The sequence below is a fragment of the Hemicordylus capensis genome, chromosome 2, assembly GCF_027244095.1.
Source record: "Hemicordylus capensis ecotype Gifberg chromosome 2, rHemCap1.1.pri, whole genome shotgun sequence".
Taxonomy (NCBI): Eukaryota; Metazoa; Chordata; class Lepidosauria; order Squamata; family Cordylidae; genus Hemicordylus; species Hemicordylus capensis.
This window is the reverse complement of record NC_069658.1, coordinates 413,889,050-414,122,186: the sequence shown is the minus strand read 5'-3', so window position 1 is coordinate 414,122,186 and position 233,137 is coordinate 413,889,050. Positions and strand designations below refer to the sequence as shown.

The 233,137-nt window shown below is 43.8% G+C and overlaps 2 protein-coding genes, 2 long non-coding RNA genes and 2 other non-coding genes across 13 annotated transcripts in view; 4 read left to right on the top strand and 2 right to left on the bottom strand.

The window, feature by feature from the left end:
• The window catches only part of ERN1 (endoplasmic reticulum to nucleus signaling 1), a 101,140-nt gene extending 85,640 nt beyond the window's left edge, over window positions 1–15,500 (bottom strand). The window contains exon 1 of the mRNA XM_053297324.1: window positions 15,007–15,500. Within this exon, the coding sequence (XP_053153299.1) occupies window positions 15,007–15,108 (102 nt within the window). The 5' untranslated portion in view covers window positions 15,109–15,500. The remainder of the gene's footprint in view (window positions 1–15,006) is intronic.
• Window positions 15,501–21,933: 6,433 nt separating this feature from the next.
• LOC128344127 (uncharacterized) lies at window positions 21,934–24,676 on the top strand. The gene is made up of 2 exons (XR_008315685.1): window positions 21,934–21,992; window positions 24,557–24,676. It is a non-coding gene; the product is annotated as an uncharacterized LOC128344127 (long non-coding RNA).
• Window positions 23,706–23,768, top strand: LOC128348416 (small nucleolar RNA SNORD104). The gene has a single exon (XR_008318139.1). It is a non-coding gene; the product is annotated as a small nucleolar RNA SNORD104 (small nucleolar RNA).
• Window positions 24,677–24,704: 28 nt separating the features above from the next.
• LOC128348427 (small nucleolar RNA SNORA50) lies at window positions 24,705–24,841 on the top strand. Its single transcript, XR_008318147.1, has one exon. It is a non-coding gene; the product is annotated as a small nucleolar RNA SNORA50 (small nucleolar RNA).
• Window positions 24,842–27,982: 3,141 nt separating this feature from the next.
• On the bottom strand, window positions 27,983–193,912 carry TEX2 (testis expressed 2). Of its 8 annotated transcripts, none has more exons than XM_053293666.1 (14): window positions 193,761–193,912; window positions 170,422–170,521; window positions 167,932–167,985; window positions 92,802–94,435; window positions 75,526–75,726; window positions 73,298–73,637; window positions 68,184–68,431; window positions 64,488–64,631; window positions 60,885–60,984; window positions 56,299–56,431; window positions 47,511–47,636; window positions 43,039–43,248; window positions 30,883–31,003; window positions 27,983–29,864 (listed from the first exon to the last, which is right to left on the bottom strand). In XM_053293666.1, the coding sequence occupies exons 4-14, from the start codon at window positions 94,407–94,409 to the stop codon at window positions 29,742–29,744; spliced, it is 3,354 nt and encodes a 1,117-aa protein (XP_053149641.1). In that variant the 5' UTR covers window positions 94,410–94,435; window positions 167,932–167,985; window positions 170,422–170,521; window positions 193,761–193,912; the 3' UTR covers window positions 27,983–29,741. The 8 variants fall into 8 exon arrangements, with proteins under 8 accessions (XP_053149641.1, XP_053149640.1, XP_053149644.1 ...); XM_053293665.1 differs by lacking the exon at window positions 193,761–193,912 and adding an exon at window positions 180,673–180,770; XM_053293669.1 differs by lacking the exons at window positions 167,932–167,985; window positions 170,422–170,521; window positions 193,761–193,912 and adding an exon at window positions 180,673–180,748.
• A 1,837-nt stretch (window positions 193,913–195,749) lies between these two features.
• LOC128343239 (uncharacterized) lies at window positions 195,750–229,192 on the top strand. The gene is made up of 3 exons (XR_008315403.1): window positions 195,750–196,015; window positions 223,772–223,843; window positions 227,453–229,192. It is a non-coding gene; the product is annotated as an uncharacterized LOC128343239 (long non-coding RNA).
• Window positions 229,193–233,137: the final 3,945 nt, after the last annotated feature.

Genomic DNA, 233,137 nt, shown 5'->3' with positions numbered 1-233,137 from the left:
CCCCCCCCCCGAAGGCAGTGGGCCCCCAGACAACTGTCTCCCCTTGCCCTATTATAGTTATGCCCCTGCATGGTTGGTAGACTGCATTTGGCTTGGTGAATTGCAAACAGTGCAGGCTTGGTACAGAATAATCTAAATTTGTACCAAGCAGCCATCAGGGATGTAGTTTTGGAAGGCATACAGCACTTCTGAAGGCAGAGAAGATCATCCAAAAACTGCTCCTCCCTCATGTGTGGTCATGGGCACAGAGGCAGTGAGGAAGCCTCCGGTTTTCAGCCAGACAACCAGGCTTTGGGTGTCAGCTGCTGCTCCTATAAGACTGCTGCGGTTAATAGCTTTCTTTGAAGACTGATGTGGCTTTACCTTCAGAAACACTTACAATTCCCAGTCCAACAATGTTTGTTTGTCTGTTTATTAGACTGTTATACTGCCTCACCCAGATGGCTCTTTGCAGTTCACAAATATAAAAACATATTAAAGAACAAATAAATAACTCATTCAAACAAAACTGAAACCATTTCAGTACTCACTAAAGGTCAGGCTAAAAAATATGTTTTTATGGCTCCTTTAAAAGCTGCTAAAACTCTTAAGCCTCTCATTTCCATAGGGAGCACATTCCAGACCCCAGAAGTAGTTACAGAGAAGGTTTTATGTCAAGTTGCCGCTAGGCGAGCTGGCGGCAGCCACAGATGGACCTCTCCTGATGACCTTAAATTGCAGTGGGGAACATACTGAAGAAGGCACTCTCCCAGGTAACCCGGTCCTAAGCCATCATATTATGCCTAATCTACATGTGCAACAGGCCACCTAATGGCGCAGAGGGAAATGACTTGATTAGCAAGCCAGACGTTACCTATATTGGTAACCCACTGTTACCAATATATTGGGCAGCAACGATATAGGAAGATGCTAAAAGGCATCATCTCATACTGCATGGGAGGAGGCAATGGTAAACCCCTCCTGTATTCTACCAAAGGCAGCCACAGGGCTCTGTGGTCGCCAGGCGTCGACACAGACTCAACGGCACACTTTACCATTTACCTTTACATGTGCAGTGCAGCAGAATGAGGTGGCAGAATCCACAGGTGGTAGAGCTCAGTTGTACCACTTCTGACAGCAGGGAGGAAATGCCATTTTTGAATGCTCCCCATGCAAATAAAAACTAGCACATCAGGAAGAAAGGTTCTAGTCAGCCTGTTTCCTGCCCTACTAGTTTTCTACACACAGGGAGTTTTTTAATACAAAGGAGTAATTCAAACATATAATCCCCACCTGCTGTCTGAAATGGTACAATCCATTCTACCTCTTCTGAACTCTACTACTTCATTCAGCTGTATGTGTAGACCAGGCCACAGTTGTGCCTATATGCTTTTAAAAACAATGACAAATCAGGATTAACATGTCCTATTGGTTTCAATAGGTGTAACTAATTTGCTTGAGATCAGAGAAACAGGTTCTGCCATCATAAATGAAAGCAGCAGCTTTAAACATTATTTTTAAAGGCTACCAGTGTTTAGAGGTTGCATTAGTAATGCTCATTTGTATTCATTCTGCAGTCCGGAATATGGTGGAATACATTCAGAATTCTTGTACTGAATTCATCAACAATGTGCTGTTTTCTACAGCACTTGTGTGCAAACAGCAAGAGTCTTAGAATCTAGTACACCTCAATTTATTTTAAAGTGGTTTCTATCTCTTATGGTATGATCAAGAAGTTATGACAGCATGCGTATTTTTTTTTTTTAAACGGGACCTTACTTGGTTTTATTCTGCTATGTATGATTGTTTTGACTGTATTGCATTTTAATTGTTTTCGTAAGCCATCCTGAGACATTCAACCTGATGGACAGATAAACATCCAATAAATAAAATAGATGTTTAGAAACCAGAAGGCAGTACAAAGAAGCCCAAACTCATCCTTTCAAATGTCATGATTTCTAGATCAATGTTGAGACTTGAATTTTTCACAGGTTAGCTTCTTCTACTTTTAATGTGACCTCACACAAATATGATGGAAATGTTATACAATATATGCAGTCGAAACATACAAGTTGGTTGCGACCCTTGAGCTCATGTTTATGTTTTCATTGTGGCCATTAGGACTGAACAAATTGTTTTTCCAGGGCTCAGAGGCAGCATTTAGAGCTAAATGAACCAGCAAGGATGAGGAAGGCTGTTCTTAACTATTAATCCCAGGATGAGTTATGGGTGGACTGATTTAAATCACCAAGGGGGAAAAGGACAATTTGAATCTATGATTTAAATAAAAACATCCCATGTATTATTTATAAAGTTGTCCAAAAGAAGTATATCAGGTATCACACAAAGGGGCCAACTAGAACTCCTCTGTTTTGTTCCCTTGTCTATGGCCATACTAACAAAGGGCATTAGAGTGCCCCAGTCTACAGGAACAATGACCAAAGCAGATGTGCCAAAGGCTAGAGCAGGGCTTGACAAATCCTAGGCACCAGGGAGCCATGGCACCTAGAAATTTAACCATGGCTATTCAGAGGGAGAGTTATTTAATTAAATCTTTACTTGTCCCAGGCAGCCCTGTTTCTGTTCTAAATATTTTACTTGTAAAGAAGAGAAGCCAGTTTTCCTTCCCCTCCACAATGCCCATCACTAAGTCTGGTAATTGAGTGAAGTGTTCATTGCCAGGCTTCTAAATTTTTGGGATGGCTCTTAGATCAAAAGTAAAGTTTTCACAGCCTGGGCAAGAAATGCATAAACACCAAGGATGGACCCCTGAGACCAAGGCATCAAGCTGCAGTCTTGCTGGAAGCACCACCCTGGTAATGGAGCATCAAATCACAACATGAGACTATTGGTGTTTATCATAATGAGCCCAACGGCCACTTTACCAGGGTGCTTTCCAGACTAGACCCTACAATGGGGTCAGGACAAATCTCGGAAGTGTGCTTCCACACTTCCTGCGTCGTGACACCGCAGTCCCTATGGGAACAGCAGGGTGCCGTTCACATTTCCAATGCCTTGTTGCGAATTTAATCACTGTGATATAGAGCATGGACGCCATACATCCGGCATGAAAACGTTGCTGTTTTTTTGGGTTGTTAGTTACTGCGAGACTGCTCCTCCTGCTGTTTACGTTCCGAATGCGACTTGCCCAAACAGAGGCATTTTGCTGCTGTTCCAGCAGCTAGTCTGGAAAGTGCCCAGGGAATGACTGCAATTTTACCAAGAAAAGTCTTACCTACATGTTAAGTATTAGGCAAAGCTCAGATTATTACATATAAACCAAAGCAACTGACACTCCTCAGGTAGACCTAGGCAACCAGGGAGATTTTGGGAGTGGTCTTGTATTTGTGTGCTCCTTTTCCTGCCCCTTGCATGCATTATCCCCATCCCTCTCTCCACTTGTGTCAATGGGGAGAAATGAACCACTAAACTGAGGTGTCCTGGGTTGAGTTCCCTGGGTCTGCAAGATTAAACCCACTAAGAAAACAGATTTCATCTCTCAGGATCAGGGAAATCCTTAATTCCTGTAGCTCTTTATTGTTTTAGTGGTTTGTTTTTAATTGTAAACCGCCCTGAGCCATTTTGAAAGGGCTGTATACAAACCAAATAAATAAATAAATAAATAATGTTCAGTTAAGTTCTGGATCTCTTGGTATGCTTATTCATTTTAGGGATGTGCACAAATAGGTTCGTTTTTTATTTAAAAGGAGAGCAGGTCCTTACGTGCTCTCTGCCACCACATGCAGAGCTTCCTGCATGTCCCAAGAACCCCCATGTGGCGCCAGCACACACATGGCATCCGCACATGCATGGGTACCATTTGCATGGGAATCAACACCATGCTGACCATGCAAATGGCGCCTGTGCAGATGCCATGTTCCTGCTGGTGCCACACACGGGTTCTTGGGACAAGCAGGCAGCTGCATGTGGGGTGGGGAGCAAGTAAGGACCAGTTCTCCTTTGGTTTGTATACCGCCCTTTCAAAATGGCTCAGGGCGGTTTACAATTAAAAACAAACCACTAAAACAATAAAGAGCTAAAACAAACATTAAAAACAATATAACAACAGTTAACAATTGAAAAAAACATTTTAAAACAGGAATTAAGGATTTCCCTGACCCTGAGAGCTGAAATCTGTTTTCTTAGTGGGTTTAATCTTGCAGACCCAGGGAACTCAACCCAGGACACCTCAGTTTAGTGGTTCATTTCTCCCCATTGACACAAGTGGAGAGAGGGATGGGGATAATGCATGCAAGGGGCAGGAAGAGGAGCACACAAATACAAGACCACTCCCAAAATCTCCCTGGATGCTGTCCACAAAGGGGAAAAAAATTCTGAATCTCTCCCTGAATTAGATGCAATAAGGAAAGAGGAATGGTGAATGAGTTAACTCCTAATCTAAGACTAAATCTTGCTTTCTTTGTGCACCCAAACTTATCTTGAAAAGAATGTAGGGTCAGACTGTACAGTCACATTTGCAAATGTTTTACTGAATTTAGTCTCTGATCTTGCTTCTCTCAACTTTGATGAGAGCACAGAATTAGCTTCAACAAACAGCTGAAACATAAATTGTGTTCCTGGGAGCCAGCACTGGCCATATGGGCAAAGCAAAACATTTTTAAGAGAGCTTCCACACAATAACACAAGCAAACAGCATGTTCATCATATATGCCCTATGATTCATTGAGCTTATTTTGTCAGCTAGTGCTCTAATTACATTGCTAGGTTACAGGCTGATAGCGTGCATAGTTATAAAAACAAGTCACTAAAATACGTTTAATGGAGTAGAGGGAAGAGCTATTTCTATAGCATTATCTATGTTTAAAGGGAAACAGCCAGAAGAAACTATCACAGTTTTCAAGTGAAAGCTAAAATAATGCATAAATACATTTAAAGGCCACAATAATTCTAGCAACTGAAGCATTCTCTGCCCTTCCAGCTCAGCAAAATATTATTTTATTTACTTCTTTTATATCCTGTCCTGCCATCAAAGAACTCAGAAATGTGTGTGCATGGTTTCCTTCTTTTACCCCTACAATCACACTGTTATTAAGGTGAGTCTGAGAGATAGTGGCTGACACCCAGACTAAATTGTTCCTAAGTAGTAGTATTATATCAAAATTAAGTAGTCCTTTAGAGAAACTCCAGGATGTCAGTCAGTTACAGAGGCCCAACATAACTCATTGAGCTTTCCATCTGAGCAGAGATTTAGATCCAAGTCCAGCACACAATCTGAGACACTACCGGCTCTTAGTGGGTGGGCTCCGACATACAGCGGCACTTGAGGTTTGTGTAAGCAGAGCATTCCCCTGGAGCATGCATTATCCACGCAAGCCTCTACTTTATGCCCTGCTGCCGAAATGCCAAGTCTGATCATTATGTCTGAACCTATCCATCTCAGCCCTATGTTTGTCAGGGAACTCAACATCTGGAACTTACTTGAGTTCTAAGTTACAGATATTGGGTTCCTTGACAGAACAGAAGTAGGCCAAGATATGCTGAGACTGGTGGGTCTGGACAACACAACCAGTCTCAGCATATTGGCACCAGGCCAGGAAGAAGGGGCTCTCGCAGGGAGTTTGTGCTCCTGGGGAACTGGCTGCTCACGCGAACTTCAAGTGCAGCCACACATCTGAACCCACCCAATATATGAAGTGTCCATGCACAATGTGAGCGCAGCTGTGTTACAGTGACCCTTCTTTTCTGAGAAAAAGGCTGTGCACAAACTGTGCTTCCGAGGGTCTATCAATCTTAATGCACCCAATCATTGGGTCACTTCTTGGGCAAATTTCTGTGCAATGTTAAGCACCAACCAACTCCCATTCAAAGTGAGATGGAACTGAATTCTCAATATATACTTTAGTTAAGGGCTGTTTTGTGGAATCAGAACTCCTTTCAATATTAACAAGAGCAGTGCTCACAGAAAGAGAAGGGAATAGCATGATACATGGGAACCTCAAAGCAAACCTCAAAGCAAAGCAAAGGTGATAGGCTTTATAGATAGCAGGAGGAGAGTACCTGTCCTTATTAAGATCCAGCACAGTATCCCTCCAGTGGCTGTTGCTGTGCCTACTTTGTGTTTTTTCTTACATTGTGAGCTCTTTGGGGTTAGGGAACTTCTTCTTCTTTTCCTATGTAAACCACTTTGAGATTTTTCCCTGTTTAAAAGTAGTATATTAATAATAATATATATAAGGGTGCTGCATTGCCATTCTTCCTCACATCCTCCTCCGGCAGTAAGAGGATAATAAAATTTGGCTGGCACTGTGCATTGGTAAGAAAAATAGGAAACAAAAGAAAGACGAAACAAGCCCCACCTAGAAATGTGGCTGTCTTACCTAACAAGGGCTAGAGGGTTGCTCTGCAAAAAAAAATGATGTGCTATCAGTACTAATCTTAGGCACAAGAATCTGGCTCATTTTGAACTCTGAAATCCAACACAGAACCTGCTGTTTCCTCAATTCACATGTTAAACAATATAAAACTCTTTTTATCCATTCAGTATTTGCTAAAGCCTTCAGACCGCAGCCAATGTTCAACAGGAGTGCCATTCTTCTCTATAGGGGATTTTCATTAAAAGTCCACATCATAACAACATGCCTTATACTGAGTGAGACCATTGGTCTATCTAGATCAGCACCATCTATTCTTGACTGGCACATGTTCTCCAAGGTCTTGGGCATGGTCATTCCCAGCTCTGCTAGTTGAGATTCTTTTAAGTACAGATGTTGGGAACTGGAAAATCTAGCCATCCACATGCAAAGCATGAGCTGTTGTTCCTCTCCTAGAAATCCAGGTATGACTTTCATTTCATTTATTTTATTATTTATTTATTTAACAGATTTTTGTACCACCCCAAATTTGCGTCTCTGGATGGTTTACAACAGAAAAGTTAAAACATTAGTTAAAACAGAATAAATCACAGAAAAGTTTAAAACATTAGTTAAAGTTAAGTTAAAAGGTAATTTTGACTTTCATACTCATTTGGCTAATGGTGTATGTATGAAGACAGAGCAGAGGTTTCCAAACGTCGTCATACTGAGATTTCCCAGATACAAATAAGGGTATATCTACTACAAGCAAACATGTTTTCAAATGCCATTCACTGCTACAACTTCTACCAAGGAGCCCTAGGAATTATAGTTGTGTGGCTACAGAGAATGTTCATTTAGAAATCCTAACATCAAACAGAGCTACTGGTAGAATTGTGGAGTGGGAAGGGGAGCCATAGAAATAGTAATTAATTTTATTAATATAATTAAAAAGTGGGAAATATAAATTTGTGGGGAGAGATGGAAACCGTATATATTTTCTCTTTCAGAATGATTAGTGAAATTATTTTAATTGCATTCTAGGCATATCCATTTCTGACCTTTTCTCTAAAAATACAAGTTTCTCCTGCCTCTGTACAACATGGTTAAGGTCTAGATATTATTTCTAAGCCAAATCAATATAACTTCCCTATTGCCTTTACCAAAACTTTGGAGGTTTCTATATAAGTTGATTTCCCCCCACCCCCACAATAAGCCAATACTTTAAAATATATATTTAAGTACCATAGAGTGCAGAAGATTGCAGCTCCTTGTCGAGCTCTTGGTATATTTGTAACTTGAATAAAAATTAAGAGCTTCTCATTAAGATTCAGCCCCCTCCCCGACATGCACCATTGGGTGTGTGCAGCCCTCTTGTGAGTGCAGCTTCTGCATGTGGGATGGGTGATGACACAGGGGAGGAAAGCCAATGGCTCTGGATATAAGAAAAGATCTGCTGGATCAGGTTCAGGCCCATCCAGTCCAGCATCCTGCCTCATGCATCAGCCAACCAGGTGTACTTGGGAATCCTGCAAGTGGGGAAAACACCCCCTTCCTTGGTGCTCTCTAGCATCTGGTGTACAGGGGCATGCCACCTCTGATTCTGATGGAAGCATATAGCAACCAAGACTAGTAGCTGTGGATAGGAGTCCTCATGGAGGGTAGGGCTATGTGCAGAGCTGTGTGGGAGGGGGAAGAGAGGATGCCGCAGTATCACCTTTGAAATCAAAGATAATAATTTGAATTTTTCCTCCCTCTACCAAACTGTAGAATTGTATGTGCTGTGTTACACATAATGCATATATTGACAACCACCAGACCAGTTTGAGAATATCACAGATGGTCCCTGAAGGGAACAAACACTGCACTTTCTTGATTTCAAAGTGCAGTGTCACACTGCCTGCGCCATGCAGCCAGGTTCTCCACTTTGGCACAGTTGCTGCAGGCACCCGGGGGCATTCATGAAACACATGCTTAACTTTATACAGTGGGTAATCACAGTGAAATCAGAGAGATGTTTGCTCTGTAGAATGAAGTATACAATCTTGCAAGATAGCCTGTGTATTTGTGTAATTCAAAGTGTTCCAATAGCTTTTTTCTAATCAAGGTTAACAGTGTGTATTTTTAGTCAAGAGCCTCAAATCAACTGTTTTGTTTAAGTATAGCTATAATAAAGTGTGTTCTATGGATCACTGGTGGAGTAATAACAGAATTAACAGGCAAGGTGATAATACAGGATTTTCAAAATATTTTAAAATGAATTTTTACTTCTCTCCAGACCTTTTTTATTGCATAAATTAAAACATAGAAAGAGGGAATAGCAACAAAGAAAGAACAGACATTTTGACGTATATACATCAGCTCCAGTGTTCTATGTTCTATGTCAACACTGAAGCTGATGTACATACTTCAAAACGTCTGTACTTTGTTGCAATTCCCTCTTTCTATGTTTTAATTTATGCAATAAAAAAGGTCTGCAGAGCAGTATTGCAGGAGATCCATCATGCGTGTTGCATTGCCATTATATCAACTATATAATTTTTAAAAGAATATTCATTTCAAAATGTCACTTGACAAGAAGCATTTTTCCCAAATGGAATTCTTTCATATATATGTTTAGAAAATACATGTGTACATAAACTAGTACATAAACTACTGTAAGAGGTCTCCACAGAGGACAGTTTCAATACTGTTATATACTAAATAGCAATTCTGTGTGATGTAATTTTCTTCAGCAGAAGAACCTTACTGTCAGGATCCAGCCAGACTCTGACTCAGAGGATACCCTCTCAGAGGAGGAGCACTTTCCAGCTAAGACCCCCCAGCCCTGATAAACCCCCTTAGATGGATCAGACCTTGAGCAGCCAGAGCTTGCCACCTCTTCTTCAGTTGGCCTGTTGAACCAGTCCCCTCCACCTGTTGTGGGGCTCCTGCCTTTACCCACAAGCTGCCTCCATCACCTCCAGTTCCCCCAAGAACAGAGGCGATGTGATGCTAGGACCAAGCTCCAGTGATGGAATGCTCACTTGGGGGGCCTCCTTCTCAAAAGGTCTAGTTGGGGGAATCTTATATAGATTCCAAACAGATTTTGTTTGTTTGTTTGTTTAAAGTAGTAGGATTTTTTGACAAGAGTTCACTCAATTTTTAGAAAATATGTTCCATAAAGGACAATCAAAGCGTTTAGAAACAGTTGCTTAAACATTTCCTTTGGAGTGCTAAAAATTAACTAATCCAGTTTCACTATGCATGATTGGACAAAAATGCAAAACTCAAGCCAAACAACAGTAACTTTATTTTTAAAATCTCATATATAAGAAGAATACTAAAGATCATCATATTTTTAAAAGCTAAAAGTAACCTAAAAGTTCCCTCTACTAGATGAGAACACAGCCCACGCTCCAGGAGCTGGCTTCCTAACCGATTGTTTACAAATATAATTATGTGCAAAGAGACTGAAACAGATAATTTGGTATAACTAGCTGTTGCCATGCTTATTAGAGAGAAGAAGAGACAGAATGTTTAAGCACATTTCGGTAATGCAAAATTGGTACAGTGATATGCACTGTATTGAGATTCAGTTGCAGCTCACAGAACAGAGTAAACTTTATTAACAGATTTTGAAAACTTCAATATACCATATCCATACATGTGGAGAGCAGAAATGAAAACACAGCATGATTTGGAGTAAATGCACAATTCGATTCCATGTGTATTTACTCAGAACTAGGTCCTACTGGGCAGTGGTGGCTGGTGCTCCTAAGACTGAGGGGTGGCTCAGAGCCAGAGATAGGGAGAGGTAGAACCAATTGTGGGCTCTTCTCTCTCACCAAGCCTTGCCATGCTCCCTCCCTCCCTCTCACCAACCCTTGCCATACCTCATTTCTCTCTCACACACACACCTCAAGCCAAGCCTCTCTCTCTCCAAGCCCTTTCTACTCTCACCAAGCCTCTCTGTCTTTTTCTCACCAAGCCCCTCCAAGCCTCTCTCTCCCCCCACCAAGCCTCTCTTTTTCTATCACCAAGCCACCCTCACCAAGCCCCACCTCTCTCACCAAGCCTTGCCATTCAATCCCCCCTTTCTCTTTCTCTTTCACCCCCTCCCTGCCCCCAAACAAAAACAAACACAGGAAAATTCGACTTACAACAGCCAGCAAGCTCTCCTGAGCAGAGAGCTTTCTCCAACTTCTCTTCCCCCTAACTCCCCATTTTGCTCTTATTGACTGGAACAACCTGCTCATCAAGCTGTTCCAGCCAGTCTGGAACAGATTATTAGGGGGCACTGGCCTGATCACAACCCCCCCAAAGGCAGTAAACATTGATGAAAAAAATACAGTTCCTTTTGGCGTTGGGGGATGTATTTTCAACCCAATTTTTACTTCCTTGAGTGGGTGATGCCAGGAGCTGCCTACTAGGGATTAGAAGCTGGAGCAGCTTGATCAGCAACTGTTCCAGCCAGGAAGTTACATGCATGGGAGGAGGGGCTGGAGAAAGCTCCCTGCTTGAGAGAGTTATCTGGCTGCTGATAAATCAGATATTCTGCTAGATCCTGTTTGTTTTTGTTTGGGGGAGAGAGGGGGGCATAGTCCCTCCTGCCCTTACTGGCCAGCCACCCTTGCTACTGTGTTAAATATGCTCCCTAGTAAAGCTGTTTACAATTGTAGCCTTAGTCACATCACAATATAGTTCAACTTGAAATCAGATGCTCTTCAAACTTCCTACACTACCTTCTGTAGATCATCCATAGCTATATAATCTACCCTTGCCTTATTATATCCATGCTCATACAAAGGCCAAATAATTCAGGAGAATTTCTTTTTTCTTTTTGCATTTTAAAATTTTATTGGTTTTTACAGTATCTTAACAATCCAATTACATTTAATTAAGTAAATGTTGACTTCCCGCTTACCAATCTACATGGTTCATATTGGCTATACAAATCTACCATTACTATAATAATTCAAAACAAATATACTCCACATTGCAAACTCGATTTTACCCTACCCAACCTGCTGCTGTTACTAAATTTCAAACCCTGCGGAAAGGTCCAAACTGGAAAAAATAGTACTTTAAGTAAAATAAGAATGGCTCCCAATCTTCTTTGAAACATTCCAAGTTTTCATCCCTTATGAGTGCTATAAGTTTTGCCATCTCAGAGTATTCAATTCAGGAGGATTTCTTAAGCAATAAACCTTTCACTGCATAGACTGTGACAAGTAATGGCTAAATACACATGTGATGATGGGAGGCCTACCCGTTTAAAGGGAAGATACTTGAAAAATAGTTTGTACTACCTACCAATTGCCCCCTTTCCTAAGAAAGTCTGAGAGAGAAAGGAACTAGATGTCCCAAGAGGGAGGAAATGTTGTGTTGTTGATTCTACTCGGCAGAGAAAATGCCAACAAGCAAATAAACATCCGAATTAAAAATAACAGTGCATGTAAGCACAGCCAGTCTACCTACTTTGTCAACTTCTCTGATGGTTCTGTACAAAACCCAGCATTTCTGTCATCATTCCATGATTACAGATCTTGAATTATATATCGTATAATAGTACTGCTACCACTAGGTTCAGTTCAGTTTATTTACGGTTGCTGACTAGAGAAATGTATACATACAGCTCAAACAGTAACAATAGCTAATTCAGCTATTTGTAGACCATATGGAGTCCAGCTATGCAGATATACTCTTACTTCGAATTCTAATGTCAATTCTAATGTCAACATCATTGGGAGAGGGCATAACCTCCCTAAATGCCTGTCTGGAGGTGGTAATGGGCTGGATAAAGGATAACAAACTGAGACTGAATCCAGATAAGACGGAGGTACTCATTGTGCGGGGTTGAAACTTGGGAGATGAGTTTGATCTGCCTGTTCTGGATGGGGTCACACTTCCCCGGAAGGAACAGGTACGCAGTCTGGGGGTGTTTCTGGATCGGAGCCTCTCCCTGGTGTCCCAGGTTGAGGCAGTGGCCAGAAGTGCTTTCTATCAGCTTCGGCTGATACGCCAGTTGCATCTGTTTCTTGTGATAAATAACCTCAGAACACTGGTACATATGCTGGTAACCTCCAGACAGGATTACTGCAATGCACTCTATGTGGGGCTGCCCTTGTGTATAGTCCGGAAACTGCAGCTGGTTCAGAATGAGGCAGCCAGGTTGGTCTCTGGGTCATCTCAGAGAGACCATATTACTCCCGTACTGAAAGATCTACGCTGGCTGCTGATAAGTTTCCGGGCAAAATACAAGGTGCTGGTTATAACCTATAAAGCCCTAAATGGCTTGGACCTTGGTTATTTAAGAGAGCGTCTTCTTCATTATGAACCCCACCACCCTTTGAGATCACCAGGAGAGGTTCGTCTGCAGTTGCCACCGGCTTGTTTAGTAGCTACTCAGGGACGGGCCTTCTCCGCTGCTGTCCCAGAGCTTTGGAATGCGCTCCCTGCTGAAATAAGAGCCTCCCCATCTCTGTCAACTTTAAAAAAGTCTTTAAAGATGCACCTATTCACTCAGGCTTTTAATTAAATATTATTTTAACAGTTTTAACATCATTTTAAAATTTTGTTTTAAATTTTTAAATTGCTGTAATGTTTTAACTTTTACTATATTATTTATTTTGTTTTAATTACTGTTTTAAGTTTTTTGTTGTCATTTTTTAAACTAATGTTTTAACTTTTTGTTCATTTGCTTGTTGTAAACTGCCCAGAGACGTGAGTTTTGGGCGGTATTTAAATGTTTTAAATAAAATAAATAAATGAAATAATGTCAATGAGACAAAATTTAGCAACTGTATAAGTAATTTTGTCATCACTCTCAGATAAAAGATAGCTAACATAGAATTCAACCGGGAGGCCTGGTTGAATTTGCTAGGAGGGGCACTGTTAATTCATAGCAAGTGTCCCTGTAGAAATTACAGTACAGCAGGACATGCGGTAGTGTCTCAATAGCACCTGACTTGCAGGGACAAAACCACTCACTGCTACCACTATATATTAGTGCTGGTTGTGTTGGCTACACAGTATGTGTGCCAGCCAGACAGGAAAAAAATAAAGTTATATGACAACAAATAATATACAGTTCAATTTAGTTATTGGTCAAACAAGATTGTAATAATAGAAAATAATATACAGAAAAATAATGACAGTGGGCAGAATCTACACTAAGTTAGTCACGATTAAGTCCCCTTGAAATTAACAGGACAATTTAATCATGTCTCGATTTCAGTGGGGCTTCGTTATGACTAACTTAGGCCACTGGGTGCAGATGTGGGAGGGGCAAGGAGAACACTTGAGAACAGCAAAAATGTTAATTCAAAATCAAATGAACAAGTCATCTGCTTTAGGAAGATATATAAAACATTGGCACTGTTTAGAATTTGCACTGTCATCTGAATTCATCAAAGAAAATTGAGTGAGAGTGGGGTCACACACCAAGAACTGGCCAAAAAAAGCAGAGATTGGACCTGCTTATTTTTCTGCTTTCTGAATGGAAGCTGTTGACTCTGTGCAGAGATCTATAGGGATAAAATTAACTTCACTGCATGGGAAAACACTATGGACAAGAAGCTGTCCAAGCAGCTCAGTTGCAATTCTTCAAATCTATAATGGTAAACCCCTCCTGTATTCTACTCAAGACAACCACATGGCTTTGTGGTCGCCAGGAGTCCACAGCGACTCGACTCAACCGCACACTTTACTTTTACTTTACTATCAAGCAAAGTGCTCATAAAAACACTCTACCTCAGCCAGACTGATCTCTTTTTCTCTCACAGTCTCCAGGGTCTCATGGCATGGAGGAACTTTCCTTTCCCCACCCAAGACAATGCACCCTTCCACACCAAAGGAAGCAGCCGGCAATCTGGAGCACATCTTCCCCATTCCACACTTCTGAGCCTCAGTGCATGGGATAACCTGGAGCGTTTGACCTATAAAGGAGACCTCAGAAAATAAGGGATAATTGTCTCTCACCTTCAGAGCGGCGCGCCAAGGAAGGGAAGAAGGAGAAGGACAATTTCCCATGCACCACACCTCACTTCAAAGTCCATAGAAGGGCAGGCGAATAGGGGAAAGGATGCCACCCTACGCTGTGTTTTAAACACTCGGGTCATACTTGTTTTGAAAGCCGGCTCTTATAGGGTCAAGTTTGTTGTTTAAAGCGGGGGCGGGGGAGCAGCAGCCACCCCCCATTCGATATCATCATCTGCCTCAGAGAAGCGCGATAGCATAAGGCGGCCCAGGCAAGAAGGACCGTAGGACAAGAAGTCCCCCTTCTCCACCCTCCAGAAGAGGTGTCCTCCTCTCCTCCCCCGCACAGGGCACCTCTGGGGGTGGGTCGGGGTGGGGGTGCTTCGCAGCTGGAAGAGCCGCTGCTGGGCGGGCGCACGAGCTCTCTGCAGCCCCCCTTAGCAGCTTTCTCTCACCCCAGAAAGAGCCTGCTGCGCCCCGGCACTGACTCTGCCACCACCCCAAGCCCCGGGTTTCCTTCCGACGCCGCTCCTGTCCTGGCTGTCACTCTCTCTCTCCGCCACCCCAGTGGCAACAGCAGGAGCCCTGAAGCCCCGACTGCCAGCCAGCCGCCCTTCCGTGCCCGCTTCCTTCCTCCCTTCCTTGCCCCACGACCAGGCAAGGGCAGTGGTGGCGCTGCTGCCGAGTCCCTCCCTCCCTGTCTGGACGAGGAGGCGAGCAGCGCGACCCAGCCCAGCCCACTCTGGCGCTGCCTTACCCGGGGCCCCAGCGAGATGAGGAGCAGGGGCAGCAGCAGCAGCAGCAGCGCGCCCAGCCCCGAGAGACGTCGTCGACTCCGGGCCAGCCGATCCCACTCCATGGCTCGCCGTCGGAGGAGCCACCCTGGGGCCCGTCACGACACCGCGGGATCTCCGGCCGGCTCGGCAGCTCCCTGGCGGCGGCCCGGAGTGCAGCGTGTCCAGCCCTTCCTCCTCCCGAGGAGGCGGAGCTGCGGCGCCCTGAGCTTTCCGCGTCAGCCACAGAGTCACACACCGAGTCCGAGAGGGAAGCCGGGGAGGAGCAGGAGGAGTGAGGAAGAGGGGGGGAAGAAGAGGAGGCGGCGGCGGCGGCGGGGCACGGACTGGCACGCGGAGGAGCCCCGGCCAGGCAGCCTGTACTAGTGTGTCTGTCGGAGTGGCCTCCCCGGGAGCCCCTCGCGCGGCTTTATAGGCGGAGGCCGAGCCTGGCGGGTAGGAGGAGGGCCGCTCTCCCCAGCACAGCCGCTGCTTCTCCGCCCCTTCTCGCTGCTGGCGCAAGAGGCCTCCTCACATCTGCTGAAGGGCCAGGAGGAGGATCTCTCAATACATGATGCATCTATGTTCTCATGGAGGAGATACAGGATGTTTTTCCTTTCCTGCCTCCTCGGGAAGGAAGCACAGTGTTTCCAAGGGCTGCGGCGCAGCTCCTCGGGTGTGTGCAAAATAGCCAAGCCAGAGAGTCGGATTTGGCTCGGCAACACAGGAACATAGGAAGCTGCCATATACTGAGTCAGTCCATGGGTCCATCTAGCTCAGTATTGTCGACACAGACTGGCAGCGGCTTCTCCAAGGTTGCAGGCAGGAATCTCTCTCAGCCCTATCTAACAGCAATGGGACAAATTATGGAAATGGAGGTTGGACGTAAAAACACCCCCCCCCCCCATTACCTGATGTGCCTTGTAATCCCCCATCCCCGAGTTACTGTACTACCTGCATATACTTCATAACCTTGTGGGTTTCCAAATCCTTGTGTGTAAATCTTTGTAGATATATGATGTACAAACAACCACTTTGTATATAATTGTGCTTTGGCAATGTACTGTATGCTTTGGTAGTTTGTTGGTTCAATAAAAAAAATCTTGTCCTATTTAAAAAATAAATAAATTTGTCCTATCTTGGAGAAGCCAGGGAGGGAACTTGGAACCTTCTGTTCTTCCCAGAGCAGCTTCATCCCCTGAGGGGAATATCTCGCAGTGCTCACACTTCTAGTCGCCCTTTCATATGCAACCAGGGTAGACCCTGGTCCTCAGTTACAGTAGCTGCCCAGAGAACAATTTATTATGGGGTGGCTAATAAAGTTCTTTATTATTCTTTATTAGTATTCATCCTCCTCATCCTCCTCACTCACAGCGCTCCTCTAGAGCGTCTCTACAGGCAAAAAGCCGGCTTAATTCTCCTGCTGTAGTACCATTCCTGTCTGTAGGTGGAAGTTCGCTTGCAGTACACGAAGTATTACTTCATACAGAAACTATGATTGTTAAGATGTTTATTTATTTACTTCAATTTATTGATTTTTGCCTTTTCTTCTTCTTTTTTGGGGAAATGATTGTATTACACACAACTTGTGTTGTTTGATTGGTTGATTAAAATTCCTCAGTTAAAAAAAGGGGAGGGGGGAGAAACCAACTTAGAAACCAGCAGAGTTGTCACTTTCAATGAGCTACCACCACGACCCCAAGATCTCTTTCCTGGTCAGTCACTGACAGCTCAGACCCCATCAATGTATATGTGAAGATGGGGTTTTTTACCCCAAGGTGCATCACTTTACAGTTGCTTACATTGAACCGTATCTGCCATTTTGTCATCCACTAACCCAATTTGGAGAGATCCTTTTGGAACTCCTTACAATCTGTTTTCGATTTCACTGCCATAAATAGTTTAGCGAAGTGGCAAAAATTTGCAGATAACACTACTTACCCCAACTTCTAAATCATTTATGAATAAGTTAAAGAGCACTGGTCCCAGTACAGATCCCAGAGGGACCCCACTTCCTACTTCCCTCCATTGTGAACACTGTCCATTTATTCCTACCCTTTGTTTCCTGTCCTTCAAGCAGTTACCAGTCCACACATGAACCTGTCCACTTATCCCATTACTGCTATGTTCACTCAAGAACCTTTGGTTGGGAACTTTGTCAAAAGCTTTTTGGATTTCCAAGTATACTATGTCAACCAGATCAACTTTATCCACATAGTTGTGGAGGTAAACAACATATCTGTGGCAAAGTACACTGGAAAATCAATATAGATAAAATTATTAATGACTCGGGGCTACAAATCCTGAGTGCCAGTGTCCCTAAGCATCTCATGCTGATGTCTAGAAGTTTTAACAGCATTTTAAATTGTAAACCGCCCAGAGACGCAAGGTTTGGGTGGCATAGAAATATTCTAAATAAATTAATTGTGTAGAGTAAGGTGCACCTAAGCCCATGGGAAGTGATGGATTTAGGCATAATTGGTTCTGCATAGAAGCATACTCCAGGGCTGCAATCTACATATTAAGAGCAAGCTCATTTGAACACAATGCATAGGATCAGGAAAGGGGGACACATACACTTCAGTATTCGCTTTTACTGTAAGCTAATGTGACCAAGTCAATTAAGGCTTAGAATACAATTTTTGATTGACTGATCGATCGATTAAGTGCCGTCAAGTCAGTGTTGACTCTTAACGACCACATAGATAGATTCTCTCCAGGATGATCTATCTTCAACTTGGCCTTTAAGATCTCAGTGTGCATTCATTGCTGCAAATTCATGCTCTGCATCTGCCATACATGTATTATGACCTCTGACAAGTGGCTTGGAGATGCTTCATACATTATATGGTTTTGTACACACAGAAATAACCTCTGTGTAGGAAAAAAGTATATATGTAAATGTGTGAAAACAACAGTCTTCATCATTCATTCACCGTGTAATGCTTTGTTTATTTGTTTATGGAATGCCTAATGAGTAAATCAAAACAAGACACAGCCCCTGCCTTCAGGACACATACAAAGGAGGATGGAGGGGAAAGAAAGAAGCTCACCTATCTCAAAGTAGATTCGTTCAATGAAAAGTTTTATGGTTAAGCATGTAACATTCTGCTGGGGCCAGAATGATCTTCCCTTGCTGTTGTTCTTGCTGGGTTGGAGGTGGTGCAACTACCTAGTGGTCCTTGGTCCTCTGGTCGGTGATTATTCTAACACCACCCCTGATACTGGAAGTTTGAATGCCATCCCCTCTGGTTAGACATAGCCACATACTCCATGGCATATATCCCTCTGGTTCTAACTGAAAGCATGGGAAACCACATTTATATTCAGCTTCTGCAAAGTACAAAGAAAGGTCTTGGTACCCACCTAATACATCAGTGTGTCTGATTGGCATACCATGCCCTTGTCCAGAAAGTGTGCCATACACAAGATCCATATATGCCCAGAGTCAGACCACTGGTCCATCTAGCTCAGTACTGTTTACACTGACTGGCAGCCAGTCTCCAAGGTTTCAGACAGGAGTCTCTCAGCCCTACCTGGAGATGACAGGGAGTTTGAACCTGGGACTTTCTGAATGCAAGCAGTTGCTCTCAGGGGCGGATTAAGCGCTTTGCCGCCCCAGTGGCAAGGGAGGAAGGAGGTGGGGAGTTCAAATATATTTTTTAACTAGACCAGCTTGCAATAGCCAGTCTGCTGGTATATATACTTTAGTATATGAATCCTAACTTTAAATGGCTAATTCATTGTACAATGTTAAATTGCATCCGATCTTTTTGAGAAGACAGTAGTAGTATTCTATCAATGAATTGGGAGGTTTAACAGTCTAAACAAAACATGTCTGTGGAGAGCACTTGTACGATAAAATAAATAAAGGAATAATCATGTCAAAGAAAGGCAAATTTTAAACAGCTGTGGGAGCTCCAACTTGGTTGGGTTCTGGGGTGTTATGTCATGTTTCCTAGGAATGTGCTGTCATTGCTGCTAAATACCAAGCAAATTTATGAGCTGGCAGAGCATGTTTTAGGCTGCATTGTTGCATTCAAGTGAAATCAGGGGAATTTTTTTCATGTAATGATTTGCAGCCTTGCATTGTACTGCACGCACTGAAGTCCAGTTGATCTCAGGTGTACAGAGCAATGTATGCATCTTTACTGAGAAATAAGTCCCGCTAGAACTTACTCACAAATAAGTGTGCATAGGATTGTAGGCTTGGCTGTAATCATACGAACACTTACAGTTCAACCCTATGTGTATTTATTTGGAAATAAGTTCCACAGTATGTAGTGGGACTTACTCCTTAGTGAGTATACATAGCATAGCAGCCTTACTTGGGAGTAAGACCTATTTAACACAATGTAACTTACTTCTGAGTAGATATACATAACTGGATGCCGAATCAGTGACTTGATTCCAGAGATGTTGGAGCATAGCAGGTGGCTCTGCTTCCCCTAGCAAATAGACCAGTGTGGTGATCAAAAGGAGTCAGAGAAAGGGGTGCCCAAGGCATGCGTCCTCTTTTTCCACCTTCGTCTCATCAGCACTACCAGAGCTGAAAATATTCCTCAAAATGTGTGCCCATGGTACAGGAGAAGCAGATGTGGTGAACCTCATGCCAGATAAAGCTTTTTCTGTCCCACATTGGGCTGGAGCCTTACTTTTTCCTGTAAAACTTTCTCCCAGACAGCCCCCCCCCCCGATTTTCAAAGGTGCCAAAGTTGATATACTGTACATACACTCACAGTGCATAATAAGAATACATTCTGAACAGAACACTTTTTGCCTCGCAACTAATCTGAATGATAATTGCAGCAAATGATAATACAGCAATACAGGCAAATAAATACATCATTCAAATATAAATGCTAGGTAGGAGCCCTCAGAAATTCATTTGCTAAGCAGCATTTGTTAATTCACTTTGCCAAGTGTCTCCTTCAATCACCATTTCAGTATATTTGTTCAGGGATTTTGAAACTGATGAATAGTTCATGGAAGTGCATGGTCTCTCTTTTTTACTACAGTTGAAAATCACCTAGGCACAGGAGGGTCACAGTGACTTTCTGTCCCCTAAATCTGTATGCCAATGTGTAAAGCAAACATTTCTTGCTGGAATAACTTGGTCTGTAAGCTGAAATTGCCAGGGCAGTTATACAAACTTGTGGCCATACTTTTTAAAAGCTCTTTAAAACATGATCTTTAGCAGTATGCATTTCATCCTCCATTTTGTTAAGCATTGCCTTTTCGTGCTGGAAGAGGAACTCTGTGCAGCCCACAAGTTTACTACCCAACCATGCTTTTAATGTCAACATGCTTTGGCCCCCAATTGTCAATTTCTCCTTCTGTAAACTGTTATAATGAATGGCTGACATCATGCACAGTCTATCAGGGGTGGTTCTGCACTGCCTGCCAGAGGTGCTCTTACCCCTGGACTTCAGGCCCGAAGTCCGGGGGCTCCACAGCCCCTGGAGGCCCCCAAATCCTCATTAGTCTGTCCCGGGTTGTGTAGTTGCCCAGCCAAGCATGATGATGTTTATTTTGCAGGGGTGGCGGGGCCTCTAAAGGCTAAAAAATTACCTAGGTGCACCTCTGCTGCCTGCACTGCTGCAGGCAGCTAAAACCACGCTGTCACTGTTGCACAAGAGTACTTTGTGCTAATATGTAAAATCCTGCAATTGCGCTTGCATGACACTACAGCCTTTATTTCCAATAGCTGTAACGTTGCACAAGTGCAATTGCACAATTTTACTTTTTAGTGTAAGAGTGATTTTGCACAACAGCACCAGCACCACCTGGGTATGCTGCGTATCATGTCAGCCAATGAATGAATGGCCCTATATGGTAGGTGGCATAACCATTCTTGAAATAAGAGCATGTGGTGAGCCTTCACAGATTCACAGAAACCAACCATCACAGTACCAAGGATATTATTAAATATATCGTAAAATGCTCTGCATGGCCACTCTCAGTCCATGTAAATCTGATTGCAAGGAGTAACATGCCCATTTATTTGTCTGTATATAGCCTATCCTAAAATTCAGGGGTGGGGGGTCATTTATCTCCTGTAACTTCACAATAACCCTGTGTGGTAGATCACCCTTATCCTTATTTCACAGAGGGAAAACTGACTCAGTATAAGGCAGCTTCCCATGCTCCCTGTGGTGTTTATATTTAAACTGCTTTCCCCTAAAAAGCTCAAAGCAGTGTAAAAACACCCCTTTGCTCTAATTGATGGTGGAATTAAGAAATAGACTTCTGGAAGTTTAACTCGCACAATTGATATTTTTACTGGGAAAACATCATTGCCTCACTCCACCCGTTACCTCCTAAGTTTAAAAATAAGCAACTAGTGTCCTCTAGTGGATACAAAGATCCAGTGCCCACAAGCAGCCAACTATTCCCAGAGGGGTAGGCGTGCTCGTCTGTCGCAGCTGAAACGTTGTGGCGCTTTAAGAAAAACAAATATATTGTCGCAGAAGCTTTCGTGGACTTCAGTCTAGTTCATCATCGTCGCCGGGGTAGTAAAAAGAAGAGTTAATCAGAACTTAATGTAGAATTTGAAAAAGGGGTGAAGGTAAGAGGGGATGATATCGGTTATGGAACCGTTTCCTGCATCAGCAATATTTTGATTTATGTAACGTTTAGGGTACCACACTTCTAATAAGCATAAGGAATAACTTGCTGGTGTTAAGCGTATCATACAGTCAGCTCAAATGCATTGCAGCTGCCACGCCCATCACGGGAAAATAACCAACTGTCCGGTAGCACCTTGCAGGCTCACTCGCTTCTTTCCGGCATGAGCTTCCCTGCACTACAGTCCAGTTCCCGTCATCGATCGAATGCATCACGTGGCAGGTGATGGCGTCTTAAGTGACGCCTAAGGGGGCGGGGCTTGTCGCATTACGCCGGCGGTAGTATAAATAGAGGGGGGAGGAGGCTCTCTTGCCCTTTCCGCTGCAAGGGAGCCATCTGGGTGGTGAGGCTTTTTTACTTGTGTGGGAGTAGCAGTAATGGGGGTGGGGGTGAGATGAGATCTTGCCTACCGCCGGGACTGGGAACTCTTGGGATGGAGCCTGCATCGTCGCCGCTGCTTTCCTCCCGTGGAGAGGGGAGAAGACAAAGTGTGGCAGGGAGAAGTGTCGGGGGAGGGGGGAGAGAAGCCCTTTCCTCCGGGCAAGGCTGGAGTCGAAGGCGGCAGGTCCTTGTGGGGAAGCCCTACTTGGCGCAAGGGGGTTTATGCTGCTCTTGAGTAAAGCTGCAGGGTCGCTTCCCGCCCTGGCACCAGCGGCAGGGAACAGGGCGGAGGGTCTCGGTAGGGGGCAAGAGGAGGGAATGTGGTCCGACTCCGACGCGGGTCCGAGATGGAACGGAAGTTGCTCGCTCTGCACGGCCTGGGCCCCAAGGTCTGGCCTTGTGTAGTTCGCGCTACGCCCTGTAGAGTAGCTCTCTCTCTTTCTCGGCTGTGTGCTTGCTGTTGCGAATGGCTTTGCATCTTCTAACGTACTCGTAAGCGTGGTTAATACTGAAGGAGTGGGGATGAGAAATTCTGAACACAGCCTGATAGTAAACACATGCACTCGTAAAGACGTTTGATCCGGGCACTCTGAAGTTGAGATACCGACCACATGATCAGAGTAATGAAAGGAGACTTTCTAATGGTGAATGTTACTCAACCCTTTATTGGTTCTCTACCTAATACAGGTAGTGGAAACGTTGCGTGTAGAAAAGTTATGCAAGGCTTTTAGTAAAGTTTGCACAGCAATTTATGTAGCAGAGAGATTTAAAAAAAAAAAAACCCACTGAAAAGATGTCACTCTGAAATGAACAGACACTGTAGCCCCATTCAGACATTGTGCTATACAAGTGTGCAGATTTGATTTGTGTGTGGGGTGTGTGTGTTAAGAACTACCTGTGTCCAAGCCACCTAATGGCACAGCAGGAAATGACTTGACTAGCAACAAGCCAGAGGTTGCCGGAATCCCTGCACATACCAGCGGGGATTCAAATCATAGTCTGTTTCCCAGACTATGGGAAACACCTATATCGGGCAGCAGTGATATAGGAAGATGCCGAAAGACATCATCTCACACTGCACAGGAGGAGGCAATGGTAAACCCCTCCTGTACTCTACCAAAGACAACCACATGGCTCTGTGGGCACCAGGAGTCGAAATCGATTTGATGGCACAATTTATTTTACATGTGTCCATTTTAAAAGTTAACCTGGGCATAGGCTCCTCAAATGCACCTGCACACACACAGCCTTGATACTGCTGCACAGAACAAAACTCATTCTGCACATAGACAAGAGAAATTTGAGGGAACACTGCTGTAGACATCTGTACACTTGTACAGCAATGTCAGGCTCTTGAGCATATGCAAGCCCTTTTAAGTTTTAGTGACTGGTATACAAATAGTTACGCTAGGGAGGATTTGGAATAATGGACTCTTTAACGTATGCTTACTAGTGGACATTCATATTGGATTTTGAGAGTGGAACTAGTGCATTTTTATTAAGCAAAATAAATGCTTCTCCACGTTTTTGGTATAGGAAAAGGTAGTTTGAGATGGTAGGGGGAGTGAAACCACTAGGTGTGATGATGGGAGACTTTCCTCCCGTAAGCAATCTTGGGGAGGATAGCAGCAGTTGACGGAGGGAGAGGGTACTCCTGACTTGACATATGCTGGTTGCTGTGATGATTCTCTTGGCGTGTTAGACTTCTGAGGCAGATGATGCGACCTTGAATCTGAGCCTCCAGTGTTGCTAAAAAGCAGGTGGTGCTACCCTGATACTCTCTCAGTTGCAGCTATATGTTGCCAAACCTGTTCTGGAATTCACAAATGAGGAGTTAGGATGATGAAACACCACAACATACTTAGTTGCAATGTGCTTCCATAGGGAAAAGTGTTAAACTCGTAGCAAGGGGATGGCAGCCAGCTGGGGGGTGTTGCTAGTAGCTATTTGTTTGTGTTGTCTGCTGCCCCAAACTTCTCTCTGGGTGGTTTACAGCAACATTAATCAAATTAAAACCTTGAAACAATTTAAAACCACAAGTCTAGTTAAAAAGCTTGGGTGAATAATGTGTCCTTTGAGACCTTCTAAAAGTTGTCAGATGTTATGTTCACAGCAGTGTTCCCTGTAACAGGGATTCCCATATGAGGACTGCAACTCCCAATATGCCCAGCTGCAATGGCCTTTGGCTAGGGATTTTGGGAGTTGTAGAACATATCTGGGAAACTATTACAGGGAACATTGATTTATAATGTTATGAAAACTAATCATTTAAAGATGGCGTGACAGATAAAGGGGGACATCCCTATGAATCAAAAATTAAATTTGTTTAGAATTGACAAGATAACTTGTGTTTGCTAGCTTGCATGTGATTAAACTGGAAGCCCTTTCAAGTTAGCTGGTAGCATTTGCTCATGTATGTGTATCATTGGGGAAAGTACTGGCATGCAAGTTATTCGTGGTGGGAGCAAATGTACCCAGTCTCAGCACTCTAAATTCTGGTCTCTCTCTCTTTTTTTTTTTTTACAGATAAACCCTGGCCTTGACCTCATGGAATAAGAACTACTGAAACATAACTGCTTGACTAAAACAATGCCAAGATGCCTGGGGTGGGAATGCATTGTATAAATAAAAAGCTGAAGAAAATTATACGTGATTGTTTTATAAACTGCCTTTGAAGCACTGCCTTTGAACTGGTGCATGGCCCCATCATGGCCTCACTGGCTACGCTACAGTGCAAAATTAAAGAACTTGCTTATAACTAGTGTTGCTCAGTTGAAACCTGAGTGATTCTTTTAAGGGCAAGTTACATTCTGTGATTAATTCAGAAATGTACTAGAGGGTAAATCAGGAAGTGGCAAACAGAGGTTGACAACCTTTCAGAAGTGGTGTGCCAAGCTTTCATTTATTCACTCTAATTTAAGGTTTTGCTTGCTAGTAATACTTAACATTTGGGTTCTGACCCGGTGGGGGGTTGCCTGCTCCCCTCCCAGTTTCCAGCATGTAGCCGCTGAAAACTACCCCATAGACAAGTTCCTAATTCTTTGACTTGGCTCTGGAGAGGGGAGCAGGCAACACACAGGGCTGGAGGGTCCTTCAGGAACATAGGAAGCTGCCTATACCGAGTCAGACCCTTGGTCTATCTAGCTCAGTATTGTCTACACAGACTGGCAGTGGCTTCTCCAAGGTTGCAGGCAGGAATCTCTCTCAGCCTTATCTTGGAGATGCTGCCAGGGAGGGAACTTGGAACCTTCTGCTCTTCCCAGAGGGGCTCCATCCCCTGAGGGGAATATCTTGCAGTGCTCACACTTCTAGTCTCCCATTCATATGCAACCAGGGCAGACCCTGCTTAGCTATGGGAACAAATCATGCCTGCTACCACAAGACCAGCTCTGCTCCTCTGGATGCCTAGAGGATGCCTCTTTTCCCTACCTCAGGTCCAGCATGCAACCCCTCGAACTACCCCAGAGCAGATTCAAAGAGAAATATTCCACAGGATAAGTAGATAACACTTTCTTTAGATTTACTTGGGCCATTAATTGGACTAGCACTTGCCTACGCCTGGTTTAGGGAGGCTAATAAGGAGTCTTGGGCTTCACTTGCTCTCTTGCTGCATGAGTTTCATTCCACTGAATGAAAGTGGAATTCTGAACAGTTGAGAAAGGAGTGGGCAAAGTAACTGACTTCATCTCTTGATTAGGCATAGAAACCATTAAGTCCTATAGCAGACATGTGCTCTTAATATCAAAGCTTCATTTGTGTATGGAGTCATGCATGTATGCCACTTTTATCCACAACTGGTTATAGAAAGCTCATGCTGTCACAATCAGTCCATCTTAAATTTCAATAAAGATAACTTCAGAAATCTAAGGTACATAGCAGATTGATTGCTTAGAGCTAGCTGCCAATGCTTGAAGACTACCCAGTTCAATAAAGTTGGATTGCTTTGTCAAGGAGAGTGGCATTAGGCACGGGATTGTTTACTGGCCACAGTTCCACCAGCTGCCCCAGAATTGCCTAAAGAGAAAGTTATTCATTGTATGTCCTCTACAGTACCACTTGTTCTGAAGCTCTTTTGGGCCTCGGAACAGGTTTGAAAGTGTGGGGCAGGGAGGACACTTTAAGGACTGGGGAGGGTGCACTTACCTCCCCCGCTGGTGCTCTCTTTAAAGACTGCCTGGTGGGGCAGCAACATGCCTCCCTGCCCGCCCACCCCCCATTGTCTCCTCTGACCAGAAATACTGTCACATGTGCGCACACACATTGCATTTGTTCAGAGCGTGCTGGCAGGGGAGTGCACCTTCCCCAGTCCTTAAAGTTCGCCCCGCCTATGAACTGCCAGACGCCTGTTCTGTGCACACCACTCCCACTTGTTGCAGCCTAAGGGGTTAATGGGAGGGGAAAATAAACGCTGGCATAGGTTAATTTGTCATACAAGGGCAACTTGTGTAGTTTTAGGAGGCACAGGCGGCAGCAGCAGAGGGAAGGGGGTTGCTGAAAATCATCCCTTCCCCATGCAGCATTAGTTTTGTCCAACATGCATAGGATTTCACTGCTTAAGTATGTAACTTGGTCATAACCTCGAATATCAAAGTGATCTCTCAACAGGTCAGCCAACTCACCTGTTATAACTAAAGATCTAAGTCCAAACAAGAGCTCTTATATGCTGCATTTATTTAGAACATACCTGATAGTTGGTAGTTACTATCATAATTGATTCCTCCCCTTGAAACAGCAGTTATTAGAACATGCTTCACTAAAGTTCTCATGATTTTAAACATCGATAAGGACCTCAGAAGTAAGTAAGCCTTTTATCATTGGAACAGACAGACTAACCTTTCTCGCCTTAAAGAACAAATCTTTCGTGCTACTGAACATAACTACAAGGCAAGTGGTTGTTTTTTTAGGTAGACAAGAGGCATGTGGGACTGAGGGTAGAGACACACAAGATGCTTTTGGCTGGAGCAAAATTACTCAAATTGGTTCTATGGACCAAGTCAGGAGACCTACAGGAGTGGCAAGTTCCCCTTCAGGAAAAGATGTTCCCTTAGAGCAGTGAAGTACACAACTTCAGCCTTCCAGCTGTTGGACGCCAACTGCCATCAGCCAATAGTCAGGGATGGGAGTTGTAGTCTAACCATCTATTCATAACTCATTAACTTGTTCATAAATGATTTAGAAGTTGGGGTAAGCAGCAAAGTGACCAAATTTGTAATGACACTAAACTATTTAGGGCTGTGAAGTTCAAAACCGATTGAGGAGCTCCAAAAAGGATCCCTTCTAGGGATGTGCACAAACTGCGGTTTGTTTACTGGTTCAAATACAAACTAGTTTGTGGTTCGGCGGTTGAATGCGGCACCGGGTGTGTATGTGAGAGAGAATGGCACAGGGCCTTACTTGTGTGGCCGCTGTATCGTGCAGCTTCTTGCTGCGGCAGCATGTGTGTGGTGCTAACATGCACATGGCCTCTGCATTTACGGAACCACTTGCATGGTCAGCAACACCATGCAACAGGCTTCTGTGCATGCAGAGGCCATGTGCAGGTTGCTGGGGGGAGTGCCGCTGCAGGACCTGCGCTACTCACTTTTAAAAGGTGCTGCTTGCTGCCTCCTGCTGGTGCTGCACTTGAACTGGTTTGTATTCGAGCCCTGTGGCAGCTGTGAAAAAGGCAAATGCCATGCTAGGGATCATTAGGAAGGGGGCTGAAAATAAAAAAGCTAATATGTCCATTTGGAGTCGCCAAAGTTGTGCAGCTTCATTTCCCAGAGGGGCGCCTGCTAATTCGGGACTGCTGGGGAGAGAGTCTGGCTCCTTCAACTAAAGTTAGCCAATACTGGTTTGGATCAAGAATCAAACTGGATGGCTGTATATGCTGAAGCTTTCCCTCCAATAGGTTTTGGGCATGTCCTGAACCAATACCCTTGCTATCATTCAGAAACATCCAAGCTACATGAATTGACATGGGATAAATTTATTTCAGAAAACAAAGCAAGCCCATTGTAATGACCCACATAATCCAATTATGAATTGCAATGTAGTCACTTGTGTCAAATCTGGAATAACTTTACATATTAGTGCATCTAGTCTTTAGATTGGGATTGTTATTGCACATGGGGAAAAAGCTGTGAATAAGACATGCAGACTTCAAGAGGCGGCAAAATGTTTTCATAGTGAGAATAAGAGCTGGAACAGTAGAGAAAACAGAATGGTCAGACCCAGTTTAGGTAACAAAAATAGGTGGCCAAAATATGAATACTTATATATTAAATGCTAATTTTCTTTAAATGTGTTTCAAACAAGGTGCTTTAAAAAACTTTCACTCGCATAGCTTCATTCAGTGATGGCAAATCATGAAACATATTGAACAACATGATGTACAAAAAAGTCTAAACACTACTTAAGCATAGTACACTACTAAAAGGCGAGTTCAATAGTTCACCTTTGTAAACTAAATCAACATTCTTTTGACATGAGTAGTTGGCAATATTGAATATCAAGAACTTTCATTACTGATGTTGATCATTTATTAGTGTTCAGAATAGTTACTATTTAAGTGTGCATGTTCATTTTTAATATTGATCCAGAAAAGGAATAGCAAGGCAGTTTCTCTTTAAGTGTTGGCCATCACCTTTAGTGCTGCTTTGGAGTCTGATGTAGCTGCCATTGCACTTATTGTCACACACCAAGGTGGCCCAAAAGGTGCCCAAAGAAATAGCTAATGAAGACTTGCTGTTAACTTACAATCTGGTTTTGCATCACTCTTAGAAGACCTTTGGCTTGGTGTGCTGTCTAAAACATTGGTGCAATTAGGAAACTTGCACATGGAAATGTAAGATTAGTCAAATCAACTGGAACAAATTCATATGGGCTAATGGCAATTATTTCTAGTGTCTACACACATGTGTGCACACACTATTAGACACTTCCATGTATATTCATGTCTTGACATTCATTACTGAAAATCGGAAGCCATGGTGATTGTACCTCACTAAAAAAGGCTTACTATGGTTTGGTCTCATGGCTTTGCCTAATGTTTGCTTTTTTCACTGAAAAAGCACTAGATCCCACATTAGCCAATTCTGTATGTTTGCATGTGTTCTATGGCTACTTGTTTCCAAAAGAAGCATAATTTCATATGAAAAAATAAGTTACTATGTATAATCCACATGAAGTGATTCACAATATTACCTATACATCCAATTTACATTCTTAACTCCAGAAACGTTTATTTCAAAATTGCTTGACACAAGCTATAGACTGCAGAAGTGAAAGAACATACCAGTTCAGTTTACACCTCCAACTGCCTGAGAGAAAGGGTGGGAGGAGGGGGAAGCTTTGCTATATGCTGTGCATGTATGCATTGCCAAGATTAAGCCTACAAACAACTTCATTTGTATCCAAACTCCTGGATTCATTGCAATTGGTGGGAATGTTCTTTTCCTAATTCTTTACTGAGAAAGATTTACAATAGCCACTGTTTTGAAACCCCAACAGCAGCCACTGCAAAGTTATAAACTGGCTTAGAAATGGCATTAAATGCTCAACTAACTCAAATAGATAGGAGCAATATCTGAACAACGGGAACAATTGGCATAAAGCAATTCTCTTCAAAAAAAGAAAAAAAATGTGGCACAAGGACAAAAACCTACTGACAGTTTCATTTAAAAAAAACATTAAAAAAGCTGTTAATACTGTAAACTGCAGTCTTCAAATTTCATGGTTGAAAAGCAGTCTCTGTGACAGGATCTTTCAGAGGGCACACTGATGAGCGGGGATCCATGGCAGAATGCATTAGAGGAATATAAACATCATCCATGTTTGGCATGACAAAAATTTTCTGCAATGTGCAAAAGAGTTAAATTAATACACAACTGAAGTGATAAAGGCAAGCTTGTTTCTCCAAAATCTGGTAGTTTTCCTTGCGTTAGGCCCATCTCCTACAACTGGAAGAGAGAAAGCCCAATTTGGGCATTCCTGTAACGATACATAGTGTGTATGGTTCAAAAGTTGATTGAAAGCCCCACCCCAAGAACAGTATCTGGAGAGGTAAGCACTAGACCCAAGAAAGATCCTCCCCATGACTGAGAAAACTGGGGTGCCAGCATTGCTAATCACTTTCCCCCTGGCACAGTACTTGCCTTAATATCTCAGGTTGGTGTGGAGCAAAGTAGGGCATCAGTACAGGGCTTTCATTGGCATTACCACCACATATACGACACCATTACTGAATGCCTGAGCAAGATTTAGGAAGCCACACAAACCTGTGTGTTTTCTTGTAACCTGGCATTATGGATATTTCAGCCCCTTTTTAAAGTACTCATTGCTGCCTACGAAGCACTGTTCCATCCCCTATTTTTGAAATTCATGCACAACCTGGGCTGAAGTTTATTTGGACAATTCTGCCTTCAGAGAAATGACAACAATGGGATTTATCCGCAAATTTATTCCAATTGTAGACCGACTACTCCATAGAAGCATACAGCCCAGCAATCTACTCTCTCAAGTCACCTCAGGGCAGCTTTCCACTTGGATCCATACTTGAGATTATACAACCCTTCTGTAAAGATGATTTCTCATTAAGCTCTACTAAAGAAAACAAAAAGCAAGCAACCTTCAGAAAACCTAGGGACACATCTCAAATACCAAAGCAATTCTGAGCATTTTCTGGAAGCATGGAAAGACCTCTTCATTTGAACTAGTTTACAATAGCTGCAGTTAAGCCAATATGCAGTGATCCTAATCTATTTCTCGGACCTTGACAGTTTTTTCTAATATGCTAAATCTTATGGATGGGACAAGTTGGATAATGAAGGACATAAGCACCAGTCAAGATTAAGATCTTTGAAGAAATATACCTGGAATTCTTGCTCCAACTTTCTCTCTATCCATTCAGTCACATGAACCAAAGTTACCTCTCTCTCACCAAGCTTCGGACGAGCTTTTAGCTCCAGGTAGGGTGGTCTTCGAAAACCGTACCTGAAGAGAATGCAAATAATGAACTATTACATCTATTTGTGTATTATTAAGGTGTGTTTCCTACCCTCTCTCTGAGGCACCCAAAACATTTAACTTCGTCTTCAATTGGTGAGGTTAGGAGGAGACGCAGGGTCTTGCCCAAGGCCAGCTTGTAAGCTGCTTTGCTGGGCAAGAATATGAACCCATCTCCTTGGTCCAAGTTCAACAATCCATCCACTGCACCACAGTGGCTCTCGTGGAAAGTCTGCTTTGCAACATGGCCAAAAAAGGTGCATTTTCAGTTGTCCATTTTGCTTGAATCAAGATATTAAGAATTTTTTCACTAGCCTAATGTGACCACAATGCATTTTACAAGAGTATTTTTATTCCCAGCTCAACATGGGGTGTAGATTCTTCTGCCATCCATATCAATTCGCCCATTTCTGTAGCAATTGGGATTGCTTCTGAAGTCTAATACTAAGCCAATATTTAATTAATTAATATGATATTTAACATCTGCAGTCTATAGATCCCTTGTATTTTCAGTCAAATTGTTCAGAAATGCATCAGAACTCAAACTTACACTCAATATTTGAGAACATGAAGGCCAAACGCTATGGCATTCCCACCATCTGTTTAGCCTCCATTCCAGCATTTAAATCTGTAACCTTAACTTTATTCAGTCTGCCCAAAGTGAAGCACCAACAGGATTTATAGACATTTAAATGTATCTTCTTTTAAGTAGCTTGCATTACATACCCAAAGTAGCTTACATTATAAACCCAAAAGTCATGTTTTTCTTGCACCTTCATCAGAAGGATTTTTGAGCAGGAACTATTTCAATGAAAAATTCCTCAGATATTGGTAAACCATTTGATACAATACTGCATCATACTGGCATTGTATTGTGGGGTGGGGCTCACATTTCATTCATTCATTTGATTTCTATCACATTTCATTCATTCATTCATTCTTTCACATTTAATGAAGATCCAGCTTTTGAAAAGGATGCCTGCAATGGCGCTGTCTAAAATCACCATCTTCCCTTCCCTGCTATCCCAATAGTGCACCAGGAAAGGAAGCAATGTCATGACTGCTTCCTTTTCCTGGTGCATAACTGGGGGTGGCGGGAAACGGCCATAGTATGTAATTATAGGCTGTGGCCATTTCCCCTCCAATAATGACCAGGAAAGAGATGCAATGTTGTGGTGATGTTTCTTTCCTCGTTCATTATAAGGCGAAATCAGGGAAGGAAAGGTGACAATTTTAAATGCTGCTGCAGGCACTCAATTTCTTAACTAGATGTTGACTAAGAAGGTAAGGCCCCCCCTCCCCCCCTGCTGATGCATCAAGCCAATACCAATGTATTGGCTTGATGCAATCCAGGTCACCTTGGGAATCACATGCACAATTTGCTCATTACCAGGATCAGTTCAATCCCAATGGCAGTGTGCATGGCCCAAGTAACTCTAAATTGGACAGTTACCTTGCATAAACAAGCATCATTTGCACAAAGTGCCTATACCCACTTTTGGTACATTTACCCCCCTCTCCACAGCAACTCTCAGGAGAGGCTTTTGGGGGTGGACACAGAGGACTGCAGTAAGGAGAAGGGGAACGGACTTCCTGCCATACTGGTAATTAGAATCCAGGCCATTGTATTTATTTCTTTGATCAAGCCGTTTGTTATGCTCAGTTTTCTACTTACAAATGAGGCCAAACTAATTAAAGAACTTCAAAAAGGACAGATTTCAAAGTATCTCATAGGACAAAAGCATTCCCCAATGTAATCATATTAGAAAATAGTTTTGTTCTCTCTTGCAATTTTCCCTAACCAGAGCAGCTTGTAACAAAGAATTTGATCTCCATAACTTCTCTCATGAGGAGCATTGATCAGCCTGCTGTGATCAATTTGCAAACAATTTTGCAGATAAAATTACTTGTAATTTTACTTGTAATGAGTTGTATGTTGGCTGACTTGGATGTTGAAGATTTTTGCAAACCCAGAACTGAATGTTGCCGACATACCATCTGGTCCTATTAGATTGGGTACCTTTCAGATTGTGTTACCTGAGGAGGTGGACAGGCTGCTTAGAAGTTTGAGACCTACCACAACTGTGTTCAATCCTTGCGCTTCATGGGTGATGAAGGTGGCCAGAGAGGGGCTGGGTCCATGGGTGTCAGGGATGGTAAATGCCTTCCTGAATCAGGGGGTGATGCCCTCCATCTTAAAGCAGGCAGTAGTTAGACCACTCCTGAAAAAGCCATTTTTTGGACCCTGCCCTCTTTAACAGCTTCCGGGCAGTTTCTAACCTTCCATTTTGGGGCAAGGTATTGGAGTGTGTGGTGGCATCTCAGTTCCAGGAAGTGCTGGAAGAAACTGATTACCTGGATCCTTTCCAGTTTGGCTTCTGGCCTGGATATGGGACAGGAATTCTCTTGATCACCCTGGTTGGGAGACAGACAGTAGGAGTGTGACCCTGTTGATTTTCCTATATCTCTCAGCGGCTTTCGATACCATCAACCATGGTATCCTTTTGGGCCACCTCTCTGGGTTGAGAATTGGGGGCACTGTGATACAGTGGCTCTGGTCTTACCTTGAGGGTTGCACCCAGAAGATGGTGCTGGGAGACACCTGCTCTACCCCTTGGCCATTGGGGTGCCACAGGGTTCTATTTTGCCCCCCATGTTGTTTAACATCTACATGAAACCACTGGGAGAGGCAATCCATAGGCATGGGCTACCTATCATTTAAGTCGGCTAACACCAGGGAGGCAGTGTCTGCGGGCTGTTCTGGATTGGATGGGGCAAACAAACTTAATCCAGATGACAGAAATGCTCTGGGTTGGTAAAACTAAGTTATCTGAGTGGCAACGTAGATTTGGTTCTGGATGGGGTCACACTCCCCCTTAAAAACCAAGTTCTCAGCTTGGGGCTGCTTCTGGACCCAATGCTGTCCTTAGAGGCACAGATGGCAGCAGTGTACAGGAGTGCCTTTTACCAGCTATAGCTGGTATGCCAGCTGTGACCCTTCTTTGAGAAATTGGACCTAACCTCAGTCACTCATGCACTGGTAACATCCAGATTGGATTATTGCAATGCACTATATATGGGGCTGCTCTTGAAGACAGTTTGGAAGCTTCAGCTGGTCCAGAATGCTGCTGCAGGGATGCTTGTGGGTGCTCGGCACTCCTGAGGATTACACCTATCCTAAGTGGGGCAGCGGGGAAATGCTTGACTAACAAGCAGAAAGTTGCCGGTTCGAATCCCTGCTGATACTACATCGGGCAGCAGTGATATAGGAAGATGCTGAAAGGCATCATCTCATACTGCGAGGGAGAAGACCACGGTAAACCCCTCCTGTATTCTACCAAAGAAAACCAGAGGGCTTTGTGGGTGCCAGGAGTCGAAATAGACTTGACAGCACAATTTAACTTACAGCAATTTAACTTCACTGGTTGCCCGTTTGCTTCCAGGCCAGATGCTGGTCTTGATCTTTAAAGCCCTACATGGCTGAGGGCTTGAGGCCAGGGTATCTGTCGGACTGCACTGGCCCATACAAATTTGCCAGAGCTTTTTGTTCATCATCTCGAACCCTGCTCACAGCCCCGCCACTGACTGAGATTCGGTTGGCAGGGACAAGAGACAGAGCTTTCTTGGTTGTGGCCCTTCAGAAATGGAATGCCCTCCCAGAAGAACTTCTCCACACCCTCTCCCTTAGGGTTTAAAAAAAGATCTCAAAACCCATCTGTTTAGAGGGGCTTTTAAAATAATGTTATGATAAATTTGACATTATTTGTTTTTAATTGAGTTTGTTTTAATTTTTATGCTGTGTTTTATTTTTTGGTTTTAAACTTTAAATTACTTTTACTGTTGTGAGCCACCCCAAGCAGTATTGTACTGGAGGAACAGGATATAGCAATAGCAATAGCAATAGCAATAGCACTTACATTTATATACCGCTCTATAGCTGGAAGCTCTCTAAGCGGTTTACAATGATTTAGCATATTGCCCCCCAACATTCTGGGTACTCATTTTACCGACCTTGGAAGGATGGAAGGCTGAGTCAACCTTGAGCCCTTGGTCAGGATCGAACTTGCAACCTTCTGGTTACAGGGCGGCAGTTTTACCACTGCGCCACCAGGGGTATAAACACAACAACAACAACAACAACAACAACAACTCCTCAATGTCTGGATAAAACAAACCAGTCAATAAACCTGTCTGACTGTAAACAACAACAACATCATCTTTCCTCCAAGACATAACTACTGCATGATCTATAGGAAGCTTTATGAACTGCCTTGGTCAGCCTGATGGATGATCTCCAATTGGGAATTGACAGAAGAAGTGTGACTCAGTTGGTCCTTTTGGATCTCTCAGCAGCTTTCAATACTATCGACCATAGTATCCTTCTGGAGTGTCTGAGGGGGTTGGGGGTGGGAAGCACTGTTTTTACAGTGGTTCCACTTCTACCTCTTGGACAGATTCCAGATGGTGTCGATTGGAGACTGTTGTTCTTAGAGATCTGAGCTTAAGTATGGAGTCCCTCAAGGCTCCATACTTTCTCCAATGCTTTTTAACATCTACAGGGAACCACTGGGAGAGATCATCAGGGATTTGGAGCTGGGTGTTACCAGTATGCTGATGACACCCAGATCTACTTCTCCATGCCAACAACTTCAGGAGCTGGCATATCCAATCTAAATGCCTGCCTGGAAGCAGTAATGGGCTGGATGAGGGAGAATAAACTGAAGCTGAATCCAGATAAGACAGAGGTACTTATTGTGTGGGTCAGAACTCCAGAGACCATCTTGATCTACCTGTTCTAGATGGGTCAAACTCCCCCAAAAGGAACAGGTTCTCAGTCTGGAAGTACTTCTAGATCCACACCCCTCCCTGGTTTCTCAGGTTGAGGCGTTGTCCAGGGGTGCTTTCTATCAGCTCCAGCTGATACGCCAGCTGCACCCAATTCTCAAGACCAATGACCTCAAAACAGTGGTACTCTGTGGGTAACCTCCAGACTTGACTTTTGTAATGCGCTCTACGTGGGGCTGCCTTTGTATATAGTCCAGAAACTTCAGTTGGTTCAGAATGCGGCAGCCAGGTTGGTCTCTGGGTCATCTTGGAGAGACCACATCACTCCTTTGCTGATGGAGCTTCACTGGCTGCCAACTGGTTTCCGGGCAAAATACAAAGTGCTAGTTATAACTTATAAAGCCCTAAACAGCTTAGGCCCTGGGTATTTAAGAGAGCGTCTTCTTCACTACGAGCCACACCGTCCATTGAGGTCATCTGAGGAGGTCTGGCTCCAGTTACCTCCAACTCATCTGGTGGCTACACAGAGACGGGCCTTCTCAGTTACTGCCCCGAGAATGTGGAATGTGCTCCCTGTTATGATCCTCCCCATCTCTGGCAATTTTTAAAAAACATCTGAAAGCCCATCTTTTCTCCCAAGCTTTCCCAGCTTTTTAAAATTGCCTGTTTTAATTTTGTGATTGATTTTAAATTGTTGAATTGTTTTAACTTTTTATGTGTTTTAATTGTTTTATGTTAACTGCCCAGAGATGAAAGTTTAGCAGGTGTAGGAGTTCGATGAAACAAACAAACAAACAAACAAAGTCAATACAGCAGGTCTTTTCCAAGACATACAGAGAAACAAAGATATAAGTCTTATTTGAAAATAAAGTATTTATAAAATAAGATATTTATTTATAAAATATTTATAAAGTAAAGAAAATATTTACTTGAATAGCAAGTTAAATATTTTACCCCCCTGGCTATTCCAAGAACATAAAGGCCCAGAAAGATCAGGTCAAACCTATCTAGTCCAACATCCTGTTTCCTACAGGGGCCAATCAGATGCCTCTGGGTAGCTCACAAGCAGGAGACAGCAGCATACCCTTTCTCCTACCATTGCTTTCCTGCATCTGGTATTCAGAAGGCTCTGAATGTGGGAAGTTGCTAGCCTCAAGATTACATGACACCAATAGACTTATCCTCCATCGAATCAATCATTTCAACCCTTTTAGAGCCATCTAAGCTAGGGGTTCTCCCCACAACTTGTGGCAGATAAATTATGCACTGTGTGTAATTACTTCATTTTGTCTGTTCTAAATCTCTTGCCAGTTTAATTGAATGACATCTGGTTCTACAGTTGCAAAGGAGGGGAAAAACTTCTCTCCATTAACTTTCTCCACACCATGCATAATTTTATACGCCTCAGTTATATCCTGCTTTTCTAAATGAAAAAGCCCCAAACATTATAGTGAGCCCTTTGGGGACAGGGTTCCATCTTATTTGTTTGTTATTTCTCCATGTAAACCGCCCTGAGCCATTTTTGGAAGGGCGGTATGGAAATCGAATGAATGAATGAATATTAGTTGCCCTCTTAGAGATGTGGAGACCAGAGTTGTACACAGAATTCCAAATGTGACCACATCATAGGTTGTCTAGGGGCATTATAGTATTGCCAGTTTTATTTCCAACTCCTAGCAGTCTTCTTTATATATAATTCGCTAAGGCATACCCGTGGCTAATCCCATGCGTACCAGCTCTCATGAGAGTTTGGAGAGCTGCCGGATAGTGATGGGGATGGGCAGGGGGAAAGAAAATGGCAGCAGCAGCCATCTGGTCGGTAGGCCAGGGAGATAACTGTGGTGGTGGGCAAATGAGGGCAGTGAGGGCAGGTGGGGGAGGAAACGGAAATTAGAAAGCACTGCCAGCCAATGGGGAGAGAAAGTGCCAGCGAGGGAGGAGAGAGAGGGAGAACTAGGGGTGCAGATGATCTGCGCCAGACCAGCTAGTGATATATTGTAATTATTAGGAAGCCAAGCAGCTTCTATATTCAAATATTTTACCTATTTCTTAGATGTAGCTTGCCTTTAAGAAATGAAATGCCTTCCTCCAAGACTTACAAATATGCAGTTTGTCACCATATTCAAGCCATCAGCTCCTACTTTCACCTAACGGTACCCAGATACCTCTGACTTATGCTGGCATGACAAGGACAGAATACCAGCTATAGGCACAAGAGAATTTTAAGCCCGTACAATATGCCAGCACTTGAGACAGATACTGACATAATAGTGCACTGATGCAACTTTGCCTAAACAAGAGCCAAAACATGGGAGGCAGAGAAGAGTAAGAATTATAAAGACATCTTTTTAACTTGGTCTTCAGTGATTTTTAAATGTTTTGATTTTTGTTTTATGTAAACCACCTAGAGCTCTCTGGGTTAAGTGGTGTAAAAATATAACAAGAAAATAATCTTATTGTCCCTCCAACCTTGGTGTGTTGCTGAAAACAGGATCAGCAGTTAAGTGCAACAATTAAGGGCTAGAGCGTCAACAGGCATATGGATAAAGTTAATCCAGTTGAGATAGTATACTTGGACTTCCAAAAAGCTTTTGATAAAGTTCCCCACCAAAGGCTCTTGAGTAAACTTAGCAGTCATGGGATAAAGGGACAGGCTTATATGTGGATTGTTAACTGGTTGAAGGATAGGAAAGAGAGGGCAGGAATAGTTTTCACAATGCTAATATTAGGATGCCCTTATACAAATTATGGTGTGGCCACATCTGGAGTACTATGTAGAGTTTTGATCACCGTACCTTAAGAATGATATAGTGGAACTGGAAAAGATGCAGAAGAGGACAACCGAGATGATCAGGGGTCGGGAGCACCTTCCTTACAAGGCAAGGTTACAGCATCTTCACCTCTTAAGTTTGGGAAAGAGACAACTACAGAGAGGCATGATAGAGGTGTATACAATTATACATGGAGTGGAGAGAGTGGACAGAGAGGAAAATGTTCTCCCTCTCTCAGAACACTAGAACCAGGGGTCATCCCAAGAAAATGAAGGCAGGGGAATATATGATCAACAAAAGAAAGTACTTTTTCAACACAGCACACAATTAATCTATGGAATTCTCTGCCATGGGATATGGTGATGGCCACCAGCTTGAATGGCTTTAAAAAAGGGGTAGACAAATTCAAATAGAGGTCTATCAATGACTACTAGTCTGGTGGCTATAGGCCACTTCCAGCCTCAGAGGCAAGATGCCTCTCAATAAGAGTTGCAGGGAAGAAACAGCAAGAGAGAGGACATGCCCTCACCTCTTGGCTGGGGGCTGCTCAGGGTCATCTGGTGGGCCATTGTGCGAAACAGGATGCTGGAATGGATGGACCATGGGCCTGATCCAGCAGGGCTGTTCTTGTGTTCTTAATGCAGTAACAGAATCAGTGATTTAGATTAATTTATGAATTATTGATAGAATAGATTAATTTATGAATTATTGATAGAATCAGCTGTTAATTCTGTATTTAGTGATCACAGACAATGTGATCTTACTCCACATCTACTTGTGTTATTTCAGGAATTAATTAGCAAAATCAGCAGTTAATCTAGTAGTTACAGTGAGGGAAATAAGTATTTGATCCCCTGCTGATTTTGTCCGTTTGCCCTCTGACACAGAAATGATCAGGCTATAATTGGAATGGTAGGTTTATTGTAGCTGTGAGAGACAGAACAACAACAAACAAACCCTCAAAAGCCCAGTGCCCAAAAGTCAGCGATGGATTTGCATTGTAGTGATGGAAATAAGTATTTGATCCCCTATCAACCAGCAAGATTTCAGGCTCCCAGGTGTCTTTTCACTATATGTAGGTAACGAGCTGAGATGAGGAACACCCTCTGTAAGGGAGTGCTCCTAATCCCAGCTTGTTACAGTACCTGTATAAAATACACCTGTCCATAGAAGCAAGCAATCACTCAGCTTCCAAACTCACCACCATGCCCAAGACCAAAGAGCTGTCAAAGGATGTCAGGGACAAGGTTGTAGACCTGCACAAGGCTGGACTGGGCTACAAGACTATCGCCAAGCAGCTTGGTGAGAAGGTGACTACAGTTGGCACGATAACTCGCAAATGGAAGAAACACAAAATAACTGTCAATCGCCCTCGGTCTGGGGCTCCATGCAAGATCTCACCTCGTGGAGTTGCAATGGTCATGAGAACGGTGACAAAGCAGCCCAGAACTACACAGGGGGAACTTGTCAATGATCTCAGGGCAGCTGGAACCATAGTCACCAAGAAAACAACTGGTAACACACTACGCCGTGAAGGACTGAAATCTTGCAGTGCCCGCAAGGTCCCCCTGCTCAAGGCAGCACATGTATAGGCCCGTCTGCAGTTTGCCAATGCACATCTGAATGATCCAGAGGAGAACTGGGCGAAAGTGTTGTGGTCAGATGAGACCAAAATCAAGCTCTTTGGCATCAACTCAACTCGCCGTGTGTGGAGGAGGAGGAATGCTGCCTATGAGCCCAAGAACACCATCCCCACCGTCAAGCATGGAGGTGGACACATTATGCTTTGGGGGTGTTTTTCTGCTAAGGGGACAGGACACCTTCACCGCATTGAAGGGACGATGGACAGGACCATGTATCGTCAGATCTTGGGTGAGCACCTCCTTCCCTCAGCCAGGGCATTGAGAATGGGTCGTGGATGGGTATTCCAGCATGACAATGACCCAAAACACACAGCCAAGGCAACAAAGGAGTGGCTCAAGAAGAAGCACATGAAGGTCCTGGAGTGGCCCAGCCAGTCTCCAGACCTTAATCCCATAGAAAATCTGTGGAGGGAGCTGAAGGTTCGGGTTGCCAAACATCAGCCTCAAAACCTTTCTGACTTGGAGAGGATCTGCAAAGAGGAGTGGGACAACATCCCTCCTGGGTTGTGTGCAAACCTGGTGGCCAACTACAAGAAACGTCTGACCTCTGTGATTGCCACCAAGGGTTTTGCCACCAAGTACTAAGACATCTTTTGTGAAGAGATCGAATACTTATTTCCCTCACTACAATGCAAATCCATCGCTGACTTTTGGGCACTGGGCTTTTGAGGGTTTGTTTGTTGTTATTCTGTCTCTCACAGCTACAATAAACCTACCATTCCAATTATAGCCTGGTCATTTCTGTGTCAGAGGGCAAACGGACAAAATCAGCAGGGGATCAAATACTTATTTCCCTCACTGTAAGTAAAGTCAGTTCTAAAATTTCAGCTTTAGTCAAAAGTTAGGTAATTGACACAGCAAAGAATTTATCCAGATTATCAACTATTCAAGAATCCAAATATTTATCTACAGGATTGTTTCTGCGGTCATCTTTGCGTGCATTAGCCTTTAATGTCTCACGCTTATAGCCACTTCAACCCTAGATTCCAGTCTCTGCTTTGCTCCTGGACAAGAAGGAACTAGGCAAAATAATGGGCCCCACTAGCTACACCTCTTGGGTAATCTATCCCATTCACCATTCCTGATGACTGGTACTTAAATAATCCCAAATCACGTTTACTAGTAAGTTCTCCTTCAAACAGGGCTTTGGAGGAAACACTGAACCAATATTTCCAAGTTCTATGAGGGCCAGAAGAATTATTGGGGGAGGGGGCATCTGTGGCAGGGCCTCTCACTCTTCCCAGCTTCATCTCTCATCTCTTCAGTAATTTTCTTCCTCACTCTGTGTTTCTAAGATCCAATTACAGGAAGATCTTGTTATTCACAGGTACAGCACTTGCAGTTTCGCGTATCTGCAGTCAGGTAATTAGTATCCAACCTCGGTATATGTGAAAAAACGGGGGGAGGGTTAAACCTGTGGTGGCCGGAAATGACCTTGGAGGTCATTTCTGGCCCCCATTTTGTTTTTGGGAGCCATTTTATAGCTCATTTTAACAAAAAATGGGGCAAACAGCTATTTTTGGAACAGTAGACTACTTGAGTACATGTTAGGGCACTTGTGGGGGGGGGGGAGGGTATTTTCAGCCAAATTTTGGCAGTCTGGGGACCTAACCCCGATTTTTATAGCCTTCATGATCCATCATTCACGGATTCACTCTCCACACACACACCTGGAACAGAACCACCACAAATAGCAGGGTTCTTCTGTATAGGAATGTAACCTGCTCCAAACTCCCAGATGCTCTTTGTGGGCTTCTACAATGAATGCCAGTTGTGAAGACCTTACAGAACAGTACTTATATATAAAGAGGTTGTAAATGCTACTCCAGTGCTATAGTCATGCTCAAAAGCACTCCACCCTATAAAGCAAAGGAGAGAAGTCCTATATGTTTGCCTCAGAACTATCTGTCTTCCTTCAGTACAGGTGCAGCAATAAATAGAAACAGGTAAATGGCTTCACCCTCTTCTATAGCAACAGAACCTCCAGCCTCAGCTCTGGACAACAAATTTCAATCCTGACATTGATATAAACAGCCTACAACACAAAGTTGCTCCCAGTAGGAGTTTAACGTGTTAGCAGTATCCAAGCCCTACTTCTCATTGAAGTTGTACACCTGTATCAGAGCCATACAATTTCAGACTGCAGATGGGAGTTCCATGTGGCTAAGTGCTCCTTTGTACCACCCCCCCCCGCAAAAAAAGCACACACACCCCTCTGCATGTAGAAATCTATGAGTTTCAGCCATGAAACTCACTGGGTGACTCTGGGTCAGTCGCAGCTCTCAGTCTAACCTACCTCACAGGGTTGTTGTGAGGACAAACATAACCATGTACATTACTCTGGGCTCTTTAGAGGAAGAGCAGGATATAAATGAATGAAAGAAAGGAAGGGAAGGAAACCTATAGGGAGCCCACATCCAGAGTGACACACAGGTCTAACATGTCAGCATGAACATTTTGTAAAATGACAAAACGTTTTGCCAGCAATCATGTGAATCATTACATTACAAATTGATGTCATTCTACTGCATGATTTTTAAAATACATTCCTTCTGCCTAATTATGGTTTTCTAGGCAAAATTTCTCTGAAAGTGTTACAGCTCTTCTTTAATGTCTGTGAGAGAAGCAGGGAAGAAAAAAGCCACAGAAGATCCAAAATACCAGAAGGAAATAGCTTCCCCCTTTTCCCAGCTTCCCTCTTTCTCACACAGCACACAAAAACAAATCATTCAGTCTATGCTGTTATGACATCCATAAACATGTGTGACAATTTATTGAGAGTGACTGACAATTCAAACTTGCAAGTTCTTCCCATGACACTTACCATATTCTATCAGTAGGTGGTGGTGGTATATTAACTGCCAACATTCCTTTACATTCCTGTACCTCAACAGTTAGCAGCAGTGGAGTGTTTGAGACCTCTTCAATCTTCTTTTTGATGAATTCTGTCTCCGTTGCTCTCTGGAAATATTTTGACTTGGTAATTTTATCCACAAATCTCATAATTTTACTTGTTCGGTACCCTCCCATGTACCTTTAAGAAAGAGAATAAGGGGGGGGGGAAGGCAAGGACTTTACAACTGTCCCAGGAAAGCAATACTTCATTGGCGGAACACCTGCTTTGCATCCAGAACATCCCAAATCCAATCGCTGGTATGTTCAGGCAGGAATGGAAAAGACCCCTGTTAAAAATCCTGAAGAGTTGCTGTCAGTCACTGTGTAGACAATACTGAACTAGATGGATCAATGGTCTGACTCAATATGAGGCAGCTTGCTATGTTCATATAGGTCCTTAAAATTCCGTGCTATTCTGCAGGTGTGAAGGGGATAATTCCAAGCCTGTCCAACTTTGGCCCCCCAGCTGATTTTGGACGACAACTCCTATAATCCCCAGCCTCAGTGGCCAATAGCCAGGGATTATGGTAGTTGTAGGCCAACATCTGCAGGAGGGCCGAACTTGAGCAGCCCTGCTTTAGGCCATGAATGGCCAATTGGCAGCAAAGGGATTTGTGGCACTGCTGGACAAGAACAGGCAGGCCCATGGGCCTGGTGATGGAACAGAGTCAGACTTATATACCTGCCACTCCTGCATTCTTCTGCCACCTGCAGTCAGTCAATTAAGCAGCAAAAATCTCATGAAGGTCCAAGGGAATGCATGTGTCTTATGTTTTGCTGTGATTGCTATAGACTATCCAAAAGTTCTGGCTATGATCCAGAGGGGATCACATACAGCCAGAGACTGAAGAGTTTTAGTCTCTGAAGCTGCTCACGCAGGCCCCCTGAAGTGCTCTCAAATTCAAGTAGTACTTTGGGGATTTGGTAAGAAACTTCTAAAGGAAAATGTTGCAAAACACACATGCTATTCTTCCCACTTCTTTTCAATTTCCCTTTTAACCAACTCACACACCCTCTTCACAACTGCTTTTAGCATTCAGGAGAGTAGAAGGAGCTGCTTGGGGATCTTGTGGGAGAAGCTGCCAAACGAGAAACTCTGGGAAATGGCAAGGCCTTGTTTGAGAAAGTTGTGTGTGGTGTTGGTTTCAACATCTCGCAATATTACGGATTTCTGCTACTTGGCTTAGCTTGATTTCATCATTTTACTGCAGTGTTCTATCTGATTGTTAGACTGAGATGCCAGTGGGGTGGACGTATAGAATAAAAGTTCTAGAAATAAAAAAATATGCAATTAAAAGCCCAATATGTGTTAGTAAGAAAGCAATGCCTCTGAGAAGTTTGAACAGCACTGCAGAGTTCACTGTGCACATGATCATTCCTGAATTACATGAAATGCATAGGTCGTTTTTTTCTTTTTTTTCTAAACCCAGTCAAGTCAAGGTGGTAGAGGCAGACTACTGATAACTCTATGCAAGAAGTAATGCAAATTGAAACCTATAGATATCTAAGACCTGTGCATGCAACAACAACAACAACACAGGTAGCATTTTGTAGAATTCTTATCACCAGCTAAATTATTAATGGGTTTTTTTCCTGGAGACACTGCATTGATCTACATGCTAGTCAGACCACATCTTAGATACATGCAGATATTCATTCGCGAACTAGCACTATCAAACGCCAGCAGAAATACCTTCCTGTTTACAAATGTTTAGCAACAGTTTCTCATTCAGCCCAAATGCTTCTCCTTTCCAGATGGCACTGGAAGTGTGACAGTTGGCTATTTTTAACCACCAAGTGTGTTTACTGTAACCAACTGGCATGATAAATGGCAATTTGTTCACCACCTTAAAAAGAATAATCTGCAGACTCACTCAAGCATATGGAGTTATTTCCCAAGACTGTAGATCATCGTCCCTTCCCCTGCTCCTCCCCATCCTAGTTATTTAACCCAATGCTAATATCAGATTAGATGAACTGGCCCAGTACAAAGAAGCTTCTTATGCTCGCGACAGGTTAGGATTGCTGCTCAGATGTGCCAAAAAGAATGACAGCAGCATGGGAAGAAGATAGACACCACTGACAGCAATGAGGATTTTATTTGCATTCGGCATCTTTGATGTAACAGGCAATTTACATTTCTCTCATTTGTGTGTTCTTTCAGCAGAAGTGGCTAAGATTGTTTACAGCCTGATGTTGCCACCTCATCACCATATCCTCTATGGCATGCACATAGGCCAGAATTATGTGCTAGTGTTCATAATTTATCCACATCAGAAAAGATCAGGTACAGATACAAAATAGACCAATCAGCTTTGCTAATAAGCAGCATACATCTTAGCTGCCTGTAAAATCTCTTGGCTTTGGAAACATATTTCTGGTGGGCTAAATCTGGCTCAGAACTCTAAAGCAAAGGATGAAATTGGTTGCTTCTGGAGAAGAAAAATAACCAATGAGTCAACTTGCAAATCAGGACCACTTTCAGTGTTCAAAAGAAGTGCTAACAAGATGCACAAGTGACTATTTGAATATATAAATCATTAATTGGAGTCTCCCCCTACAGCAATATATATGTTCCAGATGTGTGGGGTGCTCACGTCTCCACGGGACAGATGTTTGAATTGCCATTGTGCTTATTTATACATTTCTAGCATTAGGACTCATACATTCTGCAGGCACCTCTTTGGATACCCAAAAGCCTTCTTCACTTGTTTATACGTGGGCGTGTTTGGAAACCATAGAGAAAGGTAGAAAATATAAGCACACAAGAGACATGCTGTGGCTCGGACATAGAGGGGTCAGTTTAGTTAGAGCCTGTTGCCAATTCCCAATGCAGGACTGATCTAGGAAGTGTGCGAGAGATGAAGATTCCTTGGAAGAAAGGGATTCACCTTCCCTGGTGGCAGCCGAAGACTGCCATGTGTCTGAAGCAGGGTGCCAAATACCACCCATCAGCCTGTGCACCTGTTAGAAGTGAGAAATCTTCTGCATTGACTCAGCCTCTTTTGACCACTATAGGCAGGAAGAGTTATAATAGGTCTCTCAGTCAGAGTCAGAACTGTTCAGTTGCTGAAGGCTAGAGCCTGTTTGGGTAGGATGTTGTTCTATGTCTCTCTCAGTATGTGATGTTTTAGTTTCTTAATAAATCTTTGTTTTTTGAACTAAACCTACTGACTCCAGATAATCTTTTGGGCTAATCTTCTTTACCACCAAAGCGGTGGTTTACACCTCTGCTGTGTGAGGACTTTAGTGTTTCTTTTCCCACCCCTCAACAGCACCCATATCCAATTCTTCCTTTTTCATGTCGCTAGTGTCTGCTCTTCGACTTAGCTCACACCCTTCTGTGCCACAAGTCTGGTTAAGAAGTGGGGGATGGAGCAGAAGAGGAAAAGCCATTGGCCTTGCGACATTTCCTCTTCTGCTCTGTCCCTTTTCCCATTGTTAGCTTAGCGGCACACAAGGTGCCTATTGGAGGCCATGCACTCAATCAAGTCATGTGGCAGGTGCCACAGCTGCAAAGAAGGCAGAGACAACACCGATGACTGTTTTGGAGTGGCTATGCCATCACTTTACAAAGTGCTGCTCAGATAGCAGGGGCTCCAGGTGAGATGGAAGAGGGCATCTCACTGCCCAATAATCTACCACTTAATCTACACTTGCCCAATTCTCTAATGCTTAAGTGCACTCAGTTATCTGGTTCATGTATTGGTTTGTAACAGGTTGAAGGACAGGAAACAGAGGGTAGGTATAAATGGACAGTTGAGGGAAGTGGAGGGAAGTAAGAAGTCTAAGTGGAGGGAAGTAAGAAGTCTCCCCCCGCCCCTAGATCTGTACTGGGAGCAGTGCTTTTCAATTTATTCATAAATGATCTATGCAGGTTTTGGATGGTATAGAAATATTTTAAAAATCTAGAAGTTGGGGTAAGCAGCAAGTAGCCAAATCTGCAGATGACACCAAACTAAAGGATCTCTCCAAACTGGAGAGACATAAGATTGTTCTTATATCCTAGTGAGCCTGCGTGGGTAAGGTTCTCCTGGTTGCCACTAGCTGTTACTCTGATATCAGAGGATTTGGATATCCTTGACAGCTCAGCATTAAGTCTGAGCTGTCAGACAGGCAGAAACAACTGTGAGACTTTAGAAATGTGAATTCCAAGACAAGACAAACAACATTCAATTGCATTAGTATTGTCTAGACACCATGGTCTTTCAAATGACTTCATATGTGTGCAAGTCAGTTGAGTGGTTTGGGCATTTTCCAATGGCGAAGAGTTTCTTGCTGCTTATAGTACGTATCTGAGCATATGCAATTAGTGAGTGCAGCATGATAAATACTAGTAATGAACTGAACCCAAACATAATCAAATTCACCATGCAGCAAAGACAGAGGAGAACTACTCACCCTTCTGTTCCCGGCACTAAAGGTTTCTCACTTCCCATTGCTTCTGGAGCATCATCTTCCTCAGAAGAGCCAGCACTAGAAGATTCTTCATCGCTGTCTGCAAGGCAATATGCCCGTGGCCTGAAACTGGAGGAAGGGGCACATTTCAATGTCTAAGTGAAACTTCATTAGCATGGGCTGAGACAAGTTTTGTGCACCTTGTATGACTAGGCTGTTGCCACCCAGACACACTTTTCTGTTTCCCTAATTAAAGATGTGCATTAGGAAATCAGACACAGAAGTGTACAACTTCATTTCTACAATATTTTTTCTTTCAACTCAGCTGTGCCGAGCCCCGTTTAAAATGAATCAGATGCTTTATCAAACAATAAGCATCTTGCATGCAATCAAATGAAATGGGAAATCATTTGATGTATAGAAATGCAGCTCCTTCATATGTGACTTTTCAACGTAATTAAATACAATGCAGAGAATAGCAATATCAAAAATATGGATTGGAATGTTTACTTTGCACACATTTTGTCGATGGGCATGCTTGGAAAATACAAGTATTTCTATATGAAATTTAGGACTGATTTTGCAAGTGCCGTATACATACAGAAATTTAATCCCTCTCAAATGTAACTTCTCATTGCCCCCTGCATACAAGCAGAGTTTCATCTGCCTATCATACTGGTTGCTAGGAGTAAAAATATAATTTTAAACAGATGTAAAGGCAGTTAGGGTCACGGATTCAAAGTACAGCTTGCATACTAACAGACCTAAAGGCCTGCACACAATGTACAATGAGGCAATCTCTTTTATTCCTGCAGTCTCCACTGTGCCTGCCAGTACTTTCCAGGTATATTTGAATCTCACAGTGAATCTGAATTCTCAACATCTACTCAATTGAACATAATGAATCTGGTGAAAGACTGGCACTTCCTCGAAACATCGTGCATACGTAGTACTCGCCATACTTTTATCTTGCCTCCCATAAAGCTTTTACCATTGATCAAGTGTACTTGTCATTGTTCTCTCTGCAACTGTACTATTTCACTATAAAGGGTGGGAAAGAGGCGACAAAGCCTTGAATTTGGCTTCACAGAGTATGTGTTGGGCAACTTGGAGATTCCTTCCAGCTTAGAAAGTACATCATATTCCCCGTGAAAAGCCCTCCGGTTTTTTATAAAATGTGAGTGGCTCTCTGTATCTTGGCCAACTACACATTACATAAAAATGCACATAAATGAAATCCTAATTAATTTCTTTTTAAAATTTTATTTTCTCTTTGTGTTTCAGAAAGCTGTTTCATGAACATTTGAGTTGTCAGTAGGTTTGGAATACAGAAGTAAGAGGAGGGCAAGAGGAGTTCCTGACCTTTCCCCTGCCCATTTCCTTGCTACACCAATTGTCCTCCCACCAAGCTGTTTTGCTCCCTTTTGCATTCCACGTCATATTTGCCCTCAAATATATGCACTTGGAACCCTGTGGGAGGGGCAATTTGGTGTGGAGCCAGAGCGGCATGAAGTTGAGCACCTCTCCCTACCATCTTTCCACTCCAAACTGATCCCTCCTAGAGCAGCTAATCCTTTAAAAGGAGACAGACAGCACAGAGGCTCCGTTGCAATTGCACACAAACATAAGTCCCATTCACACATTATGTTCCACACTTGTACGATCTGTGTACAGAGGTACGGTTGTTCACATGTTATGTTGAACGCGAACAGAGCAATACACTCCCCATCTGTATAATTTATTTCAGGGGGCCTGGTTTACTTTTAAAATGTATGTAATAGTCATTTACACAAACTCAAGGACATGTGTAGAAACATCTGAATACAGGTACAACCTAATATCTGAATAGGGCTACTGGTAGCTCTTGAAAAACCTCTCTTAAAAAATGGATGGGCATTTCCAGCTGGGGAGATCTTCTAGGATTCCATCTGATAATTACAGGGTTGCAACTGAACCCAGAATCACCACCAAAAAAAAAGAGTAACACATGAAATATAAAGCCTAAATGATAATCTAAAAACTCTAGTTCCCCATAACTAGATTGAATAACCCATTGAATAACAGGCGCTAGGAAGGGAAGGGGCCCAAATTCGCCCTCCCGCCCTCCCAGCTGCCCGACTTCCCCTTCCCCGCACCCCCCCCAAAGGAATAAGGGCCTCCGCCGCCGCCGGAAACCGCCCTCCCAGCTGCCCGAGCCCTCCTCACCCGAGTCAGCCCGCAAGAGCCGGGCGAAGTGAAAGCATGTTTTCAAAAGGTAAAGAGAGGAGCTCGCGAACAGAGCTCCTCTCTGTGCTAAGCCTCTTCCCGAACTGGTGCTTGGACACACCAGTTTGGGAAGAGGCTTAGCACAGAGAGGAGCTCTGTTTGCGAGCTCCTCTCTTTACCTTTTGAAAACATGCTTTCACTTCGCCCGGCTCTTGCGGGCTGACTCGGGTGAGGAGGGCTCGGGCAGCTGGGAGGGCGGTTTCCGGCGGCGGCGGCCCTTATTTCTTTGGGGGGGGGTGCGGGGAAGTCGGGCAGCTGGGAGGGCGGTTATCGGCTGTGGCGGCGCTGCCGCCAGCCTCCATGCCGCGGCCGGGCAAGGGCCCCAAGCCGCCCGGCTTCGGCGGCGGCACCAGGCCTCAGCCGGCTTCCCCTGCCGCCTCCTTCCCCTGCCCGGCTTCGGCGGCACGGCCAGGCCACGGACATGGCTCCCCCGCCTCCTTGGCCGCGCCTTGGCCAGTGTCCCCCGCCGCTGCTTACCCGGCTTCTATGGGGCAGCTGCTTCTGGCCGCCGGGTGCTGGCGGTCGTGTCTCCCTGGCTCTGTTCTGGGCATGCGCAAAGCGCATGCCCAGAACAAGCCAGGCACGGACGGACACCAAGCGTTTTATTAGAGAGGATGCTAAAAGATGTGCCTTTTTCCTACAATAAAATGAAGTTTTTCTGGCTCTGATCATGCAACATTTTGGAAATTGGTTCATTCATAGTACATTCATAGTGATCCAAATAATCTGTTGATGCTTACAAACAGTGGAGTTTCTTGGATGCTTTAATCACAGCAGCGATTTAATCAGAAGGAGCCAGGAGGGCGATAAGAGAAGATGGGGAGCAGGCTTCGTGAGCACCAGCCATGAAGTCTGGCTGCCTCATGGCCAACAGCCAGCCTGTACACATCTCTCATGCAAGGACATCTGCAGATCCTTGAGAGACAGGATTGCAGGAAACTTGAATTATCTCCTGGAGTTTGGGGTGAGCTCAAGGGAAAAGGAAGCCAAGGCTCTGAGGAAAGGTTTAGCCAGGGAACTGTGTGTTAGGTAGCCTGCATTATTTTTCTTTTGATTTTGTGTTTTTGCAAATCCTTACAATTGGTTTATTGTATTTTTATCTGTAATGCAACAAAGAGGAACTGAGCCAGAGCCCTTTTTATCCAGCCAGGGCTTTGTAGAAGTCTCTGTACCCTGAAAAGGTGCTTTTAAAGGTTTCTTGCACCTGGGGTGTGTGTGCTTGTTGAATTATCATTGCAACTAGTTAACCACAATTTTAAAGTGTGCCACTCCAAACACCAGCTGGAGTGATCTTTGGAAGTAATCTTGTAAAGTACTAAGTATTTCTTTTTACCTTGTAACTTAAAGCCGAGAGAGCCTCAGACTGAAGCAGTCTGTAGTATTTTGAATAAAGTTTTTCTCTTTTTGTTATTTGTATTTTACCTGCCTCTGAGTGGATTTTTAACTCAGGAAAAAGGGTTTTACTCTGGTGCAAACATGTCTCAATGTTGATTGCTCAGCAACTCATACTACCAAGTTTGCTCTTCATGTGTAGGCTGCACGTGGAGAGCTTTCTGTATTTTTCCATTGGTAAAGGAGGAAAGTTTCCCTGGAATTTCACCCACACGGGGTGGGGGAATACAAAGTTGGATGTGGTGGCAGCGATTGGACTACTGAAGGAGCAATTTAAGTTTTAAAGGAACAGCCTTTGTGGAGCAAACATGGAGGAAATGAATCAGCATTTTTCTTTCCCCCATGTGGGCTTGCCTTGAGACAAAGGCTGGGCTTAAATCCACTATTTGCTACAAGAGGGTACACACATCTCCCCACTTCACTCTCCACAGGGAAAGGCACAGACTGAGCTTTAGATAACCCAAGGAAATGTGAAAAGAGAAAGTGTTATTCTCTCCCCCCCCCCCCCAATTCTTTAGAAGCTCCTCCAGTTAGAATAAGTAACCAGCTCCTAAAAACAAACTGGAAGAGTGGAAAGAATCTAGTCTTGATTGTGTCTTCAAAGTGATAGTTAAAGTGGATTAAAATATTACTAGATATTAAGAGATCTTGGTTCTAAGGAATGCCATCTTCACAATATGAACCTTAGGAACAAGGTGGCTTCAACAACTGAAGAACTGAAGAGCTAGTTAGTTGAATTCAATCCTAGTTTCTTCTATTTCCCATTATTAAAAAGAAAACACTCCAAATGATTTCGGCACTAACAGAATCAATACTCTACAAGGAATGAGATATGACATGACAAATACCACTCACCAGATAAATATAAATCCACAGATTGAGGAATCCAAACATTTTAAAAGGAAAGAAAATTGAGGGAACAAACATAAATACAAGTTAGAGAAGGTAAAGTATGAGCAATTTCCAACCACTTTCAACAAGGTGGGGCTTCATTTGGTCAACACAAGGTAAGGACTGACATTGCATGTTCTCAGATGATACAATAAAGTCTGAACGGTTGAGTGTCAAATACACTGATACAGTAGTGTGTTCCAAGCATGTAGCAGTCAAAATACTAATTATGGTTTAAAGGGATTTATGCAAGAATTTTGACAAAAATCACTGTGGTAGGAGAAGAACTCAAATACAGCAGCCATGTTTTGTACTAAAGCAGCCTGGAGATGCCAGTCAACTACAATGGAGGAACCAATGGGGAAGGAGATGGCAGATGAAAAGCTGGATTTTCAGTCCTACCATAGTTCTACAACCTCTTTGCCTCAGGCCTTATCAAATCACAACACAGTATGCCCACTGATTATTTTAACATGTATAATTCATGTCTTTTGTGCCTCAGCTATATTTTATTCTAACATAATACTCCCCAAGAGCCTTGATCCAGTGCCAACAGAATGATATTCAATCTCTGTGTAATGGATAGGGGTTACTGCTGTTTGCCTTTTCTCCCATAATGTGGACAAGTTTACTTTTCAGAATAGGGGAGAAAGAGGACATTGCTTCTACAGAACCAAGGAAAAGCACATTCAAAACCCGATAGATACACAGAATATTTTGGTGTAGGGAGGGGTAAGAAGGTTGCAGTGCTGCCTTGTCACGTACATGCAGATTATTTATGTATTTATTATTTTTTAATTTATATACCGCCTGACTCCAAAGGCTCTAGGCAGTTCACAAAAACATACACAATAAAGAGAAAATAGAACTGTTAAAACAACAGCTTAAAACTATTTAACATTCAAAGATTACTAGAAGCCAGGCTAAAAAAATGTGTTTTAAGAGCTCTTTTAAAGGCTTGTAAACCATGAATATCTAAAGGGAGAACATTCCACATCTCAGGAGCAACTACAGAGAAGGCCAGCAACCAAGTCACCACCAAATGTGCTGGAGGCATATGGAGATGGATCTCTCAATGACCTTAATGTGCTGTGGGGATCATGCAGAAGGCGGCGCTCTCCCAGAAAACCCAGACCTAAGCCATTTAGGATTTTAAAGGTAATTACCAGCACTTTGTATTTTGCCCGGAAACCTGTTGGTAACCAATGCAATTGTTTTAAAACAGGCATAATATGGTCTCCCAGAAACTCCAGAGACCAATCTAGCTGCTGCATTTTGGACCAACTGAAGTTCTGGAACCTAATACAAAGGCATAGAGCGCATTTCAGTAGTTGAGAGTTTCAGTAGTCAAGCCTAGATGTCACCAGAGAGTGCACCACAGTTCTGAAATCATTATCTTCAAGGAACACACACAGCTGTGGTATCAACCGAAGCTGATAGAAAGCGTTCCTGGCCATAGCCTCAACCTGAGAAACCAGAGGCCTAGGTCCAGAAGCACTCCCAAGCTATGTACCTGTTCCTTTGGGCGGAGTGCAACCCCATCCAGAACAGGAAGATCTATCACATCCCCCGATGTATGACCCCTTACCATGAGTACCTCTGTCTTGCTTGGATTCAGTTTCAATTTATTATTCCTCATCCAGTCTATTACTGCCTGTAGGCAGGCATTTAGGAAGGTTATGCCATTTCTCGATGATGATGACATGGAGAAATAGATTTTTGTCACTGGCATATTGATAACACCTTGCTCCAAATCTGATGATCTCACCCAGCAGTTTCATGTAGATGCTAAAAAGCATCAGAGATAGGATGGAGAGCTGAGGGACACCATATGATAGCTCTCATTTCAGAGAGCAGCTATCTCCGAGTGACACCATCTGGAATCAACTAGAGATAGGAATAGAACCACTGCAAAGCAGTACCACCTATTCCCAAATCCCCCAAACAATCCAGAAGGATACCATGGTCGATAGTATTGAAAGCCATAGAAAGATCCAAAAGAACTAACAGAGTCATACTCCCTCTGTCCATTCCTTGGTAGAGATCACCCATTAGGCCGACCAAGGTTATCTTCACCTCATAACCTGCTCTAAAGCCAGTTTGAAATGGATCTAGATAATCAATATCTTCCAAAACTGCCTGGAGTTGATCAGCCACCACCTCTCAGTTACCTTTTCCACACAAGGGAGGTTGGAGACTGGCCTATAATTATCCATCACCGAGGGCTCTAGGGTAGGTTTCTTAAGTAAAGGTCTCACAATTGCCTCCTTCAAACATGGAGGCATCCTGCCCTCGCTCAGCGAGGCATTTATGATGTCAAATAGGACATCTCTAAAAGCCTCCCTGATAGACGTTATAAGCCATGTTGGGCATGGATCCAAAGGAGCTTGTCCGCATCCTCAGGAGTCACAAACTGAAACTGATCCATTCTAATTGAACCCAGAGGAGTTACTGGACACCTCTACAACTGATTCTGCCATAACTGCCCAGACACATAAATTTTGGGAGGTATACAAATATGTTAAACAAAAAACTTGTGTCCATGTCAGCTTGAATTTGAGATATTTTACCCACAAAAAAGTTGTTAAAAGCATCACAGAGAGATGATGAAAAATCTAAATCTAAGTTCAGAGAGAAGGGAACCTGAGTCAATCCCCTCACAACTCTGAACAACTCTGCTGGATGCAAGTTTGCAGGCACAATACATGCAGAATAGAATTGCTTCTTCGCTGCACGTATTGCCAAGGAATAAGCCTACAAATGGGCTTTATGTCTGTCTTGTCAGATTCAAGTCGAGTCTTCCTCCACTTATGCTTTAGTCTTCTCCCTTGCTGTTTCAACTCCCATAGCTGTTCAGAGTACCATGAAACCAGTTTTGAAGCAGAACAGAGAAGATGCTTAAGGAAGATAGTGTCCACTGCCCTGGTAAGCTCCCTGTTCCAGGAGTCCACCAGGGCATCAACAGAATCACTAGCAAAACCAACTCTAAAATCCTTCAAGGCGTCTTGGAATCCTATAGGATCAAACAGCCTTCTTGGGTGGACCATCTTAATAGATCTTGCACCCCTGAAGAGGTGGGTTGTGGCTATGAAATGAACATTAACCAGATGGTGGCCTGTCCATGATAATGGAGACACTCTAGGAGTCACCACCCATGGAACACCACCCTGATATGAGCAAAAGACCAAATCGAGAGTGTTACCAGCAGTGTGTGTTGGCCCTGTGAACAATTGGGATAGGCCCATAGTTGTCATGGCCACTATGAACTCCTGAGCTGCACCAGACAAGCCAACCCTGAAATGAGCAACAGGGTGCAAGGTACACAAGTCCCCAGGCCAAGATACACACACTCAATATGGTCCAGTTCTCTCACAGGGATTCTAGTAAGCGACATGTTATTCTGATGGAGTACAGCTGCTCCACCCCCCCCCGCCACCTTTCCCTAACCCGCTCCACCACAGAGTACCCAAGCAGGCAGAAGTTAAGCCCATACAAGGACACTAGCTTTCCGCAAGGCTATATAAGCCAAGTTGGCTCCCTCATGGATTATTTCGGGTTTATTTTGGACTGACCTGGCATTACAAAGCAGCAAGGTCAGGTTCTGCAGGTAGTTCGAACTATTCACTCAGGCCTGAGAGCTGACAGGACAGGCGAAAGGGGAAACAGCTATTAGATTTCTGATCTCCCTTCTCCTGTAATGGCCTGCTGACCTGCCAATGCCAAATCTTCTATTCCCTACCACTACTGTAATAGCTGCTCCAGAACCCCCAGAAGTGCTCCCTATTCTTTCATTTAATTTAGTTAATATAAGTTAGTATATATTCCAATGCAAGGCACCATCAAAAGAAAAAAACACATTCCATATACATTGTCACTACTTTCCCATAACTGACAATTCTTACTTTTCAACCTGCATCTGAGGAATTCAGTTATAACCCATGGAAGCTCATGCATTAAAATATTAGTCTAAAAAGTGCTTTGTGCTTTTTTTGGTAGGTAGTAGGTTTGCAGATAGTAAAAGCCAACTCCCCAACCCACAGACACACATTAAAATATGCTTAAGCACACTTCCGAACATAATTGTTGTAGTACAACAACTTTCTCATAACTGTAATAGTAATTCGAAGAAGAGAATTTCAGACACATCGGCACTTTCATAGAAGGAAGCTGCAGTTGCATATTAAGAGTCGTATGGAGCTCTTTCTGTACTAAAAAGAAAGCAGAAGAGAGATCAATTTCTTACCCTTCTTTGCCAATCTCTCCAACTTTCAGTGCTTCAGCCAGAGGCTCTTTGCCAAGTTTAGTCAAATTCATTTTGGTCTCTAGGGTCATTAGAAAAGATCCATTGTAGGATATTTCCAAGTCAATCCAAAGCCCTAGAATTGTTAATTGAAATGTTACTTCAGGTTGCTCAAACTTAACTGTAATGTAAAAAGCACACAATATCCAAGGAACATTGCCACAGACTTTAACAAATTAAATACAAAAAGTGACCTTGAATTACTTCAGAACAGGCTCTAAATCTTATTTTAAAATATCCAGATTGGTCCCCATACTCACCTCTTTTTCAGACTACTGGCTTCGTGGCAAGCTAAGGCAGCTGTTACACAACATAATTTAGTTTTCAAACATGAACAGTATTGGGGCACTACTGTCAGTGAGTCTAAGAACATCTGTGTCTTAATGGTAAAATCAGTGATTGCCATGCTAATTTCTGACCACCCCACAAAACAAGTGCAACTGTGTTCTGTTGGACCATCTTTTTGGAAAACAGGGTGGGTGGAGCCAAGATGGCAATATGTTAGCAACTTACTTGTTACTTTCTTCAATCCTTCTATATGATCCTGGCCTTACATTTATTTGGCTTTTGTTATAAATTATAGTTATTCTGGATTATTATCAGAGCACATTTCTGCAGTTTTTAGATGAACAGTACAGAGGAATGTCTGGAGTGTGAAGGACTGTGAGTAAAACAGAAGATGTTCATTCACTAATACAGAAGAACTAGCTCTCTTTTTACCATCTCGGGAAATTCTAAAGACAATGTTTTCTGTCATAGGTTGTTGCAGTGTAGTGAAGTGTCACTAATGCCTGCTAACTGGACAAAGAGGCACCTTTTAAGGTGGCAGCTTTCTTTTATTTAGCAGGGGGAGAGCAACTGTCCTCCATCCCAGCACAGTATCTCTTCCAGCAGCTTTTGTTGATGATTCCATTGTGCCTCCCCCCTCCGCCTTAAAAAAAAAAAAATGATTGTGAGCCCTTTTGGCTTATAAACCATTCTGAGAATGGCTTTGAAGAAGCAGAGTATATATTTATTACACGCACATTTAGGACTTTATACTGGGGCACTGTTGCCAAAAGGCTTCCACTGATTTAATTCGACTCCCATATTTCCCCCATTATGCATCACTCCAAACCATTCTACCAAAAATATGGGTTTCTCTGCACCTTGGTTACTCTCTTTGCCCTTTACTATAGCACTCTGCGCTGCACCAAGAGCTGCTCCTGAAGATCCCTCCAGTTTCTGGAACCGTTTCAGCTAGTGCATTTGGGAGGGGAGAACACCACCAAGAATGGAAGATGCAGGGAGTCTGCAGCACATGTACCACTCCCCACATAAACCTTTGGATCTGGGCTATTATAGGGCTGAAACATCTCTAATTATCCAACTGCCATTAATTTTATACAGGCATTTATTTGTTCAAGCACGGCTGGTAATTGATGTGTTCTCTAGACAAACAGAATTGCCTGCCATTGTACTGCTCTGTTCCTCTGTGCAGTTTTCAGCAATTATGAAGCAGGAAGCTTTAGAGAACATCTGTGAGGCAGGGAGATAAACGGCCACTTAACGGACTTGGAACTTTGTTCCTGCCTTACTAAGGAAGACAGGAAATAAAAAGAAGCAGCATCTCAAAGCTTCTGCAACGTGCTTGCTATGAATTTGGAGGAAGTATGCTCTTTACATGGAGAGAGTACACACGCTGCTGATGAAGACCAAAGGCTAGAATACTTCTAAGCCAATTCAGTGCCTGTTTTCACAATCAATCAACACTTCAGCATAGCATCTTTTAGGATGAGGCTTTGACACAAGATATACTTAGCGCAAAATCCATCCCTTTATTTCCAAGGTATTCCCCATTTTTCCACCCCATAGTTTCAGATATCCACGGACACACTGCAGAATGGTTCAGACAGGCTTGGTTTCAAGAATTACAGATGTCAATCTAACATGTACTGAAGAGTGCAACCAAATGCAAATACCGCTCCCATTGCTTTCAGATTATCACAGTATTCCTAACATATAGTATGTAGCAATTTTACAATGCAATTGTGAAAAGGATATCCCTGAAAGGTTATGGATACTGAGATTTCCCCCATGGTTTTGCCTCCAACTGCAGCACTTTTTGCTCCAAGGAAAACTGGAGAGATTTACTCAGCAATCTTAATGGATTGTTCTTACAATACTACAGTATTTCCTTTTATGCAATGCATTTGCAATCTGTTTCCAAAATAAAATATTTCAACATTCCACTTTGGTATAAGTTTCATATATTTGCAGATAGTGATACATTACATATTCTGCAATACCAGTTCTACATAATAACCTAACCAATTCAAGGCAAACTGGGGAATTCCTCTTCAAGACATGGAACAGTTTATCTCTACTATAGATAGAGCAGTTTAATCAAATCAATGAATGCACTGAATCATATAGAAGGTTTTCTCCTAAAAAGGTGGTGGAGGAAATGATTGCTCTCTGAATCATCTAACAAGCCACACAGAGCATCCTGCAAAACAGTATGGCAACAACATACATCAGTTAATTCATTAGAAGCTATGAGCAGAATGTACTGAAACCCATTAGTCATTGTGTGTACCTGTATTTCAGGGAACTTAAGGGCAAGCTGGAGAGAAGACATGCTTTTATAAACAGCCAGAATCACTACTTACTTATAGAAAGCATAGTCCTATTGAAATTTAAAATACCAGAGTGTGAACAGTGCCCATTTTGGTGAAAATGAGACACAGCTCAGCAATAACAAATACAACATTTCCCTTTGATTTCAGCTGGTGAAGTGAAAGGACACCAGAAACAGTTTCCATGTATATTTGTAGCTTAAAGCTTCCCCTTATGTAATCAGTGAATCAGTATGTTCCAAATACCAACATTCTTTTTAACAAGAAAAGGAGACAATTCAATCGGATTACTAAGGGGGAGGGGATATTTTCTTCCAATCTGTGCAAATCCAGAGTTGTCCAATACTGGAAACACTGCAGGGAATTAAAAGCAGGTGTGTTGTACAATATAGCCAAGTGTTTTATGTACCCCAACAAAACATACACACACGACGATCACTGGCTGAAGACAAAACAATTTTTAAGCACGTTGCAAGTGGTGCAGTAGAAGCAAAATTTCCCATGCTATACACATTCACTTTCTTTTTATCCCACTATTGTCTCTGGCCAGACAGGTTTTGCAAGTTTTTAATTATGCGTCAAAAACCTGTTCCCTAGAGACCATGCCAAGACAAAAGCTTCAGCATAGGTAACAATGGTCCCATAATCTGCCTTGACACTTTCAGGGACTTTGCAGATGAGTTTTGGTCATGCTCAGGGTCTCATATGTGATGTCAAGAAGAGCCTTATGGACTCCAGTAGAGGGGATCATGCAGAGTCACCATACTTTACATAGCTTGCTTGCTAGAAATATCTGAAGCTATTTCCTCATGGGACACCAAACTGGATTACACGGACTGATCTGTGGAAAGCACATGTTGACTGTTTTGTCTTGAAGCAAGTGGTCTGAGATTTGGAGTGTGCACGTGCACGCAACCCCCGCCCCCCACCCACCCGTCAGTCCAAAGCTATGATTCCAGTACATTCTGGTGTCATTCCGACTCGGAAATCTTGAAGATCCAAGCTATAGTATTCCACACATGAGGCACTCTGAGTGAGATTAGATTGTGGCACTGTCTTTCCCTACAAAAGCTCTTTAAAGTGCATGCATATGGAATATTACCTACCTGCAATTTCCCCCCACAGGCAACTTGATTCACAACTTAACTTTTCTTCTGGCTCCGTTCTAAAACTTGCTGCCACACATATACTTCAGACCAGGCCTTCTCACCATAACAGTAAGAATATCTCAAATATCCCTCAATATTTCACTCTCTTTTCACATGACAAGCTTCAAGTCCTAGCCCACATCTTCACAGACATCCTCTTTAGAGGATGGTGCCTTCTATTCACTGAAAAGGAACCACACTCTTCTGCTCCTGCGCTGTTTTGGGAAACATTTCCTTTCCCTAATGCATACCTGTAGATAGACTCACTGCATGTCGCCTTAAAATCTAGAACACACATTTCTCACAATCCTTGAAGATAAGCAGAAGACAACGAGGCGATTCTCACGATCGCCAGGGTGCACGGGGAGGCAGGGAAGGCAGGGTAGACCTTACCTCCCACCACAGGCGAGCAAAATGAAGGTGGCCGCAACCCTGCTCCGTGAAGCACTGAGCGCACCCTTAACATTGGCTAATAGCTGGGTTATTTAGAAGGCTTTAGGAGGATCCCACCGCTTCTCAACCAGCCTAACCCAAGCTTTTGAAGAACAGCCTTTATAAAACAAAGAAAAAACAATTGCCACAGAAGGATCATCAAATAAACTTAAGCAGGCCAACATAGCTACCCCCTCTAGAAATAGAGAATGACATTAACATGAGGATATTCACAGTCAACTTTCTGACTAGAAGAAAATCTTATAGCTAGATAATCACAGGACAGTTCTCAAAAGGTTCTACAACATAAATAATCTTCATGTGTTGTTACCTTTATAATCAATAGTGGGTTTGTAGGCTTGAAGAATTTTTGGCACTGCAACTCCCATGTCCAGTTCAGTTAGTGTTAACTCATTCATGAAGTATGGCAACTAGGAAAAAAACAAAACCAGAGTAATCTCTCTTAAAACATAAAAGTACACATTCACAAAGCCATCCTGTGGATGTTCAGAAGAAAGTTCCACTGTGTTCAATGGGCTTTACTTGCAGTGAGGACGGGCGATTCAGTGCTAGACATTAGGGCATGATAAAGAATGTATCCAAAGGCTTCTTAAAAAGCAAATGTGGGCAGAAGGAAAATCACAGTCCACACATGCTCTGCTGTCCAACTTCTAGTGGACTAAATACCTGCTGCTTGTCAGAATTCTGGCAAAGAAGAAGAGTCGACTAGGAGACCATTGCTGATCCAGCAAAGTGCGTATTCTCAAGAAGTGCACACTAAGGATCACTTTACACAGATTAATTACGTTTCACAGTGAAGGGGTCCCATGAAGATTCCAGCTTTAAATTTCATAGAGTGACCCCTGGTTCTAGTGTTGTGTGAGAGGGAAAAGAATTTCTCTCTACCCACTTTCTCCACACCATGCATGATTTTATAGACCTCTATCATGTCTCCCCGCAGTGGTCTTTTTTTCTAAACTAAGAAGCCCCAGGTAGTCTTGCCTCATAAGAAAGTGGTGACCAGAATTGTATGTAGTACTCCAAGTGTGGTCGCGCCATAGTTATAAGGGCATTATAATATTAGCCGTTTTATTTTCAATCCCCTTTCTAATGATCCCTAGCATGGAATTGGCCTTTTTCACAGCTGCTGCACATTGAGTTGACACTTTCAACGAGCTGTCCACCACGACCCCAAGATCCTCTCCTGCTCAGTCATTGATAGCTCAGATCCCATCACCGTATACTTGAAGTTGGGGTTTTTCGTCACAATGTGCATCACCTCACACTTGCCAACATTGAACCTCATTTGCCATTTTGTCGCCCACTCTCCCAGTTTAGAGAGATCCTTTTGGAACTCCTCACAATCCGTTTTGGATTTTACTACCCGGAAGAGTTTGGTATCATCTGCAAATCTGGCCACCTCGCTGCTTACCCCTACTTCTAGATCATTTATAAATAAATTAAAAAGCACCAGTCCCAGTACAGATCCCTGGGGGACCCCACTTTTTACTTCCCTCCATTGTGAAAACTCTCCATTTACACCTTCCCTCTGTTTCCTGTCTTTCAACCAGTTAGCAATCCACACATGTACTTGTCCCCTTATCCCATGACCGCTAAGTTTCCTCAGGAGTCTTTGATGAGGAACTTTGTCGAAAGCTTTTTGGAAGTCCATGTATACTATGTCAACTGGATCACCTTGATCCACACACTTGTTGACACTCTCAAAGAACTCCAAAAGGTTGGCGAGGCAAGATTTACCTTTGCGGAAGCCATGCTGGCTCACTCCCAGCAGGGCCTGTTCTTCTAGGTGCTTTACAATTTTATCCTTGAGGATGCTTTCCATCAATTTGCCTAGAATGGACGTTAGGCTAACTGGCCTGTAATTTCCCGGATCGCCCCTGGACGCCTTTTTGAAAATCGGTGTTACATTTGCTACTCTCCAGTCCTCTGGTACAGCGCCCGATTTCAGGGATATATATTTTAGCAAGGAGGTCGGCAATTTCACATTTGAATTCTTTGAGGACTCTTGGATGGATGCCATCCGGCCCTGGCGATTTGTTAGCTTTCAGTTTTTCCAGACAGTTTAAAACATCATCTCTTGTCACTTCTATCTGACTCAGCTCTCTAGCCTCCATCCCTAAAGAGATCTTCTCCTCCAGCCAACAGAATAGATGGACTAAGATACAAAGCAAGATTTTATTCTATAGTCCCATTTTCTCTAGCTCCTTGGGACTATGAATTCCACGCTCTAAGCTACAGACTGGCAGTTGCGGAGGCAAATTTCCACTGAGTAAAGCATCATAGTAATTACCAAGACAACGGGGTGGGGCGGGGGGGAGAAGAGGGTGTATTACTAACAGCTAATTAAGCAGACCTGGTTAACTTTGCAATAAGTTTAGCAACACAGAGAGAATATCGCTTCATGTACACTTGCCCAAAACTCATTTAACATTCATTGGCAATAACCCTGAATGCAGAAGGAGCTTCTGATATGCTTGGACCAGTGCCTTCATGGACAGAGCTGCACATTTCAAGTCCACAGATGGATTTTCTGTAATGCCAAACCCACCATGAATGAACATTTCTATCTGGAAAATAAAATGCAATTTGACTGGTCTAATTAAAAAAATAAAGGTCTAGCATCAAGATGTTCAAAGAGGGAATTAGTTTTCCATTTTAAATACAGAGTAAATTAGACATCTGTGAAAGTCGAAGAGAGAAGTGATGTGATTTGTTTGTAAGGTGATGAAGGTTCCAGACTTCCGATATACTTGTTAGCTTTTGGGGCTCTCTCATGGGAATAAAAGAAATATACAAAGGGCAAACAATTGAAAACAGGTGGAAAATGGAAGGATGGAGTAGTTCTGACTATCAAAGGGTAAGGTTTTGCTACAGCTGTAGCAAGCTGTAAACATGCAGGCTGGAACTGCACATGATGTACATACAACAGCATGCCAGAAAAACAAGAAGTTCTGGTAAGAAATCTGCCTACTTTCCCTTTCACTATAACCTTAACTGATAATTACCATCTTCACAGGTTAGCCCACTAGTGCCTCAAATGTCAATGCATCAGCCATCTTGAACTGGGGTGGATGACATCATCACAAACTACACCATCGGGTAGGGCTGCGCGAGCTGACTCAAATCAAGCCAGGCTTGCGTTTGAGCTGGCTCGGTGGCCTGTGCCAGACCAGCCCCATAAAAAGTGAAGCCAGTCCGAGCTCAAGGGATATACCTGTAAAGGGCTATCCAGCAAGGATTCCGCATTACAAATAAAGGTCTTTCCCTACCAGTAAACATGGGGCAGGGGGAAGAGAAAGGTATTTCACCTCTAAAATTAAAGTGCAGGGGGTGGTGTGGATGGCAGCTGCAGTGGAGAGGGCTCCTCCAACACCCCCCAAGCGACAGCCCGGGCCGGCTGCAGCCCAGTTCAGGTCTCTGCACATGCACAGAGGCCATTAGAGTGACTGCTGCACATGCGCAAGGCACTTGCATCACCGCGCAAATGGCCTTCACACATGCACAGAGCCTATCACTTGGGAAGCCGGGGGAGGAGGTTGGAGGAGCCCCTGTCACCACCTCTGCCGCTGTCCATACCACCTTCTTTTTAGAGGTAAAAAGTACCTCTCTCTTGCCTCCCACCCCGCATTTACTGGTAGGGAAAGCCGTTTTTTTTTTTTAAACTGGCTCCAACTTGATAGACCCCGAGCTACCTAGGGCAGCTCAAATCCAATCTGGATTCGAGCCAAACCAGGAAAACTGGTTCTGTACACATTCCTACCATTGAGGTGTCTTTACAACTGCACCAGATTTGGTTTAAATTGGTCCAGGTATTGTGAAGTATCTGGGCATGGACACGGATGATCTCATAAGCTTACTTCCCTTAAAGAAAGTAGGCTTTTAAAAAGGCAGACTCCTGGGAGGATAGTTATACCTTTATTTTGCTCAGTTTCATCTGTATCTTCTTAGAAACCATGTCAGACCAGTACTTTTCTCCCAAGAAATCCCAAAATATTCTTCCCAGCAAAGCGTTTACCCATGCTTCCTGCTCTTCCTCTTCACAATGGGCATCAGGCAACTGGCAAGAGAGAGGTTGCACCAGTTATAGTAACTTACACAATTTAATTAACATCAAAGACATACAGTTCCACCTTGATTACTGTGTACACTATTTAACTGCGCAGCATTCTAAAAAGGCTAGAACACATCTGTTTCTAGAAAGGATATTTTAATGCGCCTAGTAGTAACTAAACTATTCCATTTAATGCTTCCTGATGAAGACAATCCTCTATTTGAGAAAAAGAGTCATAACATATGGTGAAGAGGTTAACATCACACAGTATTTATTGAACAGAGTTTTCTTTCTTTTTGAAGATGTATCTAAGGCAGAGGTTCCCAACCTGTGATGCTCCAGATGTTGTTGAACTACAATGTCCCTTATCTCCAGCGACAATAAACTGTAGCTGGGGATTACGGGAACTGTAGTTCAGCAACATCTGGAGCATCACAGATTGGGCAACCCTTATCTAGGGTAATATGAAGACATTATGAGCCCCACCGCCTATTAAGGTCATGTGGAGAGGTCCGTCTCCAGCTGCCACCAGCTTAGCTAGTAGCCACACGGGGGCGGGCCTTCTCAGTCGCTGCCCCGTGATTGTGGAATGCGTTCCCTACTGAAATACGATCCTCCCCATCTCTGACCATTTTTAAAAAGCATTTGAAAACCCATCTCTTCACTCAAGCTTTTTCAGCTTTTTAAGTTGTTTAGGTTTTAATCTGTGTTTGATTTAAATTATTTTAAGTTTTTGTGCATGTTTTTTATGTTATTGTTAACTGCCCAGAGACAAAAGTTTGGGGCGGTGTACAAATCTGACAAAATAAATAAATAAAATACTGAAGATCACTTTGAATATTTAACAAAACTGAGACAGATAGTAATTTTTAAGCAAGCTGAAAGTGGTTTGAGGCAGATGCTGCCTTCCATTTCTTTTGTCTCACTATCACTTCTGGTCAAATAGGTTTACATAAACACCTGCAGAACCTGCTTACCTGGGGGTGAAAGTAGGACAAGTGTGCACACACTGTAAGCAGCTATCCCCATTTAACTCTACCTTTAGTTCCATAGGGGGAAAATATTTCCAGCTTGTGGGTAAAACAACATATATTTATATATCACTTTTCAACAAAAGTTTCCAAAGCTGTTTACATAGAGAAATAATAAATAAATAAAATCCCTGTCCCCAAAGGGCTCACAACCTAAAAAGAAACATAAGGTAGACACCAGCAACAGTCATTGGAGGTACTGTGCTGGGGGTGGATAGGGACGGTTACTCTCCCCCTGCTAAATAAAGAGAATCACCATGTTAAAAAGGTGCCTCTTTGCACAATTAGCAGGCAAATGCGAGTGACTTACACTTCTTTTCATGCTCCTTGATTAACACCTGAATTGGGAACTCTTGCATCACCCTCAAGGAGAGAGAGATTCTCTCCGGAGCTCATTCATCTCACCATGGGGAAGAACACAAGCTCCTACTTTAGATGTTACACATAAGCAGAGAGATGTAAGGCACGAGTAAGTCAGATTTCCTATGTAGACCGGGCCTCCGGCAATCGGCGTCCTTTGCGGCGTGCGCATGCACGCGCGCGCAAAGCTTCAGTATGATGGAGGCCGTCCTAGCGAGAGGAGCTCTGTTCGGGAGCTCCTCTCGTTTTTTACGAAAACATCGGGTGAGGACTCGGGCGGGCGGGCAGCTGGGAGGGAGGGCTGGCGGGCGGCGGCGGCAGCAGGGGTATTGGTAGTTCTTGTGCAAAATCTCCTTGCGGTGGGGGGGGGGGCGGCTGGTTTCCAGCGCCCCGTTATTCTGTTAAATACGGGCGCTGGAGGGGGCAAAGAGGCAGGAGGAGTAAGCAAGCCCTCCCCGCCCTAAAAGGAAGGCCCCCCTTCGGTGCCGGTCCGGACTGCTCCGGACCGTGCACATCACTACAATGCGGCGTGGCATGGATGCTATCAGCCTGTGGCACTGCTGAGGTGTTATGGAAGACCAGGATGCTTCAATAGCGGCCTTCAGCTCTTCTGCATTGTTTGGTCTCATGTCTCTCATCATTCTCTTGGCAATGCCCCATAGATTCTCTATGGGGTTCAGGTCAGGCGAGTTTGCTGGCCAATCAAGCACAGTAATCCCATGGTCATTGAACCAGATTTTGGTACTTTTGGCAGTGTGGGCAGGTGCCAAGTCCTGCTGGAAAATGAAGTCAGCATCCCCATACAGCTCGTCTGCAGAAGGAAGCATGAAGTGCTCCAAAATCTCCTGATAGACGGCTGCGTTGACCCTGGACTTAATGAAGCACAGTGGACCAACACCAGCAGATGACATGGCTCCCCAAATCAACACAGACTGTGGAAACTTCACACTGGACTTCAAGCATCTTGCATTGTGTGCCTCTCCATTCTTCCTCCAGACTCTGGGTCCTTGGTTTCCAAATGAGATGCAAAAGTTGCTCTCATCAGAAAAGAGGACTTTGGACCACTGAGCAACAGACCAGTTCTTTTTTTCTTGAGCCCAGGTAAGACGCTTCTGATGTTGTTTGTTGTTCAGGAGCGGCTTGACAAGAGGAATACGACATTTGAAGCCCATGTCCAGGATCCGTCTGTGTGTGGTGGCTCTTGATGCACTAACTCCAGCCTCAGTCCACTCCTTGTAAAAGTCCCCAACACTTTTGAATGGCCTTTTCCTGACAATCCTCTCCAGGCTGCGGTCATCCCTGCTGCTTGTGCACCTTTTTCTTCCACACTTTTCCCTTCCACATAACTTTCTATTAATGTGCTTTGATACAGCACTTTGGGAACATCCAACTTCTTTTGCAATTACCTTTTGAGGCTTTCCCTCCTTATGGAGGGTGTCAATGATGGTTTTCTGCACAACTGTCAAGTCAGCAGTCTTTCCCATGATTGTGATTCCTAATGAACCAGACTGAGAGACCATTTAAAGGCTCAGGAACCCTTTGCAGGTGTTATGGATTGATTAGCTGATTGGAGTGGGACACCTGGAGCCTAGACTGTTGAACCTTTTCACAATATTCTAATTTTCTGGGATTGTGGATTTGGGGTTCTCATGAGCTGTACGCCATGATCATCACAATTATAACAAATTAAGGCTTGACTTATCTCGCTTTGCATGTAATGCGTCTCTCTCATATATCAGTTTCACCTTTTAATTTGCATTACTGAAATTAATGAAAAAATATATATATATATATATATATATATATATATATATATATATATATATATATAAAATTTAAAAAAACCCAACTAGTTTCATGGCTGAATGGGGATTTGAACTCTGGTCTCCCCGGACCTAGTCCAGCACTCTAACCACTATACTACGCTGGCTCTCTAATCATGCAGGCATCCTGAAAATAACACTGCACCAGCTCAGGAATATCTTCTTCTATGGAGATATTATGGAAACCAGCCAAGGTCGTGATGGAGTGGGCAGAGGGCTGCAAAACTCATACAAGATACACGCTTCCCAACAGGACATTACCGGTATCAATAAAAGAAACTCCTCGCGTATAATCCTGGAGCATAACTAACCCCCATATAGAAAAATTAAACCATATACTTCACCTTCTTCACAGTTGTAGGGCTGCTGTCGGCACTGTGAACTGGACTAGCTATCGGGCTTTTATGTTCTTCTGGAATACACTTTGCCATGTACACACTATAATCCAGGAGCATTTTTTGTCTCACGCTGGCTGCCAGTTCCTTCTGCTTTGGTTGAGAGAAGATTTCTTCTGTGCTCCCCTTGCTGCTGCTACGACTGTGTGTAAGAACTCCAGACTGGCTATTGGATCTACTGTGTGCTGGGAGGAACCCTAGTGCAGAGAGGGGGAAGCCACAGTCATGAATACATGAGTCTAAACAAGAAACTTGATGAAGATGAAAGTGAAAAGTGTAGGATGCTAGTGGATCCAGTATATTCCAGAATTCAAGATCACTGTGTGTGAAGATTTGACTTTAATGTAGTAGCACAAGCCACGGGAGAGGGTACCCTCTCAAGTGCACACATATACATTTTTATTAAGTCATCAGCAAGCCATCTGCCCCTTAATACCTTGCACAATTTTAGGCTCTGACCAACATGCTACTGCAGTATATTCCTGCAGTGTATGAAGAGACAGCCGGTCACAGAGAGTGCTTTGAGAGTAATGCTGGAAATCAAAGGCTCCTCCAGAAGATAGAACTGGGCTAAAGATCTGCTGAATCAAGCAGCTGAGGAACAACTGGCTTACAACCAACAGGAGAATACCAAGAAGCTTCATGGCAACTGAGATGAGGTCATGGGTTTGTCTGGGGACAGACTGCTGTTGCCCCTGCTTATTCTTGACAATGCCACGTGGCAACTAAGCAAAGTCTTTCACTTTTAACTCTGATCCTTTCTCCTCTCCTTGACTTTTTGAACATATTAAGGATGGAGGACTCAGAAGAAATGGGGACCAGTTAGGGAAGTTATAGAGCATAGTTACACGGTGTCATTTGTATATTGTACATTCCAAAAATTAATACCCTTTCAATCATAAAAGGTCATCCATGAAATAGTTTCCATAGCACCAGGGGTGTAGCAAGGTTGGAGTGGGCCCAGAGACAAGATTTTAAAATGCCCTCCCGCCATTCACTGAAGCTCAGCTCAAAAAGTAAAGAAATCTTAAAAGAGGCTGAATAGTGGTAACAAAAAGCATAGTAAAGTGTGAGTGAGAGTGTGAGAGAGATATCCTAAATTATGAGAGACATGCTGTTCTGGTAGCTCCAGGTCTTAACACTCACATCAACTTCGGAGGATGAATACAACTGAAGGAAGCCCAGGCGGGTGCGTGGCTGGGGTAGTCAGTCATGTGACTTGCCTCTGGGGGCCCCCCCAAGGCAGTGGGCCCCCAGACAACTGCCTCCCCTTGCCCTATTATAGTTACGCCCCTGAATAGCACTGTTGCAAACTGAATGGCCTCGAGAACAAACTGAGCAAACTGGTGAAACAAAAAAAAACCTTTCTCCAGGAGTTTAACCACACAGCTACCTATTCTTAATTAACAAGGAATATTTTGGCAATCGTAATAAGCAGCTGGTATTCAGAATGGGACACGAGAAAAAGGCTGTGACATGGTTGTCATAACCCACCAATGCCGGAATGCTAAGAAACTGCATCATATAATGAGGACACAGTTTGACAGCTTCAAGCAAGATTGCATACTCGCAGTCATGGGCAGAAAGCTTCTCATATTACTTCAGCAAGAACTTCATGCATCTGACACCCACCCACTTTGGGCAAAAAGCCTCCTAACTCTGCCCAGAACAACCACCTAACATGCCAGTGTGGGTGAAATTACTGTCACAACTAAAAGCCACCACCTCTGGTAAGGGACTTGCACTTCTTCATAAATTGGGGCAAGAATAATTTCACACAAAAGTTATAATAGAAGAAATCCTCAACTAAATGCTCCCTAATTATGAGGTGAAAAATTCTAACACGGTGGTAGATTATGCAAATATGGCATTAATTAATGGCTCTATTTTAATTCTTTAACAAACTTTTTCTACCACAGAATGGAAAGGATGTGTATGAATACTGACAGGGAATATGAAAGCTATGGGGAAGAATTGGTATGTGTGTTTAGTGAAAGGCGTTTAAATTCCTATTAAATGTGTCTCTTTTTAATCTCTATACTGTGCAGCTCCATGGTTCACTTATGGCTAGTATTCTTAGTTCTACAACTGGATTCCTAGCCTGTGTCTTGAAGCTAACTTACGAACTGATGTGCAGAACATTTCAATGTCTGAACGTTTTGACTAGATGTTCAGACATGGCCTTCCAGGGTTTTAAATGATTAACTGTTTTAAATTGTTGCCCTGATTTCCAGGGTTTTTAGCTGTTTAATTGGTTTTATTGTGTTTTAATAGTTTGATTTTAATTGTTAACTTGTTTTAATTGTTTTTATCACACTGTAAACAGCCCTGAGCCATTTTGGAAGGGCGGTATACAAATCTAATAAATGAATAAATAAAAACAACAAAACAAAACAAAACAAACAGGGCATTTAGAGTGCTTTGAGCTTGAAACAAAACACCCTCTAAATAAATGGCCTGTTTTGAGCTTGGAACAAAACAACCCTATTTCAATCAAAATGATCAGTGTCATTTTGATTCAACCACCATTTTGGAGGATTGTTTTCCCCCTTGCTGATTAGTTTTCTGGCACTGGCTTCTGATTGGCTTGTGATCTCCTTACTACTTATCTTACAAATCAAGTTTTGTCATGGGCAACTGGAGGAGGGAACACAAATAGGAGAGAATTTCAAAATGTATTCAAAGGGACTAGGAGGCAGAGAGATCCCTTAAACTCTCTCGAAGAGGAGAGGAGGAAGGAATCAAGGAAGGTTTCCTTTTGTGGTTTTCTTTTCTCAGCACTGAGTATAATGTGCTGTGGTATTGCTACTATCTGGTTTTGCTGGATCTCAGATTGATAAAGGCAGAACCTGAGTGCCTTCCTTCCTTGAGTTGTGATTTGTTTTGTCTGTGAAAAGTGTTGTGGCAGGTCTGTGTGTAATATTTCTTGACAAGTATGATGATGAGCTTCATCATGTGGGAAAAGAGCTGGTCTTGTGGTAGCAAGTATGACTTGTCCCCTTAGCTAAGCAGGGTCCACCCTGGTTGCATATGAAAGGGAGACTAGAAGTGTGAGCACTGTAAGATATTCCCCTCAAAGGGATGGAACTGCTCTTGGAAGATAATCTATGTTCCAAGTTCCTTCCCTGGCATCTCCAAGATAAGGCTGAGAGAGGTTCCTCCTTGCAACCTTGGAAAAGCTGCTGCCAGTCTGTGTAGACAATACTGAGAGAGATGGACCCATGGTCTGATTCAATATATGACAGCTTCCTATGTTCCTATGTCTGGCCTTGAGACTAACTTGTGCTTCACTCACTGCTCTGCAATCTGCATTGCAAGGTGTGCTCAGTCAAAATGTGGCTGCAGTTGCTCTAGTTGAACTTATGGCTATGCTTGCTGCTAAGCGTGATGCTGTGGCAGCTGTTGCAATGCTAGGAAGCAAGGAGTCAATTGTGTGTGAGAGTGCAACTTGTGCCAAGGATGTTACTGAAACACAGGCATTGCAGCTGGCAGTGGATTCTGGGTCAATCATTCTTCCTTGGCTATTTTTGGACCGTGTTTGAAATGTGTATTCTATGCTGGGAAGGACAGATTCCCTTTTACTGTGTGCTTCTGCAGTGTTTTTCAAGGCAAGGTTGCAAATTGCAGTGCAAAACTTGTGCGTGCACTCTTTATTCCTCATTACTCGTGGGGGTTCCATTCCATGCCTACTACCACGAATGCAATGATGCACTTGTGCCTATGGATTATTTTAACAACTATACTATGTGGCTCCATCGTACATAGGATCCTATGGGGGTTGGGGGGCGGGGAGGTTAAACATTTGTTAGAAGTCACCCGCTTGCCCATTTCTTTTGTGGGTTGGGTGGTAGGTGACACCCAGCATGCCCTACCAACCCACTTTGGTGTCTCTAGGAGAGACCCATGGGGAACAATGGGATGTTTCGAGTTTCCCAATCATTCTCTATGGCTGAAACACTTGAAAGCTTTCAAGTTTGTTTCATCAAAACAGCCGGTTCAACCACTGTTTGAAACATTTCGGCCATTTTGTGTTTTCTTTTGAGCTCAAAATGGAAGAGCAAAATCCATTTTGTGTACATCCCTATTATGAACTATGCAGGCCATTAGCCTCCAAAAACTTTGATTCATATTATGAATGTTTTTCCACTTAAAGCATTTGTGGGAGGAAAGAGGAGATAAAGGGTTTATTAAAAATTAAAGGCTGCTTGCCACATACGATTTTAAGTGACAGATCTTTGGCAAGGAACATCAGGCATACTGCCTATGTAATTTTAAGCATTTAGATGTCAGTTTCACTCACTAGTAGGTTTTCAACTGTGTGTTCTTGTTTTCCCTAAATATTTCTGAACAGAGACTGACAAATCCATAATTCTAAAGCAACAACAGCTCAGATCTTTAAGATTCATGGAAATAAACGAGAAGATCAGAAGTAGTTCTAACATATCTGATCCCCAAAATATGTCAACACTGGATATCCAAAAGTTTGAGAAGGGCCCTTTAATGGATTTCCCCCCCAAAAGAAATGTGGACTTCTACTAGATTGAATTTCATAAGTTCAAACATATATAAATCTATGCACCATTTGCTAGAGGTCCAGTCAGGGGCACCGGCAAGAGGGAAAGCACAAGGAGCAACTCCCCACAAGTTTTGTAGGGGAGGAAAAAGTGTTTTGGGTATTGAAGATACAAGTGATTAGGACTGGCAAGGGGTTCAATAAAATGAGGGGGTGCTTAGTGTTTTGGGGGGGGGGATAAGGCACTCCTGGATCAGGCACTATTATACATTTTATCTTTAGGAAAGGTTTTTATCTGTCATGAAGAGTACCAGCAAAGAATTTTACCCCTATTTCTACTTAATTTGTAAGGGCAAATTATGGGTAGGAGGTTATTAAGAAGGGAGATTGTTAAGATTTTTAAACATATATAGAATGTTAACTCCTAGAAGAGTTAATTGCCCTAAGACTACAGTCTAGGTATGTTCTATTTAACACACTCCTGGAAATCTTTCAACTTCAAGAAATCTTTCATAAGTCTTCTTAATAGTATGTGAGAATAGGTTCTTACCTGGCTTGTTTCCACACAGAACAATTGGCTTTTTTCCTTCAGATTTTAATTTGGAAGCCAGAAGAAATCTTCTAAACCATTCCTCCTTTTCCCTACCAGTCCTTCCAAAGAGATAAAGCACTTGCTCCTTCTGAGTATTTGACTTTGCTCCATCCTGAGGTGGTTTCTTTGATTCTTCATTGCTTAAGTCTACTTTTTCTGCAGATGGCTTCTCTTCTGAAGTCTCTTTCTCAATCTGGGCTTTAGCCATAAAGTCATCTTGTGTCTCAAGCTCTATGCAGATAGGATACTTTTTATTCCAGATTCGTTTTCGAGCCAAACTTTTGGGAACCAGATGAATCTGGAAAATAAGTTGCGAGAGAGTTTCATAGTCCTCACCATTAGGAGGATAATACAGAATTGTATGCATTAATTGAGTGTATAAGCAGTTGCAACGATGAGCAAACATCTCCCACCATCTCTATGTGGAAAAAGCACGAGTCTTTGAACTTTGACAGAAGAAGTTCAGGCTTTCCCGAAAAGTCATCTGAAAGCTTTGAAAGATCATGCTTGGGGAGGCTCCACACCAGCTCTGCACCATCACACTGGTTTCCTTCCTCTTCACCCTATCTCAATCTTGCTGCCAGGGGCAGAAGGCAAAACAGAAGGCATGGGACAACAGAGAGCTCGCTTTTTGAATTCCCAGTGTTCTTAGTTAAGATGGAGACTTCTGGAGTTAACTCAGAAGCCTCCATTGCTGTCAGGAATGTCTGGAATCTGTAGCTTTAATTATTTGAAGCTGAGTTGATTGATCCAAAAGGATCAGTTCTCATTCAGCCTCATTCATCATCAAGAACACTAGGAACTTAAAGACAGGCCCTCTGTTGTCCCCAGCTCTCTTTGTTGCTGGTTACCCTTACTCTACCCAACCCAACAAGATATGTTTGGGAAAGGGAGAGAAACTGGTGGCAGGGATAGCTAGCACTGAGTGGTGCTATGAATGAGCCAAACTGAATTGCAGGTGGGTGCTCATTTTGTAATGACATTGACTTTCCAAACTGGAGGTGGTAACTCCTCTTCTCCATTCCAAAATTTGATACCACTCCTACTTGTGAACAATATTCTCAGTCGTCCTTATCTACCTGTATGCTACAGATTAAAAATTTCAAAACAGCCTTCGTCTTCTGCTGCTGAACAGGAGCTAACTGGAATGAGTTCTTGCACACTTGTAAGCCAATTGAATGCAAGTTTCAATATATTCACCTTTTAAAAAGGGGGGGGGGACACCCTACAATATCTCTGCATAAATCTCCAAAGTGACCAGTTATAATCTCTCAGAGTACTTGGGTACCTACACCAAACAGCAGAGAACCAAATTCTTGCTAATTATGCTTGGACTATTCTGCTTTTGTGTAATGATTCTCAAAAACCCCCACAGCCAAGTCTACATCTTTAACAGGCTCAGGTCTCTGTAGACACAAAGCTGCTCAATTTTAATTCTGAAGTTCAATAATTACAATCCTTAAATGAACTCTCACTTGGGAAAAGAAACCTTATGTCACATGTACACAAGACCATATTTGTGTACTCTGCGCAAGTTAACCTAGAATCACTACCATCTTTGGCTTCATTCTCAAAGCCACTAATGCATACAACCCCATTGCTGCAAGTTACTCATATTTTTGGTCTTGATTTTTCAAGCCATTTATACCCATAGGAAAATTATGTAACTCTTCCACTAGAATACTGCAGGAGGGGAGAAAAACGCATCTCTCTCTCTCTCACTCATGGTGGTGGGGGGGAGAAAGTCAGGGTAAATTTCAACCCTTTGTATATAGGGGAAAGCAGCATTTGATAGTAAATAGGACTGTAAAGTTGGCATAAAACTGGATGTCACAGCAGACACAGGACTGCCACTGAAGAAAGCAGTTCCGCACTTCCTCCTCCTCCCTGCCTCCATAACATCTCAATAGTCAACTTGTGACTTCATATGAACAGCTTCCCCTGCTTCCAGCTGCACTGTCAGTGGCTGCCACTTGTAAGAGCAAAGGAATTCACCGTGCAATGATGTCCCACTGAGTATCTTTAGATGCTATGGGTCAAAGAGAATGAACAGAACACAGGAATGCTATTTGGCAGCATCTGTCATTCTTAACAGCTAGTTTTACTCTCGAATATTGGCAAAACCAATCAGTTTCTTTACTCAGTTATCATATGGGAGTTGCCAAGAAAGTCTCATTGGAGCTCACCTTGCTGTCTGTAAGATCATAAATTTTCTGGCTAACATAGATGACTTCAGGCTTAGCTTCATTGTAAGTAGCCCTTCTGGAAATATTTTTGTTGGGTTTTGAAAGTCTTAAGGTGCTTCCTTCGAGTCGCACGAAGATAGAGTGAGTTAAAGTAGCATGGTAGGTTTCTGGATCATAATTATAGATTTCATTCATCCAGCCCTAGAGAGAAAACATATTTTATTAATAGTGATGCTCTGTTTGTAACATTTCCAGGTTTCCAGAAAACCCAAATAAATCCCCAACAGAAAAAGTTTGAACTATCTTCTTCCTCATGAGTAAGATTTCATGTAGTGTTGACCTCTTATATTACAGGACTGATGTTCTGCCACATTTCTTCTGCAAAGTTTTAAGAACAGATAATTTAGGAATAATTTAGGAGAATGAACTGGCAAGCACTAGGACCCAGAAAGACACAGTGATTGGCAGCAGGGAGGTATAAAGCAGGGAGATTAGCCTGCCCCAGATTTAAAAAGAAATTGATGATTTGAAAGGAAATGTATTTATGAGATCTATATCCCACTCTAACCCATGGGCTGAGAGTGGCTTATAGCAGTTTCACACTTTGCCCCAAGGGACTTCATAATCTAAGTCAAGAGTGCTGTAAATAATCTAATTCCATTTAAATTAAGGGTGATGTAACAAGCCAGTACGGTGTAGTGTTAGGATATTGGGTTCAGGCCTGGGAGACCCATGTTCAAATCTCCACTCTACCATGACATTTACTATGTGAGCTTGGGCCAGTCAGTACTTCTCAGCCATCTTTCAGGGGGTGAGCCCGAGATTCTTAGATAAAAGGATAACAATGCAAGAAGATATAAAATGATGAGGATGAGAAGAAGAAGAAGAAGAAGAAGAACAACAACAACAACGTGCATTACTGAGGCCCTGGCTTGCTAGCACTGCTGAGTGAGGACAAGTGTACACATAGAAGTGAGCTAATTTCCCCTTCCAAGGGATTTTGAATGCGCACATGCAAGCACACATGAGTAAATCTCTATTTGTATTGCTTCATATTTTCTTCATTCAGATATTACAGAAAACATTCATTCATTCATTCAAAACATGGATCTGTGCATTCCTGTAGCATATAATGATGCCATTAGCTGCCATGATACAATCCAAAGCTCAGTGGGACTCTGATGTTGAAACAGGAGTTGCTTGTATGCAAGCATAGAGATACCCCACTACATATCATCTGCACACTTCTTCCACAAGGCAGCCTACAAAGCTCTAGCATGGACTGGAAGTTCTGGAGAAGAACATCATCATGAATCCATTACAAGACCCTTACACACATACAAAATTAGGCAAAACATACTTAGCGACAGCAAATCAAGGATGCCATTAAAGTACCATATAGCAGGAAATGAAAATACTATTGAAGACTCAGGTAAATTACATTTGACATATCCAACGGAAAGAAGTCAGACCAGCCTCCAGTTCTGTTTAGTATTCCTGCCTTTTATTTCATTTTGACTAGATAACAGAATTAGAACTACCACATACTGTTTTACTGATTTATTACACCTGTTGGCTCAGTTTTTATGTTTAAAATAACTTGATTTAAGCTCTGCCAGACTATCTACATTAGAATTCCATCCCACTCACTTATTTGCTCCAGAAACACAGAAAAATAGCACCTTCATTCCTCTGGCACATTAAAAATACATGTGCTGGTTAGTACTTTAAAAAAGATAGAGCCAAGAATTTCACTCAGGGTTAAGCCCAATACTTTAGCTATCACATAACAGCCCTCTCCAACTACAGAGGAGCAATATATTGACTACATGGCAGCTTTTCTTACATTGACAACTGTCATGTACAACATCGCTAGCTTGCATTAAGCAAGTTGTGGCTGGACTTTTTACACAAAAGTAAGGTTTCCCCCCTTCCCCCAGCCCCCATTTACTTCAGTGTTTTCAGAAATAATTGCCTTTTGATGTACCAAAAAAAGGTTAGTAAAATGAAATAAAAGTAAACAAAGCAACAGTTCTCTTACTCAAAGAGTATCATATTTTTAATTAGTATGCTGCAGGTGTCATTACAGTACAAATGCTAATAGTGAAGTAGAAGAGAAAGTACAAACCCTAGATGCAAGACTCAACGTTTTCATAACCTGATATAATCAGTATTAACCATGTATTTAGAACCTTTGATGCAGTCTACAAATTCACAAGTAGGTGGCAAGATTTTCCCCCCCAAAATGTGCAAAGCAAGCATCTTTGCACACAGAAAACAAGGATGTCAAGGAGAAAGCAAGCTAGAATCATTCTGACATGTTTGCTTTCCATGCAAACTTGGGATAGCATCCAATACAGGTAATGTGCCAAAATCAGGCTTGCATCCGTCGTGACTATAATTCTGTGGGTCAATGAGGGGCAGACCCGTTGAATGCCGGTGACAGCCACCACCGAGAAGATTCCTTGACTTTCTGGGTCAGGTGAATCTTTTGGTATGCCCCTGCTATGATATGGTCCTGGTACAGAAGAAAAAGCCACTGTCGAGGGTGCAAGTGCCATCTTGCCCATGGCGTACACCCCATGCAGGCTACTATAGACCCCAAGATCTCAGCCAGGAGCATTAGATCTGCTGACAGGCACCGTAGGAGTGGGCATATGAGAGCGGCAATCTTTACCTTCCTCTTCTCTGACAAAGAAATCAGACCCTGATCTGTGTCGAACACCACTTCCAGGTGCTGGAGAACCTGCAATGGGTCCAGATGGCTCTTGTCCAAGCTGACCACAAACCCAAGATCCTCCAGACATTGAAGCATAAGGTTCACTGCCGTCTGGGCCTGAGCCTGCAATGGGGCTCAGATCAGGAGATCATCTATATGAGGTATGTGTGTACACCCTGCAAGCACAGGTGCATGATGACCATGATCATGATATTTCTGAAGATCCATGGTACTGAGGACAGACCAGATGGAAGGGTCCTGTATTGAAAACTGAGTCCGTCGTAAGAGAACCGTAGAATTTCCGGTGGAGTGGATTGATTTGCTAACTGGGCAAAGAGGCACCTTTTTAAAATGGTGATTCTCTTTATTTAGCAGCAAGAGAGTAACTGGCCCTATCCAGCCCCAGCACAGTACCTCCAGTGACTGTGTCTATCTTATATTTCTTTTTAGATTGTGAGCCCTTTGGGGACAGGGATCCATCTTATTGGTTGTGGTTTGGAATGTGTAAGTATGCCTCGGCCAAATCCAGAGGCCAAGTAATCCCCTGGATGAATTGCCTCCTTGATGGGTCTCAGTGACTCCATTTTGAATCTCCTCTTCCGTAAATATGTGTTCTGGTGCTTGAGGTCCAACACTGCCCTCCAAGAGCCACCCTTTTTGGGAACAAGGAACAACAATGAGTAAACACCTCAACGTAAGTCTACCGATCGCACTTTCACTATTGCCAGAATCTGTTCGAGATGATGAATGACTTGAATCATTCTGAGATGTTTCTCCAGCTTGTTGAATCTTGGAGACAGCTGGAAAAAGTCTGGTGGAGAGGAGATAAGGTCTTGGGAATATCTGTTGGTAATTATGTCCAACGCCCAATGATCCTAAGTGGTAGAAATCCAAGTGGGGGCAAAATCCAGGAGCCTGCTCCCAATCTGAACTGTGTCATTGTTTCTTGGGAAACTGTGCACTGTTGAAGGATTGAGATCCCTGTGCCCTGGTGCGGCCTCTATACCACTGTCTTCATTGCGACCACCCATATCCCCTGAAATTGTTGTAGTGGAAATCCCTAGCCTGACCTGAGGAATTTCCCTGGGACTGTCTGTGGGAACGAAAGGAAGATGAATGGGGTGAAAAGGCCTCCGAAAATCCTTCTTGGTCGAAGGCATGGCCTGCTTATCTTTCATCTCAACTAAAACCGGATCCAAAGCCAGGCTGAACAGATTAGTTCCTGTAAAGGGAGAAGAAGTAAGTGCCATTTTGAACTTATTCTTCACCTGCCAAGATTTGAGCCAAGATCTGAGGGACTGCCGAACCGTGGCACCTGATGTCATAGCCCTGGATGCAATCCAGGCTAGAGTCTGCCATTAATGCTGCAGCCTTTGCCATCTTATTGATGCCCTGGCGGAGCTTAACATTCTCAGGAGGAACTAGGGTGATGAGCAAATTCGTCCAAAGAATAGAAGCCCTAGAAAAAATAGAGTTGGTAGAAGCCGCCTTGATCACAGTTGCGGAGGCATCATGAACCTTTTAAAGTAACACATCGCACTTCTTGTCTTCAGGAAACTTCAACTGATCTTGCCACTCTGTATTCAAAATAGACCCAGACACCATTTGCACCACTGGTGCATCAATACATGGTATAGCAAGTAGGGAACCAACCTCAGAATTGAGCATATAATGCTTCCTAGGGTTGCGACCCATCAGTTTAGAAGATGCTGGTTGCTGCCACTCCGTCATCATAACCTTACAAAAAAGTGAAGGGAAAGGCATAGTGGCTGAAGACAAAGCTGATGAGGGAAACATTATGATCTAAATCAGGGATGCTTTGTGCTATCTCTGCAGGCACCACATAATTGATAGCCCTTTTTGCTTTGGCCAGCTACACCTCAAAGTCAGCTGAAGTGAATAAATGTGCAGATGTAGGCACTTGTAGAGCTAACTCCTCACCAAATAATTCCCTCTACCCCTGATCCGAATCAATGGGTTGCAGTGGACCAGGTGATTCAGGGGTAGCGATGTGCACAAACGTGTTTGGAGGTCCTTTTACAGGGCTCCAAACAGGTTTGAACACTGGCTGGTTCAAATGTTTGTCGGGGGGTCAGACTTTAAGGGTGGGTGCACTTACCCCTCCCCTTGCTTTTCCCTGGCTGGCACGCGGTACCTAAGATTCTTCAGGGCGGCAGCATACCTCCCTGCCACCCCTTCCCCTCTTCGGCTGGGTCAGAAGCACCTGGCGCACATGCGCACGCACATCGCATATGCACTCGCATGTGATCACGACGTGTAAGCCCGATACTTCTGGCAACTTCTGGCCAAAGAGGGGAAGGGGCGGCAGGGAGGTACACTGCCACCCTGAAGGATTTTACAGGAACCAAGCACCGGCAGGTGGAAAGCAGGGGAGAGGTAAGTGCACCCTCCCCCACCCCTTCAAACCACCCCCACCCAGTTCCATGCACATCCCTATTCAGGGATTGAATCAGTATCAGAAACAGTCCCATGGGAAATGACAGGGTTTCTAGGAAGAGAGGGAGGTAGGGAAGGCAACACAGGAGTGGGACGTAAACCAATAGGAGCAGTTGGGTAGACAGACAGAGGTCCAACAGGAGGAGCTGGTAAGACAGTCAGAGGAACAATAGGAGGAGGAACTATAGGAGGCGGTAAGGCGGGAGGATGCAATACAGGTGTAGGCAATAGCGTCATAGGATGTTTAGGCAGTGGAGACCCCAAAGAGAAAGAACGATATGACCGCTTTTGGGTTTTGGGCCCCACCTTTCTAGGGGCAAACCTGCCTTGCAGAGAAATATGGATTGCTCACCTCCTAGGACTGGAGAAGACGACAACAATGGGACCCTGGGACACTGAATCCTTAAAAGCGGTAATGGGGGTCCTGTTGGCTGGGAAGGAGGAATCACGGCAGGAACTAATGGTGGCGCATTAGTGAGGGGCAAACACTCCTGCCTGAAAAGCTCCTTCAACCACATTGGGAAGAATCGTGGATGCCAGGCCAAGTGGGAGCAGCATCACACAGAGGTACGCCTAACTAATTTTGGAGCCTGGACCTAAAGACCTTTGGAGGCCCCCCCGCCCGCAAATTAAGCATCATCATGCTCCACTGGGCAACCAAACAACCCGGGACAGACTAAAGTGGATTTGGGGGACCCGAGGGACAGTGGAGGCCCTGGACCACTGTTCCTTCTAAGGTGTGTGCGCTCGCACATTTTCTGATGTCTGCTCAGTTAATTTTAGATCCCGCTCAGGTTGAATCAGGAAGGCCCCACTCTGAATGCATGTGTGCACGGGTAAGAGTGTCCCTGGCACCACATTACTTATGGGTACTGGGGCACTGGATGGCTGGTCTGGAGACTTTGGCTGTACAGGGGGAGCAGCGGACTCATTAGCCAGCACTAGTGTTTGCTCCAACGGCGGGGGCGGCTTGCTTGGCAGCAGCGGCAGACTCAGCTCCAGAGCTGAAGGGAGAGGTGCAGGGGGACTGTGCGGACCAGCAGGTTCCCCTTCTACGCCCTCTGCCACCAAAACGAGTGGCACAGACGCCAGTGAATTGCCCACTGGTTGCCCCATCCTTAGCATGCTCCTCTCCTTTGTACTGCAGTTTTGTCTTACGGCACACATCCTTTATTAGGAATGGGAGCAAGCCCCACAGAGCAGATTTTAAGAGATGTGTGAAGGACCTCAGAGAGGGAACCTCTCAACACTTGTGTGTGCCCGCTCCATCAGAAAAGACAAACTCCAATTATACCAAAAATAGGCAATAATGGCTGAATAGAAAGTTTAGCAAAATCAAAATACAAAAACCTAGGGCAGCTCCCTTTTGACCCTCACACAGTCTAAGGGGAAGGGGAAGAGAAAGAAAAAACAAAAGAATAAGCTAGCCTGAATATAGTAAATTCTGTGTGATGAAGAGATCTTTCAGCGTCCTGCAAGCTCGAGCAGACAGAACCAGAACTGGGGAAGGTGCTTCTGGCAGCAGGAAGTTAGCCTTGCAAAATTCCAGTCCTGTCTCAAGTATGCTCACTGCACAACTCATCAATGAGGAGCACCAGCCCAGGAGAAAATGAGGCGGAAGGCGATGTTGAGCAAAATGGAGAGGGGGAACCTGCAGCAGGCAGTGAGATGGACATGGAAGGGAGGAAGAAGGTATGGAGCACAGACCCTGTCTCTGCAGCTCATTATGAGCTTGAGAGGAGGGACGGTCTGGGGTGCAATCCTGCAGGTCTCCCCATCCCCACCAAGGATGTGCCCAGTCCCGCTTTCCTCTGGTCTGAGTTGGGTGTGCACACACCACCACCCATCCCCCCGCTACTGCTAGAGGCTGCATCTTATGAGTTTCAAGCACCGACTCTAGTGAATTCTAAATGGACTCGCCTCCCCAATCCTCATTCTCTCCTCCTCCCTGTCCTGCCATTGCTGAGGTCTATGAGTCTGAGCACCATTGCTCCTCTCCTGCCCTCCAGTTTAACAATTTGAGTGTGATAAAGAGAGAAATTTGCAAAGAAGCTGTCCGGGGAAGAGGAGATAGTTTAACTGCAGCAGCAAATTCCTTTCCAGTGGTGAGAGAAGCATTTCCCCCTGCCCTTCCTCTATGTATTTCCCACGACAACCACACAACAAGTTGTTCTAGTAATAACTAATCATACTAAATTTGGTTCAAATTGAGGTCCACAAGTTAGATCTCTTGCACCTCAAGTGTTTATGTGCCCACCATCTTGGACTGGGGTGGATGACATAACTACGCCATTGAGGTGTCCCTGTGTGTCACTCACTACAACCGTACCAAATTTGGTTCAAATCAGACTGTTCTTAAATTAGTGCACTTGTGCCTCAAAAGTTCACTTGTCCACCATCTCGGATCGGGGTAGGTGACATTACAAACGACACCACTGGGGTATCCCTATATGTTGATACAGCTGTAGCAAAGCGATTAGACTGTCCACAAGTTAGTGCTCTTGTGCCTCAAAAGTTTACATGCCTGTCATCTTGAATTGGGGTTTATGACATCACAAACTACTCCATGGAGCTGCCTGTGAGTCACTACAGCTGCAGCAATTTTGGTTCCAATTGGTTACGCGGTTCACAAGTTGTAAAAACAAGCATGTAAAAACAAGCATCCTCTGAGCACCTCAGAGGAAGAGCAGGATATAAATGTAATGTAATCACCACAAACTATGCCACTGAGGTGTCCCTACAACTGTAGCCGATTTGATTCACATTGGTCCAGGCATTGCAAAGTTGATGTGGGGGGACACATGGACGAACACAAGGACACACACAGAGAAAGTCAGGTGATCTTATAAGCCTACTGGAAAGTAGGCTAATGAAGCCTAGTCACACACTGACCAGCAGGAACCTGGCTGCTTATTGGAATAGTGAATGTACTGGGAGGAGTAGCCAGCAAGACATTTAGTGAAAGATAGTAAATGCAAAAGCACCAGTTTGTCTCAAGGAGAAGGATGCGGGGGGTGGGGGGAGGCAGGAGGAGTTTGTGACAAACATGGGGAGCTTGCTACATACACAGCCACACTCTACTTCTGAATAAGGGCTGTTGCAGACAGGAGTCTTATTCAGACATTGTTTTATGAGTGTGCAGATGTTTGTACACTTGTGCATGTTTTTGTGCAAGTGACTGTATATTCAATCATTTTCGAAGACATTGTTTACACAGTATAGCAGGCTGGTGTAGCTTCTTCCCAACAGCAAGCAAATACCTCGAGATAGCTTCAAGTATGATCTGACTAGTAAAATTTTTGTCTGGCTGGTGAACTGAGCCAACATTTCTTGACCCCTGGCTGGAAGGTTCTAGAAAAGGCACCTTCAAGTACCTAAGCACAAATGACAAGTTCCTTGCTCCTTGTCAGAAAGATGCAGTATCTGAGCCGTTTTGGAGTGCAGTTTGGGGAAAAGCTCAGTAGAAATAGGTGGGTGAAATGAGCACCCTCCTGCTCCACATTTACTAGGAGGTTTTCTCCTCCTCCAGAAGAGGAAGACGGCTATTCCCAACCCAATTAATGATGGCCATTTGGGATTGGTTAAGGTGCCTCCACCAGAGTTGGTGGGAAATGGGCAATGTAATTTGAAAACCCTTTCCACAGAGTTCACATTTACCAAGAAACCCCCTGTACATTTCTAAAATCCATGAAACATAAAAGAAAATTTCTAAGTGCAGTTCAAGGCATGCCTTCAATTTACACAGAGTAAATTGCCCCCCACATGTACAGAGTTGTATTACATACCCAGCAGTCCCCCACAACTAAACAAAAGAAGATTAATGTTTTGACAGGCATCTGAAGAATCCCAAGGCTGGGATCCAAAGCATAATTTAGGCTTAAGCAAAGGGTTTGTGCTAGCCCAATGGATTTTCTAAAAATTCTTTTTCATTGAACAGTTTATTATTATTATTTACATTTTATATCCCGCTCTTCCTCCAAGGAGCCCAGAGCAGTGTACTACATACTTAAGTTTCTTCTCACAACAATCCTGTGAAGTAGGTTAGGTTGAGAGAGAAGTGACTGGCCCAGAGTCACCCAGCAAGTATCATTGCTGAATGGGGATTTGAACTCGGGTCTCCCCGGTCCTAGTCCAGCACTCTAACCACTACACCACACTGTTCATGCCACATTGTCAATTGCTTTCAAAACACAGTATGTGATGTGGAACTATCATACAAGCACAAATCTCAAGTTCTCTTTACGTTTTGAAACTAAATTTCATGACCTTAGGAGACCTGGGCAAGGATCCTACATAACATTGTTTGAAAACTACTAGCCAACATCCAGATTAAGTGTGCCAAGGGATGTAATTGTCATCTCCCTTTTCCTCTGTAGCCACCTGTGCCTGTATGGCACCTTCTTTAAAGCTGACTAAAATCCATTCATTTTGTATCTTTTTATATTGACAGATTGACTCTGAAAGATTTCACTCTGGACTAAAACAAGTAGAGATCTGAAATTGTGGTTTAACTGACTCTGTTGATCAATGCCGGACTATTATTAGATCTCACATTTCTCTATCACTATGTTAAGGTTTAAGGCAGCATTGTGTAGTACTTAGCAATAAGTGTTCTGTGCTGGTGTGGGTGGATTACTCCCCATGGATATTTGAAGACATGAATCATTCCGAGTGACGCATATATCCCTAACAAACCTGCTCAAGGAGACAAACACAACATGTATTATGCAAATCAAACAAGATAGTAAGACGCCAATGCAAAAGATGTCTAGCATTATTTGTAATCCAAGCTCCAACTCAGAGACAAAGTAAAGATGAAGGCAGTCACGTTTATTTACATCCAGTGCAAAAGATGGAGCATGGTGGTGTCTAATTCCAGAATCAAGAGGGCCACAGATCCCATCCCCACTTCCATCACATCAGGCACTTCTCCCAGCGCACCTCAAATACCAGGAGTCAAGTTGGAAGACAGACACCTGGGTAGACAACACCTGGGTGGTAAGGAGGGGGAGGGTTCCGCTCCTCTCACCCGTGTACCCATTTGATGCTAAAATTAGATGGGTGTACACAAAAATGGGACATGTGAACAAACATGGCTGCCTCCATCATATCCAGTTTTGCCCAAAATGATCCTCAGAGCCGTGAGAAGTGGATACACATAGAAGTCAACTGAAGAGAGCAGGAGAAACAACAAGTTGCATAGACAGAGTATTTTTACCTATACAGGGCTCAAAGAGCAAATCAGTGTTAATTAAATGGGAGCCAGCTTTCCCTCTTTACAACAGCAAGATGTCAGTCAAAAACGTGTATAAGTCATCAAGTTAGTATCCAAACTTTCTTTCATATCCCCAGGTTATTCAAGCTTTGGACCTCTCAGCAGACACCACAGTTCTTGAAGCAAAGCTTTGCTGCTTTTTAGTGTTTGAAGAACACAGTGTTAAGAATCTTTTGCCTGGCAACAGCAGCAAATGTAAGCCAAAACCCTTATCACAAACTTATGGAAAGCTGAACAATGCATTACATTGTGTGACTGCCACATGCTATTGCAAAAACCCTCTTTAAAAATCAAATCCCACGCAGTACTGGAAAATTCCTCTGAGGAGGGGAAAAAGCTAAGCCTCTTCATAAATTAAGAACACTACCATTTCACTTCAATACACAAAATTAATCGCATTCCTACACTTGCAAAATCGTTCAGTATTAATGGGTAGTAGTGATTAAGGATAAGGAAGTTAACACAAGTATTTACACTACTGAAATTTAGCCGCCGCCTCCTACTGTGTGGGTCAAAGTACATTCAAGAATGACCACAATCGACAAACTTTCCTGACCTCCCCCAGGTTTGCCTTCAATCAGTACCTGCAGCTCCATGGATAAACACAAGACAGGGTAGGGGCTTCTCACTCTACACTAGCCTTACATCTCTCAACAGCTTTCCTTTCACAATCTTTTCTCTCAACTCCTCAGAGCTTCACACATCTCTTCTGGGGCAATTCTTGAGGTCAGGAGAGGATGTTGCCTCACCAGTCCAGAGATATTCATGCCCACATCACATCTCTAGTACATTACAGCTTCCCAGAACATATGTGCTGCCAATGTATATAACCATAAGGCCATACTGTATTGCTTTGAATCCAATACTAGGCTTGCCCCAAGATCTTTGATGTTAGAAATCAGTGCATCATCTTAATTTCAGAGTTCTCTTCCTTTTGGGTAACTATTTAACCTGTATTTAACCCCTTTTTAAAAAGGGGCTCGTCTTAAATTCAGAGTCATCTTGTATTCATGTGAATATGGTATATTTTTATTTATTTAATTTCTACACCGCCCTTCCAAAAATGGCTCAGGGCGGTTTACACAGAAATAACAAATAAATAAGATGGATCCCTATCCCTAAAGGGCTCACAATCTAAAAAGAACCATCAGATAGACACCAGCAACAGTCACTGGAGGTACTGTGCTGGGAGTGGATGGGGCCAGTTACTCTCCCTGCTGCTAAATAAAGAGAATCACCACGTTAAAAGGTGCCTCTTTGCCAAGTTACCATCCTACATGCAAGGCACCACATTAACCCCTTAACAAAAGTACAGTTTAAGAGGTTTGTAACATACAAAGCAGTCCTAAGATCAGACAAGCTATGAAAACTGACATATAACCTTCTTTTAAAAAACCAACACACAAAAACCCAACACACACAACTTTGATACTGTGAAGAGCAGCAAATAGATAGTAACTAAACAAACATCCCAAGACCTTTTCTTTTCCATATTGGAACATAGTTCCAGCTGGCTGCAAAGATTATTCAGCTGAAAAGAGTCAAGTTATGAGGCTAAACGTTCAACCTGAAATTCTGTTTCAGTTCAGACTTGCAAAATGGGCAGAAGGATGAGATTACACACACACACACACACACACACACACTAGACCCCCACAAAAGACCGGGGAAACCCGAGTTCAAATCCCCATTCAGCCACGATACTTGCTGGGTGACTCTGGGCCAGTCACTTCTCTCTCAGCCTAACCTACTTCACAGGGCTGTTGTGAGGAGAAAATTAACTATGTAGTACACCGCTCTGGGCTCCTTGAAGGAAAAGCAGGATATAAAATGTAAAAAATAAAAAGTAAAATAAAAAGGGATGTGAGGATAGAGTTATGGTATGAGTGTGCTGTTACATGTTCATCTTGCCTCATAAGCAGTGCTAGCTCACCATGGGCAGTGCCAGTTGGGGAACTGCTTGGGCTTTACAGCAAACACTGCTGGAGAGCAAGTCATATAAAGGAAGAGCGTTGATAAACAGTCAGTAAGAGTACTGCTCATAAGCCTTTGTAGTGGAAAGGCTACAGGAAGGACCCCAGTTGAACTAAAAACACACAAAACCAGCAATCAGACTGAAAGCAGGGAGGCTGTGCATTCAATATGCAAGACTTTTTTTGGTACTCTACCCCACAAGTGTATTCACTTAAGTATAACACAGTTATTAAAACTGTAGGAGATTTCAGCCACACAGCACATCTAAAAGGTTAATATAAGACACCAGTCTAAAGGGGAGGAAGGTTATCCCAAAAGGTTTTCACCATGATAAAAAAAATCAAGACATCATTCTAAACATAGTTTTCTTAGCAGTTCAAAGTTAACCATTTCATTGTCATAAGATTATTATAGGATTTTTAAATTCTCTCTCTCACACACGGCTTGTAATATTCCCTTAATATCCGATACAGGTCAGCCTTGTATTTCCATAGCTTAAAGCATATGCTAAACTTTGCATTTGGTTTATGAAAGTCAGCCTTGTGGTGGCGTTGTTTTAAAGCAGGTAGTTAAATATAGCCTTTCAGCTACTTCAGTTCACTAAATTTCTAGACAGAACTGAATACAATAGTTTTATTCTGAATTTCTAGTTGCTTGGTGTGTTTCATGGGGACAAGCCCTCAGGCATTAGGGTAGAGACTGGAAGTTCAGTACAGTGGCCTTGTACCCCAGAAAAATATATTTGAAGATGTGGTTATGTTAATGTTTTTGTTCTTGCACAAATTCCGACTACAGTATTTGACACAGAGAAGGAATCCAAGAGGCAGTGTGACTTCTATTACTCACTCGATTCTTGGAAACATTTGGAGCCATCGTGCTGCCTGGATTGTAAAGGCTAATTGTGGCGAGGAGGGAGAAAAACAAGACTGAAGGAGCCTTGCCCTGGGGTATGGGATTCCATGGATCTTTGATTGCTTCCAGCCAACAATTCTGTTTACTGGTGTGTCCCAAGTATAAAAAAGGCATCATCCAGCAACCACACATGAACAATAATGCAAGGGGTACAAAGGTTATGGGCTTGGCTCCAGTGCTATGCAAGTGCTGGAGCCAATAGGGCTTTCCTGTCCCCTCCTCTCCAGTAAATCTACTCCAAAAGGTCAGGGGGATCTGCCCAGAACAGCATGATTGGGGGGGGGCATGCGCGATCACAGGCAATGTACCCTCCCACTGCATCCCCCTGTACCACATCTCATGCTGTTCCAGAGGGTCCTCTGACCCTCAGGATGGCTTTTCAGGGAGCAGGGGATGAGAAAAAGCCATTATGTGAGACACATTCAACTTGCACAACTCTGGCTTCAAGCCATAACATTTTAGTTGCTTACAAAAATCTAATGTGTACATAGTTGAACAACAATGCTTTTCTCATTCTCAAGGAAGCCGTTTTTACGACTGCTAAATAGCATAGAGGCACCCAGCATTCTCTCAGGAAACGCTGTACATCCAGATCACCCGTTTTTGCAGTGTGGACACCATCAAGCAGCAGGTTTCACTAAGCAATTCAGGGGCTAACTGGACTAGACAGCGGCTGATCCATATGTTAGAGGAGTATTGTGCTAAATTCCTTTTAAGCAGGGCACAGGGCAATTTAAAGCACAGAAGCAGCAAGTACCCCGGCCCCACATACTAATCCCCCTGAACTTCTTCTTAGGAGGGTCCCAAGACTAAAACCAAGCCTGCCAGGAGAAAAACAGCAGGGAATGGATATGGGTGTGTGGGACACACACACAATATCAGGGTGTGTGAATGTAAGTATGGACAGGGGACCAGTTCAGCACCCCATCTTTTTGCTAATTCTGGGTTTTAAACTGCCTTGCCACCAGCTTCATAGGCATTTGACATGACCTACATTCTAACACATAAGTGGAGGAGAGTTCAGATCGGGGGGGTTGGTCTTTTGTCCAGGTCAGGAGGGTGTTCTCTGTGTGTGTGTGGGGGGAATCTTGTGGTTTCCCAGATTGTCATGGATGGACCCCTACCTGGTCAAGGTTGATTTCACAGCCACAACTCAGCCCTGCAGGGGTGGAAGACCTGTTAACATGGCCCACCCCAGACGGCTGCTTGGACCCAGTAGGATTCCAAAAAGCCTTGGAAGATTTTAATGTTGGTCCTACCAGTGATTCTGTCAGTGCCTTGGTGGGAACTAAGCATTCCTTCTGACCTGCTTTAGAAGTGGCCCCTTGGAATACAAGGAGTTGCAGGGTCTGAAGCAGCAAGGTAGACGACTAACACAAGTGGAGGAGAACCCGGCTCGAAATTGACAGTGTACAGCATAGAGCCCATTTGAAGGTTTATGCGGAAGTGGTGCATGTGGCAAAAAAACCAATTCTGGTCTGCACACATTGCTTCTGCAGGTCTGTGTTCAGCAGAGCTATCCTGGGTTGTGAGGAGCTTGATTCAGGCTCTTTCCATTTCAAACCACGCCACGGAGACTTTGTTCTGCAATGCTTTTAATGGGTTATTTGCAGACAAAATCTCTTGTATTCAGGCCGACTTGGACTCCATTGCTTTTGCAGAGTCTATTAAGGTAGTGTCCAGCAATCCCTCTTGCAGTATTAGATTGGATCAGTTTCAATCTGTGATGCCCAAGGACATGGAGAAGCTGCTTGGGGCAGTGCGGCCTACCACTTGTTCTCTGGATCCTTGCCCGACTTGGCTGCTTCTGTCTAACAGGGAAATTGCTGGAGATCAATCTAGTTAATATCATTAACTCACTGCTGAGGGACAGTAGGATGCCTCCTTGTTTGAAGGAGGCAATGATTAGACCACTTAAGAAGCCTTCCTTAGATTCCTCAGTGATGGACAGTTATAGGCTGGTCTCCAATTTCCCATGGTTGGGCAAGGTGGCAGCAAGGTACAGTCGTGGCTAAACAGATCCATGCAGTTTTGGAGGAAACAGATTATCTAGACCCATTTCAAACTGGCTTTAGAGCAGGCTATGGGGTTGAGCCTACCTTGGATGGCCTGATGGATGACCTTTACCAGGGAATCAACAGAGGGAGTGTGACTGTTGGTTCTTTTGGATCTCTCAGTAGCATTCAATACCATCAGCCATGGTACTGTTCTAGATCGCATGGTGGTGTTGGGGATAGGACGCATTGCTTTACAGTGGTTCCGCTTCCATCTCTCAGGCAGATTCCAGGTGGTGGAGCTTGGTGACGGTTGCTCTTTGAAACGGGAGCTATTATATGGAATCCCTTAGGGCTCCATTTTGTCACCAATGCTTTTTACCATCTACATGAAACCGCTGGGTGAATTCATCAGGAGATTTGGTGCAGGGCGTTATCAGTATGCTGATGACACACAAATCTATTTCTCCTTATCAGGAAATGGCATTTGTTCCCTAAATGCCTGCCTACGGGCAGTAATGGGCTGGATGAGGGATAACAGATTGAAGCTGAATCCAAGCAAGATGGAGGGGCTCATTGTGGGTGGGGTGGGGGGGTCGCAATTTGAGGACTGGGTTACACTCCCCCAGAAGAAACAGGTACACAGCTAGGGAGTGGTCTTGGATCCAGACCTCACCCTGGTATCTCAGGTGGACGCTATGGCCAGGAGCGCTTTCCATCAGCTTTGTCTGATTTGACAGCTGCGTCCATTCCTTGAAGAGAACGATCTCAAAATCGGCTAGTAACCTCCATGACTGACTATTGCAATGCACTCTATGTGGGGCTCACTTTGAACATAGTTTGGAAACTTCAATTAGTTCAAAATGCGGCAGCCAGACTGGTCTCTAGGGTAACCTAGAGAGACCATATTATGCCTGTTTTAAAACAATTGCACTGGCTGCCGATATGTTTCTGGGCAAAATACAAAGTGCTTGTTATTACCTTTAAAGCCCTGAATGGCTTAGGTCCAGGCTACCTTAGGGAGTGCCTTCTTCTGTATGATCCCCATTGCATGTTGAAGTCATCTGGAGAGAGCTGTCTCTAGTTACCACCAGCATGTCTGGTGGCGACTTGGAACTGGGCCGTCTCTGTAGCTGCTCCTGGCCTATGGAATGCACTCCCGCCAGATATCTGTAATTTAGGCTTGCTGTTGGCCTTTAAGAGAGCCCTAAAGACTTACTTGTTTGGCCTGGCCTTCCAAGGTTTTTAAATTATTTTTAAGAATTTTAATTGGTTTTAAATTGTTTTACAAATTGTTTTTATATTGTTTTAAGCAATGTATTTTAAATGGTGTTTTTATGTTTTTTAAACCTGTGCACCGCCCAGAGCCTTTGGATGGGGCGGTCTATAAATGTAATAAATAAAATAAATAACGGTGGCATGATTAACATCACCATATGTGCTTTGAGTAAAAAAGCATTAGATCTGGAATAGCAACAGAGGTGAGCACCATCAAAGCACACAGTGAAGCCATTTTCTCACTGCCAGATCAACCCTCTGCCCAAAACACATGTTCTGATTGCACTCAGACTAAAATGGCCAATTGAATTATTCAATTCCATTATGTTTAGCTTAGGGCCAATTCACATTATCTGATCCATGTCGAAAGATGCACAGCAAAGCAATCACCTGACCACCTCGTTAAACTTCTTGATAACTAACTACCACACAATGAACTCTCAAAATTCACTGGAGAGAGAGTTAACAACTCAGCCTTTTGGAGACTGTCTGGTAAACTAAGCAAATGGTGAAGCAAACGCAACGCCAATTGCTACCAATCTGCACTGTACACACTGCAGAGCAAGTCTCACATTAACTGCTCTCCATTACAGCATGAAGGAGGACTATTGCTATACAGGGATTACAACTGTACCTACGAAAGTTAAAATGCAAAGCAATAACTCACCTTCAATATCTCAGGTTCCTGGATATCCAGAGATTCTGTACTCAGCTGCTTGCTCCAATTCCTATGCAGCCGGTTATACCTAGCACTTGGTGTAAAAAGCCAAATTACACACATAGCAATCATAAGTCCAATGGCAACTCCCAAGAAGAGTCCACTGAAGTAACTAGGGAGAGGGAGTAGAAGGTAAGCATAGATCAACATTGTGAGGAAGTACAATGTCTTCAATGGAAGTTTAGGCTGCTGCATGTGTAGTTCAATTCCAGCTTCACTGTTCAAAGATGTAGAGCTTTCCTCAGGCATCTCCGTCTTCAGCGAACTTTCCAATTGTTGGTCAGATTTACCATCATCCTCTATCACGCAAAAGTCCTCCGAATACAGTTCACAGAACTCCTCATCCGCTTTGCTTGCCAGTGCAGACAGAGAACACCTTTCCAGAACCAACGAAGCCTTTGAGTTCAAGTCCTTTGTGCTTAACAGTGGGGAACTTCTACTTTCAGACTCTTTTGCAGGTTCTTCAGCTGTTTGGGGCTGCTGACTACTCTTATTTATATTGGAGTCACTTCCATAGAAGTCCCCCTCAGAGTCACATTCTTCCTCCTTAATGCTATAGTTGTTATTGCTTTCCAAATGGCCATTTAAGCTGGAAAGATTGGACAGTTCTGAAGCACTTGAAGATAAGGCTTTGGGCCTGTGGCTACTACTCTCATCACCCATTATTTTACTGAGGAGTTGAAAAGGCTCATAAATGACTTCCGAAAGGCGTCTTCTTGTGTCCTCAATTTTGGCTTCCATTTCAGGTACTTTAAAAAAGGAGCGAGTATCCAACGGAGATGTTAAGGGGGATGAGGGAGCTGTTTTGGAATCACCACCTGTACTCCGAGGCTGGGTGAACTGTTTGAACAGGTGCAAGTTCAGTTTAGAGTCAGGCGGTTTGTAGGAAACAGATTCAGGTTCCTGTTTAGAAGTTTCTGTAGACAGAGACTTGACTAGGGTTTTCATTAAGTGTCTGTGTCTAGTGGGTGGAATGGGCTCTTTTGGTTCTATGTCTGTTGAGAGGGACTTCACTAAACTCATGAAAGGCTTTGAGCTAGTAACAGTGGAGGATGCACTAGACAAAAGTGATTTGGAAGGGGACGACAACAGAGATGACGACAAGCTGGTTTTCAGTTCTGAAGGCAACACTACACCAGATGAGCTTGTGGCATGAGACAAATGGGAGGAGGGCGAAAGAGCTAATGGCACCGCACTGAACACTTGGGATGCTGAAGACTCCAACAGCTTTACAGTTGGCATAAGTGTGGGAGATGAGGTGAGTGGGGATGCAGCCATATTAAGCGAGGTAGTGGGACCGGAAGAGTCCTGGTCACCATGATCAAAGCACAAGTCTTCCTTAGCTTCAAGTGCTGTTACAATGCTTTGGTCATCCAGTGCCTCAGTGGGAGACTCCTTGAACGCTTCCTCCTCCTCCTCTTCCTCCTTCCCAAATGCCGAGAAATGAATGGTGATGGTTTCTCGGGAAACAGATCGCTGAACCTGCACTTTTGGCGCTGGTTGCTTTGAAGACATGTCACTGGTTTTCTCTGCATGGCTATTGTTCAGACTTGTCATTGCAGGTCCCAGAGATGTGCCACGGTCTGTGAAGAGGAAGTCAACATTATTAGACTGAAGTTAGGTAGACAGAAAGATCTTTTACTTTATTTCAAAAAGATTTGAACACCGCATATGGAAATCAGAAGCTATGAGGCCTCTGACATTACTCACTCCTCAGCCAATGGAAAATCAGATTAGGAAGTTAGACAACAGTTAATGGAGAAAGACACATTTTCCATTAGGACAGAAGCCTATTCTTCTCATCTTTGGACCAGGCTTAAAGCTTCCTGGCTACTCCTAAGTCAAAGGTGGGAAAGAAGGGAAGGGAGAAAACAAACAGGCAAATAGAGACTCAAAGGGGGAGGGGTGCAGAGATGTACAAGTATACAGCATACATAAGAGCATTTTTGAGTAGGAAAGTTGGATGGCTGTATCACTTAAGTCAGGGGTTCCCAACAAAGGATACTTGAAGGGCTCTCAGGGGGTACTCAGAGCCCTCCTGCTTCCTGGTGCTGCAGCTATAAAATTTGTTCCTCACATGAGGATTGCTGGCTTGAAGATGAGGGAGGCAGAAGGGTGAAGACCCTCCTCCTCTGTTCCCAGTTGGCTGGCTACATGCTGAAGGTCTGTATACCCCTCCCCTCAGTTGACTGACAGGATTCAGATAGTTAGCAAAGAGTACTCCCACTGAAATTAGTAGAACAAGTAAACTTGTAAGTTAGTATGGATGTGAACCAGTGACTGTAGAAACCTGTCTCTAAAAACCACTTAAATATGTGGTTTTATGTATATAGGTGTACACAAATTTAAATGTTACATTTATGAGACTGGCTACACCACTCACTGACTTACATCCAGATTAAGATAGTTACTCATAAGCAGTCTTATTGAAACCGAAACCAGTGAGACAAGTTCTCTCCTTCAAAAAGAGAGAGTGTGTACACACACACACACACACACACACACACACCCCTACCCCTCTATGGAGTACCAGAGCTGAAGGTTTGCAACAGAAGGAGTAAGCTTGTTTAAAAAGGTTGGGAACCCCTGGCTTAAGTTAGGAACATAGGAAGTTGCCATCTACCAAGTCAGACCACTGGTCCATCTAGCTCAGTATTGTCTACACAGACTGGCAGTGGCTTCTCCAAAGCTGCAGGCAGGAATCTCTCCCAGCCCTAAGTTGGAGATGCCAGGGAGGGAACTTGGGACCTTCTGCTTTCCCCAGAGCAGCTCCATCCCCTAAGGGGAAGATATAGGCATACTGATTCTTCAAAGTTCAAGCTTTTAAAAACTCATAAGGATCCAGAGGACCACAAATATTGTGTGTGTGCACACACACGCCACATCTCACACAAGGTCAAAATGAACTCAAAGCCCATTTTTACATGTAAAACTGGACTTCTGGATTGCTATGACTACCTGAGTGTGCATGGCAGTGGTGTGGCAGAGGGAAGAATGGAAGAAAAGCAGGCTAAGTCTGAAGAATTTGCTGATCTTTACTTCATAATTACAAAAGCAGACTTGCAGCATCCTGTCCTTACTAGTAGAATTTGCATCATTAACCCAGAGGGAGGCTTACTCCAAGCAGTGGCATACTGCTTGGAGGCATTAACCCAGAGGGAGGCATACTCCAAGCAGTGGCATAACTATGAGAAGACGGATATAGTATTGTTATTTGCCTCTTTGCTTATTTGTCAAGTTTTAGGCAGTCAGGATAATTATGGCAATGTGCACTCCAGTGATAATAATGGCAAGCAATTAAGTTTATTAATGGGTAGGCTTGGGATTTCATAAATCAGAGTTTCACAGACCTCCCGAATGAACACTAATCTCTTAGAGAATGATGCTTTAGAAGGGCACATGCACAGATCAGTTGCCAATAACTTTTGCTATTATTGTCAAAGCCAACTACATGGCAGAGGTGAGTTTCTCTGCATTCCGGCCTGACATTGATGCCAGGATGTTTGTTGCCTTTGGTAAATGAACCTCAAATCACAATACAAAACTGAACGCTCTTCAATACAAGAAGGTTTTCATGCCATCTAAACACTATTAGTACCACCAGAAAGACTTCTTGCCAGATCAAATTCATAACAGCTCCCTAACAAAGTAAAAGCAACTTTGCTAGAACCTATTTTATCTCAGAGAGAATAAAACTGTGTTGTGTAAAATGACCAACTTCCCAAAGCCATGTTCACATATTGCAGTCAAGTCAGCCTATTAAAAAGAGAGGTTTTGTCTTTGCAAGTTGACTCCATGCTTTCTGCCCCATCCCCTTCTCCCTGCTAACCTGCAAGTAATCAATATATTTAATATGCTACGGTCGTGTGTGGCAAGCCCCATCACCGCTGCAGGCCCTCTAAGGCAGGCGGGGGAACAGAGCCCAAAGAGCGGGCACAGGGGAAAGCAGCTGCCGAGCAGCGAACGAGCGAGCAAAGTCTTGTGGGGGGAGGCCGAGCGGGGGTGGGGGGGAGGCGGAGGCCTTCTGCTACCCTGCCAAGTCTCTGGGGTGGGGAAGGCTGACTGGGGCAGTGGGAAAGCTGAGTGCATTCAGCTTGTTCAGGGTTATTACAGACACAATCAACCCCTAGCTAGCCACAGTTAGTAACCAAGTTCTGGATAACCTGGGCCTTTGGTATGATCCAGCAGAGCTCTTTGTATAGGAAACTACCATTGTCCTGCAGTGTGTGACTACAGCCTCTTGGTAATACATACAAAGAAACAAATCAGATTTTAAAAGAAACACACCAGCATCAAGCAGCATACTTGATACCTAGTAACAAGCATTGGTGGCTGGTCAGTAAGGGCAGGAGGGGCAGTGCCGCACCCCCCCCCGCCAATAAACACCAACAAGCTAATAAAGGATCAGACTTACCTGCAGCCCAGGAAAGCTTCAGAGCAGAGAACTTCTTCCAGCCTGCCTGTAACTTCTTGTTTTGTTCTTACTGGCTGGGACAGCTGCTATTCAAGCTATTCCAGCCAATCTGATTCCTAGGGGGCTCCTCCTGACACTGCCCTCAGGAAGGACTAAAATAATGTGTTAAATGCACTTCCTGTTTGCTTCAGGGAGTATGTTTTTAATATGTATTTTCCCTTCTTCATGGGGCAGTGCCAGGAGGAGCCCCCTAGGAATCAGATTGGCTAGAGCAGCTTGAGTATTATTTATTTCAAGGCTCTGGGCGGTGTACAACAAATTTAAAAAGACATTAAGACACACACCATTCAAGACACAGTGCTAAAAACAATACAAAAACAATGCAAACACAATTAAAAACCATTTAAAACTAATTAAAATACAATTTAAACACAGTAGCAGCTGCTCCAGCCAGTAAGACCAAGAGAGGAAGTTGCAGGCAGAGGAGAAGGGTCTGGACAAAGCTCCCTGCTCTTGAGGATTCCATGGCTGCTAGTCTTTTACTAGTTTGTTTGTTTGTTGGGTGGGAGGGGGGATGCAATCCCTGCTTTCTCCCTTCTGTCCCTCTTTCTGCCTTTTGCCCTTCCTTTCTGCCATTCTCCCTGCTTTTTGCACCGCCTTTTTTAAAAAAAAACTTTCTGCCTTCTCCCCCCCCCAAAGAACATTTCTGTTTTCTACTTTTCCCCCGTTTTGTTTTGTTTTTTGCTTTCCCCCTCTGTTTTCCTCAATACTGGCAGGCTTGGGTAAATACCCAAGCCCACTGGTGTGGAAGAAAGAGGGGGTGGTAGGCATCTGCCTCGGTGACTAAGTTCTCCTCTGCCCCTCCTGCTCCAATGCCCACCAGCTGCGACTGGTAACAAGTGATGATCAGGTGGAAGCCCCAGGAAAACCCTGCCTTTTGTTGACATCCAGCCTGTGGTGCCGCACAACGTGAATGAGTGAGTGAATGAGAGGATGCATGTAACCAACTCACCACTGGCTTGGACAAAGTACAGTGAGACTCTTCCTGTTATTACCACATATGCAGCGGACACAGATTTATATTCTCAGCGTAATGTTCAAAATCATTCCAAACTCTTTAAAGGAGCTTTGAGAATCTAGGCCATCTTCCAAAATAGCCAAAAAATATGACAAAGAGTTGCCTCCAGGGAAGAAGGAGGGAGAACAAGGCATTGATTACCTCAATTGTCAAGACAACAGGTTTGTCACCTTAGTAACTAAATTATTTTCAGGAGCTGTAAAAAGTGCCATAATCAAACTGTCAAGCAGAATTCATCAGGGTGCCTTAAGTATAGCACTAATTTGAAAAGCATCTTTGCAAGAGAGAAAAAGGCACTTTTCAAATCAATTGAGTTAGCTTATGATGGTGCGCCACATGATGTTTGAATCCCTATTTTTAGCCCACTTTCCAGTAGGCTTATGAGATCACCCAGCATTCCGTGTGTTTGTGTCCATCCATCTACCACCACCCCCATCAATTTCGCAATGCATGGACCAATATGAACCAAATCAGGTACAGTTGGAGGGACACATAGGGACACCTCAATGGTGTGATTTGCAATGTCATCCACCCCAATGCAAGATGGTAGGTGCATAAATGTTTGTGCCGTAAGTGGGCTAACTTGTGGATTGTAACCAATATGAATCAGATTTGGTGCAGTTGTAGTGATTGACATACAGGGACACCTCAAACGCATAGTTTGTGATGTCATCCACCCCAATTCAAGATGGCAGACGAATGAATGTTTTAGGTTCAAGTGAGCTAACATGAACTACCTAACTGATTTGGACCCAATTTAGTCCAGGTGTAGGGACAGTGAAAGGAAAGAAGTCAGAGTTCTTACTAGAACTTGCTATTCTCTCCCACTTGCAACCTGTAGAACAGATATCAGCCTGGAACAAACACTTTGCATATCCTATCAGCATATCCTTCTACTTCTTTCATAATTAACAAATCTGAACTAAATCTTCCAGAACCATTGCATTGACAGAAATATTATGAGATGAATGGCAGTTTTCTCTCTTTATGAAAGCCTGAACAATTTGACTATTTGAAATGCTGGTTTCATAGGTCTACTTTTAAAAATCACCTTCAGGAAGCACAGTAGGAACATCATACTACTCCTTCCTATTCAGTATAACAGAGGATGCAATTCTAATAAGTGAATATTAACTAATGCAGGAGGATATCCTGGAAAACAGCATGAATACATCCTGGATATCAGAGTATGGTAAATGCATACACAGGGGCAAGTATTAGTGTTTTAAACACACACGTAGAAGCTCAAATCAGCTCCAAGACCAGAGCAACTAACTCACTCGCACAAATTGTTCATTTGTAATGCAATGGACCTATTAATTGCTATGCATAAAGAATTAACAGTATCTGTTAGCATAGTTGCACTTATGCGCAATGTCAAATGCTTTGGGAAGTTTAGCTGAGAACATATACAACTAGGCCGTGACCATTACTTCTTTTATTAAAACAGAAAGCAGCATTAAAAATTCCCTGGTCATGGTTAGTGACAACATATAGAGTTCAAAATTACTAGGGAAGATGATGCCTCAGCTATGACTGTTAGCCTTTTGAACATGGATCTAAAGTTAAATACTTTGCACACAGTTCCACACAGCAATATTAAGCAGCCAAGTGGGCATTTCCTGTGATGGAAGTTCATGCTATTAATGCTTCATTTTACTAGAGCCAAGTACATGATGAGTTCCACTAATGCACTGCAATTCTAACCTACATCTATTCCTATTGATCTCAATCATAACATTAAGATATTCCAATTCACAGAAGCTGGCTTAGATTTCACATATATCAATACAACTCTCAGCTAGCCATCAGCAGTCATTCTTCCACCCACATTCCTGAATGATAAGCAAAATATTTTTGCTCTCTTCTGATAAATATATTCTAGCACTCATTTTCTCAGCATATGAAAAAACACACAACACCCATAAAGAATCTGACAGTACCCTCTAGACAGCATATGCTTTGCAAAAAGAAAATGGCAGCAATGTATTTCTCTCCACAATGTATTTCTCTCCCCAAAGCAATTCCATACGAACCGTGCAACATAGTGTCCCATCAAGGCAAAAGGGCAGGGTCAAAGTGCAGCTTTACAACTTGGGCTAGGCAGCTTCCAACTGCAGTTCACCTGGGGAGGGGAGTGGGACAAAGATCTGATCCTATGTTAAGAGCCATCCAAGTGCTTTGATTGGTGCTCTTCAGACTATGCTTCTGGATTCAATTCAAGGTATTACTTTAAACACCTTATATCATTTCGATCTGAGATATTTCAAGGATCATTCATTTTGAAGTGATTCTGCCCACCCATTAAGTTCCTCAAGAGGGGCTCTATTCTGCACATAATCACTGGCTGACACTTGATCTTCATGCAAACTGAGCCTTTTCAGTGCTGCCTCTGGAATTCCCTCCCATAGGGATATTGGACTGCTCCATCTCTGCCAGCAGCATTTAAGAGGGTTTTTAAAGCTCATCTGTTCCACTTGGCCTACTGGATATTTATTATATATTCTGAAGAGTTTGTTTGGGGAGAGATAGGGACATAGGAAGCTGCCATATACTGAGTCAGACCATAGGTCCATCTAGCTCAGTACTGTCTCTACACAGATTGGCAGTGGCTTCTCCAAGGTTGCAGGCAGAAATCTCTCAGCCCTATCTTGGAGATGCTGCCAGAGAGGAAACTTGGAACCTTCTGCTCTTCCCAGAGCAGCTCCTTCCCCTAAGGGGAATAACTTACAGTGCTCACACATCAAGTCTCCCATTCAAATGCAGCCAGGGCAGATCCTGCTTAGCTAAGGGGACAAGTCATGTGTATGTTTGTGTGAAACATACACTTCCCAATTATTTACAGATACTAAATTTTCATAAACAAGTAGCTAAATACACTCTTTTGACACTGGAATATGCAAAAAGAAAGCTGTAATAATTTTTTGTTTTATGCAAAATGACTTTTCCTGGTCAACGTTTGGCCTCACCTACTAGAACCCTCTTCCCTAAACAAGCTTTGAATTATTATTATTTTTAATTCAGGCAGGCTTTTGTCATGTAATTTTTTTCTGTTTGAATTGTGTTCATTCATGCTGTCTTCAAGCCTTGTTTAGTTACTGTTTGCTTATGCTTTTATAATATTTTCCCTTGTTTATAAGGTGCTATGGTATGCTGCTCTACTACATATTTTATGCAGAAAATGAATAATACACAGAACTGGGAAAAGGACTTTTATATGGACACACACACACACACACTAACAGTCCACCTACACAGCACTGTTTGCCAATCAGCTATGTGGCCCAGCTACAGATTCAAAAGAACACTTTCAATCTAAATCACTGCAATAGAGGAGAAGCGATTTCCTTGTTGTGTTTTGTTGCTAGAACAGCCTGTTTGGGGGCAACAGCACCCCACTATGTGATTTAGAACTGCAGGCTTGCAGTCTCCATCTTGGCTCTGAGCTCACGGAACCGTGAACTCTGCACTTGCCTATATTTGGCAAAATTCAAGTTGATCACTTAGTACAAGCAAACATGGGGCAGCTATTAGCCAAGGTCAGTATAACAAATGACTGTAGTGTATAATCCTATGCCCCCTCTCTATTCAGCGAAAGAAGCTGGTTGAGCAAACTCAAGTTAAGGAGAGAGAGTTCTCAAGGGAATAGTAAAATTTCCTTTTCTTGGCATAAAGGATTAGTTTCACTAATCATCTTCACAAGAACTCAGATAAGGCTGAGCACTCCCACCCCACTATCACTGTGCTAATGGCCAGGCACGGACTAGAGGGAACAGTCCTTGATATCTAAAGAATCATCTCCCCTTCTAGAAAGTCTTCCTGGTGTACCAGATAAGTCTTGAGTTCTCCCATTCACTCCAGCCCATACAAGTTGTTCCAATCATTTCACTTTATTGTTCATCGAGATCACACCTACCGGTGATCAAATCAAGCAACATGAATTATTTTGTTGACCATGGATGTCAGCCCCAACAGCAAGGAGCTGTTGCCTGTGTATGGCCTGAAGGCATGATTTTGCCTATTTCTAGCCCAAACGCCAACAAATGTTATGTTTTGCTTTAGCTATAACATCAGCTACAACTTTTGCTCCAGCCTTGATTCTAGCTCGGACCTGTCTCCAGACCCAAACTGTGCACTATGCTTGGCTGCCCTAGAGAACTGGACAACAGAGACCTGACTAGCTCTGGAATTTTCTTGGAACCAGACACTATCCTGGTTTCCCAGCTTGCAGGTGGTGCACTTGCCTCTCTTTTTTCCTGCCTTGTCCCTGCAAGGAGATCCACCAACATGCACTACCCTGCAAGTGTGACGGACACACCTCCGGATATTGGATTCAATATTACTAATTGCCTATCTTCCTAAATCTCCTCACCCCTCAACTTATCTTTTCTCCTTAAGTCTAAAGCTGCTCTTCAGACCCTTTCTCTAGCCAGTCCTGAGCCGATTCTGTAATAATTCAAACCTTAAGCTAAAACGCTTTTGTGAGATTCCAAATTAGCACTATTAGTTGTGCCTCTTGCCTGCTTAACCATATTTTCTCTTCACGTACCCCTAATTCCCTAAATAAACCTGATTGTACCATATTTCTGTCTCATTTTCCAGACTGAAACTTTGCACAAATTTATTCTGTAATCAACTGTTCTACCTAATCACACTGATTTCCCCACATTAGCCAGCCCCAAAGTCTGATTTTAGTGTTAATTAGCATTCCAGAACAGTCTCATTAACAGTTTTCTTTAAAATGTACCAGTGTGGAAGAGTGAAGAGCATCACAGAAAATAAGCAGACTGACATAGCCTCATAGAGGCCTTTGTGTTTATAGCCCACAGTAGTTCCAAGCGCAAATGGTCATTGCAAGCAGAAGCTTGCAGTGTTGCACAACCCTAGTGATCCCTAAAGCAACCATTCATGCCAGCTATTAAACCTAGTAAAGTCAGGGCTTGATACCTCTAAAGGTAAAGTGTGCCATCGAGTCAGTGTCGACTCCTGGCGACCACAGAGCCCTGTGGCTGTCCTTGACAGAATACAGGAGGGGTTTACCATTGCCTCCTCCTGCGCAGTATGGGATGACACCTTTCAGCATCTTCCTATATTGCTGCTGCCTGATATAGGTGTTTCTCATAGTCTGGGAAACATACCACCAGGGATTCGAAACAGCAACCGTTGGCTTGGTAGTCACACCTCTAGGTAAAAGTAAGGTAAAGTGTGCTGTCAAGTCGATTTCAACTCCTGGTGCCCACAGACTCCTGTGGTTGTCTTTGGTAGAATACAGGAGGCGTTTACCATTGCCTCCTCCCATGCAGTATGAGATTATGCCTTTTGGCATCTTCCTATATCGCTGCTGCCTGATATAATACCAGCAAGGATTTGAACTGGCAACCTTCTGCTTGTTAGTCAAGCATTTCCCCACTGCGTCAACACCTCTACAGCCCCCCAAACCACCAGCAGCTGTTAGGAGTCCTTGTTATTTTGACAAGAAAGCTGGTATAATCTACAAAGACAATAGACCGCTACAAGACTAAACTGCTTCTTTCATATGTGGATCCTCTTGTGGAACAAAAGGGAGCACTGTAGCAATAATGCATAATAATTTTACTTTTACGTTATTGTTTTTTTTGCATTTGGGTTCCTGACTTAATTTAGTTTGTCTTAGACTGATCAGAGCTGATAGAATCAAACATGCTTTCAGCCATAGGCATTTTCTTTTCACACAATATTCTGATTAGCATGAAATCCAGTGTTTAGTTAGGTCCTTTGCATCAGCTCTTCCCAATGTACACTGCAGTTTTTAAAACAGCTTCAGTTGTTACTTGCTAATATGTGTAAAGTTAATTACCTGAAGAGATGGGAGTTTCCATGAACGAACAGTACACTATTGATGCATATTAATAAAATTTTAACACATGATTAAACTGGAGAAAAATGCAGTTTACAAATGCATTTCAGTAGCACCTCTATAAACATTAGTAATACAGAGATTCTGACATCTGTGCTGTAAGGGTAAGACTAAGGATTATAGGAAGCTGCCTTGTACTGTCAGACCATTGGTCTATCTAGCTCAGTGTTGTCTACACAGACAGGCAGTAGCTCCTCTAAGGTTTCAGGCAGGGGTCTCTCAGCACTATCTTGAAGGTGTCAGGGAAGGAACTTGGAACTTTCTGCATGCAAGAATGCTGACGCTCTCATGGCCCCATTACCTAAAGCAGTGGTTACCAAACTGGGTGCCTCCAGATGTTGCTGAACTACAGCTCCCATCATCCCCAGTCACAATGAATTATAGCTGGGGCTGATGGGAGTTGTAGTTCAGCAACATCTGGAGGCTTCCAATTTGGGAACCACTGCCCTAAAGGGAATCTCTTACAGCAGACAGTGTTCACACATGTAGTCTCCCATTCAAATACAAACCAGGGTGAACTCTGCTTAGCAAAGGGGACAATTCATGCTTGCCACCAGAAGACCAGCTCTCTTCCCTTACTAGTTGCCCAAAGTTATAGTGCCCGTATCTTTGGACTTGCAAGACATGCATCAGTGTTTCTAACTTCTAGCTACCTAAACATTTAAGAAATGTTTGCCAACATTTGCTTGCATTAGTCCCAGGCCATTCTCCACCCAAAGTTAAACTTAGGTATGTGCAACTATACTTGCTTGTGTCCATCCCAGCCAGGCTCTTTCCCTTCATTATCTTCTCCAACTGGAGCAGTTTAGATTGCAACATTTATAGGACAAGGCTGTGTCCTTTTTTGCTTATGTTACTCTAACATGGTGCCAGCTATTAGGATGGTGCCCCACACGTCACAATACTGCAAGAGTGTAGTCAGCAGCCACCGTTTCTCATATAACCTTTATGTCGCTTTCCGCCATCAGCTCCTCCCGTCTTTTTATACTTCTGCTGTAAAACTCTTTGAAGCCCCTTGTAATTAGTTTGTATGAAACCTATCACAATTTCCTCTGGGTCCACGTTTGTACTCTTAATCTCTACCTCAGTGTAGCAGACCTATAATTTGATCTCTCTCACTTGATTACTCTGACACAGTGATTAAATGGCTGGACAAAAATGCAACTTTAACAGCAAGAGAAAGAGTTATGTGTAAAGTCTTCTGTAGAAGTAGCTACCCTGCAGTTATTCAGTTCACTCTTCCTACTTCAAGATGAACTTTGCTCATTTATTACTCCCTACTTCTCCACCCTTTTCCAAGGAGCCCTCTCTCTCCTCAGCTAGCTATGGAAAAGAAAAACAAACTGACATTCGCAAGCTTTAAGGAACTTTGGGGTACCAACATTCTTTCCCCCCAACATTCTTTTAAAGCAACATCACCTTGGATTCATATAAAGTTTCATATTAATAATTGTACTGTTGAACCGAGAAGGGAAGCCCAAATCTTAAGGCCTCTCTGATTTGGAGTAGAGTTCAGCTCAAAAAACAAAAGCAAGAACATCCAACAGCTATAGCTCTAGATGGACAGAAGCAGACCTTATTTCTATTCAAATGTAACTGAGGATGCAAGTTGAAATAGTTTGAGGAACAGGAGTACTTGGAAGCACTGGGGGGGAGGGGGAACTGTAATATTCTTCAGACCACTATAACTTTCTAAAGACAGCAATCCAGAAACAAGACATACCTGCACTTTCACAATGAATAAATGTTTTCCTCCTTCATGAGCCACAGAAGGCGACAACTAATCTAGAAGTCATCCCATTGTAACACTACTATATAAAATAGCATGTTATCCAAAAGGGAGGAGGGCTGGTCTGTTTTTTCCACGTCTCTATCAGAATGACTCAGCATTTAGCCTCTAAAGCACCTAGTGCCTCAGCAGATTTACAGTCCTAGCCGAATCCCACTATTCCAGACAGGACTCCTTTGAAATAAATTGCATCAACATCTGAAGCTGGCAGGACTTCACAAGAACTGTTCTACTTAGGTGCACACTCTATCCACAAAGCTTAGAGCAAACAGAATAAGAGGGTACACATCATCTGGTCCACCTGGCCAATGACTCTAGATACAAGTGATCTAGCAAAGTAGTGATCTGGTCCCTACCATCCTGTGCACATTAAGCTGGGAAGACAGTGACTTAGCCAAGGCTACTCAAGTGAGCTTAAAAGGCAGATTCACAGTTGGTTCAGGTACAAAAGAAGAAGAATCTTGCTTAAATGACAAAATACATGTGCAGTGAGTGACACACATTTAAATGCCTTCACTGCAATGAAGACAGGTGCAAGCTGGCTTTCCACTGGCAAACTGACTTCAGTGTTTAATGCTGGAAAAGATTAAAAGCACATGTAACATTCACAGTGAAGGTGGCCTCAAATGCATTTGGCCACTTCAGTCCTGGAATACTTTTTGTACCCAGGTTTGAAGTATGAATTGGCTCAGAGTTGTACTTAAGTTTCCCCACATCGTGCCCACACCAGATGCTCTAGCACACATTCTGTGATCAGGCCTCTCCATTTGTTATGAAGAGGTAACCCAATTTAAGCTTGGGTCACTTAAATATGTTCACTGCCATTTCCTTATGACTAACTCCTGCAATAATTTACAACTGCTATAAATAGGGTATTTGTGTTTGTCCATTCTGGCATGTGGCGCTCACAATACAAGATCATCATGAACTGCAGACAACTAAAAGCTGCTTCCCTATGCTTATGAAAAATACACGCTTTGTTCTCTGTGGGTGGAGGGGGAAGCAAGCATTCAAGACAAAGCCCACATACCTGGATTAGCCACCTTCTCAGGTTTCCATTCCCTGCTGAAAAACTAGTCTGATGTGTGAACAGCCTAATGAATAAAGTCTTCCCTTCCCCCAACACATAATCATGCTGGGAATTCACTCTCATTAAGGCTCTGCAATCTACATGGGTATCCACAGGAATTTTTCCAGGGTAAGAGGAAGGCGGGAAGGATATATGTATAAATAAAAGTAGCTGGCTTTTAATCTGGCTATGAATCCAGAGTGGTTGCCCTCTCTCCCCCACCCCACCTCCCCCATAGATGCCCATGGTTACCTGTGAAGTGTAGCCAGCCTATCTCTCATCATGATTTCACTAGGACTCATTTGTCTGTAATCTAGAGAGATCGTGGTTCTTGGCACCCAAGTTATGTGGTTTATCATGCAGAGATGGGAACAAAGTTAATGAAAGTTTTTTATGGATGTATCCTCTGAGGATCACCAATGTTTTGCAGGTAAACCAGGCCTGAGCACCCAAGGACTTTGCCATGTGAATGATTCCAACTTTTAACAAGTTGTTCTGGTAAGAACTAATCTGCCTACTTTCCTTTCAGTATAATCTTAACTGAAATACCATCCTCACAAGTTAGCCCACTTCAGTCTTAAACATTCACATGTCTGCCATCTTGAATTGGGTTTGGATGACATCACCACAAACTATACCATTGTGTCACTCACTACAACTGTACCAAATTTGGTTCAAAACAATTAGGCAGTCCACAAGTTAGCCCAAGTGTGCCTCAATCATTCACACGTCCAACATCTTGAATCAGGGTGGGTGACATCACAAACTACTGTTGAGGTATCCCTAAAACTGTATCCAATTTGGTTCATATTGGTCCAGGGCATTGTGAAGTTGGTAGGGACATACACAAAGTCAATGGCGAGTGTTCTCAAACTCATGCTCCTTAAGGAAAGCAAGCTAACACAAAAGCATGACTACCTGAACACACACACACACACACACACACACACACACACGCGTGACTATAAGCATTCAAAGCCTTGTCTAATGGTTCCACCATTTAACCTAAACCACCCGATTACTTTAGCAAGGCTAGTCGAATATTAAAGCAAGAAATTTCATATACTTTTATGGTCAAGAGTGCCTTACTGTATCTCTTAAAGTAGGATATGTGAGCCAGCTCAAGGTCGGGTCACCCGGCCATACAAATGGCCAGTGCGCATGCACAATGGCCTCCAAAATGGCCACCACCAGCACAGAGAGGCCTGGAATGGGCCAAAAAAGGCTGTATGAAACTGGGGGAGGGGGAAACTCAGGAGAAACCTCTACAGCCATGGTACCACCACCCCATTGGCCCCGCAGTGGTGGTAAGTCCACCATTTTTTGTTTAAAAGTGCCCCCCTGCCCTGAGCTGGTTCAGACTTGAGCAGGACTGGGCCCAGCTCTAGTGCGCACAATACCAGACATGGTTCGGTTTGAGTCTGGTTCTACTTGAACCGAACTGGGTTTTCCAGGTTTGTGCACACTCGTATCTTAAAGACACCTTCCTTTTAACTTACAAAAGGGGCCTATTATTACAGGGTTTCCCCACTGAAAAAGAATGTTCAGTTTACATTGCACTTGTAGCTCCTTTTCATAGTTAAGGTAACAGATATACTCCAACCATATCAGCATCCAAAGCTGCCACAAGCTGCCCCCCTGATTTTTGAAGTTTCCAAAATAACCTGAATGTTAGCATTCTGGCACTGCCAGCAGTTTACTGCACATTCAAGCAAGAAGACTGACATTGTACTGGCTTGGTCAGTGTATGCCTACCGCAGAAGAGCAGCTTTGTCTCATGGAGTTAAAGGGGCATATTTACTAGGAGTGTGCGAGTCAGCTCTGTTCAAGCCAGCACATTAGAACTACTGAGGCACTGATCTTCCACCATCAGTTGGAAACAATTAAAATGGCACTTATCATAGCACTATATTCCTCACAAAAGTCTTTCCACACCCACAGGATATTTTCTAGATTTACTCACAAGTCTTGTTCAGTCAAGAGGGACCTCGACAGCACAACCAATTCCCTAAGTAGTGAGAATCACAGCTGCCAATCAGAAAAAGTCTCCCTATTTCTTGTAAATCAGCTTCCGCTACCAGCCTTTTATTTATCTATCATATTTTTATACCGCCTGCTCTTCCTGTTCACTAAAAGCCTCTAACACTGAATCAGACCTTAGTTTGTTAGTTCCTGTTCCAAAGGGTGGGGTCATCTTGAATTGATCATCCCTTGCGAAAAATTCATTCATGACTTTGCAACATGTAGTTCAACCATCATCAATTACATGGTCCCTATATTGCAGGCATCCCCAAACTGCGGCCCTCCAGATGTTGCTGAACTACAACTTCCAGCATACCCAGTCTAGGGATGCTGGGAGTTGTAGTTCAGCAACATCTGGAGGGCCGCAGTTTGGGGATGCCTGCTATATTGGATAATGCACACATACACAGTGACAAAAGTGTACATAGTTTTCTCCACCTATGTAGAAAAACCAGCATGAATTGCCCCTTACACAGGCTGAAGAACTGATGGTACTCTCCAGACCCAGGAGTGCTGATGGCCCCATATTGCTGCCTTAATAAGAGGCTGTTGATTACTTGTTCTGAAGCTGTGTTTACTTCTCCTAGGAGGTCATTATCTAGTGTTAGCCATGACAAAGGCCACAAGAACAGCACGCACATTGCTCATCAACAAAGCCAGCAGCTGCAGCCACAGCTTCAGTCACACAAAGCACCAGGGGCCAACGGGCATTATTAGAACACATTTCAGGAAAATTCTGTTTATCCTTCATGCACAGTGCACTTTTCCAGCCACAGAGTCGGTGCCTACACATTGTCTGTTGCCATTGTCATCAGTACACTCACTTCAGCAAGGGAACATACACATACTTTCAAATACAAGGGGTTAGAAAGAGAATGACAAAGCTCTTATGGTTTAGTGGGATGTCTAAGCCCACTCTTCGAGTAGACAGGAGGAGCGCATCAAGAAGCTGGACAGGAAGAACATTCAGATTTGCCTAGTACAGCAGTGACTAAGTCTTTTGCCACAGGCTTGGCCTTATATGCACACAAATTACACACATTACAGGATGTTTTCCTCGCCCTTTCCATTCTTCCTCTTCAATGTTCGACCAAAAAAAAGCTTGGTTTCCCCCCTTCTATATTGGTAAATTGAGGAGAGTACTGTATATCCAGTTACTACAAGCTGTTGCCTATGCAGTTTTTGGAACATCGAGACAAATGCGTGATGCACCTGTTTGTTGCACTATACCACTTCAGGCAGATTGCTTCCGGCAGACTCGTCTTCTCACATTAAAAGATCTCTGTGCATTCAAAAGTTTGCATGGAGAGCAAGTTAGGCTAGGCCATCATTATCATACAGTTTATGAACACGCAGGGAGGTTCTTGAAGGTTTGTTTTTTGTGGAAGAACATTCAAACCTACAATCCACCACTTACAGCCTGAAATGATACAACCCTGCAACAGTTACATCACAAGGGGCTGGTGAGTGTGTACAAGGATTCTGCAGTCTTCAAGTATATAGGTCTTGATCAAAAAATCCTTGCATGTGTACAGACACCGTTTTAAGTTGCTCTCCAAAAATCTGGGACAATGCTGACATAGGGAGCTGAAGTGTCAACTCATTGCTTTGTGCCACGGGAAGGCCACACTGTAATAGCTCCCACATCCTGAAGGCAAAATTTATATTCCACTCTTCCTCCAAGGAGCCCAGAGCAGAACACATAGTTATGTTTATCCTCACAACAGCCCTGTGAGGCTGAGATAAGCTACTGGCCCAGACACCTAGTGAGTTTCATAGCTGAATGGGGATGTGAATTTGGGCCTCCGCAGTCCTAGTCCAACACTAACTACACCACCACACTGGCTCATTGTAGATAGAAAGAGAACTCTAGACAGCATAAAGGTTAGTTTAGATCTAAATCAAACATAACTATTCTATCATTCAGTTAACATGCATGTTTGCTTTATGGAGAGTTTGAAAAATACGAAGTTTATTAAAGGAATAGGTCTTTTCCCTCTGGTTGATTTAAATCACATGACCCTGGACAGACCTTTTTTTCCTTTTCCAGAGGAAAGCCATTATCAAAAGGAATACAAGGGTGGTACTTTGCTTTGATCTCAAAGACTTAAGATTTCATTCTTGGCATTATTCACAAAAGGATCATCAGCTGAACCTATTACTCTAGCATCCTCCATTTTATAGCTAGACAATTTGTGGATGACAGAAGCACATAGAGAGGAAGAAAAGAATTCTACATGAACACACAGCATGAAAATTAAAACCAACCAACTTTTTATAAGAGTCACTTTGTGTTTTCAAATTTTAAAAAAATCAGGGCAACTTGCTGTTTTCCCAGTGGTATTCTTGCTGGAGATACTGACCTATCTGGGAGATTTAGATTCAAACCATGATTCAACTTCAAATGCATTATGTGCCTTGGTGAAGCCACTACCAGTCAGTACAGTATAGACAATACTGAGCTAGATGGATCTGTGGTCTGACTTGGTATAAGGCAGCTTCCTATAAGCCTAAAAAGTTGGGTGCTGGATGTGAGTGTATGTGATGCTAGTCTTTTATTTGCTTTAGCATATGCCTTAACCATAAAGTTAGACGAAGGATCTTGAGCAGTTCACCAGCAGCATTTGAAGATTAACCTCTAATCTTTACGTAATATTTTCTTGAGTAAGATGGTTATTCCTGGAACAATAATCAAAGATGTCCAGATGTTGATTAACAAGGAACAAGCGGCTCCTATTCTTTGTTTTTGTATATCTTAGGATATCTCCTCCACTCTTTCCCCCCTACAATTTGTTTTCTGGAAGACAAATATTGGCATTTCTAGATGTGTTCCAATTAGCAGTCCTAGTTTTAAATACTGAATTTTTTCACTATATGCAGTAGGCTAAACAAGTTGTTACAACGTTCATTTTGCTCTAACACTGCTTTTATTGCAGTGGAGATGCATATGGATTTAATGTGGCTTGTCAAGTTGGATGATGATACAAGTACTAACACCGCCTCAACGGCACACTTTACCTTTTACCACTCTTAAAAGAAACCGGGTTTACATAATTCACCACCACCCATACATTCAAAAAAATGATACAGAGTGGGCTGTTGTAGTAGTGAAGTGACTGAAGGGCTGCAACAATTAACGCTTTGCTAAAGATAGGAGGCAAAAGATTCAACAAGGGGAAGGCAGCCACACTGATACAATATTGCTAATCACAGGTCATAATTTAAAAAAAACACATGTGGAGAGGAGAGAGTTCTTGCTGATTGCCATGAAGAACCACAGACAATATTTTGCCTTAATCTCTTCCTCTTTAGGAGCAAATCTGTTGCCCTGTGCTCAGTCTTAACTGATTAATGCCAGTGCACAGAAGTACTATGGTCAAATAGTAAATCCAGACAGCTCCACTGAATATTCCAGCTGCCTTCTCAAAGGGTCATGTAAGCCTTGAAAAATGCAACAGATAAAAACTAGAAGCCTTATACAACTCAGGAAATTGCTCTCTGTTCACCCTGCCAAGCACAATTTAGTGAGCAGACAGAAAAATGAAGGATAGAACAGCTTTATATCTCATCACTTTTGTCCAACAACAAAAAAGTAGGGAGGGTGAACAAGTTTGTCCATATCATAGATCCGGGGTGGGGGAGTACTTCCTTAAAATTGGGTGGTGTGTAAAAATGCAGATTAATTTATCCTCCAGATGTTTGAACATAAAGGTATGTTAGTGGTTAACCTTCATTCAGGGTTCAAGCTCCCATAGAGATGGACATATCGAGATTCCAGCCAAGGAGGCAGCCATCACATGTTTAAGAACTCTAGGCTTACTGTGCAATGTTAACATGTAGCAATAAGATCCAAAGTTATAGCTCCAAAAGGGATCTGTGCTGCTGAGGAAGGCTTTCCCTCGATTCAGGTCACAACTCTGTTCTTGCTGATACTTGTTGCAGAGAAGTATGGCCATGCAGGTGACCTTTTCTGCTTTTAAAGAGATAAAAAACGAACCTCCTCAGGGTAACCGTATTCATTCACAGAAAACTGCCCATTCTAGAAGCCCACGCTACAAAAGGTTAGGTGTGGAATTCATGATTAACTGAAGGCATTAACTGAAGTTCTACCACATGGACTTAGTGTATTTGTAAGGGTGGAGAAAGTGCTAGCTAAGGAAAGTGAAGACAAGAACAGCATTAACATGGAGAAAGTAATTTGTTTGTTGTAGTGATAGTCAGGCTTGAGAGAGAACTAGGCCTCAGTAACTGCTGGAGGGTGGGCTTCTCCAAACAAAAAGAAGAAAGTGTGGGAGAAACAAATCCCTCTGGCCCAATGCATCTAGGTTCCAAGTTCCATCCCTGGCAGCATCTCCAAGATAGGATAGAGAGATTCATGCCTGCAACCTTGGAGAAGCCGCTGCCAATCTGTATAGTAGACAATACCGAGTAAGATGGACCTAGGGTCTGACTCAGTATATAGCAGCTTCCTATGTTCCAATCTAGAGTGAGGGGCAGGGTTGCTGGACAACAGCCTGTAGAGAAGTAGGGGAGAGATGTGTCCAGTTCTTCCCTGGTAGCCTCTAAGTGATGTCTGATCATCAACTACTGTAGGAAAAGGGGAGACTGACAGCCTTGGGCTGTAAATCAAATGGAAGTAGGAAGGATAGGGTCCAGTTTAGCTCAACACAACAGGGAATTTACTTTTGCTTATGTGCTTGGATCCGACTGCATGGTTCTTGTAGTTCCTGGGGAAGGGTTTTACTTGAATAGAAGCAGTGATTGTTGATGCATCTATAATTTTCCTTATCATCCAATTATTAAATTCTTGTTATTAAGGAGTGTCACTCCTTATTGGGTCCTGCCCTAGTCACACACTCCTGAAGGCCTAAGACTGCTCAAACCTTTCTGTAGGGAGGAGTTTTCCACTTGACTCTCCCAGTCAGTGTTCCCTCTAACAGGGATTCCCAGATGTTGTTAACTACAACTCCCAGAATTTGCAGCTGCAATGGCTTTTGCTTGAGGTTTATGGGAGTTGTAGTCCACAACATCTGGGAATCCCTGTTAGGGGGAACACTGTTCCCAGTATATTCCCTTAGAAAGCTCATATTAAAAAGTGGATGGTTGCAGCCTACCCACGAGTCCTTACAGCTAGAGGTGGTATTTTGTATCCCCACCCCCTGCTTTGATTGCTACAGTTGTAAAGCTTATTCACCTTCATATTGACTGAACCATCATGTCAGCTTTGGTTTATCTGCCTTTATTTTCAAAACTAAATTTCAGTAAAATTTCTTTTCACACTGATTTGTCTGCCAAAGAAACCCAGTACATTTTAGAAGATTGATACAAGTAACTTCATGAAGGACACTGAACAGGTCTGTTGGATCATCCTGTTGCCCCCATGCAAAAACTGAACAGCCTGAGACACACCCAACGTTCTCCGGGGGCTTCACACTAAGGAAAGGCAGACAGCTCATGCACTTTCTTTCTGGGAGCCTATATTTCCAGGACCAATACTGATCTTATTGTGCAACCTCTTCTTGTTTACCACGGAAACCCAGAACACAGTTGAGACCGATTACAATCACCCAATATGCAACATATCCTACATGTATAACATGCATTGGCATAACCCCAAGCTCTTCAGATTATTCATGGGTGCAGAAGGAGTAAACAGTGTGGCTATTATAACAGCAAATCTGTTACAGACTCCCCACCCACACACCAACAGAAGAGCAGGATTGAACAACACGGTCAGAAGGAGAGTCACAAGCTTAAGACAAACTCGGCAGGAGAACATGACACCACAGAAGTCCAGAAGGAGCCAAGTAAGCCAAACACTTTCACATAAGCAAGGGATGGGGAAACATTTTTTGTGTATACATTAAACTCTAACTGTTCATTTGTCTACCATGGAAGAGACATGGGTTTTAGCTCTTATGTTTCTAGCTGCTCAAAGTGATCATTTCAACAAAAATTGCAATAGTGTGCAATTCTGCATGCAATAGATTTTAGAAAGGTATTTAATAACATATTTCATTTATAATAGATGGGCCCTATAGCACATGTTGCTTCTGCCAGACAAAAACATCTAGTTTATATACTAAAGTCAAGCTATTTTATTTTCAAAATTTTTTTAAAAGTCAGGTTACAGCCCATATTCTTCTCATCCTAATTATAGGACACTAATTCACTAGCCACTCAGTCTTAAGGCTGTGTATGGACACACCTACTCACAGAAGAGGGTATGAATTCCCTGCTGTGAGGCAAGTTCTGCTTCCCACTCCCACTCCTCAAAAGCACAAAGTCAGCCTCAGAATCTACAGCATATTGCCTCCTTTTCTTTGTCCTTCCCTCCCATGCATGTCCAGGCTGTCTGCTTCCCTCTTTCTACTATGACTAGGGCAGAAGGCGGGGGGGGGAAGGGGGAACCGCCGGCCCCAACGAGCGCATAGATGCTCTGTGCGGGGTCAGCTAGTTTTAGTTATAAATGCCACTCAGTGGTGTGTAAATGCAACTTTTGCTGCAAAATAGGATTCCCACAAGCACAATCAAGGGAGGAAGACTGCAAGTGTTCCCAAAGGTGGTGCTTCCATTGTACTCATTTCTAGACTTACATGTCTGTACACACCCTTGTGGAGGGATCCACCTCTGTCCCACTCCAACCTGTATCCATACTATCAAAGAGATGACAACACTAGGAAGGCAGAACCATTCTGACAGCTACATTTCCTTTTGTATCCCCTTCTTAATACAACAAAGCCTCTTTGGCTGCATCAGTGCAAGGGATGGAGTCTACTCCCGGGGCAGAACAATGTGATAAGTGTCCCTTATGCTACATCTTATATGCAACCTCTTTACATCTCACTTTGTTACATGCTGTAACAGAAAATAAGGGCAATGAAATGACTTCAGTTTATATACTGCCTTTCCTAAAGTGACTCAGGGTGGTTTACATCAAAAGCAAACACACATAACGCCACTATTACGATTACAACACATTTAAACCAAATTAAAACTCATTAAAATTGAAATTAAAAACTAGTTATTAAAAGCCAGACTAAAAAGATGGCTCTCCTGAAGATCTTCAAGGATGATAATCCTCTTCTATCCACTGGAAGTGTGTTCTACAACCTAGTGACAACTGAGAAGGCCTGATCCCAGGTCGCCAACCAACCGGTGGCCGTCAAAGACAGACCCCTTCTGACGATCTTAATGAGCAGTGGGGATCTTGTAGAGAAAGACACTCTTCTCAGGTAACCTGGACCTAAGCTATTCAGACCTTTAAAGGTAATAACCAATACTTTGTATTTTGCCCAGAAACATATAGGCAGCAGGTGCAACTGTTTAAGAACAGGCATAATGTGATCTCTCCAGGGTACCCCAGAGACTAATCTAGTTGCTGCATTTTGGACGATCTGAAGTTTCCAAGCCATGTACAAGGGCAGCCCTACATAGAGCAAATTGCAGTAGTCCACCCTGGAGGTTACCAGCTGGTGTACCACTGCTTTTAGGTCATGCAGTGAAGCCTGTTCAAAATGAAATAAACCCTGCCTTGAGAGCACAGATTAGCAGTGGGGACAACAAATTATTTTCCTCCCACACCAATTACAGGGTTAAGACTTCAACAATTTGTATTTAACATGGCATTATTTAATGCCCTTTCCTCTCCATCCCCACTGACCTCTTTGACTTAACTGCCTCCAGACTATTTGCTGAACGTTTATCCAGGACCTTTAGATTATCTTCAATCTGAGAGATAAAAAGACAGCAGTTGCTGGGTATCCCCTGGTCACATTGTTACACCACACAACAACATCTGAAAGCTCAGAGAGAACAGAACTGAAACAGTATGAAATAAGCTAGAGACTTATCCAGCATCAAAGTGTACCAAATAAGAACGGACAAACCTGGCTTGGTAATTTATCCCAGTACATTTGCACTGTAAGTAAATATGAACAGCCTCCTTTTTGTCTCTTCAAGAGCCATTCTGGATGAACAAGCTGTATTTCAACACATCTAGACTGATTTTCAATAAATCACAGAAACCAAATATATGAGCGTCTGCCATAACAGCTTGCATGTATAAGTTTTATTTTGGACAGAATAGACACATGCCAACTACAATTCCAACTCTCCAGAAACTATGGAAGTTTCTCCCAAAGCTGTTCCTTAAGCAAGTGAAAGACTGGTACTCCCCACATGCAATAGCCAGGTTCCAAACTTATCTGGAGTTGTTAAACAATGTTAAGCCAGCTGGCTTCTGTTTGGTCGCACTGCCCTTCTCATGCACCATCCTCCCTTGCAAAATACAGACTGAAAGGGCAAATGCGATTGAACAGTGAAGGCATAGTTTGAGGATCAAGTGTACAAAAATGTGCAGCCTCCACTATTACAGGGGGAGAGAATTGTGAATGATAATATTTTACCATTTTAAAATTACACCACATTTACAATCAAAACAGCAGCTCTGCAGGTCTAGTGTAACCCACACCATTACTACCAGTATTATTATTAGCTTATGATGTGAGTTAGCTATAGAGGCTACCTGAATTTGGCAACTAAAGGGTGTAGTGATTTCCCCTACCCTTCTTAATTGGAAGTGAACATGCTCAGAAGGGCCTTGGAATCTTCTGGAGGTTTCAAGCCCAGCAGAAGTAGAAAGTTCCTGAACTGAGAAGGAGAAAACATTTGGAAACCCTCTTTTATGAACTTGATTGAAGAGGAACTGCAATAATGAAGTAAGTTGTGCACCAGTTTGAGGGACTGGACAAGCCCTGTCAGCTCATCACACATCTGTTTTCTTTGTTTCAGCTGTACACCCATGAGACCTCTTGTAGGAGTGGTATGAACTGTGTGAGAGTGCTATTGGGAAAGTTTTCTTGAGAAAGACTGGGAGTTTGTATTTGGTTTTATCAAGCCACATGCTACTTTGTGGAAGAGAAACTATCACAGAATAGTCTTAGGATATCATTGTATGTATCATTTTTTCCATTTTGTAAACAGGTATTTTAAGTTTATCTTTGTGTGTGCTTAAATTCATTTGTAAAAAGAAACTACGAGTTTGGCATTAAAAATTTTCTTTCTTGTAAATCACTGGTGGAAATACACTGTCTCAAAAAAACAGAGATTTGAATGCCCAAACTCCCATTTCTTAAGAAGAGGCCGTAACACTAGCATAGCATATAAAGTACCTATGAGACTGGAAGAAGTGAAAGGCTAAGGACAAAGTCTTGTATTAACTTTTAGAAGCAGCACTTGCAGGAATTAAAGTCAAATGATGTTCATCCAGCTTATTGATACTATATAAAGCTGGTTTACTCTTGCCATTGAAGAAGAATGGTAAGCCCCATCCCCCATTGAGATCCTCTAGAGAGGTTCGTCTACAGTTGCCACCAGCTCTTGGTGGCTACACAGGCATGAGCCTTTTCCGCAGCCTGAGGAGCTCATCTTCCAATCGTATGGGTTGTGCACTGAGCATGCTCCAACATACAAGACCTGACCTTTTGAACTGTAGGCCTGTCTAGCTTCCTGCCAGGAGGATGCCAAGCCCCAGTTCCAGTCCTGTCTTGCTCCTCCTATACACAGGGCTCTGAGGGATCTCCTGCAATCCTTCCTTAATTTTCCATTTTTGTGGCTAGCTTTGATTGAGAGTTTGTTCTTTCTCTTCTTCCTCCTACTCTTAACATTGTGCCAGGGTGGGAAGGAAGTTGCTTTTTCTCCAAAACTTCCAGATCTGTCTTTTTTATTTAGCATTTGGCTAATGGGCTCACCTTTACTTTCATTTTACATTGCTGCCTATTATGTGGCACTCGCGTGCTGGGGCCCCTCTTGAGAGCTCTCTTTCTGAGGCAACACACTTGCAGGCCAGAGGGAAGCCCTGAGAGAAGGAACCACCTGAGGAAAGACCTTTCTGCTCTGTCTTGCCTTTCCAGGAGCACAATGTGCACAACCACCTGGCTGCCCACAGCAGTGCTGTGTTTGGCCTCCAAAAAAGCTGCAAAAAAAGGAGCATAAGAAATCCAAACATTTGGGAGGAGCCCAAACGGGCAGACGGGTCCAGCCAAAAACGCAAAAATCCCTCGGCTTCCTCCAGAGTTCGACTAAGCGAAAGTCTGCTGCTGCAGGCAGTCTGTGAGGAATGCCCTCCATGCCGCTTACTAGCTATTGAGAAGGGGGCAGCCGCCCAACTCTGGAGCTTCTCAGCCTCCTCTGCCCTGCCCTTAGAAGGGCTTGAGGGAGCCCAGCCTCCAGCTTCGCTCCCTCCTGAGCCTCCTCTAAAGCTCCTGGCGGGCAAAGACCTATTAGCTCAACATCAGCTGCTCCCCACTGGTTGCCGCCACCAAACGCGCCAGCTCTCACGCCGACCACCGGTTGTCGCTGCCATGTGCGCTGGCTCTCCCGGGGCAGCCACCACTATCCGAGGACTGTCCGCTCCCTCAACCTCAGCTACCGGGTCTGGAGCAGGCTGAGCACCTGCCACTCCTGGTGGGACCCAACACACCAGCCAAGGGGGATGTAAGTAAGGTTCCCTTGCCTCCCAAGGACTCCCCCCCCCGCCCACTCCCCGATGTCTCTGAGTGACTGGGGGATTTTGTTGCAAGGCAATGCACCTCCTTGATTCAAGCTCATCTGACCCCTCATAACAGGCCTTCTACACATTAAGGGATGGGGCTGAGCTCTGTAGCATGTGTTCAAATCAAGATGAACCATCCCTGAGAATGAGAGGGGCCATTTCCAACCTCACCCTAAGGGCACGAGAGGGGGGCGGGAAAGGTGGACCAGATTGCCATCCTCCTCCTCGGAGGGTGCGCCTCCCCCCAAGCGAGGGGGCTAGAGCTATGGCATCTGGGGTCACGGTACACTGCTCTATGGCTGAAACACTGGAATGTTGACTCCAGATCTAGACTCAAATCTGTCTGCCACTCCTTTTACAGGTGCTCATTTATTTGGGGAGGCTCTAGACCCTATCCTTGTTGAAACCAAGGATAAAAAGAAAGCACTACCTTCAGCTCACAGAGACTTTTGCAGACTGCTTAGGTTCAATAATCATCCCTTTCGTTCCGCCAGGAATTTCTCTAGACCACCACCAACTACGTCCAGACAACTGCAGCTCTAACTACAAGCCCACCAGGCGCAACCAGCGGCAGCAGCAGAGAGGAGGCACCTTCAGGGGATGCTTTAGTCAATCCTTCTCCCCTTCTGCCACCCAAACGTCCCACAAACAATGACTACCTTCCGGTCAGGGGAAGCTCTGCCACTTCTACCATCAGTGGGAAGCCACGACGTAGGAATGCTGGGTGCTCTCCACTTTGCCCACGGATATGCACTGGATTATCTCTCCTCGTCCCCTGATCACATAATTGTGTCTCCAAAGTCAAAGAATCTGACCAAACATCTGAGAATGAAACAAGCCATCCTTCATCTGTTTCATATCAAAGCCATCAAACCTGTGCCGTCATGGTGTGGTGTTTACTCTGTTTTATTTTTAGTGCCAAAGGATGAGTCTTGGAGGGCAGTTCTGGATCTCAAATGCCTCAATCACTTCATTTGAAAATGCAAATTCCACATGGAGCACTATCAAGGAGGCTCTCAGTACTTTGCCTCTCAGGACTTCCTGGCATCCATTGACCTCGCCGAGGCTTACCTCCATATCCCTATCCTTACAGAGCACCGTTGCTTCCTCAGGTTTTGCTACAATGGCAACCATTACCAATACAGGGCTCTCCCTTTTGGCCTCTCCTTGGTCCCGAGTGTCTTCAGCAAGTTGACGGTGACCCTAATAGCACACCTCAGGATGGGTGGAGTCCATATAAACCTATACTTAGACCTCCTGATCAGAGCACCATCTTTCCCCCAAGCACAGCAGGCGGTGCAGCACACACTACAGACCCTAGAGTCCCATGGCTTCCTTATTCATTCACAGAAAAGCCACCTGGTTCCATTTCAAACTCTTCAACACTTAGGGTTGGTCTACAACACATCTCAGGCAACCATCTCGCTACCTCCGGAATGCTGTGACAAGTTAAGCCTTTCTTATCTGGCCACTTCTGGACAGCACCTCGGCAGACTAGATGCTGTTGGTGCAACTGCTCGGGTCCATGATTGTGTGCATAGAATGCACACCATGGACAGAGGCACTCTTACCCCTGGATTTCCAGGCTGAAGTCCAGGGCCTCCACAGCACCTGGGGGGCCCCAAACCCTCTTTAGTCTGTCATGGGTGGTGTGGTCGCCTGGTCAAGCATGATTATGCTTAATTTGCAGGGGAGGGGGGCCTCCAAAGGCCTTTAAGTCCAGGCTCCTAAATTACCTAGGTGTACCTCTGACCATTGGTCCAGTTGCATTCCTGGCCTCTTCAATGGCTGCTCCTCCTCCCATTCCAGGAGGACATCATGTCGTGTTTACACAAAGAAATACATCTGACATTGTCTGTTCGACAGTCTCTGCTATGGTGGCTGTTGCCAGCCATTCCTCAGGGCCTTCCTCTGGCGAACCCAGTGCAGCTCATTCTCACTACAGATGTGAGTCCGACGGGATAGGGAGTCCATTGCAAGGGTCAATATGCTCAGGGTAAATGGCCATCCCATGAGAAGCGATACAACAAACTGGCTGGAGCTTAGTGCAGTCCGCCTAGCTCTACAACAGTTTCTCCCCATCATCCGATATGCAGACATTCTAGCCCGCACAGACAACATTGCAACGAAGTCACACATCGACCCGCTAGGGCAGCACCAAGTCCAGAGCCCTAATGAGAGAGTCTCACTGGCTATTCCAATGGGCAGAGAAGCATCTAACATCGATATCTGCCGAGCATCTACAAGGCATAGTCAACTCCCAGGCCGAGTGGCTCAGTCATCAGACCATCAACCAAGCGGAGTGGTTGCTTCATCTGGCAGTATTCCTCCAAATCATACAACACTTTGGGGAGCTGGAAGGGGATCTATTCTCCTCTCCCCACAACCATCTCCTGCCAAGATTCTTCTCCCACTTCTTCGACCCCCGGGCAGAAGTGATGGACAGATTGCTGACCCCTTGTCCCGCCCAGCCTGTTGTATGCCTTCCCCCTCCCCACCCTTGGCAGCCATAATCGGGAAGATTCTCAGGAAACTGCAGGTGGAGAGAGCGGAGCTTATACTAATAGCCCCCTTTTGGCCCTGGAGGCCTTGGTTCTCAGACCTTCAGAACCTTTCCGTCAGTTCGCCTTCCTCTTCTGGCGCAGGGGTCTATTCTTCATCCAGAACCTCAGTGACTCCAACTCTGTGCCTGGAAGTTGAGTGCAATGTCCTAGTACACAAGGGTTACTCTAAGGCCGTCCAGGACACATCCTTGCATCCAGACACCCCTCGATGAACTGTGTTTACCAAGCTTCATGGGTGGCGTTCTCTAGATAGCCTCGTAGGAAACAGGTCACACCCCTCCAGGTGGGGGTGGCCGAGGTGTTGGCATTTCTCCAGACCAGCCTAGACATGGGTCTATGCCAGGGCTGCTCAACTTCAGCCCTTCTGCAGATGTTGGCTTACAACTCCCATAATCTCTGGCTATTGGCCCATGTCTGGGGATTATGGGAGCTGAAGTCCAAAAACAGCTGGAGGGGCCTAAGCTGAGCAGGCCTCGTCTGCACCCTAACACTCTGGAACAGCAGGTGTCAGCACGTTCCTCAGTCCTCTCCCTAACCTTGGAAAAATTCTCCGGCTCCCCAGCCACATCTCAGGCGATTCCTGAAGGGGGCTATGAACCTCGCCCCTCCCACCATCCACAGGTTCTTATCATGGAACCTGAACAAGGTGTTGAATGCTCTCACCAGGAAATCATTCGAGCCTCTGGTGGATTTGCCTCTCAAGTTCTTGTCATTCAAGGTACTCTTCTTGGTTGCTATAGCTTCCGCCCATAGGGTCTCCAAACTGGGGGCCCTTTCAGTCCATAAGAAGCTATACATATTTCAGCTGGATGCAGTGGTCCTGAAAACAGATCCCACCTTTTTGCCCAGAGTCAACACAGCATTCCATCGCTCTCAAAATATCATGCTACCATCCTTCTGTCCCTATCTGGTCCATCCCAAGGAATGAGTTTGACACACACCTAGACGTCTTCACACCTACTTACGTAGGACCAAAGTGATTCGCTCTTCTGACTCCCTCTTTGTGTCCTCTCATCAATCTTCCCTGGGAGCCAAGGTCTCTAAGAACACCCTGGCTAGCTGGATTAAATCTTGCATTAACCTGGTTTACCAAGCCCTCAATCTCACAGTACGCCTAGGGGCACCACTGCACACTCCACTCGCAGTGCTGTGACATCTGCTGCCTTCTCCACTAATACCCGCTTCCTGGAAACCTCTAAGACAGCTAGGTGGTCATCTATTACGCCCTTCATTAAGCACTATAAAACTGAGCCAGCGTGGTGTAGTGGTTAGAGTGCTGGACTAGGACCGGGGAGACCCGAGTTCAAATCCCCATTCAGCCATAAAACTAGCTGGGTGACTCTGGGCCAGTCACACCTCTCTCAGCCTAACCTACTTCACAGGGTTGTTGTGAAAGAGAAACTCAAGTATGTAGTACACCGCTCTCGGCTCCTTGGAGGAAGAGCGGGATATAAATGTAATAATAATAATAACTGCTTCTTTTCACGTGGCTCAGGCTGCTCTCGGACGAATGGTTCTTCAGCAAGTAATCTAATAGGCATCCTTCCCTCCCTACTATGCTCAGCTTGGGTATGTCCCATATGATTGAGGGATGAGCTCCTCAGGTTGTGGAAAAATAAAAACTTTGGCTTACCACGAAATGTTCTTTTTTACAGCCGAGGAGCTCATCCAGCCCACCCTAGGATGGCTTCTCTCTGCACTAGAGGGCCACTTTGCAGGTGTGGACAACTCCCAGGGTCATTAGCTTTGTAGGTTTTGTCCATTGTTTCTCCTGCCTTCTGTATGTTGTGTCCTTTTCCCACTTTTTTCTCTTGATACCGTATATACTCTTTTTATCCTCTGTATCAAGTGCAGCAATCCCGGAACTGGAGTTTGCTGCCTTCCAGGCAGGAAGCAAGCCACGCCTACAGTTCAAAAGGTCAGGTCTTGTCTGTTGGAGCATGCTCAGTGCACAACCCATACGATTGGAGGATGAGCTCCTCAGCTGTGAAAAAGAACCTCTCTCGGTAAGCCAAAGTTTATTTCTCTGTTGCTGCCCCAAGACTCTGGAATGTGCTCCCTGATGAAAGAGCCTCCCCATCTCTAACGACTTTTAAAAAGTCCGTAAATACTATTTTTCATCCAAGCTTTTAAAATTGACTGTGGTTTTAAATTGTTTTAAGGTTTTCATTTTGTCTTAATTTGTATTATGTTGTTGTAAACAGCCCAGAGACAGAAATTTGGGGCAGTCTACAAATTTGATAAATTCTGAAACACTCGAAACACTTCAGAGTTCAAATCCCAGTTGCTCTCTAGCTGCTTTTAAACCCTACTGACAGGCTACTTTCAGAGGGTGTAGGAATACAAGAGAGACTTGTGGTCACACATCTATTTTGGGTCAATTTGATGTCACTTTTAGTCATTCTTTTCTCATCCCTAACACCACCACCAGCTGTTTATTTACAATTCCCTCTGTTGACTCCCAGCCTCAACTGCACTTCTAGATTGGCAGATAACTTATTTGACTAAAAAAAGTATGTTAGAGAGCTTGGAGTGTTTGGTGGGCACAGTATAACAACATGCTATACTTATAGGACACGTTTCAACAAAATAGGTTCCCTGATGCTTTACACCGGCCTTCAAAGGTCCTCCTTTTTTCCCTTATTTCCATCATTCATTTGGTTAAGTGAAAGAATGTGGTGATGTGAGTACACACTGCAATATGAACCTGGGAAATTCCAGCTCAACCTTTTCTAATCCATGAACTCAATTGGTAACCTTGGACAAGTTATCATTCAGCTTTTACTACCCATCTATATATTGGGAATGTTAATATGTGATAAAAATAGGACTATGTTCTTCCCTAGGTCACAAAAAGGGAACCTCAGATATAGGATACATATACAGGATGACTTATTTAGTCAAGGTGCCAGAAAGTCAAAGAACATAAAGTGCTTCCAACTCATGTACCAAATCCACTGCACATTACGCAATGAAGTTCTCAATAAATGAATACTGAATTGCCCAGAGTCACCAATAAAGCCATGGCTTAACTGCATGACAGCCTAGATTTTTTACTTTGTTGACAGGTATGGGCTGGATGAGCAATGTCACTTGTCTGCACTGGACTAGAAGGGGTGATGGCATGCTTTTGCTTTGATAAGAACACACATCCTTGCCCCCTGGAAGAAACTGAAAGTGAGGATTTAATAATGGCTGTGCTGTCTTGTGCAGTAAAACTATCTTGAAGCTAGGCTCGAAGACTGCCCCAATCTCTACAGGAAAACCATCACTTGAATGTTACAGAAGTTCATCTCCACATAATTACTGAACACTTGAAACTGTGAATGTTTATCTGTCGCCTTTAGGAAACTATTCTGTAGTTAACATCTTCTATTACTCTTATACTACAGGTCATTACTTTTAAATGAGAAGGGTATCAACTGTCTGACAGGTGCTTACATGGCAGAGTTTATCATCTGTTATCAAGGTGACCACCCATTATTTCAAGTTAACCTCCCCTTCCTACCAGCTTGCGGGCAGTGGGGAGGCTTACAGATACATCTTGTTGCAAAATGAACAGGTAAAGAAAAATAAAGTTACAATGAATTTTGTATAGAGTTCATTCTGAGGAGAAGGACATTATAAGCATCTGCAAAGGGTGAGAGAGCAGCTTTAACAGCACACCCAATGGGGACATAAAATATTAATGGTACTATCAGGTAAGGCTATTAGTTCAACAAAAATACCATCACTAAATGCATCATCATGACTATTAAGTATGTGTATGTACATGTGCACACACACACTATCAGTAAATGCCACTACTGAGCACAATATCAGTAAATGCCATGGAGTTTAAAAAAACAGAAAGACGACCACACAGACTGGTGTTCTCTCCCAGCTCCAAGTATTAGCTGGGCACAGGAAAATCTAAACAGCACAGAACAAGCTTTTTGGCTGTTTTACAAGGAAGAAGAAGTTGTTCTTACCAGAATTTGAAAGATAGATATTCCAGGAAACACACAGTAAAGCTGCATCTTTGCATAATACCCTGAACTGGCCATGCACAAACATGTACTGCACAGCTTTAGTGTCCTTACTGCTAGGTGGTACCAGTTTGATTTTCCTGTGAAAAGTTCAGTCTATGTGGCAAAATATAGTTCCAGTTCCCAGAAAACTGCCTGCTACCCAGGACCAGCCCATCTACTAGGCAGACTGAGGTGGTCACTTAGGAAACCAATTCTTAGGGGGCACCAGTACCTTTTAAACTTACTGGGTCCAATTTACTTTTTCTGATGGATAAGAAGGTAGTTTTTCCTTACCCAGGTTAGGTTTCAGTATCAGGGTAATATTTTATGATGAACTAGACCATAATTTGTTATGGGGCAGCTAACAAATAAAGTTTATTATTTTTTTCATTACTCTGGCAGATTTCAGTACTGGTAGGTAATGTTTTAGGATGAGCTACACTGTAATTTTTATTACTTTATCAGATTCCAGATAATGTTTTATGATGGATTAGACCAGGGGTTCCCAACCTGTGGTACTCCAGATGTTGCTGGAGTACAACTCCCATCATCCCCAGCCACAATAAACGTAAACTAGGGATTATGGGAATTGGAGCTCAGCAACATCTGGAGTACCACAGGTTGGGAACCCTCAAATTAGACCATTAGTGTTCAATATGCCTTCACATTTTAATACCAGCAGTTTCACTGCTACTGCTATTCTGATCATGTTCCAGTTGCATGCTAAACAATTCTAAAGAGATAGTTACAGACTGGGTACACCTAAACATTTCTAGCATTAGTTACCCACCAGTTTCCTAGAGTTGGATATTGTGAGGTTCTTGCTAAGGCTGTCACAAGGAAACCCTGCAGGTTCTGAGTTCACATATTGCCCTGGTGGCACTCCACCTATAATGGCCAGGATAATACAATAAAACCTGCCTGCTGGGTGGTCAAGAAAATGGGGAAACCCATTTCGCCTGGGTGTCACTAAATCATATCGGTCGCTTGTCCCAACCCCTCACAACCACCACCAGGAGGGCAACATAGTAACATGGGAAATTGCCATATTCTGAGTCAGATCACTGGTTCATCTAGCTCAGTATTGTCTACACAGACTGGCAGCAGCTTCTCCACGGTTGCAGGCAGGAATCTCTTTCAGCCCTATCTTGGAGATGCCAGGGAGGGACCTTTGGAACCTAGATGCTCTTCCCAGAGCAGCTCCATCTCCTAAGGGGAATATCTTACAGTGCTCATAAGTAGTCTCCCATTCATATGCAACCAGGGTGGACCCTGCTTAGCTAAGGGGACAAGTCATACTTATATAATTCTGTGTTGCACTGACTATTATAAAACAATACCTTGTCAGTACCTTGTCTACTAGGGGTGGAATTATGGAAATTTTAGGCAAAGGGTTCTTCAGCAGTTTGGAAATCAAAGCTATCCTGACCACAGTATTACTGTCTTGAAGGTAGTATGATGGTGGATACCTTCCAGCAGGTAGTGTGATGGTGGGTATAAGGTGACTTGAACTCAGAACCTGCAGGTTTACCTGTAACAGCCTGTGCAAAACCCTCACAACACCCAACTCTAGGAAAGGGTGGGTAACTAATGCTAGAAGTGTTTAGCTGTAACCAGTCTCTCTCTCAAACTGTCCAGGCATGCAACTGGAGCATGATCAGTACTACCAATGAAGCGGCTGGTATTAAACAAGTACTGAAAAATTATGGTCTAGTCCATCATAACACATTACCCATCAGAAAAGCTTATAGTGCACAGCAGTCTGGCAAACTGTAGCCAGTTAGTTACTGCAGCTCTTAGAGACTTAGGAGCCATGGGAAGGAGGCCGAGGCGGAGGGGAAAGGGGCAGCCAGTAAGCTGCCTTTTCCTTCCCCCAGCCTACCTAAATAATTAGGCTCTTTAATTATTGGGCTAAGGTAATCCAAATGGAAGAGAGGCTAACTAAAGCTTGCCTGGAGGCACAGAGCATACTTGTCCTTGAAAACTAGTGCTCTGGTTTCTCAGTACAGGCTCCAAGTCCCCTTCGAAGGGCCTCAAGGAAAGCACGTGGTGGGCATGGACTCCACGCGGAGTTGGGCAGTGATATAAGGTACCATTTCCTTCCTCGCTGCCAGCTGCCAAGTTTGACTTTGCCCTCTACACATTCCGTTAAAGTTATATTCTGTATGAGTTTAATTAAATGGGGGGGGGGGCACCAAAGTCATACTCCACCTAGGGTGCTAAAAAGCCCTCGGGCTGACCCTGCTGCTACCTCTCTCACCAAGTATGAAGATACTCACCATCCCAGGTTTAGAACAACCCAGGTAAAACACTGTAGTCTAGGGGCAGGCAACCTTTGGCACTCCAGCTGTTGAACTACAACTCTCATCATCCCTAGCCATAGTTTTTTGGCTGGAGACAATGGGAGTTGTAGTTCAACAACAGCTGGCATGCCAAAGGTTGCCCACCCCTGAACTACAGTGTATCAGGATCTCATCAGACTGTGATGAGCTTGACCATGATGCACTTGAACAGCTGATGGCTCAGGAAGCATACATCTGCCAGTATGCACATGAAGGTTTCCCACAGTGGTCGTCTCCAAGGAACAAATATTCATAAGAGGTGTAGAGAAAGAGGGCCCATTAATGGGAGTCCCTCCCCCATGAAGCTGAATCGAGCAAATCCCTCTCCTGCGCATCTTCTCCAACCATTTATACCTGTCTGGCATGGTGGAAATGAGCATCTTGCCTGAACTGACAATATCTTACCTGATGTAAGGTGTGTTACCTTAAGTCTCCTTGAACCGCAGTGTGTGTGTCAGACCTAAAGGCTCCCTGGGACTGCAGGGAGTCTCAACTCTTCATTATCTCAGAAGGTGTCAACCTGCCCCATGTGGCGCATCCGACTGGTAGGAGAGGCTCTCCCCCATGCAAGTGTTCTACCCAAAGAGATGCTGAAAAAGTTGTCTGTTTTCCTGTTTTTCCCCCTCAGCTGCTTCACCATCATATGCTGTACCAGATTTGGCAAGTTTTTTCTACCTTTAATTGCTTCTTCTAGACTCTCAGAACAAGTGATGGGAGTTACAGAAACGGTTTCATTTTATTTCCAGCACCAGCCTCCTTTATTTTACCCTCAGTTCCTCATTCTTGTAGTTCAATAAAATAATCTCTTACAAAGAAGGAACTAGTGTTTCATCATATCTCTGGGGCTTGGTCCTCCCACCTGCCCTTCTGGCTACTTACTCATGAGTAAATCACAGGGTAAGCTCAGCCTGGGTTGAGCTCCACAATGACAGAGGGGACTGATAAGGGAGACTAGGGAAACCAGTTTGAACACTCAAGAGGTATGGTTTCTCCCAAGGAGGGAGATGCTAGTAGCATTACCCCAGTCCATTTAGTCACAGAGGTCTTTACCCTTTCCACATATGTCTTATTCAGCTTTAAAAGTTTGTGTCCTGATCTTCAGGTGATTTCTTAGAGCAGCTAACAAATACATGCATTAAACACAATATGTATACAACTCAAACATCTAAAAAAGCACATTACAATTGCTAGTGTTTATTGGTAGACAGAAACCTAGGAAGTTGACATATACTGAGTCAGACCATTGGTCCATCTAACTCAGTATTGTCTGCACAGACTGGCAGAGGCTTCTCCAGGGTTACAAGCAGGAGTCTCTCTCAGCCCTATCCTGGAGATGCCAGGGAGGGAACTTGGAACCTTCTGCATGGAGATGCAGATGTCTTATGTTTCTTTTTAAATTGTGAGCCCACAGGGAGCCATCTTATTTATTTATTATTTCTCTGTGTAAACCACCCTGAGCCATTTTTGGAAGGGTAGTATAGAAATCAAATACATACATAAATAAATAATATTAAAACATGAATTCTTGAACCTTCAAACACTTACAATGTTAGATGGAAGCAGCCCTCTAGTACAAGTTCAAGAATAAAATGCAGTTTCATGTTAAAGATGGATTTTCCACATGCTGTTGTGGAGAGTTAAATAGTAACGGGCAGTACGATCACAACACAGCAATATAAAAATCTCCTTGGAAGACAAGTGGAAAGAATAGCTTGTCCTTTAATGTAATACACAGTCTTCCAAGACTGCTTGCCTCCATGATTAAAATTAATCTCAATGTTTTTTGGACTTCATTGCTAAATGACTTGAACAAATACACTTTGAGAAACTAATTAATATTCCTGTTCACAGGAAAGAGCAAGCCTTACCTCAGCTGCATTAAGGGTTTAATTTTATCCAATGCTGATGCTTGATCAATGCAATGAAGTTGCCTCACCAGAGTAGAGATAGAATTTCTAAGCATTTGTTTCTCTTTCAAGGATTTAAACCTAATGACGCAGTGGGGAACTTGCCTAGCGAGCAAGAGGTTATGGGTTCTAATCCCTGCTGGTATGTTTCCTAGACAATGGTAAACACCTATATCGGGCAGCAGCGATATAGGAAGATGCTGAAAGGCATCATCTCATAATGTGTGGGAGATGGCAATGGTAAACCCCTCTTGTATTCTACCAAAGAAAACAACAGGGCTCTGTGGTCGCCAGGAGTCCACACAGACTTGACAGTGCAACTTTACCTTTACAGGTTAAAAGCTTCACTAGGTGGCTAGTAAAGAAAATGTTAGCACAACAGTACAAAACCAGGAGAGGAGAGCTGGTCTTGTAGTAGCAAGCATGACTTGTCCCCATAGCTAAGCAGGGTCTGCCCTGGTTGCATCTGAATGGGAGACTTGATGTGTGAGCACTGCAAGATATTCCCCTCAGGGGATGAAGCCGCTCTGGGGAGAGCAGAAGGTTTCAAGTTCCCTCCCTGGCTTCTCCAAGATAGGACAAGATTTTTTAATTGAACCAACAAACTACCAAAGCACACATACAGTACGTTCTCCAAGATAGGGCTGAGAGAGATTCCTGCCTGCAACCTTGGAGAAGCCACTGCCAGTCTGTGAAGACAATACTGAGCTAGATAGACCAGTGGTCTGACTCTGTATATGGCAGTTTCCTAAAACAGCAATGAAACAGTAAAAAGGAGCGACGTAACATGGAAAATCAAAACATGTTTTAAATAAAAACACTGAACAGACAAGTCTTATTGACTGCAGATCTGAAATGGAGGGGCAGGAATCTGTCCCTGTGGTCAAAATTCTGAAATACCAGCACCATCACAGAAAAAAGCCCTTTCTCTGAATCAATAGTGGGCCAGAGAGCCAAGAGCTTTTATCTGCATTTACTCCTTCAGTAGCAAACTGTCCTTCAGTAGCAAATTATTTCTTAAGATTATTACAATAGACAGTATTACGATTTGGAATGCAGCAATGATAGAATAATTCCATCAGCTACAACAGTTAGAAAAGTTGGCAAGACAGACAAGCATTTATATTATACCAGGGTGGATTTGATTTAAATCAAACTGATTTAAATCACAATTTAAATCACTAGCAGGGTGGATAAAAATAAAAAGAAAATCCGATTTAAATCAAAAAAATCCAATTTAAATAAAAAAATCTGATTTTTTTGATTTAAATCGGATTTTTTTTATTTTTTATCCACCCTGCTAGTGATTTAAATTGTGATTTAAATCAGTTTGATTTAAATCAAATCCACCCTGTATTATACAGATTCCGTTTGTGAGCCATGTGAAAGTCATAGGAAGATTTCCTATGTGAAAATCATTAACTAGCTAATTTGAAACCCAAAGCAGCTTTCCTGAATACTAATTCCCCCCTCCAAAGTTTTGGGGGACAGCATATAGCAAACTGCAAGCTTAACTTGAGAACTGTTTATAATGTAAAATGTAAAACAAACACTTTAAGCCAGTCATACTGGCAGCTCTCAAACAAACAAGATTCCACAACTAAATCGTTCTAGATCAAGTCAGATTCTATACTGTATTTCTAACCTACAAGGCACTTTATTCTAGCCAGTCTATACTTGACACATGCCGCTGCACATCATTTTAAAAGCCATGCTGGAGACGATGCTGTGAATTTGGTACCCTACTACACATGTGATGGGCATGCATAGAAGCATGCAGGATTAGAGACAGGGTTTTCATGAAAGATAATCCTCCTTACATACACCAATTCTGTTCTCCCAGATCCACCCTTAATGTTGCTAAACATCTTCATAGACATTACACAGCTTTCAAATAAGGAATATGTTTCTTCACTATTCTGGGCAGGTCATCTGGCGCTTGCTAAATACCAGAAGTGCACAAATCCTCTCTCGCCAAATGTTATTTATTTAGCACATTTTTATACTGCAAGTCTCTAGACAGCTGCAGTCTAATATCCTGATACCCAAGAATATGGGACACAATGCTCATGAAAAAGCTAACCAAAGTAAGGTCTAGTTAAGCCAGCTGCCTTCTTTCCAAAATGGTACTGGTCCACTATGCTAGTGGACAGGGGTCCATTTACCATGCAGTGCCTTCTGATATTAGATATAAACAAGTGAATTTTGGCCCGTTGAATAACGGGCGCTAGTAACGGGGCTCCTGGCCCCCCGCCGCCATTCCCCCTCCCTCCGCCGTCCACCCCCCCTACCTTTAAGGGCCAAATCGGCCCAGGCACTTGCCCCCGCCAGGCCGGGGAGACGGAGCCCGGAACCGGGGGCAGAGCGGAGGCCATGTAACTTTTTAAAAAAATTGCTCCTGCAGCCGGCCGCCCACCCTCCCTCCCAGCTGCCGAGTCCCCCTTACCCTGGCCGACTGCTGTCGGCCGTAGACAGCCCTCAATTTAAGAGGCAGAGAGGAGCTCGCAAGCAGAGCTCCTCTCTGTGCAAAGCCTCTTGCCGAACTGCCGCTTTGGGCGCAAGGGACGCAAGCGCCCAAAGCGGCAGTTCGGCAAGAGGCTTTGCACAGAGAGGAGCTCTGCTTGCGAGCTCCTCTCTGCCTCTTAAATTGAGGGCTGTCTACGGCCGACAGCAGTCGGCCAGGGTAAGGGGGACTCGGCAGCTGGGAGGGAGGGTGGGCGGTTGGCGGCGTCGGTCGCGGGAGCAATTTTTTTTTAAAGTTACATGGCCTCCGCTCCACCCCCGGCCTCCGTCTCTTTTGGCCGAGGCGGCGGCTCTGCCGCCGCCTCGGTCACTCTCCCCCGCCGCCGCTTCTCCGGCTTCTTCGGGGCGGCCGCTTCTGGCCGCCCAAGATGGCTGCCAGCTATCATGTCTCCCTTGCCCTGCTTCGCACATGCCCAGAACAGGGCAGGGAGGCACGGACACACGCCTGGTGTCCGTCCACGGACGGACACCAAGCGTTTTATTAGAGAGGATAAGCTATACTGACAAATAGCCACATTACAAATGAGAACATTATCTATGAACAACTTTCTAAAGCTAGACTCCCACATTTCCTACTATTGGCTTTGGTTATATCAAAGACAAAAATCCACTGCTCAAGAAAATTAAAGGAATGATTAGTGTAACCAAGCATTTCCTTCAACCCAGTGTGATCCTGCAATAATGAAAATTTAGAACACAGCATGAAAAATCTGTCCTGCAGCTAGGTTCAGGTTGGGAAGACTTCCCAGATCATAGCAAACAACACACCCCAAGTGGTTCTGGGAGCAATGGATGAGGAGAGATCGTCACTCAATTTAGAATTCATGCCAAGCCATAGATTGCATTAACCATAATTTAGAACCCAACTCATTGACTGAGTCTCCATACAGGCAACTTATTTAGAGCTGCCTGCCCTTTATCATCTTCCAACTTCTCAGCACTCCCATCTCTGTGATGCAGTGGCCTCTGAAGGTGGAGTTACTGTTGTAACCATGGATATCTATTCAGACATTATGAAACACCACTGTTTATAAACTGCCTTCAAATCATGACATCTGATTCTGTTTTGCCAGCTGATCACAAACCATGGTTTGTCAATTTAAACATTATGCCAAACCATAGCCAAACTTCCTTATGCTTTGGCAAGGTCTGAATGAACTAGTGAGAGAGATGGCCAGAGCCAACTCGTATCTTGGGATTCCTTGCCTATGTAAGCAGATACAGGTGATGTTCTCAGTAGCTTTGTTGGAAGTATACATCATCTATTTTAGTCTTGACAGTTATCTTTTATTTATTTTATTCTAGTCTTAACAAAATCTTTTTCACCAGCATCACATATAAGATATGGTTGCCCCACTAAGGCAGATTCCAATACCAATGAACTATGTGAATGCGTTGTTTTTCTGCAATAAATAACTTGAGGAAAAAAGAAAACTCTGGCTTATAAATAGTAGTTGCCCTGCCTGTATCATATGCACAACCTCTCAAGCCCAAAGAGTCATTCCTAATGTTAAAAAAGTCACTCTATGGAACACCACATGCTCCAAAGCAATCATAATGCAGGCAAACCTAATTATTCGCAGTTTTGCATATCCATGGATGGCAAAAAGACACCCAACCTCAACATCTGCGAATACAGAAGGGCTGAAACCCATATATCAGTGGTTCCTAGAAGGCTGGAAATGACTGCCGAGGTCATTTCTGGCTGCCATTTTAAGAAACTGAGCCGTTTTGTGACTCTTCTGCCAAAAAATATTTTTTTCTTGTGGTTTTTTTTTTTTGTTTAGTTTTGTTTTGGCAGTTTGTGGGGCATTCCTGGACAAATGGAGATCCTGTAGGGCATGGTGCAGTAGATACGTTCAGTTATTTTTGCCTTTTTCACTGTTTTTTGATCTTTTCTCTCCATTCTGGAACCTAACCCCCCATTTTCCTTTGGCACAATGCCTTGTTTCTCATGGTTTCATTACTCACGGTAGTAGGCAAGAAACAGAACCCCCATGAGTAATGAGGTTTGCCTGTACACTGTTTTCAGTTGCCCAGAGCAGCTTCCCACATTTGTTCAGAGTGCCTAAATTTGAGCCTGCCCTCATATGCCATCTACTTCTGCAGCCATCTCCTCACAGGTGGGGAATGGGAAGATTCCAGCAAGTTTCAGACGTTCTGAATCAAGATGTGAAAATAAGAACACACATGGCCTATTTGTTCAGTTTACAACTCACAAAGCTGCTCTCACATTCTGCACACCATGACCTTTTCTGATTTCGTTGCCTTTTGTCCATGCAAGAACTCAGCTTTGCTTTCTTATTTTATAATTCCTCAGAAATTCTCACTCTCCTCAGTAATTCTGAACTAACAGCTACAAAGATAATTATTAAAGTTCAAGGTATAACTAGAGCTGTTTTGTATTTGATAACAAGATGCATTACAGTCATTGTTCATTTCTTAGAGATGTTTCAAAGCTTTTCAAAAGAACGGTTTTGCTTAATTAAAAAAAGACTTTTACACAGTATTTGTATCATCAATCACTGGATAATGAAATAAAATAGCAATTTTAGACAAGGAGTGTATCACAAGTTAATCTTTGCGTTTATAATTTAAAGTTTGGTATTCTGTGGAATTTTAAAAAGAAGAGAGTGGGGGATCTCTTTGTTCTCTCTCTTTTCATAAAAAAGAATCAACAATTATTCCGTGCAATATTTCCTCTACTCCAAACTGTGGTGTAGTAACAAGGGTGACCCCAGGATGAAAATTCAGGGCAGCCCCTATCACAGCTGCTATGACCTGTCACACACCCCTCTTGCATCCCTTTGACGGGCCACTTCACAGTCTAATGATGTTATGATACCCAGAACCCAAGAAGCAGAGCGGGGGGTAGCCCAGGGACATTTGTTTCCCCCACCCCGTTCAACTGTACCTACGTGCCTGACTCAAAAGCCTTGAATAGGACTTACTAATAGGTAAGTGTTTACAGGATTGCAGGCTTCATAATAGAGCATAACATATTTGTGTGTACAACCTGTAATAAAGTTTAAGCCCGATGGTTCTGCAGCACAGTTTTCAAAACTTCTTAGTAAATACACAATAAAAACTACCTTTGCATTTCTGTGTTCAAGATGTATGGTAATTTTTATTGCAATATTAAAGGGTGGAACCTTATTAAGACAAGGGAAGGAGGGGCAGGAATGACAGCAATAACTTCCTTGTAATGCTTTGTGCTTAAAAAAACAATGTCAACCAGTTCTGGGAAGCTGGAAGGGTTTTGAATTCACTTTGCAAAAGAAATAATGCCCATTTTGAGTGGCAATCTAATGGGGTAGAAGCTATATGTCAACACAGTATAAAATGAAGTGCTTCTATACTTGGAGACTGAATGACAACTCACTACACTGAGTAGAACATCTTCACACAGTTTGATAACTAAAGTCACTATCCTCTAGAGCAGGAGTTCCCAACCTGTGGTACTCCAGATGTTGCTGAACTACAATTAATTGGCGCTGGCTGTAGTTCATAAACATCTGGAGTGTGCCAGGTTGGGAATCCCTGCTCTAAAGGAGGGGCAGGTAGAAGCTAGATTAAAATGTCCTGGTAGCTCTCTAGGTGATTGGGTGCAGATCAGTAGGAGTTTCAAGCTCCCAAAACTGTAAAAGCAGCAAGTAGTAGGGATGCGCATGCAAGGAATTCTGGGTTTTGTTTCAAGCTCAAAACAAAAACGCAGACGGCCAAAATGTTTCGTCAAAACAGTGGTCAACCCAGCTGTTTAGACAGAACAAAACTTGAAATGTTTCAAGTGTTTCAGCCACAGGGAACAATGGGGAAACTCAAAACACCCCATTGTTCCCCATGAGCAGCTGCTAGGGACACCAAAATGGGATGGGTGGTAGGGCATGATTGGTGCTACCTGCCAACTTAACCCACAAAAGAAATGGGCAAGCTGGCAATTTTTAACTTTCCCCTGAAACCTCCATAGGATTGCAAGCCCATGCCAGAAAACCAATCAGCAAGGGAAAAACAGGCCTTTAAAAATGGCACTAGAAACATTTCGAATCAAAATGGGATTGTTTTGAGCTAAAAATGCCCTATTTCAAGTCAAAACATTTTGCATATCCCCAGCAAGTAAAGCTGCAAGGTCTCTGACTTAACAGAATGTATGCCAATAGCTCCTCTCCCAGCCTTAGTGCTCCCCATCTGTATAACAGGAATATGGATTGGATGCCTTTGGCCAAGACTATGTGCAGCAATGCTGGCCAGTTTTGGAGTTATGTATCTGAATCCTTGATCTCTAGTATCTCAAATGAAGGTTTTGTACTTGTCATTTCACTATATGGCTGATGGGGCGTTGAAAGTAATAGTTCTGTTCCCCAAGCCATCATTTTATGTCTGGTTCTGCCCCATCATTGTTTTGCACATGCCCCAGTTGGCAGGCCTTAGAGTTCTTGTTAAAAAAAAAAAATCCACAAGTCTGAAGTCTGCCCACCTCTGCTCTAGAGACAAAGATAATAGTAAGATTTCTCAGCTGTGTAGCCTAACATTAACTGGGAGGGGGAAATCCCACAATTACTTATTCCGAGATAATCCTAAATTTTTCAGCCATGAACAAAAGGGTAAATCAGTGAACAAATCAAGTTAAAAGTGAGAGTGAATGCCTCTTAGCAGGCTTATTTGTCATTGCTATTGTTTTTAAGTTAATTTGCAGCATAGACCCAGTATGAAATTGTGGCCCAGCCCTTCCTCAGGCCAACACATAAATCTAATTACCAAGAGAGGTCCCTTTTCTTCCCCTTTCCACACTCTGGGAACATTTCATCTTGGCTCCATAATCAACTAGAGCTAAAGCCTATTCACTGCATGGAATTCACAGGGAGAAAATTCAAGTCTTCATGTCTTTGGTTCACCTGGAAGAAGCGTTAGCTCTAGTTGCCTACAGATAGGTAAGATCCACTGTGGGGCATGTCCGAATTCATTTGTGATCCATTCATCTAGGCCCCAGGTTTTGGTCAGTTAGTAACTGGTTCCACACCTGTATTTATAACTTCCACCCAGTTGTCAACTGATTCCAATCTCTAAGGCTCTAATTTGAGCATGTTTACATGAACATTTTACAATGCCTCATATGCTCAAGCCCTATTCATACATTATATTCAACATTTGTATGAGTGTATAAGTTACACAGGTGCAGATCTGTACACAGTTATTCACACGTTCTGCTGAACAAAGGTACAGTACACTTCTTATCTGTACCATGCATTTGAGGGGCCTATAGCCAGGTTCATTTTTTAAATGAATGCCAGTACAGTCATACAAAAACATGTAGAAGTATACAGACATCTGTACACACCTACAACATAATGTCTGATTAGGGCTTAATTTGATTAACTGAAATGCTGCACCAAGAACTATGAAATACCTTTATCAAAATAAACCTAGTCTTAATTGGATTTATCTCCAAAGGAACATCCGTAGAGCAGTAGATGTTAACATAAGGTGAAACAAAGAGAAGGCCAGCAATACCAAATAAGAGGATTCCAATATGCTCCTTTTCTCTCCCCATTAAGTACAGCTGAGTGTCTGCTTGGTATTTCCATTAACCATCGCCATTTCCCAAAGCTAGGTAACTGGAGTTATTTAAAAATATGCCCCAGGCAGAAAAACATATGATCTACACAAGGAAGCCAGGATGTTTATAGTTAAGTATCAAGCTAGCTCTGTATATTTTGGTAGCTATATTGTCACTTGCCAGTCTCCTGCAGCCAATTTGATTCATAGAGACCAGATCCTCTGGCTGAGCCAGAGTTAACTAACTTTCAGGAAAGAAATCATGAAGAATCAAGCCCAGGGGTGGCCAGCCTGAGGCTCTCCAGCTGTATTTGGACTACAGTCAATTGCAACTGGGGATTGACAGGCAAGCTTGAGGTTGGCCACCCCTGCCTTAAGATGCATCACCTAAGCATATATTTCTGCTAGTTGTCAAAAAAGAAAACCAAGCTGAAAATTGGAAAATATATTATTTGGGCAAAGAAACACTATGCAGACCTGGATGATCAAAGCCACTGAGTAACTGTTTGGAAATGAATATCCCAACCACCCTCAGTTTCACTGATCTGAAAGAAAAAGTGGTTTTTCTGCATCAGGTGTCATGGGGCAAAGCAATGGTTCATTGCCCTGAACATCTCTTGTTTTGTCCCCCCAGGCCTTCACATCTTTGTTTAGGACCCATTCACAGAGAATTCCCACATATACTCACAGAAAGACTACTTTAGATTGTTCCCAAAGTCAAGCTCATGTCGTTGGGCAATGGGAGGGCAGGGAGAGATTTCCTCCATGCAATCACAAACCTCCAAAAGAGATGGTTTAAATTTTTAAAAAATCCTTAATTTTTTTTTTTTAAAGGAGTTCAGCGTAGCCTTAACATGGCAGTAATTTCACATGCATCAGCCCTTAGTAAATTGGCGGTGGGGGGTGGGAAGGGCCAGAAATATTCATTGACAGTTAACTTTGCCTCCGGCTCGTCTGGTGGCTACTCAGGGGCAGGCCTTCTCCGTTGTTGTCCCGAGGCTTTGGAATGCGCTCCCTAGTGAAATAAGAGTTTCCCCATCTCTGACATCCTCTTAAAAGTCCTTAAAGACGCATTTCTTCACCCAGGCTTTTAACTGATATTGTTTTGATTGTTTAAAATGTTGTTTTTAGAATATTGTTTTAAAATTTTAAATTGTGTTTTAAATTTCTTGCTTTTAATTTTTTTTTGTTTTTAATTAATGTTTTGCTTTTTAATCTTGTTGTAAACCGCCCAGAGAAGTAAGTTTTGGGCGGTGTAAAAATATGATTAAATAAATAAATAAACTCGGCATCAAAAGGAAGTTTACCAGTGACCCCCTACAGTTAAAGTGATCCTGCAAAATGATTATAGAATACAAAAGCACTGAAAAACTAGTGTAGTAATTGCAACCTACAAGTCAGCTTTTGATACTATAGCTTTAGCAGATTCACATAATCTTGTTATTGTATAGTACCAAGCCAAAAGCCAGAGAAGTTCCTTTATCCACCATCCTTATAGTAAAAAAACCACAAACTCAATCATGCAGACTGGGTAGCCAGCTAATCTCCTTTGATAGCACAGGAAACTGTCCCCAGCTCATGTCTGGGCACACTTCTGAATATCTGTACTAATGTATATCTAAAGTGTTCCATGTTAACTGAGGTACCAGAGTTCTCAGGTGCTAGAATGGACTGTACCATTACTGCAAATGCAGGTGACAGAGTTGACTATACCACTTTAGTCTGCAGGTGGGGATGCCATTTTTGAATGTTCACCTATGTGAAGAAATTCCCTGCAGAGGGGAGGGACTTAAAGCATCAAGGATGCTTTAAATTCCTCTATGCAGTTAGGAAGTTAGGCACCATTTCCTCGATGCTTTAAGTCCTTCCCCTCTTCAGAGAATTTCATTACATAGGTGAACATTCAAGAATGTCATTCCCACCTGCAGGCTGAAGTGGTACAGTCCACTCTATCACCTCATTCTGCTATATGCAGAGCAGGCCTCGGGACCCCAGAAAGTACCATACAAGTCGATTTCTTCGCTTATCACTAACATACATTTCCTTTCTGCTGGACACTACTGCTTTCATTTACTCCAGAGGTCAATAACACCCCACAGAAGTAGAGAAAGAAGGGTTTAAGGCAGCACAACTGAAACTACCCAGTGTGAGTACATCGGGGCACAATGCCAAAAAAAATTAGTAGAGTGTTAACAGTTCACAGGAGTCAAGTCCTAGTTTTTAAATCACTGTCAAAAGTCAGGTCAGTAGGCTTTTTATCTACCACTTGTGGGGTGGGGAAAGGCCATTGTGTGAGGCAAGAGTGTAGAGATTCTAGATAAGCAGTTTTCACTTTATCAGATTTCAGGATTATCTATTAAGTGTCACCTACCTAAACTGGCATCATCCCAAGAATATAGCAACCTACTTTCCCAGAAATACATTACTTCAATCTAGCCTGCTAGATAAGGTGTCTGAATTTTCAAGCATTCATTTTTCATTCATTAAGGACAAGAAATCTGTTCACAACTTGCTTACTAGAGCACAACATAGAAACCAAAGAGCAACCCAATAGTCTTTCCACTCAAGGGCCAGGATCCAAGTGCCTGTGAAAATAATTCAAGAGCAACCCCCACCCCCCCCTACATACACACACACTGCACAGAGTTCTATTTTACAGATAGAAGGCCTCCCCCCTCCCACACCCCAGTGCTATATCATAACAATAATATGACAAAGTGGTCAGCTGTTCAAATGAAAAACAAGCTGAAAATCCTACAGATTCTGCCTAGACAACCAGTAGTTCTCTGGATCCCAGCCAATGTGTCAAAACTGGCATCTACACTTTAGAACAGTGCCAAGGAGCACAAAGCACAAGTTATTTGCTGAATATTGAAAACAGAGCCAAGAAAAGTTACATGTCACATGATAGACTGTTTTTGACAATTATTTGTACTGTACTAGGAAGGTGTTTTTCCAGCTTTGGAAACTGACACACCTTGTATTTTTTGATAAAGGTGTATTAACTAGTGAGCCCAAGCATCTATGGGAGGAAGCAGTCAACAAAAACCCAATACCATCTAGATTTTCTCATATGCATATGTCCATAAAATGCATTATAGACACTTCCTTTGTAATCTGTTCAAATACAGTCTGACACACACATTTTAGTGTCACTCATACAATCTACCAATTAGGGGTGTGAGGGGTGTGTGCGCGTACACACGCCTTTCAAGTTTGAAAAGTGCTAGTTCTGAGGAATAAGTATTGGTTACTTCAATTTCTCTCCACCCAAGTAGAATCAGCACAACACTTTGAACAGTCATTGCTCTAGATCACTAGATAACAATATACTCCATAAGGTGATCTTCCTTTGGCCTTTCTAATTCCTCTCACTCCACCCAACGGGGTAGGATCAGAGGGTCAAAGTCCTGCAATAGCTTTAGTCCTCAGCATGTGTCAGCAGTAACTTTAGAGACACACAATGAGGCTAGTTTAGTACTATCACTGTGAGATAGTATTTGACAGACGGATTAATTAGATCTATAACTCTTTTCAGCCACTCATGTGGTTTCTTTTTAAACAGTGTTCTCACATAGTCAGCATTGAAAAGAGGGGTGGTTACACTTGTAGCCCATGAGCATTGTAGGAATAGCCACTCTATCCTCGAGCATTATAGGAATAGGCACTCTACCCTAAATGCCAGAGAAGGCACAAAAGGTGCATACAATGGTTCAATGAAGCAAAGCAATGAAGTTACATTAGGTCAGGGATGATCAATCTATCCAATATTATGGTTCTCCTACCTTTGGTGGTGACTCAAAGGCTTGCCTTCTCTGTATGTTGCGGGAAAATCCCCTGGAACCTTGCCCTCCTGTTTAATTCAGTCCCTTGCTTTCATCCTTCCATCAGTTTTGATAGAGAATGGGACCTCTTACTGAACTAAAGAGGATTAGACCAGATTCCCGCAATAGAACTCATTGCCTGACAGAATTGAATCAAATTCAACGAGGGGTGTGTGCTCAAATAAACTTTTTATTCATGATAATGAAGGCACAGTACAAGTTTAAAAAAAAGTCTGGCAAGCACTCCGCTCCGAAGGTATGCAGTGGCTAGTTTATGTAGATTTTAAAAAGCAAACAAATCAGTAAATCCTTCAATACATGTCTTTGTAATTAAACAGGTGTTTTCATGTGGTGCCAATTAGCCTTGGACATGAGTTACTATTCGGCCTTTCTGCCCTCCCTACTCTTTATCGGTATCTTCTGGTGCTAGCTCTGTTTCTTTTCCTGCCAAGTGGGGAATTTGTCTCATGCCATTGGCTATATACAGTATCTTTTGTCAGGCTCTGGTATTTGCTACCTCTTGGCCGAGGGCCTCACATCCTTGACTCAAACAATTCATTCTGGCCCACTGGCTTTACATTCTGTTTAGAAGCCTGAACCAAACTTTTATACACTTATTTGTAGACCTGGATTAAACATTTTGTTATCATGCAGTTGCCCCAGGACTGTGGAATGCACATCCTGCTGAGATTAGAGCTGTTCCATCCCTGTTGGCTTTGCAGAAACAACTAAAGACACATCTCTACAGCCAAGCTTCTTAGTTAGTTGGTGTTTTTATGGATATTTTAAAATCAGATGTTTATGTTTTCACTGTTAAATTCTTGGTTTGTTTTATGCTGTAAGCCACCTGGAGACTTTGGCAGTGGGCAGTATACAAATTAAATAAATAAAATAAATAATACTTATTAAAAGCACAATTCTGAATATGAAGTATTTCCTGAATAACGGCATAAGACAACATGATCATAACTATTAGTTTGTTCAGGTAAGAGTAAGTCTCTTGGAAACAAGTTCTGTAGCAGTTTTTCCTTCCCTTGAAGCCCAATCTGTGAGAAAGATTTTTTCCAATCAATTCAGAAGGCAACAAGGGTTTTAAGTCTATCTCTGCAGGCACAGGGACAGTGCGCACAGCTATTGATGCAAGTCAGCCAGCCAGGACTATAATCAAATTAAGGGGAATTCTCAAGGTTTATTTAATTACTAATCTACCACCATGCACTTAAAGTCAGGGTGGATTGATTTAAATCACTAAGAGAAAAACCTGATATGTCAAGTTTCCCACCATACTTCATGTATTCCTTAAACAATTGTGCAAATCTGAACATGAAAACATGTTAGCCTATAGCTCAATACAGCATTTACAATATTCAAGAGGGTATACTAGTATTTTTCTAGATTACTAAATTAGTAAAAAAAGTAAATTAGAAATAGTAAAACACACAGTACTCAATACCTGCTTTTTCACTAATGGATACTTTAGTCATCACACCTGTGTCAAGCTGCCCTGCTTACACTTGATAAATATTCCATTTCTACCCTGGGAATGAATTTCTTCAGGGCATTCCCAGATAGTCTCTTATTCTGAATTATACAAATATGACAAATATTTGACGTATTCGTATTCCAGAAGACACAGCAGTTTTACTGTGGGGAAAATGTAGGGGAATATAAGAAGCTGTGCACTGAATCATGTCTTTTTCTTTTTACTCTGTCTCCTTCCCTATATTGTTTCTGTCTTAACTCCTCTGCTTTGGCCCATCCCGATATTGTCTCCCTATCTTAACTCCTCTGCCTTGGCTCATCCACAACCACCACCCCACCCTTCTACTCATCCTGTGTTTGCACATGTGACTCTAGTCTGCTACAGAACAAACTGAAAGTCCAGAAGTGTCCAAAAAAAGAGTTGGTAGTTACTGGGCTGTGTCGGGCAGACTAGAGCCATTTTCATTAAATGAATGCTCGTGATCAATTGGAGAGAGAGCATGAGAGAGCCATGAATTCATTAAAAGACTGAAAGTATAGGTGTAACATGTATAAGAATTGCCTCTAGGCAGACAATATCAGATACACAGCATTTTAGTACTCAATTAGTTCATTCCTTGCCACAGTTTCATCTGTACAAATCCATGCCCATCCTCAGTTATGACAGAATCCTTATTTATCTATTTTATGTACCTCTTTCCTTAACTAGGAAGTTACAGTACAGATCAGTATTGCACAAGTTACAAAGGAGGACCTAACTCCTGCACCTTTAATAATATTACCTCTAGCATAACTAGTTACACCTGTTAAAATTCCCTCTTCTACACAACTACTGTACTGAAGATGGAGGACAGGCTACTTTTAAGATTGTGTACATTCTAATTTTACTGCAGTTCCTTTATATCCTACTTTTCAGCCTTACAGGATGGAAGCAGTGCTTCCCTCACAATGAACAGATCCAAATAATTCCACTCAACACTACAGTCTCTAACACTAAAGTTATAGCACTCAAGTTACTACCATGCCTACCGTGTTGAGAGAGTAGAAAGATAGGACATACATCTCCACCCAGAAAGGCACCAGACTTGAAGTTAGCCAACAGCAAGTAGAATTGCTTCTAGGCAGGCATAGCAGTTTCTGAACACTGGAAAAATTCAATCAGTCTTTATTATGGTCTTTGACCAGCATAAAGTAGATTACATTAGAGCAGCATTAAAACAGGCTATGCCCAGAACTGTGAGTATAAAGGCTAAAAGCTTTATACTGTTATACTGCTACTATGGTGAGCTATCTTAAACTGCAGTTAAAACAGATAAAATTAGTATTAAAAGGGTAATCAAATCAAATGGGTGAGACTATATAAAAGCTTTAAGTGGTTAAAGTCTTAAAATCTGGACATCTTTAGTCATCTGTAAAGCTGTAAAACTATAAAAATGCTATATAAAATGCTAAAACTAAACTGTGAGGCCATGAACTGTGTCAGGCCTGCTTAGATCTTGCTGCCTGTCAGGACCTGACCAATTTTACACATTGTCATGCAGAACTTGGCAACATTATGTGTGATAAAAGGGTTGGAGTAAGAGCAGAGAAGACATGTAGAACTGGCTTGAGCGACCTGTGGACTTGCTTTATAGAGGAAGGCTGAGGGCGATACGACTGTGTCCCTACAGAATGGGCATGCTCTGTTTTTTCAACTCGTCCAGAATCACAGGGGCACAAGTGTTCCAAGGAGGCAGTCTTCCTATATCTGCCTTCAAGCACAGCTGAAGGGAGTGCACCACAGTGGGCCAGGGTAAAGGCCATTCTGTGTTTTGTGGCTTCCAGCTGCGTGAGGTATATAGCGGGAGATGCAATGTATCTTAGCCTTTCATTGATGAGGAAGTTTGGGAACCTGCCTAAATCGGTTTGGCGCTCTATGTCCAGTATGTGTTGTCTGAGGAATGTTTTTGCCTGTTCATAGCCCATAGAAAGAAAGAGGGGAGGGGAAAGTCCCAGGGACGACATTTTTGTCAGAAGTGTCTGTTTTCAGGTGGACTGGTAGTTTTCCTCTAGTGTTAAGGGGGCTAGTTTATTTTGAAGGTATTAACATCTTCAAGTATGACAATTAAAGGGAAAACCTTAGTAGTTTTTGCCTGAAAGGAAAACTAATTTAGCATAGCAAAGGAAAAAGCTGTAGTTAGGGATGTGCATGGAACTGGCTCCCTTCGAGCTGATGGCAGGGCAGGGGTGGCTTCAAGATCGGGGGGAGGGTGCACTGACCCCCCCCGCCGCATTTCCCCCTCCGGCGCTAAATAGTTCAACAGGATGGAACTATCCGGCCGAACTATACTTCCTCCCTGCCCCGTTGTCTCCCTGACCAGAAGTGCTGTGCGCAAATGTCGCAACTTGCACCCACCCACAACACACACACAGAGCACTTCCGGTCAGGGAGACAACAGCGTGGCAAGGAGGTACGCTGCCGCCCCACCAAACTATTTATCCACAGAGCACCAGAGCGGGTAGCGCAGTGGGGGGGGCACAAAGTGCACCCTCCCCCATCCTTAAAGCCACCCCCACGTTTGAACTGGTTCAAACACGGGAGTTCAGAACCTATTCCGTGTTCTAAGAATAGAACGCCAAACAGGTTCGTGCACATCCCTAGCTGTACTCTGGCCAATAACATGCCCTTCACAAGAGCTATACTTTTGCTTGTTCTCATAACCAAATTTAAGCAGGAAAATGTTAGTAGTCTATCAGTCCAAGCCTGCAGCCTTTGTTTTATCTCCTCATGCCCCCAACAATCTACAACCAACTTCATACTTGTGCTAGTCTCTTGTACCTTCTGTAGCTTCAACCCCTCACCAACACTTGCCCCTCCATCCACTTTATTTCTCTTCCAGAGGCAGGGGCATAACTACTATTAGGCAAGGGGAGGCGGCTGCCTGGGGGCCCCCACGCCTCAAGGCCCCCCCCAGAGGCAAGTCACATGACTATATATTGTGAAGAGTGTGTGTGTGTCTCAGCGAGGGGCCCATTTCACAATTTTGTCTCTGGGCCCACTCCAGCTTTGTTACGCCCCTGTCCAGAGGCCATCTGTCAGCATCCTTTCCCCATTTCTTGTTTTATGAAAGTGGTCTGGATCATGATACTCTGCTTGAAATCCTTCCTGCTCCAAACAAGAAAGCCAATTTCTTTAGAACTTTTTTAAGGAAGCAATGAAAGCGTTAAAAGCAGTCATTTTTAATTTGATAGTCCCTAGAAATGTGACTATTGAATTTGAGCATTCTTCACATTCAATACAGATGTGACCTTAAAAATGGTTGCCAATGGCTCTCCAAAAAGGGAGCCTGTATGTCTGATCACTACAGTGCACTAAAGTTGCAACTCTCTGCACACTTACACGGGACTAAGGCCCACTTAAATCAGGGAGACTTCTGAATAGACCTACATATTACTGCACTGTGAGGTATTTCTAATATATTACCCACTGTGAGGTATTTCTATGCATTTAGACACACAAATTCCATGGGTTTTAACTGCCCAACTGTTTAGTATTGAGCTACAAGTGTGTGCACAAGTGCTAACTTTCCAACAAGCCCTAACACAGGCTATATGGGGAATTCTAAAACTGATTTAAACATCTCTTGTGAAAATAAGCCTTAAAAACATGCTGCAGGTTAAAGATGAAGCCTGCAGCTTCAGTGATAGAATTTTGAAAACTGTTGCTTAGAACTTACTCTACAGTTTTCTTGACATCACAATTACAGAAGGAAAATGAAGAGAAGTTTGATTTATCATCAAGCCTTAGAAAGTACTGACAACTACTATTATTATTTATATACTGCTTTTCAACAAAAGTTCCCAAAGCTGTTTACATAAATAAATATGGTTTCCAGCTCCCAAAGGGCTCACCCACTAAAAAGAAACAAAGGTAGACACCAACAGCATCCACAAGAGGGATGCCGTGCTGGGGCTGGATAGGGCCAACAAGTACTGACAACGCAATTAGCAAGATCCATGTGAGAATTTCAACAATAACTGGGCATAAAGTGCCCTTTTGCATTAAAAAAAAACATGAACTCAGCCCTTACATGCCAATTTTGTGCACTGTTAGAAGCAGCAGCCAAAAATCGATATCAAATAGCTTTATTAGAGACCTCCCCTTCAGTCGGAAAATAAAACTATAGGTTTTACTAGAGTGAATTACTAGGAGTCCTTCTGAAAAGCATATATATATATGTTCCAATTATCAACCTTGTCTGAATTTTAAGTAACACAGACAAAGATGGAGGCGGGGAGGCTAGCTTGAACAGTGTTCCTCTTATATGAGCAGCCATAAAGCTATAGCAGGCCAAATCACTGGCTTACGTCCGAAAGGAAAAAAACCAGACCAACTGTACCATTTGGACAAATCAGCATCCAGCTATAGAACGGTGAATAGCACTCATATTTGTGATTAGCCTAGGTTAGTTGTCTAAACCTCCCCCTCCCTTGTTGTAATGATGTCCAGACATTATTCACACTTTGAACTCAGCTGTGCTATGAAGACACACAACAAAACCACCCACAGACAGCATGGAGCAATTCAGACTGGAAATGAAAGTCGAGTCTTCTTTAAGTTACAAATCCTTTCCTGTAACTGAATAAAGCCGATAATCTGTAAACTTCAGCTACAACAGACTATATAATACAAAACCCTCCCATCTACAGTTCTCTGCGAACACCAACTCTCTTAGTCCAAAAAGAATAGGATAACTAGGAAATGAAGGATATAGGTCACCTACCAGCAGTTTCACTTCCTGAACAATGTGACCTTCCAGTCAAGTATTCAGAGTACGCCTTCCCCATTCACTAAGTTCACCATCTAGAATCTGCCCCCTTTCTCCACACTGATCTCCGTCCCACTCTTGTGCCTAGCATAAGTGTTGCACACACCACCACCACCCTACAGAAACTCAGCTATCCAGAACTCCCCCAGTGCTTTGTTTAACCCTTCCTCCACTTCTGGATACTCATCTTTCTGCCAATACATCACATGCATTCCAGACAAAAACCCTAACAAAAGCAGGTCCACAAACCTTCTCTACAGCTATTCATTTCTAAGGGAGAAATAACCAAGCCTTTCTTGGAAGGTTATACCTTCTAACCTGCTATTTCCTTAATTAACGATGTGTGGTGCCCACCTGAGGATACTCGATGGGGGGCAGAGTGGGGGGATGCTGTTCTGTATCACAGTCTTCTTTTTTAGAACTTCAGATACTCCAGAACTGGCATCTGGTACTAGGTAAGGAGTTCCAGGGCTGATCCCAATTAAGCTCTAACCCCACAACCACCTAGATCCTCAGCACAGGTCTGTGTGGCTACCCTAGAAGTTGGGGGGTGGGAGGGCATTAGTCCTAAGTGCAAGCAACATTCAGTTATTTAAAAATTGTATAAAAGAACTGCGGGGCAGAAAGAATTAGGGGGCAGGCCCGCCCTAGCCACCCCCACTCACCTACAGGTCTGTCTCTGAGACCCACCCCTGCAACACTTACTCCAAACAAGCACTTCACAAAAAGTCCACTGTCCAGAGGTACTCTGCCACAGGAACATCCAAGCACCAAACCAAAACAGGGATCATCCAGTACAGTAGTTAATTTCAAAAGAAAAAAAGATTTGAAGGCGCAGGCCTGCCCGAAGTCACACCCTCCGAAGTGGGGCCCAAGGCTTCCTAACAGCCACATGCTAAGGTGGCAACTGGCGAGAGACCTGCACTCTTCCCTTGCTCAGAGGCACGCCGGTTATTTCCCGCGTCCTAGACTGAGGTCCCAACATTGCAAACAGGTGCTGGCGCTGGAGCTCCCTGCAGCTCGTCAGAATCGCGTGCCTCAGAGTCTCCCCCGCTGCGGTCGATCCAGAGCTCTCCCTGCTCATTCCAGCGATACAGCCTCGATCTCCCTCCCCCGCCCGCCACCCCACCCGCTGCTCACCTGTCCGCCTCCCTCTCCCCGCACTGCCATGTGGAATCCCAGAAGACTCCTTCGCTCCCGTGTTACCCCCAGCAGCAGCCTTAGGCCCAAGCGGGCGCTGCTCTCGCCGAGGCCGGAGGTCTCCTCCTCCCAGCAGCCCCAGAGCGAGAGACAAGCAGGCGGACTCCCGAAGCCTCAGCCCGGGCTCTACTGCAGCCGCAGGGAGGGCTGCAGTTGCCTGTCTGCGGCCGGCCGGTCTGTCGCTCCAGTTGCTCGCCCGCCCAGAGGACAACTCGAGCTCCGTCCCGTTTACCTCATCTGCAGCAACTCATGGCATCGCATGGCACGACGCTGCCCCGGAGCTGGGTGCCTGGTGGGGCGGCTCCCTCCTTGACGGCTCAGCTCCCGGGTTCGGCGCGTCGTTACCAGCCCAAGCCAAGCAGCAACCGTGGGAAGAGAAGCGACAGGGGCTGACAGAGGCAGCCCATGCAGCCCCGCCCGACTATGGGCTGGGTCTGCGAGGAAGGCCGGCTTTCTGGTTAAAGGCACAGAGGCCAGGAAGAGAAGCAAAAGGATGGGCACTGAGCCAGGACTGCCGCCGCCGCCGCCGCCACTTTTACGCTTTCTGGCATCATCATCTGGGCTGTAAATTCCCGAGGCTCAGCCCCAGGATCTCTTTAGAATACTAGTGGTTGTTCAGTAGTGCTGGAAAATGTGATGGTTATGTTTTAAGGCGCTTCTAAGCATATGAAGAGTGCATCATCACCACTGAGAAACTTCAGCTGGAAAATACATCTGGGATAAAGGTGCGAGAGTTTTCAGCACAACCCACCGACACAGCCTTTACAAGTTAGGCTCTGTCTGGCGTAGCTGCAACGGTGCAACCGTCCCCAACCCAACCATTTTCTTCCTCGGCAACAATTGCTACTAGCTCGGGACGGGACTAGCCCAGTATAAGAAGCATAACTAATTTGCAGTTGTAGGACCTGTGTGGAGTGATACTCACCAAAGGCATTTGGTATCTATGTTGGACTAGTAGCAAAACCAGTGTTGCCAGATTAAAAATAATGAAAGAAGAGAAGGACTCGTTCGTGCTCTCCACCCGTGTCTGTTTTGTCACTGGGAATCTTGTTTGTTTGTTTGTTTGTTCGATTTCTATACCACCCTTCCAAAAATGGCTCAGGGCGGTTTACACGGAGAAATAACAAACAAATAAGATGGAACCCTCTCCCCGAAGAGCTCACAATCTAAAAAGAAACATAAAATAGACACCAGCAACAGTCACTGGAGGTACTGTGCTGGTGGTGGATAGTTACTGGGATGTATTAATTTGCACCTAATACTGGAATTTACCTTTCAATTGAATCTATTCCAGTTACTGCCTTTTTCTAGTAAGCTTCCTGTGCCTTTAATAGAAATTCAACAGGTGCTCTTCCTGACACAGAACTGGGATTTGTGTGTGTGTGGCGGGGGGTGGGACTCAGTATGTCTGCCTCACCTGGAAAATCGATTTCACAACCTTTTCAGTATATTCTGCATTTTGAAATCTGGAACATTTAGTATTTGGGAATGGGCTGTGACAATAATGGGAAAGTTATATTTGTTATAGATTCTTACTGAAAAGATATGCTCATGGAAGTAATTTTACTTCCCAGTGGAGTTAACTACCATACTCCAAAGCCTTTTTTTTTTTTCATTTACAGTGCAAAAATCAGTCTCGTGGTATTCAGCAGGGCAGACCTACTCCTATATAAGTGTGCACAAGACTGGAGCTCCTGGGCTCATGAAATCTACTGGTCTGCTTGTCTGTGACAAGTTAAAAAGTATGCCTGACAAGTAATGTGCCAACACAACTCAACAAGTAAAAAATTAGAACAGAGCCAACATTTATTGACCCCTGTGAAGCCCTATTTCTCTATTTCGTATTAGAAGGGATGGAGATTACTAAAGATTCAAGCCAACATTTTTCTTATTATTATTTGTGTATTTTAGAACTATATAGAATGTGAGCTGGTGTGGCCAGGGGACAAGGCCCTGGATGTGAGTTCAAATCTTTCCTCAACAAAGCACACACTGAGGCGAGTCTCACAATCAGTGAGACCCACCTTAAGTGTGTTTGCAGGGAGAGTGGGCTTAACCCACTCTCCACACAGACAATCAGTCATGCAGCCCTGGACGGCTGGATCGGCTGCCCACACAATTGCCAGCTCCGTGACGGAGTGGCGAGGGCTATGGGGATCGGGGGCCGTGCAGCCCTCAGAAGTTCCAGGATGCCCCACAGGGCATCCTGGAGAGACCCCCAAGCTGGGGCGGCTGCTTGCAGCCTCCTGATCGGGGGTCTCCTCTTGTGTTGCCGCGGCACGGAGCCACACCATGGCAATACACAATCAAAACACCGAGGTTAACGGAGCGCTTGCTCCATTAACCTTGGCTAAGGGGAGGGGGAATTACGGAGTTTTGCTGCCGGGAGCCACACGGCTCCCGTTGCAGCACACAATCGGTAAAAAGTGGGCTAGGCTCCCTTAGCCTGCTTTTTGCTGATCGTGAGAATCGCCTCACTGAGTTACTTTGAGCAATGAGATGTTGATGGTGTTATTATTTAAAGCTATTTGATGTTGATGGTTTTACTATTTAAAGATCTTGCCCAATTAAAGAAAACTTAGCTGATTAATCATGAGGTTTAATCAATTAAACTAGTTAATTATATTTGCAAACACTTGCATGTGAATAAGAAAATAGTTATGAAGAAAAAACATCTGTTTTTGTATCATGCACATATACACCACAGTAGGCACCATCTTAGAAGAGGCCTTCTCTTGTGTGTGAAAGAAAAGAGGTATGCCAAGTGAAGTTCTTTGAAGCACTTTTATTACAAATAATTTTTAAAAATTGCTGCCCAATGGGGACATCTTTTTAATTGATCAAAAGGTAATATATTGACAAACTGCTGCAGCCCTATTATTATTATTATTATCAATGTATCACCATCAGCATATGTGGCACTATACGTGGTAACTAGGGTTGCCATATTCTGGCTTTCCAAATCTGGGCACCTAATTTGCATATTATGTAAACTGGCTTGAACATAATTTTTGAGCTGAATAGTGACTGCATGTTTTGCTCCACAACTCTGCTTCTACAAGGACTAGAGCTTAGCACTTTAAAAAAAAGAAGAAGAAGAAAGCTGGAATCCGGGTGAATCTGGGTGGACTAAGCAATCTGGGTGAGATGCTTAAAAACCAGGTGAAGCCTGAAATTCCGGGGGGCATAGCAATCCTAGTGGTAACCTACAAAAGACAGGTCTGCTGCAAAGAACTTACAATCTAAATTTACACTATGAGAGAGAGAGTGGAAGAAAGAGATAAGGATAATGGGGGTGATGTGAACAAATGTAGTTATGCATAGTTATGATTTGGTACAGAGGTAATTTGTCAGCCCCATTAAAAAAGAATGTTAATCACCTCTAGTCATGCTTGTAAGCTGGAGGAACTCCTAGACCCCTAAATCCTCCCATCTAACCCCAAGGATAGCTACCAAGGGCAGTGTTCTCTATTTTTTTTTATTTTTAATCTATGTGTGGAATAAGTTTTGTTCTGGGCAGCAGTATCAAGGCAGTGTGTGTGCACGTGCATTCAGAATGGGGCCTTCCTGATTCAACTTGAGCAGGATCTAAAATTAACTGAGCGAACATCAAAAAGCTTGTGTGCATGCACACGTACACACTTTAGAGGGAACAACACTGTCAAGGGCCTCTCTCCCACACACTACAAATCCCTTCTAGCTGGGCAGAAGCATCTTTTAAACTGAGGGCTCCAGAGTTAGTGCCAGGTTGCAAGCGTTGGGTCCCTGGGGCAAAGTTCTGCAATGTCTTCTAATGTTTGCATATATTGCTTTGACAAATCTGTACATTTTCTCAGATCTGCACATGCTTTTGGGTGCACCAGGCTCCATGCAATGAATAATTACAACCACCCTCACTCCACTTCAAGGATATCTATCAAATTACTTGCTACATTAGCATTACCAGGGACTTTGGAGGTGGTAAAGTACCTCTGAACATATGCAAATTAAAAATACCTCACTTCAGAACCATCAAGTCAGGTGCTTCTTCTTCAGCTAAACACAGGGTAAAAAGTAAAGTGTGCCGTCAAGTCAGTTTCAACTCCTGGTGCCCACAGAGCCATGTAGTTTTCTTTGGTAGAATACGGGAGGGGTTTACCTTTGCATCCTCCCATGCAGTATGAGATGATACCTTTCAGCATCTTCCTATAGCAATAACAATAGCACTTACATTTATATACCGCTCTATAGCCGGAGCTCTCTAAGCGGTTTACAATGATTTAGCATATTCCCCCCAACATTCTGGGTACTCATTTTACCGACCTCGGAAGGATGGAAGGCTGAGTCAACCCTGAGCCCCTGGTCAGGATCAAACTTGTAACCTTCTGGTTACAGGGCAGCAGTTTTACCACTGCACCACCAGGGGCTCATATCACTGCTGCCTGATATAGTACCAGAGGGGATTCGAACCAGCAACTTTCTGCTTGTTAGTCAAGCATTTCCCCGCTGTGCCACGGAAGCACCCCTGTGCTGCTGCTCTTAATGAGTACAATCATTCTCTATTTCACCTTTCTTTGACCATCTGAACTTTAAGTTGAAAAGGATGGTGAAGTAGCAAATATCTACAGCTAGTACAAAAATGGAACATGTAATATTATTTCCTCGAAGAACAATAAACAAGGATAGTAAATGCCACCTTTTTCAGGATGAACATTCATAGTGTAGTATGTGAGCTTTAGAGTTATGCAGAACTTTTTATCAGAGGCGTTTTTCATACAGCAGGCTTTACCACGGGTTTACTGCTAGTTCAAAGTTGCCCCACAAAACTGATGCAAAAAGTGGAATTGTTTACCTTGGATATAAACTGGGCTACACTCTAGTGCACAATGAAAAACCCAAATCGTGTGTGACATGCTCCTCAAGAGCTCACAGGGACTTTGGGATAAATCTGGCTGATGTGAACACACACCCTCCATTCCAGAGGAGATGCAAGCTAAAACATCAAAACGCCAGAGTGGATACAATTTAAGAATATAACTTGAGGAAGAGAGAGAACAGGGGTTTCCTGATGGAAGGTGTATTAATTTCGTCTCGGTCTGTGGTCTCAGTCTTAAGATGACAGTAGGTGACAATAGAAGTAGTTCATGCAGCCAAGTAAGAACGGCTTCTTATTTATTTAAAACATGTCTATTCATAACCAAACAATACAAGATTAACTTGTGTTAGAGGTCTCAAATTAGTATTACACTGAGACATGCTGGGCCAAGATACTAATTAGGAGAGGGATCTATAAATGTCTACTCAAAAGTAAGTCAATTTCATTAGGGATTATTTCTGGGAAAGTATGTTCTCAGAATCTCATATGGAAATACAAAACCAGCACTTATAAAACTCTGCCTCTAATATTTGCTTGTACCTGCTTCAGGGCTCACCAGGCCTTAGAACCAGAACCTGGATTTAATGCTATGGTACAGTAACAATTATATTGCTTTATTGTCTATGAGTTGCCCTGAGTAGTATTGTACTGGAGGAGCAGGATACAAATATTTTAAATAATATAATAACTTCAGAGCATAAGTAGTGTGTCCACTAGGCTAACTATAACAGTTATGTTCAAAGAGATTCTCTGCATTTTTTGAACTCAGTCACCACAACCACCACTTGTTTTCTCCTCCCAGTACATATCTGGTGGCTGTGCTGACCTCTGAAGTTGAGACAAAGTTGATGGAGGAGGACTGCAGTGCTAATTTTTCTCTCTGTCTTTGCTTGAGAAGAGCAAAGAGGGGGCACGTTGCTCTCTGGATAATTGCATCTGTGGATAATTTGAATACCCTTGGGCTGTGTTCAGATGGTTTGAGAGTTAGGAGTCTTCTCTGGATCTCAACCCTTTTTGGCTAGCCATACAATCTTCTTCAGAGGATCCAGATCAGGAGCAACTAGTTCTTCCTGCTTCAAGACTGACTGTCTCGAGTGATGACTGGCTGGATTTTATTATTGTTTCACTGAGTATGGTTTTTACTTTCATACACTGTTTTGGGCACCTCAGTAGAAAAGCAGTTATGGCATTTTAATCTTATATCTATTTCCAAAAGAACTGAAAATGTTATGATCCTTATGGACAAGTAACTGGAGTAGTGCAGGCAAGTGGGAAGAGACACCCGAGCAGACTCAGGGTGACCTGCAGATATGTTGGTGTTCAAAACATCTGAAGAAGAAAAAAATTAAGGAGGCCAAAATCTGGCACAGCGCTGCTCATCTAGGAACACAGTCCATGCTCCCAGCAATATTTGAAGGATCGTCTGGGGGGAAGGGAAGGTTTTGCAGCCTTCCCCGCTGCTCATGTGAATAGCTTCAATGTATGCTAGTACGTATAGCACACCTAAGTCAACTGGTCAATGGGCTTGAATACATTGAACCTTGTGTTGCATTGTAATCTGCCTCAAGCTAAATCATGTTGTTTTAGCTGCTGGCCAACCATTCCTTGTTAGGCAAATGACTGAATAATGGTCTAGAATGGTCTGTTGGTGATCTTTTTAGTGGGAGGTAATTGTTATGAGATGGTTTTCTGATGTGGGAAATGTGTGTGCTTCAGTGAAATGCCCATCAGAATTGAGAGATGGTGGCACACCCTCAAAGGGGAGGGGGAATATGTAAGGTGTGTGTAAGTGACTGAGAGTATGGAAAAACACAGTCTAGCACTTTCCAGGTCACCTTAAGTGGCACAGTGGGGAAATGCTAACAAGCAGAAGGTTGCCATTTCAAATCCCCACTGTTATGTGAAACACCTACATTAGGCCTCAGTGATATAGGAAGATGCTGAAAAGCATCCTCTCATACTGTGCAGGAGAAGGCAATGGTAAACCCCTCCTGTATTCTACCAAAGAAAAACACAGGGCTCTGTGGGTTCCAGGAGTTGAAAGAGACTTGACAGCACACTTTTCCTTTAGCACTTTCCAGAGAGGCAGACAGAGTGGAAAGTACTTTGGGGTGCAAGGTGGCTGATTTGATGTTTTGACATTCTGCGAAATGTCTCATCATTTCCATTTAAGCTCTGCTTTGTAAATAAAGAAATATATGACCAAAAAAGTATGGACCTGCAACAACACGTTGCAGTATATCCCTGGTATGCATGTGTTACTGAGCCGATGCCTGCATGTGTGGTGAAAGCGTTAGGCAATTTTCCCCTCAAAAACAGAAGGGGTTGTGATATCTTGAGGGAGTATTCTTTAAACAGAGAAATTTCCCACTCTTTTTGTTCAAGTCCTCTTTTCTCCATCTGTTCACCACTGAGTTCCTTTAGCTCCACCCACTAGTTGTCTGTTAACTGCCTTTGGGATCTGTGAATATTCTGCTCCATTGAGTTACATGGGACAATTTTGAAATTCTGAGTAGATATAAAGTTCAGCATGTGTGTGCTTTTCCTCATTCATCATTTGCAAGGCAAATCTTCTCTCAGAAATTCTATTGTGCTGTAACCTGGAGGTACCAAATGGATTCCAAAATAAGATCTTATTTCCATATTCTGGCCTCAGCCTGCTAGAAGCCCTGCAGCAGAGGGCAAGACCACCTGCTTTCCAGACAGCCCCCAAGGTGAGAAGCTGGTGTTGGCTGTCAGTTGTTGCTGCTGTTGAGGGCCTGCCTGCAGGAGAAAGAGGGGGTGAGACCACCTGCCAGCCCCCTGCTTGACCTGTGGGATTGTGGCCTCTTGCTGTGGCTGCTCTGTGGGGAGTCTGTGCAGGATTGGGGCCCAGGAGTGACTCAGCACTCCCTGCATACCATCTGACCAAAGTGGCCATCTCTGGGTCTATAAAGGGACACTGCTTGTGGCAGTGGGCCTGCCACCAAAGGAGTGACACCCAAGGGGATTGCCCCTTTGGGGGAGCCACCTCGGGGGACAGCTAGGGCGAAGGCCAGGTTTCCTGGCCCAAGAATTCACATGTGGGTGGGTTTTTAATAATGTGGCTTCTGTTTTAATTAGCCCTGGGTGATTTTGTTTTAATTTAGTCCTGTTTATAATGTGCCTGGGATTATCTGGAGAAGGGGAGACAGTGGATGTATCCACTGATTATGGGGAGGCAATTCTGGTGGTGATGGGGAACAGAAGAAGTAACATTGGTAGGTCAGTGGGCCATTACAGGGGAAAGGGAATTGGAAATCTAATAGCTGTTTCCCCTTCCAGCTGTCCTGCCAGCTCTTTGACCTTGGAGAGCAGTGCCAACCACCCTTGGAACCTCGCCTTGCTCCTTTGTAATGCCAGATCAGTACAGAACAAATCAGAAACCATCCATGATCTGATTCTGGATGAAGGTGCTGACCTGGTATGTATTACAGAGACCTGGCTGGGGGGCAGGGGCTGGTGTCCCGGTCTGGTCCCAGCTTCTCCCTCCAGGGTACTTTATTGAGGAGCAGGGGAGAGGACGTGGGCGGGGAGGTGGAGTGGCTGTGGTCTATAAGAACAATATCTCCCTTACCAGGATCCCTGCTGAAGTGTCAGACCATATAAAATGTGTGTACTTAAGTGTGGGGAGCAAAGATAGAATGAGACTTCTGCTGGTGTACCAATCGCCTTACTGCTCAATAGAGTCTCTAACTGAGCTGATGGACTAGGTCTCGGGCTTGGTGTTAAGAGTCCCTCAGGCTTGTTGTGGTGGTGGGGGATTTCAATGTTCATTTGGGACCAATCTGTCTGGGGTGGCTCAGGAGTTCATAGCAGCCATGACAACTATGGGCCTATCCCAAGTAGTCTCAGGATCGACACACGTTGCTGGTCACACACTTGGTCTTTCACTCCAATCAGGGTGGTCTTCTGTGGGTGGGGAATCCTGTGATTTCCCCATTGTCATGGATAGACCACCATCTGATTATTGTTGGACTCACAATCACTTCCCACCTTCGCAGAGGTGAGGGATCTATTAGGATGGTTTGCCCGAGAAGGTTATTGGATCCAATAAGATTTCAAGAAGCCTTGGAGGGATTTAGTGTTGGCTCTGCCGGTGATCCTGTTGATGCCCTGGTGGAGAACTGGAACAGCAAACTTACCGGGGCAGTAGACATGATCACTCCTAAGCGTCCTCTCCAACTTGCTTCAAAACTGGCCTCTTGGTATACAGAAGAACTACGGGGGCTAGAGCTGTGAGGTAGATGACTGCAGTACAAGAGGAGAAAGACTCGACTCGAATCAAACAGATTGCAACATAGAGCGCATTTGAAGATATATGCTCAGGCAATACGAGCGGTAAAAAAGCAATTATTTTCTACCCATATTGCACCTGCAAGTCCATGTCCAGTGGAGTTGTTCAGGGTTGTGAAAGAGCTAGTATATGCCCCTCCTCCCTTGAATCAGAATCTGGAACCATCGATTACCCACTGTGACGTGTTTAATGAATTCTTTGTGGGGGAAAATCTCTCGTATTTGGGCCAACTTAGACTCCATCTCCACAATTAGTTCAGTGTCTGATGTGGAGGTGTCAAACAACTCCTCTTGTGTGGTTAGGTTGGATCAGTTCCAGTTTCTGACTCCTGAGAATCTGGACAAGCTGATTGGAATGGTGTGGCCCACCACCTGTCCTCTTGACCCCTGCATGACATGGCTTGTACTATCTGGCAGGGGGGTTGTTGTAGAAGGCCTGGTAGAGATTATACATGCTTCTCTGAGGGAAAGTAGGCTGCCTCCTTGTCTTAAGGAGGCAATTATTAGACCACTTTGAAAGAAGCCTACCTTGGATCCCTCAGAGCTGAGCAACTACAGGCCTATCTGCAACCTTCCATGACTGGGCAAGGTAATTGAGAGATAGTGGCCTACCAGCTCCAGGCGGTCTTGGAGGAAATTGATTATCTGGACCCATTTCAGACTGGCTTTTGGGCAGGCTATGGAGGAAGACTGCCCTGGTCGGCCTGATGGATGATCTCCAGTTGGGAATCGACAGAGGAAGTGTGACTCTGTTGGTCCTTTTGGATCTCTCGGCGGCTTTTGATTTTGACCGTAGTATCCTTCTGGAGTGTCTGAGGGGGTTGGGAGTGGGAGGCACTGCTTTGCGGTGGTTCAGCTCCTACCTCTCGGGCAGATTCCAGATGGTGTCCCTTGGAGACTGTTCTTCAAAATCTGAACTTTTGTATGGTGTTTCTCAGGGCTCCATATTGTCTCAGATGTTGTTTAACATCTACATGAAACCGCTGGGAGAGATCATCAGGAGATTTGGTGCAGTGTGCTATCAGTATGCTGATGACACCCAAATCTGTTTCTCCATGTCAACGTCATTGAGATGTTGACATGTTAACCCCTGCTAACTTGGCAAAGAGGCACCTTTTAATGCGGTGATTCTCTTTATTTAGCAGGGGGAGAGTAACTAGCCCTATCCACCCTCAGCACAGTACCTCCAGTGACTGTTGCTGGTGTCTATCTTATGTTTCTTTTTAGATTGTGAGCCTTTTGGGGACAGGGATCCATCTTATTTATTTATTATTTCTCTGTGTAAACCACCCTGAGCCATTTTTGGAAGGGTGATATAGAAATCAATCAATCAATCAATCAATCAATCAATCAATCAAACAAACCAACCAACAAATAAATCAGGAGAGGGCATAACCTCCCTAAATGCCTGCTTGGAGGTGGTGATGGGCTGGATGAGGGATAATAAACTGAGATTGAATCTAGATAAGATGGAGGTACTCATTGTGTGGGTTCGAAACTTGGGAGATGAGTTCAATCTGCCTGTTCTGGATGGAGTCACACTTTCCCAAAAGGAACAGATATGCAGTCTGGAGGTGCTTCTGGATCCAAGCCTCTCCCTGATGTCCCAGGTTGAGGCATTGGCCAGAAGTGCCTTCTATCAGCTTCGGTTGATACACCAGCTGCATCTGTTTTTTGAGATAAACGACCTCAGAACAGTGGTACATTATCAGCTTCGGTTGATACGCCAGCTGCATCCGTTTTATGAGATAAACAACCTCAGAACAGTGGTACATATGCTGGTAAATTCCAGACTAGATTACTGCAATGTGCTCTATGTGGGGTTGACCTTGTACTGGTTCCATGCACATCCCTACCTGAGACTGAAGCAAAAATACTGAGTTTGCATTTAATTGCATGCAGTGCTGTTATGGCCCAGGCCACTCATATTGGACCAGAACTCATAGCCCAGTGGGCCAGGCTGAGGCCTGTGTGTCTTTGCCAGCAATTCCATTGAGAGATTCCCTGTTGCAAAGAATCACTGAACTCCTTGCAACAGGAGTTCAGTGGAGTGAAATGATTAACTCTTAAAACTGTCTGAGTTTTGCTCTCAGGTAATGACTTTGGAAGAGCCATAGACTATTCTCATCTTCCTCTGACAGAATGTTTACCATGTTTGATATCATCTCTATTGTTTTACCTTAGATGCACTGATTAACTAGTCTCACACATATAGCTTTGCTTCTTCTTTCCTAACACCTTTGTCTTTACACCCTAGGTAGATGTACACAAAATAAAATGATTTAATTGCTGTCTCACACATATAGATTCTTTCTATATTCCTTTGACTGTTAATGTTCTTTGGGGCCAGGAAGTCTGTGAAATACTATGTATCCTGAGAACAGCCAACAGAAGATGGAATCAAGTTATATCCTGGACTGAACTAATATCCTGAGACTGATCAATAATTGTCAGAAGACAGGATCTGGAGGAGAACAGCAATTTACACTTTTGAGATTCATGACAGATCAAAAGGTCCAGTTTGTATAAAAATGGGTCTCTGAGACATGGCAAATCAGTGAGCTTTGCCTAACCAGCGGATCTTTGCTCAAGAGCGATCCCCAGAGTTAGCTGCTCAAGCCGTGGGGCTAAAGCAGGAATTGGACATGGACAGGGACTGTCTGTGACTTCTGCTGCATAGTGAGAAGTCAAGAGCCATGGTGCTCTCTCTCTCTGCCTTTCTCTGAATATCTACCACCAGCCTGCTTGACTGCTTGAAGCCTACATCATTCCCAAGCCTAGCAACTAACAAGTCCTTTGAAGCCTTCTCTCACGGGGTTGTTGTGAAGAGAAACTGAAGTATGTAGTACTGAAGTATGTAGTCCTCTGGGCTCCTTAGAGGAAGAGCGGGATATAAAATGTAAAATAAAATAATAAAAAATAAAAATAAACTGGTGAGATGCCTATTCATCAGCTCAGCCTGCTCCCTCATCCCCTCCTCCCTACTAATCACTGCCACCCTTTTCCTAAGCCCTCCCTTCTTTCTTCTCTCTCTGTTTCTCTCTACATGTTTTTATTAGGATTTGTTAGACAGCTGTAATTACTGGCTGCACATGCATGCCAACACACTGGATAGTCAGACACATTGTACTACATTTTGAATTACAAACATGTTTAATTTGGATGATCTGTTTGAATTTTATCTAGATGAGCAACTTTCTATAATAAAGCCCATTGAACTTTCTGAGTGTGTTTTCCTCTGTTTCTTTTTGCACACCCAGATCCTACATGGTCATCATCTCCAAGAACCAATTTAGTTTATGTATGACGTGACTTTGCCTCTTTCCCTCTGAGCATATACAGAGTGCAAAACCAGGTGTAGTTCACAACCGTGCCTTAGCCGTATTGGATAGATATTTCTTAAAATGCAAAATGTAGGTATGGTTAAATCCAGAAATAGTTAAGTTGTACCAAAATATCTGAGTTAGGATCTTACTACACATAATGGCAGTATGATCCATGTGTTGGAACACTGAAGAGGTATAAGGAGAGGGATTTTTTTTTTTTTTTAAGTAAAGAGGTGGCTGGCAGGAAGTAGAGCTGAACTCTTCTTCCACATGTCCTATTCCCCCTCCTGCCACTACTTTTCTCATCATGAAAAGCTTCCTTCTGGTTTTGGCAAGCTTACTTCTCCTCTGGCCAGGGAAAAAGCAGATGGGCTGAGGGAGTTGTTTGGTGGGGTGGGGATTTTATAGCTGCTTCCCTCTTAAACACAAAGCAATCTTATGTATGTTTAACTAAGCTTTATTCAGAAACAATTCAATATTTTTTCCTTCTTCTTTCTTTCCATTCTGACTCCACCTCCAACACTCTCTAAGGATCCCACTGTGACAAAGATCTAATTAAAAAAACATAAAATGTTGTTTGATAGAATACAAGGGAATTGCAGACTAGGGAAGGGTTCAACAAGTTTCCACTTCCCACCTCCAAATTAAAATCCCTACCCCACTTTTATCTGCTCAGCAATTATCTATGTTCTAAAGGATGGGTTTGATGCCATTGCTTCTATATTGATCCTTAGTGAACAGTCCAATTCATGTTTACTCAGAAGTGTATGACATAATTCAATGTGATTTACTTCCATGTAAGTCTGCCTACAGTAATCAGGTACAAAATTGAAGCCAATGAAATATTTGTGCAAGTGATGTCAGAGACCATTTTAGTACACTACCTCCACACTGTGGCGGGTGGAGGAGGACAAAAAACAAAATCCACACATACATGAAGAAATATAAGAACATAAGAACACCCCAGCTGGATCAAGCCCAAGGCCCATCTAATCCAGCATCCTGTTTCACACAGTGGCCCACCAGATGCCGCTGGAAGCCACAGGCAAGAGATGAGGGCATGCCCTCTCTCCTGCAGTTACTCCCCTGCAACTGGTATGCAGAGGCATCCTGCCCTTGAGGCTGGAGGTGGCCCACAGCCCTCCGAATAGTAGCCGTTGATAGACCTCTCCTCCATGAAGTTATCCAAACCCCTCTTAAAGCCATCCAGGTTGTTGGCTGTTACCATATCTTGTGGCAGAGAATTCCACAAGTGGATTATGCGTTGTGTGAAAAAGTACTTCCGTTTGTTAGTCCTAGATTTCCTGGCAATCAATTTCATGGGATGACCCCTGGTTCTAGTGTTATGGGAGAAGGAGAAAAATTTCTCTCTATCCACTTTCTCCACACCATGCATGATTTTATAGACCTCTATCATGTCTCCACGCAGTTGTCTTTTTTCTAAACTAAATAGCCCCAAGTGTTGTTGTCTTGCCTCATAAGAAAGGTGCTCTAGGCCGCTGATCATCTTGGTTGCCCTCTTCTGCACCTTTTCCAGTTCAACAATGTCCTTTTTTAGATGTGGTGACCAGAATTTTACGCAGTACTCCAAGTGTGGTTGCACCATAGTTTTGTATAAGGGCATTATAATATTAGCCATTTTATTTTCAATCCCTTCCTAATGATCCCTAGCATGGAATTGGCCTTTTTCACAGCTGCCGCACATTGAGTTGACACTTTCAATGAGCTGTCCACCATGACCCCAAGATCCCTCTCCTGATCAGTCACCGACAGCTCAGATCCCGTCAGCGTATGCTTGAAGTTGGGGTTTTTCGTCCCAATGTGCATCACTTAACGCTTGCCAACATTGAACCGCATTTGCCACTTTGTCGCCCACTCTCCCAGTTTAGAGAGATTCTTTTGGAGCTCCTCACAATCCGTTTTGGATTTCACTACCTGGAAGAGTTTGGTATCATCTGCAAATTTGGCCACCTCGCTGCTTACCCCTGCTTCTAGATCATTTATGAATAAATTAAAAAGCACCGGTCCCAGTACAGATCCCTGGGGGACCCCACTTCTTACTTCCCTCCATTGCGAAAACTCGCCATTTATCCCTACCCTCTTTTTCCTGTCTTTCAACCAGTTAGCAGTCCACACATGTACTTGTCCCCTTATCCCAGGACTGCTAAATTTCCTCAGGAGTCTTTGATGAGGAACTTTGTCAAAAGCTTTTTGGAAGTCCAGGTATACTATGTCAACTGGATCACCTTGATCCACACACTTGTTGACACTCACAAAGAACTCCAAAAGGTTGGTGAGGCAAGATTTACCTTTGCATGGGATGACTCCTGGTTCTAGTGTTGTGAGAGAAGGAAAAAATTATATCTCTGTCCACTCTCCCTACTCCATAAGAACATAAGAACAGTCTTGCTGGATCAGGCCAAAGGCCTATCTGGTCCAGGATCCTGTTTCACACAGTGGCCCACCAGATGCCTCTGAGAAGCCCATAGGCAAGAGGTGAGGGCATGCCCTCTCTCCTGCTGTTGCTCCCCTGCAACTGGTATTTAGAGGCATCTTGCCTCTGAGGCTAGAGATGGCCTATAGCAACCAGACTAGTAGCCATTGATAGACCTCTTCTCCATAAATATGTCTAAGCCCCCTTTAAAGCCATCCAAGCTAGTGGCCATCACCACCTCCCATGGCAGATAATTCCATAGATTAATTATGCACTGTGTGAAAAAGTACTTCCTTTTGTCAGTCCTAAATTTCCTGGCCTTCAGTTTCATGGGATGACCCCTGGTTCTAGTGTTGTGAGAGAAGGAAAAATATATATATATGTCCACTCTCTCTGCTCCATGCATAATTGTATACACCTCGATCATGTTCCCCAGTAGTTGCCTCTTTTCCAAACTAAAAAGTCCCAGATGCTGCAGTCTTGCCTCCTAAGGAAGGTGCTCCAGGCCCCTGATCACCCTCTTCTGCACCTTTTCTGCACCTTTCCCAGTTTTATAACGTCCTTCTTGAGATACGGTGACCAGAACTGCATGCAGTACACTAAGTGTGGCCTCATCATAGATTTGTATAAGGGCATTATAATATTAGCCTTATAATTTTCAATCCCCTTCCTAATGATCCCTAACATGGAATTGGCCTTTTTCACAACAGCCACACACTGGGTCAACACTTTCAACGAGCTATCTACCATGACCCCAAGATCTCTCTCCTGGTCAGTTACTGACAGCTCAGACTCTATCAGTGTATGTGTGAAGTTGGGTTGTTGTTTTTTGCCCCAATATGTATCAGTCTACTTGCTTACATTGAACTGCATTTGCCATTTTGTCACCCACTCTCCCAGTCTGGAGAGATCCATTTGGAGCTCCTTACAATCTTCTTTGGATTTCACTACCCTAAATAGGTTAGTGTCATCTGCAAATCTGACCATTTCACTGGTTATCCCAACTTCTAGATCATTTATGAACAAGTTAAGGAACAGTGATCTAAGTACAGATCCCTGAGGGACCCCACTTCTTACTTACTTCCATTGTGAAAACGATCCATTTATTCCTACCCTCTGTTTCCTCTCCTTCAACCAGTTACCAATCCTCACATGAATCTGTCCCCTTATCCCATGACTGCTAAGATTACTCAAAAGCCTTTGGTAGGGAACTTTGTCAAAAGCTTTTTGGAAGTCCAAGTATGCTATGTCAACAGGATCATCTTTATCCACAAACCTATTGACACTCTCATAGAACTCCAAAAGTTTAGTGAGACAAGACTTACTCTTGCAGAAGCCATGCTGGTTCTCCTTCAGCAAGGCCTGTTCTTCTATAAGTTTAACAATTTTGTCCTTAATTATGCTTTCCATCAATTTACCCAGCACAGAAGTTAAGGTAACTGGCCTGTAGTTTCCTGAATCCCTCCTGGATCTCTTTTTGAAAATCAGAGTTACATTAGATACTTTCTAGCCCTTTGGTACAGAGTCTGATTATAGGGACAAGTGACATATTTTTGCTAGGAGATCAGCAATGTAACATTTGAGTTCCTTCAGAACTCTTGGGTAGATGCCATCTGGCCCTGGCGATTTGTTAATTTTTAGTTTTTCAAGGCAGTGTAGAATATCCTCTCTTGTTGCCAAAAATTGTCCCAGTTCTTCAGCCTCCAAGCCTGAGAACCTCAGTCCCATAGCAGGTATGGTCAGTATCCTCTGCCATGAAGACAGATGCAAATACCTCATCCAGCTTCTCTGCAATCTCCTTATCATTAATTATCCCTTTCATGCCCTTATCATTGAAGGGTCCAACCACCTCCCTGGCAGGTTTTCTGCTTCTCATAAATTTAAATAAGTTTTTGTTATTCCCCTTGACACTTCTAGCTATATGCTCCTCAAATTCTCTTTTTGCATCCCTTATTGTCTCCTTGCATTTATTTTGCCAGGGTAGGAAGCTGTCAGACCACTGGTCCATCAAGTTCAGTATTGTCTTCACAGACTGGCAGCGGCTTCTCCAAGGTTGCAGGCAGGAATCTTTCAGCCCTATCTTGGAGAAGCCAGGGAGGGAACTTGAACCCATCCTTCTTCCCAGAGTGGCTCCATCCCCTGAGAGGAATATCTTGCAGTGCTCACACATCAAGTCTCCCATACATATGCAACCAGGGTAGACCCTGCTTAGCTAAGGGGACAAGTCATGCTTGCTACCACAAGACCATCTCTCCTCTCCTTTTAATGATTGTTTTTAATGATGGTTTTTATAAATGTATTGTAATGGTGTCTGGTGATATTAAATTTTTAAAAATTAAAGTAACTTGTTCCCAGAACAAGGTTTATCCAATAAATTACAGTCAAAACAGGCCCAACTGATTCCCATGGCTAAAAGAATAATTTGCTCTGGAGTAATTGAACAGGACCAGCCAGAGACTTGTTGGAATAGAGTGCTGAGAGATCCCTATTTCTCCTCTCCCTCCACACCTGTTACACATGCAGAGAGCATGCCTGGGCAGTCTGGGAAATGGAGGAGGTCTGTGTACACCTCCTCTATTCCCATCCAGCCCTCATGCACTGCTTAAAACAATAGGAGCCTCAGATCTTGCCCCAAATATGTGGAGGGATCTACACAGGACAAAGGGCATGACTGTGAGAGATGTGAAGACTTCCCATTCCCTAGGGTCACCTCACCAACCATTCAGGTCTGGCCTGAAATCCTCAGGAATTGGAATCAATCCACAGGTGGCTCTGGAAAGCAGTCCTGGAGGTTCTAATGGCTTGAACCTCCAGCAAGTGCTTCCATCGAATGGAGCTCGCAACCCAACCATTCCCTGTAATGGAATGGTTCATAATGTAATGGAACAGCTCGTCACACTGCCTTTGAGTCCTATGTAGATCTCTCCACGTACAACTGCTGCATCTGAGCAGGGAAGAATAATCCCTGGATGAAGCATGAAGGGGCTAAGTGTTTTTCTATACATTTGTGGATATTCACCAGTTCCCTGTATGTTGGAAAGTACACATTGCTCTTCCATGTTTAATACAGCCAACAGTTTAATTTGTTTACCACTGGGCCAAATACTAGTATACCTGCAGTCCTGTGTGCAGTCTGAAAGCGCCTCAACCAGCTTCAGGATAGGCAGGCTGCAAACAAAAGCAGAAACAGACCTCTGTGCAAAAATGGATAGGGCTTGCCATACCAACATTTGAAAAATAAAGACACTGTTGTTGTTTTTTAAAAAAAATACCCATGGTTTTTAAAATGAGTATTTTTAGCATTTTAGTAGATCATAACTATAATATGTTCCTTTCTGTTCTCTTGATTTGGGTAGGATTTCCATTTTCTGAAGGAAGTCTTCCATTTTATAGCTTCTCTGACTCTACTTGTTAGTCATACTGGCATCCTTCTGAACTTGGTGGTGCCTTTTCTCCTCCTCTCGCCAACCTCCTCTCTCCTGCTAACTGAGCAGAGGCACCTTTTAAAAGTGGTGTTTCTCTTTATTAAGCAGGGGGAGAGGAACTGGTCCTATTCATCCCCAGCATAGCATTCCTCCAGTGCCTGTTGCTGGTGTCTATCTTATGTTTCTTTTTAATTATTTTTATTATTTTATTATTATTTAGCCAGAGTGGTGTAGTGGTTAGAGTGCTGGACTAGGACTGGGGAGACCCAAGTTCAAATCCCCATTCAGCCATGAAACTAGCTGGGTGACTCTGGGCCAGTCACTTCTCTCTCAGCCTAACCTACTTTACAGGGTTGTTGTGAAGAGAAACCGAAGTATGTAGTACACTGCTCTGGGCTCCTTGGAGGAAGAGCGGGATATAAAATGTAAAAAATTTAAAAAATAATAATAAAGATTATTAGCACTTAGCAATAGCACTTACATTTATATACCGCTCTATAGCCAAAGCTCTCTATGCAGTTTACAATGATTTAGCATATTGCCCCCAACATTCTGGGTACTCATTTTACCGACCTCAGAAGGATGGAAGGCTGAGTCAACCTTGAGCCCCTGGTCAGGATCAAACTTGTAACCTTCTGGTTACAGGGCGGCAGTTTTACCTCTGCGCCACCAGGGGATTATTGTGAGTCCTTTGGGGACAGGGAGCCATTTTATTTTGTTTGTTTGTTTGTTTGTTTGTTTATATCTATGTAAACCACTTTGGGAATTTCTGTTGAAAAGCAGTGTATAAATATTTGTCGTAAATATTCATCATTGTATTTGTATCTTGCCAATTGGCAGTAGGATAAGAGATATCAAGCCATTTCTATTATGGAGGTATTAACATTTCAGGTCACTAACAGATAATGAAGCATGAACTATAGTGTACATTATATGAGAATGCACAAAACAGCAAGGAAGGCTGATGGCCTGCCCATTTTGTCCAAGTGGATGTGTGTTGCAATTTGATGTGTCTGTGTGACTTTGCCTGTAGTCTTCCTTTGTTATGTAATCACTTTGAATGCATGATTGATTTGTAGTCTATATATACCATTCACTGGGATATTTATGACCATTACTTCGGAAAGTACCAATTTCTGAATTTGTAGTGAATTACAGTTATATGGATTCAAAGATAAAAAGTGTGGGTGTGCTCACACCAACGTTCACTGTGTCTGAACCAGCTAATTGTGTAATTTATGAATATAACAGAACTGAAAATGGGCCCTGGATGAGTACAATTTTAAAAAATCCCAGTAAGCATCACCCTGCAAGAACGGAAGTGTAGCAAGGATGTGAATATTTCTTGAGCAATCCTTTGCACAATACATCAGATCTTATTGCTGCTAAATTTATTTTATCATGAATTAAACTAACCAAGAAAACAAGGAAATGGGTCCTTTTGCTTGCACATGTTATTGCTATTAAACATTATCTGCTGCAGGATTCATTAACAAGTTAGCACAAAACTACTTTGCTGTTGTGAAAAATGCATTCAGCACCTTCTGAAATCTTTGGCCTTGGCAATCACTGTGCATTTTAGAACTACTTATCACAATACTTTTATTCAACACCGATCCCCATCAGATCAGTGGATTTGTATCATTGTGACTACAGAATATTAAGACACATAATTGCCTACTTCAATGCTAGTATAGGCATTCAGACAAAAAGCGGGGGTGGGGGGCATATATATGTATGCTAATTAAAATAGACATATTTAGGAGAGGAGAGCTGGTCTTGTGGTAGCAAGCATGACTTGTCCCCATAGCTAAGCAGGGTCTGCCCTGGTTGCATATGAATGGGAGACTTGATGTGTGAGCACTGCAAGATATTCCCCTCAGGGGATGAAGCCGCTCTGGGGAGAGCAGAAGGTTTCAAGTTCCCTCCCTGGCAGCATCTCTAAGATAGGGCTGAGAGAGATTTCTGCCTGCAACCTTGGAGAAGCCACTGCCAGGCTAGATAGACCAATGGTCTGACTCTGTATATGGCAGCTTCCTATGTTCCTATGTTATGAATTTTTCCTGACACATTTATTAATATGATTTTCACATTAACTCATGTCAGGAGTAGCCCTTAGGATACATTCATATAACCCAGTTTCCCCGCACACACAACGTGTTCTGCAATAAGTGATTACCTTCAGATGTTACTGGTTGTGAAGGGGTCCAACACATGGCATTTTATAGCCAAGAAGTTTTTCAAACATGCTGAACATTCAGTGCTGCATTGGTGGGCTCCTGCAGGTGGCAACATTTGTTGATTCAGTTACTAAGAGATTTTAAAAAGTTATCACATACTGGGAAAAACTGGGTCTTTTCATTTCACCCCGAGGAAATAATATTTGGTTGTTAGTGTTTTTCTTATGTGCTCCAAATGCTTCACACATGCGTTTCCAGTCATCCATACCACAATCCTGTATAGTGGGCCAGTATTATCCCATTATCACAAATGAGGCTGAGATATAGTCAATAGCCTATAGTCACATAGTGAAATGATGGATATGCTGACATTTGGACTCTTAACACATGTTTTTAACCACTACGTAAAACCAGATGTTGGGTAGGCAGGCATTTATATATATAATTCTCTTAGACGTACCCATTACTAATCCCGTGTGTGGCAGCTCTCGTGAGAGTTCACTAGCAAAGGGAGGGGGAGAAAAAAGCAGCGGTGGCGGGAAACATAAAGCCAATGGACAGGCCAGCAAATGGGCAGGCAGGGAGGGAGAGAAAGCAGTGGCGGCTGGGGGGAGAGAAAGCAAAAGCAGCAGCTGCAGGGGGAGAGAAAGCAAAAGCAGCAGCAAGTGAGAGAAAACAAAAGCGGTGGTGGGGGAAAGAAAGAGAAAGCAGCAGCGGGAGGAGAGTAAGCAGTGGGGAGCCGGAAAAACTGGCCAAAGAGAAAAAACATTGGAGTGGGGAAGGCAAGGGGTGAGAACAAGGAAGGGGGGACCTTGAGCTAGGGAGAACTAGAGGCACAGATGCTCTGCTCCCAGGCCAGGTAGTATAAAATAATACTCCAGCATCATGAAGATCCTGTTAGAAAGCAGCCCCCATTTGGGATTTAAGCATTCTAGACAAGCAAGACTGTCATATTAGACAGGGGCTTGTGTCTTGAAGCTGCTAGCCTGGGAGGGATGGGGACTGTACCCAGTGCCCTTGCATTTTTAACGAGGAAAATTGCCTGGCTCCTGCTCAGAAAGGTCCTAGGATAGCGGGAGTCTGAGTAGACCAACAGTGCCTCCCGCTCCCAACCCCTTCAGTTGCTCCAGAAGCATGCCATGTCTCAAAAACTGCCGAGAAATCCAAAAGGCTCAACAGACTCAAACTCCCCCATCAATTCCTAACTGGAGATCATCCAACAGGCCGATGAAGGCCATCTCAACTTCATGGCCTGCTCGATAGCCAGTTTGAAATGGGACCAGATAATCTGCTTCTTCCAAGACTTCCTGGAGCTGAGAAACCACCACGCTCTCAATCACCTTGCCCAACCATGGGAGGTTAGAGACAGGCCTATAATTGCCTAATTCTGCGGGATCCAATGCAGGTTTCTTCAGTAGTCTAATAATTGCATCCTTGAGACAAGGAGGAATCCCCTCTCCAATGACCTCCCTGCTAGATCATATAAGCCATGTCGGGCAACGATCAAAAGAACAGGTAGTAAGGTGAAGTGTCCGAAGCAGCTTGTCCACATCCTTGGGAGTCACAAACTGAAATTGATCCAATTTAACCATACAAGAGGAGCTGCTGGACACCTCCACAGTAGACTCTGCAGTAACTGTAGAGTGTAGTTCAGCTCAAATACAAGAAATTTTATCTGCAAAAAAACTAATTAAATATGTCACAACGGGTACATATTTATGGATATTTATGGATATTTACATATTTATGGGTACACATCCAAATTCTCATTCCAGGAAGGAGGAGCATGTACTAGCCCTCTCACAACCCTAGACAACTCTGCTGGATGTGAACTTGCATAAGCAATGTGGGCTGAAAAGAACTGCTTGTTTGCTGCATGCATTGACAGAGCATAGATCTTCAAATGTGCTCTGTGTTGTAATCTGTTGGATTCAAACCAAGTCTTTCTACTTATGCTCTAGCCATCTACCCTGCTGCTTCAGCCCCCATAGTCCTTCCATATACCAAGGGGCTAATTTAGAAGCAGTTTGGAGAGGGCACTTAGGGGCAATAATGCCTAATACCCTAGTAAGTTCATTATTCCAAGTCTGAACTATGGATGTGAACGGACCGCGGAGGCGTGGTCCGATGCCGGGGGTGGTGGTGTCACTGTAAGGGCGGGTGGGTTGTACTTACCTCTCCCACCGCTTTTCCCCCTCCGGTGCTCCATTTTAAAGTAAATCTTTGGGGCAGCAGCAGTCCTCCCTGCCGCCCCTGCCCCCTTGTTGCCTGCAAAACACGGAAGTAACCTCTGCGCATGTGCGTGCTGCTGAAGTGCATGTGCCGCTGACACCACACACACTGCGCGGCGCGCATACGCGCGGGCATTACTTCAGCATTTTGCAGGCGACAAGGGGGCAGGGGCGGTAGGGAGGACTGCTGCTGCCCCGAAGATTTTACTTTAAAATGGAGCACCGGAGGGGGGAAGTGGCGGGAGGGGTAAGTACAACCCACCCCCCTTAAAGCGACACACACACACACCCCCGGTGTCGGACTGCCGGACTGGGCAATATGCAAACCAGTTCGCAGGCCTCCAACATGGCCTGCGGACCGGTTCGTGCACATCCCTAATCTGAACCAGGGCATCGACAGAATCGCTGGCAGAACCAACCGTGAAGCCTTCCAAGGTTTCTTGAAATCCTATTGGATCCAATAGCCTTTTCCAGATAGGGTTTCTCACCCCATGGAGGAGGGTTGCCGCTGTATGTCCACCCTTAACCAGATGATGGGTTGTCCAGGAAAATGGGGAAATCACAGGAGTCCCCACCCACAGAACACCATCCTGATAAAAGAAAAAGAAGAAAAGAAAAAAAAACAACCCAAAAAACCAGGAGTGTGACCAGTAATGTGTGTTGGTTCCACTTGGGATAGGCCCATAGTTCTCAGGGCCATTATGAACTCCATTATGAACTCCTGAGCTGATCCCGACAAGATGGTTCCAAAGTGAACATTAAAGTCCCCTAGAGCTATCAGTCTGGGATACTCTGATGTCAACTCCACCAACCAAGTCAGTCAGCTCAGATAGGTACATTGTTGGACAGCGGGGTGAATGGTACACCAACAGAATTCCCAGTCTACCCTTGGTCTCCAGACGTAGGTGCACACACTCAACACAGGCCATTTCCCTGACAGGAACTCTGATATGAGAGATAGTCAAGTTGCTTACTTGTAACAGTAGTTCTTGCAGTGGCCCATTGTCATAAGAACATAAGAACAGCTCTGCTGGATCAGGCCCAAGACCCATCTAGTCCAGCAGCCTGTTTCACACAGTGGCTCACCAGATGCCATTGGGAAGCCCAAAGGCAAGAGGTAAGAGCATGCCCTCTCTCCTGCTGTTACTCCTCTGCAACTGGTATTCAGAGCCATCCTGCCTCTGAGGCTGGAGGTGGCTTATAGCTCTCAGACTAGTAGCCATTGATAGAAGCTCAATGAAGTTATCCAAACCCCTCTTAAAGTCATCCAGGTTGTCGGCTGTCACCACATCTTGTGGCAGAGAATTCCACAAGTTGGAATTCTTCACACTGTGGATGTCTGTGCCTGTGTAGGCATACCCCAGAAACATTCTAGAGCTGTCAAAGCCTTTTGGTGGTAGGCACACCCCAATGACATATACAGTCCCTCAGACATTACTTTCCTCAGTCCCTGACCACAGCAACTGACTTAAACAGGTAAGTGACTGCTACAGTGGGGAAGAGGGAGGGTCGTGTGAAGGAGAATGGGTCACAACAAGAACTATTGTTACAGGTAAGCAACCTGACTTTCTTGTTAGTGGTCTTATTGTCCTCCACATTGTGGAAGTTAGCAAGTTACTCACCAGGATGGTGGGAGAAGTGGGCATCTACTGAAGTTTGGATTGCTGCTCAAGGATTGCTGCTCCAAATTGGGAATGGGCTCTTGACCTGGTGTCCAAGGCATTGTGGTGAACAAAGGGTCCATTCCATGCTGCCACTCTACAGATAGCATCTAATGGAACTCCATGGAGGTACAGTAGGCTGTGGAAGTTAGGGATGTACACGAACCAATTCGGAAGCCCTTTTATGGAAACCCGAACTGGTTTGAAAGTGGGGGGATAGCTTTAAGGACCGGGGAGGGTGCTCTTACCCCTCCCCGGCTGCTGTGTTAAAAAACAGCCCACGGTGCGACAGTGTACCTCCTTTCTGCCCTGGTGCACATTGGACCGGACCTGGAAGTATCCGATGCACGTAGAGTTATGAGTCAGGGAGTAGAGTGTACCTGATGGCTACACTCCACTAGTAGCCATTGCCCTAGTAGAGTGTGCTCTATTAGAGGTTGGTAGTGGCTTCTTAGAAAGTGTATAGGCCTGTTTGATGGCTGAAGTAATCCAGGTGGACAATCTCTGGCAGGAGACTTGTTTTTCCTTGTTCTGTACAGCATAGCAGATGAACAAAGAGGTGGCCTGACGGGATGGCTGAGTATGATGGAGGTAAAAAGATAATGCTTGTTTCATGTCCCAAGTATGCTGCAGCCATTCATCCATCCATCTGAAGTGGGTGAAGGAAAGAACACTGGAAGGCAGATGTCCTAAGAGACGTGGTACTGAGACGCAACTTTGGGTAAGTATTGGACGCCAAGTCTCAAGAGGACTTTGTCCTATTGGAAGGAAATGAAAAGGAGGTCTGCATGTAATGCTCTGACCTCCAACATACATTGGGCTGAAGTAATCACCAGCAGAAAGGCCATTTTAATGGTCAAGTTTCGAAGTGAGCAGGTGGCCATAGGTTCAAATGGTTTATGCATGAGGGCAGACAGGACCAGCTTCAGATCCTAGGAGGTGCCAACCTTGGACCTGGGGGATATAAATGAAGTAGCCCTTTGAATAATTTTTAACAGGGTCAAAGAAAAGAAGTGAACATGCAAAATATAGGCTGCAATGGCAGCAAGATGAACTTTTAACCAAGGAACAGAAAGATGCAACTTCTTCAAATGCAACTGGTAAGAAATAATAAAGTCTAATGAAGCCTTTTTGGGGTCAAGCCCCTTGGAAGTGGCAAAAGTAGTAAACTGTGTCCATTTTGCTTTATAGGAGCATTGCATCGAAGGCTTTCTGGCAGTCAAAATGACATCCAGAACTGCCTAATCTAGGATCACCTGCTGGTGATCCTCCATGCTGTGAGGTGAAGACTCTGAACATCCAGGTGCAGGACCGACCCTCTTTCCATGGTAAGTAGAATAAGTAGATCTGGACTGTCAGGTAGAAGCACATGCTGGCCATTGGATAGAGCTAGCAGTGTGGAGAACCAGGCCCGCCAAGGCCACGAGGGTGCGAGGAGTATGCAATCTGCATGGTCCTCCTTGATTTCCCTTAGCACTGCTGGTATATGTGGCTGTGGGGAAAACATGTAGAGCAGGCCCCTGTTCCATGGGAGAAGAAACACATCCCTTAGGGATTTGTGCTCGTGACACACCCTGCTGCAGAACTGGTTGCTCTGCTTGTTCTCCTCTGTGGCAAACAGGTCTATGCACTATTTGCCCACTCCTCAAACCGGGATAGAACTGCTGTCCAGTTCGGAGTCCATTCGTGGGATTGCATGTGGGATTGCATGGCTCAAGGAGTCCACCCATGCATTTCTTTCCCAACATTATGCATGGCTGAGGGCCAGATGTGATGACTGAGGTACCAGGTCCAAGCACCTGTGGCTAGGCAGCACAGTGTGGGCGAATGTGTTCCACCTTGATGATTCAGGCAGGACATCACATTCACACTGTCCATCATTACCAGGATGGAGGTGCCTCTCAAAGCAGGAGGAAAGCCTTCATGGCCTTCCACATGACCAAGAGTTTCAAACAGTTTATGTGGAACTTGCTCTCGTGATTGTTCCAGCATCCAGCCACACTGTGGTTGGAGCAGTGTGTGTCTCATCCAGAGTTGGAGGCATCTGTCGTAACAGACATCTTTCCTGGTGGCTGTACAAATGGCCTGCCTTCGAAAAGATTGGAGATTCTGGACCACCACCATACTGACCAGAGGGCATCCTCTGGTAGCACAAGTCTTGAGTGTGGATGGTCCTCCTGTGGGTGAAAGACTGACAGGAACCACTGTTGCAAAGGATGCATCCAAAGATGCACCAGAGATAGGATGCTGATAGCAGACCCTATAAAGCCCAACATCCTTTGCATGGACTTTGTTGGATGTCTGTTTGAAGCCAGGATTCTGTGGGCTATGTCCCTGATGTTGGCCACCCTTCGTGATAGCAGATAAGCCAGCATATCCACAAGAACTCAATAGTCCATGTAGGTGTTAACTTTGACTTTTCCTAGATCCAAGTGGTCTAGGAGTATTATTATAGTTTGAATGTGTTGGTGCAATTTTTCTTTGGACTGTGCCACCAAGAGCCTGTCATCCAAATACGGAAATACACAAATGGCCTTCTGGCGAAGATGTGCTATCACCATGGCCATGTACTTGGTAAAGACTCTTGGGGCTGTGGGCAGGCCAAAGGGCAAAACATTGTATTGGTAAACTCTCCTCCCAATGCAGAACTGAAGATATTTTCTGTGGGGTGGCCTGATTGAAATATGAAAGTATGCATCCTTCAAGTCTACCCCTGTGAACCAATTGTTGTGGAATAAGTGTTGTAGAATTTGGTTGAGGGTAGTCATCCAGAAACGCTTGGAATGGACAAAACTGTTGATGCCGCAGAGATCCATGATGGGTCTCAAGCCCCAACCTCTCTTCAGGATTGCAAAGTAGGGCGAGTAGAACCCTGTGGCAGTATTGCTCTGCACTGCTTGAATGGCATACTTCCTGAGAAGCGACTGCACGTCTTTTTGAAGGGTAGGGTTGGATTGTGTACACCAGGTTCCCAAAAAGGGTGGCAGCGTGTGGAACTCTATCACGTAACCCATACACATGATAGTCAGCGCCCATTGGTCTGCAGTGATGTATTACCACGCATCTGCATAAGGGAGCAGCCTGGAGCCAGACAATGTGTCAGGCTCTCTTATTATAGGCTGGTTTGGATTTTGGAGAGGTCTCCGGAGACAGAGTAGACGACTTGCAAAAGGAACTGTAGGGTTCGTTGTTCCTGGCAGCGGGGGGAGCGGTGAGTACACCCTCCCCTACCCTTAAAGTGACACCCCCCAACCACTTGAGCCACCTCCCCGCCTGGTACCGTGCACATCCCTAGTGCACTAAGCTGGCTTTGATCCTCCTTAACAACTGCAGCTATCATCTTTTTCTTCCTTTTAGAATTGGTCTCCTTAGCTTTCCTGTTGGGTGAAGCAGAACGTGATCTGATTGGATCTGTATTTCTAGGGCTGTGGCCATTCCTATGAGCTTTAAATCTGTCCACAGAACCCTAGTAAGGGTGCCTTTGATAAGGCACAGATGCCCTGGGCTCTATCCAAACATACTCAATGCAGGGTCTATGATGGGGAATAATAAGCCCTCTCTCTGTCTCTGAGCCTAACACAATGCTTTTCCCACTCATGGTACTCTTTCAGGTCGCAAGGTTTGACACCAGAGTGCTTAGAGTTCTCTGAATCAGGTTCCCAGACTGATCCTCCCTTGGATTCTAGGTTGGGATCCTGCCACTTCTCCTCCAATTCTCCCTCACTGAGTGGTATTGGAGAAGTCACTACTGAGGCTGTAGCTGCCTTTTGTGGTGCCTGCTTCTTCTTGCGGTGCTTCTTCACTTCTGTGCCTTTTGCCTCCTTCACATGCTTACTCAGCTTTGCCCTGGGTTTCAGTGCCGAGAGGAACTGTTCATTAGGCGCTGGGATCGTCGACCTTGCTTAGATACCAATAGCGCTTGTGACGCGTCCTGTGTCAATAGCATCCTGTGCCAGAGCACAGCATCTCACAGCTAGTACGGTGCTTCCTAGACTGCTGAGAAACTGGTGGAGTTTGGAGGGCTGTGTTATCAAGGAGGGCCTTTTCCCAGAGCAGAGCATGCAAGCACAAGGCCCGATTTCTCCTGGCCTGCCAAATAAAGGCTTTACAGATTGCACATAGGTCAGGCCGGTGAGCTTCCCTGAGGCACACGAGACAGCAGTTGTGCCCGTCCAGTGAGAGGAGCTTTGCTGTACAAGACACATAGTACTTAAGACTTGGCAGCCATTGACTGCCAGAGACCCCTTAGGCAAGTGTCGGGGTGGGGTGGGGGGAACCGTTGGAAATAAAAACACAAACCAGAAAGGCAGATTTAGCGAGACGATAGAAAGAAAAGTAAACAATGTAAAATAACAGGGGGAAATGAAAATCCTTTTAAAAAGATAAACAGCTCAGCTCACAGAAAATATCTACAGCGGAAGGTCCTCCAAAGTCACTGTCTCGGTGGTCGGAAGAAGACTCAGGAGAGGGAGATAATGTCTGAGGGACTGGATATGTCATCAGGGGGCAGGGCTACCACCAGAAGGCTTTGACAGCTCCAGAAGGTTCCCAGGGTTTGTCTACACAGGCACAGACATCCACAGTGTGGAGGACAATAGGACCACTAACAAGAAATTATTCTTAATAGACTACAGCCATTCCTCTTCCCCACTCTCGTCCTCTCACCTTCTCCACAACAGAGTATCCTGCAAGGAGAAGCTGAGCCCAAACTGGACCAGTAGGCTCCCCCATCCAGCTCTCTGTAATACATACCAAGTCAATTCCATCATGCACAATTGTTGCCAGTACCGCTTCATTTCAGTGTAGCGCTGCAAAGCACCCCTTTATTGGATGTCTCAGCAGCACTGCATGGGCTCACGATCAGTGAACGGTGAACTTTTCACCCTGCCTAAGCTAAAAAGGCGATATTGCATTCATAAGTGGTCACTTGCATGAGCAAGTGTGGGGCAATGTGCCTCAAGTCAAACTAGCAATCTGACTAAATAGGAGACCCCCACCCCTTTATTTTACAGAGAGGCATCAGCCCGTGAGCAGATTCTATTTCAAAGAAATAAACCAATCAGGGAGGAATTTCCTCACCTAGTCAGACAACAGTTTAAAACACTCCTTCTAGGAGTAGCAAAGATATGGTACATTTCCAACTGGTTATGAATAACAAATTGTCTGGCGAGGACTTAGTGGAGAAGTGCCCATGATTACAAGCAACTTGTAATATTTTACACCTGAAGACATCCTGATCTTGAGATATGCAGCTGAGCTCAGCTCCATTAACTAAATGCAGCACATCTGCATAGCTTTACCTTTGCTTTTTGTGGGGCAAAATCCACTCAAAGTGACTCAGTCCAGCTAGCAACGGATTGGATGTCTTTGTCCTTGCCCTATAGGGAAGGAGAAGCCCCTTGACTGATTCAATTCAAGCCTCAGATAGGATTTTAAGTGTATCTGCCCTGGCTCCACCATGTTTTCAGAGTCATCACAGCACAAAGAGATTCTTCACATCATGTAGGGGAGTCGCAGGGGCGTAGCAAGGTTGGAGTGGGCCCAGAGACAAGATTTTAAAATTGGCCCTCCCACTCAAAGTCCAGGGCCTCCGCACACCCCAGGCCCCCAAGGATTTAAGTCTGATATTCCAAAATAAGTATGCTGCCTGCAAATACATTTCACTGAATACACACACACACGTCACAATATATAGTGATATACATTGAGTACTATACATCTGTTTTACTTTTAATGCCTAGAACACACTAGAAAGATGAATGATTAAAATGGGCCCCTCGCTGCAGATTAGCCAAGGAGACTTTCAACCATGCAGGGTGAGCCTATGTTTGTTTTCTCAGAATTCTGAACAAATTCAGTCAAGTTTGATTCCAGGAGGTTTTTCACAGGGGGCTTTTAAAGCCCTATAACACACATCTCCTCTGGAATGGAGGTGCTGCATTCACATGTTGGCCAGATTGACCCTGAAGTCCCTGCAAGTTATTGGGGAGCAGTTCACACACAAGAAAAATAAAATAAAAGCACCACACATGCTTCACAGTTCTCACTCAGACCTTCTGGGTTGCAAAACAACTTGAACATAAGTGCTTTTATAAATATATGAATGAATGAATAAAATTAATATAATACTGTTTCTTCCAGAAGTTTTTGTAATTTTCTGCCATGAAACAAGCCACTTATAGGACTTTTTAGATAGTTTTTTTTAAGCCAGCAAATTTTCCAAGCTGTTTCAAAATAAATATTCAGAGACTTCTCAGTCCCACCCCCCCATATCCAAGCCCTATGGCAAGCAGATCCCTATATATCTGGGTGGGGGTGGGGTGGGGAAGGTAACCACAAAAAGGAGTTCACACTCTACCTGGCAGCAAGGGGTCTTCTGCTGCAGAGAACAGTGGAGGCCTCTCTGGCTGCCTCCTCCTTCCTGGCTGGCTTGGGCCCTACTGGAGTTCAGGCTTCACAGAGGCCTACACGAGGCCTCCGTGGAAGCCCCGCCCACCTGCCGATCAGCTGAGAGGCGGGAGAAAAGGAGCTCTTTGCAGCATGTCTGCTGCCTCCATTGCCGGCCAGCAGAACAAGCAGGAGAGACGGCAAAGAGGGCAAGTGGCTGAGGGGCCTTGGGGCTGGGCAGGGGGCAATGGGGAGTCACGTGAGGTGCCTCTGGGGGGCCCCTCCAGGCAGTGGGGCCCCCAGACAACTGTCTCCCCTTGCCCTATCGTTGTTACCCGCCTGGGGAGTCGCCTTAGATTATACTGTCCAGCAGTCTTTCAGACATGTGAGTTGCAGTCCTTTGCTGCTCGTTTCTTGCTTGCCCTCTCCTGTCTACTGGTGAAGCGGCCAACCAACGTGCAATGAACACACCAACAACCCAAAGAAGGATAAGGTATAACTAATATCTTGCCCTTCTAAGCCTCCTCATCCTGTGTATATTTGTGTATGTCCTATGTATGTTTGAATAATGTTTGAATAATTTTCTATGTCCTGTGTATGTTATAGTTGCCATGAAGAGGCGGCCAACAGGGCTATACAAGTAATCCCTGCCCCAGCTGTAATGTCCAGAACTACTTACTGCATTGTTTGCTACTGTCATCACATTTGGGGTCACTCTCCGCACCTCTAGCAGTAGCCACCAGGATGTGCCACATGATAGTGGAATGCAACACAATAGAAGAGATCCACAGTAGTTCTGGACATTACAAATGGGTAGGGACTGCTTGCTATGGAGAGATTGTTGTCAGCACTGCAGCAGTATTCCTGTGCGGACTATACGTCTGCTTTAGGCTAAAAAGAGTGGAAGCATCAAGGAAACCACTCTCATGATCACTGATGTTTAGAGCCCTATAAATAAATAGCCTGACAGTGCTTGCCTCCAATATTACAGAGGAAAAACTCGTACACTTCCTGTATGTTGAGAGATTTATGGTCACTTATTGAAATGTTAAACTTGTAAAGGGGGAAAAGCCCAAACAATTTCACAACCTATATCACTAAAAACCATAGAGGCTGATACAGTATCCTTTTAGATGATCAAAGCCTTACATAAAACACCTGCTTTGGAGGGGGCTCACAAAACGCTTCCTGGAAACAGATCTGAACTAACCTCCTATAAATCACCAAGACTGAACAGGGTGAACTTCACAGTGTACTACTGAGCATGGAACTTGGCATGCCTGCCCCACTAAACAATATTTCACAGATTATCGTCAAATCATGCATTTTCCTCCAGCATTATTTTCTCATTTATAAATGTTGAGAAAGTTAATTTCTACTATCAGTCCATCTTGTCCTTCAAATACTACCATTTTCATTGCCTGAACATTCAGTAAATTTATAAACAAGGTTGTAAGACTGTTATGCTGTACAGTGCCATTTTCAGCAAAATGTTGCTATATATAAAAATAATAATATGTGATGAGTTTGCCTTATAATGATAAATAGTAGGTAATAAAATTAAAGTGGCTAACATACAAAATCATATCATCATCTTCTGCCACCCGACTCTGGTTTAGGTGACAGGTAAGACGCAGTTCTAGGTACAAATTCAGTACTTACAACTTGTACACATCACATATTAAAAAAGAGAACATACTAAATAGGCACAGAGGCTGTGCACTTGATCAGTCCTACCCAGGTTAGGGCTGCTGGTATGCATCGCCAGCATTGAGGCCAATCCTGGCGCTGCTGCCCTGTAAAACCGAGTTTTTTACCTGGGATTTTACCTGGGTTATTTATTTATTTGTTTATTTATTTGATTTATAGACCGCCCTTCCGAAATGGCTCAGGGCGGGTTAAAGGGCGCAAGTACACCCTTTACCCCAGGTCTGGGATCATGTATATGCTCAGACTGCATGCAGGAATCCCTAAATCATGGAGGAATCTCTAAATGTACTGTGCTGGTGCATTTTGGGATTCCTGGAGGCTGGGGCTCGTTTCCGCAGCCTCTAGAGATGCGCACTGCCAGGAGCAGCACAGATTGTTTGGGCATGAGGACATGATTGTGTACTGAAGAGGAGCATCCCGATTGTCTGGGAGGAAGGTAGGTTCAACCCTGCCTCCCCACCCAACCAACGGTTATGTGCACAACCTCATGGTCTGTGTATGCTGCTTGCCAGTTCTGAAGAGAGAAACAATAATGTTTTGTTTGCTTGTAACCTAATAGCCTAACATCTTAATTTTTCATTCAATCATCGTATTTGCTGAAGGGTCCCCCGCCCCCTTTAAGCCCTGGGGATTGTTTGTGTTACCCTGGAAACAACCATCATTTGTGTTATCCTGGAAACCACTGAGGTTCTTCCATGTTTATTGGATGTGTACACAGATTCATGTGTGGGTGTATATTGCTGCATGCATGCACGTGTCTCTTATTTTCTGCTGCTGGGACTTTTTGTTTTATGTAGCAATTACAGGCAATTAAAAAGTCCAAAACAGTTTCCAAGCCCTGTGTGCTGCACTACTTGGGTCATCCCTGCAACACTGGCAAGCTTCTGCATCCCCCTCCCCACAATGAGCAGGAGTCAATGGTGATTTACTCTGCTTCTCACCTGTCAGTGTTTGCTAAGCACCACTTCTTCCCGTCAGTGAAATGCTTCTGAAAGACAGACATGTTTCACTGCTGAAACACAAGCATGTATGACAGTACGTCATAAGCTTCTTTTCCTTACTTTCCCATCAGTCATTAGGACGCTGTTTATGATCCTGAAACTAAGCTTTCTTCCTCCCACATGTTTACCAAGCCACCTGCCATGGCTTTTATGCTTGTCATGTGTCCTATAAATCATACCTCAAGTCCAGTTCTTCATTTCCTGCCCTTCTGTTTACTTCAGACTCATTCAGTTTCTGTTATTAACATCTCAGCTCCTGCAAGCACAACCTTTTCAGTCTTTACTGACGCTGTTTATTTCCTTTATGTGCAAATACATTTAATATTTATTTTTTATTTTACATTTTATATCCCGCTCTTCCTCCAAGGAGCCCAGGGCAGTATACTACATACTGAAGCTTCTCCTCACAACAACCCTGTGAAGTAGGTTAGGCTGAGAGAGAAGTGACTGGCCCAGAGTCACCCAGCTAGTATCATGGCTGAATGGGGATTAGAACTCGGGTCTCCCTGGTCCTAGTCCAGCACTCTAACCACTACACCACAGCTTCTCTAGCCTTCTTTCATGATAATAAATTTTCAACAGCCTTCAGTGCTTTTCAAAACCAGTAGCTTTTCTCTTTTCCTACACCACATTCTAGCTCCCTCACCACGTTGATGCAAGAAATATATCTGCAGAACCTGCCATCAGGGACTGACATGATGAGGAAAATTACTCAAAGTAGTCCCATTGAAATTAAAATGATTTCCTTTTAATTCCAGTGGGACTACTTTGAGTAATTTTCTTCATCATGTCAGCCAGGGTCTGTTTTTCTTTAATGCTATCTGACTGTCTCACTTGCTGTTATTTCATTTTCAAAACAGTTCTATGGATATCGGGCTGGGTGCAGGGAGGGGAGATAAGGATATCTTTATGTACACTAGTGCATTTTGTGACAAATTTGGACGGACACCAAGGCTGAGTTACACATTCCTGAATGGGTACCTAGCCAAATTGGGTCCCTTCCAATAGCATACTACTTCCGAGTCTTGGAGAGTCCATCCTTCAACTGGTACCATATTTTTAATACAATTTCTGGATATGATATTGTGGTGTGGGGTTGCATGATAAGTGAGCAGTAGCCACTCTTCGAGTAAGGGAAATGTTAGGCTGCAAAATATGAAAAGCAGAACAGGTGTGTAGTTAACTTAGGAAAGTTGAGAACAAATCTGGAACACCTGGGTTTAGCTTTGCTACAAACTCACTAACTGGCCTTAAGCAAGTCAGATTTCCATCTGCAACATCAGATTAATAGTGTACCATGACAGAAGTTGTTGTGAGGGGAAATGCAATACTTGCGAAGCATTTTGCAAATTAATCATTTATTTACATTTATATCCCAAAGAGCACAGAATGATGTACATGGTTATATTACATGTTTGTGATTCTGTTTGCTTTCTCTTCCTCACTCGCTGTATTTTGGCTAAGAGAGATACCTGTCAGAAAGCTGAGGGAGAGTAATAGAGTGTTTGGGGAATCTGAAAATTGCATGAACTGAAGATATGCGATGCAGCATCTTTGCTAAAGCGATTTCTGTCTGGCCAGTGCCAAGGTGGAAGATTGCATAGAAACACCCCTTTCAGCTTCCTGGAAGAAAGGTGGGACATAAAAATTAAAATGTTTTTTTTTTCTTCCTGTGGCTTCCCTTATATACTCACTTCGGATAGGAAAATACGACTGCTTTCTCTTGCTTTAGGGAGACTTCAGTGCTTTTGTGATTTCAGTCATTCTATTAATGCCCACACTCATCTCAGAATTATTTGTCCGGCTAGCAATCAACACAATCAGGACTAAGGAAAGAAGTAAAGACTGTTGTGGTTAGCAGGCCTGGAAGCAAAAGATCAAGAGGAACACAGGCAGGCACATAAAGGTGAGCAACAACCAGCACTTGCCCACCCTCTCAGCTACAGGCATCTTTATGACCATATTTACACACACATTCCCACCATTCGGTGGGCAATCTTCTAGTTCAGGAGTTCTCAGACCTTTTGATACCGTGACCCCCTAAAAGAATATATAAAGCTACATGACCGCCCACCCCTGCAATAAAGCTACATGACCCCCCTACACATCCCGACTAATGAACATGTCACTGAAGGTTTCCCGTCTAGCAGAGTGTGCCTGGAGTGCTCTCAGATTGCAGGCAGACGCCAAAAAGTCTCTGTGCTCTTGCACAAGAGTGGAAGAGTGTCCATGCCAGGGGCAGAGCTATATTTGCGTGCATGCATCCGAAGAAGACACACTGCCCTGCCTCCGGGGTGCCTGGCTTGCCTCCCCTCCCGTCCCTTGCTGACCAGCCATGCTCTGCTGCACTCTTGCCACCCTCCACCACCCTCTAGCCAGCTCCTCCAAGGCATGCTGTGCGGCCCATCCCCAGTGGTGCGATGCACTTCTGCAGCCTACCACTGCTTCCCAGCTGCTCAGGGTTCTGGTCCTGAGGCGACTGGGAAAGACGGCATGGGTGCGCCCTGTGTCATCAGCGTGCAGAGCTGGCTGGAGCTCAGGGCACAGGCAGTAGGAGCGTGCCATCACCATGGGGGGGGGGCTGCTACCGCTGCCAAGGGAAGGAGGATGCCGCTGCCAGGAGAGGAGTGGCACATGCTGCCTCCAGGGAAGGGAGTGTGCTGGCACTGCAGGGGGGCTATCTGTGAGAACACAGAATGCCCTTGCTTTGCCATTGTTGGCCCTCGCTTTGGAAGCATGGCAGGGGCTAGTGCTAAATTGCCGTTATAAAGCCATGGATTTGATTGGGTAGAGATGGATAAAGCACATTTACCTTTTAAATGAGAATGAGTTTACTTGTTCCTACTTAGTTTGTCAAACTTGGGTTTTATGTTTGAGGCTGCCAATCTAATTTTAAGTTCCAAATCATTTTCACTAGGTATTTGCTCGTAATAGCAGCAACTGCTGAAAATTCTGATTCACACAAGTAGGAATCAAGCAAAGGGAGTCTGCGTTTTCATGGCTTTCTCACTTTATTCTTTGTACTCAGCTTGTACACTCAGAGGCATTCTTACCCCTGGACTTTGGGGCTGAAGTCCAGGGCCTCCACACTCCCTGGGGCCCCCCAAATCCACTTTAGTCTATTCTGGGTGGTGTGGTCGCCATGCTATGCTTCTGGCCCATGCTGTGTTGGGCAGCCAAGTGCAGTTGTTACCTGCTCCAAGTGCTTTAGAGACAGGAGGGAGTGGGGCAGTGGTTCCCAAACTGGGAGCCTCCAGATGTTGCTGAACTACAGCTCCCTCCCATCATCCCCAGCCACAATAAAGTGTAGCTGGGACTGATGGGAGTTGTAGTTCAACAGCTGGAGGCTTCCAGTTTGGGAACCACTGGCGTGGGGGAAGAAATATGTGGGATGGGAATATGTGTTGAAATGTTTCTGCTAATGCATATTTGCATAAATAGACCTGTTTGATATTCTTACATTCTTGTGAGTTCAGTTGCTGTTTGTGCCCTCAAGAACCCACGTGTTAAAAATACCGTGTGTGTCACTGTGTGTGTGTGTGTGTCTATGTCTGTGTGTGTGTGTGTGTAGATGATGCTTAACTTGGGCAGGGGGTGGGGGCTCCAAAGACCTTTAGGTCCAGGCTCCAAAATTACCTAGGTACACCTCTGTGCACACTAATCCAAAATTTAGGAAGAGACACTGTCAAGAACATGAAGCTAAGAGCAGCTCCAACTTCTCAAAGACAAAGGAAGAGGAGCTGAAAACCACCTGGATGGATCTCCACTGATCTCAAAGCCAAGGGCAGCACAGCAATGGCACTTCTTTGACCACTCACTAGATGAGTGTGTCCCAAGAGGGAATTCTCTCCTGGTCTGTGTCAGCCAAAGAAGTGCCACTGCTGTGCATGTCTTGGCTTTGTGAGTGGTCAAGTAGTTTTAGGCTTCTGTCCCCATCTGCCTCTCATTGTCCCTGGCCATCTCCACACCTTGGACATATCAGGTAAGGCCTTTTCCTTCCTGACAACTCAGCTCCCTTCTGAGTTGTTTAGGACCCCCTTTTAAGATGTTTGGGACCCCTGGAGGTCCCAACCCCCCAGTTTGAGAACCCCTGCTCTTGTTATAACAACAGTAGCATGATATACTGAGGTGAAGGGTAAGCTATACAGAAGAAACCCATATGTGTTTAAGACAGCATCCACATCCCTGCACACCTGCAGACTAAACTGAAAGGAAGCTCTTGTCCCATTTCCTAACCAGCCCTTCATCCATCCTTTGTGAGCAACGGTACTCTAATTGTGCTACACGCAGTAGGTGTGGAAGCAGGATATACAAGGAGATTGGGAGAGGAATGGTGTAGGAGGTACAGCAGCTGCATCCCTCCTACTTGTTGACTCAGAGCATTTAAAGGAATAGGTACCATCCCGGATGAGAATCTGACAGATATTAAGCAGGGCAGCATAGTGTGGAGCCCCACAGGGGTCCAACACATATTTTTTCCATTTCCAATTTATCCTCAGCATCTGAAGACCAAGGACAGGCATGCAAAAGAATATAACTTTTACTGAATTCCCCCCAGAAGGCGTCTTCGGCAATATTTCCATTAGTGATGCCTTACTGCATTTATATGCCACCAAAAAACCAGACTCAAGAACACGAGTGGCTAATTTTTAAAAAGAGAGTTTGTGGAATTCAGACAAAAGAGCCCTGCTCTCTCCCAGATGAGTGGAGGCAGGCTGTGATTACTCTGTGGTGAAGAAAAGGCTTTACAAACACTCTGTTGCTTTTCCTGTCCAGAGACTGAGGCATGATATTGAAAACTGTTATTGGTTCTGGGACTGAGTCCTGGCTGAACAAAAGCCCTGCAAAGCATCAGTCAACTGGGTTACGGTTGCAATCTTATACACACTTATGTGGAAGGCAGCACTATTGTATTCAAGAGGACTTATTTCTGAGCAAACATACACTGGATTGCACTGTCGGACACTTTGCACAAAGCTGATGCTTGTCTTTCTTATCATGCTATTTGTCTCTCAAATGGAAGCATGCTGTGTAATACAGCCACGCGTACACTGCCAAAGTCACACAAAGGTCGCTAGTGCTGGTATCTGGATCCCTAATGCACCTGGCAATTGCACAGAATGGGTGAGATGACTAACATGTTATTGGCACATGGTGGAAAAATTAACCCCCCTCTCTATGCAAGAACAAATGGGAATGGCAACTTACAGAAGGGAGCGCATTTTGAGTACTCCATGGCACAACCTTGAAAAATTATAGTCGCTCTGAAGCATACAATAACAGAGCTATAAATTCAGCTCCTTCTCCCAGCCTTTTATACCAGAAGTCCTTGACAAAATCATTACCTGCCATTGCTACTAGTATTTGCTACTGGCTTACTATTAATAAAGAAGTGAAAAGGCACAGCAAAATCTAAAATTAAACATAGAAGTGCTTCAGTCTGCTATGTAATGGGCAAATCCATTTCATTTACATTTGAATAAATTAAAGAGAGTATTTAAGCAAGTGCCTTCTTCTTCACGAACCCCACTGTTGCCTGTTAAGATCATCAAGGAGGTCCAGTTGCCACCAGCGCATTGGGTGGCAATCCGGAATCAAACCTCTAGGGCTGCCCCAGGACTCTGGAACTTGTGCGCAAATAAGATCGGAGCTGCCCCATCTCTGCTGGATTTTAAGAAACAACTGAAAGCATACCTTTTTAATCAGGCTTTTTAGTTAACAAGTTTTAACATTTATATTGATATTTAAATCATTTTAATCATGTTAATGTTTTATTGGTTTTAGTATATAAACCACCTAGAGATACATTGGGCAGTATAAAAATACACAAAATAACAAACAAGCAAATAAATATAAGAAACTTCTGGAAGGCCGCATTGAAGAATTAGCAACTAGCGTACATTATATCAGTCCCAGCCATATTTGCCAGGGAGTTCTGTTTTGCTATTTCCTCACTTGTACCTGCCTGTTGTTAGTTAAACTGCTCTGTGGTGATTGGCGAACACTCTGAAATATACCTTTTGGGCTCACATGGGGAATTTAGCTCAGAAAGGAACAGTTTCATGTAAGTTTTAATTTGCACAGAGTTGTGGACGTAAGAAATGAAGTGTACTTGGACAAGGTTTAAGTTTCAAAATAAAAAGAAGATATTTATTGTAGGGAAGGGTACAGAGGAGAGAAATGTGTGGTTAAAGCACTATTACATTAAAAATACATTAACTGCAATGAGGCATTTTGATTGAGTAAGTTCCCAGGTGGGCAAGAGAAAGAGGCTTTTAGAGAAGGAGGGGGTTTGATTGAAGAAAGGGGAACAGATATAGAGTTTGGGCCCAAAAAGGGGTGAAGGCTCATATCACCTGGTCAGGACGAAGGGCTCTGGGGACCACTGATGAACTTTGTTCCTCAGAAACAGGTCAAGCCAATGCGAGTGCAAGAAGGTTGGAGGGGTTAGAGGTGATTCCAGGAGGGTGCTTCCTCCTTGGACTCAGTTTCCCGGGCTAGCGAGGAAGACTGGGCAGATGAGGCTGGGCAAGAAAGCCAATCTGGAAAATGGCACAAAATACTGAACACCGCCTTGCGTGGTGCCCAGTAGAGATTGCCCAAAAAGCTGATGGCACATGTGATGGAGTCCCACGTGAAGCATACAAGGGAGCACACTGGATCATGTAATTGGGGGTTCTTATACCTGAAAACATATCTTGGGGGCAAATTCAAATTGACTGTTGTTGTCTAACAGGTGTGTTGGGAGGGACCGGCAAGAATCTTATTGTTGCTGATCCTCCTTCCTGAGTGTAATAATGTGGGAATTGCTGAGGTATGTCAAGGCTTTTGTCATGAAAACAGGGTGCATAGATATGAGAAGGTGAATCTGTATAGATGGAAAAATCCAGTAATCTAATCAGTACTTCTCTTGGGTTTGTATAGCTTGCTCAACCTCCTATGTGTGTGTGTGGGGGGGAGGTTTACCTTCGCCAGCCTTATCTGTTGCATTGGCACATTAGCTGACTGCTATCCTTTTTGTGGAAGGAGGGGAAAGATAAGGTGGTTCACTCTGAGGGCAGAGCAGCCTTGACAAAGAGATAATCTGCTTTTCGTTAACTTCTGGGGTCTACTTGGGATTAGGGAGGGTTTGCATCTGCTCCCCTTTACAATTTGGTTGTTAGAAGCCAAATCTAGGGGTGACTGGCCCACTGTCACCTGTGTATAACGGAGAGCTCACAATGCTGTGAGGCTCCTGAGTGTATACAGAGTGAGATCTCCCAGCCTGGAGATTCAAACACAAATGAGGGGGCTCCTGGGAGCCAACAGAAAGGGCTTTGCTAGCAACACTGTCCATACACTCCAGATGCAAGGGGGACTATGTGAGAAAAAATATAAGTTATATAATGAACACATATAACAGTCTTTGAACTTTTTTAAAAAAATGAAAAGCAGCTGAAGAATAGGGGTATGTGGAGCCGGCTCAATTTGAACCGGGTTCGGTTCAAACTGGACTGGTTTGACTGGTTCAAACGCAAACCAGACTGGCCTCAAAAAGAGGTGATCAGTCCGCATTCAAACCCAAACTGAGCCAGAATCAGTTCAAACTGGTTCAATGAGTCAAATGGCATGGTGGCCACTATTTTCTCTGTATGTTTACAAGTTTTCTTCCTTGCTGATTGGTTTTCTGCCATTGCTTTTCGATTGGTTATTGACCTCTTGGTTAGCTTGTCATCACTGAGTGTTGTCAGGGCAACTCTACCCCCATTGGCATGGGTGGGGGGGGGAGAAGGGAGTTTCAAAGTGTACTTAAAGCCAGGCAGTGCCTGCCTAGCTTCACTCTGCCTCTGAATTCTGGAGGAACATAGGAACAAAAGAACATATTTGCTGGATCAGGCCCAAGGTCCATCAGTGACCAGCAGGATCCCTCTGGGAAGCCCACAGGCAAGAGCTGAGGGCACACCCTCTCTCCTGCTGTTACTCCCCTGCAACTTGTATTTAGAGGCATCCTGCCTCTGAGGCTGGAGGTGCCCTATAGCTCTCAGACTAGTAGGTATTGATAGATCTGTCCTCCATTCATTCATTCATTCATTCATTCATTCATTCATTCATTCATTCATTCGATTTCTGTACCGCCCTTCCAAAAATGGCTCAGGGCAGTTTACACAAAGATGTAACAAACAAATAAGATGGAACCCTGTACCCGAAGGGCTCACAATCTAAAAAGAAACATAAGATAGACACCAGCAACAGTCACTAGAGGTACTGTGCTGGGGGTGGACAGGGCCAGTTATTCTCCCCCTGCTAAATAAAGAGAATCACCATGTTAAAAGGTGCCTCTTTGCCAAGTTAGCAGGGGTACCTGCTCCATGAATCTATCTAGCCCCTCTTAAAGCCATTCTGTTGGCTGTCACCACATCTTGTGGCAGAGAATTCCATAGATTAATTATGTGTTGTGTGAACAAGTACTTCCTTTTGTTGGTCCTAATTTTCTTAGCAATCAGTTTCATTGGATGAACCATGGTTCTAGTGTTATGCGAGAGGGAGAAGAATTTCTCTCTATCAACCTTTTCCACACCATGCATAATTTTATAGACCTCTATCATGTCTCCCCTTCTCCTGGCATCACCATTTCATCCACACATTGAGACCCCTAGGCTCTACCTGTCTTGCTGGCCCTGCGCGTGGAACAGGTCGCATTTCTGAGAATGTTACCTTGGAGGTTCTGGACTTCAATATGCTACCTAGCAGCCTAAAAATGGCTTCCAGGACCTCCTGACTGTATTTCCCAACATCGTGCCGATATGCACCATGACAGCTGACTCCTCCCCAGCATTGCCTAATTGCCTATCTAGATGTCGTGTGATGTCTGCAACTTTCGCACCAGGCAGGCAAGTCACCATGCAGTTTATATGCAGATCACAGACCCATCTCTCTATACTCCTGATGATCGAATCATCCACTACTATGAGGCCTCTACCCCCCAGAAGAGTATCCCCTGTGTGAGAGGATATGGGCTCATCATTCACAGAGGGGGTCCCTTTTAAGGGAGTATTTCTCTCTCCCTCAGAATTATGACCTCCTTCCCTGAGACCTTCATTCTCCCTGTCAGCAGAGGAGCATCAGCCTGGTAGTGGGATGCCTCTACCACATATCTGAAGGTCTCTTCTCTGACTCTCCAAGCTTTTCCAGGACAGCTACCTTAGTTTCGAGAGAACAACATATTCCCTGAGAGCCAGGAGCTCCAAGCACCCACCCACAACTTCTGTCCATCGAGCAAACAGTCATACATGCAACACTCCACACAACACACTGGGAAGAGCACCCTCCCCTGCTGGCTTTCTATCTTCATGACTGGTTTTGTTTGCTCTTTAGAGTATTGGAGATTGTTTATTTGAAAGTCAGGTTTTAGCTGAAGCTGTCAGCTATTCAACAGTTCAAACTTTACTTCCCAAGAATATAAAAGAGGGAGTAGTACTTACGTGCTCTTTCCGCTGGGGTGTTTGTGATCAAGGGGTTTCCTTTCAAGCTCCCACGCACACTTCCACGTGAAACTCCACGTGAAACTCCTATGACTCTGTTTGCTAATTCCTGTTCACTAATCTCTGTTCGCTAAGTTCCCTGGCTGTTGCCTCTTATGTTGAGAGTAGGCTTCAAACTGAGGCAAACAGCCTGTCCAGATGCTGTGTGACGTCTGCAAACTTCGCACCAGGCAGGCAAGTCACCATGCAGTCTACACGTAGGTCCTAGACCCATTTCTCTATGCCCCAAATGATCGAATTGCCCACTACTAGGAGGGCCCCACCCCCAGAGGAGTATCCCCTGTGCATGAGTATATGGGCTGCCATGAGAAAGAGAGAGAGAGAGAGAGAGAGAGAGAGAGAGAGAGAGAGAGAGAGAGAGAGAGCTGCCTTGCTTTGCTGCCTTGCTGGACCCCCTTGCTGCTGGATTATATTGCTGCTGGACCCCCTTGCTCCAGCCTTCTTGCTGGAGCCCTAGCTGTTGAGTACCTATGTGTGCTGCCTGCCTGACTGCCGGAGTTCCCTCCTGGTCAGACTCCAACTGAAGATGCAAAAAAAAAATTTTTTTTAAGTCAGATTAGTAAACCCTACCACCACAGAGTGACACACACACACACACACACACACACACACACCGCCGCCCTTGGTTTTAGGTTAGAGACTAGAGCACTTTCTTTTAAATAGAGCCTAGTGTGGGGGGGATGTCCTCCAAGAGGGTGCAGGGCAGAGCTAGGAGCAGGGTTGCAGGCAGAATGAGGGGTGATGCTGGTTGGGGGGTGAGGGTGACGAGAGGGGCCTACTCTCCAAGTTGCCACTGTCCCCCTAGAGGTCATTGTGCACAGGCTCACCTATATCCGGTGCTACATGTTCCCACAGCTCAGCAAACCTGTGGCAGTTGAGGTAGAAATGGGGGTGGGGTGGGGGTGGAGACTCTCCTGTCAGGGAAGAAGCTCTTCCCTTGGTGGCATTCTGAAGTGGTTCTGAAGTGGTACTGTCCATTCTACCACTTCATTCAGCTGCATGTGCAGACGAGGCCTTCCCCTAAAAGCAGTCAGACCACGGGTGCAGAATTGCCTCCGGCACTGTGATGAAATAATATAATGATGCATGGAGCAGAACTATTTTTATGTACATTAGCTTGGAACACAGTGAAGCTGTCAATCACAAGTGGCAGTTAGAAGTTGACAGTTGGGAGTTAGTAGTGGAGAGAGGAGTGGATTTTTGGGTCTGGTGAGAAGCAGTTTCAAAGGGAGATGCTCTAAGACTCAAATGTTTAAAACCGTCTGCAATAAAGACTGGGAATAGGACAGTCTATAGTGAAGACAGAGTGAAAGCCTATAATAAAGATGGGCATAGGACAGTCTAAAACAAAGACTGGATGAGAAATATTCTCTGTTAAGGACTAGGTAAAAAGGACAGTTCTAGGAAGGAACTGGGTTTAAGTTTTAAGAACCAAGTGTAAAGAAACCAAGCTCTGTGTAAAGCAACAGCATCAACATTGTAACTAAGCAAGACATCAGCCCTACTTCATAGTAGTGTACACAAATCTCAGAAACCATCTTTAATAAAACATTTATTCTTGTTTTTGTTTGAAACATCTCTGACAGAGTGGTTACTGTCAACAACCTTCCCCACGTCTGCAAAGTTGTGTTACCACCAGGATAAGAAACCCTAAGCATTACAGAGGCTTTATAACAATCAAATGGAATGGTGGCAATGTAGAGGTGAACAAGCCTAGGCAACCTTAAAGGTGAAAAACATCTGGAAATAAACTTAATACACACAGCAGAATCAGACCCAAATGTCACAAGCACCAATATAGATCCTCATTCACTCAGGATCATTTGCTGCTCAGAGCTAGAGTGCATGGTGGTGTAGTGGCTGGAGCATTAAATTGGAAGTGAAGCCCAGGTTTAAATCCCTGCACAGAAGCTCTTTCAACCTCACGGGGTTATTGTGATAAAATTAATTAACCCGATGTAAGTCATCCTGAGAAATAATGGGATGCAAACAGGATGACTAAATAATCCTATGCATCTATTATGGCTATATGTGCAAAATGGGCAGGTAGAACATGTATTCAGGTTGGCACAGCAGGGACAAAACAGCCTGTGGTTCTCCAATTATACCATCAATGTATTTGTAGCTGTTATTCAGCTATTCATTAAGTGAAACAGTAGCTTTGCCATTTCCTGATGGGGTCAATATGGAGAAATAGATTTGGGTGTCGTCAGCATATTAATAACAACCTGCATCAGACCTCCTGATGATCTCTCCCAGCGGTTTCATGTAGATGTTCAAGAGCACTGGAGACAGTATGGAGCCTTGTTGAACTCCATACTTTAGTTCTTGCTTTGCAGAGCAGCAGTCTCCAAGCCAAACCATCCAGAATCTACCAGAGAGGTAGGAACGGAACCAGTGTAAAACAGTGCCACCCAATCACACCTCCCTCAGCATATCTTCCCTAAATGCCTGCCTGGAGGAAGTAATGGGCTGAATAACAAACTGAAGTTTGTTTAAAATGTAAATAAAAAAATAAGTTGGATCCAAATAAGAGGGAGGAACTGACTTGGGGAGATTGGGACCCGAGAGCAGAGACCATCTTTCTCCCAGACCTTGGGGCGCTGGTCCATGGCCTCCTGTCTTGGGTGGGTGCCTCCAAATATCCTGGGGGGCCTCCCCAGAAGTCTGTCGCCACCCCATGCCTGCCCCACCGCTGTCTCGCACCTGCCCCACCAAGCTGTGCCATTTTATTTATACTTTAAAGTTCTTTTGTTCTTTGTGGGGTGGGGGGTGGGTGGGGGGGTGGGAAGGTGAGCTGAGCTGAGCAGCTGGGGATCCCGGCATTGCAGGGACCAGTCTCGGAAGGCAGCCTGCAGGTATCTGAGAGAGTCAAGGAGGATCAGCAAGATGGAGCTGGGCCTGAGAGCCTTTGCAGATGATGTTGTGCTCTTCTTAGAAAATCCAATGGACAAGATTGAAAGGCTTTTTGATAAAATACAACAATTTGGCCAATTGGCTGGATTTTATATAAATAAGACTAAAACAAAAGTTTTGACTAAAAATATGGATCAGAAATCCAAGGACAGATTCTCCGAAATAAGTGAGTTGACAGTGGAGAAGAAAATTAAATATTTAGGGGTCTGGTTATCAAATAACAATTCTCTGTTGTTCACAAACAAAATATGGAATACAGTGAAAATTGATCTACAAAGATGGTCCAAAATGAATTTGTCTTTAATGGGAAGAATTTCAGTGGTGAAAATGAATGTTTTGCCTAAAATGTTATTTCTCTTTCAGACTATTCCCATAATTAACACTTTAACTTGTTAATAGGGATTTGTTACATTTTGTAGGGATTTGTTACATTTTCAAGACAAGGATTGTAAGTTAAAAAGTTTAACTGAAATACAAAATTTGGTTAGAGATTGGTTTCAGTATCATCAGTTAAATGAGATATATAAGAAAGACTTTAATGTTGGATTTGAGGATCAGATTTCAAGTTTTGAGAAGGAATTATGTCAAAATGATCAAAAATTAGTTTCTAAAATGTATAAACTGTTACTTCTGGAGGAGACAAGAGAGGAAGTGGTTAAAACAACCATGATAAAGTGGGCTCAAGATGTGGGGCGTAATATAGAAATGGCAGCCTGGGAAAAGTTATGGAAAACTGATTTAAAATTTACTGCATGCTATGCTTTAAAAGAAAATTATTATAAAATGATGTATAGATGGTACTTGACACCAAAAAAATTGGCATTAATGTATAAAAATGTTTCAAACAAATGTTGGAAGTGTGGACATTCTGAAGGTACTTTTTTTCATATGTGGTGGACCTGTGGGAAGGCTAAGGCCTATTGGGATATGATATATAATGAGTTAAAGAAAATATTTAAAATGACATTTCCTAAGAAGCCAGAATCCTTCCTACTGGGAATAACACAAGGTTTAATCTCTACAAATAATTTAACATTCTTCATGTATGCTTCTACGGCGGCCAGAATAATATACACACAAAAATGGAAGAGTAATGAACTGCCTTCAAAAGAAGATTGGCTGATAAAAATTTTGGAATATGCGGAGATGGCAAAACTTACAACACTGATAAGAGACCAAAACTTAGAATGTTTCAAAGAAGATTGGAAACCATTTTTGGTGTATTTAAAAAACTATTTTCCTACTATGGACCTTACAGCAGGGTTTGAAATTTAGAGACAAAAGGGGGAAAAAATGCAGGTTGGGTAGACTAATTGTGTTTGTAAGGGTTTAAATTTATGTTTTGAATTATTATTATAGCAAGGGTAAATTTTATAGCTGATGTTTCACGAAGAGAGATGCGTGGGAAGTCCACTTCTGTTTATTATGTTTGTTATGAATGAATATTATTACTGTTAAAATCAATAAAAATTCAATTGGGGGGGGGGGAGATAGAGCTGGGCCAGGAGTGCTCAGTCCCTGGCTGCCACTGCTGGGGCCCTCTCCTCATGCGGCTTGGTTGCTCAGAGTCCTGCACTCTCCCTCCCCACTTCCAGGCCTGGCCTTCCTTCTTCCAAAGGGTGCTCTACCCAGCTTCCACGACCAGGAGGGGCACGAGATGCAGCTGACCAGCCCTAGTGTCCCAGCAGACACTAGCAGAGTGAGTTGTAACAAGGGACACAATGAGCCTGCCCACCCGCCTGCCCTTAATGTCTCTAGCTGCTGTTTGTTCTTCCCAGAGCTCACCCCCACCTCCCAGCAAAGAACAAAAGAACTTTAAAGTATAAAGAAATGGCAAAATTGGCATGGCGGGACAACTGCGGGGCAGCGGCAGGCTTCTGGGGAGCGCCCCCAGGACATTTGCAAATGCAGGTTTTGTTTTCTTTATATATATATAGGGGGAGCTCCGAAGCCCTTCAGGTCTGGGCTCCAAAATTATCTAGGTGCCCCACTGCCCGAGAGATGGTTTAGATCTTCCTGTTTGTGATGGAGTTATACTCCCCCTGAAAGGTCAGGTATGTAGCTTGTGAGTGTTCCTGGATCCTAGATTCAAAATTCTCTGGTTTCTCAGGTTGAGGCAATTGCCAGAAGTGCTTTCTATCAGCTTTGGTTGATACATCAGCCACATTTCTAGAGGTATATTATCTATTTATTATTTATTTATTTTATTTATTAACTTTATATACCACCTGACTCCAAAGGCCCTAGGCAGTTCACAAAAATAAACACAAGAAAACCAAAATAAAACAAACTGTTAAAAACAGCAATTTAAACATTTAAAATATTCAGAGTACAAAAAGCCTGGCTAAAAAATGTGTCTTAAGGGCTCTTTTGAAGGCTGGCAAAGATGCTAAACCATGAATGTCTATAGGGAGCGCATTCCGCAGCCAAGGAGCAACTACAGAGAAGGCCTGCTCCCAAATCACCACCAGATTAGCCAGCGGCATATGGAGACATGCCTCTCTCGATGATCTCAATGTGCGATAGGGATGACCTTTTAAATGACCTTAAAACAGTGGTACGTATGCTGGTAACCTCCAGGCTTGACTACTGTAATGCACTCTATGTGGGGCTGCCTTTGTATGTAGTCCAGAAACTACAACTGGTACAGAATGCGGCAGCCAGACTGATCTCTGGGACAACCCAAAGGGACCGTATAACCCTGATTTTAAAAGTACAGCACTGGCTGCCATTATGTTCAGAGAGAAATACAAAGCACTGGTTATTACCTATAAAGTCCTCAACAGCTTGGGTCCAGGGTACTTAGGAGAGCGCCTTCTTTGTCATGTGTTAAGATCACCTTGCCACCTGTTAAGATCATCTGAGGTAGTCCAGTTACTGTTGCCTATTGCTGCTGGCTAGTTTAGTGGCGACTCGGGACTGGGCCTTCTCTGTGGCTTCCCCAGGGCTTTGCAATATGCTCCCTGTCAAAATAAGAGCATCTCCATCTCTTTCTGCTTTTAAGAAGACCCTCAGGACACACCTTTTTTCTGAGGCTTTTAACTTACATTAATTTTAACTAATTGTTTTTATCCTATGAAATTGTTTTAACTTATTATTCTATGAAATTTTAAAAATTGTTTTAACTCTGTGTTATATTTGTTATTTTAAATTGTGTATGTTGCCTCTTGGAGATACACATATCAGGCGGTATAAGAGTAAGTATGATAGATGATAGATAGATAGATAGATAGATAGATAGATAGATCATGCTGATCCAGAGATTCAAGGGCTCAAGCAGCAGGTACAGGAGGTGTACTCTCAGAAGAGCTCTTCAGCTATTATGAACACAGGAGACGTGTCACATCTTGAATCTGGAAACCCGCTCACACCTTCCTTTCCCTCATCAACTGTGAAATCAGCTCAAGGGTACAGAAACCTAGATTGCTTGGCTGGAATGAATCATTTAATCAAGAAGCTGGCAAGAGATAACACCTTTTGTATAAAACTACCACCCTGCAGTGAGCATAGTTCTAGTTTACTTTGGTTACAGCAGCTGTCCTTTTGCCTTTGTAAGTCAATGAGTTTTATTCACATCTATGGGAAAAAGTAAACAGAAGTGTCAGTAAAAAGTACATAATTAACAAAGATAGGCACTGTGGTCATTAAGTGCACCACTTTCTATTCATGCTGATGTAACTGCAGCCAATGGTGCCTTTCAAGGATCACTCACTGCTCATGTAAAAGCATCTCATGTGGTAGCAATTGGTGTGAAATGGATTGATTCTACCATGAGATCAGCTTCTGTTTCCGCATTTTCAGCCTGTTCCTTTTCTATTTCAGTTTCTACCCCTTGCATACTGGTATAATCCATAAACTGTGTGATTTACCGGATGTATACAATGTGGGCATGATCATCCAGTCAGAGTTAAACACACTTAAGGCCACAATCCTTACTGTACATACAAATCAGAAAGTAAGTCCCATTTGAACTTACTTCTGAGGAAAGATGCAAAGTACTGGGCAGGCTGCATATCTCATTCTTTTTTAGAAAGCTGGTTAAATCTTGGCTTTTTATCCAGGCCTTTACATGATTGTTTTATTGCTGCTTCTGTGTGTTTTTATCCATGTATAGTTTTTCTGTGTTTGTATATTATATATTTTAATATCAGATTTTTTTTATATTTTTAGCTAAATACTTTTAACTCATTTTTATTATATGTGTTTTAATTTTTGTAAACCACCTTGGGATTGTTTTTAATGACAGGCGGTATATAAATCTAACAATAAATAAATAAAATAAATAAATAGAAAAGGAGAGTTAGGCACTGAAATCAATTGGCGGAATCTAGCCTAAGTGCAGAATCCATCAGTTAACTGAATGGAAGGAACATTCCACTCATGCAAAGACCCCTTCCACTTGCACAAAGACCCCTGACTCTCCTTCAGTTCATAGGAGTTGCATTTACTACAGAGCACTTAGTCTGGGTGCTGGCCTATGGGAATTAAAAAGGCTTAGCTGTAGATTAATTGTTCCCTGTGATATACTTATCCATGATAAACAGATAGTGATACGTATGCTTTAGAAAGAACAAATTGGTTTTACGGTAATGCTTTGCCTTCAACACTTTTAAAATCCCCATTGGCACTGAAGGATTATTTCATTTTTGCAAAAGCTTTAATTCAAAAAGACTGAATACTGATTGTACGGTGAATCAGGTAACAAGAAATATCAGCATAAAGGCCATTCATGGTTGTTGTTGTTTTAAATCCATGATTAACTTTATAAGCACATGTTACAAAAATTCTATGAATGGATTTACTTGAAGGCTCCCACACAATTCTGTGTAGCAGAACTTTAAACATGCATGTCAAAGGACTGTTATTTAAATAACCTTTACCTAAGTGCCAGGAAGTGCCTTTCTCAGATGTAATTATCTGTAACCTTTACAGAAGCAGCTGGGGTGCTGTGGACAAAATTTACATTTTCTAACTGGGTCAAAGGGGCATATTCACAACTAATCAGGCAAACAATAGGAGGCCCTAGAAAGGCAGCCACTTTCTCTTAAAAATAAATAAATTAAAAGTTACTCAAGTGCCATACATGTAATTTTGTACATAATTTAAAAAAAACAAAACCACCCTACAATTTGCTTTGTATCAAAACTAGAAAAAAATATGTTCTAATGAATTCTAGCAAACATTTATACCCCATTTTTCTGTTAAAAAGGCATGTGAAGTGGCTTCCAAAATTTAGAAGTGAATACAATGCAATCATAATAAAATATAAAATAAACTCTCTGCTAATTTGACAAAGGGACACATTTTTAAATGGTGATGCTCTTATATTTGGCAAAGAGAGCAACTGTTCCTATTCAACCCAACATACAGAGGCGGTCTTTTCTTTAAGTTGGGTGAGATGGATCGTTGGATTACTGGGTTGTCAGTGGGCAGCAAGATACCCCCTGCTGCCACACCTGCCTCCCTCTGCCACCCCTCAACATGGGAGCAGCTCTTTACCAAGCAGTAGCACAGCCACTGTTCAGCAAAGAGCACTTCAAGATGGCCCTCCTCCTCCTCCTCTTCCTTCCTTACGCAACCTCAGCAACCACTTTGTGAAAAACCAGAGGCTGGCAAAGGGAGCAGAAGGAAGTGTACTGAGGCCAGCATTTGACTCTCTGGCTCAAAAGACATCCTTCTTCCATACCTTTCCCTGTCCTTGAAAAATTACAGAGTGAATTGAGGAGGGGGACAAGAGATGGGTGGCTCTGGCTTACACTGATGGGTAAGTTAAGTGGGAAGGGTGGAATGACAAGCTGGACTGGGCAGACGGAGGGACAGAAGAAAGGACAAATGTGTGTGTGCGCGCGCGCGCGCGTGTGCACGTGTGGTGGTGTGGGGGAGAGATTGAGATCTATAATATAAAGCTGCTTGGGCCTCACTGACTGACTCACTGACATTAAACTCCCAGACCAAACCGCAAAAGATAGAAACATGCCATTTTCACAGGTAGGTTCCAGACCTTGCCCAAACTACCAAAATAAACCAAAATCCTGGGGGGAAACATCGATTCCCCAAGAAATTAGAAAAATAAAAATCCTCTCCCATTGGAAAGCAGGGGAAACTCATAGAGCTAGGGAAAACTACAAGCTATTTTACACACATGCAGAGAGGAGGGGAAATGAGATGAAGTAGGCAGGGAAGGAGATTTAGTGAGGAAAAGGATGCAACAAACTGGATGGGGGGGGGGAGAGAAGAACTTGAGAGACGGAATGATGAAGTGGGCTGTGGTGTGGATGGAGTGTGTGTTGGGCTGCCGGGTGGATGGAGAGAGAGAGAGAGAGAGAGAGAGAGAGAGAGAGAGAGAGAGAATGTGTGTAAGAGAGAGGGGCTATTCACATAACCGACTTCCCGTGTGGGCGGATGGGGAAGGGTTCAACCTACCTTTCCCCAGACTATCGTGTTGAGCACCTGTGGCATGCAAACCATGTACCCACATGACCTGTGCTGCTGGCAGCAGTGTGGAGCAACAGAAGCTGGGACTCATTTTCCTTGCCTCCACATATCCCACAAGGTACTGTGCAATAAGTATAGTGCCTTAAGGGATTTCCCTGTCAAACAGGTACTCTAGTCTAGGCACCCATCTCTGTGTCTCCTCTGCTCTTGCCTCCTTAACCTTGGCCTGAGTGCGGGGTTAGGTTGGATGGGAGCGCTGGGATCTGCACAGATCCTGGTGCTCCACATCAGCAGACTAGCACAGACTAGGCTGCCCTAGCTTGAACTAGGCTACTTGAGAGAACAGCCTCAGAGAAAATGCAACACTCTGGGATGGGATAAGGGTGGAAAAAGAGGAATGGGGATGCGTCCCTGAGGGCTGCATCACCCTTAGGTACATAATCCTGGCAACAAAAAGGGCTTTTTGTTGGGAGGGAAGAGAAGCAAAATGGTATCCTCATCCCCCTCGTTGCATGATGTATGGCAAGCCTTGAGCACAACTAGTTAACTGGCTCCTTGAGAGGGTGGAGCTCTTGCTTTTCCTTCTAAGCCTGCCTAACAGATGGAGCAATAAGATCAGTAAGAGGCTGCTCAGAAAATAATTACCTGCTCAGGTAATAAAATGTCATGGGAATGATTACATGAATACAACAATATTGGTGGAAGTCAGGACCGGATTAAGGGTGACTGATGCCCTAAGCACAGCCCAACAATGGTGCCCCCCCGGCCCCCTCCATTGCTTAACTGACAAGACATTAAGACTCAAGCAAATTATTTACTTATACCTTAATATTTATTTAAAATTTTAAAAGTTTTCTTCTAGATTTTTTAAGGTAAAACAAAACAGTTCCACTGCCTATAATTTCTGATAACTAGCCACAAGAGAAGGAATGATTGAGAAAAATATTTCATCTTCAAGGTCAGACATCATAACATACGATCATCTTTTACATGAAGTTTTATCAATATTTTGTACTGCTCTTCACGGTAATCTTTCTAAAATCAATGACTTTTTACTTCAGATACATAGTTTAGTAGTTTCTCGAAACTTTAGTTGCTCACCGAGCCAAAGAAAATGTGTTTTTAACAATGCAGAGTAAAGTCAAACATGGCAGATAAAAACAATTTCAAAAAATCGACTAAAGTTGAGTGTGGCAGTGAAATGCAAGGTGGCAAAAGAAATGCAAGGTGACAATAAGGGAGGTGAAAAGAGAGTTTGAGGAACATTTAGCTAAAAGTATCAAGGGGGATAACAAACACTTCTTTAAATACATCAGAAGCAGGAAACCTGCCAGCAGGGCGGTTGGACCATTAGACAATGAGAGAGTGAAAGGAAGGATTCAGGAAGATATGGAGGTTGCAGAGAAGCTCAATGAGTTCTTTGCATCCGTCTTCACGGCAGAGGATACTGAGCATATACAGTACCTGTTCCTGAACCAGGCTTTTCAGAGATGGAGGCTAAAGAACTGAGTCAGATAGAAATGACAAGAGACCAGGGGCATAGCTAGGGGAGAGGGGGCCCGTGTTCATCCCTCTCTCTGGCGGCCCCTCAGAGTGAGGGAGACAATGGAGAAAATAGGGAGGGATGGAGCTGGAGGGCCCTCAGGAGCTGGGGGCCCGTGTTCTTTGAACCCTTTCGTTTAATTATAGCTACGCCCCTGCAAGAGACAATGTTCTAAACTGTCTGGAAAAACTGAAAACTAACAAATCACCAGGGCTGGATGGCATCCATCCAAGAGTCCTCAAAGAACTCAAATGTGAAATTGCCAACCTCCTTGCTAAAATATATAACTTATCCCTGCAATCAGGCTCTATACCAGAGGACTGGAGAGTAGCAAATGTACACCAATTTTCAAAAAAGGATCCAGGGGCAATCCTGGAAATTACAGGCCGGTTAGCCTAACGTCCATTTGGGGCAAATTGATGGGAAGCATACTCAAGGATAAAATTGTAAAGCACCTAGAAGAACAGGCCCTGCTGGGAGTGAACCAGCATGGCTTCTGCAAAGGTAAATCTTGCCTCATCAACTGTTTGGAGTTCTTTGAGAGTGTCAACAAGTGTGTGGATCAAGGTGATCCAGTTGACATAGTATACCTGGACTTCCAAAAAGCTTTCGACAACGTTCCTCATCAAAGACTCCTGAGGAAACTTAGCAGTCATAGGATAAGGTGACAAGTGCATGTGTGAATTGCTAATTGGTTGAAAGACAGGAAACAGAGGGTAGGGATAAATGGAGAGTTTTCACAATGGAGGGAAGTAAGAAGTGGGGTCCCCCAGGGATCTGTACTGGGACCGGTACTTTTTAATTTATTCATAAATGATCTAGAAGTAGGGGTAAGCAGCGAGGTGGCCAGATTTGCAGATGACACCAAACTCCTCCGGGTAGTGAAATCCAAAACGGATTGTGAGGAGCTCCAAAAGGATCTCCACTGGGTGAGTGGGCGACAAAATGGCAAATGAGGTTCAGTGCTGGCAAGTGTAAAGTGATGCACATTGGGACGAAAAACTCCAACTTCAAGTATACGCTGATGGGATCTGAGCTGTCAGTGACTGACCAGGAGAGGGATCTTGGGGACTTGGTGGACAGCTCGTTGAAAGTGTCAACTCAATGTGCAGCAGCTGTGAAAAAGGCCAATTCCATGCTAGGGATCATTAGGAAGGGGACTGAAAATAATACTGCTAATATTGTAATGTCCTTATACAAAACTATGGTGCTGCCACACCTGGAGTACCGCATACAATTCTGGTCACCACATCTAAAAAAGGTCATTGTTGAACTGGAAAAGGTGCAGAAGAGGGCAACCAAGATGATCAAGGGCCTAGAGCACCTTTCATATGAGGCAAGGCTACAACACCTGGGGCTATTTAGTTTAGAAAAAAGACGACTGCAGGGAGACATGATAGAGGTCTGTAAAATCATGCATGGTGTGGAGAAAGTGGATAGAGAGAAATTCTTCTCTTTCTCACATAACACTAGAACCAGGGGTCATCCCATGAAATTGATTGCCAGGAAATCTAGGACCAACAAATGGAAGTATTTTTTCACGCAATGCATAATCAACTTGTGGAATTGTCTGCCACGAGATGTGGTGACAGCCAACAACCTGGATGGCTTTAAGAGAGGTTTGGATAACTTCATGGTCATAGGGCTATAGGCCACTTCCAGCCTCAAAGGCAGGATGCCTCTGAGTACCAGTTGCAGGGGAGTAACAGCAGGAGGGAGGGCATGCCCTCAACTCCTTCCTGTAGGCTTCCAGCGGCATCTGGTGGGCCACTGTGTGAAACAGGATGCTGGACTAGACGGGCCTTTGGCCTGATCCAGCAGGGCTGTTCTTATGTTCTTATGTTCAGTGAAAGAGTTTAGGGCATGATAGCTAGGGGGGAAACTCTGTGGTGCCCCCCTTCCCTTGATGCCCTAAGCACAAGCTTATTTTGCTTAATGGATAATCCAGGGCTGGTGGAAGTCTTAGTGAAATTGAACGTGACTGAGATGCTCTATTCTCTGTAAAGACAATGAAGTCACATGTTCAACTGTCTTCTGACTTTTTTTTAATGACATGCAGCCATAGGAGGCTGTGTATGTGAGCAGAGGAACAGCAGGGGGTACGAGACTGTTTAACCTTACTCTGTGGTGGCTTTTCTACTCAAAATTGTCTTCTAAAGCTGCTTTTTCACTTGCAGGGGGAAGGAAACAGGTGCTTTGTGGAATAGTAGCTTGGAGTGCACTGGTTTTTAGCATTAAAATATGTGGAGAGGAAAGAATTAAGGCAGTCCCTCTCCATCTGCCTTTCCACTGCTCCTGATGCTAGCCTCACGTCTACTTTTAATTTAAAAACAAAAACAGTTGCAGACACCTGCTGTGTGATGTCTAGGTTTGCCCTTACAAATAATATATAGCTTCTAGTGCTTCTGTTATTCCATTAACCATCCTTATTATCCGTCCAATCCACTCTTGGTGATTTACACAACAGCTCTTTACTTGGATTTACTTTTCAATGTACTTCTACACGTTGAACTGGTTTTATATTATCCTAGCATTCAGTATGTCAAGCGTAAATGAATCACTACCTATTCAGTGCCCTTCCGCCCCCATGAGGACAAAAATGGTACTGGCTCCAACCATAGCTCCACTGTAGAGGCCACTATGGTTTGTAAACTGACAAAACAGAGGCGTAACTAGGGAAAATGGCGCCCGGGGCAAGCAATGAAATTGCGCCCCCCCGCCGCCCCCCCCAACATACATCTGACTGACACACATGTGTTTTTTCCTCACAACAACCCTGTGAAGTTGGCTTGTATCTCAAACACCAGAATTATGATGCAATGAATGATGATACATCCTACATTACACTTAGGTTTTTCCTCACAACAACCCTGTGAGTGACTGTATGTATTTTAACAAAACAAAAACCAAGGACTCCAAAGTAATTCGAGGGACTAGGGTGATAGTGCTAAAGACTCCTTATTCTCCCGCAGTTAAAGAAAGACTCCCCTTTTCCAAAACCGCGCGCTATTTACACCAGAAAAGATTTCAAATGGAGGGGGAAAGCAGTGAGATTGAAGTGGGGGGGGCGGCACCAAGGGGTTGGGCTGCTGCTCGTACTCGTAGTCATGTAGACAAGGCTGAGAGATGCAGGCAGGAAGGAAGGAGAAGTGGCAGAACGGGCGGGCGGGGAATCGGGGATTGGATTGTTGATAAGAATAAGATGAGGCATGGCAAGTCAAGTGAAGACACGACATGACAAAGAAGAACACACACCTTGTTGTGACCACCCCACGCCGGCTTTAATTATGAGTCTCGAGGTCTGGTTCCTCCACCCGGCCGCCGCCGATTCCGAATCCTTTCTTGGGTGTCCGTGTGTCCTCCTGCCTGCGTGCGCCTGCAGCCCCAGCCTGCCCCAGCAACTCACGTGCAGAAGGCGAGCCAAGCTGGGAGGACGGACGGGACGCACGCATGCGCAGCGCGACTTGGCACGCCGGCCGAGTTGAGCGTGCGTGCCTGACTAAAGACACGACAAGCCACTAGAGGGCCTCTTTCTGACTTTCTGGCTGGCGATTGGCGAAGTTCCGGGTCCGTGGTCAAAGCAAGGCAAGCAGCAGGAAACTAGGCGCCCGCCGCGGCGCCCACCAGGCCGCTGCCACGGTGCCAAGCCATGGGGGGGTGGGCGTGGAAGGGGCTGCTCGTGGGGGAGGGGGCGCCAACGCGCTCCCTTGACTGCTGAAATGTTTTTTTTTTTTTTAAATTTAAATTTTTTTTTGGATCGGCGGGGGTCATGGTGGCGCCCCCCACGTGACCCACAAAGATGGCGCCCGGGGCATGTGCCCCCCTGCCCCCCCTATCATTATGCCTCTGTGACCAAAATAGATGGTTGCTTCATTTTGTACACATGTAGGCTCTGTGCAGACCTTAATCTGAACGCATGGAGGTCAGGAGCAAAGACAGTGTGTTCCACTGAATGTCTGAAGAAGGCTAATGGGAATTATGGCCACTGCCTCTCACCTCATCTCAGGGAACAATTCTGAAGGTCAAGTGTGAATATATGGCCTTTTCTCTAAGGCATGTTTGTGGAAGCATTGTTAACTCAGGAGGCAATTGCTTATAGGAAGGACTCATCTGGACATACCAGGCAGAAGTTGTCGCTGCTCTTCCTGATGTGCAGTGCAGTCATTACTATCTATTCAGAATCAGTCCCAAACACACACAACGAGACTGTGTAGAATGAGCACTAGAGTTGAGTCAACAGTATTGCAAGTGTATTTACTTTTATTTAGTTCAATATACTTAATAAATCTAGTGATGCACACTTGGTGGGGCACATTCATTTGTGACACTGTGGAGACAGCAAGTGCAGCTTTTGAACTCTGTTCCTGCCCTCACTTCAGACACATGCACTGCCTGTGGATCAAATAATGACTGCCCCTTCCTGTCTGTCCTTCCCTTCATGCTTCAGGCAGGCTGTCCATTTGTTGTTATTTAAATTTTTCTTCAAGTGCCTGGTATATTTGGCTGATCCAACAATTGATTGATGCTTTAGAATTTCTTCTCCTTCCCATGTTTTCAAACATTTTAAAAACTGTTTCCGGGCAGTGGCACTCATACTCCTGGACTTTGAGGCCGAAGTCCAGGGCCTCCACATTCCCTGCCCCCCCTAATCCTCTTTAGACAGTCCCAGGTGGTGTGCACTGCACTGGGCAGCCGAGTGAGATTATGACTTGTGCTGGGTGCTTTTAGAGGCAGAGTGGGGAGAGTGGGGAAAGAAATATGTGGGATGGGAATATTTTAAGTTGCATGTTGAAATTTTTCTGCTACTGCATATTTGCCTAAATATACGCCATGTGTTAAAAATACTGTGTTTATCACTCTGTGTATATAGGGGGATGAAGCTTAAATTGTAGTGGGAGAGGGGCCTCCACCAGGGCGTGGTGGTGGTGGTGGTGGGGCTCCAAAGGCCTTTAGATCCAAGCTGCAAAATTACCTACATGTACCTCTGTTTCTGGTTGAAATATAAAGTGCTGGTTATTTCCTTTAAAGCACTGAATGGCTTAGGCCTGGGTTATCTGAGAGAGCGCCTTTCTCTGCAAGACCCCCACTGCTCATTAAGACAATCAGGAGAGGTCTGTTGGAGATGAACTTCCAGTGCATCGACCTTTTGCACCAACTGTCCTAATGGCCACTAGGGGCATTGGTAGTAGAGACAGTGAGTCAGGGTCTCCCTATCTGTCCCTACTCTATGACCCCTGAACTGACTCTGCAGCACTTCCTGTGCTGAGCAACAATCCTTCCTTTCCTCCTAGAGAGCAGATGGAAACATCTCTCTCTCTCTCCTTACCTATCCACTATGTAGTCCTTTAGATTAGATATAGGTCTTTCCTATCTAAGTGTATTTAACCAATAAATGTTTAGTGTTTAGTCATACAAGGATCTCCATGTGTTTTCTCTAAATAGCTGCAATATCCAAACCATCCTCTGCTACCTACTCTGTAACTGGAGTATGTGCTCATTCCTTAGTGCTCTGCTGTTTTACCTATTGTGGGTAAAAATCAACAACCTCTAACAGGGTTATGGGCCCAGCAGGAGCAACAGGCTTCTAGGCACAAGCAGAGTTTATTTTATTTTTCATTTTTGAAAGTGCAGCTGAGTTAGTTAGAAACTGCAGCATGGATCCTGTGACTACAGCCTACTCAGGAATTGCTCCTTCTTTTCCCAAACTGGATGGCAATAACTACGAAACCTGGGCCCTCAAGATGAAAGCGATCTTCATGACAAAAGGAATCTCTGAAGTGCTCACGGAGGGACGGCCAGCCCAAGATGAAGCTGCTCAAACCTCGTGGGACAAGAAAAACCAACACGTGTATGGCCTTTTAATTTTGAGTATAAGCGATGATTTATTGATTTATGTGCGGGATACTGATTTAGCCTCAGAAGCGTGGGACAGACTGAAAAAGCAATGTGGCCAAGTCTCTGCAAATGCAGCTCTTCTCCTGTATAAAAGGCTATGTGAAAGCAAACTGCAGGAAGGGGGAGACTTTGAAGCCCACATAGCAAATATCTTAGAAATTAACAGGCTTTTGAAGAGTAACCAATGTGAATTGAATGAAATTATTCTATTTGGGGCAATCCTACAATCCCTGCCTAAAAGTTTTGAACCCCTAATTGTCGCTCTTGAACTGTCTCACTGTGAACTGAAGGTTGATCATGTTGTGTCAAGTCTGAGAAATTTTAATATAAAGTTGCAGCAGGAGAAATTTGAAAGCGATGGCACTCTGGCACATTTCAGCAGGCAAAGTAATTCCAGCATTAGCAAACGAAGTAGCCTCAATGACTCATCAGCATATTCAAAGAGCAGGAAACTCAGAGGGCACAGACCTGGTCACCATGGCAATAAAGTAAACACAGGGATGAGTCATGGCGACAAACAAAGAGGGGAGGAGAAGCAGGGACAAGGTGGCTTATCTGAAAGGGAGAGCAATGCCAAAAGCTACAGCATTGCCTTAAAAGAGCCAACGAGGAGTCACACTTTCATCCTGGACTCAGGTGCATCCCAGAATATAATCTGTGATCGCAGTCTATTTATCGAACTCAATGAAAGCTACAGATCTGATGTGATGCTAGCAGATTCAAGGAAGATAAGCGTGGCTGGAAAGGGGACAGCAAAGATACTTTGTGGCTCTGCTGCTGAAGCTTATGAGGTTAAGATAAATGATGCACTTTTCATGCCAGAGTTGCAAGTCAACTTGATCTCAATTGGGCATGGACTCAAGAAGGGGTGCAAAGCAATTTTTGAAAAGGAAGCATCCTACATCTCCAAAGGTGATGAGTTAATCATGACTGCCCACATGCGGGATGATGGACTTTTTGAAGTAGACTGTGCTACTGCACAAGAAAATGTGGCAAGTAGTTGCCAACACAAAAATTGTGATTTCTTATGGCACAGAAAATTAGGCCACCAAAGCCTAAACTTTAAAACTGACTCCCAAATAAGGGAACTAACCGAGGGATTTAATATAAGGGCATGTCCAGAAATGGCCAGCAGATGTCAGTGTTGCATTCTTAACAAGGGAGTCAAGCCAACTTTTCAGGCAAAGGGAAATGTACAGTCCGGGAGCATTTTGGAACTGGTTCACTCAGATGTTTGTGGGCCGTTACTGATGAGTTCAGGAGGAAATAGGTATGTCCTGACTTTCATTGATGATTACTCCCGATTTTGCTATGTGTACATTCTAAGAGAGAAAAGCCAGGTGTTTGAGAAATTTAAAGAATATATTGCACTGGTGAACAACAAATTTGGAAGGAAGTCCCAGTGTTTGAGGTCAGACAGTGGAGGGGAATATATGTCATACCAGATGAAAGAATTTATGAAATCAAATGGTATCTCTCACCAGACTACCCCTCCATTTACTGGACAGCTCAACGGGGTAGCTGAGAGAAAGAACAGATCTCTAGTGGAAATGACCAAATGTCTACTGCATGATGCCAATCTAGCAGACAGGTTCTGGGGAGAAGCAGTGATGACTGCTAACTACCTGCAAAACAGATTGCCAACCAAGGCAACAAATAATAGCACTTAGCAATAGCACTTACATTTATATACCGCTCTATAGCTGGAAGCTCTCTAAGCGGTTTACAATGATTTAGCATATTGCCCCCAACATTTCTGGGTACTCATTTTACCGACCTCGGAAGGATGGAAGGCTGAGTCAACCTTGAGCCCCTGGTCAGGATCGATCTTGCAACCTTCTGGTTATAGAGCGGCAGTTTTACCACTGCGCCGCCAGGGGCTCTAAATAAGACACCATTTGAACTTTGGCATGACAGAAAACCTTCCCTAAGACACATCAAAATGTTTGGATCAATGGCCTATGCATATATTCCCAAAGCAAAGAGAACCAAACTCAGTTGCAGATGTGAACTGGGAATTTTTGTTGGCTATGAATCCAGAGGATACAGAATCCTTGATCCAAAGAGTGGAAAGGTCAAAGTCTGCAATGCAGTGTATTTCGATGAAAGACAAAGATCAAATAAAGGTGAAGCATCAAACATTTCCCCAGAAATCCAGATGAATGAAGAGCCATGTGATTCGGCTCAAATGGATCTGGAGTCAAGCAGCGATCATGAGGAAACAGTGCCAGATTCAGAAGGGGCTGCACAACTGGAACTCGGAGGCACAACTGGAACCCGGAGGCGCTCACAGAGGCATAACAAAGGGGTTCCACCTAACAGACTCTCACTCATGGCTAAAGGAGGAGAGATGCAAGAACCCACTACATGGCAAGATATAGAAAGGTTGCCAGCTGATGAAGCTGAGAAGTGGAAAAAAGCAGCAATGGAAGAAATTGATTCCTTTCACAAAAATGAGACTTGGAGACTTGTGGAACTACCCGCTGAAAGAAAGACTGTGGGATGCAAATGGGTCTTCATAGTCAAGCAGGGTGCAGAAGGGGATGTACAGCGCTACAAAGCCAGACTAGTAGCCAAAGGATACTCCCAAATCTATGGTCAGGACTATGATGAGACTTTTGCACCAGTCGTGAAACACATGTCAATTAGAACATTGCTCAGCGTGGCAGCAGCCAAAGGGATGCAAGTTGAACACTTGCATATAAAGACTGCCTTCCTACATGGGGAAATCGAGGAAGACATCTACATGTAACAACCACCAGGCTTTGAGGAACCTGGAAAGAAAGGGCTAGTGTGCAAACTGCAAAAGAGCATCTATGGCTTAAAGCAGGCAGCCAGAGCATGGAATGAGAAACTGAATCAATTACTACTTAAGGAGGGGTTCACGCAAGGAAAAGCTGACCCCCGCCTATATTCTAGACTCAGAGACAATAGATGGACTTACATTCTGACTTATGTTGATGATTTGATTCTTGCACACGAGGAAAGGCAAGACAGTCATGAAATTGTTCAACACCTGAACAAGGAAATAGAGGTGAAGGAACTCGGAAGCATCTCATATTACCTTGGCATCCAAACAGAAAGAGAAGAGAATGGAACGTTCCTTCTCAACCAAAAACAGAAGATAAAAGATCTTCTAGAATGCCTGGGACTGACAGATGCCAATGAAGTCAGCACACCAATGGATGCTGATTTCTGGAAGCAAGATGAGGACAGACAGCCTCTACCAGCCAACAATCAATACAGAAAGGCAATTGGAAAACTTTTGTACATAGCCACAGTGACAAGGCCAGACATTGCCTCAGCAGTAGGAATCCTGAGCAGAAAAGTGAGTGTGCCAACGAACAAGGACTGGATAGCGGTCAAAAGACTGGGAAGGTACCTGAAAGGTACTGCACATTATGTACTGGAGATTCAGAACAGCAAGTGGAAGATTTTTGAAAAACAGAGCAGTCCAATTAATATCATGTTTACATGCATATGGCAAATGTGAGAAAAGCAAAACGGTACATTTAGTGTAATGTCTGAAAATGTCTGAAGGCTACAGTCCTATGCCTACTTACCTAGGGGTATGTTCTATTTAACACAGTGATACTTCCTATTCAGTAAATATGCATAAGATTGGGATGCAAGTATTTTTGCAGCATTGGACCCAAATCTGTATGTGTTGGGGGGAAATAACTATGACCTTTATCATGCAGAGGAACCAAGGTGTTGATTAGTATGTCATACATAATAAGCATCAAACATGAATCTGTGGGCATTCATGTACTGTACAGTACAAAAAGGCAGCAATTACATTAAGACTAGAATTATGTGTTAATGATGCAGAGTTGAAAAAATACCATAATGCAGGAAATGTATAATTACGAAGAATAAATTATACCCTTCTCTTTTCAGGGGACATTGAATTAAGTGTGCTTTGCTGAACCCAACAGACAGCTGTGTATGATTATATGAATTAGTCCATAACACAAAAGTAGGAGTAAGCATCAAAATGGAAAGGCAGCTTTAGCAGAAAAATATTATTTTCATTTTTTTAAGGGAGCTTTTAATAGCTTCTGATATAGCCTATTTGTGACAAAGAGCCGGTGTGGATATAAGAAAGCTGTAATTGGGCAAAAGTAAAGGCAAAGTGTGGGCAAAGGGAAAAAGAAAAGGGGAGGGGAGGGGGCCATATGTTGTTTACCCTCTATGTCACACCCACTAATGTGTATGGAGAGCTGGTCTCAGGGGAGTAACTATAACAGGGCAAGGGGAGACAGTTGTCTGGGGGCCCACTGCCTTGGGACCCCCCCCCCGAGACAAGTCACATGACTGACTCCCCCAGCCACGCACCCGCCTGGGCTTCCTTCGGTTGGGTTCATCCACCAAAATTGATGTGAGTGTTAAGACCTGGAGCTACCAGAACAGCATGTCTTTCTCTAGTACCATTAAATGACTTGCATCGTCCACAATTTACAAAACCTTTAAAAAATAATTTAGGATGACGTTCTATTGTGGCACATTGGTTATATTTTACTATGCTTTTTGTTACCACTATTCAGCCTCCTTTAAGATTTCTTTACTTCATGAGCTGAGCTTCAGTGAGGCAGGGCATTTTAAAATCTTGTCTCTGGGCCCACTCCAACCTTGCTACGCCCCTGGCTAGTCTTGTGGTAGCAAGCATGACTTGTCCCCTTAGCTAAGCAGGGTCTACCCTGGTTACATATGAAAGGGAGACTAGAAGTGTGAGCACTGGAAGATATTCCCCTCAGGGGATGGAGCCGCTCTGGGAAGAGCAGAAGGTTCCAAGTTCCCTCCCTGGCTTCTCCAAGATAGGGCTGAGAGAGATTCCTGCCTGCAACCTTGGAGAAGCTGCTGCCAGTCTGTGAAGACAATACTGAGCTAGATAGACCGGTGGTCTGACTCAGTATATGGCAGTTTCCCATGTTCCTAATATAATGAAATGTACACACACATAAAAACACTATACAGTACACACTGAAGTGTGTAAAGTCAATTGCAGTTGCTAATGTATCAACTACTGGGTAGGGTAGTGCTAAAAGTCCCCAATCTGGAAACAATCTATGAATCTGCTGACCAACAACATACACACCTAATATCTATCAGTCAAGTAACAATCACAAAAACAAGGTTTAGCCACACCTCTCATTGCATTACTTCAGGTATGGCCAACCTGAGGCACATTAGCTGTTGCTGAACTACAACTCCCATAATCCTCAGTCACAATTCATCACAGCTGGGGATGATGGGAGTTGTAGTCTAACAGCTGGAGAGCCTCAGGTTGTCCATCCTTGTATTATTATTATTGTTCAAATCTGAAAGCAGAGCTGTGGATCTTCACATTTAAAAATAAACTAGTAGGCAATACAGACAGTTTAGAAAACAGTAACTTGGTGTGCAAAAATGCCAGTACTTTGAATGAGGAAGATTAAATTACAATTCCTGCTTATAGTGCAAACATTGCATCACATTTGGATTATTCAAACTAATTAACTGATAAGAGAGTATCTCTTTGACATAGACACCAACTCCCAAAGGAAATAATTCACCACCTATTTATAGTACCAACCATAACCAGTTTACTATAATTTCCTGTTGATTATGGACACAATATAGAAACAGCAAGAAATGCTTATTTAAAATTATTTTCACTGGGTCTTAAGCATAACTAACTTTTTCAGGACTGCATGTGGGGTGTTACTATACACTCAGTAATACTGTCAGGCAGAAGAATGAGACTTCATTAAAAATGATCTGGACTGGGGAGGAGACGCCAGGGCATTTTTCACACAGGACTTTTAGCCCACATCTCCTCCGGAATGGAGGGTGTGTGTTCACATATCGGCCAGATTTACCCCAAAGTCCTGTAAGCTATTGGGGAGCACTTTATACATGATTTGGACTTTTCATTGCACTTTATTGAGTGTAGCCTGATAAAGTGCTTTCATTTGAAACTGTCCCAGGCCTTATCGAAGCATGGATATTTCATTTAGGAACATAGGAAACTGCCATATACTGAGTCAGACCATTGGTCTATCTAGCTCAGTATTGTCTTCACAGACTGGCAGTGGCTTCTCCAAGGTTGCAGGCAGGAATCTCTCTCAGCCCTATCTTAGAGATGCTGCCAGGGAGGGAACTTGAAACCTTCTGCTCTTCCCAGAGCAGCTTCATCCCCTGAGGGGAATAACTTACAGTGCTCACACATCAAGTCTCCCATTCAGATGTAACCAGGGCAGACCCTGCTTAGCTATGGGGACAAGTTATGCTTGCTACCACAAGACCAGCTCTCCATTTAAACAAGATAATCCTATCAAAACCAGAAAAATTATGGACCACTGATTCATTTGAGATTAATGGGACTTGAGTGCAATTATCCTCCTCTGCACTGGAACTACTGACTGGATCAGCAATGCAGAAACTTACAGCCTCGAGACAAGAGCATTGATCCCAGTTTATTGGCTCAGTATTTAACATTTTATTTTCTTTATCTTATTGTTTGTTGGTACAGTTGCCCCAAACAGTACCTCTATGTCAAGTCCTCTTCTCTTCTCCCATAACATGTATGATAATTTAGCCCATCTCATGATATATCATCATGTGGTATGTAGCTCTACCCCCAGCAGTGAGTGATGGGACTGGGGGTGGGAGAAATGCACATGATGACATAACTGGGGATAAGTTAGCGTACATGTCGTAGGAGAAAGTGACAGGTATGCCATTTTGGAGCAGTATAATGAGTTTTCAGGGTGCACAGGGGATTGCAGAAGGAAGGGGAGAGAAGTAAACATCACCCCTCCTCCTTGCATCTACAGAATTTCTTCTGCTCACACTATGAATACTTCAGATATACTCCTTTGTATTTATACTGAAATTATACCTTCCGGGAATGCCGTATTTCAGTGAGGACAACTACAGTCAGAGGCATCTGTTTGCAACTGCATCTCTGAGCTCAAAACTGTGGATTTCAGAGAGAGAGAGAAGGGCAATTCACCACTCATGCTTTTCTCACTGACAGCCTGCATATTTTTTAAATAATACCTAAAGTAGAGTTAATTCATCCCTCTACTCACCCTCAGCGATTCCTTAAAATGCTAATGTGCACTACTGCTTCTGCTCATCCATTATGGGAGCCAGCGTGGTGTAGTGGCTAGAGTGCTGGACTAGGACCGGGGAGACCCAAGTTCAAATCCCCATTCAGCCATGAAACTAGCTGGGTGACTCTGGGCCAGTCACTCTCTCTCAGCCTAACCTACTTCACAGGGTTGTTGTTGTGAAGAGAAATCTAAGTATGTAGTACACCGCTCTGGGCTCCTTGGAAGAAGAGCAGGATATAAAATGTAAAAAAATAAAATAAAATAAATAAAATAAATTAGTTTGACCCCTATTTAATTAACTTGGTTTATTTTAGAAAAGTTCTGCGTAGTCTTTTCTCCCAGTTCTCGCATTTGTTTCTATTTCTTTCATACTTCCTCAGATATGCACACGATGCTACAGCTCACAGCCATGTCTGCAGCATAGCCATTGCACTACCAATCCATATAATGCATTTTTTGCTTATGTGGACAGGTAAACAATTCCTTCATCTAGTAATCATTAACATATATAACTAAATGGAGAACTTTATTACAATCAGTGACCACCAGCTTCACCTAGTGAAACATATAAAGCTGCCTTATACTGAGATAGGCCATTGGTCCATCTAACCACCTAATATAAGCTATGGTGACTTGCTGGAGGTCTCCAAGGTCTCAGGCAGAGGCCTTTCCAAGACCATGCAAAACCGGGCCCACCTATGATGCTGCCTATAGTGATAGTCAGGCTTTAGGGATGACTAGGCCTCAATTAGAGTAACTGCTTGGAGGGTGAGCTTCTCCAAGAAAGCCCAGGAGAATCAAATTCCTGTGGCCAATCCAGAGTGAGGGACAGGGTTGACTGGACAACAGCCTATAGAAGAGTAGGGTAGGCATGTGTTGAGTTCTTCCCTGGAGGCCTCTGAGTGATGTCCAATCAGCAACTACTGTAGGAAAAAGGGAAACTAACCTGACTTGGGCTGGGAATCAACTGGAATATCTTTACCTGGAAGGAAGTAAGAAGGATAGGGACCAGTTCAGCTAGATGTGTCAGGAGATTTATTTTTGTTTAAGTGCTTGTATCTGACTGCATGGTTCTTCTAGTTCCTGGGGAAGGGTTCTACTTGAATGGAAGCAGTGATTGCTGATGCCTCTATTGTTTTCCTTATCATCCAAATATTAATAAATCCTTGTTGTTGTTAAAGAGTGTAACTCCTTATTGGGTCTTGCCCTAGTCACATGCTCCTGAAGGCCTAAAACTGCTCAAGCCTTTCTGTAGGGAGAGGTTTTTCCACTTTACTTTCCCAGAATATACCCTTGGAAGAGTGAATCTGTTCATATAAAAAGTGGATGGTGGCAGCCTACCCAGGACTCCTCACAGCTAGAGGAGGGGGCTTGTCTCTCCTCCCCCCTTCCCCTGCCTTTAGATTGTTACACTGACCCCACCTGGATACTTCTGTACTCCCATCTTCTAACAAGCAAACATAAGCTAAAAGAAAGCAATTAGAGTCGTGCACTCTCTTGGACTGAAGACTCCAGCTATGTTCTGAAGGTGAAAGGGCAGATGGTTTGTGGATGTGGAGTGAGTAGCGTTTGTGTGTGTGCTATAGAGTGATTCAGGTGTGTAGTGCAAATGTTTGTGTGTGAAAGAGGAAGGGAAGAGGTGCTCAAAGTCTTCAGCCTAAAGAGACTTTGTGGCAGCTTCCATTTATTTTTAGTTTAATGGGGGGGGGGGGAGCCAAGGAGAATGTTGGAAGCCTTCTGATGCATCACAGGCATGTGAGTTCCTTCCTGCCTCCGCAACGCTTTACATTTACAAAGGATGCTTGTTTTCAAGTCACTATTTTAAAGCAAAAGTACATGGAATATGCTTTACTGTGTACCTTCAACTATCTGTCTAAGGCATTGGGGTGACCAGCCTTGTTTGCAAGTAGGGCACTTGCAAAAAAGTGTGACTCGGGGCACACACTTGTGTGAGATAATTCATTCTATTACTGAGCACTAGAGAGGCAGCCCTCCTGTGCCTTGTGTTGACTTTGCCTCTAGTCTGTGGAGCCAAGGTGAGGGCCTGAGTGCTGTCTTAAGAGGTGGGCAAGAGCGTAGATTGGAGTCTATGCCATAGCTAGACCTGTGGGCTTTCCTGATCTTTTCCTACAAACCCCCAGTGCCCCAGGCAATGTATGGCAACTATGCTTCAGATTGAGAACCTGTAGCACAGCGCAGTGTGCTTTAAGTCACCTGCTTTTAAGATTGATTTGTCCTCTGTGGAACTCCTGGGCATCTACTATGGAATGGCTATATATTGTAGAAAATTCTGGGGCATGTTTTAGGTGGACACAGTTCATGCAGGGCATTAGCCAGGCCTTTTGGATCTTACCATTGCCTCCTGTGCACTGTGCCTTAGAACTCACCCAACATTCTCTTAAAGGGAAAGAAAATAATTGGTGGGTGAGGTGCCTTTCGGGGAAATTGCCATTACTAAACTTTTTGTTGAGGAATACTGATAAGCTCCCAAGAAAACCTAGGATTCCCTTGAACACAATTGGACAAACACTGGCACAAGGCATCAGAAAGTGTCCTAGTTGCTTTGTATCTGCACAGGGCTCTTGATTTCGGTATTTTATATATAGATAGCTCTTGTCTTTAAAACCAAGATCCAATCCCCATAATAATTTGCATGTTCTGCTACACAATACGATAGAGAGACTGCTAAGTCTAGTAATCCTAGTCAAATCCTGCAATCCACACTCAAGGGAAATTCTTGATGAATAAATTACAGAGCTTTCAATTGCATATTCAGATGCTTAGCAAATGGCCTGTAAATAAAACCTCTTTGCCACCAGGGGTCAGAAGCAGCTTAGCACTTATGACACTTGCTTCCTCCCTAATTAAATGGAGGAACTCCCTTTCAGCCCAGGGTATATAAACATGTATTGTGGAAAACTGGTAAGATTATTTCTGATGGAAGTAGTTCCCTGGGTAGGGTGTGAATGTGTCTGCTTCCCACCCATCCCCACAACCCTTCAGGTTACTCCAGCAAGGGCCATAGATGTTTTGTACCCTGCATAGCTAAAGGCACATATTGCTATAGCTAAAGGCAATAAGGGAGATTTTATAAGGGAGATTAGCCCAGACGCTAATCAGCCCAGATCAGCACTATGTGTAATGGCAGGGTTAGAGTCAGAACAGAAAACTGTAGAATTGTCTTGAATGTCCCAGGAACTTGCTTAGCAATGGGAGAATAAGGGCAACATGAATGTTTCTATAAAACAGGCAGTATAGAAGGACATGCTCAATAGTTTCTATCTGTTCTGAGTGATTTTTGAGATTTAGAGTGTTCTCTCTAATTTATTTTCATCTGTGTGCAGAATTAGATTTGTTCTGGGTGGCCGTTTCAAGGTAGTGTGTGCGCACATGCATTCAGGGTGAGGCCTTCCTGATTCAGCCTGAATAGAATCTAAAATTAACTGAGCGGACATCAAAAAATATGAGCGCATGCACATGTGCACGCCTTAGAAGGAACACTGGATGGGCTGAGTGAGAAAAGAATAAAAATGTCAAAATAGGACCTGTTTTTGAGATTAATTTTTAAAATGCACAGGAATGTGTTTCCAACTTGACTGGGAAACTGTTTGATATTTTTCATGCCATTATGAGATAGATGGATGGATTGACAGACAGACAGACACACACACGGAATGATACAGCAAGACACAGAGCGCATGCAGCCCAAGACCTTTTTGCACATGATGAGGCAAGACACCAAATGCCACTGCCTGCCTGCCTGCCTGCCTGCCTTCCTTCCAGTATACAAGCCATTATGTACAATTTACGGTTGCCAACACTGACTGAAACTATTCCTGGGGATTCCAACCTCCTCCCTGATATTTCACACTCATTAGGAACTCCAGGGACTTTTACATGCAGCAGGTTTTACCGCGAGTTTACTGGGAGGCTTTATTGCAAACTCGAGGTTGTCCCCCAAAACCGACGCAAATAGTGGATTTTCTTTTTACCCCGGATATAAATTGGTCTCCACTCTAATGTGCTATGAAAACCCCAAATTGTGTGTGAGCTGCTCCCCGATAACTCGCAGAGACTTCAGGGTAAATCTGGCTAATATGTGAACGCACACCCTCCATTCTGGAGGAGATGCGAGTTAGCAATAGCAATAGCAATAGCACTTACATTTATATACCGCTCTATAGCCGGAGCTCTCTAAGCGGTTTACAATGATTTTAGCATATTGCCCCCAACATTCTGGGTACTCATTTTACCGACCTCGGAAGGATGGAAGGCTGAGTCAACCTTGAGCCCCTGGTCAGGATCGAACTTGTAACCTTCTGGTTACAGGGCGGCAGTTTTACCACTGCGCCACCAGGGGCTCTTTACCACCAGGGGCTCGTTAAAGGGCTTTAAAAGCTCTGTGTGAAAAACTTCCAGGGAGTTATTCAGGGTAAACGTTGAGCGAAGCCACTTCGCTTCTTGATGACTCAGATCAATCCGATGACTCTGGATTGACCTTGCACTTGCCCATGCCTCCATACCTATTGTTTTATTGCATTGTACTGCATGTTATTGCCTTTTACTACATTTCATTGTTTCCCTTTCCTCCCCTCTCTTTTTATAATTTTAAATCTGGACTTTTACAATTTTATACTCCTCTTTTTATTTGTTCTGGGCATTTCTATAATAGAAACGGTATAATTATATTATCATTATTTTATCTCTTTTAGCTTTAGTAATTTGAGGTTTTTAGCTTATGTAGTTTTAACGAGTATATTCTATCTATTTTACTTTTTAATCTGCAATCATTCTTAGTTTTAACCTTTTGATGTTATGTACTAATATGTATTTTAACTTGCCTTTTAAATTGCAATCATCCTTAATTTTAGATTTGTCAAGTTATATACCATCATATCATCATCATAACATCACATAACATGTAAATTTTTAACCTGTATCAATTTTATGCTGGTCTCTGACCGTAATAAAGGATTGATTGATTGGATTTTCAAAAATCTGTTATCTCACTAAGAGCATTTTTGTTTTCCTTGCCACAGTTTTCAGTTTTGTGATGATATTCAAATAAGTAAGTTCCCTATTTATCAGGGACAGTTCCAGTGTGCTGCTATCTGTCTCTGATAAAGAACTGTCCCTATTTTTGTCTTCTAAGGAAGATTGTAAGGGTGCCTCTTCAAAATACATTTAATGTGAGCTGCTAATTGCCATTATTTTGGGTTCGAGCCCCCTCCCCTATTGATCTAGATGTACATGTCTGATTGGGAAGCAGATGGAGCTTGTCTTAATTAAACCTTGCCATTGCTGCTACCTTCTTTGCACAACAAGGCAGAATCAAAGAGCACATATGGGCTTCAAAATTATTTGGATACTGCCACACCATCAGTCATAGCCTACAAGGCTGACCTGCCAAGTATGTTATACTCACTCACTCGTATTTGATAATAGTCAACAGATCTGGAATAAAATTAAAAGATAGTACAATGATCTTGATTACTGCATGAACAAAACCTCGCAAGGGTTTTCTTCTAAACCTAGCCTTTTCTGTGAGCAAACCTGCTGAATGTTTTCCAAACATATGAGATGTTTGGAGAACATCTCATATCCAATAAGAAAGCTCTGGAGAAGATAGAATTGGTCATATGGTACTCTTGCTGCAAATGTTAAAAGACAATAGCATTACTGTATTTACCTGAATCCAAGACTAGGTTTTTCCCAAGTTCGTTGATTTTAGAAACTGGGGGGGTAAGCTAAAATTCAGATTCCCTTTTCTTTGGGGGAAGTACAGGCATAACTTGGATTTAATCTGTATTTCTTAAAGTGGGTCAACTTAAATTCAGAGTCATCTTCTATTGAGGTAAATACAGTATACGGATAAGTTTTCTATCTCCATGCTGCAGAGTGAAACAACATTTGCCACATGAGTTGGGGCCATCGTATTGTTGTTCCCTTTGCCCCACTCCACTTCCTTGGCAGCTCCTGGCAAGGGTGAGGAAATTCACAACATGCTGGTTCTGTTCACTTGCTTAGTACTGGGCTGAGACACATGTGACGGGGTGGCTGTTTTAAAGCAGCATTGAGATTAGGGATGAGCCCGAGCCTGTTCGGCACTTCCCTTTCCAAGTGTGGATCCAGCTTGACTGCCGGTGTTGGAGCCGGCTCGACAGGCAGGGGGAGGTACCTTTTAAGATGCAGGCAAGCTTGCTCCCTAACTGCTCTTCCCCACCCTGCTGCTCTCCCCCTGCTGGTGCTCGTTTTAAAAACAGCTGTGCAGGGCTGCAGTGCTGCTTTCTGCACATGGCTGGCGTGCTCATGCTCCAACCATTTACGTGGTCAGCACTGTGTAGTCAGCAATGCATTTGCGCCGGCCATATGTGTGCCGATGCTACACGGGGCTGCAGAAAGCAGTGCTGCAGCCCTACATGGCTGTTTTTAAAATGAGCACTGGCAGGAGTAAAGTGGCGGGGTGGGGACAAGCAGGTAAGGAGCAACCTTACCTGCATCTTAGGTACCCCTCCCCTCCCCACAAGGGAGTGCATGAACAGCTTGTGCGCATCCCAAACTGAGATGGAAAGAACAACACACAAACTGGTTCATGGCCAGCCTTAGGCCAGGGCAAGGTGACTGTTTGCGAAGTGATCTTACATTTTGTATACGCCTTTTTGCATGATAAATATAATTGTACTTATATGATTAACATACATCAATATTTTGAACATCTAACTGAGGAGTAGCCCCATCAGGCCAATTGTTAGCCACCACTGTTAGCCGCCACCACCACGTCAATAAGGGAATGGCCATGCCCTGGGATAACACGCTGTACGTTCCAAGAGCACCTTGGGACTGTGCCAGCATGTTGGTTCTAGGCTAGCTTTGGCTTCAGGTTTCTAGTCATTTATTACTTTTAAAATATAATCCAAGTTTATTGCTTATTCTTGTTCTTTTCTTTAAGGCAAAAGAAAACTATACAGAGAATACATACCAGACAATTTTTCTGTCAAAACCCGTGAGAGGGAAGGAAAAGGTATTTTCTCCGGTTTAGTTCTGGACTCTGGAGTAGAGATTTTTGTCCTCTGTACCTCTAGTTTATATGCCACCTAATGGTGCAACGGGAAAGCAACCTGCCCAGAGAGCAAGAGGCTGTTGGTTCGAATCCCTGCTGGTGTGTTTCCCAGAATATGAGAAACTCCTATATTGGGCAGCAGTTATATAGGAAGGTCTCATACTGTTTGGGAGAAGGCAATGGTAAACCACTCCTGTATTCTACCAAGAAAACCACATGGCTCTGTGGTTGCCAGATGGCATAATCTTTCCTTTTCTTTACCTTTAGCTTATACATAACTTGCAGGCAGACATCAAACAATTCTGGGCATTCAATTAAAAACCAAAACAAAGCATGAGGTACCTTATTGCCACAGCTGTTGCAGAATCATAGCCAGCTGTGTTGCGGCTTACTATATGGGACCTACTCTAGAAAGGCCGAAGTAAAGAATTGGAGGAAACATTTGGTGTATTGCCAGGTAACCAGCCATCTATCCCTTCCTACTATAAGACACTATGCATCAAGGCATAGGCTCCAATAACTGATGCCTGACAACATTTTGCCTTCACTTCTGTGCCAAGAAGCACTGTGCTAAATGAACCAGAATATAAGCAATATGACAACGTAATTCATGCCCCCAAAATTCAAGATTTCTGCAAAGTGGAATTTTCTCCCGATACCTTCCTTCTGCTTAGCGGCATGAAATAAGCAGCAGAGCAATAGCTGGTTTTCACAAATGAATGCACCAATATAGAACAAAATAAGTGGGGAGGGGAGAATTAATTTGCTGATGCAGAAGCGCTAGTCATTACAAGATGAAATAATTTATCATCTTGGTTTCCTGCAATAGTACCTGCAGTTCTTCCCTTAAGCACCTGCTGTACCTCAAAAAATAGTAAACCACAAATCAAAATTACATCAGTTTCCCAGAGCACAAGTTCAAATGGAACCTCCTTGACAACCAGATGCTGGTAAATCAAAAGCCCTATTCAGACATTACACTGTACATGCCTACAGGGGGCTGTACATATGTATGTTTTTTGTGGGGGTGACATATGCCTTAGTCATACATATGTACATTTTAAACGTAAGCCTAGGTACAGACCCCTTCAAATGTAAGAGCCAGCATGGTGTCGTGGTTAGAGTGCTGGACTAGGACCAGGGAGACCTGAGTTCAAATCCCCATTCAGTCATGAAACTAGCTGGGTGACTCTGGGCCAGTCACTTCTCTCTCAGCCTAACCTACTTCACAGGGTTGTTGTGAGGAGAAACTCAAGTATGTAGTACACCGCTCTGGGCTCCTTGGAAGAAGAGCGGGATATAAATGTAAAATAAGGTACAGATAGGATATATATATTACTGTATGTGCATTGAACATTCACAATGTTCAATGTCACATAATACAGTAATGTACAGATTCATATGTGCATATACTACACACAGCTTATACGTACACTGAGCATAACATTTATTTTATTTTATTTATTTATTGTTGAATTTATATACCGCCTTTCATTAAAAACAACCCCAAGGCGGTTTACAAAAGTTAAAAAACATACAATAAAAATGACAATTAAAATATTAAGCTAAAAATATAAAACAAATCTAATTTAAAAACTATAAAATACAAGCATAATACTATAAATGAATAAAAACACATAGAAGCAGCAGTAGAAACAGTCATGTAAAAGCCTGGGTAAAAAGCCAAGATTTAAGAAGCTTTCTAAAAACTGTGATGGAGTCCGAGGAGCGAATGGCCATATTAATAAAGACGTGTATTTATTTATTTATTTACTTATTTATTTATTAAGACATAACATATTAATAAAGAGACTATTCAAAGAGTCCTCTTGTTCCAAAGGGAAGAAAAATGGCACAGAATAAGTCACAGCCAAATCTAACTATGCCAGCACGTGTGCTTGGGTGGACACACATGCTTGTTTACCAAATTTCAGTGGTCTTCCATACTTTCAGATGAAGTTAACTTCAGAGACTGAAATTATAACTGGCTTCTTGAAATGAGCTCAGAGGTGTGTATATGCCTTTCTTGAGGACACTTTCTGCCATTCTTTTTGTGCCCAGTCAAGATTTTGAGATGTTGTCTCCAGGACAAACTCTAAGTTCTACAAATGGGCCAACTCATTAGTTGCAGAGGCCAAAGTGGGGAGCTGGAACAATGGTGGTGTTTTCAGGGGACATGTCCACTAGAGTAGAGCACAAAGCTGTAGTGTCATTAATAACTGCACAGAAGAGGGAACTGTGATGAGTGCAATTTTCTATGTCACATTGTTACAGGGATGGGAAAAAAATGCACCTGCTAGAACTTTCTGTTCTGCACAACAGTTGAAGGTAGGCTTCAGCCCTCTTTGGCATCCCTTCACTCATGACCATTTTACATGTTTAGATCATCAGTTGATAGCTGCAGTTGTTGGGAACACAACTGTAGATATTCCAGGAAAACTCTGGCCTAATGTGTCAGAACACAGTGAAATCCTGAACTTGATTTCACTGAAGTCAGCAGAGCTCTCTCCACAAACCTGGGAACCAATTCTTAATGTCAAATCTTTAATGGTCTGAATGGTACTGCAATCTTCTGAAGAAAATTAGTTGGAAATGTACAAATACTTGCGTCATAATCCAGTGGGCACAGTGAATACATATATACAAAGCATTTACATGTGAGGAAAGCATGAAACCTATACAGGTGGCCCTCATTATTCGCTGGGATTCTGTTCTCTCCTATAGCCGCAGATACAGAAACCATGACTAACGAAATCTTACCCCCATGGGAATCCCAAAAGTTAGTTTCCTTAGGCTAAAAAAAAAAGAGGGGCCAAATAAAGGGAATATAGCACAGTATCTTGCCAGGGATGTAGGGACCATTGAGCAAAGGAGGTTGACCATTCCTCGGCCACCAGGATCTGGTGGGGGAGGCCACCAAAGCAACCCCTCATCCTCATCCAGAGCACCCTTGTGTAGTGCTTGCCAAACATAATTTGCTGCCAGGAAGCCAGCGAACGTAGTGTTTGCTGGCTGGGAGCATGAGGCACGCCCCTCTCCTTCCCAGCCAGAGTTTCACTGAAACACTGGCTGGGTTGGGGGGAAAAGAATAGCCAGCCAGCATTTCAGTGAAACACTGACTGGGGAGGATGGGAGAGGGTCCATACGGACCCTCTCCCAGGCAGTGGCCATGCCTCCTGTATCTGATATCAGATGCAGGGGGCGTGGCCAGTACTGGGGACGGGGCAGTTGCCCCCTGCAGAGCTTCGCCAGTCAGTGGTTCATTGAATTGCCGAGTAGGAGCTCCTTTCCCTGCCTTCCGAAGAGGCAGGGAAAGGAGCTCCCAGTCACCAATTGGGATGCAGTGGTGTGCTCCCAGGCACCAATCACACGCAGTGGCACATGCACTTGACACTCACAGGGGTTGGGGCAGTCGCTGCAGCCGCCCAGGTGCTCCCCCTATGCCTTGTTCTCCAAACTGTACTGGAGAACTGTACCTTGTTCTCCAGGTCTCCAGCACTCCAGCAAGATGCCACACAAACCACAAATCTTATAAATCTTTGTAAAAATTATTTGATTTTTTTTTTTTAGAGCCACAAAATGTCTCCATGCTGCAAAACAGTGACCAGAAAGGATACTGGAAGTCATTTCCGGCCACCCAGGAACTGTGGATAGGCAAATTTTGCCTATTTTTAAAACCACAAATAAAGAAGCTGGATCTCCAAGACCCAACCACGGATATGTGAGACCATGATCTGTGAGACCACGAATATCGAGGGGCACCTGTACATACATTTTTAGATGTAAATATCAGCTATAGCGATGTGCACAGAACTGGCAACTGCCGGTTCGAAGGTGGAGGGGGGATAAATTTAAGGACTGGGGAGGGTGCTCTCCCCGGCTGCATTTCCCCTGCTGGTGCTGTCATTATAATTGGTCGCGCGAGGCGGCAGCGTACCTCCTTGCCACCTCGGTATGTTACAGACCGGAACTGGCCGGAAGTGTCTGCTGCACATTCACATGTCACAGCATGCGCATGTTGAAACATGCGCAGCAGACACTTCTGGCCACTTCTGGTCCACAACGCGGGACCACTTTTAATGACAGCACCGGCGGGGGAAGTAAGTGTGTGTGGGGGGGGTAAGAGCACCCTCTCCAGTCCTTAAAGTTATCCCCCTCCACCTTTGAACCGGTTTGGAGGTCCATAAAGGGTCTCCAAACCGGTTCCGTGCTCATCCCCAATCAGCTACACTTCTATCTCTCTACATGTGTTGGGAAGCTTAATTTACTATAGCTGGAAAATCATGTCATTTGCATGCATTTTTCTCCATGGAAGTGTTGTCCATGTAGACTAAAAGGTTGTTCACACAACCATGCAAAGCTGGGTAGGAGCGGGAAACCCATGTTACAGAGGCTTGTGTGGCGCCTTGGGACCCACTCCTACCCAGCTGCTCTGAAGTAGGGCTACCCCATCCTTTGACCTTGGTTTCTTACCTCTATGTCCCCAATTGTGTGTGTGATCAGGACTGTTTGCAGCAGCTCCTGGCAGCCCAGCTCCTTTTCAGCAACAGATTGCCCCCTATAGAGTGGGCCAGGAAGCTGGGAGCTGCTGCATTGATGCGGGCAGCCTCTCTGCTGCCCACGCAATGCATTGTGAGATATTGGAGGACTTCCTCCTCCAGAGATCTCCGCTGCACTAAGCATGTGGGTATGCAGCACAGCAGAGCACTAGACTGCCTATACTTGTGTGAGGGAAAGTAGGTATACTCCTGACTTCCCTCCAGCCTTCCCTAGCCCCAGGGATTTCAGTCGTGTGAATGAACTTCATATGTTCTATCTGAAGCAGTACCTGCACATCTAGCAAAATTTGATTATAAAAAGGTTGTATCCCAAACCCTGCCCTGCATGAGCCCTAGTCACCTTCTGTTTGCACTACCCAGCATTCGCTCAAGGGGAGGGTATGGTTTTTGCTAAATCTCCCAGTCCCCTGCACTCCTTCCCCAATCTGCTCCTAACGGTTGGGGGACTCTCAGGAGCAGATTTTCAGGGGGTGCAGGGAACTGGAAAGGGAGTGGAAATTTTGCCACACTATCCCTCTATGTCCATTGAAAAACAATTTCTGAGTGGGCTGTCACAAAAGGTAGGGGGACAAAAGGCTTGTAAAGTGTTTTTAAAAGTATTTTAATTGGTTTTAAATGGTTTTAATTGTTTTTATATTATTTTTAGCACTGTGTTTTGAACTGTGTGTTTTTATGTCTTTTTAAATTTGTTGTACACTGCCCAGAGCCTTTGGATGGGGCAGTTCATAAATGTAATAAACAAACAAACAAATAAGAGCCCCCTGCTCTTCTCTAAATAAAGCACTGTCCAGAATAGCTTCAGAATATATATATCTTCCGCATGGACTTCAGGCTTGTCCTATCACTTCCAAAATGGTATCCTATGCATGTCCTGACTTACAGTTGTGGCTGCCAAGTCTTGAGACAGTTGTGTGAAGCCAGCACCAAACTCAGACACTCCAGCAAAGTTTTCTTCCTCTGGAAGAAGTAGTCTTTCCAGAACTTCCAGAGGAGTGCTGTGGAGAAAGGAGCAGACTTCTTCCACTATCATCCAGTATGGCTGGAGGCTGGGTTATCACTTACCTTGCCTTGCTTCACCTTGTAAGGAGACAGCAATGCTACCTCCACAAGCACCACCAACCCATCTTCATTCTTGTTGGCTGTGCAGCTCCAATTTTTCTAAAAGGAACTGTGTCTCATTTATTCTTTGAACAGCTGCTTTGACCTAGAAAGCAGAAGCAATCACTCCCAGATCAGTGAGGCAGCACTGCTTTCAAAAAATTAGGTATTACAGGTGTTGCCAGCCAGGAAGAGGCTGGCAGCAGTAAAATGAGCTATGCTCTTTAGGCCCTTCTTCCTGAATGGATGGTGGTAGCAGGAAATCTGTGCCCTACCACAGGATTCCAGAATGGCGCAGGCTCAAATGTATGTTTTCCTGCAACATGTGAAACAGCACCTCGGCTCCTATTGTTGTAAGAGGAAACTGACTTGCATGAAAACGTTCACAAATGTCACCTCATTCAGAATGCCACTGGGCAATACAACAGGGAGTCTTGTGGCACATGAAAGGCTAGCAGATTTATTGTGGCATGGTGTTCTGTGTAGAGCCTTTTTCATCTGATGTGTCAGGTGTTATCCTCAGCTGGCAGGTATGGGTACAGTGGGAGGAAAATTGCAAACAGTGAAGCTAAAAGGCCTTGAAATGCAAACATAGTAGTTGGTGTGCGACATTTATACACAGAGACCAAACGTATACAAGATAAGAACATGTGATGCTCAAGAGACAGTTCCCACCTGGTCAGATGATTTCCCATGAAAACGACTGTCCCTTCCAACAGATTTCAAATGAAACTGAACAATAGTTGTCATTGGCAGACCTATTGTTTTTGTCAAAGGTCAACTACATTTTGTTTTATGGCTGTTGATCTAGCCTTGGGCAAGAGAGCAGAAGCATGAAGACCTAAACATTAGAAGCTTTAATGGCTCATTGTTTGAGTCTTGTTGAAACTGAGCCCAGATTTAATTAAGACGCCACAAAGATCTTTCCAAAGTGTTATGCTTAGCTGCCAGATGGGCATACTTGGCATCCAAGATTTTGTCTGAAAAAAGGACATTGACCTCATTGCAGCTAAATACTTTTTTATAAAAACACCATACTTGAGAGTGGGCACCATAAAACGTTTAAAAGGAGTAGACTGGTTCACACAATTATGAATAGGGTAGGAGAAACCTTCTACCTACCCAAGTTTACGAGCTGCGTGCGCTCCCATTTTCTGCTTGTGTGTAGGGGTGTGCACGGATCCGCCAACTGCGGTCCGGCACTGGGGTGGGGGGTACCTTGAAGAGCGGTGGGAGGGTTTACTTACCCCTCCTGCTGCTTTCCTACTTGGCGCCGTAAACTTATGAGTAATTGGGGCGGCAGGATACCTCCCTGCCGCCCCTTCCCCGACGTTGCTTGCAAAACCTCCCAGGAGTGCATTGCGCATGCGCGCGCATGTCACAGACCAGTCCGGGCCCATCCCTACTTGTGTGTGAGTTGAAAACAAGGTTGGAGGTTCCAGCAGTGATTGTGTGTTAAGCAGCAGCTGGTTCGGAGGGCTCCCTTCTACCCGGCAGCTGTACCCAGGTCTTTAACGAAGTAGGAGGAAAAGTCCTCCGACTCAGCTGCTGCTTAGCACATGATCACTGCCAGCACCTCCAACCTTGTTCTCAACTCACACACGAGCAAAAAAATGGAAGTGCGCACAGCTCTTAAACTTGGATATGAGGCTTCTCCTTCCCAATTAAGGGTCTTGAGAACAGCCCTACTACTTTAAAATGTTTAGCTATTTGTGCTTAAACATTTAGGAATGGCAATGCACACACATTGACTTCAGGCGCAAAATATTTAAGCTAATCATAGTAATTTCCTTTCCCCAGTAACTGTAGTTCTGCACGAGAGGCTGAGTGCAATAGCAGTCTGAGAACTCAGCAGTCCACCTCCCCCACATGCGCCTTTGTGTTTGTTTGTGGCAACTGTAACAGCTATCACTTCTCTAGTTGTGCATGCAAACAGGAACACCCACACCCTCCCCCTCTCCTGCAGTGATACTTGCTGCCTCCTCCTCCATGCACAAGAGGAAGCAGAAGAGGAAATAATGAAAAGATAGCAGAGTAGAGGAGGCACACTGTAGAATGCCTTCTGCACTCTACTGCTCTTTCCGTCGAGTACACAAGTTGCTCTTTAGGGCACTTCCTGTACTCGTTCGCTCTTCCAGTACTTCCTCTTCTGCTTCCTCCTTTGTATTACCAGCCTACTGAGGGATGTAGGAAGGTGTACACTAGGCGAGGAGAAGACAGTACCTGAAGACCCCCTTGGGCAGCTCTTTGCAGAGCAATGGCTGTTTCCACCTGGCATCAAGCTGCTCCAATGATGGTGGGAAGAAGAGAGAGGTGGGGGCATCCTGTGGCTCCTAAATAATTAATCCCTTCAGGCAGCCACTTCAGTTCACCTCATGGAAGAGCCGCCCTTGGCTGGGAGTGTGTAGCAAACACAATATTCTCAGCACCATCACCTGGGACACACAAAGTGGTGGACCTCAGGTTGGTCTCACAATATCTACAGGACCACCTACTTCCATATAATTCTGCCTTCCCATTAAGATCATGTGGAGAAGCTCTCCTCCACATATCCATGCCTGCTGAGACTCTACTGGTGTGTATATGGGACCCGGTCTTCTTTGCTGCAGCCGGACCGAAGCTCTGGAGGCACATTTGGGTTGTCTTTGGGTCTGCAGGCATCTTGTGGAAACTCAGCTGCTTCACAAAGTCTTTAGCAATCAAGAAGGGAGGAGTTTCTGCAGTTTTAATTCTATGATCTTGGTTTTACTTGGTTTGTTTTGTGACTGTATTATTTTTTACTGCATTTTAATAGTTATGTGATCAGCCTTGGGTGTACATATGTAGGAAGGTGGCATACAAATGAAAACAAACAAGAAATCTTACTTTCCTTTGAAGCTAAAGAGATCCACATCAGAATATTTTTTTAAAACAGTGCTGCTACCTCCCTTTATTCATAAATCTCAGAAAGAGATTGAAATATATATAAATAAAGTTAACTACCACGATTACATGATCTTGGCTTTGAGTTCTTCATGGTGCTTCCCAGCAGCCCTTAAACTCTTTAGTAATCTTGTTAATCAAGATAACAAGTCCCAGAGTAGCCCAGCACACATGGGGTGAAAAGCTATTGGAACACACATATACAGACGTTACATCTTAAACTATAAAAGGGGGCTCTGTTAGGGTTGAGAGGGACTGCGGTATTGTCAGAATAAAAAAGAACAAATGTATTGCTTTCTACAAATATATCCTATTCTAGGCTGGTCAACCTGCAAGATTTCTCAGAAGGTCACACAGAGGCAAAGTGTGGCTTTTCGCTCCCATACTCAGCCAGCTAGCTAGAGGGTAAACTATGCACGAGACTCAACACAAGCCTTGCAGAGATGTAAAGCCTATGAGTGATCAACTGTAGACATCTTGCTATTATGTATACCTTAACAATGCTCTCCCCCTTGACAGCTGCAGAAAAGCAGGTGTACATTCTTATTCCTACCTCCAGTAGGAGGGCTAGTATTATTCAAAACGAGAAAGGGCAAGTGCTACTTAATTGGGCAATTGCTTATAGATGCACGGGCACAGGGAAACCCTAGTATCTCCTGAGGGAATTAGTACGAAT

Coding starts and splice junctions, on each gene's coding strand:
- TEX2 (XM_053293663.1), bottom strand. CDS start 104,202: ATGGAAACTCCCATCTCTTCAG. Junction 56,432..60,884: donor ACCCACTATTGATTATAAAG/GTAACAACACAT, acceptor TAACAATTCTAG/GGCTTTGGATTGACTTGGAA. Junction 31,004..43,038: donor CCACCTACTGATAGAATATG/GTAAGTGTCATG, acceptor CATTCTCTTCAG/GTACGGTTTTCGAAGACCAC.